Source organism: Pieris rapae, chromosome 18 (genome assembly GCF_905147795.1).
Source record: "Pieris rapae chromosome 18, ilPieRapa1.1, whole genome shotgun sequence".
Lineage (NCBI taxonomy): Eukaryota > Metazoa > Arthropoda > Insecta > Lepidoptera > Pieridae > Pieris > Pieris rapae.
The window spans coordinates 8,775,137-9,026,213 of NC_059526.1; the positions used below are offsets into that span (position 1 = coordinate 8,775,137).

The 251,077-nt window shown below is 33.4% G+C and overlaps 8 protein-coding genes and 1 non-coding gene across 13 annotated transcripts; 3 read left to right on the forward strand and 6 right to left on the reverse strand.

Moving 5' to 3' along the window:
* Positions 1-10,880: 10,880 nt before the first annotated feature.
* LOC111001283 (zinc finger protein 426) lies at positions 10,881-12,405 on the reverse strand. The gene is made up of 2 exons (XM_022271136.2): positions 11,629-12,405; positions 10,881-11,469 (listed from the first exon to the last, which is right to left on the reverse strand). Exons 1-2 carry the CDS (start codon positions 12,309-12,311, stop codon positions 11,001-11,003), a joined length of 1,152 nt encoding a protein of 383 aa, XP_022126828.1. The 5' UTR covers positions 12,312-12,405; the 3' UTR covers positions 10,881-11,000.
* An 89,725-nt stretch (positions 12,406-102,130) lies between these two features.
* On the forward strand, positions 102,131-112,986 carry LOC110999604 (chymotrypsinogen A). Its single transcript, XM_022268739.2, has 6 exons — positions 102,131-102,612; positions 107,999-108,143; positions 109,849-109,946; positions 111,136-111,276; positions 111,812-111,914; positions 112,597-112,986. The coding sequence occupies exons 1-6, from the start codon at positions 102,166-102,168 to the stop codon at positions 112,764-112,766; spliced, it is 1,104 nt and encodes a 367-aa protein (XP_022124431.2). The 5' UTR covers positions 102,131-102,165; the 3' UTR covers positions 112,767-112,986.
* A 9,102-nt stretch (positions 112,987-122,088) lies between these two features.
* On the reverse strand, positions 122,089-126,955 carry LOC110999603 (MAGE-like protein 2). The gene is made up of 3 exons (XM_022268738.2): positions 126,889-126,955; positions 123,911-124,009; positions 122,089-122,606 (listed from the first exon to the last, which is right to left on the reverse strand). Exons 1-3 carry the CDS (start codon positions 126,907-126,909, stop codon positions 122,142-122,144), a joined length of 585 nt encoding a protein of 194 aa, XP_022124430.2. The 5' UTR covers positions 126,910-126,955; the 3' UTR covers positions 122,089-122,141.
* A 3,403-nt stretch (positions 126,956-130,358) lies between these two features.
* On the reverse strand, positions 130,359-145,612 carry LOC110999602 (cleavage and polyadenylation specificity factor subunit 1). Its single transcript, XM_045632101.1, has 29 exons — positions 145,256-145,612; positions 144,693-144,913; positions 144,359-144,532; positions 144,077-144,237; positions 143,592-143,731; positions 142,527-142,637; positions 142,258-142,439; positions 141,597-141,735; positions 141,183-141,361; positions 140,451-140,646; positions 139,788-139,903; positions 139,526-139,664; positions 138,751-138,890; positions 138,274-138,387; positions 138,023-138,154; positions 137,551-137,742; positions 136,957-137,139; positions 136,489-136,642; positions 135,855-136,033; positions 134,964-135,178; positions 134,735-134,881; positions 133,987-134,059; positions 133,583-133,735; positions 133,111-133,305; positions 132,152-132,266; positions 131,687-131,803; positions 131,009-131,138; positions 130,546-130,654; positions 130,359-130,475 (listed from the first exon to the last, which is right to left on the reverse strand). The coding sequence occupies exons 1-29, from the start codon at positions 145,416-145,418 to the stop codon at positions 130,395-130,397; spliced, it is 4,350 nt and encodes a 1,449-aa protein (XP_045488057.1). The 5' UTR covers positions 145,419-145,612; the 3' UTR covers positions 130,359-130,394.
* A 1,389-nt stretch (positions 145,613-147,001) lies between these two features.
* On the reverse strand, positions 147,002-150,874 carry LOC111001358 (MIP18 family protein galla-1). 2 transcript variants are annotated; one of them, XM_022271237.2, is made up of 3 exons: positions 150,649-150,874; positions 150,314-150,577; positions 148,121-148,401 (listed from the first exon to the last, which is right to left on the reverse strand). In XM_022271237.2, exons 1-3 carry the CDS (start codon positions 150,791-150,793, stop codon positions 148,304-148,306), a joined length of 507 nt encoding a protein of 168 aa, XP_022126929.1. In that variant the 5' UTR covers positions 150,794-150,874; the 3' UTR covers positions 148,121-148,303. The 2 variants fall into 2 exon arrangements, with proteins under 2 accessions (XP_045488078.1, XP_022126929.1); XM_045632122.1 differs by lacking the exon at positions 150,649-150,874 and having other exon boundaries at positions 147,002-148,401; positions 150,314-150,453.
* Positions 150,875-153,680: 2,806 nt separating this feature from the next.
* On the reverse strand, positions 153,681-156,099 carry LOC111001374 (40S ribosomal protein S11). Of its 2 annotated transcripts, none has more exons than XM_022271259.2 (4): positions 155,975-156,099; positions 155,130-155,246; positions 154,117-154,322; positions 153,681-153,824 (listed from the first exon to the last, which is right to left on the reverse strand). In XM_022271259.2, exons 1-4 carry the CDS (start codon positions 155,984-155,986, stop codon positions 153,701-153,703), a joined length of 459 nt encoding a protein of 152 aa, XP_022126951.1. In that variant the 5' UTR covers positions 155,987-156,099; the 3' UTR covers positions 153,681-153,700. The 2 variants fall into 2 exon arrangements, with proteins under 2 accessions (XP_022126951.1, XP_022126949.1); XM_022271257.2 differs by lacking the exon at positions 155,130-155,246 and adding an exon at positions 155,283-155,411 and having other exon boundaries at positions 155,975-156,062.
* A 1,628-nt stretch (positions 156,100-157,727) lies between these two features.
* On the forward strand, positions 157,728-203,404 carry LOC111001356 (myosin heavy chain, striated muscle). Its single transcript, XM_022271235.2, has 21 exons — positions 157,728-158,073; positions 158,639-158,796; positions 159,843-162,410; positions 162,739-162,916; positions 163,285-163,360; positions 163,567-163,669; positions 164,535-164,624; positions 165,373-165,531; positions 166,151-166,321; positions 166,957-167,118; positions 167,254-167,384; positions 167,495-168,164; positions 169,103-169,212; positions 169,607-169,724; positions 176,362-176,537; positions 191,487-191,604; positions 191,936-192,127; positions 198,507-198,615; positions 198,799-198,899; positions 200,386-200,547; positions 200,745-203,404. Exons 1-21 carry the CDS (start codon positions 157,989-157,991, stop codon positions 200,838-200,840), a joined length of 5,733 nt encoding a protein of 1,910 aa, XP_022126927.2. The 5' UTR covers positions 157,728-157,988; the 3' UTR covers positions 200,841-203,404.
* Trnak-cuu lies at positions 166,590-166,662 on the reverse strand. The gene has a single exon. It is a non-coding gene; the product is annotated as a tRNA-Lys (tRNA).
* Positions 203,405-223,330: 19,926 nt separating the features above from the next.
* Positions 223,331-224,917, forward strand: LOC111001379. Of its 3 annotated transcripts, none has more exons than XM_045632305.1 (3): positions 223,331-223,415; positions 223,603-223,825; positions 223,889-224,917. In XM_045632305.1, the coding sequence occupies exons 2-3, from the start codon at positions 223,615-223,617 to the stop codon at positions 224,866-224,868; spliced, it is 1,191 nt and encodes a 396-aa protein (XP_045488261.1). In that variant the 5' UTR covers positions 223,331-223,415; positions 223,603-223,614; the 3' UTR covers positions 224,869-224,917. The 3 variants fall into 3 exon arrangements, with proteins under 3 accessions (XP_045488261.1, XP_045488262.1, XP_022126956.2); XM_045632306.1 differs by having other exon boundaries at positions 223,603-223,686; positions 223,765-224,917; XM_022271264.2 differs by having other exon boundaries at positions 223,603-224,917.
* Positions 224,918-251,077: the final 26,160 nt, after the last annotated feature.

The window sequence follows — 251,077 nt, forward strand, 5'->3', positions numbered from 1 at the left end:
TTCGTGTAGGTAAGCGTTGATTTTAGTTATTTCGACTATGGGGGCACCGCTACTAAGATTATTGTTATTTTGTGTTATGTCTATAATTGGCAACACCGAAGAAAAAAAAACCAAGTGGATGAAAAGAACTGATCAATTCAAAGGCTCGTTGTCGTTAAAACTATACATTGTAAAAGAAGCACAAGACCTGACTGTATTGGTGACGGAATTTTGTTTGTGCCAGTTCTCACCGTTCATCTGACCATGGAACTCAGACATATGCTACGGACTTGTAGGTATCGAACCGGTTAGCACATAACATAATATATGTGAAGGAGAAACTTAATCAAACAACCATCTTAGGCAAACCTTGGGTACCGACTGATAAATTAAATTCATTTTTAATATAATGTAAATGTTTACATTGACTTAACCTAGATAATAATGCAATGTTTCTTACATTACGATTACGATTGCGCCATGTATGTAGGTATCAACAGACTCTCTCAGGAGAGAAACGTTCTATATATATTCAACCAATTCACGTACTAATATATCATTTGCCATAAAAACAAAACATATTTTCATATATTTCCTCAATAAATATCCGTCACCTGGGGGTAAGACAAGTAACGATGACACCGATCAAGATTAATGTTACGCACAACATATAACTCGACATACAAAACAGGATTTTAACGCGTAATTGTATGAGCAATTTGATATTTTACGTCATATTACTATACCTTAATAAATGTAATACAAAATATACAGTAATAAGCAAATTATACAGTAAGGGGTCAAGGATCCTTATAGAAATGTCTAAATTATTTTATGATATAATATTTGGAAAACGGACGCCAAAACCTCGGGCAGAGACCTTTGTTATTGTTCCTTTGATCCTGGGTATAAGGTTATGTAATAGAAAACAACCTTGTTAATGACATATACATAGAAATAAACTAATATTTAGTAAATCCGTGACTCAATTATTGAAACTAACTATACTAATTATATATATAACATATATTTAATAAGACATATAATTAAATTCGCAATAGTACTATAATAATGTTTCCGGTGGCTTATCTCTATTGAGACTTACGTTTACACTCTCTAATCTATGACTTAACGTGTACAAGACAACGCTATTTTTTAAATGTTTAATAGGCGGCAAACGGGCAGAAAGCTCACAGGTGTAGCTCCATGTATCACCTGAGTGATACCGCCCATGGACACTTTCAATGCCAGAGGGTTCGTAAACGCGTTGCCGGCTTTTTAATAATTGGCACGCTGCTTTCTTGAAGCACCTTGAAGTTGAATTGGTTCGGAAATACTTTAGTGGTGGTGGGCGGCAAAAACTGCCTTAGAAAACGCTTAGTTGTGGAACGACGGACTTCAATGTGATACGGGTGGAATTTCATATTCTGCCTCGACGTCCGATCCGCCCGCCTAATCTACGCCCTTGTTTTGAAAGGCATAAATATATGAAGATTTTATTTGTCGTGCGTAAGCAAACATAATTGAAGGACTATCGTTTAAATTGTTATTTTGATGGAAATGGGAACCAACTTCTAATCTTATGAGTCACATAAAAACCTTTAAAAAAATCTCGACCTGGGATACCGAGACTTTATGATCTGCTGTCAAACATGCTACGTTGATGAGTCAAGATTAATCAAATCAAATCAAAATTCGCTTATTCAGTTCCGATATGTCTTAGGGCATGCTTAAGAATGTCAAAAATGAGTACAAAATCTGAAAGAGCAAAACTACGCTATCCGTTAGCAAAACTACCAGGAGGCCTTGTTCTGATAAGAACGGGCAAGAAACTCAACAAAACTCAGTAAAATCTATATCAACACAAAGCAATGTGATTCTAAAAATGTTTACTCGGAATTTCATACCCGCTTGCGGTTTTAATTACTGTACGAGGTTACACAGGAAATTAATACGTGGTGAGTGAAAACATTTTTAAAGTCCCGCTTAAGGGCGATGTTAGAATGACATGTTTGTTTGCAGACGTGGCTATGCGTGCATTAAAATGGGCAAAATAAAAGACAAAATGATGGCGCAATTTAACATTTTATTTTATTTGTAACGCCACATGATAGAAGGTAAAAATAATGATGGCTTTTATTGAAAAGTAAAGATTGCATAAAAAATTTTGATGTGACAAAATGGCTGACGACATGATGACAATTTTAATAATGATTGAGTTGTTGGGTCTGTTTAAAGTTTTTTACTGTTCTATTATTACCTACCGATATATTTAAAGTTTCAAACTCGTTTTTATAGGAAAGGTCAGTAATTGCAGCCCGTGGATACCTTTTAGAAAGTGTATTTCCGTGCTTTAAGTGAGGAGTGTACTTTTTTAAGTAATTGGAGTTCCCAGTAAAAACTCCTAGGAATTGTCGATTCCACAGTTTGCTAGTTTGTCAAAGAAAATGTCTTGTGAAGCGGACCGTACAAGACTTTCATATTCTAGACTAGATGTGGATGAAATTTTGAATTAATACGGCTCATTCGATGTTCGCAGATCATTGGTAGAGATCACTTGACATAATGTCCCATAACACCTACATAGGACAGAGGGCGTCCACAGTGAGTCTCCACCACGTTCGATATTAAGCTTCGGATTTCACCTGGCTCCAAGTCTTTCCAGTTCTCTGTCTCATCTCCAAGTGTACGACGACAGGTTTGTTTGGGCCCCACGCTTCGGCTTTCCTTGCAGGATACAATTATGTGGCTACTTCTATTTTTTTCACCGTCGCTGCTTGATCTACTCGGGATCGGGATTTCTCGACAGCGCTTTCAAAGTTGCTCGTAAGAGATCTTCTCGTGCTAGTAGAAATCTAACAAAATAACACATTCTTGTTGGAAAAGCGACATTTTGCATTTTGAGTCCCGCAGTTTCGATCTTACATATTAAAACAGTTATGTAAAAGACAACAAAAAATCTACTACTAGATTTAATAGAAAGTTAATCCTGAGCCTATGCGTTGCATTGGTCAATTATTGCATTTAGCATCGTTCTGGAAATGAAAAAAAGCCGTATAATTTGGTTTTCTACTGAAAAACTGGTAAAAAAACATGAATTTTATCGTCGAAAAATACCATTCAGTTTTTACTTTAAAAAAAATTGACGCCACTATACTATACCACTAGTATTCATATTAATTTTGTAATCCCCAACTTTTTTTTTTGTGTTACACAACGTTTGTAAGGAGCTGCCACCATTACACCATGTTCCACATCACATTCTTCTGGCAGTGCGAGTGTCCATGGGCGGCGGTCACTTAACATCAGGTGAGCCTCCTGCTCGTCTGCCTCCTGTAATATAAAAAAAAGACAATACAGAATGCACCCTTTAATACCAAGTAGCTAAAACCCATAAATGTTCATACTAAGCGCATTAAAGTTCAATTCACTTATCTAAGCAAAGTTTGAACAAGAATTTTAAAAGCATAGTTTGTGCAGCACTTGTATTAGTGTACTTTGAAGCAATATCTATTGTAGCTCGCAACTGGATCGTTGAAGATTAAACTATAAATAACTTGATAATTTGTTATAGTCGAGATTACTGCTTGTTTATAGAAAATTAAAGCAAGCTTTTAGGTAGAGGAGTTTATATACGCCCGATACCAATAATCCACAATCTCAGATTGAAAATAATCTATATATAGTTTATAAGTATAATATACAGTTATTATTAAAACATATTATACAAATATTGTAATAACTATTTCAAAGCGTTTGGAATTTCTAGTCCCTTTTACTCCTCATTAAACCTTTTAGAAGGGGCATTTTTGTTTGACTATCACAAGTGCATTTTAATAGGCCTAATTGAAATAAATAATAATGAGACAATGACATGACATAGTTGACTGTGATGCTTTGTAGTTATTAGAAAAACGTAAACAAACCAATTGCACAAGAGATTTCATCATGTGCAACAAAACCAATATAATTTATTATATTTTGTTGTATGGCCAGGAACTTTTTTATTTTTAAATATACAACACGTCCCCGCAACCTGCAGTATCTATAAGTTTCGTCTTCCCACGAACTAACTTTCAATCCGTGTTAATAACTAAAATTATGTGAGCTTGTAATTAACCTTTTATATTTTACATTCTTAAAATACTTGTATGCGTTAGTACGGCAAAACTTTCTTTATTAGATAGAAACAGTTCCCATATTTACATCCAGAATATCTACAGATAAAAAAACATTTGCAGACATTTGCATACCAAATGCCCCTAACGATGTAATCTTAAACCGATAAAAAATACTGGGTCAGAAGAATAATCAAATCAGATACGAAACAATGACAATATTTAACCCTCGACCTTTGCAATTCGCTCAAGGATAAGCGCAAAAATGTCCCAGAAAAGAGAAACTTAAATGATTTTTCTCAAGTTGAACGAGTGCTTGGTTGTGGCGTAATTTAGAAATGAAGGCGAGTTAACGTTTGGTTTTTTTTAATGTAACAAAGGGCAAACGGGCAGGAGATGCCCCTAATGTTAAGTGATGCCGCCGCCCATAGACGCCTGAGTTTTTTTTGGACTTGTAACCCAATCTCCTACTCACTGGTACGATCAAGTAAAGGCCCTTACAGGTCTTACCACCCAGGCACAGATGCTTGCTGAAGACAGGGGAGAGTGGAAGAAGATTTAAATGCGACAAACACTAATTAACACGACCTGAACTGATGACTGTTGCTTGTCGGTTTTGAACAGAATTTCCATATTAAAAAAATATGAGAAAAGATTTTTTACCAAAGTTTAAGTTTAAAAAAGTAGATTATATCAAAAAGAGCACGATAACAATATAATTAATGCAATAAAAACTTAACAAAGTTATACCGTATATTCTGATTTTTAAATACACTATTTAATTAAAATTGTATTCTCGCGTCTCGCTGAAAGCACATGAAACGACAAATTATTCAAAAATCACGTGTACAATTCTAGTAATAAAATATATCTCTACTTTAGATATTTAATGGTACCCATAACTTAAATCCTATGCCTTGGACCACACAAGAATGATAGCAGCGTTCCCTCAGGGTCACATTTCTTACCTGGACAAATCCCACGCTCCAAAATGTAACGCTAAGGGTTAAACTTCCTTTGAGGACTGAATAGACGCAATTCTCTTCTTAACCCTCATAAATATGACCAGTAAGTACTGACTTTAACTGATTGACGTGTTTATTTGTATGGTTTAAAGGAGAGTTGACGAAAAATAACCAATTTTATTCGCCATTTTAATTTAATTCTTTTAAGTGCTAAGCGTTTTATGCCAAAACTAATTAAATGTTTAATTTAGTGAACATTTGACACACACATATTATTCTTAACAAACAGATGCAGATGGAGTCGTAACTTGAGAATCGTAGCAGTCAACAAACCGTTTTTTTATATAATAGGGGGGGGGGGGGCAAACGAGCTTGCGGGACGCCCAAAAAGGGTAGTCATAACCCATACACACCCATTTTTAGTGGGTGCGTTGCCGGCATTTCCGGGAGGAGTACGCTCGAAATTTGAATAGTTGGAGGATTCAGGGAAGACCCCACCAGGAGTCGATTCCACAGGTCGCTAGCTCGCAAAAGAAAATGCTTTGTAAAACGGACTGCGGAAGATTTCCAGCCATCAAGGTGATGTTGGTGAAATTTAGAAATCATACGGCTCGTACGGTAAAACATTTACATGTCGAATCCTTTTTTTCTGTTACTGGAAGCAGACGGGCTGGAGTTCCCCTGATGCTGTAGTGATACCACCGATACTTACAGCCGTGTGGAAAGTTATCCTGAACTAATCTTATAACTCACAGGAAATTGAAAATAGCAGATCATGTTTATAATCAGGCCAGTTCCGGAACAAATATAAAGTAACTTTCCTCATAATAACTGTATAACAAATAGATGTATGTCATCAAAAACACAAATTGACAGAAAGAAATCAATTGGCTCTTATTAAAAAAAAACAAATTTGATTCGATTTTGTATATTTTATTATTTTTCCAATAATGTAATCCAATAATAAATCGTGGAGTCAAAGACTGTTGGATTACGAAGGTAAACGTTTTAAACAAATTAGATTTGTAGGGCTTATATTGTGAGTAGCAATCTTAATTCAGTGCTGATAAATTGCCCATCTTTTACAAGACAAATTAGCTCTGACGCAATAGTTTTGCTTGGTATCAATATTCGAAATTCCCTATTTAAAAAAGTTCATTTAATCAAATTATCATTATTAGTTAAAAATGTTTATTAGTAATCATAATAATCAAATATACAATATTCACAACTTCTTAACCTATACAGAAATAATAACAATAATTAAATATGGATAAAAAGAAAATTAAAACAAATTTAATAAGTTTGGTCCCTGTGGCAGTGTACAGCGAGGAAAGCACCGGGTCTACCATTATTAGTTTATTCTTTTTTATTTTCTAAGGAAGAATATTAGATAAAGGAAAAGACGTTGTTTATAGTGAACTCGAGTACTGGAATTGTCTCTGCTGTAATCCCTAACGTCAAGATATTTTTTTTTCTTTTTATAGTACAGGGGGCAAACGGGCAGGATGTTATCTGATGTTAAGTGATACCACCGCCCATGGACACTCTCAATGCCAGAGAGCTCGCATTTTTTTGTTAATAATATCACAATAACAAAAAAATATTCATAAAGGTATTGTAAGCCTGAATTACTTAAATATTATTTTGTGAGAATAATACAAGAGCAACCTACAATTGTTTTCAACTATTTTGAATGCAAGGATAAAGATTTATTTTCAGTGCATCGTTAAATATAATCTAGTACATTTTGTAAAGATAGAAAAGCGAATAAAAATATTTTATTTCCCGTTTTCCAATATCAATATAAAATAACGATGGCTTATAATAAATCTGAAGCGGTTTTCACTGACCGCTGTTGAGTGCGTGCATCCTGAATACCAGCTCGATATCGAATTTGTATTGAAAATTATAAATAAAAAAGTCTTTAACATGAAAAGATTGTAGAGATTGCTTTAAAATGAGGTAACACTAAAATAAAACCAACTGACAAAAAATCTTATGATATAAAGTCCATTTCATACTTTTTAGAACTTTATGTAATATTGTAATCTCTATGATTCCGACCGAAGGACTCTGTATCTAAGGTTATGAAATAATTTATATAAAGAAAACAACTGACAGTTGACTGCTTATTCAAATATGAAAAACAGAAAAATATCCTTCCTTATTAGAAATTGATATAAAAACAATTGTTTTTGTCGAAAGTATGTTTGTTATTTGATATATAAGTTTTAAAATACAATAAATTGTCCTAAGCAAGTAGGTTATTAACCTTCTGCAACTAACACACACCGTCGAATTCTTGACTAAGGCATGCCTGTTTCCACACGATGTTTTCCTTCCCCGTAGAAAAATGCGTACATAGATAACGTCCATTGGTGCACAGCCGAGGATCAAACATACGACATCAAGGATGACTCTAATAGAGTAGCACACTGAAGCCACAAACTGCCATCACTGCTGCACCTTCAAGGAATATCCAACTTTTACCAAGAAACATTAAATCAAAATACAAAAACAATGTGACGCGTACGGCGTAACCGAAAAATGTGACGGTAACTCTTTTTCCAACGCCGATAAAAAAACTATTAACGGACTACAACGCGCTCATGATTAAAGACGTCTTATAATTTAATAAAAATACGGTTCGACGTCGGCCATTCGTATCTATTGAGACTGCCCAATAACGCACAAATTATTTTCGAGCACAAATGTGTACAAAACGCACTCTTAATTCCATACCCTCCTAGTTCTTATACCTATAGAGAGCTGCGTATGTGTCGGACAGAATATATCAAAACCAAAATATTAATATCAAGATTATTCTGTATTATTTATTACAATAATAATAACATCAACATGAAGATTATAAACTAGCTGACAATATTTTAAATACAATGTCAATCTGTGTTAAAATTGTGTCTACGCGAAATAATTGAGAAAATTGTTCCTAACAATAAACGTTCAAAGACACATTAAGGTTGTTAAGGCAATGGCAATGGCAATTTACGTTTTAATTAAAATTGTGTTTACTTAGGCAATTTAAGGTTGGCTAAATGAAATTATCTGTAAACAGTTTAATCATATTATTATACAATTACTGCATAATATAATATTTTACCGACTACGCAACGCAAATGTTTTAACATTATTGAGAAAATATAAATATTTTAGGAGGTTAATAAATTGCATTTAAATATTATTGAAGGGCATATGTGAAAAGACCAGTGGAACTAAAGCCTATTTAAGGCCTTAGATATATCTATCCGTTACATGATGATTTATCAATCTAATAGGCAAGTACGTGATCGGCCTCCTGTCACCGATACACGCTGTAGACTTCTTGAGGCCGAGGGATTTTTAAATACGCACATACACACAAAGTCCATTGGTGCACAACTGGAAATCGAACCTACGACCTCAGGGATGAGCATCTCACGCTGAAGCCACAAGGCCAACACTGCTTTGGAAAGACACATATTATATGTACTTAATTTACACACACTCTACCACTACTATTACTCTAAATTAATTATAAATTTAAAATTATCTAGATTCTATACATATAGTGTTCAACAACTATTCGCTGCAATTGGATCACTTGAAAACGATACACAGGCCATAGTATCGTATTCAAGTAATAACGATCTCAAACATACTTAAAAAGTTTAAATTCAAAATTGATTTTATTTTAAATCAACTTTAACAAGGTGTCAGGTTTAGACGCACTGAAACCGTCAAGTTTCCAATAATTTATTGATTGTTTAATAATTATTTGCCAAATGTATTTATTTTAGTCGTCAAAACTATTTCAAAATATTTTTATGAGTACCAGAAAGAAAAATAATACGTCATTAAAGAAATAGAACAACGTTATTTAGAAGTGTTGAGCTGGCTGACATCGCAATACGTAATTTCTTACATATAGGTACTCAGTTTTCGTTTATGTAGAAAGAACGTGAATATGAAAATCAAACAAAATTATAAAAGGCTTACCCCTCAGGTATGGGGATATCCGAATATCGTGACTTTTGATGGCTTCCTGGGTTTTTTAGTCATATCTTTGGATTTAGCAATATTTGCGTGAACCCTACTCGTGTAAAAAAGGCGTTTAATATTAAACCTTCGATTCTCTCATGTTATTATGAACAAAAATGAAATACTAAACAGTTGTGTCAGACACTGCGTTGTACCTTGTATTGTACGTTGTATTTGTAATATAGAAATATACCAGGCAGTGCGAGCATGCCTTTTTAAAGAAACGACATGGCTAAGTTTAATTGCGTTCCATACGTCGTAACAAATCTCACTCGATCAAAACTGTTACACAACTACGTAACTGCCAATTATCAAACTTAATAAATAATTAAAACAATCCAGTTGCTCTTCTCACAAGCGAGATTATATATATGTATATAAGAATACAGATTAGTATGAAGGTGAACATTCTAAGGAAACTAAGTAATAAGGCATCAAAAGATGGCTCACTACCTTGTGTTTAAAAGAAAATTATGAACAAATGTAATCTGATACTCCATATTGACAGCCCCCAATTGCTTAAACATTAAAATTAAATGTACCCAATTATGGAACTCCTGATACTGAGCTGTTATTCTATATATTGATTCAAAATTATAAATAAGTAGATACTTACTCGTAATATAAATCAATTTATAGAAAAAAGGAATTTGCAAGCCTCATCTTATTCCATATTTCTCCAAATGTTTCTTTTTAAAGGAGATAAGCAAATCCAATGGATTTTTAAAACCAATACTTACATAGAAAAGCATACACCCCAACCATGTATGATTAGTAAATTCTCTTGTTTAGTGAATAAGTTGTTCGTATATATATTATAATTCATTTTGGCTATATTGTTTGAAAATTAAATTTTATAGGTATTTTATAAAAGCTGTGGATTATCAATGAATTGATAAACACTCCATTTATATAATAATATCCAAACTAGTTTTTTTTATTTCAACATTTTCTATGTAGAAAGTACTGACCATTCAATTGTATTGTTACAACTCAACTGTCTAATTTGCAAAATATTTATTTAATAAACCTAGAAGCATACACAAGCAAGAGAGTACCTTGCCTTAAAATTGAATATATTTCATTGTGAGCTATAGATTAAAGACTATACATTTTAATTAAATTTGTACAACAGGTTTGAATATAAATGCAGTTGTCTACACTAATATTATAAAGAGGAAAACTTTGTTTGTTTGATTGTAATGAATAGGCTCATAAACTACTAGACCGATTTTAAAAATTCTTTCACCATTCGAAAGCTACATTATCCACGAGTAATATAGGCTATATTTAATTTTGAACAAAAATAGGGTTCCGTAAGATATTAGGGTTTTTCGGACAAAAGGTGTAAAAAATCAACCAAAAAAGTTACTTATTTTGCGTACCCTGCCTAATCTATTAAAGATAGAACCATAAAATGTTCTAAGTCATTTTAGATCTTATAAATATCTACAAAAAAGTCCGCGACACACTATACCTATCTATGTCGAGTGAGGCACAATAACCATAAATGATATACATGGCAAAACGACGTTTGCCAGTGCAGCTAGTTAGTTATATTATTATTTCATAATCTATTAAATTCCCATAACATACTTTATATGTAATATTTTATCAGCTATACAACAATTTAGACGTAAAATTCCTAAATAATTTTATATCTCAACTTTCATCAAGTGAAATAGTACTTACAGTGAAAGAAATAAAATTCATAAATAGTACTGAAATATTTTTATTTATTCGTTTTTTTTATTATTTATACATCTCTGTCAATCACTTAATATAAGAAATTCTTGTTTTATATGTGGTAGACTGAACAATTTTTTTTTTAAACAAACAAAAAATACTCAAATAACAATCCTTGTAAGTATTATAATTAAAAACAATGATAAAAACTCTACATTGCATCTCCTGCCTTTACCCTAGGAAGTTTCTTCTGGTCTTTTCGTTGTATTCCATGTTTTTCCAGCAAATGCCGTCTTACTGTACCATTTTTAGCATATAGCACACCACACTCATAACACATATACATGTACCTTTTGTGAACAGTATTGTAATGTCCCACCATATGATCTGGGGTATAAAACATTTTTGGACACTCTTTGCATTGAACTGTTTTTTCTGAATGTATAAATAAATGTTTTCTATATATCTCCTTACGCCGAAAAGTTAAGCCACATTTTTCACAGGCAAATGGCCGTTCTCCTGTGTGAATCCGTTTATGTTCTTTCATTTCAAATCGCCTTGAGGCTTTAAAAGGACATTCTTGACATTGTATGTACTTTCCAGTACCATGAATTACTACCATGTGACTATTTAAGCCAGAAAATGTTCCAAAACTCATTCCACAATGTTCGCAGATTAACCTACAGCAAAAAAGATCATACTATTAACCTAAAATAACAAGCTAACAGGAAATTTTATATACAAATATCTTTTGTAATACAATTAATTTATTTGAAATATCTAATATAATAGTACTACTACATAATAGTGTCTAAATATGACAAAAAATATAAACAAACCTGTGTTTTCTATTATGTGTGCGCATATGTTTCCAAAAACTTGATGGATTTGCTAATATTTTATGACAAATGGGACATGTTCTTTCTTTATCTATATTACTAATGTTCTTCCTTTTATGTGTAGATTGGGGAGATTCATTCAGCGGTTTTGCTGGTTCCTCATAATTACTTAAATCAAACCTATCATCTGATTCTAAGGGAATAGAATTTTCTAAAATATCTAATATTACATCTACATTTTTTGACTGGGGTTTACTAGTTTTACACAAGGAAAAGTTTAGGTCATTTATATCACCATCATGGCTATTTTCATTGACGTCCTGGTCAGACATAAATGTATTTTCATCAATTTTAGGTTTTAATAATTTTTCTTTGCCATCATTTGCTAGTTTTAAGTCATACTTCAATTTTATTTGAGCCAATTTATTCTTGACCTCGTCAAGCTTTTTACCACTAGCTTCACACATAAACTTGAAGTAAATACACTGTTTTAACAATATGAGGCACATTTTACACATCGAGCTGGGTAAAGGATCATCTGGTTTGTCTAGTTTTATTGAAGCGAAGTGCAATACCGCTCGCCCATAATAATTAACTTTGTTGTTATCAAACAAACATATCATGTTTGCAGATGAGTTAGGTTTTAAGCACAACCGGCAAACACTGTTTAAGTTTGAATCCATTGGACTTATTCAATTTGTATTCATTAAAACAACTATAACTTATAACACACATTAATCATAAAATTCTTCGAAAGAACAATGTGAATGTTTTCTATTTACGTTACAGGATGACAATGACAATTGGTAGCTTGCTAGGCAAAGATAAATTACAAAACGTTCCGATCCTCGTAAACTGACTTTGATTGCATATTTATACAATTAACATTCGTTACATAATTATAAAGTTATAATATACTATTTATGTTTTTATTTAAAAGACTTTCATTTTTATTAAATATATTATATTGTGTATGGATTTTATTTAAACTCAATATAATTCAATAATATTTTTGCTTGTTCTTCACTTTTGACTCATGTTTCTGTAGATAAAATGATATGATACCTATTTCAAAATGAGTTCAGGATAGTTTTGAATTTATCAAACTTTATTTTTCCTACAATACAATAATTCGAGCATTTAAGTATAAGAATTTTAATGAACGTTTTGTAGAATATCGATATCCTATGTGTTCATATTGGTATTAAATTGTATTAAGTACTTTTTATTTTATCAATTCTTGGTCGATCTCTTTTGTGGTGACCGGCCGTACTGTCCATTTGTGTCACGTCGTAGGCTAAAGCAAAGTCGTGAAAGGATCTTCCCGCGTGATCGGTGGTTTCAGAGCCGACTCAATTTAAGTGCTCCTTAATACCAAGTCGATTCCCACTTTTCAATTTTCATTTCTCAATTTTATATTTTATTATTTGGATACTTCGATACAAAAAAGTTTAGGTAAAAGTAATTTTTTCAAATCGCTTATTCGGTCATAATTAAGCTAAACTTAAAACAATCAAATTTAGGTTCCGTCGCGAGGTCATGACGAATTTTCATAGAAATTGAATGAACCAAATCTGATTACCGGTCAGGTGATGTGGACACCAAAAATCGGTGGTTTATTGGACGTGACGGCATGAATAAGCGATACCGTTCAGTAGGTTGTCAGGCTTGCAATTAGGGATTGCAATCCGGAAAAACGGATCGGGTAATCCGGCGGATCGGCATCATTTAATGGTTACCGGATCCGTTACCAATATTCTGGATCCGTTCGACAGATTCATCAAAATATCATGATGGTATCTGTCATAATTATAAATACCTATAAGACTTGTTTCTTACTTAGCATTCTCAAATACTTTAAAAATGATTTTGATCTCATTTCAGTTAATTACGTAAGGTTAATTGTATCTATTAGATATTATAGTTACTTGATAATTAATATTGTTACTTATAAATTGATCTACTCGTTACGTCGTAAAATTATTACTAGTTACCTACACTACTAAATTTTAATTGTTTTCTTGTTGTCTATTTGTCTTAACATTGGTTAAGAAATAAAGTCGATTTTATATATTTGTGATTTAATTTTTGTTAACTACCTACATATAAGTGCAGTGACACTTGATTAACTCACTTATTTTGTACTAAAAAGCGAAAATCATCTTGATTTAATCAATCCGGTCGGATCCGGCCGGACTGAAAATGACGCCGGATTGCAATCACTACTTGCAATAGGAGCTCATGATAGGGGTCCGCTCGACGTCAATGACTGTAGTCACCGGTAACTAATATTTAATAATCACCATTCGTTTACCATTACGTTAGTTCAATCCGAAAATTGACGATCCTCAGACGAACCTTCCACGTCTACAGTGTCCTATATAAATATTTAAAACTTTCTGTAGGTAAGCAGCCAAGGTTCGCTGTGGCACATTGTGAGAGTATGGTTCAGAAATGAAAACAAAACAAAGAATGCAAATCATATAAGTTTCATTTTGCAATGCTTCAGGATACTTTTTTTCCAAGGTCTGCGTTGATATAAAGTTTATCTGGTTTGCTGACTCGGGAACACGCAACATACTAAATTTTTTGTAAATAAACAATGTATGTAATTGGTATTTGGGAATGAATATTGTTTCTCATGTGACTGGGCCATTTTGCGGTTGTCAGTGAGTGTTTTCCTGGCTTACGGCAGATAGCGCGGTCACTTGTACAGAGCTGATCGTTAAAAAATTAGAGCTGTCACGGCACGCCTGGCAGATGTGAAACATCGACAATATTTTGTAAAAGTAATATGCAGAAAAGAATAGATTGTGATAGGAACTAAATATGTCATCATGATAAAATTAAATATTACAATTTTTTTCCTCATAACGATGACTATTTGTTGAATAAACATTATTTTCATTAAATATTTTTAATGTGACATTTACTACTGCATTTAGACTGTATATCATATAGCGTGGCGATGCGTCGCCACGGCATGCGTCGCCATGCCAGAAATCGGTTTTACGTGCGGCTATAGATGTTTCACATCAAAAACTGTTTTTTTTGGTGGTGGCGGATATGTGACTGATGTAAGAATATATAAATATATATAACAATAGATAGAAACAATCCTTGTTGCGGATAATATCATGCTAAAATTTAAGATTGATCGGCGCAGAACTTTTTGGGTTTTTGAAGCGTAAACAGACCAACATAAGATTTTTATTTATATAGACTTACGGACCATTGGAGAGGTTACTTAGCAAAGAGTTCAAACAGTACTCAACAGTCTGTAGCAATAAAATTATAAATGAACATCCAATAAAGTTTCTATTCAATACGATCCCTCTCGGGATATTTGAGCGGCAAATAATTGAAGCAGAGAAATTCCGCAAGTTTTTTCCCTATAAGCCATTTCGGATGTCTCATTTCAATGAATATTTGTTAACTTATTTAAACGAAAATGAATTTAAAAGAAAATTTGCCAGTTTTTAAATATATTTATTTATTTATTCCACTACATTTTTTTACAATTTACAATTGTATGATAAACCAAACTTTTACCTAATTAATCTAATGTTTTGTTCTCTTTGACAGCTGCGGCAAAAATGTTACACACATCACCAAAATTTTAAAGATTGTCGATGGTTTTATAGGAATTTCCCTCATATATCTGCATCTGTGTCATAAATTTTTTTTTAAAGATTATAGGACTTTTAAGTTACACGCCGCCGGCCGCGCCACGCCGGTATGCTCTTGAAGTTTTGCTAAACTAGTAAAGTGATCGTTAATCGTACGGGCTGGATCTTATATTCAATACTAATACCTTGAATTTGATTATACTGAGTATGTAGGAGTCTCGGGGACCTTGATTCGAAAACCTCCGTGAGATTTGGAGTAATTTATGCTGCTTGAGTTGTAGTTTAAAATAAATTAAATATTTAAATTTATTTTCGATGTTTTGTGCAATATTAGAAATTTGTAAACGATCCGCCATTGTAAACTTTTCTATTTACCTTGAATTTGCTTATTCTGAGTATCTAGGAGTCTCGGGGACCTTGATTGGAACACTTCCGTGACATTTGGAGTAATTTATGGTATCTGAGTTGTAATCTACTATAATTAAATATTTAAAAACACTTTTTGATGTTTTGTGCAACATACATTTTAATACAACATATTATTTTAATACTTTTCTATTGGTTACTAGAGATGTGACATTTTGCATAAAATTTATCGATTGTTTTTAGTACGAAAAATCGATGCTAATAAAGAATTGTTTTTTTATTCCTACTAGGCATAAATGCCTGTCCTTTGGTTGGGGGCTGCTCTTCCTTCGTGCCGGAGCCGTTCAAAAACCGAACTATTATCTAGTTTAGTTAGGTTAAGTTAGTATATTAATATTTAATTTAAATAACTGTTCAAAAAACTAATTATTATCTAGTTCAATTAGCTTAAGTTAGTATATTAATATTTAATTTAAATAATAATGAAAAGTGGAAGATTTTCATCGAATATTTAAATCGCGCTCTAATTCGACTTTTAAATAGCGATATTTTTTACATCCCTATTCATTTTTTATACGAATTACGAAATCGGCCATTTCGAATTTGTATTTTGCCAGTAACCGACGTTTGTTAAAGTTACAGTGCCGATTAGCCGTTAAATAACCGTTATTTTTTTCAGGACTTTTATTGCATTGTGATTTCTCGTTATCATTTTTAGATTTCAACCATTTAGTGATGGCGTCTGGTAATGGGGGTCGTGGGTGTAATACCGAACCTGAGGCGTCTACGAGTTCAATTGAGTTTGGAAAACGACCGGCTCATCTTATGGATGCTTTTGAGGCCGATGGGCCTGTTGTCGATCGTCACCTTTGTACTGATGAAGTGATCGCGATGTGGAATTTAACAAAACTTAATAAAAATTTAGGAAGTAATGAGCAGTTTGTGGCATTCGCTGAAGGAAATGGATTAATGCATTCTCAAAAACTATGTAAAACACATCGTATACCCTTGAAAATTGCTAAATCGACAAATAAATCATTTGGTTCATGGTTTTGTTCCAAAGGAAATTGCAAATCTAAAGCAAAAGTTCCCAGAAATAGAGGAACATTTTTTGATAACATTAAAATTGACTTAGTACATGTATTCTATTTGTTATATGCATTTTCGAAGAATTGGAGCTATGACACCGCCATCGAGGAAGATCCTATCAAAGAAATCAGGAAGAAATGTATAAGTCGAACCACTATCTGCGACTGGTACAATTATTGCAGGGAAACAATAGTTATTTATCAAATAGAAATGAATGAAGCTATAGGGAAGATTGGTGGTCCAGGGAAGATAGTCCAGCTTAATGAATCAAAATTTGGGAAAAGAAAATACAACCAAGGTAAGTCTTTTATAGCTATAATAACTGTATCAGAGTTGTCAGCTCTTCATTATATATATATTTTAACATTATTATTAATCTACATGTAAACTGCATCTTGGTAAGGTTAGTTAAATGTTGTAGGGCGACATATTGAGGGCCATTGGGTCCTTGGTATGATAGCTGATAATTCAGAAGATCTGAGATTGGAAGTGTGCCCGGACAATACCCAATCTGCTGATGTAATCATTCCTTTAATACAAAAACATGTAGAAGTTGGCACTACCATTCACACCGACTTCTGGCAAGCATATGATTGTTTGTCAGAACATGGATATCTACATAAAAAGGTAAATTACTTGGATCCTGATAAACCTTTTGTTGCTGATGATGGCACACATACTCAAAGCATTGAGTCTCAATGGAGGGCGGTGAAAAGATTTTTTAAAAAAGAAAATTTTAATTGTTCTAACAGTGATAGTTTTTCTGATCATATTTATGAATACTTATGGCGGCGAAACAATAAAAAATATAGGAAAGACCCTTTTTTGGAACTCATTAAAGCTATAAAATATGTTTATAAATTAGACACTTAGCTGACCAGACAGGTCTTGTTTAGTGTTTAACTTTTAATTTTTATATACTGCTTATTTTGTTATACTATTTAATTTGCTATTTTGTTTTGCTTTCATTGATTAATTTCATTTTAATTTCTTTTCATTTTCATTTACTGCTGCTGATGAGCTACTGGTCTCGACCCTGGCTCTAGATGCACTATGGATTGGGCCCTGGTGGGTTTAGTGGGTATGGGGTCATCGCATTTTACGACCTTGACCCCCACACTCCCCGCGCCATTCATATTTGCCCAGGCGTGGGGGCCCGTAAGCGGGTTTCCCCAGGTAAAAAAAAAAATCTGGTACTTGAAATTGGTTGGGGGTGATAAGTATACCCTCCACCCTCCCTCCATTGGTAATAATAATTAATAAAGGATGACAGTGTTAATGTTCTGTATCTATTTAATTCTGTAATTCAGAACCGAGAATCACCTACAACGCTTTCTAAACCACATCAATATATAGTGTAGGGAAATTAATAATTCGTTTTACATATTTGACTCGACCTCACCTACGAAAAGGTGCTATAGCATTTGATATAAGAGATTTATATTATTACTGACATCACCTTCCGCACCCTATCGTATAAGCCAATAACACCTATTGCGGCTGTGATATTTCCTCTCGCACGGCAACTTTTGCTGTAGCAACTCCATGTTGATAGTATTTGTATAGAGCTATCAGAAATGTGTGAGCGTGTAAACTTGTGTGCAGATTTCATTTGAACTTGACCAAATGCTGACTTGGCTCAAGTGATTATTCTAGATGTTAATAGCTCTACTGCGCAACACACCTACAGCTCACTTGAATAATATCATGTATGTTCACACATATATAGGTATAATTAGTATCAAGTTTGAATACTGCTGTCTTATTCATTTTCTCTCGAAGTGGCGAAGACTCCTTCAATCGGCTACATTTGATAATCCCATCACCTGAATCTTTCATCCTATCCGTCAGTTAGGTACCTCGGTGCAGACATCCCCTATTAACTTATATATTTATTTACTATTTATGCTTTATGGTACGCCTGCTAGGGCTTCGTGGGGTTGTCAGGTTCTCAGATCTCACCATCTCGTATCTAGTTATCTAGTGCAACTTGATCATACACACTCTACATTTACTATACATAATGTTCTGACATTTAATACATATAAATTTAAACACACATTTCAAAGTTCACTGGCTAGCAAGCTGTACGGTGAACAACTCAAATGTTATCCAAGAACTGGGTTTCTTTGTACCTATTGGATAGGTGCGACGGCGAAGACCAAGGTATGTGTGTGTGTAATGTATATATGACCTTCATTTTATTATCAAAAAAAAGTCAAGGGCGCTACAACCTTTTTAGGTCTAGGCTTCAGATTGTCCTGTTTTATGATCATTTGTCTATTAAATAATCAGCCTCCTATCATCGCCGACTGCTTTTTAAGTCTAAGGCAAGCCGATTTCCTCACAATATTTTCCTACACCGTTCAAGCGAATGTTAAATGATAAAAAGAAAGTCTATCGAACCCACGACCTAAGAGATGAGAGTCGCACGGCTAAGCCACAAGGCGAACACTGTTTTTATTATTACTTTGGTTATTCGTGATTTTCTTCAATACTTCTTGCGTAGCCGCTCTATATAAATCCCCCTACGCCGCATCGTGCCACTTTATTGTGCCTACAACGGTATAAACATCTCATAACTCACAAGTCACAACAGTTTCTTCCTCAAAATGCTGTAATTCCGAGATAATATAGATATTGTTTTATTTCAAAAGACAATATGCTGTATCATTTCTTTAGACTAATGTTGCGAAAAAGTTTTTATATAATCTGGCAAGAAATTGCCAGAAAAGAAAACGTTGCTAAAACCTATTGTCCTTGTGGTTAAGATTATGGCGTGTTGCATTAATTTTAAAGGCTTTATTGTTGTGATATATAAGTACCTCTTTATTTTACGGATTAAGAGGCAAACGGGCAGAAGTCTCTTGTAATGGGCGGCAGTACCACTGGACATCAGACGAGCCTTCTACCGTTTGCCTCTTATCAATTTTTTTTAAATATCGAAAGTATGTTGTAAGCTGAAAAAACTTTCATTTATTTCAACAAGCGAACAACCGCTGTCGAGAATTATTATTTGTGAGAAACTATAATCCGAATACAGGTAGGTATTAGCTATTATAACATTTGTCTTCCCCTATACGATTAAAAGCAATAACTTTGTTTACCTAAGCCGTTGCGTTACTTGACATTGGGATAATACCCTCTTATTGTAAAACTCTTTGTAAATGTACCTTTTTCTTCCTTATTAATATAAATAATGTGTGTTCAAGTATTGAATTTTCAGCATGATGCTTTTACAAAAGCTGCAACTTCAGTGATTAATGTAAAATGCTACAAATGTAATTGTAGGGTTTTATTAAAAAATACCGCCCATGGACACACTCAATGCGCGAGTGCGTTGCCGGCGTTAAGAATAATATGGGCTAAATATTAAAGCAATCAACATAACCTATGAAAATGTTGTCTTATGCTAATGACATTTTCAAATTTGCGTGGTAAAGTAGTAGCGGAGAAAATTGTTTATTAGTTATTATTAGTCTACAAAACCATTGACAGCGACGACACGATCTGGGCTTCCATTTGACTAGTCATTAAGTTGCAATTGCACTAGATCTGTATATAGATGACGAGAAAATTTCCGTAAAGCCGTCAAATAACATTTATTTTCTATTTATAAACTTAACAAAAACACTGGATTAGATACAGAGTAAAGACTTCGTGTAAGTATAAACTAACTGTCAAACTATCTTTAGTGGATACTAGTAATTTGAACCAAATCTCTCTATTTCTACAGCCCCAGTAAGGGATTTCACCCTGTCAACACACATCCGTGTGAAATATATCATTTTTATATAATGAAAATAATATTGAAGAATTTCCCAATAAATCGTCAATCGTTTTATCTGCAGCTGTTTGCCATTCGATTCCCGTCGTCGTCCCTAAATGTCTTCAAAGGACAGCTACGTGACGCGCCTACTAAACGACGGGCACTATATTTTACGGTTCACCTCCTTTATCTGTGGTGAAGATTGAAATCGGACAATCACAGTATCGGAATTGCTTTAAATTAATATTCAGACGCAATAACTTTACATAATTAATACCTAAACCTACACTATTGTGTATATCAAATCAGGTAATGGTAGAGAGGACTGATGGCAGGAGAATTCGGGGTTGATAGTCTACCCGTTGGTCTGATTAAATTATGATTTATATTAATATTATTAATCTGATTATAGGTTGGCGTCGAGGCAGCAAGTCGACGCATCGGTTAGGGTTTTTCAAGTCCTTCGGTAATGGAGACTTCAAAGAAGAATTTCAAATCAAATAAACAAATGCATTGATAACACACCCTAAGAATCTTTAGGAACCTATTCAACATTCACAAAGAAGTACTTAGTGTAAGGGCGTTTTAACAGACTACAAATAAAGTGTAATTTATGTAATACAACGGTTAACACAGATGAGAATAAATTGTTTATAATTGCTTTTCCAACGCCTGTTTGAGACTTACAAGGTTATACAATACTGGTCGTTTGTATATTTTCATATTTTATTTAAAGTGACAGTCATCAAGGGTAACAATTGACTGGCTAAGACCACAGAACGGCTTGCCAACTAATGACTGTAATAAACTGTAAATGTGTATTTAAATATTAGGAGTATATGTATATCTATACTATAATATTATAAAGAGGAAAGGTTTGATTTTTTGTTTGTTTGTTTGTATGAATTGAATAGGCTCCGAAACTACATGGCAGATTTGAAAAATTCTTTCACTGTTGGAAAGCTACATCATTCCTGAGTGACATAGGCTATATTTCATTTTCAAAAAAATAGGCATCCTTACTAAAATTACGATAACATTAACATTTGTTTATTATTTGATACAATTCTAACAGATGGCGCTGAGTTAAAGGTAGTAGTTTGGCAAGACGACGTTTGCCAGGTCAGCTAGTAGTACATATTGTGGTATATGTATTAAGCAAACTGCTACACTGAAAATATACGAAGGTAAGACCTAAGAACCCAATGACCTGACTGATCCCCAATATGACAGAACAATATTCAAATCTGATTTATTTTTATTTAGAAAAAATTAAATACTAGTTACACCTATTTACACATAGATAATATGACTATTGTGAGCTGTTGGCGTGCCGCGCACTTTCAGCTATTAAAATTTACAAGAGCCACGTAAGCCCTGTCTGCAGTGGTCAATGTTCAAATAAAATCTGAACAACGACTGTTGGCAACTGATTTAAAGAACTACACAAAACCCTAAGCTCGTTTCAGAGTCTTTATGTGTATTTTTTTTTTATGAAGAAAAGAAACGTGAAGAGCAAACTGCCTAGATTTAGCCTCTCAAATTAACAACGTGTGTTAGGTGTAGAAAGCTAAAGCATTTAAAGTGTCCCGTATACTAGTTATATAGTTATTAAGCAGAAAATTACGCAAATTGAATCTATTTTGGATCTAGCAGCCCCGAAATAATAAAACTATTATTCAGTAATTGCTTCAAACCTACACAGCCAGAACTTTGTGAAAATTTAACAAAAACAGAGGCTAGTTCTACGTTATAGTTAAATGTTATTTTCTTTACCAAATCAATTAACGGATGAATTTAATTTGAAATTCATATATCAAAGATTTATTTAATAATTGACACAAGATGTTTATGAACTTGAAAGATTCAGTATATTGAAGTAATTACTAACATTATTGGATGTTACAGAGTACCAGCGCTGGTATTTGCTCGCTATCACATCCAAAGAACACAAACAAAACAAGCAAACCTAAGAAATAAACAACAAATGATATAAACGTGATCAAATCATTCAATAACTAATCAATTAATTTGTTTAGATCATACAAATTGGTTTTGGCTATTGAGGCTCATAGTACATTTCTGTGGACATTATTATTTTAAGGTATTAGCTTGATTAGTCTTGTTTAATCACTAAACTTACAATTCTAAGTATATTAGTATTTAATTTACAAAAACCTTTCGCTTCCTGGGTTTGGGCATCAAATTTCTGTATCTGTTTCGTGATCATATGTTTGTACTAATTGATAAGTAGATGAATTATAATTATAGGTAGGTTTTCGTTTCACCTTGACGCCCACGATAAGATACTTCTTGCCGCGCACCACCACTTTTTAGAACCAGCTACCATTCCCGGTATTTCCAAATACTGTATGACTCAAGGATTTTCAAGAGAGGAGTGAAAAAGTCAGCAACGTAATCAAACATGTTGTTGTGATGGGTGGCGGTGAGCAAAAGAAATGGTGTCACACGCCGTCTTGAATCTAAATCTGAGTCTGAGACATGGCGATTTCTTCAAGATTCCTTCACTGTAAGAGGAAGTGTTAAACGCTCACATAGACAGATAGGTGTTTGGTAGTGATAGGTTGGATAACCAATCATTAACACCTAAGCAAACATTGCGCGCTACTAACTTCGTGTATGATTGAAGAAGTCTATTAGGTATGCGGATGTGCAATGACTGAATCAATAACCGTCTAAAGTTCGAAATATTAGTGCGTTCAACAACATTACAACATTACAGAACAAATTCAAAAAGGCATGTCAGAGTGAACATAGTAGTTTCAATTTGGAACGGCTAATGGCAACGTGTATCTCGCTCGTATGTCTTATTAAGTTTCTCATGTAAATAAAATACATTTTTGTAGGGAGAAATAAAGTTCTTTAAATATTAATATTTTTCTTACTGAATTCGCGTTTCGTTTAATAGAAAATTCCACTAAGTATCTAGAATGTCTTCTTCCAAGAAATCCAGTTATCAGATATTACTTGCACTTAATGATGTGTGTTGAGGGTTGTAATTATACAGGAAATACCTACAAACATTACGACTAATATTTGCTTACAAATTGATATTGTATTGACATTGAAAATGTTTGAACTGCACGATTACTGTAAAATAGCGATTTACCTATATAGAACAAAGACATCACTCGCACTTTCTCAGGACATGGCACTAATGAAACTTGCCCTCATCATAATTATTGGAGTATACGCTGTATTAAAGTACCAGTTAATGACATTCGTTTAACAAAGTAGCCTTGCAGCATTCTATGTTGTATGTTGTGAAGCCTACAAACAAGCATATTATACTAGACTAATTAATATAAATTTTAGGTATATTTTAATTAATTAAAAGTCTTCAATACGTACCTACGGCTGGCTTATCTGCTACTTTTAATGCTCCAATAAATAGACTATTTCGCTCTTACAACTTAATTATGAAAATATTGAAATATTTTATAACAAATTTACTGTAACTTTGTATATCTCTTATTGAGGTGTAACTATAACTAAATATCAACATAAAAACCTCTATAAATATGTGAGGAACATGTATACAAACAATACAATAATAGACCTGTGTAGTAGTTTTACTCTGGGAGTACATTGTCTTCACATATAATTTTAACTAATTTTTTAATAATTAAATTTTAAGGTTAGTTATTAGATATATTTTTAGTTTGTAATTGTATATTAATATAATTAAATGTAAAATTTTAACTAATGTATACAAATATTGTAAATTATATTTTAAAGAGTATGTGTGGAGTTTCTTGTACATTCTTTTCCTACCCTTTGGAAGTGGTAACTAGAATCATCTTTTTATTTGATTTAACGTTCAAATGTTCCATTTTGGGTGGTCTAATTGAAATAAATGATTTGAATTTTATATGTGTTTTATTTGGGGTACCTCGTTTTATCGTAATATAATTGATGTGTATGAGTAATATATGTAAATATTGTGATTTTTTGTCAAATTTACGTGTATAATTTTACGTGGACACGTTTTATGACTTATAAATATATATTGTAGTTATACAACCTTTCAATCGGTATATTAATATTCATTTTAAATCAATATTTGATGTCCTTTGTAGGGAATAAGGCAATCGGGTTACCGCCTCAAATGGGGTTTAAACTATGACCTCAGATTTGTAAATTGTATATTAGACCAAAATCAGTATTTAGTTATTAAATAAATAAATCTGTGGCTCTACACCCTTTTTAATTCGCGGCTTCAGATTTCCATATCTGTGTCATGATGATTTGACTGATTTAATGAGACATGCCGTCAACTTTTTGGGTCTGGCAACCCGGTATTCTTACGATGTCTTTTTCTCCTTCACCGTTCCAGCGAATTTTAAATGCGCAGATAGAGTAAAAGGTGTTCAATCACACACACAGGTGCACAGCTGGAAGTCAAACGACGTCATAGGGTATAAGAGTCGTACGCTGTAGGCACTAGGCCAACAATGCTCTATTTCAATATTAAATTGCCTAAATAACTGAAATAGGAAAACACGCGTAGTCCGTTGATAAAACGTTTTGTTATATTTTCTAAATGTATGAAATATAAACTCGGTTATATTAGGCTTACCCTTCGTCAAATACAGGAACATTTCTTGAACCTGACACGCTCCGAATCGCAACCTGTCTGCGGCTTGGGGTACCGGTCTGCGCTCCTCATACTTGTCCCTGTGGCAGTGATGTCGACAAACTAGGACATCACGGACTATCATGTCAAAAAAGTGCTGGCCGCTTCTCGAGACATGCCGCACTCAACGATATCATACATCGGTCCCTTGCCACCGTCAACGTGCCTAATCTACTTGAGCCGACTGGAATTGCTAGAGACGATGGCAAGAGACCGGACGGTATGAGTTTGATTCCATGGAAGATGGGTCGGGTTTTGGTATGGGATGCCACCTGTTCAGACACACTGGCCCCTTCCAATCTTCATGGAACTAACAAGAGAGCTGGTGCGGCTTGTGATGCGGCTGAAAAAGCTAAAGTCTGCAAATACAGGGGTCTAGGCTCTGAATATGATTTTGTCCCATTCGGTGTCGAGACCCTTGGTCCGTGGGGTCCTAGCGCATTAAAGCTTTTTAGGGAATTATCAAAAAGGTTAGTCGACATCACAGGAGAACGAAGAGCTGGCAGCGACCTCGCACAAAGAATTAGTCTAGCAATTCAAAGGGGGAACGCTGCTAGTATCATCGGAACCTTGCCTAAAGGGACTCCTTTTAATAATATTTTTTAATAATTAAATTTTAAGGCTAGTTATTAGATATATTTTTAGTTTGTAATAGTAATAAATGACAACACGGTTAAATACGCTAAATTGTGTGTATTTTTAAAACCCCATATTTTTCACTAGATTATCAATTAATGAAATGCCAGAATGCACTTGGCTACGATAGAACTTTCGTTATTAAAGTACGGCAATGCGTGCGATCCGCCCTGAATACCGTCACCACACTTTAATGTATTGTTATATATGTTAAATAAAAAGTTTTTTTTAATAGCAACGGCAGAAGGTATGCTGGTGACTGGTCTTACATGAATTCGTGTATTTGCGTATTCTTCCCACGAGAATGTCAGTGCGTGATCACCATGCTGATAGAGGATCTTTGAGAATCTGATTCTCTCTGTTCTCTCTGTTCTCAGAATCTCTTTGTTTTTAATTTATTTTATTATTATTTATTACTCCTTACAAACGTTGTAAAAAAGAAAAAGCTTGGCCATTAAAAAGAGTGACGGATAGTTAGAACCAGTTCTTCTTCTCTTTCGTTTTGAACAGTTATATAGTCTATAGGTCCAGTGGCATCAGCTTGCTAGTCTTAAACGTCATGGGTTAAATTCCCGTGCACAAATGGATGCACCCGGCTTATCCTAGATTCCTTAATCGACGGCGTGTGTCGGCGCAAGAGGCTGATCACCTACTTGCCTGTTAGATTGTGAAAGTGAAATCATGACACAAATACTGAATTCTGAGGCCCTACCTAATAGTTTGTAACGCCCCTGTATTTTTATATAAAATTCAAAAAAGGAACAATCCAAGAAACATCATTTTGAAATCGAAAACCCGAATGTATAGTTTATTTTACGTAGTATGAAGATGTCAAAGTTAGGTTTTCTTACTGAAATTCAACTGAAGTTTGTGCCACGAATAGAATTCTTAAGATTCCGTTCATTAATATTCAATTTTATTATGTCAAGTGAAGAATATCTTTATTCATACTTAATTAAGTTTTCTTAAGTTTCATTTCGACACTGTGGTGAAATACACTTTAATTTAGTTTTCGTCTTAAAATTTAACTGTAAAATAATAAGGATGGACTATCGTCTAGTTTAGGAAAACAAGTTATAACCTGCATTATTATTTTTCAGTATTTAAAAATCGAACAATTTAAAAAATAAATTTTCAAGTGTATTTTGCAGCTTCTCCAGATATTCAATCAACTTTCTGATTTAACTTCTTTACTGCAACATGTACACATTGAATTTTAGTTCAATGGTGTAGGTAAAACTATGCCGTGGCACAAAAGGCAGGTCAGTTGCCTTTGAAGAAGAATCTTTGTGTCCGATGTACGTTGCTAATTAACTGTAGCGTGTTTGCAGAAATCAACAAAATACGTCAGATTTAACTTCATTCAGATTATCAGTACTTGCTGTCAATACTCACGAGGACACATTTATTATTCAAAAAACAATGCCAAAGATAAATCGAGCAGAACCCAACATTAATACTGAGCTATCAATGCCTCGGAGAGGCAATTTAAGGGGAAAGATAAACAAACGACAGTAAGTTACTTTGCAAGTTAACTTAGATTAATATACTTTTGAAATAGTAGATGGTATTACTATTTAAAGCTTTCAATACAATTATTAAATATAAAGATGAAGGAAACAGCAGATGGTACAGCTCAACCAGAAATTTTGGAATTTGGTCTTTTGCGAATTAAGTTCACACAGATGATAAAAATATAGATGGATTTAAATGTAAAATATCTGAAATAAAAGGCTGTTTTAGTAATTATTATTAAACTTGTGTAAAATTCTCGTGTCGGAGGTCGTAACCAGACTCCTCCGTAAGAGCTCCACAACTTTTGTAAAAGATCGCAAACTATTTATGTACCCCAAAGGGACAAAGGCAAACGGACCGGAGGCTCATCTGATCTAAAGTGATACCGCCCATGGAGATACAAACTACCACAAGGCTCGCAAGTGCGTTGACGGCCTTTTAAGAACTGGCACGCTGTTTTCTTGCAGGACCCTAAGTGGAATTGGTTCGAAAAGTGCGCGGATGCCTTAAGAAACTAGTTTTGTTTACTCAGTTGATTTACGACAAACGTCCAGGTGATACGGACGGTATTTTGTACTTTGCCTTGACGTCCGATGATGAAACACTGCTGCAGGTATTAGTCCAAACAAGTCCTCTAAACACTCTCCATTCTAAATTCGGTAGACGCTGCAGATAGACCACATCTCTCGCAACATCAAGCCGCAACGACAGTGACTGTTTGTTGACGATACGAATCGCTCTTTACTGAGTTTTTTTTTATAGAACAGGGGGCAAACGGGCAGTAGCCTCACCCGATGCCAAGTGATACCTATGGACACTCTCGATGCTAGTAATGTTTAATGTTTAAAGAATTTTTTTTTCTTTTTCTATATATGTTATCAATTTCTTTATTTCTCATTACAAAACAGAAATATTTTATTTACATGAGAAACTTAATATTAATATGTATATATTATATATAGTATTCTAACATGCATCTTTAATGCCTCTTTGAATTTGTCAAACACTCCAATATTGCGAATTTGAGATGGTAATTGATTAAATATTTGCACACCCTCATACCTAATACATTTCTTCAAATAGTTTGTACGCGGCTTCGGCAAGATAAGCAAACTCGCTCGACGAGTATTGCGTGTCGTTGTGTATTTGATTTTTTTAAACGACAAGCAACTATGGATAGAGTTATTTAAAATTTTTTTTTATCAAGATACAGGTGCTGTATACATACAGTTGTTTAATTGTCATAATTTTGGTTTCTTGGTAGATTTTATAAGTCGGTGTTAAAAAATTGTATCTAAATAATGATTTTATTAATTTATTTTGTAGTGTTTGTAAGTTAGAAATTATGTTTTTACATGCCGTACCCCATATTTCAATTAGATATATGAAATGTGGCTTGACTAAACAATTATAAATTAAATGACGTACGGATTGAGGAATACATTTTGATATTGACCAAAATCTGCCTATAAGTGATGGTACTTTTATTATAATATATTTAATTTTTTACATTGTTATAACTTTATACCCAAAACACTAACACGTATTCTGTTGAAGAGAGCTTCTAAACTCCCTGGTGCCTCAACTGAACGCATCAATAACTTGAACAATGTACGTGCCCCTGCTCCCCATGGTACGTGTTAACGCCTAACGCGACAAAAATATACGAATCTTGTGTGAACCTATCACATATGTTTATTGATATTTTTGCGTGGTAACGCCAGGACACACGTAGTTTTTTTTACGTTTTGATTTAGACCGTACTTGGAATCGAGTGGAATAAAGGAATACAGAAAAGATTATTATTGGAGTACCAGCTTGATAGCGCAATTCCAGAATTTTTCTTACTCCTCGTTTAAAAGTCTTGAATTTTTTTTTCTGTTACTTGGTTAATAGTGTAAAATAAATTAGATTATACATAATACAGTCTTAATAAAGGAGATTTTCTATTAGTTACTTTTGAATACAAAGTTTTTAAGCTTATTCAAAGTGGAGTATTTCATTATATTCTGTTTATAGATAAAAGTATTGAATAAAGACTCAGTTAGTTACTTGCCGTTTTAACGAATACTATTTTAGTTCTAAAACATTAATACGTCCAAGAAGTAAAGGGTATAATTTCCTGACCTACTTTTTGACCCATATATGAAAGAAAACAAGGATAAAAATATTGTTCTTCCAGATTTAAATGTACATTTCCCTCCATATAATTATTGAAAGTTTTATGTAACCAGTAATGGCCTAGTAGGTAGCGTGCAGCTCCTATGCGTGAGATCGTGAGTTCGATTCCCGGCTGTGCACCAATGGACTTTCTCTCCATGTACGCATTTAACATTCGCTCAAACGGTGAAGGAAAACATCATGAGGAAACCCGCTTGCCTTAGATACAAAAAGTCGATAGCTCGTGTCAGGCTGATCACCTACTTGTCTATTATAAATCTTATGCCTAGATTTAAAAAAGGTTGTAGCGCCACTGATTTATTTTAATTATTTGTAACATTGCGCAGGAATCATTTTTTAAGATTAATAATGGGAACAAGACCATATGAGTAGGTATATTTTAAATGTTAATATTACAACGCACAGCTTGGTTAGTTCCTTCCGTCCTCAGTCTAGTGAAGTATTATTTTATCAGAGATTCTAACCTAGACCGCTGAGTTGAGGCATTGAGCACCAGTATGTTTATTTATTTGTGTATTAAAGCTAAACTCATAATACATAATACTATTTTTACAGTATGTTACTCGGCTTTCTTTTCTTATATATATGACGATTGTAGTAAACATAAATATTACAAGAAATTCAAAAAGTGCTTACCAGTAATTTTTATGTTTATATGTGACAGATTAAAATACATACTTACTTTTTTAGTTGACTGTAGTGACGTTTTGTGTACATCATTTATAATAAATAAATTTTAGTATGATTTTCTAATAATAAAAAATATATAGATTTCTCTCCATTTCTTCCCTCTCTTACTCCATAAAGATGAAGAACTCCAACGGTAAAGTGTTGAGTTGTTCAATACAACATGTACTTGGTTACTTTTAAGTTTAATCATTGACTTGGGAACGATTAATGTGATGTTTACCAACAATTAATTGCTTTAAATATAGTGTTATTCTCATATAAATTATGACAATTAAACAACTGTATGTATATAGCACCTGTATTTTGATAAAAAAAATTTTAAATAACTCTATCCATAGCTGCTTGTCGTTTAAAAAAATCAAACACACAACGACACGCAATACTCGTCGAGCGAGTTTGCTTATCTTACCGAAGCCGCGTACAAATTATTTGAAGAAATCTATTAGGTATGAGGGTGTGCAATTATTTAACCAATTACCATCTCAAATTCGCAATATTGGAGTGTTTGACAAATTCAAAAAGGCATTAAAGATGCATGTTAGAATGAACATAGCTGACTAAAATTGTTACGGCTAATGGCGACGTGTATCTCGCTCGTATATACTATATACAAATTAATTTTAAGTTTCTCATGTAAATAAATAAATATTTCTGTTTTTTTTGTAATGAGAAATAAAGTTCTTTAAACATTAAATGACATTTGTCTTTGAGAAATAAAGTTTTTAAACCTAAACCTACTTATTACATTGTCTCATTTGTATGTTACTACATGCAACACTTTCCAAATCATTGAAATCATTAAACAATCCGTAATGTCCATGTCCGAAAAACAAGGAGCTTGGAATAATACTAACAGGCAACGGAGTTATTATATTTAAGATCGTGAATTGTTTCAAAACCTGAACTTACAACGCTAAAAGCATGCAATTAAGTTACGCGAGGTTTCCCCGTTCCGGTTCTTACTTTAAAACACTGAAAATTACAGGCACTTTTGGGCGTGCTTTTGTAAAAATAAACTTGTAATATGCTGACAAAATGGCATGAGACTTTATGAACAAAAGTCCGTTGTACAAAAATAGATATTCGGTCTTTTTTAGTTTGAAAATATTTTTGTTAAGACTATGCGTTGGATAGAGCAGGGTGAAATCACCGTGCCTTTCAATCCCGATGTCGTAGATACGAGCCCCGGCCTATTTCTCTTCCAGATGTACATTACCCTCCATATAATTATAGTAAGTTTTATGTAGTATATGTAAGCAGTGTTAACCTAGTGGCTTCCGCGTGCAGCTCGTATCCCTGAGGTCGTGAGTTTGATACCCGGCTTCCGTGCACTAATAACTAACACTTCCTTTCTATGCGCTCATTAAATATTCGCTCAAACTGTGACGGAAAACATCGTAAGGAAACCGCCTTACCTTTCTTTTTTACCTTTTGCTCCAAAAACTCGATGGCTTGTGTCAGGCACAGGAGGCTGATCACCTACTTGCCTATTGGATTGAAATGATGATGAAACAGATACAGAATCAGAGACCCAGATCTAAAAAGTTTGTAGTCCCACTGATGTTTTTTTACACGTTAAATACATTGTATATATGTTATCAAACTTAGTATATTTATACTATGAGCCTAGAAATTAATTCTATTAAGAGATATGAGTATTCTAACCAAATTAAATGACTCCTTAAAAAATATACTAAAATGAATCCAAGGATTAGTTATTGAAATAATCGCCAACAACTTTATAAACTTTATAATATGTAGTTAAAAGTTTATTTCCTTTGAAGATATGCAAAGTGTTGTTTGACATAGACATTTTGTACGATGATTTGCTTTTTTAAAGAGTACCGAGATTTTTTTACGCCGGCTTTTTCTCTCGACCTACACCCTCTGTCTTTTCTGATGATTAGACATGTCTACCGATTCTAATTTGATGACGTGAAATATGTTATAGGTTCTCTCATATTCCATAATAAACATATTTTAATAATGTAATGGTGTATGTAAAACTATGTAGATGTAACGCATCTATTTGTTTTCATAATCTTTGCGGAAGGACATGGGTGCCGTTAATTTTCCTGCAACTACGAATTAATTAACATCCACAAAACCCCAAATGTTCATCTTATTTGGAAAATACGCAATTACAATGCGTTAACGAAAGAACCTATTTACTTCCAAAGTGAATTTATTCAGAAATTATCCGTCACAGTTGGGCGGGACGTTCCTTTCAGCGATATTTTTGTTTTTGTGGAATTATGTATGACTTGAAGACCTCAATAACTTCGTATGTTTGTGTCAAATTCAATTAAAATACTTGATCAAATAATATGGCAGTTTTGAACATTAAATAAAATATAAAGATGACTATGCTGAGCGTTGATTGCAATGAGCTGAGACTAACGCTTCCAAACGGTTATACGGACCATCATGTTTCCAAGCATTACGTTGACAAAACCTATCTAAATGGGAAAAAGCAGACCACCAAGATTGGACCTCAGATTACAGCTATGAAACACAAAATTCTGAAGGCTTAAAATATGGAAATTTTGTTTAATTTTTTAAAATACATAAGACATCAAATATTTGCTGATGAACAGGCTTTATTGAAAAAATCAAATATAGAAAAAAACTTTGAAAAATAAAATAAACTTTGAATAAATTTCCACAAATATTTTAAGATAATTAGCGAAGTCCAGCCAGTCAAGAATTTTAGCGAGACAAATGCACGGCAATCCATTTTTATTATGACGACGAGTATAATTCTTTATACCAAGGGAAAATATCATTCATCGGAATTATATTATTCCCCGATATTTGTTATACCCTTATTATATAGCCTGCTTACTAAATGTCAGGAGGATTTGTATAGTACATATACTAGGTAGTGTATGTATGAGCAAGCTGCACTAGGTATCTAAATATATCAGAGGGTGATATGTAAGAACCTAATAACCCTACGGAGCCGTACACATAAATAGTGAATATATAAGTACGTAACTTATACAGAACATTCAACAGCGAAAAATGCGTACCTGGGACACGTGTTGCGCTATGACGGCTACCACCTCCTTCAACTAAATATAATGGGTAAAATCCAAGGTAAACGGCGCGTTGGTCGAAGGAAGATCATGGCTTCGTAACGTTAGAGAATGGACGGGTATTGCAAATGCGAAAGAGTTCTGCGCGAGCGCAGGACGAGACGCGTTTCAGGAAACTGACGGCCAACTTCCAGTAATGGAGAGGCACTTGTAGAAGTATAATTAGATGTCTGCTTCAAGAGACCTAAGGTAACAGAAGGAGCCTTACGGGTAGGATCAAAGGTTCGATGTGGTGGGATTATCACAAAGCTATCAGACATACTCACAACCAGAATTAATGGCTCGAAGAAGTCTCCGCCGCCTTGACAGGAAGCGAGAAATGAGACAGAGTATTATTCAAATCTGATTTATTGTTTTATTTTTTATTTTTACATTTTAAATACAACTGAAACCTATTCACACATATACATTTAATACACTTATACAACGAACCAGAAGAACTGGCTATAAACCCTCTGCCACTCTTTTTTATCGTTATTTTTTTTTTTGTTTTTCACAATCTTTGTAAAGAATTCTTTACACCACATTCCACGTGACATCTTAAGTAATGAATAGTTCATTAACAATAAAAATTTTAAAAACGATTTGTCCTCTAGCAGCAGTAGTTAGGTGAAATAGGAGCACGCACTTACATTCTCGCGGTAACGACACACAGACATAGTCGAAATAACTAACATAACATGACTTAATAATATAAGAACCTGAAATTGAAATAATTCCTTCCTTAAATATAATTAAAATAATTTGTATTTTAACGAACCCGTTTTGGTACATTATTTCAAGCGTTTTCTATTTGATTTTCAAATTTATACTCACAAAGCCAAGTGAAACTTGATAAAACTTGCCAAAGTTTTCAACAATTCTCCACACATTGCTCAAGTCTTCGCTCAAAATTTTCAGTTATGAACTTCTAACTATGTCACCTCCATTGAAAACATTTATATTTAACTACTGGCCCACTGAACTTAATGATATCAACTCATACTTGTCATATCGTATCGAATATATACGTTTAAAATCAACTAACACAATGTACACAAAAACAACAAAATACCTTAAGTATCTTATTTTCTTATTATTATATTTCAGTCGTTTCTTTGTATTATTTTATTTTTTTATTTATTAAATTAACGACAAAATATATAGTATTAAGTCTACTGATTATTTTACAAAATCTTCCATCTAAAATGTATGACAATTAGAGTAAACATACGTTTTACAAAAAAAAGAAATTCGAAATGAATAAATACAATAAAACATAAAAGATAAGATAAGCACACAATAAAATAAAATTACTAGAAATTTTTGGTTCATAAAGCAGCTACAATAAAATCATCGCTGACGATGTTTGTTGATGATTCATCAGCAAACAGCAAATTAGGTTCGAGAAAGGCACCCAACAATGCTTTCCAAGGAATTTGGAAAAAAATGCTGATTTTAGACCTAGGGAATGAATATTTGTTTGAGTGATTTGCACTGATTATTCAGTTGTATAACGCAATATAGTTGTATAAATCAATAATAATATGTAAATATTGTAAAATTGTATCGAAAATAAACAATTTAACCAATATTTACAATATAAACTGAAACAGTACAAGAATATCGGTTTAGAACTATTTTATATAACTAATACTGATGCTACCAAATGGCATGGTACAGCCACCAAGCCGTCGCCATTTCTGCTCTCTTCCAAGAGGTGATTGCCATACGTTAAAATGATATTTAACCACGATAAGAATTACTACCAACACAAATTATTGCTTCTTTAATATTCATAAACTTAGTTTGTAATTTCACTAGTGTAATATATAAGAATAATCGCAGTAAATAAACATTATATTAAGATATAAAAAAATAAAGGTTTCACAAATAAAATCTCTCAGTTGGCTTCTCTCCAAAATAATAAATAATAAGCAAGAAAATAAGCGATGAAGATTGACAAATTACTCTCAAACCCGTAATAATGAGAATTAGATTTATCTTTATTACTTTTAGCCACTTTGATGGCATTTAAGAGTTGTATAAAATTTTTCGAATATAAAATACACAAAAAGTGGCCTTAAAAACGTTTCCCAAAGTGTTTTGAAAAAAGTCGTCTGTGTCTGACAAACGCCGACGCGACGTGCGTATTATTTAATTATACACGAATATTGTCATAGATAATCTTCATTAAGACACTTCTTATTGTAGATTATAAGTTTTGACAGAACACAATAATTTTAAAGTGGTGTCTGTCTTCCCGGATTTATCATTATACCATTATGTGTTGGGATCTAAAAATTTGCATCTGATTTTGAAACATTATTTCATCTGTTTAAATATTGATATTGTAGCGTTCTTCTTATTATGTTGGAATTTGTTAGCCAATTTATACAAAACTACAAATTTACATACAACACTTTAATTTAGTGTGTCTTGATTATTTATAAGAGCACTGTTGGCAGAGTAGCTAAAGCGTGCAAGTCTCATCCCAGAGGTCGTAGGTTCGATCCCCTAGATGTGCACCAATAGACTCTGCCTAATTACACATTTAACATTCCTTAGGCCTTATTAGATTGACAAAATATCATGAAAAGAGCCTAGATCTAAAAGGTTTTTGTGTAGCGCTACTGATTGTTTTATTTTTTTATTGATAAAGTACTTGTGTACACAGCACGCATTAAATTAGAAAATCTATATGTATAATTGAGTCAGCCAAAACCTGTTTTTGCCACAAAGTTTACGATAGCCCCCGACCATTGTCAATAATTTATTCGAGAGGCCAACGTTTGCCAAATGTTAGGCTCGCCTCGTAAACAATGTGGTATAACTTAGATTTTAATGTTTCGGTTAGGCAGGTGTGTATATAATTGAGGGTAGAATACTTAAATATAATTAGAATATATTCATGAAATTATTAGTGGCCAAAATTGTACTTTTGAACGTTAAATAAAATATAAAGATGATTCTAGTTATCCCCTTCGTTAAGCTATTTTAGTATATTGTATACTATATAAAAGGAGTGAAACTCAAATATGTTGCAAAAATATGTATTTTAAGCAACAACAATTAGAGTTTGTTATTTCAGCTAAAGTCACTTTTAATCTATTTCTTTTATAATCAGTCCAAACTGTACAAAACATTCACAACAAAAAATTCGTATTTTAATTAAAATGACATACAAATAAAAAACTACCGTCTTTTCCACAGTCAATAAAAATTAAATAAAACATCTGTTGAAATAAAATAGATAATTAATAATCTAAAGAATCTAATCAAAGGGAAATTTAATTTAAGAAATGAACTTAGATTGGATCTAGGAATATTAATGCGGTTTCTTCATAATGTTTTACAGAAAAGAAAACCACGGGTGTCCCAGACTTCAGCCTCACATGGAGTATTGTTCTCATCTCTGGGCGGGAGCAACCCATCTTCTAGCGTATTTACCCTGGAGAGTGTTTTGGGCAGTTTTTCGACGCAAACAACCACTATGTGGATCCAGCTGCCCACTTAGTATTTCTGAACCAATTCGACGAAAAGAGCGTACCAATTCTTAAAAGGCTGGCAACGCACTGGCGAGCTTCTCGCAATGTTAATTAAGTGCATATTTTGTACACTTCTATTGTAATATTATTTCAAAAAGAAATTATTAATTTAAACTCCTTTGGTTTTTGAAGTCAGTTAAAAAAAAGGTTTTATCTTGACATATCACGTAGGAGGTAATGATCTATAGAACGAGCTAGTGAACATGGGGCAAATCGCAAGTAAAATATAATACTTTAATTTTAATTGGTTACTCGAAAGATATTTTCCACGAAATTGCCAGCCTATAAAATATTTCAAATGCCTATCTGATCATTAAATTGTCGAAACTTTTGTTCAAATTGCCGAAAACGATTTCGTAAAATTGAGACATTTTAATAAAAATCTATTTTTATTGTATTTTCTGTTTACCTCTGTGGGATGGTGAATATTATTCAGTACGTTTCAAAGCCTTTAAAAGTGTGATTTTAAAGAAATTGTGTATTTTCCCAGATGCAGTCTTTTCAAAAGGCTATTTTTTCTTAGCTTCCTTTTAAATTATCTTACTTGACGATTTCTCGTTCTACCGTTTTTGTGATTAAATTAAAATGAGTTTTAAAGACCTAATCTCAAAACCCACTTCCTAAATTTAATTTCGCGTATGAAACGCTTAAATAAAATAAATTAAATTACGTATCAAAAGATAACTAAAATGACCTAAAAGCTTAAATAGCAAGAGGATTTTTATAAAAATATTTATTTTCCCCAACCGAATAGAATACTTGAGAGTTGCACTGACTTTGCAAAATATATTAGCGGACTTTCTAAAATTATTACGGTAATCTAAAAAACCCGGATAAACCCGGCCGTAATAAATAAAATGTCACAGTTATGAGTGTATCTCTACTTTGAAATATACGGGTAGTAATTGTGTCATAGATTAACTACTTATAACTATTAGTATTATAGAAATCGCAGAAACGCCAAACATATTTTTGGTAAAACTATGCAGCCATAATAATCCCTTTATTGCTTTAAATTGCATGCTTTCTGCATATTTCTTATAATAAAAAACACAATTCTTCCGTTGGTTTTTAGGCCTCATGATTAAGTGAATTTAGCCAGGCCTATACTTTTTATTTTGTGTTTTTGTAGAAATCATATCCAAATCCATTGTACTACTCCACAAACACTAACTTTATTACTGCGTATATCTTTTCATATATAATTCTATTCTATGTCACTCTTAAACAGCTGAACCGATTTGAATGAATTTTTGGTATGCGTTAAGGTGGCTCCCCGGAAGATAGCACTTGGTATCTATGTAGGTTATTCATCTACACACCAGTTAAATAGCTGGTATATATTTATCTTTTCTGTGCATGTGTTCGTAATGAAACTCCTAAACGGCTAGACAGATTTTAATGAAATTTTTCGTGTGTTAAAGTGGAGTTGAGAATGATTTACAAAATTAGTAATTTATTGTTGTATGAAAATATACATTAACATATTTATGGGAATGTCTACAGCATATAACGTAGCAGAAGAATTTATTGGCAGTTTACCTAACAGCAAGTATGTTCTTACAATCAACTTAATTTTGTTTAAACAGTATTTCTAAAACTCCATTAATGTATTTGTTAAATTACTTCTATTTACACAACGTTGTGTGGCTTCATCACGCGAACATTTTAATTAAAAGAAAATACAGCTTTAGCAAAATAACGTTTCAACATCATCAACATTACAATTATTCAAGTTTTTAGATTGTTTCACTGATTTATCTAATTTATTATTCACATTCTAGTTGATAGGTTCTGTATACAGGGAACTAAAATGTACTAAAATTAGCATTTAAATAAAAAAATGTATTTTTTAATTAATTCATTAAATACAGATATTAAACTTTCTACAACATGATTCTTATTTATTCATTTATATAAAGAAAAAAAGACGATCTGTCTTACGCACGTCGATTTTTAAGTCGAGTGAAAAAAACATTTTGGATTTATCACTTTTTTATTTTTTTAGAGAATAAGAAAATCTAAATCATGACATATTACATTTGAGGACCACAGATTTTGTATTAATTTAATAATAGCAATCTTGTTAGGAGTAGGCATATCAAAGTAATCTGTACATCATTCCATAGTACTTAAAAATCTTAAACAGATTGAACAGAAACAAAGAATGGCAGTCTCCATATATTCTCTTCCTTCCGAGGTATTCCATTGGTGCTTCAACGAGGTACTGTTGCCCAATAGTATGAGAATCTTTGTCACAAACAGTATATTAATTGAATGAATTCTTCGCCCGTATATACACATTTCCGTCCCAAGGCTTTAATTTGAGCGGCAATTAAAACTTTTACTCGCCATTGGTCGCTGTTTACGCGAAATACATTTCTTACTTTTGAAATATGCTTTTTGATGTATATCCGATAAATTGAAGTTGGAATTTGTTTTATAGATTCAATATTGGTTTTAATCTAGAATAAGCTCGTGTTTACTTTTAATTTATTAAAGCTTTAAAGCTAATGTTATCTGCATCTGCATTAAACACAGGGTTAGAATAAAATTAAACTTAAAAATTGAATATTTTGCAGTTTTTTTTATGTTATAGGAGGCAAACAGGTAGGAAGCTTACTAGATATTAAGTGATACCGCCGCCAATAGACACTCACATGACCATTTATTAGAAACAAAACACAAACACATAACCACACAAAATAACAATAACCAAAGAAAAAGAAATGAGATATCAAAAACAATAAAAACTAATAAAAGTTACCAGTGTAATGCAGTCTTGTGTAAAGGTATATAGTAAAATTAATAAAAATGTAAATTAAAAGTTAAAAATAACAATAACAATTGTTAATATTTAAAAACTAGGTTTAATTATTGTATGTTACTTTAACAACGGACTAGCTTTTAGCTTGTCCACCAAAAGCCGACAGCAAATTATATTTTATTTCGGCCATACATCGCATAGGCGCTGAACAGACAACGGTGGAAACTGATTTGTCGCTCCAGGTGCTTCATTGCTGACCACGACACTCAGAAATGAGCTGCCGAAGGGATAGTGACTTTGATAGCGAATTTGACTTCAAGAAAAGAGCATACCAATTCTTAAAAGGCCGGGAGCGCACTTGCGAGCCTTCTGATATTGAGTGTCCACCCAATTGAACCACCTCCCAGTTTGCCCTCTGTTCTTTCAAAAAAAAAAACAATTATCAATTACCTTTGTCTATATTGTACTAAAAAGCGCGTCGTTATTAATGTACGAATATCAGAATAAAAATACAAAAATGCATTTGCTAAATAAATAATATTAGCCTACGTAGGTTTATAATTCCTTTTATCTAAAGTTTAATTAGTGTATAAACGCCTAAAAATCAAGTAACAGGAGTTAAAGTAACGATTAATTCCAAACTGAACTAATTTCACGCTATCTCAGGCGACGCAAAATTTGTGTCTCGAAAATATTTTATAACGGTGGCTGAGTTTTCTGTAAATTGGACGGAATGGGAGGGCCTGAGTCATAAATCATCTCTAGAAGGATATTGCTCGGCCTTAAGTCAAAGGAATGTGAAGGAAGAGATCAGTAAAGGCCTTCATTAAAAATATTATTAAAATAAATAAATGAAAATAATATATCTGTGGCGCTACAATCTTTTTAGGACTGGGCGTCTGATTTTCATGATCATTTGTAATAAGCAATATTCACCACACTGTATTTGACACACGCCGTCGACTTTTTGGGTCTAAGTCGTTCACTGTTTGAGCGAATATTAAATGCGCACATATAGAAAAAGTCTATTGGTGCACAGGCGGAGAATCGAACCTACCACCTCCACGATGAGACTCGCACGCCTTAGCCAACACTGCCCTACATATTATAACCACCACAGAAATCTATTAACGATATGTTTTATGGCTCTGAATTATGACGTGAACTTTAATGAATAAATAAAAAAGAACACTAATTTATGAAATTATTCTCAAAAATTGACGTTTTAAATTAAAATTCTATAGGTGCATGAGGGTAAAATTTTTACAGAACTTCACGAAGGTGTGCAGCGTTTTTGTCGAAGAAAGGAAGAGACTGAGTGAGAGAGTGAGAAAGAAGATCTAGAAAAATACACGCTATTTATTGGTCGACGTATTGGATTAGTTTGTCTATTCTTTACTTATAATCATTTTGTCGATCCGATGTGGTGGAGGCCTGATGACCTGTAACACAGGTGCACAACCTTTAACAGGTATCAGTCTCACATAAACAATAACAATTACTCCAAAGAAGAATGACAATTATTGTATATGTTTTTGTGAGAAATAAAATAAATATATTATTATTATTATTATTAGTTAAGAAATTCTGTCGCATAACGCCTTGTGCAGTAAACGTAATTTTTTTGTTATCAATCACAACGTAATTATTAGCCAAACACGAAGATATAATGATTAAAAAAACATGTTTTTATTAATAACTCTTCGGTTATAACTTAAACCACTCACCTAACAGACCTAAGGGACTGCGTTAGACGTTATGCCGACAAGCGCTTTAGATTTCACCAGATCTCAGCTTCAGAATCACACATTATATCCCTACTTTGTCACTTTATGGGCTACCATAAACACTATGAAGATAGAGGGAAGATTTAGTAGAATAATTTATTTTGACGTCACAACTGTATTAAGTATGGCAATTAATATTTATTAACATTGTGAATATATTGGAATACTAACAAGTCAAGTCGGATTTGCAGCAATGGATTCGTTCTATAAGCACTTCCCAAAAATCAAGAACTAATGTATCTTCGACGACCTGAGCCGCTCAATTGCCTTGCGTAGAGATGTAGGCTCACTCTGCATCTTCTACTGCATTTACCATGGGCCGGATTAGTCAGCTGAGTTTTATCATCGGACGTCGAGGCAGAACACGAAATTCCATTTCCCCGTATAACCCTGAGCGTTTGTTAACGCAAATTTTTGCCGCGCACCACCACTGTGGAATCAGCCCACTGAAGTATTTCCGACCAATTCGACTTAGGGTCGACAATATCAATTCTTAAAAGGCTGGCAACGCACTCGCAACCCCTTTAGTATTGAGAGTGTCCACGGGCGGCGGTATCACTTAACATCAGGTGAGCCTCCTGCCTGTTTGCCCCCTGTTCTATAAAAAAAAATACATAACGTTATTCCAATTTTTCACTTATGCTTCATCGGAATTTAATAATATTCGTTCGTCTATTTTGATCCGATATTATTTTAATATCCGCTCAAAATGCAGCTAATAAAATCTAAAAATCGGGTTTAATCCGTGGACATTGACATGCCAGCGTATAATCAATGTTCTTTGTGGCCGCAGCGTCAAAGCCTTTGGATTTTCAAGATATTTTGATTGAAAATCGCTATCCGTTATTACCTGCATTGTAATTACAGAATAAAAATACCGCCGGTCATTGTTGAGAGAGTTTTTAAATTTCCAACAGTAAAGATATATTTTAAAAGTAATGTTTCAGCCTATAACATAACTTTATTAGGTCATAACTTCGTCTTTTGTGTATTTTGGAGGCGATAAAAAAGTACGATATTACAATGTTGTTTTTAAGTGCAATGTTAAGAAATAATGTAAGAAGTTCCTATGTATGGGATAGATCAGTCATTCATTCACATTTTATTTTAGTTTAATTAATTTTTGTGTCCTATTTACATAGTCTTCACAAAATTATAATTAAAAAAATTAATACATAAAAAATATTGTAAAACTATTTAAATAAGTGTGGAATTTCTTTATGGGACAACTAAGGTAATTTTCTCAGATATTTTAAACTTATAATTTTGACTTCCAAAAAAGTATTTATATAGGCCTCATTGAGTTTAATGGAATAATGTAGCTTGCATGTTATACCTGTATTTAAAACTCAGTCAAACGATGTCCTTAGTTCAGAGTTAGAAATCTTCAAGTAAGCCATTGACAAATCTGTTTAACAACATTAATCTCGGTGATAAATTAGATTACAAAGAAAAACCCGGAAACTGACAGGTTTCGCGACAAAATTACAGATTTTTCTCCGTTTTCTGAACATTCTCACAAATTGTTATTCACCGATTCGAGTAATTAAAAGGCGATTTATCGCTGTCTACGATCTTTCTGCTTGTTCATGTTGACCTTTGTTACTTTTTATTATTCCTTTATTAAAAAGGTATCTAAGTTTATCATTTAATTTTTTTTTTATAGAACAGTGGGCAAACGAGCAGGAGGCTCACCTGATGTTAAGTGACACCGCCGCCCATGGACACTCTCAACGCCTGCATGCTCATGTACTACTAATAAATATAAATAAATAAAATAAAACGCCCTAAAACATAAATTTTTACTAATTAGTTTAATTAACATTTTATGTTCCTAGTTCTGTAAGAAAATAGTTTTAAATTTTTAAAGTGTGTGTTGTAATTCCGTACGTTAGGTTGTTTTCATCTTGTGAATTATATTATCGTTGTTTTTAATCTGTTAACACCATACAAAAATGTATTGGATATGTAAATAATAAGCTAATTAAATTTATGCAAGTATTTGTATGTATATTTGTTGGTTTCAGATTAACAAACTAACTTATTAACTGTAATATTTTTTAGATATAATATTAACTGTGTAGAAGATACTATCTTGAGTAGTTTTACAAAACTAATGTAGAAATCTTGTCTTTGATTCTCAGCGAAACATGGTGGGAATCACACAAATTAAATTGATTACCAAGCTAAAGCTTTGACTTCGCATAAAAGCTTTCAAAATCTGTCCTTTCCCTAAGCAGAATGTAGACGACTATTGACTCATAATTATCCGATATTTGTGGACGAAAGCATTGCTAATAGGTGATGAGTAATAAATCCTATGGGATAATCATTTCGCCGGGGTTTTCGCAATTCAGTCGGGTATTATTATAATTACTTAATTAAAATAATGTTCGCTGTCTGTGTGTAGTGTTGTTAATATTTTGTCGTGAATTATTTATGGCAATATATATATGGCAAGTTGAGATGCTGTTGACAAGCTTAATAAAATTACGTGTCACATTGTATGTCCGCTATGGACTCCTAAACTACCGAACCGATATCAATCAAATTTGCACACCGTGAGCAGTTTGATGAACTTAAAAGATAGGTTAGCTTACATCTCAATTTATACTCGAAATATTATTTTATTTTAATTTTGCAAATATTTGTTAATTATTTGATACAATTCTAACAAATGGCGCTGTCTTAAAAGTACCAACGTTTCACATAAGTTCTCCTACCGCTTCCCTCGAATAATTTACTACTATGTAATATAACAAAAATCTTAGCCACAGCAACGCTTGGCCGAGTCTGCTAGTAACATCTATGTTTTAATAAGTTTGGTATTTTTAAACGTTCATGTATATAATTTATAAAAGCTTGATAAAGGAACACTGATATATTGGTACAAGAAAATAAAATGTAATATTTAATGTGAAAATGACTTATGGGCAAATAACATACGCAAAGAGATTAAAACAAATTAAAGAAAAAAGATAAATCTGAGAATCTCTCTCTTTCTCTTTTTCCTTATTTTATTGGTGTTTGCACTATATTATTTTTTATATATGCTGTATATGTGACCTATATATATATATATATAATATAAGCAGTGTTGCCCTAGTGCCTTCAACGTGCTACTCTCATCCATGTGGTTGGTTCGATTTCCGGCTGTGCACCAATGGACTCTGTCTATGAGCGCATTTAACACTCGCTCGTACGTGAAGGAAACGGAAAGACTATGTGTATCGGGGATAGAATGTTGCCCACTGACACAATGACCGCCTACCTATTAGAACGATAAATGAACAAATACAAAAATCTGAGGCCTAATCGTTTGTTGCGCCATTGGTTTATATATATATATACATGAATCCTTTAGTTACTATTGATATACTTTATACTTTAAAGTCTGATCATAGTACCTAGAGTATATAATTTACTGTCTGTTATTAAAATTAAAATGCAGTATATCACGGTTCATTGTATCAGTGTAATGTATTATTCATGAATAAATTATCTGTTTCCAAATATTTTAACAAACATTTAAATTGGCTTTTATCTTTTAACGATTTATATGTTATTGTGGGCAAAACTCTGCTTTAAAATGCAGATGAATTTCATGATTTTGCTCTTTTAAATTTTTTTAATGAGCTGCTGAATTTCAATGATGTCCGAAGCTGCTACAATATAGTACCAAGAGGAATCCTTAAACATATATTTGCTTGTTGATTGATTAATTATAAGCCTTCGTAGTTTAAAGAAAAAAGTGGCGCCTAAAAATATTATTAATAATTGCATGCTTTTAAATCTTGGGCGTTGAAACCCCGATTGTAGTGTATTGCCTATGTAGGACCACCTAATACAAATCGTTGAACCAATATACAAAATAATTTTATATCTATGCTTAATGTGTAAAGGTTACTACACAGTTAATGACTACCTAGAAGATAGAAACGCTTGGCAATAGGTCTAATTATATTGTTATAATTTGCTTTGTTCTCTTGGAAGTGTTGTGAATGTAATGTAATGGAATGTAATGTAATGTAATGTAATGGTGAATGTGGTAAATCACAGAACAGATTTTATTTTATTTTTACTTATGTAACTTAAATGACGTTAAGTGGTTTATGACATTTTCTTTTGAATTATTGTATGTAAAGGGAGGATAAAACTTGCTGTGTTTCTTGCCCGTTCTTCTCAGAACAAGACCTCCTGGTAGCCTTGCGAACGGATGGCGTAGTTTTGCTCTTTCGCGAATTTTATAAACGTTTTTGTCATTCATAAGCATGCCTTAAGTCGCATCTAAACTGAATAAATAAATTTTGATTGACTTAATTGATTGAAACAACGTTAACTTCATATATGTTATATAAGTAGAGTGGTACCAGAAGAAACGCAATAATGTAGAAAAATTAAAGTGCACGAGTTGTAATGATCTACATAAAATAAATAAGATTTGAAACGCCTTTTTCACGAACTTTATACAAGAACCTGCATCGCCACGTCGCATCGACTCTGATTTAGAAACAGTTTATTTATAAAACAAGAGATTCATGGACACACTCAATTTATTTTGTCACTTATTCAAATAGCAAATCGATAGGTTTAGGACTTTCGTTTGTAAAATAAGACATTAAAATGAAACCTTACATTAACAAAACAATGAATGAATACAATGGCTATTTCATTACTTGTGTTACATATACACTCGACGTTTCTAGTGCGATCAATGCTTTCGTGTTTAATATAGATGTTCGTTCATAAAGTAAAATTTGGTGACACAATTTAACTATTACTGTAATCTATATTTCTATATTTAGCCAATTCAAGTGGAATATTAAGTGTAAATTAAACTTGGAACGTCCATCAAAGAAGCAAGAGCTGAGTTTGTGGGCGTTGATTGAGCTGAGTGGGCTTTGTCAAGTTTTCGAGCCGTCACAAGACAGAGTGTCGACAGTAAACATGATTCGTAGTAGTTTAGGTCAGTTTGAAAACGTAATGTTATAAACTCTAAATCATAAAATATGTTATGCATATTGTTATAATGCTTTAAGAGTTGTGCTTTGGTAAATTTAAAAGTAATGATGGTTATTAAAAAGGGACCGGTAGCCATAATACAAAAACAATTTTATATCAAAGTAGAACTGAAAGAACTGTATTAACTTTAATATCTTTTGTGCGGCTTTTTGGCACTAGAGTTAGGGGGCAGGGACGCAGCACCACAATCCCCTCATCAAGCTTGACATGGCTTGCGTAAAAGCATTTTCACTTCATAAGAAAAGTTAGGTACTGAGGTAGGTTAAGGTACTGAGCCTTGTTAAATCATTAATAACTTTCTGAGAACTTGCACCAAGAACACTCTGAACTACAAATTAATGGTCTGTATAAAATAAAATCTTATATGTATATAAAAACCTCGTGACACAATGTTCGTTCCCATACTCCTCTGGATCAACCGATTCTTATGAGATATTTATGCATATTTAATAAGTCTGAGAATCGGCTACTATCTATCTTTCAAACCTCTAAGTGATAAGAGGTATCTATCCTAAAATTTTATTTTTTAGATAAAATTGTTTGTTTTTATATTTTATGATACAATTAACCGCTATTTTTTATTTGTTAGTTAATAACATATAACTTGAATTCCGAGTTGGATGTAGAGAAAAATCACAGAAAAACCTTAAAATTTTAATTCCAGGAAACCGTAGTCTTCAGCATAGCAAAATGTTTCATCTTGGTATGTACTAACTAGAAAAAACGAAGTTCGCGGGGGCAGCTAGTATTTTATAAATAGTTCAACTAAAATTTGCAAGTGAACGAGCCGTTGAGCAATAGAAATCCCTCAACTTTATGTGATTTCAGTTAGAATCACAATGCGTACGTTCTCTTTGTGAAAACCGATTGGGATGCACAGTTAATGTGATTGGTCGCTCACAGAGCACCAATTTCTTATTGATGGGACAGCCCGATAGTTTGAATTGGACCATTTAGTGTTTTGTTCTATTTTTCATATTAAAAGTAGACGGCAGTATAGGCAGTTACTACACGGTATTTAGGAGGTAGGGGAGTATGGTAAAATTAAGTAATTACAAACAAATAACTTGCCATATTAACACGATGCCTGATAACTTTAAACTTAGTTTCACAGTCAAGCGTGAACTGAGTCCCGTTTGTCTACTCCGTAGTTATAAATACCATACCTATCCAAATAATACAACCTATTTAGGTCTGAACTTTCTGGTCTGCTTTCTGTGTCTGACGTATGAAGTCGACTTTGTGGGTCAAAGGCAAGCCGGTTTCCTAATGATGCTTTCCTTCACAGTCAAACACGGATCGAATCCACGATATCAGGGTCGCAGGCTGAAGCCACTAATGACTAGGCCACCAATGCTCTCTTAAATATACTCAACCGAATGAACTCTTAAAAGTAAGAAAACTATTTTTTTCAAATGACCCTTATAAGGCACACATTAGTTCTAACTTTTTTTATAAACTTCGAGTCTCGGTCAGTTACCCAAAGTATAAACTACGAGACAACTTATCTCCGATCCAAGAAACTTTAAAATCCTTCAGCGTAGTTTGAGATTCCGTCAAAAGATACTATTTAGTTAGCTTCCTAACGAGTTACGGTTTTATTAGAAACTTTCGTTGAAGATGGTTAAACTAAAATTTTATTTACATTTGCATTTGTAAAGATGATATGTTTGACATAATATATTCATGAATACAAATCATGTTGCTAGCTGATTTTGTTTTCACATAAAAATCTGTGATTTTGTTTAGGCAGTAATTGGGAATATTAAGTATTGTTTGTTTTTGAAATATGAAATTTCAGTTTTTTTTTAGTTTTTTTAATGTATTTTTGTCTATTAATGTACTTACTTGTTTTATTTTTCATATATATCTATGTAATCTGTTTTGGCTTCCTGTATTGTTCAAGTGTTTTGTTTTATAATACGTGTCAGCTGTAAAATTAAATAAATAAATACATAAATAAAATGGTGGCGAAGATAATTTCCAGTTCTACTTGTCAGTTGTACGCCCGTTTATTTCATTCAAATTCATTTTATTAATCACCTCCATTATGAAAAAAAAAATCAACCATAACGGTTTCAAAGACATACAGGTTTATTTCTTTTAAATAAGTATCTGACAATGCTGACAAATAAATAATTAGTTATATCTAATAGCCAATAAAATGCATACGTCATGAAACTACTTCTTTGATAGGTTAAATAATTTTGTTATGGCTTTAAATGTCTCAGCATATACCTTTAATATCTTTGAGAATAGAATAGAATAAAAAAATGTTTATTTTCCTAGTTCATATGTTATTGTCATATTTTAGCCGAGACATGCAAGTGGCTGATTTTTCATTTTTCTCGTGATAATCTGGCAGTTAGGAGTGTAATTGTTACCTGGATTCTGCTCACCATACTATTACATCGACTATATGTCTTTTAAACAAATATCGAGTTCAGTGGGCTTTGATCTTATTGCTTTCTACTCTACATAATTGGAACCAGCATCACTTCAGTGAGTTCGGATTCAACTTCGTTCAAAGAATTTATTCCTATTATTGCATATGTACGAATGTGTAATTATAATAAAAGATTATTTGTATTATACAGTTGTAAGTAAACGTACATACGTTACGTATATACTTATGATTAAACATGAATAATAATTATTGTTAATTTGCAAAGAAAGTGTTTAATTCTGATAGATTAATTATATAAAACCGTACAATCCCTACTAATATTATAAATGCGAAAGTAACTCTGTCTGTCTGTCTGTCTGTCTGTCTGTTACCTTTTCACGCCTAAACCGCTGAACCGATTTTGATGAATTTTGGTATAGAGATAGATGGAACCTTGGGAAAGGACATAGGGTACTTTTTATCCAGATCCCGATCCCGATCCCGGAATTATACGGGTGGAAACGCGGGGTGCAGTTATGTATCGCATAATTCAAATACTCCTAGCCAGCTTTTAGAATACTTTCTGCCTGACATGTCCATCAGGCCCATCGGCCTATACACTATGAATGTGTGAGTGTGACGATGCATGGTGTGGTGTGGCGGGGCTGGCGGGCGCGGGCGCGCTGCGCGGCGCGGCTGCAAAGACGTGCGGGGGACGCGGATGGCTCGGTGGGAGGAGTGTAGATCACAAAGTATGCTTACCCGAACGGGCAGACACGTGAGGGCAGACGTTGTTGGCGGACGCATGCGATATCTACAATTTTGAGCTGCAACGTATTCGCTTTCTTTACGTTTTCATTGGTGTTTAGGGTTTCTTGGATAAGCATTTTGTGTTATTTACTTAGTTGTTTTGGTTGTTATTATTAGTTTAGCATAAGTTAGTAGTAGGTAGAATTATAGTTAATAGGTAAAATAAATACTTTAATTCATTTTTTAGGATAGGTATAAAATTGTAGTAGATTAGTAGGCAGGTTTTTTTAAGTTTTTTCACATTTAGTAAGTAGTTACGGTACCTAAGAAGGTCAGCATAGTTTTTATTGAGTATTAATAGGTAAGTAATGTTGTTTTGTGAATAAAATAGTTCCAGTAGTTTCGCATATAATTTTATCGATTCATTTTGTTTTTATTCCATGTGGATAGTATATTTTTTTTAACATTTAGTTTTAGTTTAGCAATTCGTTTTGTTTTTGTTTTATTTCATGTGTATAAGTACCTACCTTAAGTATAGTTTCGTACTCAGTACCTTTAACAAAATTTTTTTGTCAGCTAAAGAATTTTTTTTTGCATAAGTACTTACCTGTTTTTATTACTTTAGGTAGGTAACTGGTTAAGTAATATGCCTCGCAAGCGTAAATCTAATTTAGCGCGTAGCTCTAAAAGAGCTCGAACTGCGCAAGTAGCTAGATCCCACGAATCTGAGGAGCAGACTCAGGCCCGGCAGATTTTAGATGCTGAGCGACACGCAACGCAAAGAGCTGCCGAGACCTATGAACAAACTCAGGCCCGGCAGATTTTAGATGCTGAGCGACACGCAACGCAAAGAGCTGCCGAGACCTATGAACAAACTCAGGCCCGGCAGATTTTAGATGCTGAGCGACACGCAACGCAAAGAGCTGCCGAAACCTATGAACATTCTCAGGCCCGGCAGATTATAGATGCTGAGCGACACGCAACGCAAAGAGCTGCCGAGACCTATGAACAGACTCAGGCCCGGCAGATTTTAGATGCTGAGCGATACGCATCATTGATAGCTGCAGAGATGCCAGAAGAATCCCAAAGACGACGTGTGTTAAATGCTGAACGGCAGTCAGAAAGGAGAAATGCGTTTACAATGTATACATGGGGAGCATATATGAGCAAGTGACATCGTTCCCTGTAGAATTTCTTAACTCCTTAGAATTATCGGGGGTGCCTTCCCATAAGTTGAGGCTAAAAGTAGGTGTCCCGGTCCTGTTGATGCGAATGCAAGAATGTGTAATGGCACACGTCTACAAATTACACACCTGGGACGCAATATTGTGAGAGCAATAATTATGACAGGAACAGCAAAGGGAGAAGAAGTGTTAATTCCCCGTATTCCAATAATCCCTACCGATTTGCCATTCCAATTCAAAAGAGTACAATTTCCCCTGAAAGCAGCATTCGCTATGACGATAAACAAAGCTCAAGGACAGACACTCAAAGTAGCTGGTGTTCATTTAGAAAAAAACTGTTTCTCCCATGGGCAACTGTATGTGGCGTGCTCACGAGTATCGAGTCCACAAAACCTACATGTTTTGACCAAAGAAGGAAAAACAAAAAATGTCGTATACAAAAACGTATTAAACTAAGTTAAGTCAGGGATCAGGGTCAGGAAAAGTCTACCTATGTTAATCTCAATAATTCAATGTGCCGGCTTCATTAGAATCGTTTCATTATAGTTTCAGAGCCTATTCAGTCCAAACAAATTTACACGAAGTAGTAGTTCTACGCAGACGAAGTCGCGGGTAACAGCTAGTTAGACATATATTAATAGTTAAAATTATATATCATGTCATAATACAGTTCAGATAATTATAATTAGTCTAAACTTATGGTCTGAACATACTTCCACAATTCTCATACATAACGTAGTACAAATCAGTATTATTTTCTCCTCACCAGATTTGTTGTATCGGTACTTACGTATTAACGCCGCCGCGGGATAAATTTAATGGTTAGCAAGTGTGGACAGTGTTTTGATTTTAAAAAAAGTGATTTATTTTATATTTAATCAGCAATAATTTAGGTTTAGGTTGTCCACTAACCTAAACATAAAAATTTTGTCGCTATGGCGTAGTGTATACAATTAGACGTAGGGAATTATTTGGGGATTAAAAACTCGCCACACAAAGCAACTCTTTGTATTTAATAGACGAGTGCATTATGCTTTATTTCATACGTTATTGACATTCATGTTACTTAGAATACTACATCGTTTTAAAGGCAGTTTTTCGTACCACCTCTGTGTGCTACCCACTGATGTATTTCCGAACCAATTCGACTCACGGTCCTTCAAAAAAGGACCAATAAAAAAAAATGACAACTGGAACTTTCTGACAATGGAAGTGTCCATGGGCGGTGTCTTAACATTAACATCTGGAGCACCTCCTCCCCTTTGTGTCCTATATTAAACACTCATCGTTGCCATGGTAACGTACCATATTGAGACGACCAAATGATATCTTAATACATGCAGAGACGTTTAGATAATACAATTATGAATATATAAACGATGTAGTATGGTCACATCCTTAGAAGCTTAGCTTTGTCGTTCGATGCTCATAAATATTCACACGTAGGCTTTCACGGGGATATTAGTAAACTTTCATTAGGAAAGAGAAGTGGGGATTATGTTAATTCACTTTCAGACATCGAAAAGCTTTGAAAGGAATTCTTTTTAGCTACAACATGTATTATTACTTTTTAATAAAAATAACTTTTGGAACTACGAGAAGAATTACGACATTTTTTTTAGTTGACTTTTGAGCCGTGGGGTTCAATAGCTCGCTTATAAAAGTATCGCTATACGGTGAATAAATGCTGTTAGCGACATACCTAGCGACAACCTATTCAAATTTGTTTTAATTCTCCATTTAATAATTTATTATATAGGTTCAGTTAATTGTAACTACTGCATATGTACGTAGTATAAAAACGTCAATAAATATTCAAACACAGTGGTGGTGCGCAGCAAAACTGCCTTGAAAAACGTTTAGGCGTGTCTTGCGCATTATAAATATTATCGCATGTAAGACGGATATATCAGTTTCTTAGAAGAATAAAAGTTACTTGGGATATATGCTTCCACAGGAACGGTACCGACTTCTTCGAGTCATCATGATGGGTCGGGGGAAAAAGACGCGATCGCAGAAGGAGGTAGTAGTGGCTCCGCAATATCAGAGAATGAACGGGAGTGGCCAGCGTAAAACAACTGATCCGCTTAAAGAAAATGAAGAAGTATGACGAGTTGACCACTCCAGTAGTGGAGTGTAGTCCACAAGAAAAAGAAAAAAAGTCACTGCCTGAATTCACATAAATTATATATAATTAGTTATTAAAAGGTTTAAGATTTTACTTATTTGTTTATGGGTTGGTCAAGTAGTACGTAAGCAGATTTTCACCATTTCCCCACCCCTCCTGAGCAAAAGTAAGTACATAATTGGGTAATGTAAGAATCCCCAAAAATGCATTTTCAAGAAAAGACAATGTGTCAAAAAGTATGTAATTATTGTTGACGTAATTACCAAATAAGAGTCAATGACCCCGTGATTCCTATATAAATAAATAGTTAAAGATATTTTGCATTAAACACTACATTAAATATAACAAATTTTCGTTACAAAACCTAAGAAGTTTCTGCTTACTTTAATATAAAATATAATACGTTTGCTGCATTTTCCATGAGCTTAAAATGTTTTATTTGAATAAAACTACTCGCAAATCCGTATCATAAAAACGTTTAAATCTCACAATTTAAATATTCAATCCAAAATAAACTAAATTCAATCAGAAACGGATTGTTTTTAAAGCTGTATTTTACAAACAAATACAGCGTTTTATCAACAGATTTTTAAGTTTTCACTAAATGTTTTATGAATTGTTATGGAATAGCCATTATTTATAACATTCAATATGATATATTTAAAGAAAATTCCCTTCGTCGTAACCAGAATTTGAAAACACTCCGAACTTAATAGACGTCAGCCAGTATCGGTATCCTCGACTTAGTCATAACGAGTGACTTTCAGTTCTGCGGTCAGTTTGGAGGGTAAGGCTAAATTGGCCTCCAAAAAGTTTGGTCTACACAGTACTTTAGTCCAGGTCACCGCATACAACTTTTTAAATTGAAAATCCGGCCTGACATGGAGTGCTGTATCTGTGGGCGGAGGCCTCTTCCATCGAACGGCAAGACGGCTTCTATCATCGACGCCTCTGCTCTTTACAACCGGCTTCATCGTTTGTCGTTACGTCAAAAAGTTAGTTCTACATATTTAACCATATATGACGAATAACCGTATATGTACATATGATATGTAATGCTCTGTAGAGTAATTCTACAAATACCAGCAGCGTAATTACATCTACGAACGTCCAGGTAGAATGCGAAACTCCATACTTATCACCTGGCCGCCTGGCACACATCGTTTTACGCCCATTACTACTTTGTAAAACCTGCTGCTGTGAAACCGATTTTGGGAAGAAGAGTATAATGTGATGATATTGATGAATTTACTATAATCATATGATTACGATATATGAGTCATATGACTCAATGTAATTATACTGCTAAAAACCCTTTAAGACAAAATTACACGCCATTATATGTGGCAGAATATGTGCTCTTGATTGTACCACCATAACACTGTTGTAACTTGCACACATCTAATGAACATTAACAACAATGATATCTTCAGTTTCCACCAGTGTTAATTTTTCACAATTAATATTCTTTCAATCGAAATCTATACACTTAAAATAAATGTTACATTATACAATTTACTGGTTAATTTATAATAAAATGGAGCGTTATAAATTATATAATTCGCTCTTCAGTGAAATGTTGATTGTGTCGAAGATATCATAAGCAAACAGAACGTCACTACAAATCCGTATGGTACCGCAAATTAATACGTGACAAAGGAGTTGTAATAGTATATCCCGTAGCTATTACCCATTATGGATTATGGCCCCATGACATCTGTTTCCTTGACCATATTTTCTAGTGAAATGGTGGTGTTATACTGTAGCTAACACAACAAAAAACTAAACGTGTACCAGTGTACTACTTCTTACGTGTACTACACACGTAAGAAGTGAAACTTCTTTATAACCTTATTTTTCGAAAAATGATCTACTATATATGCACATTAAATAAATTGGTCAAAATAGATAAAGTTCAATAAAAGGCTTATATTATTGTAGACATGAATACAAATAATACAATTATTTCTTTTTACCTTATTACTACTAAGATTATCACAGATTTTAATTAATTGTAATAGAATTATTACTATCATTATTATATATTTTTGCTATTAAGGCTTTAACTGAAATAAGAAATATATTGTAAAGATTCCACATTCCACAAATTAAACAGGTACTTAATTTAATAAAAGTCACTAGTACATTATCATTGCACTGAGTATACCTACTTTTTATTAAATAAATAATCTTCAACAATTAATAATAATAATAATAATAATAATTTATTTATTGCACGAATATGGTATTCTTATATTAGATTGAGTTTTAACAAAATTACATTAATTGTAATAGATTTATTACTAATCATCGTTATCTAATTAATAAAAATTAAATCCAATATTAGTTCTATATCTTAGTTCGAAGCTTGTTCTTGCTAAGCACGGATCTGATATTTGGGAGTCCTCCAAGCACATATACATATAAGATTTAGCAAACCAACACTGCTGTTGCTGATATTGTGATGTAAATAAAGTGTTCTTGTCCTTCGAATCGAAACTCAAAGTCGAATCACATAGATTGTAAGATTTAAAATCGAAGTCCTGTCGAATAACAAAAAACCTTTCATTCACTTCTTTGTATTGATTAAAAAAATCTTCAGCTGAACTTCCACTGTCAATCTTTTCATCCCATTATGCTGCCCCAACAAAGACCATTTAAAGCTCAGGGGTCTTTGTAAATCGAAATAAAATGACAATTGAAAAGAAAAACAATGCGAGTACACTTCATTATATCCCGATGACCCCATTTAGCAAGAGAAACTCAGAATGATTAAGGCAGTAGGAGATTTGAGCAAGAGTATTTTTATACAGACCTGGACAGACATTTGGTCACAATCCTATCTGATGTTACGTGAGATGTGGGCTATTGGAGGGCACGCCTATCTAAGAGATGCCAGTTCTACCGACGCTTTGTTGAACATATATGTAGGGAAGATGCAAGGGAGCAAGGAGTTCCTATCCTTTGCTGTTTTTATAAGGAACGACCCACGAAATCGTGCAGTAGGGCACCTGGGGATGTCGACAACGAACGGGTGAACCTACTAGGGGAGAGTTGTTTGAAAGTTATTTTTTAAAAGATTATTAATTAGATTGAATTTCCCTAGTAAAATGTTTCCTGTAAAAGTATGAGGTTACACATGTTTATGTCTTTGTGTTAGTTGTTGTTTATGACTTGTGAGCTCAAATTAACATTATATCGTATTATTATTAACCAATGTAGTATAAACTTTTAATACGTAGAAAGATATACATTATAAAAGTGAACTATGGAGAGTGTACTGAAGAGTTATATGGTTTAGCGAACTGGCGAACTGTGTAATCAAATCACAGTGGTAGATACGATTGATACTTACAATTGTTAAAAAAGAACATGCTCTTCCGTCAAAGGACGCAACTCACTAAAAAGGGTTTCTCTGGGCTGCGATGTTTTTTAAAAAAACTTATATTTTTGTTTACTCATGGTTTACGATACTAGTATAAAAGTTTCTCTTACATAAACAATCGCAAATTAAACAAGAGGAAAAACGTTACAATGTAAACATGTAATACTGCCTATACTATACTGCGCAAAAGGTTTCTAATTTCTATAGATAATATAGAGACTAATCTTTTGTTTGTGTCTGGATGTTCATTATTTTAATGCTCTTTGTCACGAAACTGAGTGACTCTGTTGATAACAAATAGAAGACCGTTTCTAATTTGACGACTAAATTAATTGAACACTTATTATAATAACATAAGAAATATGTATTCCCTGTAGAAGTCACGGAAAGCTCCGATTATCAGGAAACGTTGATTTTTATTGTTGCTTTCACAGTTAAAATACAATAAAATTAAACAGTTAGGTAATATAAGAAAAATCACTAGTGAACATCATTAATTGCACTGTGTATAAGATTTATTAAATAAATCATCTTATAAGTATTAGATTCAGTTTTTACAGAATTTCATTAATTGTAATAGAATTTATTTTTTTTAGTTATTATATATTTTTCTTATAAATGGCTTCGAATCAACCGTGGTAGGGACAATAAAAAGATGACGCGTAACGTAAAATGTGTCGGTAATTTTTTTTCTAACGCCAATAAAGAAGTTTCACATCAATTATATATATAAGTTTTATAATATTTACTTTATAAATAATAAATCGAAACAACTTTTATTCAACTACGTTTAATATACTTTTACTAAACAGTATTTTCATTTAAATTCCAGCAATCTAAGAACGGATGACAGAAACGCAGGCCCGGCCGCTCAGCCGACATAAATTAAGATAGGCGAATGGTACAAGTGTTGAGAACTCGGTGTATTACATCAAATTAAATAAAATTCAATTATAATAATAATTGTGGAACCATTGAAGTCTTTCCTAAACAGTTCGACTTAGGTCCTGCAGAAGTTGCCTTCTGGCAATGTAAGTGTCCATGGGCGGCTGCTTAACATCAGGTCAGTGACATGCCCATTAACATAAAAAAATCTTTAATATAAGGTTAATTCATTTAAAGAATTTTCGATATGTTATTCTGATCTGAAATCGTGACTTGTACAATTCTTTCTTTTTAGTGTTAGTTATTAAAAAAAAAATTCTCTAGATTAAAGTTCTATAGAATATATATAAATTATATATATATATATATATAAATTCTGGTTATGCACTTCTTGCACTCATAATTTACATTTATTGTTTTCTTTTCTTACTAGGGTTGCCTGGAAGAGATCGCTTGTTAGCGCCAAGGCTAAGGTTGTGTTTCTTTGCAACGATGTGTGAATAAATAACGTGACACTGTCAATGCCAGAAGCCGAAAATCAACTTCGATAAATTTTGTAAAAAAACTAGATGCTATTGCAATTGGTTTAATTTGTTGTTTTTTTCTTCTCCCCTTATAACGAAAAAAAATGCTCGGCACTTGAAATTCGTTATAAAGAGGTAACACTGTATATTATAATACGTAAGATACACGATATAATATCACTGATCTTACATAATATTATTACAGATATGAGAATATATTTTTTCACTTGGGACAAGCCAATATTTTCTCCTCAGTTTAAGGAAATTGGGCGAGTCGTTAATCAGGAAGAGGACGCGACCGCTCTGTGGCGACGTGCGTCTACATTATCACTATTTATTTATTCATGAATAAATACTTTTATCTGTATATTTTACTGTCATCGCATAATGGTTCACTTTTTCTGGATGATTACGGTTCATAAAACACACAAATTAAATTACTCTCTCAATTTAATTGAATTATACTAAACTTTTAGTTTTATATTTGTTTTAAAGAACTTCAAATTAATTATTTTATACATTTTAATTTAATTATCGAAGTATGTATAAGCCAAAAAATGTATTCGTCTATTTTATTAATTGGAACTGTGAATTAATTTAACTTTTAATTAAACTGGTAGATGATTTATTGACATGATTTAGGGTTCTGACTCATACAACATAACGAAATGGTGTAATTCTAAATATCGGTTCAGTCACCTTCAAGGTGTAAATCTGAAACTAGAGAAGTAATTATAGAAAAGTTCTCTCTCAAGTTTTCCCTTCTAGAAAAGTTGCCCTTCCTTGTTCCTGCCTACAAAACTCGTAATCATGCATTGTTTCATGTTCCTCACATCAATACTAATTTTGATAAAAACTCAGTTTTGTAGTGCGCTGCCTGGACATACAATGACCACTATTTAAGCCTTGACTTGTTTAGGCTATCGCGGAATGTGGTTAAAACATGTATTAAGAATATACATAGCGCAAAATCACACACATAATGAGCACACCCCACATACACACCATCACGTACATACCGACACTTTTAAACCATTACACAACACAACCAATTTAGGTTTAGTTACATAAATTAAATCACAATTAGTTAAATGTGTTAACTAGGTAAAGGTAATAAAACATTGTTTGGGAACAAATAAAGTATGAATTTATGAATCTTCTTCTATTTTTAATCTTCTTCTTTCTTCTCTTTCTTTGTTTTTAATTATATATAATTTAGGTTAGCTGTAGGAGTACTAAATAAATAAATAATATAATAATTTTGATATTTTTAACTCGGATCTTACTTAAGTAACCTAGATAAATCGTTTTTCTTCTTGGTTATTTGTCTTTTAAAAAGGTAACCAATGTAGAATTTATGAGTATCTCAGACACAAAAATCCTTAGACGTATCATAATTGTTGTGTCATAGCACAATGTTCAAGAATTGCTTAGATATTTGTGTATTTATGTGTGATATCATATATTTACATAATAATGAAGTTATCTGCCACATTATATTTTATAAGACCACACCTATTTTATTACACTATAGTTCTTTTTGTTTAAGGGTCTTGACCTATAGTTATCAAAACAAAGTATACAGAATTTTGTACATACTATATTAAGTTTTCTGCACATTGTTCTCCATATGAAACTAGCTTTTAGAAGGCAACTACAGTAATGTTGACTTTCAAAGGTACTTTTTCAATAGACCCAGTTGAAATAAAACATTTAACTTTGACTTTATAATTATGATTCAAGTTCCTTAAACGATTGGAATGAGTGAGTTCAGGAATGCAGTACCAGCTGACTGAAATAAGGCACGTCCGACATTTGAATATGAATAAAGCAGTGAACAGCTTAACAAGCGAACTAAAATTTTGTCTTCGCGTAGGATGTGGTTTGTTTCGTTATAAAGTTCTAGATGATTTGCGACCACACATATTTTGTATATTTTCTAAGCATTTGAAGACATGATAAAAATTTATTTTAAAAAAATTCTCAATTTTAAAATATAGACTTCCAAAAAAAAATGTTTTTTGGTTAAATGTTGTAAAACCCAAGTCTCTTACTGCGGCCTTCTTGGAACTCCTGGATGCCCACTGGCATTGCCAGGATGTCCCTCTTGTTTCTTTGATAAGCAAGCTTTGGGTGAGGGATCAACCATAAAATACATTCAGGAAATTGGGATGCGCACCTTGGACATAAGTTATTAATCATCTAATTTTCGCAATCTGCTTTTCTAATGTTGCCATAGAAGTATTTTTTTATTGTTTATACCATTTAAATAAACATGGCAGGTATACACTTCACTTCACAACGATTATACTAAATCCGATATGATACGATAAAAATAACGCTGCGTGAACGAAAATATCGTTCGACCTTCGTAGTAAAATCCCAGGAATCTCGGTGTCAAACTTATTTGGGCTGGAAATAATACGCTCGAGCATATTTTCATTTTTAGGCTGAGTACACACTCAATAAGAGATAATATATGTCACAGATAATGTAATAGGAGAACCCGATGTCATTTGTTTTATTAGAATGGCAACATCGTACATATTGAGTAATATTATAGACATCTTATAGGTTGTAAATTGTCAAAGTCGTCTTATCAGTAATACGTAGACGCCAATTTGGGGGTTTTCCCCCCAAACATTCAAGAATTCCAGATTTTTTTAAGGAAGTAGATTAATTAAAGGGTTTTATTCGATATTTAAAGGTTTAAATTGGTTCTACGGGGAAGAAATCAAATGTCGGACATTACAGACGCCTAGAGTGATCTGGCAAAAATCGAATCTGCGGTAAATATAATGATTATGATAAATGATTTTTGAAACAGGAATATCTTAATACAGTATTTACAATATTCTAAACCTACATAGTTAAATAATTATTAAAACAAATTAATAAAGTTTGATCCCTGTGACAGTGTACCTTCAAGGTTTTCAGCATTTACTCGCTATATTGCGATACTTATTCGTGGAGTGAGAAAGGCACCAGCTCTGTGGCTGTATATACAATGCTACAGATGTTTGGTAAAGCATACGTCTTAACTCGAACCACACAGCTATAGATTATTTCTTTTACGTATATGGTGAATATGAAATTTGTGAAACTAATAGAAATTAAAAAAAACCAACAACAATCAACAAAGTCCTTCTGTGTGGCCTATAAGAATGAACTGCCTCACGCCATATATTTATTACATATGTTAAGATTATCTAGATTTAATATATCACTGTTTGCACCGAAATTATTATCATTGGTGCTCATGTTTTATTTGACTTCTGTCGGAGTTAGAAACTGTAATAGGTTAATTTATTTGATTTGTTAACTGCAAGAACAATATTATTTTGTGTGAAAGTTTAAATTGAGTTTATTAAAAGTTCTTTTGCCGAGTGGTTTATGTAACTTAAATTGTGCAAAATTTTAGCAAGAACTTATAAATAACATTAGAATATTTAAAATTATCTTAACCTACATAGATAGTTACATATTAAACATTAATAATAAGAAAATTAAACAAAGTTTGCAAAAGTTTGCCCTGTGGCAGTGTTCTCATATCGCTGGCACCATTTCTTCGCTGTATTGCTATACTTACTCGCTGAGCGAGGCAAGCTCTCATCTACCAAGCAACAACATAAATCTTTAATTAGCGCCTGTGCACTTGAACCCCACGGCCTAAAATTCTCTACTCCATAGGGAACAAAATCTGTAGAAGAATGAATGAAAGAAGGCTTTTTATTATTTTCCAACTGCTCTGTGGCTGCCTCAGCTTTTTGCTTACTCCCCTCTCCAGGGGAGGTTGGCTAACATATCTGTACTAAAAGCATACCAAAGCGTGTCCCGTCTTCCAAGGGATCGACGACATCCCATCCGGATATCGTATCTTGCGACAGCCTGTTGGGTCGAAAAAGACAGGAACCAGAGTGGCGTAAAAATAAAAATAATAATAAAATCCGTTGATTATGGAACATATGATAAAGAGTTATTACTTATTCCTCGTCATTAAATTTGAGAAGCGATGCCCACAAGAGGCATCCCTACTCGTCGGCAAAGAAGACAGGGGGTGTAGGCCGAGAGAAAAAGCCGGCGTAAAAAATTCTCGGTACTCTTAAAAAAGCAACTCATCAAACAAAACTTAATTTTAAATAACTAATTAATGTGTTCAATAATTAATTTAATTAATTTTAAAACAAATAAAGCAAAATAATTAGATGTAGCCTGTCTAGCAATAGTCCCTTTTATCAACAAGATAATCGCTAACTTTATAGAAAGCCTTTTACACAGCTTTTCTTTAATACATTTCTTAAATTGTTTAGAAGGCAATGATAAAAGATTCATATATTGTCGCCAACAAAAAATATATACATATACGCAGATAAATTAGGCACCAGTCGCGCTATAATCTTTTGAGGACTGAGGCTGATGATGATTTTGCCAACATTTTATCTTTTCTAAAAAGCACTGATTAGCCGTCTATGTCCGACAGACATTTTTTTTAAATCTTAAGGTTGCCGGTGTCACTAGCTAAAATTGCTCACAGGAAATATAGTGCCATAGAGAAGTTGGCAAGTTTACCTTCACTTTTTGACCAATAGAGGCTTCTCTCATTGAAAAGACACAGAAAAATATCCGCCGTACGAAAAAAAAATTATTAAGACATGCAGATTTCCACAAATCTCTCACAACGAAAATTCATCGGGATTTGAACGAATCGAATTGGTCCGGGAAAATTTCAGTGTTTTTTTTTATAGAACAGGGGGCAAATGGGTAGGAGGCGCATCTGATGTTAGGTATTACCGCCGTCTATGGACATTCTCAATGTTAGAGTAGACGTAGTGGTGATACGGGTGGAGTTTCGTATTCTGCCTCGACGTGCGATGATGAAACTCAAATCTTTTCTTGAAGGATCCGAAGGGGGCTTAACCTGTGGACTAAGTCTTCTAAGTACTGCACGAATTTAAACTATTAACAATATTTCGCAAGTTTTCTCAAGCAACTACTACAGTTTTAAACTTGCGACTTCCTTTATCGTACACTTAAAATACTGAAGTTTACTTGTTATGAGTTAAAGTTAACAGTACAGTATATTATCACTTTTAACTGTACTTGTTCTACACTTGAAACTTTGAAACGAATATTTATCAAACCACCTCTTATTTTTATTTTCTAATTTATAATTATTTTGGCTCGATGGAGAAAAATGATAAGAGTGAATTTTTACGATGGGCGCGCACACCGACACCTAAATTCGACATCGTAAAGTTAGGTCTAGGTGGCATGGAAATCGATAACTATGTTCAAGTTGTATATTCTAGTATTTTTATATTGATAACACGTGTTTCGTAACAGAACAATTAAACAGTGTAAATAAATAAATATTATTTTGGTGTTTTTAAATCAATTTCATATGCGATGGTGATAGTATTTACTAATAATTTATTTATTTAAATAAAATCTTTTTGATTAATTTTTTTATTTATCGTTAATCACTACTGCATTTTAGTTATTTAATATTTTGTTTTCCATACGCCAAAGAAGTATAACTTCTAACGCGTGTACATAAGTACACACACTCTACTCACTATTTTATTCAGTGCTAGTATAAAATAAATCAGTGGCGCTAAAACCTTTTTATGTCTGGGCCTCAGATTTCTGTATGTATTTCATGATCATTTCATCAATTTAATAGGCAAGGTGATGAACCTCCGGTGCCTGACACACACTTTTGCTATTTGGGTCTAAGGAGAATCGCTTTCCTAATGATGCTATCCATCACCGTTCGAGCTGTGTTGAGTGCGCACATAAATTTGTTCAATATCTGTTTATTTACTGTTGTGTATTGTTACTCCACGAGTATGTGCTGCAAAGGATTTTCTGCGCCGCTTTTCTTGTCGGAGCGAGGTAAGACGGGGCTAACAAGTAGCATCCCATACCAAAGCCATCTTACAAGGGATTAACTAAAATGATGTCTTTGAGCGTGGTCTTTGAAACATGAGCTGCACTACTTTCTGTTTAACAACAATTATAACAGGTGTCTCAAAAGAAAGTTTACATTTACTTAGCTTACGTTATGTGAAAATTTTAAACGACTTCTTGGTGCCTCAACCTCAAAACTTGCTATTACTAAATAACAGGCTTCCAACGTATTTGCAAATATCTTACAAAACGAATGCATTTTATTAGCTATTCAGGTCATCATTGATTTTACCCATAACCTGAAAGTTGTGACACAGCCCAGTCAATCGGGAAAGTCGGCATTTATTAATGATTTAATTACAAGGCCAACTGTGTAATTATTTACCTAATAAGCATAATCGTTACAGCTAACGACCTCGTTACGTGCTAAATCTATAATAACTCAGTGCTAAAACGCTGTTTTAACCTAAACGAGACTGTTGTTATACCGTAACCGCGCTTTTAATTAATAGCCTCATATTTTATTTATTTATATTATTTTTTTGTTCTCAAACAAGACGCATGTTATTAGGCAATCAGAAACTGCAACTTTCTTACAATCGACTAACTGCAATATCTTGATTCTCAGCACACAACTCTCTTTGTATTAAAGACATTGCAGTGATCAGGTGTTTAAGAATTTAGAAATGTATGTGTCGGCGTTAGTTGGTAGTTGGTACAAATGATACAGAAGTCCTTCAAGAAAAGAGCGTACGAATTTAAAAGGCTTGCAACGAACTTGCCTTCTGGCAATGTGAGTTTCCCTATGCAGCGGTAACACTTAACATCAAGTGAGCGTTCTACCAAGTGCCGTTGAATAAAATAATATCTATAATTATTTTTGTTTTCATAGTTAATGTAACTCATGGCTCCCTTGCGTCATGGTTACGAAACGTGTGAATGAAATAGTTGTACTTTGACTGAAATTTACACTCCGGTGTGACATGAAGTTTGTGTAATCCAAATCTCGCGCTAATCCCGAAGAATATTCCTGCCGTATATTTATTGCGGACTTACATTTGTGGCTTATTCAATTATCTGAACCACTATTACACCGTCATACTATTTCATTTGGGACACACTTTAAAATCCAGACAAGGATTGTTTGTTATTCTGTGACCATTGAGATTATATTCTAATAGAGAAGTGGTCATTTAGTACCAGAGGCAATCTTACTAATTGGATGGCTGATTGAGTTTAAAGTAAATAGATTTTTGGCATTAATTGGCATATGATTCGATTTCCTCTAAATACAATATAAGAAATGTTTTTTTTTTATAGAACAGGGGGCAAACGGGCAGGAGGTTCACCTGATTTTAAGTGATAGCGCCGCCCATGGACATTCTCAATGCCAGAGATTCTATACGCATATTAAAATTTTGATATTTTTATATTAAAATAAATAGATGTAAAGACAAATCATGTAGCTAGTTCAATATCGTTATGATCACTAAATGTCTACATAGGTTCTAGTGTCTACGTAACAATATTAAGTTCATTTTAAAATAAAATAAACCCGTTGCGCTACATACTTTTTTAGGTCTTGGCCTCAGATTTCTGTATCTCTTTCATGATCATTTATCAATGTAATAGGCAAGGGGCCGTTCAAGTATTACGTAAGCACTATGGGGGAAGGGGCGGGGGTCTTTGTTTTTCTTAATTGGTGACTACGTCAAGACTAATTATTTACCTTTTTGCTCATATTAGCCACACATTGTCTATGCTTGGAAGAAAATAAATTCTCGAGGATTACAAGTTTACTACAAAAATTCATACGTTTCTGTACTATTATTTTCGAGAGCTTTGCTTACTAGAGGAGGGAGGATTACTTGCTGTAATTCTGCTTACATTATACTTGAACGGCCCACAAGCCTGTTTCCTCTTTGGACCTACGACCGGGTTGATAGTTGCCCGCAGCCACTAGGCCAACACTGATTCCCATTTTACATTAATACAATATATTATCTTAATATATATAAATATCGTGTCACGTTGATTGTCCGCTATGGACTCCTAAACTACCTAACCGATATCAATCAAATTTGCACCGTGAGCAGTTTGATCAAACTTAAAAGATAGGATAGCTTACATCTCAATTTATACCCGCAATATTATTTTATTGCAAATATTTGTTTATTATTTGGTACAATTCTAACAGATGGCGCTGGGTTAAAAGTACCAACGTTTCACATAAGCTATCAATCTTTCACATTCTCACATCTCCGACCGTTTCCTTTGAATAGTTTACTACTATGTAATATAACAAAAACCTTAGCTACAGCAACGCTTGGCCGAGTATGCTCGTACTTACCCATATATAATTGAAAAAACACTTATTGTTACAAACGGTAAAAATTCAACAAACATTCAGCTGATTCAAAGTTTACCCTACCCCGTAAAAAGGCCTAAATCAAGAATATTCAGTGTAACAGTCCATTTCCTCTATAAAAGCTCCTAAAGCTTTCACACTACATTGAAATTCCATCAGCGGATATCTCTTAAACAAACATTTTTGCTTGTTTTATGTTTACCAACAGCTTTCAACTAACAGGCTAGGTATCTTAGACGTAAAAGAATCCTATAAAAGTTTATATCTAAAATTAATGGTTTTATCGACGAAAAATCAAGGAACTATCTTATATCGGGTGGCGCAATAGAACGTGCATTTATTAAGTTTATATATATTTTTAAGCCTATATATTTATAGACTTAATAAATGCACGTTCTATCGCGCCATCCTGTATATAAAATGTTCGTGTCACTGTGTTTGTATTTAAATTCTTCCGAAATGAATCGACCGATTTTTATGAATTTAATTTATGTCAGCGAATCGGATACATGTATTTTTCTTTCCGGAAAACCAAATGGTCTTGGCAGTAGCATAGCAAAATGATCCATGTTGTTATGTACGAAAAAGGTATACTACATTAAATTACATTGAGGATAAACGATGTTCGCGGGGCAGCTAGTTATTTACATATATTTATTTATTGAAGCTGACAATTACAATCAACGTAAATGCTATCTAAAATTAAAATGAAAAATAATAAAAATATTACACTTCCTATTTACTAGGATTACTAGGATTTAGGTTTTACTAGGATTTTTGCTTAAATTTATATTATTTGTATTTATTTCCACGGATAACAGCTGTGACACTCTTTGACTTTCAACACCTTTTGTCTTCTGTCACCGTGACGCGGTTTATATGTACATACATAGCTTCAATCCGTTAAAAAAGTATTTTTCTTTAAATATGCAAAAGTTATATTAACAAAAGACAATAGTTAGTGTTTTATCTGTTATATTCGAGAAGAATTCGAATGAGAGGTGCCTGAACTTGGTTGATTTTGCAGACGGAATCAGAAAAAATCTGCTGATTTTGATTCTTGGGACTGAATAGGAGACGTTAATGAGATGTTAATGCTCTACAAGAGGTTACTGAATTTGAGCATTTAACATTTTCTAAAAGAACGTAACACCGGCTACAGATCACCAATCGTACAGTGCCATTTTATATTTCCTGAGCCACTGATGGTGCTTGTGAGAAAATCCTGATTATATAGAGTAAATCATCTTAGAATACTTTCAATTTGTTGCGTAGAAAAACAAAAGTTAATAATTGTAATTTGTATAACATATAGTGTATTTGTATATCACATCGCACCTTGAACTCTAAGTGTAACGAAAAAATAAAGCGGTCTCTAAAGATAGCCCAGCTTAACATTAAGCTTTCAAAAGTATTTTCACGTCGATGAGAAAATGATACAATGTATAATTTATGAAAACTCAATTTCCTAATAAGGAAGCGGGAAATTCCTCAACTTTTGAATTCAATAGGCCGGAATAAATTACGTTTAAACATTCTGACAAGATTATAAAAAGTTTCTAAAGATCATATGAATAATTAATATTTTGAAACTAGCTTTTATTGAATATTGAATTTATGATCCTAGGGTCCTTCAAGAAAAGAGGTTAACAATTCTTAAAAGGCCAACAGCGTGGTCGCGAGCCTTATCTCAGTGTGATTGTCCATGGGCGGTAGCGATATCACTCAACATGTGAGCCTCCTATAACATAAATTTAGTAGTAAAAGTAAATTTGACAGATTTTTTTTAATTATTAGATAGTATTATTACTAGCTAAGGCCTTTACACAAGAATGGCCTGCCCCATGATTTCAGACGTTCAGTGATGCTTAACAGGTTCACTATCCAGACCATATACAAAGACGGAAAGCTCTACACGTTAAAAGTCCACCATGTAGTGTGCTTGCAGGTACAACTTCTGAGCTTTTTGGAGTTGTGGTCGTACAGTGATAGTTGTGTATAGGGCGCGGATTTGACAGGACATATAGGACTAAGAAGGTATCTAGTTATAGGTATCTATACGATAAAAGTTTTTTCTAGTGAAGTGAGATGTTTTTTATACAATAAGAGGCAAGCGAGCGAGCAGCCCAAAGACACTCATTTTTAGTGGGTGCGTTACCGGCCTTTAAGGGAGAAGACCCCACCGGGAGTCAATTTCACAGTTCGCTGTGGAAGATTTCCAGCCATCAAGGTGTTGTTGGTGAAATTCATACGGCTCGTACGGTCCTCGAAACGAGGCAGAAGGGATCACCCCAAACAATTCTTCAGAACACTCACTGTTGTACATTTTATAGAATACGCAAAGAGATGCAATGTCTCTGCGTAGAGAGAGAAACAAGCTGATCAGTAAAACATTGGAGATTCGACAAGCCCTTCGCTGAATTTGGTCAAAAAGAGAAGTTTATAGTGGAAGAAGCTAGTATTTGGTAGATGAAACAATGTGTAAAAATTGGTCAGTATTTTATATAAATACGTAACTGGACATGAGGGTATTTAAATTTTCATGCTTGGATAGTAAACCTGTTAACTTTGATCGGAATGCGATGCATATTTGGTTCTGATAAAAGTTATAATGCATAGAATTGGTATAACGTTTTAGCAAGCTTGTACTTTTCCCAACTCACATGAACAATCTTGCAGATAAGTACGCCAAGTGGACTCTACTTTTCGTTTAAACGGAGTAGTGATGTACTATTTCATCGACAACTTTCGAAATTTCACACATTTTAATGTAGAGACAAATAATTCGGTCTGGAACACACACTGTTGGTCTAATGTCTTCAGCGACTCTCACCCCCGTGTGACTCTATGTGCGCAGTAACATTCGCTCAAACGGTAAAGCAAAGCATCATGAGGAAACCGCCTTGCTTTAGACCAGCGGCTTGACTTAGACTTGCGAGTGTCAGACACAGGTTAATCACTTACCTATAAGATTGACATATGATCATGAGACCCAATTACCCAAAGAGACTTAATTCATACAGATCTTATTAACATACACTCAACAAAAATAGATACAAAAAATATTTTCTCTAAGATGCGGCCCCTGTCTGCAAGGCCTACTTCTCTCTTTCCATCCTATTATTTGTGACATCCTAATCTAATTCCAATCCATTGCTCTGTTGGTCTGCCCTTGTTCCTATTTCCTTTTGGAGCAGTCCATTCGGTTACTGGTTAAGACTATCTGTCATCTGTATAACCATTTAAGTAGTAGTCACCATTAATTGTTTTTTTTTTCATTTTGGGAATACATTTAATTTCTATAATTTAATTCCGAGATTACTACCAAGCAAGGAACACTTTTACTTTTAATATAAGAAAAACAGGAAAAAAGAAAACTTATTTAAAAAAAAAACTTAACATTAATAGTATAAAAGTAAATGAATTAACTTTCGATAAATTGGTCCATCCCTAGTTCGGTCATCGAAGCGAATAATCAGGTGACTGTCTGAATAACGAAACGCGCCACCGAATTTTCTCTTTTGTATATTGCGGTGTGGCTACAGTAATGGCGAATCAATTACCTTTTTTTTATAGAATCAAAAAAATTATCATTCAATAATTAGCAGTGATATTGTTCTTACAACAGTTATTACGCTAGTTCTTAATAGAAAAAGTACCAATTAAAACTAAATTATGACTAATTTTTCCATTAAAATCTTCCTCAGAGTTTAAGGTAGAATTTTTGAGATTGTAACCACTATCCCTATTCGAAGTTAAATAAAGACATGGTACGTTTACTAGGTACAAGTAACAATCTTGCAGTGAAACCACACCCTCCCGTCTCGCACAAACGAACACGACACGGAACCTTTCCAATGCCTGCATTTGCACTTCAAGACTCCTTCTAGAGGATTTTCACTGGACAGTCATAGAAATTGTGGTTAGAATTCTTTTTGATATAAAATTTAAATCAAATATACTCAATTTGATCGTGAATTTAGAGTTCTTTAGACTTTAAATAACGGTGAATACGTCTGTATTTTAGTTTTGATCCGTATTTCAAGACGTCATTCAGATCAAAGAGGCTACGTATGGCCACAGATTGCTACTTTATTCCTGAATATATCTTAATTAAACGCCTTTCAATTATAAGTGAAATTTGATCAATAAGATTTTGCTTTGTTCTGTGCTTCAAGATTTTGTTTATTGAATCTCGCTGTTGGCCTGAAGGGCCTTTATAGCTCAGCTTGGGCTGCTTTGGCGAGCGTAGATTAATCGACGATGTTTAGCCTTGTTAAAGTGGCAAGAACGCCAACTTCATTCATGGCTATGGTAGGGAGCTGTAAGTCGTGGTGGATATCGGCATTTCTCACGTAGAATGGTGGTTCAAGATAGCATTTTAAATACAAAGAAAAGTCTTATTCTTCGCTGTGTGTTTAATCAGATTATTTCCATCCGCGCGCACATGTTCACAAAAATACAACACCCAAAGTAGTCAACATTTTAAGATAAAAAAATTGCAATTTCTTTCAATATCACAGAAATAATGTTTTTGTTTAACTAGATTATACGCAGAATTAAAATATACTTTATTTAATATATTATAACCATTTTTCTATTGTTATTGTCGTTTTTATTCTCAAAACGTAGAGGCGAGAGATTACAATTTTCAAAGATTATTTTTTTCCAAAGAAGTATAAATTCTAACGCGTGTACATAAATACACACTCATGTTTTTTTATTTATGTATTTTTAACTTTATAAAATATATTAACATTGAAAAGAAATTGAAACTATAAAGAGAATGTATTTCTATATTTTCTTTTACTATTACAATAGTAAGTTCAACACTTCAAATTTCACAAAATTTATTTCAACTACAAACATTTAGGTTAGTAGTAACATTAATTAAATATAATTTTGTCGCACAAATAAGTAAAATACATTCCAATTTTAATATATACATAACTAGCTGACCTGGCGAACTTTGTTCCGCCTTAATGGCAATAAATAAGCAGTTTGGGTTTTTTTATTGGAAAAAATACAAAAAAATTAAATACCTACATTAATCATTCATTATTATTTCTGTATTTTAGTACATAGGTTGCTCTTCCCTTAAGTACCTTGTGATACACATTTTTTCATTTTTTGTTTTATTATCAGGCGCAAAAACAAACAACGCTGATGGTCTTCCGACCCGTGAACATGCCACGTATAATTGACCATGGGAAAAACATGAATGTTCTAGATTTAAACCACAAACTTTTAAGGATTGGCCTTGTGATTTGTTGATGGTCATGGCAAATGCAAGACGTATCGGAAATTGAAGTCTTTTAAATTCAAACGGCATATCGGTTGGGATCATCGGGATCCTCGGAATAAGAACTTCCTCACCTTTGAATTTTCCTATCATTATCGTAGCGTAAATTACATTGTTCTTCAATTTTCTAACCACCAAACGCATACCATTATGTAGTTCAGGTCATCTACATCTTTATTCTTTTTCTTCTTTTTTATCAGTAAGCAATGTAACTCTCATGTTTGTTGTCAGCTGCAGTTTCGTCACATAGCGCCATAGATTTGACGATTTGAGGCAAGCGTTTTTCGTCGACAGCCGTAGATCTTGGAATTACTGGCAGTATTTGGCGGAAATCGCCAGACAGTAAAATCATTGCTCCTCCAAAACATCTCGATTCATTGCGTAAATCTTTTAATGTTCGGTTAAGTGCTTCCAATGCACGTTTATGCGCCATTGTGCATTCGTCCCAGATGATGATTTTCGATGCCGCTAAAACTTTGGCCATTGCTGAGTGTTTTGCAATATTACACGTTGGTTCTCCAATAGTTTGAAGATTTAACGGTAATTTTAATTCTGAATGAGCCGTACGGCATCCTTCTAACAATGTGGCTGCTATTTCAGAAGAAGCAACTGCAACCGCTATGTTGGATCTCGCCCGAACAGTTGCTAAAACTAATGACATGAGGAATGTCTTGCCAGTTCCACCAAGGGCATCTAGGAAATATAAACCACCATTTTCATCATCGTTTGCCTTCATTAAAGTATCATAAACTTCCTTTTGTTGGTATTTCAACAGGGGTACATTCGTTTGAACTACTAAATCTAATTCCTGGTGATCATATTCACGTTCCCGTTCCAATACTCGATTAAATGCGTCATTCGACAACAACAACAAATAGAAACATTCAACATTCTTTGGATGAACTGTATACATACGACAATACCGAGTTTTATAGTTCTCTTCACTGTTTATACGAATGGGCAATAGCACTATCATTATAATTAAATTGTAAATTGTAAAAATAATTAAACGTATTTATTTAATAGAAATCTTTTGAATATTGATTTCTTACAAATATCAAATTGTCATATATACGTCATTACATAGCTGTCATTATACGTCAATTACATAGCTATCATTTGCGTTTTATTATTCCAAGTCTGATTCTTATTTGTTATACCACTTTTTATAGTGACTGACGTTTCATGTCAAGTCCCACGGGAACGCTGTCGAACGGGATAAAAAGTATCCTATGTCCGTCTCCTGGCTCTAAGCTACCTCCATACCAATTTTCACTCAAATCTGTTCTTTCGTTCTTGAGTTATAAGTGGTGTAACTAACACGACTTTCTTTTATATATATAGATGGGTACACTTCTAAACATTCCTTTGATTCTGTCACACATTTTAGTTTATTATAATAATTTATATATTAAAATCTTGTGATTGATGTCATCTTGATGCGTTTTAGTGTTTTGTCTATAGACACATTCCCCACTTTAAATTATTGTGAAATTCCATCCTTTTCCGTGTTTCGTAATTAATATAAAGCATCATTTGATTTAAACTAACATCCAAAGCTATAATTAATCAATGTTTTATCGTTATCCACATATTCACCGTTTTCTGTTGAGATCCTTAGAACTTGTTAATAAATGGGGCGATTGATGCAAAATCTTCACAGTCTGGAATCAGTTTTCCCTTAAATTTGAGGCAGGACTCGGCACACAGAGGTCCGTCGAACCAGGTTCCAAGCATCTTCTTACATTGCGCACAGTTTTCGATACACAACTCCAACGGATCGTAGCCTGTAATAACAGCTGGGCTACCGTCGGTTAAGATAGCGAGGGAGACAAGTACGAGAATTACGAAGATTTTTCCTGCCATTTTTAGAACTCGTAGACTTGTGTTGAGGTACTGAAGATTTGCTGTGTGAAGATGAGAGGTTTGCTCGGTTTATATATGGATCCTAAAGCACTTTGTCAAATGAAGCAAAGCCTGGTCCACGGGGAGCATCCATTATCTAATTAAGATTAAGTGGAGATGTAGGGAAATTCATATCGCTGTGGTATACAACGTTGCAATAGTCAAGTTTTATTTTGTCATTTCTAAAAAACAGGTTCAAGTTTAAAAAAGTTTGCCATAGTATTCATTTCTGATTTTAGGTAGATGCATGTACATGATTAGTTTTATACCAGCTACATGTGTGTTTTCTTTTTATTTTATTTTTAAGAGTAGGATAAAGATTTAATAATAAGTAGAACTTGAACAGGTTTAAGTATATTAGTGAATTTTTTTATTTCTTCATTTTATATTCTTACAGTGAATAGAATACGCTGGGTCTATTACTTAGGTACGAGTGAACATTTTAATGGGTAACAGTATCATATGATAAGACTTGTTACATTGTGCTTTATTAATAGCTTTGAAGTCTAGGCCTGTTCCATCAACTTTGCTACCTCCACTACTATGTACCACTCTACCACTGCACTTTGGTAAGATTGTTTCTTTTATTTAAATTGCATGTCACTAAATTATGAAGTTGCGCACTTCATAATTTAGTGACGATGTAAAGTTTGGAAATAAGCCTATGAGTATTTTAACTACTTTATTTTTTAGAGCCTGAACTTGTTTAAGTTTTACTATTTGAAGCCTATACTTCTATCAAATATAATAAGTGTAATTTTACTAAGGAATGTATATTGTCAAGTGAAGTGTTGTAACTACTTTCTGGTCTCTTCTAATTTAATATTGCCTATTCGCATTTTCGCTATCAATATTTGCAGCTTATTTTCATGTATTTTTTTATAGTTGTAGATAATTAAATACTTATCGAATATGTTGGATTAAATTTGAGCTTGTCAAGTCAAAGTCAAGTAAGAAATCATTTATTCATGTAGGTAACACAATGTACACTTTTGAACGTCAAAAAAGAAATATACATTAAATGCTTCTAATTTATATTGACTGCCAATTTTCAAATCAAGAGGGTAGAACGGAAGTGATTAACTGGCAATAAACTCTACGCCAATTTTTTTTTTAATCGCCAGTACACCAGTACAATATTCCTTATAATTAATATAATTGTCTATTCTTTACATATAATCATTTTGTCGATCCGAAGTGGTGGAGGCCTGATGACCTGTAACACAGGTGCACAACCTTTAACAGGCATCAGTCTCACTTAAGCAATAGCAGTCGCTCCAAAGAAGAATGACAATTTTTGTATATGTTTTTGTGAGAAATAAAATAAATATATTATTATTATATTATTAATAGTAATATAAATTGAAAACAAAAATTTGTCTCAAATTGTCAAAAATCCTCTAAACACAATAAATAATACTTAGAATTTAAAATTACTACTTAAACAAAATCAGAGTCTTCCCCTTCTTCAAGCACTTCTTGACATCTTTTTTATGAGGTGGAAAAGATCAATATCCTGAAAACACGATTATGTATGTACCTAGGGATTTTGTTGAAAGAGGGTATAGAATTTACTTGGAAAGAATTATTCGTTTTATGCAGCCTTGTTCTTGGTGCGCTAATTTTGTCTTTATTACGAGTAGTATACTTATGAAAGCTATATTCTTTTAAGAGATATCTACATTTTTCCTCACATACAAAATATTCTTATAAATGTATGAACTTTCCAAAGTCAAAATATGTAATTCCTTAAACTATCTAAAGTATTTCCCAAGAGAACCTGATTATCAACAAAGTCTATTTTCTCATCTTTAATTATTATTTGAGAATTGCTACTTTTTACATTTGTTACATTTTGTCTCCTTTTCGTTCATCTTAAGATTATTTGTATTAAACCAGTGAACTACGCTGGAGATGGTACTATTTATATTCTCAAGTCATGGATTCCGTCGTTTCACTTTAAATAAAAACGAAGTGTCATCAGCTAACAGTACCATCGCATAAAGCTTTTTTACAAGAAATGGGAGGTTATTTATATAGACGGGGAATAAGAAGGGATCAAGTATGGAGCCTTGCGGTACCATAGTAACAGACGATCCCTGTGATATACCTTTTGAATTCTATCGCTCAGGTATGATTCCATAAGATTTAGCACCTTTTCGCTAATGCCATAGTGTTGAAGTTTTTTTATAAGGACAAGACGGACACAGTCTTTGCCTAGCCTTACACGTATAAGCCTTGGATAAATCGCAAAAAACTCCAATGGCATCATGAGAATTGTCCCAAACATTTCAAATCTCGGAAATTAATTTAATGCCAGCATCGGCTGTGGAGCGACCTCTTGTAAAACCATATTGCTGGCTTTGCATAAATCTATTATTATTAAAGTGTATCAATAAATAATCGATCAAGAATATTTTTTTCAATAATTTTAGTAAATGCCGGCAGCATTGCCCATATCTATTATGGGTCTTAAATTTGTGGGGTCAGAAGTGCTGGCCGATTTGACTAACGATGTGATTTTACTTAGTTGCATCTGGTCTGAAAAGACTAAACAATCTATACATTCATTAAGTATTATAGCCAACTCTGAACTGATAGCATTGATTACTGATTCTAAAATGAATACAGATACACCCCAAACATCTTTCTTTCATGTATAAGTTTTTTCAATATATATTATATACATATTATACATTCACATTAATAGTAGTAGAATAAATAAAAGTTTCCACAAAGACGATTTATTTCTATATTTTCATTTACTATTACAGTAGGAAGTTTGACAACACTTGAAATTTCACAAAATTTATGTCAACAACAAACTTTTAGGTTTAGTAAATACATTCTAATTTTAATATATAATAAAAAACAAACACAAAACACTCCTATGATTCTCTAAATATTTTAGTTTATTGTATATTATATCTGTTACTTAATTCATATTCAGTTACAATATTATTTCTTCAACTTTTGATTTACTTGATTTCTGAATTGAAAAATTAGGTCCTTTTCCATATTTTATCATAAATATAAAAATCTTTTGATTTTTAGTAACATTCAAAATTTATAAATGTTCTATCGTTATCTACAATTTAACCGCTTTCTGTTGAGATACTTATAGCTTTGTAATAAATGGGGCGATTGAGGCAAAATCTTCACAGTCTGGAATCAGTTTTCCCCTAAATTTGAGGCAGGACTCGGCACACAGAGGTCCGTCGAACCATTTTCCAAGCATCTTCTTACATTGCGCACAGTTTTCGATACACAACTCCAACGGATCGTAGCCCGTAATAACAGCTGGGCTACCGTCGGTTAAGATAGCGAGGGAGACAAGGACGAGAATTGCGAAGATTTTTCCTGCCATTTTTAGTACTCGTAGTCTTGTGTTGAAGTACTGAAGATTTGTTGTGTGAAGATGAGAGGTTTGCTCGGTTTATATATGGATCCTAAAGCACTTTGTCAAATGAAGCAAAGCCTGGTCCACGGGGAGCATCCATTATCTAATTAAGATTAAGTGGAGATGTAGGGAAATTCATATCGCTGTGGTAATACAACGTTGCAATAGTCATTTTTTTTTTTCAGTCGGTTCAAGTCATTCCGGCTCCCTTTGCTTCATCTGTAATTGTACAACACCAGATTTTCTTGCACCGGCCACGCTTCCGCGGCATCTTGCGGCATTCTTGCAGGCTCCAATCATGAGTCTACTTGGGGATAAAATTGGGATTTCTTCGAAGAGCATCTATTTCCACTTGCGTCGCTTGATCTGCTGGCTAATCGTGGTTTCTCGCCAAAGCTCCCAAAGGTGCTTTTTAAAGGGCCAGTCAGACCTGAATGCGGTGGAGACAGCTGGTGACGAAGACTTGGAGCGAGACCTGTGCGACATATTTATTTATTCATTTGCTAATCAGTATTCCAAGGGCTCCTCACCATATATTAAAATATTTAATTCCTTTTGTTTCGTCAAGTTATTAAAGTAACAAGATACGGCAAATCTATTCGAAAAGTAAATCTTAAATTTCTACTACTTCTAATAAGGTAAATGTATATAATGTACATCAAACTTAAATACAAAAATATTTGTTATGGTTTAATTATAGTACAATGTGTAATAGAATAGAAGTACGAAAAGTCTTAGTGTTGATAATCTCAGAACATTATTGAAACAATAAATGCACTTCCCTCAATTTAACCACAAAGTACACAATCATTAATATAGTGAAACCATATAAACAGTATCATAATATTTATCGCACACAAGCCGCCATATTTATTAGCGAACCACTTCCGTTTCCGTTGAGAGTGATTTAAAAGCCTTTTTCCGGTTTCGTTCACGCTTCCGCCGCGCTTATTGCATTAATTTATAACATTTTAGTAATGTGGTTTTTAATATATTTTTATGGTCTAAGATCAAAGAGAAGTATATTTTTGTGCATTTATCTATTAGCATACAGTTTAATTTTACTGTGACGGTTGAGTTTTTATCACACTTAACCTAAACTATTGTTGGTAAACATCACGAACTTGTTCTTCGTGAATCGAATTGAAGGTTCTGTGGGTTGATATGCAATAACCACTAGACCACGGAGACCACATTTCTTTATGATGTAAGAATATACAGCGAAAAGCTTCCCTTTCGTTTGCTAAGATATCTAGAAGAACATAACAAGTTTGTAAATTAGCTAAGCGCGAGAAGGAAGTGCTGTTAAATTGTTTCGTGTATTCTCACAACAAGACATACAAAGTTTTCTTCATTTTCACGCAAAGTATCGGGTTATGTAAAATTTAGGGCTGTTACAACTTTGGAAGTTTATAAGACAGTGTATTTGTTTTTTTTAACCTAACAATACCATTTTCCATTTTTTTATGGATAAATAATTGTACCTACTAAAGTAATTTAAAAATTTTACCTTTAAAATATATAAAATGCAATTGTCTGGGTGGTCGGGAACAAACTACTTTTAGTAAGACCTTCGTCTTATTTTATTATTTTGTATTTTATGTTATTGTGATGTAAAGTGTAGTATTATTTACAGTACCTGAAATTTTGTGTTCAATGTCCAAAAATTAAGAGTTTGAAGTTGGGTCCGAAAAATAAATGATACAGATACCGAATCTCCCGTTCCCTATGTTATGCAATATTAAACAAGATGTTACAAACTTATTTACAGAATATTAGCAACCCGCGATAGCCGTGCCGCACGTCCGTAGTTACGAAAAAATAAAGCTAACTTCTTCGTGCAACATTTTAGATTAGAGATGGAAGAGCGTCCCTGCACATAATAGCAGGGGAGTCGAGGAGATAGAGAAAAATAACTATAAGTATTTTCAAGCTATAACAGCTTTTCCCTACATATGATATATCTCATACCATTAAGAGAACGTTTGTTAGGCAGGACATAAATACTATAAGGCTATATGTTTATCCGTTCACAAACTTTTCTATGGGTAACAGATTTCAAAGTCAGTTCAAGAGGTCCAAAGAAAACTTAATGATATTAGTATACATATTAGACACATATTATATGAGTTTATCAGTAAATAAATCAATCAAAAAATATCTTAACTGAAATATTTGAAACGTCAAATTTAATGTAGATTGTATATTATAAAGTTAAACGCTAGGGACCGCTGGTATTCTATACAGCAATAATAACTCACTGCTCACGAAGCAGTGCCATGTAATAACTGCCAGCCCTGATGAAATGTTGGTGAAACTTTTGTTCACATCTGTTGTATCCATTTAGCTCTTCAACGCTGCTACACCGCTCCATCGAACTTTTCGAGGCTGTCATATTAATATCAATGTTGCAATATACATATATAGAGATGACTTTTGTAAGAAAAAAAGTTTATAAGCAAAAAAATTAATAATTCTCAATTGACATTTACGCTAGTTTATTGAACATACGAGAATAACTACTAAACATACTATACGTGAGGTCACTTTAGCACGGTCTTACCTTCCTTGGACATGTATGAAGGCTGGCCTGGCCGCAGAGCAGCTGGAATATAATAAACCTGAGCCTCCTGCCTGTTTCCCCTGTTCTATAAAAAAAATGGTATTCAAGTGGCAGGCGCTAATTAAAGAGTTAAATTGGTGCCAAGTAGATAGTACTGGTGACTGCAAAGCGGGTGCTTATCATCTGCCTGAAATGCTGCCAGCATTAAAGGTTTTTATTTATGTTATACGTTGCAAACAGCTAGGAGGCTCACCTGATATAAGGTGATACCGGTGCCCATGGGCACTCACGTTGTCTAAAGGCTCGCAAGTGCGGTGTCGAATTTTTAAGAATAGGTACTTTTTTTTCTAAGTCGAATTGTTTCGGAAATACTTCAGTGGATAGCTGGTAAATAACACAGAGACCAAACCTTTTTAAATTGTATTTATCCAATTATTATTATTATGTATACTATTAAGGTTAAGAATATTCACAAATATATTAAAATATGCATTTATTAACTTATATCTTGAATTAGTAAAACGAATAGTTTAATGCCTAATACACATAAGTTATAACTTAATACACTAAACATAGACAGATTAATTGTTTTTTACATAACAACTGTATAAATTAAATTTAAAAATAAAATTCGAAATCAACGTGTGCAAAAGTTACCTTTTCAGTACGAAAAATTCTGGCCAGAAACCGCTAAAAGCAATAAGCTTTCAGTTTACAGCTTAATACGAAGTGTTTTTCTCACTTTCCGATTCAACCACACAAACCGAAAAACCATTATTCTATTGGCAATTGATATTTTTTCTTTGAAGTATTCATTTTATGATGAAAAAGGGCGACCAGATATATTTTTAATCCATATTAAATGTTTATTAAAGGGATATTCTTCTTAAATATTATACAGTTTCCTCGCTGTTATAAACCTTCCCTGATGTTCCACAAAAATTTTAAGATCAAAATTAGCTAAATCAGTCTAGCCATTCTCGAGACAACTACGACAACTTATGTGTATTACTTTGATTTCGAAACGCATTATTTTAGATCACTATGTCTATTTGATAAGTGATTACTTTGAAATAAAAAGTTAAACAATTTTTGGTTGGTTGGGAATTTTTATATATAAATACGATTTTACTTTGAAAAAACTTAGCTTTCGTTAGTTCTCATGTATTTTATCCTTTTAATAGACAAAGAGGGTAACAAGGTGGGAACCCTCTTGCAGGGTGAGCTGACGAAATCTTAAATAATTTGGTGGAGGTGATCGGGAGAAAAAATGCTCAAGATAGATAGTGTATGTTTGTAAAGATGAGTGAATGTATCAAGGAATAGCTGAGGCTTAGTTATTATTATTATTATATGCTTTCAATAACATATTTTAATAAGTATGTGATAGTCCTACGTGTGTGATGTTTGCGAGCAAAAATAAAATATATTAATAAAAAAGCACAAATCCACGGCATAAAATTACATCTTATAGGTTTGTGTAAAACCATTAAAAATATTTTCCTCGTTTCTCGCGCTTTTCATATTACAAGCAATCTTGTATAATCTTTTGTCAATTTCCTACATTCGCAGGTTAGCGGAAATTAGCCCCGGCTTCCGGTATTAAACCAACATCCGCTTTCCCATGTGAAGTTTTTAATTACAAGTATGTATGTAATAATATTTGTTCGCGTTTTTCGTGTCTGTTTAAACAACGCGTGAACGATCTCAATAAATAAATTAAGATTATAAATCTTGGTTGGAATAGAAAAATGATTGGTTAATAATAAATTTATAATATGCTACTACCTCTATTTTTCTCTCACATTTCTACGTTGACTGCAGTTATTCAGTCATTCATATACCGTAAATATAGGTGGACGATATGCAAGGTACTTTAAATGTGAATGTAATTCTTTGAGAAATAAAGTATCTTTGGATCTAAGAAACAAATGATAATTTCATATAGATTGTAATCACAGCTGAATATCCCTAAATAATCTAATATATAAGTTAAATTTGATGTAATAATTTAGGCGCTAGTGTACATCCAAATCGTATTTCACTTTTTGCATGGTTATTGGAGGGTCTGATTATAAATGGTCGATATTAATCTCAGGGATTTATCGAGCGAACTGATATAGACAGATTTACTATCTCGCTGACAACATACAGATATTTCCATTTTCAATTTATTTAGTCAATACTTTATACAGAAGCTGTATCTTTTATTACCTTTCATATATTTTTATTAATCGACAAAGAGAAACTTCACTACGACGTATACAAAATGTATTTTAATAAATTTCATGATATCAGTGTGACTGGTGTAATTTTTGTAAATTAATTAATTTCCTTATTATCTATTCATAAAGTAACTTAATACTAATGCATTAGAAAACTTATTAACACAAAATTTAAAGAAATGTACAAACAAAGAAATACGACAAAGAAGTCGCAGTTTTTTATAAAATTTTCGGTTTTGGTTTGGTTACGCAAATAACATTTTATATTATTATAAATCAAATCAAATCAAAATCATTAATTCATATAGGTAACATAATGTACACTTATAAACGTCAGCTAGTATAGCTTTACCATTGCGTTATTTATTTTCAAAATCAAATCAAAATCAAAATTTATTTATTCAATTTAGATGCGACTTAAGGCATGCTACAAAAGAGCAAGACTACGCCATCCATTTGCAAAACTACCAGAAGGTCTTGTTCTGAGAAGAACGGGCAAGAAACTCAGCAAGTTTTATCCTCCCTCGGTATCCCCGGGTAGAATTTCTTGGTCCCTCGATGTCTGCTGATGAAACTGGTGAATGTGGTAGAAGATACATTGTTCCCACATCTCTTCGCAGCGCTAAGGTATCAAGCCGATCAAAAATTGACTGGTCGTCGATGATTCGAACGATGTTGTCGTCGTCGTTGTCTAGGTTCACCGGTCAAGTGGAAGGAGCTAGTTCTGGAGATCCACCGCCCAGCAATGAGAACAGTACTCCATGGCAGCTGAAATAGAGGATGCAGCTGTCTCAAGAAATATCTCTTTCGAAGATCCCACCACATCAGAGATTTTTTAAACATCTTTTAAACTGAGGCCATCAATTACTTTTAAGTATCCTTTCTACATTTATTAATGTCTTATACTTAGCAAGTTAAATAATTGTATGTGTAAATAACAAATCCTTATAATAATAAGCGGTCTATAGAAATCAACTTGAATAAATACTCTTAGCACATTTTGCTAAGAATAAAGGCATCCGGTATCAATCAATATTGTAGACTTAAAACAAAAGCTTTACCTGCGTCTTAATGAAAAAGATCCTTCCAATTTTAATGAGATTTTTTTCAGACCAGATTAAATTTCTTACTTTGAGATAGACAATTTATTAAGTGTCTACTTTCAGCAACAACATTACAAGAATATTTTATTTGTTTCCTCCTAATATGATTAGGCTTTGAAGATGATTTTGATGACTAATCTTATACACTGTACAGTCAGCCAGTGGACTGTAAAATGTGTGGTTAAATTTAGATGTATTAAATGTCAAGAGAATCTGTATAGTATATCAAATCAAAAATAATTAATTCATGTAGGTAATGAATGTCAAAAAAAGAAATTACATTTAATACAATTTTTTTATTAATATATTTAATTCTAATTTTACATTTACTGCCAGTTCTCAAAACAAGGGCGTAGAACGGAAGAGAAGAACTGGCAATTAACTCTTCCCCACTCTTTTTAATCGCCAAGTTTTTTTCTTTTACACAACGTTTGTAAGGAGCTGCAACCATTACACCATGTTCCATGTGACATATTGAGTAATATAGAATAATAAAATATATTAAAAACAAAGATTTGTCCTCTATCAGCAAGAGGCATGGTGAAATAGGAGCACGCACTTACATACTCGTGGGAACAACACGCAAATACGTAGACGTACCCTATACATAAATAGTGAATATATAAATAAGAATGGGATGTCTGCACTAAGAGACCTAAGGTAACAGATGGAGCGTTACGGGTAGGATCAAAGGTTCATGGTGGTGGGATTGAGATAATCTATAAGCTATCCTTTTCAATTAGTTTTAAGCAACGGAGTGTTTATAAAAAATAAAATAATGTACCCAGTTAAAAATAAGTAAACGTAACAAACTGACGAAACAGTGCTTATCAAATCTCCTAATATTATTTAGGATTATGCTTAGATGAAAGTAACATTTCATTGTAATGAAAGGTTTCAGTTAAAGGTAAAAAGGTACTGTTGTCATAGCAACGAGAATCATTTACCCCATGACTCGACAATTGCTAGAGAAATCTTTTACTCGCTGAATATAAAGTAGCTTGCCCTCTGCTTTCAAATGACAACCAAATGGAAAATAGGTTGAAGTTTTTTTAATTTAGTGCGTAAGGTACCACGCGGTACCGTTACTCAAATACTGGGCGAAAGTTTGGAAGGATAAACTATTATAAGTACAAGAAATCTATTTGTCTACAAATGTTTTACGAGAGCATGTTACACCAACGGAGATGCGGCCTAATAGAGCACGCCTGTCTATCCTAATATTTGGCTAGAGGATATTTTAATGTCCACAGTTTCATCGTTTTACTAAGAAACTTTAATCATCATATAATAAACATGTATAGCTTGGGGCTTGGGCAAAGAGAAATATATCAAGTCTATTTTAACAAACATATTTGTTATTTCTTTATTTATTAGTCACAGAAATATCTACATTGTTCTTAGAGACTATGCCAATACGATAATGTCGAGAAAAAACATAATAAAGTAAATAATATGAATATATAAAATATACAATATCGCTACTGTGAATTACTCTACGAAAATATGAATATATCGATAGTTTCGGAGACAGTCAATTGTATATCAAATGCATATTCATAATCTATTAGTTATAATTTAGTTTTAACGAAAACTTATACAATGTATTTACTGTTTTCGAATGTAAAAAGAAATATTAACAAAAATATTGTACAATAACTAAAAATGTATTTAACTACAAAAACACTTATTTTAGTTTTATCACGTAATATTTTAGCAACCAGTTCGTTATTGGGTAGACATAAATCATTGTTCGCCACTGGGGCTCGCAATATTAACACGTTTTGTTATTAATACCATTTAGTAGAGAATATTCCTGATATAGACTTTATTATTTATGCACAGTGAATAATATAATCAATTCTGATGCTCGACTGACACGTATGTTACAAAAATCACTGCTCCTACAAAGTATTTTAGAAGCAGTTAGCATATACCAGTAGGTCTTGTATATGTTAATACTAAATAATAAAAAAATTAAACAAAAGTGACAACATTTGCTAGCAATATAAAAATTTGTTAGTTACAATATTAATGTTTAAACCAACATTTATTCTCATTGAGAACAAAATCACTCTAGCATTTAGCTAACTTGTTGCTGAATAATATTCAGCAACGTTTTTAATCACTTATCTGTACTGTATCCATGGAAGTCACAGTCATGTTTTTTTTTTATATAGAACAGGGGGCAAACGGGCAGGAGGCTCACCTGATGTTAAATGATACCGCCCACCCATGGACACTTTCAATGCCAGAGTTTATTGGCGAACAATAATTATTGTTTTGATTGATATGAAGGAATGAACCTTACACTTATTAGTGATCACAGTACTTCAAATAAACATACTTACAACTGCATTTACTTCCACAACCAGACGTAGCCCTCTTAAATCGTCGTAAAAGGCAAAATAAACCTAGCCTGAATAGGAATTTCTATACCTCCACATACGCACTCAAAAAAGAAAGAAACTACAGCTCATTCAGCAAAAATTAAAGGATCCTATACAACCTCCAGTTAGGGGAGGCATTTGAAATTCGTTTAGATTACTGCCGGATGCTTGACAGAGTGGTTTCGAGCACCGGAAAACCAACCCGTGTGTTATTAATGACGTAGATATGTAACGTGTAGACGTAGATTAAGAGTTATTATGTAATGCGTGTATATGATTTTATATGACAAATCTCTAACACCAATCTGTAATGTTTTGCTGAATTTAAAATTGTAATTCTATAATTGAGGTAAGAGAATTATTCGTCTATTTCGTATAGAGACCTTGGACGTTCAAGTGGAAAAGTACTAATTAAAGATTAAGGTTGGCGCCTGGTAGAGAGTACCAGGGGTTACCACCCCACAGGCTGAGCTCTTCACTCGCACAACTAATAAGTATCGTATAGCAAGGAAATGCTGCCAGTGTTAAAGGTACTGCCACAGGGACCAATCTTTCTAAATTTCTTTCAGTTTTCATTATTATTATAATTACTATACTAACTACTAGGTTAAGAGGTTATGTCTGTCCTAATATTCGCTTTGCTGTATTAGTTTTGAAACTTAATCAGACTGTCTCTTTCATTTCTTTCTTTCAAATTGTTATTACACTGATATGAAAGAGACAGGGAGTACTTTAGGTGAAATTTGATGTTGATTTGATTTATTATTTGTGAATTGTAGTCTTGATGCCATACTCGAGGTTGGCCATCAGTCTCGTGAAGCATGTCGTGTGCCAGATGCAGCAACTCTTCCGCAGTTTTAATACCCATCCACTCCCTAACATGAAGCCATGTTTTCCATCAACACGCAGTTTACTCTGAAGATTCTTCATCATAATTAATTGAAGCAAGAGATTGCGGTCATGGCGCACCATCTGATCCACGCACTAAACTTCCGATGATTCAGTTATTGATAAGATAGTGTTTTAAAGCCTTAGTATAACTAAAATGTATGAATATTCAGTGTGTGTATAAACACTTATTGACTATAGTTTTTCATAAGTAGTATGGAGTCACGACCCCACCCTTATTTTAATCACTCCATGACGTAGCCATGTCATTATATGCTTGTTACATAGACAATGCACGCTACCCTTGTCAAGGTAAAGATAGATCGGATTAATGAGTAAAACAAAGTTTACCGATTTAAATGAATAATATTATCAAAAATACGTATAATTATTAAGCGATGTGGTAATTTCATGTTATGGCTTAGTTATCACAATAATTATTATGCAACTTTAAACACTAGTTATAAATTATTATTTACACACCCTTGACTTGCGAACTGGTGGTAAATGTAAATTTACGATTAATTTAATTTGTTTTTCTTGACGTTCATAAGTGTACATGTTTACCTAAATTAATAAAGATATTATGACTATGACTATGACTATTATTTTACCGAAGCAAAAGCCGCCGCAGAGATTCGAGGTTTTTAACTCTATAAAATCGAATCTCTGCGGTACCGTTAAAGCTTACCGCGACGGTTTCAAATTGCAATTAAATTGAAACTGGAAACGCACTCTCAAGTGTGATACGCAAATTATGAGTAAAGAAAATATTCATGAAATCAAACTTGGGAATGTCTGGACTGATAGCCAGTCTAGTGGCTGGGAATCTCCCTGTGGAACAACAATTATTAAGGAAACCGGGATACCTTAAATCCATAATTGACGTGTATAGGAGAAGGTGTGTCACAATGACAGTCTATAAAAAGAAATTATTCAAAATATCATATAGCCCCATTAGTTTGCGTGTTGTTCCCACGAGAATGTAAGTACGTGCTCCTATTTCACCATGACTCCTGCTTATCTTTGACAATCTGAGACAAATCTTTGTTTTAAATTTTTTTATTATTATTTATTACTTAAGATGTCATGTGGAACATGGTGTAATGGTTGCAGCTCTTTACAAACCTTGTATAAAATAAAATAAACTTGGCGATAAAAAAGAATGGCGGAGAGTTAATTCTCAGTTCTTCTCTTCCGTTCTACGTCCTTTATTTCAGAATTGGTAGTAAATATGAAATTAGAAGCATTCAATGTATATTTCTTTTTTGACGTTCCTGATGGATCATTGCCTATTTGAATAAATGATTTTTGACTTTGACTTTATCATAATTTTATATTAAACCCACCGTAACAACATATACGTGTATTACCTAATATCACTAAAGATATATTTAATTATATTTCCTATACCTACATATAAAGTTTTGCATTCTTATAAAAACTGTTTTACAGAACACAGCACTGACGCATTCCTGCATCTATTTCACCTTCCATCTTACAGCAACCTTCTGGGCAATGAAATTTCTGTTCTGGAAGAAAACAAGACGTCAATTATAAAAAACCAAACCACTAGTATAATAAAATTTCAGTTTGTAACTATTACAGCAAAGGTTATAATAATTATCTTGTAAAATCATATGAAATTATATTAATACTAGATAAAAGTGGAAACATCAGCCATGGGCAGTAGTTGCTATATTTAATATCATGAATGTGTAGAAGTGGTAATGATAGGGAGAAGTGTTGGCTGGTCTGACCAAATAAAGACAATTATGGGTCTCAACTTCCCTAAAGACTGGAGATAAGCTAGATAAAGAGTGGTCTGGAGACGACAAGCTCCTTCTCCACTCCAGTCGCGAGCCCACTTGTATTTAATGTCCATGGGCGACATCACTAAGCATCAGGCGAGCCTCCTGCCCGTTCGTCTTCTATTCTATAAAACGACCTTTTGAATGAAGTAGTACGTAACTGCCCAAAATACAAATAAGATTTATATATCAATCTACCAGTAAATATTTATTCGTTATCGGGCGCGTTTGAGAGTAAATAAAGATCGTTAAGAACTCAATAAGGCTACGCCGGCACGATTCAGGGGGATTTTAATAAATTTAGCTTCCTGTTTCATAAGAAACGGTCTCCCATAGATAATCCACGTTATGAGTTATGACGTCAACGGGTCGTATTTCAATTACATTCTAGATGGGACAGGCATTAGCTTAGTGATGAATTCTAAACCTTGAGAACGAATTCGAATCCTGGCAGTACATTATCGTTTATAAGTCCTGACGTGATCTTCCTTCATAATTTTAGATATGACATAATTGGTTCACGTACCATATTTACTTTTACCACTCGAGCAAGTATTAATTGCGTACATCGAAAGAAATATCTATATAAAGCTAAATGTTCAAAAATGAAACTTAGCACGAACGCCGACTTGACTTAAGAGCGAATCTGACGCCATCAAACGGCGATCATGTAATTAAAAATACTAATACAAATTTTCAAACATTTTACTAAACTTAGTATTTATACGTACGTTTGTAATTAAGTTTAACATTTCTATTCTCTCTATATTTATTGGTTTAAAAACCCCTTAACCGACTTTAAAACTTGAAATTGTTTCGTTCAGTTTCATATCATATTTATATGGACTGAATACTTTATTTCTAGGGCTTTACAGATTAATAAAAGTTCTCTGTACTTATACCAAACACAATAGTAACCAGAATCGTGAAGACTGAATAAAACTGTAAACTTGGCCCTGGACTTTGACCGACTTACTATAAGTAACGTACCTACATGAACTTCAGCCTAAACACCCCTTAAGTTTAACGCTAAAGCACTAAGCTAACTCTGCGCTCATTAATCGCTATACAAAGAACATACGTAACATACTTAGAATTAAATACCTGTAAAAGGTGTACCCCTATTTGAAAAAACTTTGCTTTTAATGTACAAAAGTTGGTTTATTTCGAGTTGGAATGAAAAGTTTACGAAGTTTAATATGTATTGAGGTCGCGCGGGTGGAAATTAAAATAGGCTCAGGAATAAATACGCCATTTACATGGCAACCTTTAGAAAATAAAATTTTAGTGCTTGACTTAAAAACACTAAATTTTTTGAATGAAACATCGGGTATGCAAATACTTTATAAAACTGTAATTGGACTACAAAGGACGATAATACACATTTTTAACAATAAATTGTTCAACCGTGTTACATTGTTCGTTATATCCTTAATTTATTTCAATAACATGATGTCATGCCACTCGAATACTCGCAAAAATGTAATGAGGGAACAGTTGATACAGAAGTAATGGAAAAGGTATGGTTGGTATGGGTTATAAATACTGCTTGCAGTTAAGTACAACCAAAAATAGTTCACAATACGCACTGAAAACTCCCGACTAAATAACTTATTAAATTTAAATTAAATTAAATATCGAAACAATTGCAAGTGCGTCTAACTAACCAAGCCATATAATAAAGTAAAAGAGATTATGAAATCAAACGTAGCGGTCGGCCGAGTCTAACGCCCGAACCCAATAATGTATCAACAATCTCAGATAGAAAACAATCTGAGATTGTGAATTGACAGACCGTGACAATCGATCGATCTCCTATCTGCATCCCAATAACCAAACTGCATTTATTGAATACTCACCCAGACGATGAACAAATGTTCGGGCGTGAATACATATTTTTTATAGAAATGGAAGCAAACCAGCTGAAGGCTCATATGATTCTGTCTTGGACATCATCAATGCCCTAGTTACTTTCGTATTTAAATTATTAGGAGAAATTCAACATTTACTAAGCGAAAGCACTGATGTGAAAAATTTATCCTTGACATACAGAACATTTCTCAATCTCTCAATCTCTCTGTTACCAAACCAATAGGGTTGGCCCCAGTCGTCAATAGTTGAGTAATAGTTATAATCGTGATTAGGGTTGTCACCGAGTCGATCAAAGTGACCCTTCTGAAAGTTCACAACAATTTCGTAATTGAAGGGATGTTTTCAATATTTGGACGGTTTGATTGAGACAATTTCCTGCAAGAAATATTCCCCTATGTTTAATACATGTTTCAATACAAAAAAATGTCCTTTTAAGTAATTCATACTTACTCTTTTATGAACTGAAAGGTTTATAGGTCACAGTAAGTAATTTTTCAAAACAAATGAAATCAAATTTTATGAAATTTTCGAATTGCCCTCTTAACCAATCAAATTGCCATCCTGTGGGGCATAGGCCCTACGTTGGGACTGGCTTAGTGGCTTAATATATATGTATATTAATATATATAGCCTTGTATATATATAGTATGAAGGAAAATATCGTGGTTAAAATAAACGCATAAAATAAACTAGAAAATAAGGGCGTGAGTTAGGCACAGAAGAAGAACTTATTAAGAAAAACGAAAGATTACAATTCAATGACAAAAATCTGACACCCAGACCTGACATATACTGTGTCACTGTTAAGGTTATAGGAGATATGTCAAGAACAATGTTTTTGTCCGTCAATCTTCTGCAATACTAACATTTTTTTTAATATTTCTACCCAATATGTCAACTGTACTACGTGTAATCAAGATAAACATATTGAATTAATTCTATTAGTAGAAACTTAATTGTTTGAATAGAGACAGATGAAGAACAGTTCGTTAGTCAAACCACTTCAGACAGGACCTGAACTTGTTACACTTGAACTTGTTCAATAGCTCGTTATTGTCTGGAAATATTAACGTATGTGTATTCATGACTTAGTTCCTTTATAATCATTCAGTTAAAGTCTAAATTTATTATATTGGTAGGAAAAAAATAAATGCATTTTTATCGATATGTGGCTATAGTGATCGACAGTAAAAGCGTAAAAAAGAGGCTTTAGAATCTTTAAAATGGCAAATAACTTTGATTTTTTATTTTAATCCGATAAACCAAAACATGTTAAATAGTCTTCGAGTTTATTTAGGAAAATGGATTTCTTCATCCCCAACATTTTACATGCAAAACTATATGATATTTTAATATAAAAGCAACAATATTCATCGATTGATTATTTATTGAGACTATCTTGATGCAGATTCTTGTTTTTTTCTCTACCCCGGCTGTAGCGTACCGTATCCGTCTTGTATCCAAACCCTTATAAATATTATCATTCTTTTAATGGACAGAAAAATATAAAGGCTTTTTTCTACTTATTAAAAAATATCAACGAAGCAAACAGTTCCGTTTAGGAGTTCATACGAAAACCTATTTGCTTAAACCTTTATAAGTGGTTTTCTCAAAGGCTTTACGGGTTTACGAGCAAAGTCAGGTAAAATATTTTATAAGTATAAAACAAACAATGACCTGGTATTATTGGTGCATGCAACCCCTTCGCAAATATTTGCTCAAATATTGTATGGTACGTAAGGTTGTGTATAAACCAAACTTTTGTGTAACACAATCAAGTCTTAATTTAAAAGTAAAAAGTCCTATGTCTAATGAAATTGACTAACAAGAAAATTCAATATAAGGGAAGACACTGTTCTTGTTTTATATTTGTTCCTCATATGACTATGTGGCACTTGACACCGATGCACGTTTCCTAATAGGTATTATTTATTAATTTGAAAGATGTGTATGGGTGGAAGAAGAACAAATTTGGAAGAAATACCTAATTTATGTAATATCACACCTTCCTCGGCCAGGAATAACCGGACTTTTTGTTAAAATACTAATTGGTTAAAGACTGTTTTGTACATAAAACTTTAAGATTTACTGTCAAAATCTGTTATAACGACAACTAAGGGACTACTTATTTTCGTTTCATTTGGTCGTAAAACCGATAAAATTTGATTTCGAATATAATCGGAATGTTGATCTAAACGATATTGTCGTAAACGATTTTGACTGTAATTCATTTGTCTGCACTTAAACCGACAGTTTATTTTGACAAATGGATATTACTGTGGTCAGCATATGATTAATACATTTTCATTACTTTATAGAACAAGCCATTCAAATTATCAATATATTATTAAAAATAAATCTTGAAGGCACTATTAAAATATTGAACAATGTATTAATATGTACATATCTACACAAAAATGTATTTATCATTATTAATATTTGTAATAAAAGTTTTTTCATCTTCAAACTATAAAAAAAAACTTACAATCTTTAATTACGTTTCATAGTATGTATTCAAAATGCATGACGTTCGAGCAGTGTAATATCAGACCTGCGTTTCAAGCGTTCGTGATTAAAAATCCTAAATGTACGACACCAATTAATCCGGCGAGTTTGTCGACGTAAATATCAGCTCGATGTCAGGCAGAGATTAAACACGGAAGAGCTCGTTATATGCACCGTATCGATCCTACTTACAAATACCTATTAATATAATTACTATAATATATAGTATATATAAAACTCCCATCCAAAACAGTGTTTAAAGGAAGACATAATGGTCGATAAGCGGAGATGCTGGAAAACATCCTGTTCCTGCTCCATAGAATACTCATAGAGCCTTGACAAAATCGATTAGTTGATGATAGTTTGCAATTGCATACGTTTGTTATTTTTTTTATAAATAATTACAGTTTGTAGTTTTATAATACTACAAACTGAAATGATTTTATATTTATTTCACACACTGTTTTAAACAGTTATAAACTTTTTAATAATTAATGTATAATACTCTACAGTTTCGATATTGATAAAAAAGTGAGGAACATGTATTCTAACAATTATAGACCTGTATTGTAGTTTTATTGTAGGGTTACATTGTCTTCACACATAATTATTTAACTAATGTATACAAATATTGTAAATTCTATTAAGGTTAAGTGCGGAGTTTCTTGCCCATTCCAAAACTACATTTTGGAAGGGGCAACTAGAATCATCTTTATATTTTAATTAACGTTCAAAAGTGCCATTTTAATTTTAATTGGTCTAATTGGAATAAATGATTTGATTTAAGAATAGGAATTCCATAATAAGAAACATGTTAGAATAAATTTCGAATGTTTCATATCATATTTGAAGTTTCATATATAATCAACGAGAATACACTAGTACTTTCATAGTTCTTTAACTAAACGATGCAAACTATTTTGCAAAAAAGCTGGCAAACGAACAGGTCTGACCTCAATCCAATTGAGCATGTCTGCAACCTGCTTCACAAAAGATCAGGGAGATAAAAAGACTCATTGAGTGAGAACACGAGTGGGAACTTTTTTTTAATGTAACAGGGCAGGATTCACTTCCCGCGTATTAATTTACACGATTATAAACACAGACTAGTAGCAGAGTCTGCAACACTTTGACGGCTGGAAATCTTCCACAGTCCGCTTCACACACTCGCCGAGAGATACGATCTCCAATTGTGTGGAGTATGTCCCTGAAAGGCCGGCAACGCACGCTAAATATGTTGTCAATGGATGCGATTACTGCCCTTTTTTGGCGATCGGTAGGCTCGTTTGCACTCCTATTATATAAAAAAGTCTGGCAATTTCATTCAAGTAATTGAAATAGTCCTTAAAACGTTAATATCCTTAGGTGCCCGTTTTATTGCAAAATAGTATATTTATCTTTCTTTTGTAGAACTAAGGAAACGAGCAGAAGGCTCACCTAATGATAAGTGCCGCCGCCCGTTTAGGCAGCGTTGCCGGCCTATTAAGAATTGATAAGTCTTTTCCTGAAGGACTCTAAGTAAAATTGATTCGGTAATAATTCAGTGACTGCCAAAAAAATAGTGCTACGCGTCGAATTTCGTGTCTCTCAACGTCCGATGATAAAAGTCAGCAGCAGATAATAATCCGAACAACACCTCTAATCAAACTTCGTGATAAATGCGCTGATTACAGCGTTAACAATTTACTGGCTTAGTTCTTATTTGAAATAGAACTGATTTCATTCTTATTCATAAAAAGCAAAGTTTGTATATACAAATACTGTATCTACATTCTACATTAAGCTATTTTAAACTAAAAGAAACATAAATATAACAAACACGAATTTCTTTACCTTTTTAGATGAATCAAATAATCTTGTGTCATATCAAATAACTATTTTCAACTATATTTACGTTATCAAAGCTTTTCATATGAATATTACATACAACTTGGTATCACGTACGTGGCAGGTAAAAAAGAAATAAAATGTGAAATTAAAGAATGCCCGACAAAATCTTATCTCCATACGTTGTCCTCGTAACAAATGAGACTACGTGTTTGAGGATCTTTCAAGAGTTTTAGGGATGTGAATAACATGTTATCGATAGAACTGAAATGTTAAGTTGGGTTGCTCACTAAGCAGAAAATGCCGTGACATTAGCGATTATAAAATTGTGATCGATATTTGATGTATTTATGTGGCTAAATCTATCTAGCTAATATCAGTTTTTAACGTGGGTTCTAGATTATTAACTGTATTACTTAAATCAAAGGTGCCCTTAGTGCGGCAGGTATTTTTCATTCGTTAGTTTCTATACCATCAATCAAAAGCTTTTTATTTTAACTAAAATAAAGGCTGTTAGCCTTCATTACAACATCAGGTGAACCTCCTACCCTTTGTACCAGGTGGGGAACCTGGTGTATAAAAATTCCACCACAGCTATGGAGCCTTAAGAAACTTAAAAAGTATTTGTGTAAGACTATTATTTCAATTTGGAAAAATATAATAAATACTATCGAAAATTATTTTGCTAAAGAATTTATTCATATCGACAACATACATCACTAACCAGCTTGCTGTCCCAAACGTGACCTAATTACTCGGTAAGTTATCATCGACATTTTATATCGACAGCCCACATCCCTAACACCTGTAAAGCCGCACCTGTCACACGCGCCCTATCGTTTACAGCTCCTTTATTTCTTGACGTGAAACAAATTAATCTTAACATCGAATCTGTGGGTTTTTCCCTTTTTTCTCGTATTTTGCATATTTATTTTATTAGATTTCTAATATCTAATTATTCAAAACCTTGAATAAAAATGCGTTTTTGAATTCTTATGTAGGCTCTTGCCTCTTGATTTTGGTATCGAAAGGCTATGGAATCATCAATTCAAATCAAATAAAAATCATATATTTTTGTAGGTAACACAATGTATGAACGTCAAAAAAGAAATATACATGGAATGCATCTAATTTTACATTTACTGCCAGTAGTCAAATCAAGGGCGTAACGGAAGAGAAAAATTGGCAATAAACTCTCCGCCACTATTTTTTTCTCATATATATGCGCATACTAGAAGCGCTGTAGAATTAATTGTAGAAAAAAACAAAAGATTAGCAATATCTCACGATCACACACAATGGGATTTTATTTACCTTCGATAAGATAGATACGACGAGGAATCTATTTATTATGTATTACTTGCGAGATACATTCTGTTTCCATGCTATGGCGAAGTTAATGTATTTATTTAAAACATAAACGATTTGTTATATTTATATGGTAATATGATGTTCTTAAGTTAGCTAATTACGTATTAACTTTAGACAAAAGGTCTCTTAAGACTGAATAACAGTCTTGGTATAACTTGGATTCCACAACTTTTTATGATAGAACTGAGTTGCGAGACTTGGTTTTTAAGTTGTTTTTATTATAAAAATATTTCCATTTTTTAAACAAGACTTCTTCATTTTGGTCATATCACCCCTCACAAACCAGATAAATTGGATAAGCTGTTAGTAAGCGGCAAGGTGGAAGGCGAAAGGCCGAGTGGCAGATTGCCAACGCGCTGGTGACCACGTCGGGATTTTAACGGGTCTCTCCATAAAAAATATCCTATTTGAAGCTGTAAGAAATTGAGAGATATCACAAGCAGAGCAGAACCTTACAGCGATGCTACTTCCAGCAATGAAAAATTACTCAGAAGAGAACTAGACTTCTCATCTGAAAGATCATCTATAAATACAATTTAACAGAAAGAGACAAAAAGTATCAACATTAAAAGAATGTACATTTATACATATTTTGAATTTATTAAAAGCGGATAAATACTTAAATGTGGGTAGTATTACATTTTTTGTTTTTATAAGAATCTTTAATGTACATAATTTAAAGGACATTTAGTTTTAAAAAAAGTACACTTGCCCCCTAGGAATCCCTGTGTCGTGGGTAGCCAGTCTCTTCCATTCGCTATGTTAACGGTACAGAATAATTTCTACATTTAATAATTCAATTAGAATATTTTCTGTTACGGCATTGGCTGTCCAGTTGAGGTGTTGTTTAAGATTGTTACTTAATGTTTAAACTTTTGAAAAAAGTGGTAAAAGATGAAAAGGGCTCTGTAAAACCAATGATCGTGCGACATAGATATATAATCGCGACACGCCATAACTATCAAAATGAATAGGATGTATTAATATATTATACCTTATATTTTGCGAGCGTGAAAGCGAAAGTTAAATATAAAGTTTAACGGTATTAAGCTGATTTGCCTAACGCAGGGGTAATGTAGCGGAAACTTACGAAGGGCTAATTATTAACTTAAATTTTCAAAGCAAACACATTAGTTAATTTGTTTTTGTTTGGTATAAGCCATTTTCTGTCTTTTCCAAAGGTGTGTTATTATTTTCTAAGTGAACTTGTATAGCAAAGCATAATTCACGCAAATATTTACAGTTATATGACGCCCAGGCCTAAAATTATTGTAGCATTGTAGTATATATATATATACATATATATATATATATATATATATATATAGCTTAGCATCTTTTTCAAGGCCGTAGTGGCCTGGAATATAAAGTGCGCATGGAAGAGGATAATACATACAAGGAAACATTTCTGATATTAAATGATACCAAGTATGCATGCGTTAGTTCAAGTTAGTTAAGTTAGTTAATACTTCGTTGGGTTGTGGTGATTAATGCCTTAAACGCTTAAATGCCTCATAGTGTCAAGTAATACTAGGTGACAGTGACAGTTTTTTAATATTTAGAAATCGAAAATGTATGCCTGGTACACAAGGCTGAGAACCTTCTTCTTCTTCTTCGAGTGCCTCTCCATTACTGAAGGTTGGGGGTCAGTTTCCTGAAACGCGTCTCGTCCTGCGCCAGATGTAGCAACTCTTCCACATTTGCAATACCTATCCACTCCCTAACGTTGCGAAGCCATGACTTCTTCCTTCGACCAACACGCCGTTTACCCTGGATTTTACCCATTATAATTAGTTGAAGGAGGTGGTAGCAGTCATGGCGCAATACGTGGCCCAGGTACGCAACTTTCCGCTGATAGACTGATAACCTACATGCCATCAAAATAATTATATATGCAAGACACTATGTGCCCCATTACAGGTTTTAGAACTGTATACTCATCAAATTTAACTTCACAAGCAAAATTTGTGCCATCTAGTTTAAAAATAATTTCACTAAAGCTTGAATCGTGAAACTAAAAGCAAAAATAAACCTTCCCAATCGTTTTTAAGATCAAATACGAGAAATCCTTGATAATTCTTCGGATAGAAAACTTTAAAGGATGCCGAAGACATATGCACTTAAAGCTTGTAACACAATGAGCGTTAATCAATTATATGTATGTTTGAAGAAATATTCTGTTTATGAAGACTTACTTATGAACAGAGAACCAACCTTATTTTCAATCACGCTCTTTATTTCTGAAGGTCGTGTTGGTAGCGCCGCACAACTTCTTCCACTCTCCCCTGTCTTCGTCAAGCCTCTGCGGCTAGATGATAAAAACCGTAAGAGCCTTTACTTGATTGGTTCAACGAGCAAGGGATCGGCCTCTGGTGCCCACGATAAGATCTTGTAAACTTTCTGGATCACCGTCTGTCAGAGAATCCTAAGCATCTGCAAACGCTACCATCTGAAATGTGGCAGATGAGTAGATACAAAACTTTAACTTTAACTTTTTTACTTTCATATACCCAGTTACTATAGAAAAAAATCATTACCCGTTAAATAAATAAATAAATAAATATACATAAATAAGAATCTTAGTGTTAAAGTTTATCGTGGATTCTGATATCTTGATTTTTTTCCTAAAAGATCAGGTAATAATTTTCTTGTACTCAATATACGTCGATTTTCAGTCTAACAAATTTTATGTCCCGATGTTTTTTTCCACCGTAAAAGATCTTGCCTTGCTAAACATCAGCTAAGATTACGTTGAATTCAACAATGATAGACCTAAATAGATTTTTGTAAAATATCTTATATTATATTTAATTTTATAATTTACAACACATAATTATACAGAATTTAAACCAGACCTTGCTCTGCGGTCACCGGTACTATCTGCAGGCGCAAACTTAAATCTTTAATAAGAATTGTGCGCTTGAACTCCACGGCCAAAGGGTCTCTACTCCAAAGGGAACAAAATTAAAGTTTGATGGCTCTTATATTTAAGCCGTTTATTATTTTCCGCTGCTCTGCGGCCGCGCCAACTCCAATTGTAAAATAGATTTTAAAGTGTAACATATAATTCTCCGCTGAAAATTTATTCAACAACACAAAAAAGATTTGAAACACATTCTAATAGCAAAAAATTAGACGGCCGCAGCTGGCTTGTTCTATATTTTGCGGTTGCGTCACCTTTGATCTAGTTCACAAAAATATTAGCCTAGCTTTTGTCCGACACGCCATTCAACTTAAAACCAATGATCCGATGCAGTTATTCGACCATCAGACTTAACTGGCTGCAACGTGTGTAACACAACCGATTCGAAATTACGCCAAATTCACGCGTAATAACGAAATACAGGAGTAATAATGAATCTCACTGGAAATAATTTTCAATGAAATTTGTTAACTGTTTCCGTTTTCGGATGAAAAATTAGTCTTTCAAGTTTTGCTTTGTTAAATGCCCGTGTTCACTTATATAAAACATGTGTTCCCAACCCCGTGAAACAACTTTTCCCGGATTGCTAATGGCAGAGGAGTAATCATACGATCGTAACCTAATCTATCTATCGTAATATCGAATCTGGAGGCAAGTACACTTTCTCTCTTAAACATCCTTTTTTATTACATACAATAAAGTGTTTTCTTCTGCTTCTTCGTTAAAAAGCGATCAATATTACTGGATCTGCTGTGATCCTTTTCTACGAATACTACAGCATATGTTTTAATCGAGTAACTTTTATAAAATAGGGGAGGATAACTAGTCTTCGGGACGCAAAAAAGGGCATTCATAGCAGTCCATAGACACTCATATTAGTGGGTGCGTTACTGGCCTATGAGGGAGGAGTATAGGAGATCGTATCTCACAGGGAAGGCCCTACAGTTCATCAATTCGCAATAGAAAGTGTCTTTTAGCGGACTGTGGACTAATTGGATTCATGTACGTCTTACTTGTTTAGTTTAAAAAATCTTTAAGTAAGACAAAACCCAATCTGAAAACTTCTCCCAATACACACTCACCTTAAACCTACTCCAGCACCGCAAAAACTCCCTGAAATCGAGCACAGTGGCGCCACCCAACTAATCTATTTAGAACTTAACTGGTTTACACCTTTTGAAGTTCGTAATTCGATTGAACCGCCCTTTAGTGAATCTTCAAAGGGTATTTTAATTCTATGAATAAATAATTTAAATGGACACAATTGGTAAGTGCTAGCGCGGAAAGGGTTAATCTCATTTATTTAGGGATAACATATGAAATCGGGAGATAATTAACACACAACCGTTTCAAAGCTATAGTATCTGTTTAAAAAATCAAAACCGCATAAATATTTATATTGTACAGTTTTTCAGGCCTAGGCTACAGATTTATATATCTGTTACCTATCATATATTTATTTATAATAGGCAAGTAGGTGTTTAACCTTTTGTGCCTTATTGGGTCTAAGGCACCTTCCTCGCGATTTTTTCCTTCACCGTACGAGCCGTAGGTACCTTATCTTTGCGAATGGGAGTATACACAAAAATAAATTATTAAATTTCCGTTCCGTTACGCGCAATCTTTTTCTTGTCCCTATCACGATTGATTCGAAGAGATTCGAACCTATTAAATACTAAAATATATAATAACGATAACAATGATAGTAATAATTATATTACAGTTAATATAATTCTGTAATAACCTTAGTAATAATAAGGTTAAATGAAATAATTGTATTATTTATATGTCTATGATAATAAAAGCCTTTTGTTATACTTTATCTAATTGAACGTTATTTAACCAATTTTTGTAAATTTGCAAAAGATCATGTTTCGAAAAATAAGGTCATAAAGAAGTTTCACTTACGTGTGTACACTACTACACGCACACATTTATTTTTATATATAAATTCTCATTGCCGTAAGTTTAAGTTAAATCTAAGTCAAAAAACAAAACCAATATTCTAACATTTTTTTTTTATTTAACTGATTTTGCCTAATTAATATCCAGATATAACTATCGGAAATGTCTATTAAAAATACACGTGTAAAATATATACTGTTAAAAATTATGTGAATTCGTTCCTTGCTCCACTGGCACTTTATACAGAACTTTGTTTCACTGCGTAATTCACTTTACAGTTCATTAATCTAGTGCTTCGGGTTATCGATATAAATGCCTAGCTAATCGATTATTGACGGGTTGCGGTTCAGTTGCCTGGAATTAGGGATGAACCCTATTTTATCGATAATACTCATTAAATTATTTTAGGTTAGGTTAGATTTTTGATATTTTATTTTATTAAGGCGAAAAGAAATTGTTTAAGGCGATTTTTTTATTTTGTTTTTGTTTAGTGCTTGGTTAGAAAAATTAAATTAAATCTACGCATGGTATAAAAAAATATACAACAGATATAAAAATGTGTCTTATCTAAATCCTTAAAATTCTTAGTATGAGGATTGATCTAATACACTTATAGCAAAGGCTACGTTGTGGTTGCATTTAAAAAGCGGAAGGCGCTGTTTTATGAATGATTTAAAATTCCTCTGTCACCTCTCATGCCAATTACTCGCAAATATAACAGAATAAACACTACTTATCCACAGCTTGACATATTCTGTAGCGGGCTGAACAAAAAAAGTATTGTTAAGTGCCTACCTAATCCGGTGCTTCACTCACTTTTATTTTATCTTATACTTATCTAAAATTTGTAGTGTAATAAATTTTTATTAAGTTTTTGTATCATTTACGTTTTCCATAATTGTAATATGTTTTAGAAAAGATACCTTTAAATATATACTTTAGATGTAGTATTTTATATGATGTGGTGAACTTTAATAAATAAATAAATAGGAATAAAGAACTTATTAATTTCTCTAGCTCTAATATAATATATTTTCACAAGGCCTAAGTAATATAAGTAAGAGAGAGTACATGTAAAAAAATAATTAAAAAAGGTTACAAATAAATACTTTTAACTTTTAAACATTGCATGTATCGATATACAGCTATCCCTTCCCGTAAATCACGGCAGTCTATGGACTAGACTTTACCAATGAAGAATGTGAGCGACAAATGAATTTACTAAAAACAGCTTCAAACGAAACTGTGGAAAAAAATCTAAATATAAGCGATAAAACAAATAATGTTAAATCTTATATCTTTAAACGAGCAATTCTTGTATATATATATATATAAATATATATATATTATATAGATTCCAATTATATATATATATATATATAATTGGAATCTCGGAATCGGCTCCAACGATTTTCCTGAAATTTAGTATACGGGAGGTTTCGGGGGCGATAAATCGATCGAGCTAGGAATAAATGATAGAAAATAACAAAAAGGTGGTGTTTGAGTAGTCCCAATTTAAACTGAAAAATGAATATTCCTGACGTCCATCGGCGAATAATAATACTATTTTTTTAAAAATTGCTTTAACGACACAACAACACTAAAGCTATTCCAGCATATATAATCTATTATGTTTATATTTCATTATTTTATTAGTATGTAATTCGTACTTATATATAATTTCCAAAAACACAATTTATAAAAAAATAAAAATACCGAGCAAAGCTCGGCCATCCAGGTACTAATATTAAATTAAAATATGAGTTTTGAGTTATTTAACGCCTATATAACGTATAGTAGCATTGCATAGTATAATCTTTTCGGCATTTAAAACATAAACCTACACACTTAACATACCCTCATACAACACCAACGCATGATATGTAATAATAAGTTATTTTTAAGAAAGAAGACATTTAGATCGATTTGTTATAAAAATATTCTTATTCTTAGTTAGGAAAAGTATTTTGTCTATTATTATTTTTCTTTCTTAATTTTTTAAATTATTTTACTCCTGTTATAAATCACTTCAACTATCAATATTCACGTAGCCATAAGCCAGCTTATAGGATTATGTCTCTGACCTTTCATTAAGCCATAACCTCAGTCAGCAATGGGATCATAAAGAATGTTCTTATTTATGGGAAGTGTCGATATAACCCTGAATTGTCTGCCATTTATTAACTTCTCCAAATAAGGCTCTTATAATGCCACAAATCACCAATTGTTCTATCTATTACACATTGCATGATACGCACAGTACCGAATCAAAATCAAAATTAGCAACACGCAAAATGAAATTATCTGTGACAAAATTAATTATACAGCTGTTAATTTTGTTAATAATTGCTGTTATAATATTTATATTGTCTATTTCAATATACAGTATCCGATATTGGCCAGATGTTTATAACTATATCAACGCTAATATAACGATAAAACGAATTCCAACAATAACAGAACTAAATGTAACGTATTATGAAGAAACGACGGAAGATGCTACCACAGAGTATATTTTAGACACGACTATAGAAGAAAGCACAGACTATTTTAGTTTAGAGGATGTGGAGAAGAATAGAGATAAGCGAAGAGTGGAGATTGAGTTTGATAATGTTCAAATACAAAAAATAGGTGTGGTTGATTATATTTTCGAATTCGAGGTGACTACAATGGAAATGATGCAATCAATTGGTGAAGATAAGTTAACTACTGATATGGACGTCGAAAACGATTCACTAAAAGTAAGTTTTAGAATTTTATGTTTATATAATTCATACATAATAGGGTACCGCTACTTAAAAGGCTAGCATCGCTTTAGTGATCCTTCTGGCAAAGAACATATCCATGAGCGGCAGTACGACTTATCAGATATGGGCCTCTTGCCCAAATGCCTCTTTTAAATGAATAAAAACTGTATGTTTGAGTTAAAAACACTGCCAAAATGCTAAAGGCTTCAACTTTGCATTTTTAAATATATATATATATATATATATATATATATATATATATATATATATATATATATATTATGTTTTATGCTTAATTAATCGTTATAAACACTACTTCATTAATAAATTTAAATAATTCAGATACATACGCAGTTAAATTTATATATAATTCCTTCCGTACAGGTAAATAACTCTATTATTACCTCATATTAGTTATACGACATTTAAATGAAATCTCGAAAAATTTAATAGACCCAAAATCAACATGTTTTTATTTACATACAAATCTTATCGGAATAAATGCGATTTTAGTACAGACTTTTATGAATAATTTAATTTTAAATAGTATCAATATAAAATAGAAATATTACACTCAAAGTTTACAAAATAAAATATTGCATAAGAAATATAAAGTATGCATTACACAAATGTTTTATATAAAAGCTTAACAAAGATGACAGTAACAAATATGCTCCCGCACCCATTGTTAACAAATCCACTTTCTCTAAGTAACCTAGATTTCAAACACAAATACGTCAAGGCAACAATAATTCTTGTAAGCTCGTCGATTACTACTAAAATGGCCTATTATCCACCCATTGTGCGAACCATCCATCAAAGTCAGGCTCACCACGAGTTCCCAAGGTGAGGTCATTACTTACCTCCACAATACTAAATTTAATTATTATAAATTTATAATTGTACTGCATTTGTTCGTGATCATGCTCTATGTACTCACGTCAAAATGAACCTACAAATTATTTTATTTTTCATTCAAATGTGTGGAATATATTGTGAGTGTGATACATACTACGACTGTCTTAATACGTTCGTGAATAGCTTCTTTAAAGTTGATTATTTTCAGCCAAGTGAAGTTCAAAGTGATGTTATAGACTTTAGTAGTGAAAATATTAATACAATTTTATCAGGTGTTTCCGGTTTCTTAAAAGATGAGATTAAAGGTGACACTGATTTGGATTTAGAATATCAATCGTTTAATAAAAGTGATAGAACAGCCATTTTTGTTAAATCATTTATTATCGACGATAGCAATTTAAATTTGGATTATGATGAAGAATCTATAAATATTACCAATACCGTTCATAACATAAACGATCACTTAACGACAGAAACAAATTTAATTTCTGACGATAGCTTGGAGAAGGAACGGAAGAGCTTTGATCCAATTTTTGAAATCGACAATATTATAGATATAGATTATGATAATGAGGACAATTCTACAGATTATCCAATAATTGATTACATAGACTTGTACAAAGATACAACAAATGAATATGTTACATCAACAGAATCCCAAGTTATAAATACAATTTCTCACGCAGTGACCTTAATAGCTAATGAAACAAAAACTTATGTAAGTTATTTCAATTTGCTTTTCACATTTTAATTACGTCTTTCATGTTTTAATATTAGCATCTAAAAAGTATTCAGTATGCTACTTTAAAATAGTTTCTATTTAAAGTTTGTCGTTGGTTTTGCGACATAAAGTAAGAACAAAAACATCAAGAGATTTGTAATTCTTTACATTTCCCTTTTGTACCTATAACAATATTATTCATCTACAGACAGAAAAAAACTGGTATTTAGTTAAAAATTTTAAACTTCTTTTACAAAATAAAGCAGTTTTGGCAATATCAAAGCCCTTTAAGGAAATTTGTCTAGAAAATGGCCTCGTTGAACGCCTTCAAATTGAATTCATTTTATATAACTCAAACCGAACATGAATTTAAACAACTTAGCAATGAAATTACAAGTAGTTGTTTTTATGTCTAGTCAATAATCACCCGTGAAAGATAACATGGTTAAAGCCTTTAATGACTCTGGAGAGGTTTTTATTTTTATTGGTTATCCTTAATATAGTTTAGCCTGTTAACAGTAGGTATAATAAAAATATTGCCAATTAAAAATACTTATAAGTTTTAACTAGAACTGTGCAGCATTCACTCGATTATTCTCATTCCGAAGTGTAATTTAATCCATTGCAGTGTTCTAACCTAACCATAAATGGAAGACCAGGATTCATAAATTCATTTTCTATTGCACGTTTGTTTTAAACCTCAACAAAGGTCATTAATAGATCTGTCAAGCGATATTTCAGTGACGTGAATACGTCCCGTCATAACGATGTGTTTATTTTGTAGCTTAAGAGCGAGATTTTAATCGTAAAAGTGTTTATATGTCTTCAGTATAAAAAATAATAAATATATGTATGTATTTGGTTCTTATATTAACTATTGTGAAGTTAAGCGGTGTTAGTTTTTTGGCGTTTGATTTTTGATTGTGTTTGTAGTAATAGTAATAAAAGTCAAATGATTATAAATAAAATACTGGCCTAATATAGTATAATAAGGGTTTATTTTTTAATATTTTAAATTTTATTAGAGTACATGTTTCTTGTTATACAAGAAACACCATGTGGGCCAGTCAGTAAGCTTCTTTCCGTAGACTTGCTAAGTTGTGATTTGGCCGATCAGAACTTAGCAAGATGCCAGAACATATTATTGTTTTATTTTGGTTACACAGAATATATCATTAAAACCGGATAAGACGACGATAAACAACGATTCAAGCAGTAAAAAAACATGTACGGATGCTCATCTAACTCTTAAACTATATCATTGATTTTAGTAGAATGAAAAATCGCACTATTCATCGGTATATATGTATATCTGTTTGCGGCGAGGGGTTTCAAAGTGTTCGCTCTTTTTCAAATTAATGGTCACAATTTTTTACTCTGATTGATATGGGCTGAATGAAAACGGAATTATTACAGCACAGGGTTAATAGAATTATTTTTAACATGTAGTATAAAGTATTTAGTTTGGTACAGTCGTTCTCAGTCTACTCCTCTACCATTGTGTCCAGGGACTGTATCCAACTCTAATATTTATACTAAAAATATACATTAATTGAAATCATATACATTCGTGTTAAACGACTAGGGAGATACGCGGCAATATATATTATATTTACAGTTTGGTACAGGTTACTGATTTGTAATAGTCAAACAAAAATGTTGTTGTCGTAAGAACTACTTCTGTGCCTGATACGCGTCGTAAATTTTTGGAATCCACCAATTTTTCTCAAGTTGTCCTCCACCGTGTAAGTGTCACTTCCTAACTTAGAAATATAGCCTTTGGTGCAGTCAGAAGAATAAAATATAAGTGGAAGGCTCGCAGAATACGCCTCACTACATCTAGTCAGTGGATACTTCTTCTTTGTAATTTCTGAGCCACCAAAAATACGAGATTCTTCAAATCTCTTTCTACCAAATTTCAATAGTAGAAACGACTTTCTACCAAATTTTGTTTAAAATCTTTACTTTTTCAAACCAAATGAAAGCAACCTGGCCATAGACACAAGTCTTGATGATGGATGATAGATGGCACGAAGGAGAAGAAGGAGTCTCAAGGCCATGTGAATACCTATTTAAAAACAACTATGTTGAAGCCCTACTGATATAATGAACCTTTTATTTTCCCCTTCGCAAACAGGGTAAAGTTTGAGTTAAATGGTAACCCCGTAACAATGCCAGTTGCTGATAGTTGGCAACACGCGACCCACTACATCAATCACGTTAACAAAGGATGCAGACTTACAAACTCGTAAAAATAGATGAGGTGTTAAGGCATTTCTTTTTCTTTTCATATTTTTTAATTAATTGGCGGTAAAAGTTGTTGTTCCGTGTAATTAATTGATGTCTAAGTACAGTACACTTTGTATACCATTTTTTTATTAATTTAATGATAGAAAATAAACAAATGTCACGTTTATTTCAAAAAAAGTGGTACATTCTGATTAATTATAATATAGGCACAATGCGTGATATACAAATTAACATGAAAATTTCATATTAATTATATAAAGGCACGGTAAAATCAAAATATATTTGAACAAACACGTGCAAAACAGAACAATTGATAAAAATATAATCTTATTTCGTATAATCAGTGGCTACCTTGGGTAAAACACGGTGCGGAAGTTGGTAGTGTCATCCCGTCGAAAGTAAAAAGCAAACTTTATATGATAAAGGACATGGACATTCATTAAAATATCGTAATAATAATCGCGAGTATGTGACGGGGAATCCCCCACGATAGCGTCAGGCTCTTTTGCGGGAACCCCCGAATTCTACATAACTGAACTACTCCACAGAGCTGAACTAGTGCTAATGGAGGAATCCCTGATAAAGAAATTTTAGATTTACATTGTTTTTAAAGTTGAGAGACCGGGTCACCCCAAGAAAGGTGACACCCGGTGCGGAACGGTATAATTATGTTTTCTTAATTGGGATTATAAAAAATAAATTTATAGTATTGTCTTTTATTAACATTATCATTTTATTAACATAAATTTATATTTTGGTCGCGCTGTATGCGGAACGACCTAGGTACCCATTGAAATATTTTCAAACCAATTTTCAGTATCAATTATCTTTTAGCATGGCGATTCTCCATGGGCGGCGGTATCAATTAACAATCAACTCCTGTCCGTTTGACCTGTAAAAATAATATAATAAATACCGCATCCGTAGTTTACAATTCTCGAAGGAAACAATGTTCCTCTCACGATCTCTCAAGGCTGAGTAATAATTAGAGGAAAAAACTTTTGTTCCGCTGTACATAATATATCTTTGATCATTTCGGATAAATAAATTGCATATTATAAAAGAAAACCGCTTTTAACGTCGTAATAGTTTCAAATCGATCAACATGAATACTATTCAAAAGTTTCTTGAGCTTTTTTTAAGTCAGTTTTTGCCGCGTTCCACCAAGGTTCTCTAAAGTATTTCCGAAGTTCGGCAAAAGAGCGTTTCAATTGTTAAAAGGTCGGCAACGCACTCTCGAGCCCTCTGGCATTGAAAGTATCCATGAGTATCACTTAATATCAGATGAGCTCTGCCTCAAAAAAAAACAAAGTACATTGCCATCTAAAATTCTAATATGTTCTAAACAAATACATCAATCAATAGTATGTATTTTTCTCGATCTCCCTTTCTTACTCTCTCTTATTCGGTCTCAATCGCTCTCTCCCTTTTCTTCGACAACGCTGCACATCTTCGTGACGTACAATAAAAAATTTACCATCTTCACTTTAAGAAATATAAGCCCATTTATGTTTAAAAGTGTAAAAGTGATAATAATTTTCTAACTTTTAGTACAACGACTCGTGTCCTTTGGGAACAACTGATGACGTCACAGGAGTGTTCAGCTGGATTGCCGCTATATTTGTAAAGAATGGGACCAATCAGTTCCAATATTACTGCGACGGCGCTCTTTTATCCACCAATATTATTGTAACAGGTATTATTCGACTTTTACAATAGCTTTATCGTGTAACCTGTACAAAGAATACAATTGCAACTGCTCGTCTGCACTGTGAGGATATTAAGAACATTCAAGTTAATTTTTTTACTGTTGTGTGTCTGTATGTTTATGTCATCGGTGAAATGTCAAAACATTTGTTTATAGAATAGTCTTACTGCCACTGTCAACTGTCAAAAACTTAGAGTATTTCCAAACCGATAGGCGCCAAAGAAGGAACTATGTACTTAATTACATTCCTGAAGTCTGGACTTTCTAATCGGAGTCTATGTTGGTGACCATGTTATTTAATGTAGACTCTCTAAAAGCCAGGTATCGTATTCTCATTTCTATATAAATATTATTTATTTATTTAAAAGATAAAATAAATTGTAAACCGAAACGCAATTAAGATATTTACAGGCTAAACAATAATGTTTACAGAGAGAATACGGGTGTGTATTTGTGAGTGTGTCACTAAAGCCTGTGATTAAAAAAAATCATATTTCTTTTCTAAAACAATTGTATAACTTAATCTGTCTTACCGCCACTGCCAAAGAAATACTTTTATAAATCCATTTTTTTTTTCTTTTTATAATATTAATATAGAAATAAGAATACGAAAACAATTTAGAAAATGAAAAATAGTCTTGCAAAGTTGGGACAAGCTAGTTAGTTATAAAAGTGTCACAATTTGCATACTGAAAGTACATGTCATCCGGCTTTAGGACAAGAAAAATGCAAAAGAAATATCTTTCACTCATTATTGCTCGGTAAATGACGTCACGACTATAACTCAAATAAAACAAATGCGGGCAAAAAATGCTTCTGCCCTCCCGACTCGCAAGTACTTTTAAAAAAATGAAAATGTCAACCCGGAAAAATAAAGCGACGTTGGAGGAAGTATTTTTTATTTTAGCGCCTGGCAAGAATAAGGAAGTTTACCTACTACGCTATATAGCTATTGAAAACTACAGAAATTCAGTATATGAAGAATTAGAATAGTTATATAAGGTGTATCAGAACTGCAATTTGAATTCGCACCTGGTGCACCACCACTTTATGGAACCAGCTGCCATTGCAGATATATCCAAATCGTTCCGACTTACCGTTTGCCATAAGGCTGCAAATCTCCTTGTGTTGCGTTAAACACTTAACAACTGAAAAGCCTTATATGAGCAAATAATAAAAGCACTGTTACAGACGGGAGTGCCTAAATTCCTTAAAGCAAGTACTATTAGTTTTTATTCTAAATCGCACAGTGGGTAAGCTTTAGCAGCGGATGGTAATGTGATTACCGCCTCGAATGCAGTCGACGGCATTAAACTGTGTCTTAACTCGACGAAAAATTACAGCGTGTTCAATTTTCTTTCCAATATAACTCGTTACGCTTGAGACTAAAGTTCAACAGATAACTTAAGTTGATAACTTTTAAAAAGATAACTTAACCCCAAATGCCTGGTGTAAGTTTCAGAGTTTAAAGTTTTTTGTTTGGATAAAAATATCGTAAGTTAGCAGACCGACAAATAGTTTATTTTATGACGCTGAACTAAAAATTAATGTTTTCGTTACCTCACATACGTCGCCAGTATGTAAATTGTACATAGACAAAAAATCACCGACTTCCAAAGGCAACAACTGCCATCTAGTGATCAGCATTAAAATCAACTAATTGATTAAAAGAATTTAATATAAAACTTTACAGCTGCACGCTGTGTGAATTTTACACGAGCTGAAGACATCGTTGTAATATTGGGCAAGGCTTCTCTACAAAATATGAAAGAAAATGAGAAAATTTTAAAAGTAAGTAAATCTCCTTTAATCTGGTCCATATAAACGAGAATCTCACACTTCTTTTCCTACATTATCTTATCATGAATTTTAATATATTTAACCATTTGGACTCTGTAATTTGTATCCTTGCTTAATTTAAATACATAATTAAAAATACATACTTCTGAGTAGTTTTATAGTCATAAATGAAATATTAAAATCGTCTCAATGAAACTAAGCACTGAAGTAAATACCTTTTTTAATAGTTAATGGCATTGAGTTTATCGAGATGATACGGCGAAAGTAATATATTATTTCTAAATTACCGTCTGTCTACCTATATTTGCCTTTATATAATACATGGTAAATTGTAGGTTTACGTTATATTATGAAGAGATTCCGCCTTCTAGACTCTCATATCGAAAGAAGACTCACAAGTTTATTTGTAGTGCTGTTCTTTTAAGATTTGCGTATCAATACTTAAACGAATTTGTTAGCGGCTGATATCCCGATGCTTTTTTATTCAATTTCGATTTAGTTAGAATACCCGTAGGTAGCGTTGTCGTCATCCGTCGCAACCTTGGGACCACACAGTACAATACTTATTATTATTATCACCCGAGAAGGGCAAGACGAGTCAATCGGCCAGATTTACATATAAACATTTAATTTTTGAAGTTATACTTTTTTTGGCGCGTTAGGGAAAAATGATGCGAGTAAATTTTGTTTAACTAGATAATACACTGTAATAAAACTTAAAGATCTTTTTTCTATTGTTAGTGTCGTGTTTTTACAAACGTAGAATAAAGCGAAAAATAAAAGTTTTAAAAACACATAAGTACATATATTTTTTTTAAGATGGAGCCGGCGCAACGGTTGCGAAGAGCACCATGTTGAAAAATTAGTTGTCTAACAGAAAATATATTTTGATAGTATTTTTTTTAATTATTCAATATGCCTTCTACAACGATTATAGCTAACATATCGATTTTATAGTTCAATTTGTCTTTAGCCTCAATAGGCTTCAGTTTCGTCAATTACCTCTTCATCAGCGCAAAATTTATATCCAGCAGGTATTCTCTTGAGGACTGATAACAGAAAAAGTCGCTGGGGCTTTACATCTGGAGATTACGGTGGAAAATTTATAGAATTTTGCCATCATTTCCATTGGTTCAACCCCTGATTTGCATTTATTTATCGCTAATGCAATTGTTTTCAGATATCAGAAGTTCTAGTACATGAAAATTACACGAGCTCGACGAATGACATCGCGGCATTGAAGACAGAAGAAGAAGTAGACACAACCCAGACAATATCTTTCGCTTGTCTGAGTGATGGACGGGAGTTTACTGATGCTGCCGTACGTAAAAATATTTTTTATCTACCTAATTAGTTTGGTGTATACGTTCAACAGATTATAAGTTTATATATTTATTTAGTTGTTAGGTTCAAGTCAAAGTGACAAACTCTAGAGACAGATCGTCACACATTTAATGTAATCTGTGTAAACTATTATTTATTAAAAGTTCACTGTGTAGAGATTTTGAAATTAATACGTTCTGAATTATTATTGTGTATAAGATTGTAAGTAGTAATTTCGATTGTAAATCTCTATGTGCGTATTGAAAACTCGCTCGTTCGGTGGAGGAAAACATCGTGAGGTTACTGACATGCTTATTTATTGTTTGTTATATGTTTATGTTATGTTATATGTTTGTTTATTATAGTAATTATAATAATATTTAAATATATATAAATAGAAACGCTGGCAATATTAAATAATAAATGCAACTTTAAAATAATAATGTATTCTCTATTGAACTGTCTTATTATATTATATTTAGTGAGCTTACTGTAAGCTTGTAGAAAGCCTTAACTAAGAACAATAATTTCAGACGACAGGTTGGGCGGTTTCTGGAGAATTAACGGCCATACATTTTGACAAAGACAAGAGTCAACAGTGCTTGGCGGAAGACGTTTGTGCTGTCTACGGGAATGGTAAGATTTATATCGTTTGAGACCTCCACTAAACTTGTATTTAACTTGACTTATAATAATAATAGCCTTTATACACTATTACATTTAAACACATTTCCACTTCATTCCATCCTCTTCTAGTGTATGCATAAGTGTGCCCTTTTTTGGCATGACTTCCTCCAAATCACGCCATTCATCTCTGAAATGTGCCAGTCTCTGCCATGTACAACCTGCTTTTATTTGGCCTATCCACCTTCTAAGTGGATAAATTCATTGTTATTGCCACATCCATTACCTTAATTATTTTTCTTAACGCTGCATTATTTATTTTGACTCTTATTTTCTTCCTATAATAATTTAATTTTTGACCTAAAATTTAACCTGTTTATTATAGTTATATAGTTATATTTCCTGACATTCACTTCGTCGTTCAACTTTGGTCGAGAAACCAAATGCCCGTGGAACTATTTCCAAACTAAAAGGTCAGCAACGCACTTGCGAGCACTCTGGCAGTGTTATCTTGCAACTCTAAAACTTGATATACAAAGCACTGTAAAACTATGTATTTTTATTTTTCGGGTTTAATCCATTCAAAACTATTCCTGACATACAACAAAAATAACTATACATAGTTATTTTAAAGCCAATCAGGATTATAAAAATATATTAAAACCATGTATTTTACAATCAAATATGTTTTTAGATATCACAGTATGTCCCAGTTTTGGCGGTGTATACGCGGTGAAGCAAGGTGGCTGGTACCTCCACGGTATTCGCACGGATATCGAACCCTTCAACCAGAGCTTGTGTCTCAACAAACCCCTTCATTATACACCACTCAACCTATATACCGACTGGATTTATAATCTTTAAGAAAATAAACTATTTTTGTAAAATATAATTTAATTGTACCACCTCTGTTGTTTAATGGTAGTGAATATGAGTTCGATTTTTGGTGAAACAATAGCTGTTTCAAACTGGTATTCCGATGTCAAGCACTAAATCATGTTGGTACTTGCCTAAGATATTGATTGATATTGGTCTTGTAAAAATTGTTTTTGAGTCATTTCGTTACAAACATTCAAACATTTATAATAATTGTATCTAATTGTACCACTATCTTAGCAAATAAACGATTTCATTTTATTTCATTTCAAATCTTTATAATATGAGTATAGATAGATGAATAACAAACACTAGAAATTTAATTACCGTCCAATGATCATATATTCTGATCACAGATTCTGTTACTCACGTACAATAAACTGCAATTAAGTGAATTTGATGCAGACATGCAGATCTAGGATTATCGGTTAAAGGACAATACCCTATCAGGTTAAGCTTGAATATGGTTTTCTTGGTATTGTATATATCATATATACGTGTAATTGATGAGTAGATCGTGTGTTTGGTTTAGTATGGAGCATCAACTACGTTAAAATCTCTCGTTATATGATATCTATCTCGCGTTAATAAGACATAAGCATCTTCCAAGGTATACCAGTTATCTCTTACACCAGCACCTGGAGTCAGTATGGCTAGCAATTCTGGAAAGTTCGTTGTCTCATCGCGTTTGAGTAATCTTTGCGGCGTCCTTTCTGTGATATGACTTGTTTTGTCCATCTTCGATCTTGCAGCAACGTGTCCCGCCTACTTCCATTTTATATTAGGCACTAGACTACATCTTTTCTTTTGTAAACTCTCGTATTTTTACGAGACATAATTTTTGGATTGGTTCAACGCTTAAAACGAGCTGAAGAGTTTTCTAATCAACTGCTACAGTCTTTACTACGAAAATGATGAGGACAAAACATTTAATTACAATACGTGACTTATAGAACATTTATACAGTTATAATTAGTCAGTTTTAATTAATACTTTAATAACTTTTGTTATCTCAACTCGCAAACGAGCAAAACTGTAAACAATTAATTATCTCGAATTTAAATCTAGCTCGAACGCGACATTAAAACAATTTTGATAAAATAGCTCCGGGAACAATATTAAATTATCTTAGAACATAAATCATTCCGAACTTATGGCAGGGCACCGTCGGAAATTCATTTGTATGTAAATATGAAGGTCGAATAACTACGCAAGTGCAGGCAAATAGCGCGGTATGCATAGTAATCGGGATTACGGCCCTACTACGGACTCATGTATTGAAAGTCACGTGATATCGAAATTTATTTCTTCGGTGTGTTACCAATAGAACCTGAACTTCTTTAGATATATAGACATATACGTTACATAATTATCAAAACACACACATGATCATACATAATAACAATAATGAAAAGAATAATATTACTAATAAAAATAAAATAAAAAAAGAGATATTTTTTTAAAGAACCAGCACTAAGAGGTAACCCTCCCTAGGCAGATCATCTACTTGCTGGAACGACCAAGTTAAGGTCCTCTACGGCTTGCCGAAGACAGAGAATAGAGAAAGATATATAACACCAACACAATCGTCAGTAATAATGAACGAGACTAAAAAAGAAATAATATAAAATAGTTTTGGTAATTATTTAACAGTTTTTTTGGACCACAAAATAAGAACAAACACACGAAGAAAGCAGCTGTATATGATATACAGGTTTTACTTATACCTGTCAAATGATATTAATAATGGAAAATTACTACTAATGATTGATGATAAGAAGCTGTAGTCAAGTAAGTGCATTATTCTTGCGAAATTTTTTCCAAAGACTTATTATACGCATAAAAAATTACGTGCAAGAGCAAGTGAAGTGGTAGCGTTATTGGAGCGTTTGAAGGACAAAAACGTGGAATAACCGCTCCATTTGAAGAAGAATAATGTGATGTTTCATACAGACAATGCACCGTGGCACAATTCAATGAAGACGATGGCAAAACTCCATAGCTTGTATATCGAATTGCTTCCACATCCATCGTTTTCCCTAGTGCCTTTTCTGTTCTCAGTTCTCAAGAGAATGCACGCTGGACAAAATTTGGCGCTGATGAAGAGATAATTTTAAGGCTTACGACAAATCGTACTGTAAAACTCTTATCACCGTTAAAATCGTTTTATTCATCTCGAAAGGATATTAAATTCTATCTCAAAAAGGTTGTTTCTATGTTAGGCTACAACTTTTCAAGCTAATATTGTCAATTAAATCTTAATTCATTCTTGTAAGTTACAATCATACAGCATCCTTTATTTATAGAGATTATCATTTATGACGTGCCGTGACTTTATCTAATTTATTTCAGTAACAAATCCTTAATAATATTAAATTATGAAATTGATTTAATGTAAAAGCTTTAGGACCTGGAACTTAATTCTGCCACCGCAACATATGAAAATATTCGAATTCCGTGCGCATTTAATGTTGCGCTCGAGAACAATTAGTAGCGATGTTTAGCGTCACAGAGATCGTAGAAGTAGGACATTACAGCGAGGTATTGCATTTTCTATGATAACATGGCATTATGTGGCGAATACGTAATTTAATATTGCATATTTTATTCAGGAGCAGTATTTGTCCCGAGGGAAATGAGCTGTCATTTGCGTATTCTTTCTAACTGATTATTTAACATAAATGACTAAATTCATGACGTATGAAGCGCCAAGGGTTTCTGTGAGGAATATGGAAATACAATTATTTCTACTATATTTAAAAATATATATATACGTCTTGCATAGTATTAATAAAACAGTTACAAATAATTATTATTTAATTTTATCAATCAGTTTTAAAGTCATGACTATTTCGGGAAATTATTAGATTACCTTCTCCATGTTTTAATTAATTAATAATAAAATAACCGTTGTAATGTAAACCTGCTCTCCTCCATTCTCTTTTTATTTATTTCTTATTCCCAGATGACACATTAATAATATACAAAAAAATAATTATACGAAATAGCCAAAGATGAAATGAACATATACAAAAAACCTTCAAGTATTTACCAAAGGAAAAAATGATTAAACACGTAATACTGTATTTGGTTGTGATGATGTGAAAGTAAGTGTGTCTATTGTGGGGTATGTTCATGATGAAGGTTTGTGCTATGAATATTTTAATACAAAAAGTTCTTTTTGATAAAATTAAACCCATTTTTTACTTGAAAACAAGGAATTTTGATTTACATCTCACATGGTAAAGATCGTTACCTATTGTTTGGAACACTACACTGTATTAACTACAGTTTTAGTGTATATATTTATTATATCTGTTTCTTTTACATTGATTTAGTTTTTACTCTTATTTAATTAATGTGCCAATATTTTGATAGTAATTGAAAATTACTTGAAAGCACTTCAAGAATAGCTTTACATATCTTTTATATTTAAATCTAATTAGAGCAAAACCATCCGTTAATTATAGGAACCAGTATTTTAGGAAGCTGAGTATCATACACCAGAGCCTAATCCATTAGACCACTAATATATCGATTGGTATTCGTTAGCCGTCTCGAGCTATGCGCTTAGTTAGCGTGGACTGCATACTAATTGTTATGATATAGATAAGCTGTAGGCTGAATATACACGAGTAATTTATATTTTAATGTTTTCTGTATAAAAATAGGGATGTTGACGTCGGTCATACAATGAGGATTGACCCCGACAGACGATATATGCAGGGAGACTACATCTACATTACATAGGCTGCTTAATATGAAACAGCTCAACTTAATTTTAAAAAAATGTTAAAGATTTGGCTCCTGAACACACCTTATGCAGAGTTGAAGATACATTACACCCACACACTCACTGATATGCACCGACACACTCACTCTCACAAAATTAATATAAGAAGTTACTGTAAACAATTTAAAACAAAAGCTAAATTTTAATTGGGAATCCTGAGACAGGTATTTGTTTTAAAATTAAAATGCAATGTTAACGGTTTTATTGTGTTAGAGAATAATTTGTTTATTGACCCAAAAATTGAATAATAGCCGTTGGGAAAAGCTTAATTATAAATCAGATTACAATGAACACGAATGGTACACTTATTTCCTTTACTCTATAATCCACAACATAAGCTTTACCTCCTATACTTACTATACAATCAATGTCACAAGTTTTCCTGTTTTTTTCAAGGTTCGACATCTCAAAAGGAAAACAATAACAAACACATTTAGTTCGTAAACACACCTCACAACGCGAGACGTGTCGAATATAAATAACAAATTAAATCAAAAATAAATTTTTAAATTACTTTTGAACAGAGAGTTCAGTGTTGCGTCGTATATTCAAAATTGGAACGTAATTATCTGTTCACTCTCTTTGATTTGTTTCTTTGCAAATTAAATGGCTGTTTAAGTTATCTACTGTGCTGCAACTAACGAATACAGACGATTCCTATGAATGTATGAAACTAAAAAAAACATTGGAATTGGAAAATTTCAAAATGTGGTGGCGTTACGCAATATTCTGTGTATTAGTGACATTGATATCATTCGTTGTTATCCGTTGTGTGTTAATGTTATTCCGTCATTATCATGGAAGAGACGAAGTGTTCAAGAAATATGGTGACAATATTTTAACTGAGCGTTTAGTCGAGGAAGAGACAAAAGCACGGACTATATCACCCAATTACCTACTTATACAAAGACTGTTATACACAAATGTTAAGGAAACCGAAGTATTTAAGGCTATTGATAGTAAATAATAAAAAATTGTTATTCTATTTGCTTTATATCGTATATTTCATTTGGTACATACATTTACTAAATATGTTACCACCAGCATACGTTATATGTCTGTTTGTTATTTTTTAAATACATATTTGTTTATATTTAATTGCCTTAATTGTAATTATTTAATATACTTATGTTACCAACAATAGACTTTAACTCATTAAAATATTTAAACAATTAACTTATTTTTTATGAAAAATTAAAAAAGAATTACGTATGAATGGTTACGTACCAGCTAATTTCAAATATTTCAAGACAAGGAGTCTTTGGGTATCTTAAAATATATCTGGAATGTCATGTATCAATTAGTGTGTGAACACTACTAAAATAAACCCTAGGTTATCTAGAGTTTAGTAGTGTTCACACACTTGATACTAAGGATTTGGCTTGGTTATCTATGGATAAACCCATGCGTCATTAGTCATCTTTAGTCATAGCTTAACAGAAACAATAGTTTTAAACATGGGTTTTACAAAATCCAACCAGGCCTTAATGTTCCATTCCAGGTTTTATTTTTTAAGAATTTACGCCGTACCAAGCTACACTAAATTAAAATACTCTTATCGAAGCTCATGGTTATATATTTAGCCACACTGACTCATATGTTCCTGAGAAAACTAGTTTATAAGTCGACGCACATATTTTGTAGCGATTATCTTGAGGAAACTTAATGTAGCGGCGAGAGAGTCCACTTTGTCGCGTCATTTAATTTTTTGCCGTTATAATACGTTTTGCTTCATAGCCAGGACCGCAGCTACGTCTACAGGGGCCCTGATATAGTTATAGTGATTGTCTTGTCAATGAAGCTTCTAAAAATGTGTAATGGCTTCCCCCCGTTTCGTGAATATATAAAATAAATATTTTAGATCATATTTAAAAGGTGTTTATATTTCATCTCAATCTCATCACATTTAACGCCTAGTTAACTGAGTGTAAAGGCAACAGTCGATTTTTATCACCATTATAATAATGAATAATAAATATACTAATAGCTTAGCCATTTATTACAGAATAGCGTTTATATAAAATAGCCTTTTATTTCAGATACATTTAGATATATTTATGTCTCTATCTCATTATTTTTGTGTTCCAATTTGCAAAGGTCTCCTCCAAATCCTTTCTACACGTGTGCCACTCTCTGTGTCAGGGTATTTATTTAATTTGGTCTATCAACCTTCTAACTTGTTGTGCTATTTTGCGTTTGTTGTGACTTGGGCACCAGTTTAGTATTTTCTTGTTCCTCTTCCCATGTGCCCCTCCCTTTCACACTTAAAGCGATTTATTTTTATTGAAACATCGTAACACACTAATGGTAATTATTATTGGTTATTAATAACTATAAACTTAGCTTATAATCTAAAATAATGGCAGAGATCCAAATCACATGTTTTGTTGTTGTACGTAATTTTACTTAAATTTGTTATCATATGTATTTAGAGTACATTTACTAAAATTTTATTGTTTTAAATGGTAATCAATTCACAATAAAAGGCGTTTCAGAACACAATTTTCCTTTTTTCCACCCTGGAAGCCCTGGAACTATTCTATACAGTATTTTGATAGTAATTCTACCTATGTCCTTTGAACACCTTATTTATTATTACCACCTTATTTCCTGCACTGTAACCATAAACGATGATATTACTTATAAACACGGGAGGCTCTGATATAAAATTCAATATTAAAAGTAATCAATACACCTCAAATCATTCCACAATTTTTCTTCGGACCTTTTAATGTTTAGTCGAGTCCGTCCCTGTATTAAACTCATTCTAGATATCTTTACACGCACGCGTTAACATTACCACGGTGTCGGAATAAAGGCTGTATACGAGTGGCTTACGTATTCTATATTATATTACGTAACAAGGGATGTGGGCTCCATTCTCAGCACTAATGAGGTTTTGATAAATGTAGTTCTGGAAATATTTTTTACGAATGATCTTGTTTTTATAGAGGCTTACAAATCTACGCAGAATATGATGCATGAAGTGCGTTGTTTGTTAAGATATATTTTCATGATAAACTCAATTTCGTATGCATTTAGTAAAATGTATTGATTTCTTGACGCATAGTAATGCGCAATGAACCACTAGTATATCAAATAAAATATCTATAATATCCTTTATTAGTAAAATAATAATGTTTTTGACAAAAATTTACTTGCTAAATATAAAGTTCTTTTTACGCCAACAAATCTTTATATATAATTATATATATTATACACTACTAAAAACTTACAAATACTAAGTCGCTTTAGTAATACGGAATAGGAAAGTCCTTTCGAAAGATATATATAACATGAAATTAATTTAATAAATGAATAATAAATAGTAACAAATTTCTAAATCCAATTTTCCCGCGTCACTAATCCCATGACCAACAAAGCTACTTAGGGTGTCGGGAACCAATATCCGGGTGTGTCTGTGTGACAGGAAACAGAGACAGATAGAACTTCCTCTTAATATCCGGTTATTGGACAATAGTGTTGCTTAAGGAAATAACGTGTTCTCAATTTGAATTTGAGGATGTCGCCTTGTGTAGACTTATTGAGATTTACGAAGGCTCTTGACTTTGCAGTGACTATACAGAACAAGACTTCTACCGAAACTATTTAATGTTTGATAAAAGGCTTAGAAAGCATAAGCTTTCAAGTGACTATCATGGCAAGGTAGTGTGTCTGTGTGTGGCAGAATATGCGAACGACTTACGATTGTACCACCTTAACATTTTCTACCATATTCTTGCAATAAATAAATTATTATTATTATTAAAAAAAAGATGTGAAAAAAAAATAACATAAATGTCGTAATCTTTTTTGGTTTTAATTATAATGTTAACATTTGGTTCTTAATACTACCTGCAAATACGAACTTTACGTAATATCTAAAAGTGAATTAATGAGTAATTTAAAGAAAATATGGAATTACCATTAATTTTTTTTTAGATAAGCAAGAGACCCAATGAGACCGTTTTAAAGATGTATTGAATAACGCATTCGATTCCAATGCACACGGGAGACCAAATTACTAGTCGTATTAAAATAAAAGCTTTTACAGTTTTGTCGCTGTCCTATTAGAAATGTCTTGAATTCCACTTATATTAGATTCCGGCCGTATGAGCTTGTCTGCCTTTATACATAACGACAAAAATTAGAAGTCGTATCGGATGATAAACGACTGTTAAGTGCAAGAAGATCAAGCACATTTCTGTATTTATATTTGAATAAAATTAACTTGTAATATATCAGCACTAAAATAAATAAACTTAAATGGAAGTATGCGGAAAATATGGCTAGAGGTACGGTACTGAACTGCCCAAGCTACAATAAACGCAAGAAAGGAGAGTAGAACACAGTGCAGACCGGAATGGCGAGATTTGGAGGATGCTTTTGCTATAAAGGGCATATCGATACAAAAAATAAGAATCTTACACTTACAAAAAAACACATAAAAAGTAAAAAGCAAACCTTTAAAAGAAAAACGCAGAATGCTTTGTGTCTAATAACTACTGCCAACTGAAAATACTAAATATCTAATTATAACAGTGACCTTCAGAAGATACATTTAAAATAATTGTCTATGTTTATAATTCAATCAATTAATTATCGTATCAGAATATCAGATTTTACCAATATCGTTTCGTGTCATATAAAGCGTATCCAACACGACACGATGGATTTTTCTCAACCGTATTTTCTCGAGGAATTTGAATTGGAAAAACGTATTTTATTCTTCTATTCAGTTAATTTAATACATCGGTTACCTTTACGATTATCATCTTGTGTGAATACGGTGTAAATAATAATTGTTAAATATTCACGTGCAGCGCGATATTTTATTATATGTCATTACATATACTAATATAAATGACAGATACAATATGTGGCTATTAGTGAAATGACCCGATTCATTTACAGCATACAAAGGCCAAATTATACTTAAGAATACTTTTATAAAACTTTTATACATAAGTTGCAATTTGAGACAAAAGTATTTTTATACAATTACCAAAAAATCTTTGCCCATAAATTAAACTCCTTACGTACGTTTTAAAACAACAGTTTCTTACCCCCTTACTTTTCACATACGTATAGTCGAGAAAAACTATTAAGCTATGCAAGTGGGGAGGAGCTCCCTGAATCGTGAATTATACTTGGATTCGGATTAACGAAGTTTTACAATATCTCAACATGAGTTACGGAAGCCGGCATGGCTGGCGAGTCTGAGAGAATTTGGTCTGGTCAATAATGGTTAGCACGGAAGAATAGCAAATTATCTTTGGTCCACAACATTTACCGCAAACACTCACAGAGAATGGCAAGTCAGAAATAATACTAGAATATAGGTAGATTAGTGTCCGTATAATAAATTATACGTTCACAACGCTTGAGGATTTAAAACATCGTTGTAGAAAATTGTTTTATCGAAACCAGATTTAAGTCAAGCTTTAAATCGAAATTCTTCAATAAGGTACATTCAAAGAAAACAAAATAATAACAAAACAAATTTAATATGTACACTTAAAAACTAGATAACAATATAAAATAGGTAAATCAACAGTAACGATATAGAATCAACGAATCTTGTGGGAGCCCTTTTTAGTATGAATTATAGTTTCATACACAGGCACCTTGAATGGAACCGGTTTTTCAACCGGTACAATTATGTGTTTGACAACTTCGAATGGTACTTCCTTAATCTTGGGCACGTGCACTGTCCTTTCCACTGGATACGGTACGGATTTCTCCACCGGAATCGACACCTCCTTAATAATTGGTATCACAACCGCTTTCGGTACCGGTACCTGGATTGGAATCGGATGTGGCACCGGTATCAGTATCGGTTGGTTGACTTTGAACTCAACGTTCTTTGGTAAAGGGACAATTACTTCTTTGTAATGCTTAATCGGTTCTGGATTCTCTTCCTCGACGTGTTGGTGGACTGGATAGGATTGTGACTGGAGATTGTGACCACCGAAGTGAGAATAATCTGATCCATCACTGCTGAAATCGTGTCCCGAATATTCGCTGGGTTGCAACTGTAAATCATAATACATTTATAGTTGTAGGTGCTATAATGTTGTCATCACATATAATCAAGAAGAAACCAGGCTAAAAAATCATAAAATCTTATACATTTATTCAAGTGAATTTATCTGGTAACATTATACAAAATATATTTCTACGGTATTCTATGTTACAAGCTATCTGTTCTAATATTTTCTATGGTAAACATAAATATTACAAATTTTAAAATATATTAAAATTACTAGCAAAACAGCGGATTAGGTATCAGATATTTTAATTACTTCCGCTTCTTGATTCCAAGCGATTTTAAGTTTCATAAAGCTTTATGAAAACCTATAGAGGTAAAGCATCATCTTTTCATTTAAGTTTTTATGTACTATATTATTATTGTTCTTTTTTTCTAGGAATTTGCATTACGTAAATAAAATATTACTGTACTATATGTCTATTAGTAGGACTATTATGATACTAAGTTTAAATCTACCTTTTAAAATTGTTTAAATTAAAAACCTTAAATTCAATATTGTGTTCATAAAAAACGATAAAATTAATTCGTTCTCACGAATCATTTCGCGCCTTTACAACGAAAAAATAAAATGTCCGCCGCTACAGATAAAAACATTTTTACTTTTCGCATTCGATAACCATTGTCCGATTACACAAGCCTTATGAAAAGAATTGTGTAATAGAACTGAATAAAACACGGCGGTGGAAGTAATTTTATATCGTTTAAAATCTTATTGAGGTTGAAGCGTTTTAGTTCTTTTGTATTTTACCTACTCTGTATTGTAATGTTATTTTATATTATTAAAAGAGTAAGTTTATTTTTTTAGCTTAAGATACCGTCGCGACAATTCTTCGAACTGAAATAAAGATCACCGTTGTTAAATTTAATCAGCTAACAATAACTAAAAATAACTTAATATGGATTGGTTAAGTTCCATGGGGAACCCATATTAAGTTATTTTTAATATTTAAACTGTGCTTGAACTACGAAAGTCGAATAACCGTACGTTAGAAATCTAAACAATTTTTTAAACATTTGAATATCGTATCACCACGAAACACTGATTACTAATTGATTTATTTTCTAATATACATATTCTTGAAATAGTAATAAACATAGCTCAATGTTTACTTTGTCACACTTTCCCGGGCTCAATATGCGAAGAACGAATAGTATTTGCTCGGTTCGTTTCTATAGAATACCTAGCGATAGCAATTATATGGTTAGTATTGTTTTTATGATTACACAGAGAATATTATGAAGTATTTTTTAATTCTTGTAGAAAATAAATATTCAACAGGAGGTTACCTGTTGGTCCTGTTGCTGTTTCAAAAACGACTCCAAGTTGTTGTAAGGCACCCATTGCTGTGATGCTGCGAAGCAAAGCGACAGACCCCCACACAATATCTGCAACGTAAAATAAATAGGTTATGTCTTTAATCTTAACTTTAATCATTATAAATATTTTATTACATTTCTTAAAATTATGTATTCCTGTAAAATAAATAAATTTAAACAACCTTTTTAGTGCCTCAGTATCTGTTTCATAATCATTTGCCAATCTTATAAGATCTTGCCTATAGGCAAGTGGGTGATCAGCCTCCTGTGCCTGACATACGCTGTCGACTTGGGTCTTAGGCAAACCGATTTCCTAACGATATTTTCCTTGGCTGCTCGAGTGAATGTTGACTGAGCACATAGAAAGGAAGTCCATTGGTGCACAGCCGGGGTTCGAACCTACGACCTCAGGGATGAGTGTCGCACGCTAAAGCCTCTCCTATACTTATTTATATCCTGTACTGAACTCATGGATACTATTTTAAAACAAGAACAACCATTTTTAACAACCCAAAATATATCGGGTTAACCACTGAGCCATATAAAAGTATTCACTATAATTATTAAGACTATCTAACCAAGTTCGGGTCAACCAGTATATCGCTTATTTGTTTAAAAGCATTATTTTACATTGTGGTACGAATAAAACAGTTCCATACAGTCGTATTTCACATAACGGGTAAATTTTACGGCAATACATACACTTCACGCGCTTTATATTATATGTGTTTTATCATAAAATATATGGTCACTTTGTATATCCATATTTTATTATTAATTCTTTGTGTCTGTTTATAAATACAATCAGTGTATACAAATAAAATTTCATTCAACCATTTCTCTATAGAATATTAATCGTGACTCCTATGAGATGTTTATTGCTAAATAACATTTTATATATTATTAGTTATGTTATAATCGGTGACACTGAGACATAATTCAGGACAAAAAAATTATCGGTGAGAAAATGGCCGTAGGTGGGAATCATTAAGTTGGCATCTCATAAGTCATAGATTAGATAGATTAGAAAAGTAAAGTCGTAAACGAGAGAGATTAATCTCTCTCGTTTACGTAAGATAAAGATATAAAAATATGTAGCATACTTTTTATAAAAATAAAAAATAATATATAATAGTGGAAAAAACGGGACGACGAAAAAGGGCAGGTATCGCGACCCATAGACGCCCATATTTAGCAGGTTCGTTGCCGGCCTTTGATAGAGGAGAAAACTCGAATTTTGAATAATTCGAGATCGTATCCCTTACGGAAGCCCCTAACCGGGAGTCCATTCCACAGTTCGCTAGTTCGCAAAAGTGATGTTGATGAACGGCTGGTACAGTGTTGAAATGAGGGAAGGGGGATCAACCCGAACAATTCTTCTGAAAACTCACCATTGTACAATTTACAGTTTAGACACAAAACTGAAAATTTTATAGAAATATTTATCGCAGTAGCGTCAAATACTTGCCAAAGTCATGGTAGGACTACTTTGTCTTCTGTATCTTGTTCTTACTAAACTCTAATCGTTTAGTAACACCAATATAAGCATAAAACTTACACCCTATTTTTACGTTAGAAAATAAAATGTTTAAACTTTATCTTGAAGTCAATTCCGTACAAGCTAATATTCTCCTTGATCATTTATTTTGCCGCAAATGGTGTTCAGGAGTCAGCCACCACATTGCCAATAAATCATGTTGTGTACTTCGATATACTGTGCGATTGGAACGCTGCGTCTATTTTAACTTTTTATTTATTTAGCGTTAAGGATAAATGTAGAATATTCATTTCTTTAAAAGGATTCTAAATTCTAGCCTTTTACAGCAATGAAAAACATTTTGATCAATAAAGCACACGAAAGTAAATACTGTATATTTTAGATATGATCTCCATTTAGGTCGTTAATAGACGTGTATCGATGATTTATCTATTTTGAAATCGTTAACATTTTGTTTAAATTTGGCTTTGATACAAAAATTGGTTTATAAAAAACGCGATGCTAACTTACTGTGCTTATTTCATTTTTAGCTGCAGTTTTATAAAACTAAAATTAACCAATTCTACAGCTCAGCGCAATAAATCGCCACAAATCTAGTTTAAAACCACAAAAATCCGCCTCTCCGTTCGTGATATCGGTCCCTATGTTTACAGTTTACACGCTAAGCTTTTTACAGTTGGGCACGAGTGTCGGATGTTGTTGATGCATTGTCTGCTATAAAACGTGCCCGTTAAACGTATGGCTAAAGCCTCCGTCAAACTTGAGAAGGCTGCACTTTGCAAAACCGTTTGCGTAATATATCACAAGTATTATGAATTCCTAAGAAATAAAATGTTATTGTTATACAAAATTTAGGCTTATAGTAACCGCATAAAAGAGATTTAAGGATGTTTGGATTCCATATTGTAAAAAATAATAAAAATTATGTCAGACATATATTGAAGATAAAAATAATTTTTTTTATGATTATTATTCAACAGTTTAAAACTTCACTTTTATAGTACCAGAACCAACACTCAGTCAAAACTCCACTAAATGGTGTGATGAATAGTCAAAGTTAACTAAAAATCGCCTGTTTGAAGAAGGCTTATTGCAGTCTTTTTGTGCGGTTCACTTGAAAGTGTAAACAGTCTTTTATTTGGCGCTCGAGAGTAATTTGTTGCTTTAAGTATCTTTTATTGTTACAGTTATAAATAAGTTACGTCAGGAAACGCGCTTGGCTAGTAAAATGCAAACTAAACGAAAATCCTTGTTCTATCAAGTAGCGTTAGTTTTTAGGATAAATCACTACTTTTGCGTTAAATTTGTTAAACTAGAATACGACCTCTATATTAATTGTTTATGTTACAAAGAATCTTCGTGGGTTAATTCTTTAATATTTAAAAATATATATACATATACTGTTACTAATGTCGTGTTTTGATGTTAAAAATAATATATTTTAACTTACATATGCCTTCAACACGTACATTTTCGATTAATTCTCTAGAAACTGGAGTAACTTAGTGATGTCATAATATTTTCGCGCGCCATTTTATACTAAAGTGACAGGTGACTTTAAATTCTCTTTTTATAAAATTATCTAGGTATGGCCGATGTAACTAGAACCAATCTTACCTTCACTTATTTGTATAATACTGTTACATTCTTTGTTGTTATTTTTAATTAGATAATATAGGAACCAATTAATAAAGACTATAAACATATTTGTTTTAATTAAAATGCCTAATATTAATTTATTAACCATGTCATTGAAAGAAACCAGCAAAATTGAAAAGTTTAAATAAAAAGATGGCAACGGACCATCGCTTTCGAGCGATTTCTTCCAGGCAACCACTGTAAGAAAAAAGTAATTACTAAAACATAAGTAGACAATGAGTACGACACATTAATCACGCAAATTATTTCAAGGGTATGATGTTGACAGGTATCGCTTGTCGGTGGGTACAGTAGAGATTTAAAGTATGATAAAGAAGGAGCTAAGCGGATAGATAGACCCTCAATCCCTTTTTTTATCAATAGAAAAAAAGGATTCGCCAAGAATGGAAGAGTTACTATGGCTATTATTTAAAGTCATCGGTGGTAACTTGGCCCAATTAATTCTCTATGTGAAATAAGGACTGCCTGAATTATGATAACTTGCTCTTGATGGGATTGATTTGCTATATTGTAGAGTTCAAAAGAAAAGCTATTATTCCCAAATATTTTATCAAATCTTTGATCCGTGGAAATAATAAAACACAGTCATTTTTGAAATTACTGAATATTCCAAAAAAGATTCCACTGTTGATTTAAACAAGGATGTTGGATGTCGAAAGAAAGACTACAAAACTATCTATACATACCTATAGAGAGAATTATTGCAAAAGCTTAAAAATTGTTTGATGATTTTACGTGAACAGCAAAAGAGCTGAGTTAAGAATAGCTTACTACATCAATGTACAATATCAAATGCAAAATACTAAAAAAATTATAGAGAAAAATAATAATCAGAAACTAAAATGGTTCCATATACTTGTAACTACAGTTTTTGGTAAACGCGAATACTAAAAATTGAATTAAAACTACTTAAACGGATTATATTATTTAGTACCTCCAACTTGGACTTGAAATCTCAAGTTATATAAATGAAAATAAAATAAATGATTAGAGCACCAAAATCTTAGGAATTATTACACATAACAGACGTTTTAGACTTATTCCCGTAATTCCATGACAACAAGAAGTCGCAGGTGTGTGTTACAGAACGATGAATGATGTTACGACAATCATCAATCAATATCACAGTTATATGATATCGTAGGCAAAATAACTTAGCGCTAACTGGATACACAACTTTCAGTAGAATTTCTAGAAGTAGGAATAAATAAATCAGCACTGGGGAACTATAATGTCAACTTAATAAAGTATATGTTATTAACTGTGCGATTCTCATCCTTGAGGTCGTAGATTCAAACCTGGCTGTGCAGCAATTTTCTTTCTGTATATGTGCGAGTTGCTTTCTAACACTGCAGGAAAACATCGTGAATACAACAAAAAGGCGACGTCGTTTGTAATCAACACTTATATATTAGAATTAAAAAAAATCAGAACAAAACAGATATCTGAGGCCAATACCAATGGTTTCAGCGGCACTGGTTTATTTATTATCAATATGTACGAATAGTTTATACACTAATTATATTATAAAACAAAAGTGTTTTGTATTTTATAATATTCATGTAAAAGGAGTTTGCTACGCGATAAGATAAAAAAAAACAAAACAATAAAGATTACATAGTAATACAATGTGTGCATTGTTCGGTCGGATCTAGGAAGTAGGAGTTCCGGACAGATATGATCTTAGATCACGATATTGAATACCTTTCTGACCTACTGTTGATATATTATTTAATATTACTATGTAAACTATTGGAATAGAACGTGCATCGGATGCAATGGTTTATATCAGTATCGGACCCAAAAATGATAGCTCAGGCATAGGAAGTAAGGTATGCTGTCCTTTTGACATTGGTATCATGAACCAGATACCGGCCGATACATACAGAGACTTGCCGGCTTTAAGACCCTATCCCTGTTTGGATTTTTTTCTATTGAGTGAAGTTGTTTAAACCATATATAGATCTTCCAAAGTGGATACATAAACTATGCAACTCCACTATTATTTTTTTCAAATTGCCTTACTATAAGAAACGATGGCAAAAAATGGAAACAAAGGACTTTTTTGGAGTTTGGCGATTGGATAGGTTCTTAAAGTTAGTGTGGCTGATGTCAGAGATTTAGCAGATAATCTTAGCAGTCGGAAGCTACGCTTCGTAAGTACAATTCAGAGAATAATGTTATCGTCCTGATTGTATCGGCAAGTGTTGGTGTGTGTCGCACATACTCTTATACCAATTTAATGTTTTATCCAAAACTAATGTTTCTTGTTTGCATACTAGGATTTTGTAATTAGCATCCGAAACCGAAACATTTTCTCATTATGACATTTATTGCTATTATATGGGAAAATGCATGATCATAGACGCATACACGAAACAAACACCGGCAGAAATCAAGCGACAGCAAATTCCCCGTTCTGCTCGATAGACGCGCATCGTTTAACATTATGATTGGATTTTTACTTAATTTCAGATATATTTTTAATTAAAAAAGGGATTGGGGGTCATTTTTATCCCCGGGACCTTGCGTTACTACCCAAAAAGCTTAAGGGTTTTTAGTAGATCCCTCGGCCCAAATACAACCACACCAATGTTAAATTATATACTTAAAAAATTGCTTTCAAAAGAGATTTACTTTAATTTATTTCAGTCCTATTAGAAATGAGGCCTTCAGTAAATTCTGTCTCAAAAATGTATTATAACGCCGGATCGCATTCATTTGTTTTAATATTTTTATTATCAATAATAATAGCTGTAGGACTGCAGTTGTAGTGGATTTGATATGGTTATTGTTAAAACTTATTTAAATCATTTATATTGGTAACTACGTAATTATCAATTGAGCAATGTTGGCCTAGTGGCTTCAGCGTGTGACTCTCATACCTGATGTAGTAGGTTCGATGTGCACTAATGGAGTTTCTTTCTTTGTGCGCATTTAACATTTACTCGAACGATGAAGGAAAACATCGTGAGGAAACCGACATGTCTTAGACCCAAAAAGTCGACGAAATGTGTCAGGCACTGGAGGCTACTTGGCTATTAGATTTAAAAAATGGTCATGAAACAGATCAGAAATCTGAGGCCATGACCTAAAAAGGTTGTAGCGCCACTGATTTATTTATTTTGTATGTACTTATCAACATACATTTACTATCCAAATAAATTAGATAGCAAATGCCACAAGTTGTGCTATTACTAAAGATGAGTTGGGGAAGAAAATGTATATTTATAGGTTTAAGGATAAATAAAACTTCACTTGGCGAGCCTTAACAGTGTATTTACAAATGACATAATACTAAAAGTGCGCCGTCAGTCTGTCTATTTCATACAGATCTCCGAATATTTCTTCAACTTTGGTACCAATCTTTTTTGCAATCTGAAACAAACAAAATATTCAAAACCATTTTTTTTTTAATTTTTTTCAATAATATACAAATAGTACATACGTCCTGTTGTTCTCCGACGGGCATCGAAGTGAATAACGTGACCAAATCACCGTCCAACATCCCACGAGCCGCGCCACCCGACACTGGACGGCGGGAGAATTTGTATGTCCTGTAATATATATATACTATTTTACTATTCAAAAGTAATTTAATTAGCAATGTTTCGGTTCAAAGATGCTTTATTTCTCAAAGCATTTATAAACATACTTATATTTCATTTTATAAAATCTAAGAAGCGAAACGTCAGGACCTTTTCCGGTTTTTTTTTTGGTAATACAAACTACTGATTTTACTTTCTTTTATCGATATAATATGGGTTTCGAAAAACAGAAAAATTATTTCCTTTTGACAGCTACCCTCAGTTTGTTTTGTTAAAGGCATCAATAAAGTCATCTCGAGATTGATCTAGGAAATTATAAAAATATTTTGATGGTAGTTGTAAATAAATACGTTTAATTAATACCTAAAAGCCCTCGGATTGAGTCCAGCAATATGACAGCAATAGTTGTTCATGACGTTCTGCAGCATCAGCAACCTTCGGTAGACCTTCTCCGACACGGGCACCACGTAGCCCACGCCGCCGTCGAGGGTCGCTTTAAGTACATTTATTATAATTATAAGCATATTTTCGTTTCATTTTTATATTCATCATTTTTTTTATTTACCTTTTTAGTTTGTAAAGGAATTTAAAAGAATTAAGACTGTGGTGCAATGTTTAATCAATAATAAAAAATAAAAATAATCAATCATTCATAACATTAACCCCTTGATAGTGCGCGAGGTACTCCTCTGTCCTTTTTCATCACGACATAAACACAAACTGACAGAGAAAGACAAAAGAGTACTCCAGTTCCAAGAGACTGATTATTTTTGAGCAAGATTTTGTATGATTTTTAATTTTACTATGAAAGTATATATTAACACTATATATATAAACACTATATATATTTTTAAATAAAAATATATATAGTGTTTTAATATCTCGTTTTAGTATTGGAGACGGGTATTTTAAACGAATTTCTACTGCTGTGTACTAAGTCAAAGTATTATCAAGTCTTATCTAATGTGAAATTTCAGACACATTTCTGTGCCCGTTCCGTACAAGACTGATAATTCTGTGTCGGTTGAATAAAAGACTCACTGAACATGGTGACGTGTCTCTTCTGCGGGACATTGGGCATGGGACGAGCCGCGATCCGGAACATGGCGTGCACCTGCTGGCCCAGGTGGTAGTCGCTTTTGCGGATCAGACGTTGACCTGGAAACATCGTTTAGGACAGCTTTTAAGAAAGATAGACTTTAAGAAGTTATTTAGCCAGTTACTTTTTTCTGTACAAAACAAGAATAATTATTTTCAGAAATAAATATGTAAAATATTGGACAGATTGTATTTTCTGTTCTGCAAACTGTGTGTGAGTGAGTTAGACAAATTTATAATCGACACAAAAAAAAACATTAAACTGAAAGTAATTATTGTTCCTTATAAAATTACTATGATCTTATACATATGCCTTTAACATGGCAAGGAGACAGCCGTAAGCTACTGCTTCTACAAGGAATTCACCATTTTTGTCAAGAATATCTAAAGATAAAGAATCATATCGACCTCCGTAGCTCTCCCTGGCATGCGGCTGATACATGAACAACGCCAGATTCCCCTCCACCTCGCTCACGAGGAATCCCAGATTCGTATTGTCCACCACGAACTCCATATCGTATATCTGAAATTATAATTTAAATATACATTAATAAGGGGCCGTTCATAAAATACGTCACACTGAAATCAGCTTTTTTTCCCCCCCCCCCCCCCAATTGTCACGCTGTGTCACACTTTCTGTGACCCCCCCTAGAAATATTTCGTCACAAAAACTAAGACCCCCCCCCCTACTGAGTATGATAAATTCTAGAGAAATAGTATTTTCATTTGTTACTGATTCGAGAGCGCAGGGTACGTGGAAACGTTACTCTCTCAAGTATTGGAAAAACAAAGAAACCCGTTGTGAGCGCTCATGTCATGTAATAAACGGCGAACGTCACGCTGCCCTATACCCCCCCTCCCCCCTTGTCACATCTTGTCACACTCGGCCAGACCCCCCCCCCCTTATATGCGAACGTAGTTTATGAACGGCCCCTAAGTAATAGTTACGGTTTCATTACTTTAAAATTAAAAATGGTTTTTATACACTTTTGTTCATCGGCTTACTTGTCCAGAGATTAAATTCAATTAAAATCCTATGTCCCATTCAAAATGCATGAGAACATTGAAAGTTAGATATTACTTACTTTGATAACTTAAGTAAAATATGTTTTACTTAACATAAAACAGTAAAAAAGTCAAAAACTTCCTCTACTAACGAATCTGTAGCTGAAGACTAGATTACACTTTGCATCTTCTACTGAATTTACCATGCAGGGTGTTCAGAGTGGTTCGGATTATATGCATTCTAGAAGCCGTTTTGGCCGCGCACTTAATAGGCCGGTAACGCACTCGAGTGCCCAATGCAATGCCGTACGGTTCCCGCCCTTTTGCCTCAAGTTTATAAATGAGTACGAGCCCTAGAATACCTGAGCACTCCTAAAATCCCTCGAAACCAGCGACAAGGTCCTGTGCTGCTCTTGATACCTCAAGAGGGATATGGACTTGTAGACGTCGGCCACCAAGATGAGGTTCTTCACGGCCAGCATTCTGTGCACGTAAATCTGCGTGTCTATGAAGGCCACGCCCACTAAATCGTTGTCTTTCAATTGCCAGATGTAGATCTGAAAATATTAATGCCATCAAAAAAAAAACAAATCCTGTAATCGATTCATTTCATTTACCGAAAATCTTTTCAATCTGGGCGGAAAAGACACTTTAATTTTCAGTAAATTTGGTAAAATCTATCCTTCTCATGACATGTAGCAATAATTTTAAGTTTCTTTATGAATTATCATTTATCGCTTAAATAGCTTTTTTTTAATCAAATTTTTTAACCGGCAAGAAAGACGAGGATTACAAAAATTTAGCAAATTATATTTATTATAAAATATGAAATACCTTTTGCCCCACAGCTGATATGAGAAATCCGAGAACTTGTGTGAGAGCAGTGACGGGTCCCTTCTGCTCCTTGGCATAGATCTCCTTGAAACGGTTCTTGGTCAAGGGTTGACCTGGCTCCGGCACCACGTCGATGATGTCATATATTATAATCTAAAATAATGATAGTATTAAGTTAACGTGGTTATTTTACAGTATATGTTGTCAAAAGTAAATTGTGTCAAAGTAATTTGGGTGAGGTCACGAATATTTTGGAAAACCCCAAAAGCTGGATGTACATTCTAAAATGTAATGTTAACAAACAAAGACAAATTCTAAATAGTGTCAATTTATTTAACAATCTAAATCTGAAATTTTGACAACCCTGGAGAACCCAGGAACCTTTGACCAGAAATTTCACTTACCCTTCCTCTCGATGTGATGTCTTCACTGTAGTTATAATTAGTCCCAATCGCGATGTACCCACGAAGACCTGACCTGGAAGTTCATATTAAACGATGGGAATACGTTAAACTGGTGTCTTCGCTGGAAATTTCTTGTGATCTTCGAAGGTGCCAATTCAAAAGCCATTGTACATAAATTAATATAAAATGAAATAGATATATCACATTATAGGCCAACACTCACTGATGTTATTGTGATACTTAGCAATTAGTAATTGTTTGGAGATATGGAGACACTTAATACCACAGAACTCGCGAGTGTGTAGCGGTCTTTTAAGAATTGGTACGCTCTTTTTGGACCCGAAATCGAACTGATTTGGAAAAACTTCAGTGGACTGCTTCTATATATATATGTAATGGTATAGAATCGCCTTATAAAACGTTCTGTTGTGGAACGGCGGACGTCGAGGTGACACAAGTGGAATTTATTTTTCTGCCACGACGTCCGATGATGAAACTCAGATGCAAGTATTAATCCGAACAACTCCTCTGAACACTCTTCATAGTATATGCGGTAGAAGATGCACATCTCTACGCAATTCTTGCAAAGCCACTTTTCTCTTGCAATTCACTTGGAACCAGAATGGGCTAGAATTTTTAAAAAGATCATCCTCCCATCATCACCTTCGGGATGATCTTTGCGTCGTTTGCCTTTTGGTCATGATGTGTGTATATAAAACTTCTACAAAAACTAGACAGATTGACTTACGTAGTTCCCTCATAGGACAGCGACACATTCTTGAGGCACGTCACGTGTTCCCATTCCTCCAACTCCACCCTCGTGTTGGGTATCACTTCCCAGGACACAGGGGAAAAGAGCATCACTGAAAACCTTTCTTGCATCGGGTAGGGGAACCTAAACAAGAATATATAAAGAACTTTTATCCCAATCCCAAACTTTATTCATATAAGTGAAAAGGATAAATGACGAGACTTGCCTGTCTCCCTTATTTTCCGTGCTCTTCTCTTTATCTTCTCCGTTGAACTTGTAATAGGAGGTCGTCGCCTGGGCCACGGACGAGACCAGGCAGTAGGTTTTCGACTCCAAATGGAAGGTCACGGCGTGAGGGGTCTCTCGTAATGGGACTTTCCGAACAGCCCAGGAAGCATCGTACGACAAATGAGTTGGGAGGACACTGATTCGAAGAGATCCCTGGAATCGGATTTCATAGATATAATATACTAGCGACCCGCCCCGGCTTCGCACGGGTGCAATGCTGATACTAAATACACTACAGAAAATCTGTGAACGTTGTATATAAAAATGTGGATTATCCATAAGAGATAGACATATACCATCACGGACTTTTCTGTAGACCTTTTCAATGTGTACAATAGTTAGTACATTATTTTGGTAAAACTCGTAGGGTTCAGCCTGCGTTTGCAATTTAAGCGGAAAAAATGTAATTATTTACGACATCACATTAGAAACCTCAAAAATAACAGTACTTTTCCACTATTTAATGGATGTAATTATACACATAAACCTTCCTCTTGAATCACTCTATCTATTAAAAAAAACCGCATCAAAATCCGTTGCGTAGTTTCAAAGATTTAAGCATACAAAGGGACATAGGGACAGAGAAAGCGACTTTGTTTTATAATATGTAGTGAAGAGTATAAGAATTTTTAGATGGACTTATTATTATTTTTTTCGTGTATAAGACATCTTTTTTTAAAGAGAATAAACTTCTATCCATACTTTATAATATTCATTTATAATCTAAAGAGTAAGACAAGTAAGACATAGGTACAAAACTTAACTGAACAAATTTTAAACAGGGCATGATGGCAATACGAATCTTTTTTACGAGTACGTTTAAAAATACCTTAGCATTGAAATACAGGAACCCTTGCGGACAATTGGTGTTATTAAATGAGGCGAAGGATGCGACGGGTGCTTCCTCGGAGCTGATGGGGTGAAGGCGGAGTTCCCCCCGTGACGTCAGCAGGAGGAAGTATGGCGTCTCCCCGCAAAGGAACACGCCGTTGTAACCACCCACGTTGCCTGATCATTCAAAGAGTATTTTTTAAATTTAAAAACAGTTTATTATAGATAAATAGTTTACTATATATAATCTCGTTGATTGAAGCCGAAGTCAGACGAACAACAAAAGTATATTTGAGTTTTATGTAAGTTTTTGCGGCGTGGTAGCTGTCCACCGATGTATTTCGAAGCCAATTCAACTAAGGGTCCTTCAAGAAGCGTACCAATTGAAAAGCCGGCACCGCACTTACGAGTGCGTGAGAACATCATATAAGCCTACTGAGAGAACAGAACATCATACTGCCAGTACCTCATGTTATATAAGAAATATATAAATAATTATTACATTAGTTTATACAAATACTGTTTTTTTATTAAATTACCTAGACCTGACCATGGAATCAACAAAGAAAAGAAAGAAAAGGAATACATGATTTGACTTTGACTTGACCGCGAATAAATGAATAGAATCTCACCAAAATATCTCATGTATCGCACGTTCTCCCTCAAGGCGGCCGCCTCGTACCCGTCTTCGGGGCATCCGATGCACCCGCCCTTGTACCCGAATGGAAATGTGGTCTGCATCCGGGAGAAACGCAGCTTCAGATTACCACGAGGGTATTTGTAGGCCTGGAATATTAGAGTTCTATTATTCTAAATGTAGTTTTAACACATTAAATCATACATTAAACATTATTTTAAAATTATTTAACTTAGTTGTACAATCTCACTCGCATTTCTTTAAGTATTCGGGCAATTTTGGCACATAATTATTGTATAATGAATGCGTTTGTCCGTGACATAATCAGACAGGAACAATCTTAATTTTTTTAATTTAAATATAATTTTATATAAACATTTGTTAACAAAAAAAGCGGTCGAACCTTTGTTTTTTACAATTAATATATTTGTTTAAATGAAATTACTGTCACCTAACCACTCACTTGATATATCATGAGCTGGTCATCCATCCTTAAGAGTAGCAGCACCCTGGATCCCTTATTTCCGAGCCCCACCACCAACATCTCCTGTAGTTTATCCACGCTGGAACTGTGACCAGAAGTTAGCTCCTCTTCTTCGGAAGGGTTTAGAGGCATAGCCACGGATTCCAAGCTGTCAGCTAGGATCTAAAAATAGCGAATATATTCATCAATTGTAGATTCCACTTTCCAATTAACTTTAAAGGTTCTTGAAAATAATATAATTCAGGCCACGTATAAAATATTAAAAATTCAGAACTGGACGTACGTTTGACCGCAGTCCCACTAGATGTCAAGTGAGATGCGGCCTATCAAAGGCCACACCTTAACAGCAAATATCTATTTAGCCCCAAATTGAATGAACCGATGTAATACTTTCATCTAAATGGATTATACTGAAATTACTAAAATTATTATTTTTGCAAATGGGTTGACTGGTCCTTCAAGCCGGAAGATTCGTATGATTTTAACTTTTCAACGGTACTACCATACACAACATATATCTTAATCTTCATAGATATTATATGAAAATAATAGATTTAATATTTACTAACTTACCCTGTGTCCTGCACATACATCCCTGACCAGGAAACTCAGCTTCATCTCGGGCAGTGAATATATTTCAAGATTTCCATTGTCTCTGACGACGTAGAGCCAATAAGTCGGTTTGACTTCTACGAGCTGCTTCTTCCACCAGCGCGACACTCTTCGAGGGACGTCGGGATTTTTCGACTGTTCGGCTAACATAATCTGTGGGAAACAAGTTATTTAAGAAATAGCAACATTCATATCTTTTGAATGTTGGTATTATTGAGCTTGTAGAGCGAGTTCACAGTAACGATGTCTCTTATATACATAGTGTATTAAATTTATGCATCGATTAACGTATTTTAATTAGCGGAACCAGTCGTGTACTTTTATCGAGACGAATGTTGTTTTTCTGGAGCTTAACTTTTGAAATGAAACCTACCGCAGAAATAAAAGAAGAAGAAAAATAATTAAGTGAAATATGTATACAAAATCCACTCACGCTGGCCATAGAAGCTGGTGTCTGATCCCCTCCATAGAGTAACTCATCATCATTTAATTCGTAGACCACACCCGGTTTCAGTCCTTCGGCTTTTACGTTCTTCGTTGCTTTGCCTGTGAACTCGCCTTTTACCTGTTGAATGATATTAATACTTTAAAAAATAAATGGTTCATGTCGACATTTCATGACGACATGTCAAAGGGGGGTAAACTTTAATTTGGATTTATCTGAGATAACGTAAAGGATATTACCTGAACATTGGCGATATTTTGCGCAAACAAACCGCTAAGATCCCGATAAGGAGCCGCCCTCACGACAGCTGGTTTGTGGGGCACCGCTTGACGAGTGGGGGCTAAACGTCCTGACTGCAAAAATTTGGTTATATTTTGGAAACTGCATGATCAAATAGTTAAGGTTCTTACCAAAGCAGTTCCTTTAAATGTCTTTGCATACCATAAAAGTTTTTGGCAGTTGCCTTGTCCAACAATTTTTCTAATATTTACGTTTATAAGTGTACAAGAATAATCAATAATAGAATAATAATAACGATTTGACAACCTTATCTTTAACAATGTCAAATTTGTCAAAACTCGTTCAGAAAAAAACCACAGCTTTTAAAACTAGATGCAAGTTTGAGTGTCGTTCGAGTAAAAGAGAAGTAAGTAACACGTAGACAAAATGTGTAGTTTCGCTGTATATCATAATTTTCTTGAAACATTAAAACTCACCACATTGTCCTTTCCTCTCAGTTCTCTCAAAGCCAAAACAAGAGCTCTTCCGCAAGTAGACATTACGCAAAGGTAGGGATCGGCAGTGATGGCCGCCCGCGCAGTCCAATCCAATGATATCGATTGTATCAGCACGCCATCTATTTATCCAAAGCATAAACTTTAAATTACCCGACATTTTAGTTGATCTGAAAAGTTTGTATGCTGACACATAGATGGCGCTAATATAAATTAATATAAGTTTTAGTTAGCCCTAACCTTCAAAAGACACTTGTGTATATTTGACATTTGCCGTACTATTTCTTTGTAAGATATAGTATTTTAAGTGAAGGAACTTTTATTTGTTTAAAAAAATTAATAAAAAATAATTTGGGGTTCGTAAGTACTTTTTGGCGAAAATAAAATATTATTGAAAACAAGGCTCGGCTTTATAAACATTATCCGAACTCAGCACCAAGAAAATCGACCGTTGAGAAGTGGTTTGTTTAGTTTGAACGAGGTGAAATAACCACCGAGGAAGATGCACGCAGTGGTCGCTTTGAGGGTCTACTGAGTACTGGGCTGTTACCAACGGAAACATTAGCCGACGAACTTTTCAGCTCACTTGTTATAACATCTTGTACTTGACGAATTGAACTCATTATAAGCATAGAATCGATTTATTTGAATCCTCAATAAAGACATAACTATATCTCATCTAATTTCTGGAAATTATTATACATTGATTTTAAAAAAGTTCGGTATTTATATTAATTAATATGCATTAACAACTCACTCTTAATAAGCCGTATAGCGACCGTAGTAACTTGAACCATGAATTTGTTATTTCCTAAATTTCCAGCGAAGACAGTCGGTGCGCTCGTCATGAAACCGGAGCTGTCCACTTCGTTGATCTCTTGTCCCGTTTGGAGGATCTGTGTTGTATTTTAAAATTAATAAAATATTTTATTCATGTAACTAACTTTGTAAGTACCCTTTTGGTTGTTATAAATTAAATGTTTATAAGTATAATTATTAAATATGGTAAATAAGCTCACCATGCTGGAGTCCTCTTGGGCGAGTATCATGTAGGCGTGCGTCCCCTCCATGTCTCTGTGCGCGTCTCGCAGAACTTCTGTTTGTTCCCCGATCACCGTCCACATATCGATACAGCCTTAAATCACAACGTATTTGAAGTCTCAAATCTATTATAGACATTTTGTGTCTGTTGTTATAAGTAGACAAAAAAAATTAAAATGTTTGATTTTCAACGGGAGAACGATTGAATGACAATTCGGCCGCGGTTTTAATTTCTAATTCAAAATTAAAACCATTTAAATTAATAATTTAATGTATAATTAATTATTGTTACTCGAAAACCACCCAATGGCAGTAACAGTCGCAGATCGATAAATAAGTAAAGGCCAAAAGATTCGATCAATATTAATACTATAAAACCACGTTATTAATTTAATTTCAACTGGTCCTAGTCAATGTATTTTCAAACATCCTCAAATCTAGTCTCATTTAAAAATGTTTCCTATGAGAAAAGATTACCTGGAGCATTTAGGGTAAGTTAACCATAAGTATGACATGCGTGTGACAAATCCAATTGGATTTTGACAAACGGTAATCATACTTTTCATCAAATCTCGACTTTGAATCTGAAATTAATGTCAAAAGCAAAAATTCCACATTGAACAAGATAAAAAGCAACTCACCTGGTAACTCAAAAGCGGTGACTAGTTGAGGTCTAACGGACCGTTGCAGGACGGCTAACGCCCCGTTTTTCCCTCTTCCACAGCAGGCCACTAGTTCTATAGTGTTATGTTCATTTCTCCTTTCCTCGCTCACCAATTGCACTTCGCCCATCGAAACATCTCCGATCGGACAGATGTTCAGAAGGGAGTCACATACCTGAATCATTTTTATTTTTGTATTTTTAACCAACATCAAAAGGTAAGTAATTTCAATTATATCTGGATATAATTTTTTTATCTTGCAACTCGGAGAACAGTCTCAATTTCATAAAAATCAGTTAAGCAGTTCCATGTATTTCAGGGTGAAAATGCATATACATTGAACAGGTGGTCGGCAAACGCAAAATCGAAATAGCTTTACTCATATAGGTAAATAAGAACACTTATCGTTATGAACGTTAACAGGAAAGATGTTAAATTGAGTCTAAATTTACATTTACCACCAGTTCGCAAGTCAAGGGCGTATAGCGGGCAAGAAGAACTGGCAAAAACTCTCAGCCACTCTTTTCAATTGCCAATTAGACAAGTTAGAATTGTAACTGACTAACCATTAGAGCCTTTTTTCACTTTCGAACATAATTCGGCTCGAAGGACCATAATATAAAAATAACTCAAATTATCTTAGTGTTCCCAAATCACGAGTTTGAAGGGATTTTATAACACTATCCTATACATACTATACTAAACACCTACCTCAAACACATAACTCGTCAGTTGAGTGGACGTCCGGATATCGGAGCCGTACACTTCCAACTCGTCTTTATCACTAATTTCAATAACATTAGAAGCCACGCAATCGCTGATCGTGTCCATGCGACGTCGTTTTGAAACTGGATCGCCTGGATCTTTATTTTGGATTTCTCTAACTGTATCTGAAAGATAAAAAGTTACGTTATATACATATGACAGTTCATAAACAAATAAAGCAAAATTTTATTTTAATTATTTACAGAACTGGACAGACGATGGGCCACAATCCCACATGTTAAGTGAGATGTGGCCTGTTGGAAGGTAGGCCTGTCCAGAAGATGGCAGAATAGACTAACTGTCTGGGAAAGATGGAAGGGGGCAAGGGGAAGTTTATTTTGTTAGGAGAGTCGTAATTACCTTCTGTAAGATCGACAGTAGCAGCTAACGGTCGATCTATGGAGAAAATCATTCTGTTCTCCCTCTCTGTCACTCGCAGTAGAAGAGAGTTTCCCAACCGAGACCCCAAGAAGAGAAAGTCCTCTTCGATGACACACATCTGTAATAATTATATGAATAATCACAAGATCTGTAATATTTGCACTAATAACGCTTTAGATTGGGAATATTTTTACATATGGATGCTGATTTTTTTCTGCCTACGATGACCAAACAAAACTGGTTCATAGCTTGGCAACGCACGCATCATTTCGAGCTACTTTTGGACTCTTCACAACTCCTAAATTATTACATCCACTCACATGAAATTTGGCACTTTTATTAAAGAAAGAAATGTAAAGAACTTCAACTTCTGAGTATATTCTACATTTCATATAAACACAGAACTTTTGCTCTCGACTTAACTTTCCTTTGTTAGTGAAGTCGAGAATGCATTATTCACTTCCCATCTATGTTTTTCTGAGATTACTTTTCTTATATTGAAGTAATTATATACGAAAAATCACTTGAAGGTCACCTTCATCAGTGTTACTACATATAACGTTCCTATTAATCCTTTCATCCTTTTTTAAATTAAATTTCATCTTATATTAAAACATATAAATATTGAATTTCAACTCACACAGCTGGTCAATACAGAGGCTGCAGCTCTATCCAAATGGAAGCTGTTGACACTTCGAACAGAGTCGGACAACATCGTCAACACGTAGAGCTGGCCTCCGCGAAGTGCCAAGGCTACTCTACTCTCGCCCAACGTGGCCACTTTGGCACCATCTAGGGTTATACACACTCCTTCTTGGATACCTAGAACATTATTTCATTTAAATAAATCCATTAATTACATAAAATAATACCGATCTTACGCCAGTTAATTAAATAATAAATACTCACGTAGCGGAAAGTTAGTAGTATGAGTGGCTATACTGTTTAATGATACTCCATAGGGTGGAACGGACTGGTTTAGGTATATGAGGGAGTTTGCTGCTAATATCAGGCAACCACCTGCAAAAAGTCCATTTGCTAAAACCATTTCTGTATGTTAATGAATCCTAAACTACTTATTAGTACTAGTATAACTATTAGGAGCTCGCCATTCCCCAGCATCGGACAGCTTCATTTCGTGGGAGTTTTAAATATAGTGCGACGAAGTGTTGGAATGATATCCCTCCTCCGCTGAAGAGTCTTAAATTAAAGTCTAATTTTAGTCGCAGCTATAAAACTTATCTATTAACTCAACAAAAATCCCACGAAATCTAGTTCTTAATCCGCTAAAAAAAAAAAAAAATTGTAATAATAATAACAAAACTTAACAATTATTCTTATTTTAGCCTTCAATTTTACCTATTTACTTCACACCATGTTACACCAGACTTTGTTACCGATATTGCTAAGTTTCAATAATACTATTATTATTTCCTACTGAGTATTAATATATTCTTCTTTTTTTGCGATTGAGGCGCAAACTAGCTGATGTGGTCTCTGGCAGAATGACCAGCGCTGTGGAACACTCTGCTCCTCAGCATAATGCTGAGCCAGGGCCAATTACAGCCACAGCACACACGCAATATATACTTGAGACGGGCCGAAGGGGAAAAGGAAAAAAATAATTTACCTCTGTTTATATCTTTTATTTAATTTTTTCTCTTTGATTACTGCTGTGTTGTGTATTTATGTGTGTGTGTTTTGTTTGTAATAAATGATATGTCTATGTCTATGTCTATTATTACTGTATAGGCTTCACCGGCTGCTTCGCTCACAATACTATCTGTACTTATTAAAACTTATTGACACTTACCCATACATATTTTTACTTACAAGCAAGTAAATTAATACAAGGAACGGCTGAAGTTAGATAGATCTCATAAAATATAAGTTTATTTCAAGAGAAAAACAATGTTTTTTTTCAAACTTCTATATTTGGTCTTATTATTTTTACTTGAAGGCTATAAACCTTACCAAGTGGTTTCTGAACAGGCACAGCTTGCAGGCAGTCAAAGGGAAGGCCACCAGTTGACCAAATAACAGGATGGACCCGTGCGCTCATGTTCAAGGAAACACCAGCCATTGAACAGGTATCACTTCGTACTGCTACACGACTGAGAGATAAATAACTTATATTATTGTCTTGTTATTACTGTTACTAACATTGCGACTTTCAGAATATATAGGTAAGGTAGATTATTAGCAGAGCTGCCTTTTCAAAAAATTTACAATAGCCTAATATATTAAAAATTAGATCTTAGCTTCTTAGATCACGTATTTATAGTTTGTAAGAATTCTTTTAGTTAGCTATAGTTAAGTATAGGGCCTACTGTGTTTGCCTATAAAAGGACATCAGTATTAAAGTGTTATTTTTGTTGTTCCTGGATGAAAACATATTTAGTAATACCCATTGACCAAATATTTTAAAATAAATAAATAAAATTAGTATAGACTCTTACCCTGGGAATGTTCTTACAGGTTCATATAGAAGTAACAATGTAGGCTCATAGTATCCATATAAGAACTGCAAATCTAGTATATTATCTATCTTCTCGTCTAAGTCTTTTAATACTATTACATAAGAGGCTAGTGTTGGGGCTCGCATCATTGGCTGGGTTTGCTGTAATAAGGGTATTTTCATGTTATTATAATAATTTTGGTGTTATTTGGTTTAAGTAATTTATTTATTATATTATGTACACTGATGATAAAAAAAGGTTTTCTGTTCTAAATACACATACATTTTTCTTGTCATCCTCTAAAGGTTTGGCCTCTAATGGATCTCCTTCTTCAGATGTAAGATCTTTTCTAAATGGCAACACAGCCAATTTTTTTCCATATAACAACATGACTGCACATCGAAATTCTGGATCCACTCTTATCCAAGGAATATGGGGGTGTGTAGTCCAGCCATTCTATAGGTGAAAATTAAAGGCTTTAGATTTTATTTAATTTTATTAAACAATAAATCATTGTTTTAGCAACTCAATAAAATTCTAGATTAAACAGGACATAGCTAATGTGTGTATCTTAATAAATCATGTTTTATTACATTAGAAATTCTTTAATATTTACCTTCATATCATCCTCTTCAAAGTAATGCATACTTAAAGTTACTAGATTATTTGTCTGTGGGTCATACTGCAGGACAGAAAGCTTTGCTTCTCTGAATGACACAAGTAATAGATCACGGCCTGCACTAGGGCATTTTACAGATGAAATAGACATAACATTTCCCCATAATGTGTATGACGCTAAGCACTCCAACTTCATTTTGGGTGGTATTGGTTGACCAGCTAGAAGTATCAATTAAGATTACTATGTATTTATGCATACTAAGATAAAAACAACTGACAGACAGTTACTATTAAATCAAAAACATTTTGTGATGCTAACATATTGTACTTGTAACAAAAATATCATATGAATAAATTTAAAAAAAGCAATATTCATTATATTTGCTATAGCAAGGGAAATGTTGAATGTGTATGATGCTTAGAATTTGATGTAAAGAGTAAAATAGTACCTAGGCTTAGAGAATGTTTAGAGAATACAAAGATAATTTATGTGACAGTGACACTCCATTATATTTGGCCAAATCAGTGTGTTACTGTGAGTTCTAAGCCTAACCTACTAACCTGCATTGACTTCTTTTGTGCTGCCTTCAGGCACTAGTCTGAACACTTTCAAAATATTGGCACCAGCAGTCACCAAACACATTTCATCATTCTCAAAAAAACAGCAGCTTACAGCATATTCCACCCCCGTAGCCGGGTGTGTTTGCCGGCAAATCGAATACATATTTAAAAGACGGTTATTAAAATAGGTTAGATTAAAAGTTTCAAATTAAGAGAACACTTCTTATGTTATCGTTTACGTTTGATTACCACTTATGTCTACGCATTGTTTTAGTTTTTGTTTAATTTAAAGTTTGTTTAAAAAATAATCAACAAACAGAATCTTCTCTCACTATTTTGAGTTGTTTGTTTTTGACTTTTAACCGTACTTAATAAATACTGGCAAGCCAACAATTATTGACAGCGACATTACATGAAAAAATTAATTTATAGTCTACAATAATCGTCGTCGTGTACAGATAATAAATCGCATTTACTATCTATGACCTAATTTTCTACAATAAAATAAGTTTCTATGCCCCTTACGTATACATATTACATAATACATATTTAAATATATTTTACACTAGGGACTAATGGCATTTTTATTTTTCTCCTGTATATAACTGTGACAATAAATAAACTAACTAAACGTGATCTGATTATATATTTATAATAATACTAATTAGATGAAATTAAAACAAAAAAAACATAACTAGCAATAATATAAGTCGAAGTTTCATTCGTATTATAACGAATTAATATCTTACCTTACCAGCTCCGAAAACCTGGTAGGTATATTGATTTCAGAACCTATTATTATAATTGGTAACACATCATGACTATTCAATAAAATATTGGTTAGTGAATATTGGTCTTTATTATAAAAAAAAGCCTTTGAGAATGAAATAAAATGATAACTTAAAACATATTATAATATGTTACATTTATTTGAATTCTTAACATAGATATATTTTAACTAATACAAAACAATTATTGTATAAACATTTTGAATTAGGTAGTATAATGTTGGCAAAGTAGTGGCTATTCTGCATGATTAGTGCATTAGGTATTATATTTAGACACACTACATTCATACATAGATATCATATATTTGGATATTCTAGTATATATGCATATAAAACACACAAATTTCTATGACTATATACTGTAGACAATTATGAAACCAGAATAATAAAAAAAATCCTTCATTATGTACAATGACCATAACTTCAGACCATAGGGTACAGACCATAACATTACATTGTCCAACAATTTGGCATTGAAGAAACCAAAATAATTTTGCTTACTAGATATCAAAATTTACCAACATTCATACTATATTCTTATGCAACTACATATACATTCTATAACACATTTATGTATATAAAGTTAACTTAAATTGTTAAAACATCTAAAATACATAACTGTTAAAGTAAGTAATAATTATAACTACATATTAATAATCTTTATTTTTTTACAGTAAACTTCTTAAGATGTATGTTACTGTAAAAATGGGCAAGAGATCTTGTTTATAAATATTTAAGACCAGTCTTTATATAAATAATTTCATTCAGTCTTAAAACAATTTTTTATACACACACAATCATAATTCTATATTTGTAATTTTTGAGCTATTAAATATAACCATAAGAAAAATGTTTTATACCACATAATAAATATTGGAATTAGCAGGTACAAAATATTTTCATGAAATAGTATTAGAGATCAGGTTAAATTGGCCAAAATATAGAAACATTTCAAATTAACAATATAACTTTATTCAAAATCCCACAATTATTCAGTCTTTCACCATTAATTCCCGCTCCACTCTGCCGACCGGCACATATCATCTACCAATTGATCAAATTCTATTAATGAACTCTCATGTTTTAGTAGATCTTCAGAAAAATCTTCAGTTGTCATTTCAAGCTTTTTTTCTTTGAATGCTGTATCATAATCGGATAACTTTAAATGTGGCGCATTAAAAAAATCTTTGTAAAATTCAGCCAGCTCTCGTATTGGATGGTTGTCTGCAAAGGGAAAACACAACAATTTCAATGGTGGTTCAGTTTCACTTCTAAATCCTGGAAACTTTTTCGGTGGCATTTCAAGCGACGTCGGGCTTTTTGAGATGACACTCATATCCAGCTCTTGGGTGCTTTTACAAATTGTTGTTTCATCCTCTACCATTTCAAATTTCGGTGCCCGACATTTGGGTACAGGAAACTTTTTGAAAAACTCCTTTACTACTTCTTCGACAAGATATTCATCAACAAATGCCGCTAGGCGAAGAGGTTTGTTTAGGTCAATTGGTTGTGGAGATATAGGTTCCTTTTTTTTCTTTGTTTCAAAAATAATATGTTTTGGACTTAATTCAAAATGGTCACTCTTGAGTAAAAGTGCTTTGTTCTTTTCAGACCTATTAGGTGATATGGAGAAGTTTGTTCTATATGAAACAGTGAAACCTAATCCTCCTAGAGGTGTTTTCAGCATACCAGCTTGAATTTTTTTAACTGACTCGCCTAATGCCTTTACCTTGGGCTCACCGCTATAAACCCTGTAGAAAATTGTAAATGACTCTGTTCGCTGCTTTCGTGATAAGTGATATGCTGGAGTGATTCTAGTTATTGTGATAAGAGATTTCAATAGGATTCCCATTCTGAAGTAAACTGTGTTCATTGCTTTTAAAGATGAATCAAATTGTGTCTCGTCTAGTCCTAATGTCCATAATTCAAGCACCATTTCATCTCCATCCTCAGTTTGTACAGATATTTCTATGTTTAAGTGAGATCTAATAGTTTCTAGTATTTTATCTGATGGCAAAGCATTTTTAGTAGCTTGATTAACTTCAGGTGAGTCTGGTATTTGGAGATTGAACCAGTCTGTGTCAGTTGACTGTTGTTTTGTATTTGCATCAATTTTAACCCCTTTCCGTGATTCAACAATGACCTGCACGCCTTTGTAGGCAAGAAATTTGGTAAACTTAGTAAATTCATTCTTATCGCCTATATTTGAAAATGCCGCGTCGGGTGCCATATTGTTAAATAAAACTATGCTAAGGAATAACTATTCTTCATCAGCAATGCAACTCTCTACAAGGTTCCGCAGATTAGGATTCTCCATTGCAGCAGCAATTCTCTCCTTGTCATTGATCTGCTTGTTGACTGTAAAGAATACATTTTATTTTAGATAAGCAATATTATATTTGATAAGATTATTAGTGGATAAGTAGAAACTTCGAAGTTATTTTTATTATTAATAAGGAAAAACAAAAATGTATGCAGCATAATTTGATACAATACATAAGTAAATGTTTTCCATGTGTTTAAATATCAATTAATCACATTATGTGATAAAAAAGCTAATCTTCTTAATATATATAAATATCCTGTCACGATGTTTGTCCGTGAAGAACTCCTAAACTACCGAACCGATATCAATCAAATAAAACAAAAATTACCAACGTTTCACATGAGCTATGCTATCGTTCACATCAGTTCTCCTACAGTTTCCCTTGAATAGCTTACTACTATGTAATATAACAAAAACCTTAGCCACAACAATGCTTGGCCGAGTCTGCTAGTTTCCATATAAATTGTCAATTAAGAAAAATTAATAAACTGATATAGCTTGTATGAATTAGTAATCATGTAGACAAGTATCTTACATTACATATCCTACTAGACACTATACCCAAGGATGTTTTCCAGAGCTTAAGGCTGTTCTTTCATCATATACATTACATAACAGACTGTCACATAAAGGTGACTAAAGGATCCCAGGAAATGTTAAGAGTGTAGAATAAAATTGTGTAACAACCCAAAGGTTTTGTAAATCTCTTAATTATTATTATATTTATTTACAATGTAATAAACCAGGAAATACTGTTAACTGTGTGTAAATTATAATTATCTTATAAACCATAATAAACCTATTAAAATTGTAATATAGCAATAATGTGAACTTACAAGTCAACCTTTTAATAACTATTGTACTTATATAGACCTTCCATAAGTACTTAGAGATAGATAATGAATATAATGATAAGCATGTAGTAAACCAGATTAAAACCCCATGTTGGCTACAGTTGTAGACTTACACTAATATTTTAATTAAGAAAGTGTTCATGTTTGGTCTGTGGATAGAATGGATTAATTGTAAAATTCCTAAACTAATTTTTAAAATTCTGTTGTCAATATATATAGCTACTATATAAGCTAGTAACAAACTATTTAACATGTTACTAGCAATTAAAAGACAAGAACATTAATAAAAATGATGCCTTATTGAAAAACTGGTTGCAAAAATGAAAAAAAATACAAATCATTTTGAGAGCTTCCCTCATTTTCTTTAGTTGAATGGACAAATTTAAGATATAAGTCAGAAAATGTATGTTTAAATTAAGAACAAAATTGTTTTTGTTGGATAGTCCACTAAGCTTTTATAACTCATGCTATGACTAAGTGAAGAAAAAAAAGCCATTTAGGATAGTTTTTACCATAGATGTTTACAAACAAAAGCCTATAGTTTTGTTTGGAAACAACATAATTACTATTAATTCTTTGCCTTATAGGCCAAAAGAGTTTACAATCCAATCTTCATACACTTTAGATATGATTAGTAATTCAGGTCTCATATAGTTTATAGCTTGAAGTATTAGCAGTGGAAACTGATTTAGCAGTTTAACTTAAAGATAATCAGTAAAGGAATATAACAAATAAATTGTTTCTCTTCCACAGATCCAAAATTTTATGCTAAGGCTTTAAATAGATTGATACATTGATAAAAACTAAATATTATCAGGAGATAACCTTTAATGATGGTCATAATGTTCCATATTATTGTGATTGAAGGTCACATAGTTATCTATACATTAGTGAGTACCTTATTATAAATATAACAAATATTAATTTACAGTAAATATCTATTCAGATGGATAGAACAAAATCAGACTTCCATACCAACACAATATATAATACTTATTGAGGATGTGAATCAATTATTTATTATCTAATACTGTATGGGTTGTTTTCTTCCATATTCATAATGATTAATTATTTATAAAAACTAACTTACTTTCATCTTCTGTAGTGTGTGCACCTTTTTTAATATAAATATCTAGCTTTACTGGATGATGAAGAGATCTCTGTATCTTTATTCTAATGCACAGTCCAATTAAGGTCGCTAGAGAACAATGAGGCACAGTAGGATTAAACTCAACCCTTAAAACGGGAACATTGTCTTCCGTAGGTTCCTTAATAAAGATCCCTTCCTCATAGACAACTTTAAGGTCCTCCAAAGTACTGGGCTTTTCGGGATCCCGAATCGTCCGCATAAAGTCTAAAACACCACAACACTTATTAAAAAACACAGAAAACTACACAAAAATAGTTTAGGGCTAAAAAACAAACCATAAATAGTTTCTCTCAAATCATTATTGTCCTTGTAGCCAAGTTCCTGCAACGATGCACTTTTGTCCATATAAGCGGGTGTAGCGAGTTCCACGGGCAACTTCTGCGAGTTGTTTAATGAAAGCTTAGAGAAAAACGATAACATTATCGTTAATCGTCATTAATTAGACTTTGATATTGTTACGTAGTTAGAAGTAAGCGACGACATGATTGACACAGTATTGCCAACTCCTACAGAATGTTCCCCCTTCAAGGACCACTAAATATTCATTAAAACCCCCAATTTTTCTTGTATATTCAGTTTGGGAAATAATTCCAAATAGGCATTGTAAATACATGTAAGTATATAGTATGAAATTGCTGTTATTTTGATCTTGAACTATTATTTCTTACTTCAGTTAAAGCTACGCTTGGAGTATATAGGGGCTTAATGGGTTCAAAAAAAATATTGTATGAAGTATAATGTAAATAAGCCCTTAAATCCCCCTGAATAAATTTACACCCAAAAAAAACCCCTGGACATCTTGGTGCCCCTTGATTTGGGGGATTAACTTCTAAGTTGGCAACATTACTTTGACAAAGGAATAGATTTAGTAAGGAAAGAAAAAGATATAGAAAATAAGATAATGATTTTTGACAAATCTTTTCCCCTGTCATATAATAATTTTATGAGGCAGGGGAATAATATATTTATGTAAAGCGTATCGTAGAAATGCACTAAAAATGTACATACTATATTGTGTAGTATTTTCTGTAAGATTTTGTAGTATAATATATGTACTTATATAGAATATATTTTTTTCCTTGAGTGTTCCTATAAGAATATAAATTAACTACTGTTGTTTGTGAAGAATAAACCAATTAACGCTGAAAAAAAATGGGTTGTGATTTATAACAAGATAGAACTTCCCATAAACGTAAATATTTTTATTATCATAGTGAACTTTTAATACTTATTTTGAAATAACTTTATACCTCTATATAAATTATAATAGACTGAAGTTGAGTGTGCGACCAACCAGGCTCCAGAAGATAAACCACTCCTTATATGGAAATTGTATTCGTTTTTACAATAAACTCCCAAGCGAAATTAGAGAACTGTCACTAAATAAATTCAAAGCCCTTGTTAAAAGTAAATTAATTAATAAAGCCTTTTATTAATGTGACGAATACCTAAATGATCCTAATCCTTGGGATTGATTTGCTCCAGTTCAAACAATTTGTATTAAAAACTTGGCGATTGAAAAGAGTGGCGGAAAGTTTCTTGCCAGTTCTTCTTACCCGCTCTACGCCCTTGACTTGCGAACTGGTGGTAAATGTAAATTTACGATTAATTTAATTTGTTTTTCTTGACGTTCATAAGTGTACATGTTTACCTAAATGAATAAAGATATTATGATGATGATGATAATAAGCATCAATCCAACAAATATCACAAACTAAGCATAACTTCAATATTGAAATAATTGCTCAACGGATAGAAAAGTACGAAATGCTCTAAAAATAAAATATTTAAATAATATTCTCGACATCCTGGTGAACAGAAAAACTGTGTCCAGTTTGTGTTTAGAAGTGTGTAGAATTTTCCATTTGTCTACCCTACTGAAAGAAATCATAAATACATATTAGAATCAAACGATTAAGTTTATCGTCAAATTACTTTGTAATAGCCTCCACTGGTGTTTCATGAGAAACAGAAAACTGCAATCGTCATCGCAACAGAAAACCAAGATGAATTCAGTGCCGAATTAAGCTAGCGCTGGGCCCGTAGCAAATTCTATCAAGAGCCCTTCTCAAGTTTTGAGTACGTATTAAATAAAACCTTTACAAATATTTAAGTATTTTTTTGATTTACCATCGGCAAATTTAAAGAGTGTCACTTTCAATATTAAGCAAACCAAAACATCAGCATAAGTCTTTATTGAAAATTTTTCTATACATATATATAACAAAGTTTGTAAAATACTTATTTTAATACGTTACGAAATGGGATTTAATTTTTTTAAGTGGAAGTGAGGCAAGGTATATCGCTGCTATGTAAATTAATATTTCTTTATTACGACTACGGGTATTATGAAAAATAAATTCTAATTATAGGCAAGTAATTCTGGAAATAACTGTTTTTCTTATATTAGAGGAGGCAGACGGGCAGGTGTCTCACCTGAAGGTGACACCGCCATCCATGGATACTCGCAATGCCAGAAAGCGCGCTGCCGGCCATTTAAGATTCGGTACGATCTTTTTTACCTTAAGTAGAAATGGTTTGGAAATACTTCAGTGGACAGCTGGTTACTATATTTTGCTTTAAAATAATGTCGGTTCTTAATAGTTTTCAGAAACACGAACTCGCGAGTCGCGACATCTTCATATTTCTTATTTCATACGCTTGACAACCACGGGAGACAATAGTGTACGCGTAGGTTCTTTGTTTATTAAATTTTTTGTTGATATTAAAATTGCCTTAAGTTGTACTTACTGACTAAAATGGATCTATGATATCTAATTGTAATACATACATTTTTTTATTAATCACGAGATTTCGAATGCATTCCCTACTACTAAAATTAATCTGCCGGTAGTGAAACATTACCATTCGTCATGCCTACTTTTATAATAGTACTATTCTCAAACTCAAAATATCTTTATTTTAGGAATGCAAGCACACTTATGAAAAAAAATTAAATCAATTTTAAATTTACTACCAGTTCATTTGTGTATGTGCCTCTCCTTTCTCACAAGTCACACCAACCAACAGGCAAATCGTTTTTCGAATTTTAGTTTTTAAAATATATATAAGCATACGATTTCAAATTTCTGAATAAACAAAACAGTAATATTTCCCGATTCCCGAAGATTCAGTTTTTGCTTAAGCAAAGGTTTACACCGACATATTCTCCATACAGGAAACAAGTTAATATTTTGTTAGGCACTTGATTGCTTGTTCTATTATTCCTCTATCATGAATAAATACATTGAATCAGCCGCACAGAAATTAGCAAGGAAAGAAAAGAATTACAAATGAAAAGAAGTCATACTTATATAGTAATTTTATTTAGAACTTTCTGAAAGACTTCTTGGATCCCTTTCCTTTGGAAACCTTTAATACATTGAAACGCACCGTCTTGGAGAGTGGCCGGCATTCGCCGATAGTGACGATATCTCCGAGTTCTACGTCTCTGAAAATATATAATAAATTATTTATTATTGATGGTAAATAATATGATGTCTTTGCTTAGTTACAGCTTAATTCAGATGTTGGGTTAAAACACGTTTATCGTCATATAGTCTCAGAAGACCGTCGTGTGAGTATCATCATAAAATTTTGGCGCGTCTTGAATTTACTGCTAACTTCACTTATATAATACGAAAAGATTATGTTTTTGTGAATCCTATGGGAAACTAGAAAAATGTGTTTTTACTTAGATCACTCAGTAAAATTACAAATGGACATTACATAAAAGAACATACCTGAAGCAAGGTGACAAATGCACAGACATATTTCTGTGTCTCTTCTCAAATCTGTTATATTTAGGCAGGTAGTGGAGGTAGTCGCGTCTGATGACGATAGTGCGTTGCATCTTCATTTTTTGGACTACTCCAGTCAGGATGCGACCACGGATTGAGACATTGCCAGTGAAGGGGCACTTCTTGTCAATGTAGGTTCCTTCGATTGCCTGCATAATTAATGATAAGTAAATATTAAACTAAATTCAAAGTTTACCATTATGATGACAGTATAACAGTAGCACAATCTTAATAATGCCTTTAACTTTAAAAAACACCAATCAGAGTTTGGGTTAAAACACGTTCTTCTTCATTTTGTTGTCAGAAGACCGTCGTGTGGATATCATCATCTTGGTTTTTAACAAGGTAATTTAATAGTCACATCAAAAAAAAAATTTAATATCATTATATAGCATTTCAAAGTATTTGCATTTGCAAGCATGATATTTTTAAATTGTCTTCATTTATGTTTTATAAACATTAAATGGTATAAAAAAATCACACATTATACAAAATATCTTATTATTAGCACAATAAGCCAAAATATGTTTAATATCACCAGTATTATTATGGTAAAATATTTTTAGCATAAATGAGTTAAGATAAATATATATTTGTATATTTGATGATCTAAAATCGTGAAATTAGCATAAGTTGTTTTTAATTGTATAGAGTATAGCAAATCCATGTAGACCCATTTAACTTAGCATAAGTATAGCCACTATAATAAATGTATTATTAACATGCATCTTACCAGCCCACATGGATGATGATTTAGCAGTGTATTACATAGACCAGCATGTGTATAAGTAACAAAATTAAAAATGTCTTAAAATATTGCTTATTGAGATATACATAATTTAGTAATATTAACTCATACATTCATTCATTAAATAAGACATTTTTAAAGTACAGTCAAAAATCCCTTAGCAACGATGAAGCCACCACCTGAATAGCAACTGTAAACAAAATCAGACCTCTCTTGGAGTTTTGAATCCTAGACCAACATTCTTATGATGTCTCATGTCCTTCCTCTTCAGACCCCCTTTACGGTTGAGGAACACCGTCAACTGTTTCTGAAACGCTTTCTCTGTCTACAGAAAAAAATCACACATTAGTATTAAGTTTACCTCTCGAGGAGTTTTAAAACCGAGACCCACGTCTTTGTGGTACCTCAGTGGTTTTCTGCTACGTTTCACACCAATTCCCTTTTTACGGTTTAAGAACACTGTAGGTTGCTTTTGGAATGAACGTTCCGTCTGCAAGTTTAATTATAATTAGTTTGACCATTGAATATACAAAATTTAATAATAATAGGGAACAACCACGTGCAATAATAAACTTCTTACACAAAAATAGATAAATCATGAATTAATAATAAAACTTATCATTTTGGGATAGGCGAGTTGATAAAACGCAATACTTTAATACTGTATTTTGTATGTGCTATTCTCATTTTTACCTGATAGTAACTGTAACATAGTTATTATTTTTATCCACACACAACATAACCTATATTTAATTACAATATAGGTACATTTGTTGAAGATCACATTATATATTTAAAGGACCAAACATGCATTTGCTGAAATTAACTGAATACATATTGTTCAATATCTGGTTTAAAATATTGATCAAACAGAACAGTGAATAAAAACTTTTCCCACGTGGATGATGTCAAAATCATCCTTATATTTTAAATAAAATCTACAATATTAATTATCCCCATTATTTAAAAAGACAACTACATAAGTTGAATTGGCACAAAGGTAAGAAAATAACACTAAAATTTTAATAAATTCACAGGAGATTCGGCACTAACCTGATCCGCCATTTTGCTTGACAACGAAAAGAAATGGCATAGATCATAGAATCACGTAGTGGCCTCAGTTTTTGCATTGACATATAACAAATATACTCTACTGTCTATGTAACAGATCAGTGTTGCCAACTAAGTGGATATTTCACTAGATCTGGTGGTGTAAATATACGTTTTAGCGGGCGAATTTTGGTTATAGTGGCTAGTGGATTTTTCTGTGGTTTAGTTTGTTTCATTCAGTCGTAAGCTACGACATTTAACCACTTGATATCTTTACAGGAAAAGACGAAAACTTTTACCTTATAAAGGAATATTTTGTCATTAAATTTACATTAATTTGTCATTAATTAATTTAGTTATTTCTCTGTAAAATTAGGTACGTTGATTATTTTCGGGAACTAAAAACTGATTACGTTACTCCCAATTAAAGGACTGGCTGCAAGTGGTAGAAAGTACAGCTGGTCCAATTGCAAAGTGCAAATTATGTCGCTCTGTATTAAGAAATCATTACGGAGATTTAAAGAATCACGGGTTATCGAAAAAAACACTTGCAAAATTCAAAGGTACGTACGTAACTAATAAAATATAAAATAGGATGTGTCAAAAATGTATATTAATATAGTTGTATTATAAAGTCTGCAAATACAGGGGTCTAGGCTCTGAATATGATTTTGTCCCATTCGGTGTCGAGACCCTTGGTCCGTGGGGTCCTAGCGCATTAAAGCTTTTTAGGGAATTATCAAAAAGGTTAGTCGACATCACAGGAAAACGAAGAGCTGGCAGCTACCTCGCACAAAGAATTAGTCTAGCTATTCAAAGAGGGAACGCTGCTAGTATCTTCGGAACCTTGCCTAAAGGGACTCCTTTTAATAATATTTTTTAATAATTAAATTTTAAGCTTAGTTATTAGATATATTTTTAGTTTGTAATTGTATATTAATATAATTAAATGTAGTTGTATTATATTATAAATATGTTTTAGTGGTCTATATAGCAAACATCAACTTTCAAAGAATAAGTAGGCCCGTTTCCAAATTTCCAATTCTGTAGTCCAGAAAATAGGAACGAAGGAAGTGTACTTAAAATCAGAAGGTGCAGAGGAAACCGACTCTGCTGAAGATGATTTTTAACGATTTTGTATGTCTTCTATAAGTTGTTTTGTAATGAAAATAAACTAATTTTATAATTCAATTTACAATATTGTTCTTTTATTGTCAAATAATATATTCTAGCTGTATACTTTCCATCTAAAGTAAAGAGTGTCATAGACTACTGTTTTCTTCAGTAAAACATGTGTTTCCCGCGGTAAAAACAAAAAAATTGTGCTCGCGGGCTGCTTGCCTAACCTCCTCGTATCTGCGGGCATAAAAATCACATCGATCCTATATTTCCTTTGGGCGTAAGAGAAGGATAAATAAACAAACACACTTACATTAATAATATTAGTTAGTGTGGCTGTCAGTGGTTTTCTTGTGGGTTGCGACGTCAAAATTGGTGGGTTCGTTAAAGTTAAGTTGGCAACACTATAACAGATAAATTTATCATTATTTTAATAATAATTTATAGGGTACAATTTATGAATTCAATCTTACAACCTTATTCATAGCTAAATAAGAAATCTTGATAGCCACTTGTATTTTTTAATACTTTCTCGAGGCTAACTGAACCAATAACCAAATTTATTTTGTTGGCAATTTTTAAATGAACTAAAAAATAAGTGTATCTCTTGCAGGCAGCATGTACTTAGTAGTATCTGTCAAGAATCTTAAAAGTTAAATCTGTCAAAACGAAAACGCAGAAAATTGTTATGAAAATATTGAACGGTTTTTAATAAATCGCCAGAAATTTAATTTTTTGCATATTAATTCAAATGTTATTTTATACATATTTTTTTGGTACTTTATACTATGTTTTCTTAGAATGGAAATAGTATTTTTATTGTATAATGTGCTTACTAAGGATGCGATGGCTATGAATCTTTTGTTTTGCCATGAAATCTAAAGTACTTTAATTTGATATGGAAGAAGTGAGGCAATTGGTGCAGGAGGAAGGAAGGGAAGCAAGAAACTTAGTAGCGTATCACGTTACCGTGGAAACCCCAGGTAATGGTCGCAAAGTAGCGACGCTAGGATAATTCATAAATGAAATGTTGTGTAGGTGTGTTGACTGTATTTTTGGAGCATGTTATGTTGGTACTCGAGCTAAAAATATTTTACTTAATCAATATTTGATCGAGTACATAGTAACAATTTCTGAATATGCATGAATAATTTTTAATATGAATTTATTCCATGTTATATTATTTAGACTGAACATCGTATTTATTAAAGCCTGAAACTGAATGTTAATAAGCATCTTCTTGATAAAACCAATTAAAGGTCACTTTCCTAATCTTTATCTTAAATAAAGGTAATACTCTTATATAAAAACAATAAGCAATAAATTATTAAGCAATTAATTTGCCTGGCCAAAACAAATCTGTTCCAGATGATAATCATTTTGTAATATGTGCCTAATTTTTATTTTATGAAATTTAATGTATTTTTTGTACATTTTTGGCATCTTATATCCTATTATATAAGAAACTGTAATTAAAATATATTGTATTAAACTGCATCTTTTTCAAATTTTATTGTAAGTATACATTATTTTTTCATTTCTTTTAAGGTTCCAAGTTATCTCGTAAGCCTCCCCGTGCATTTCCACCTTTGCCAAGACCACCAGTTCGAACTACACGCCTCCGGTCAGCATCAGCAGGCCGAGATAAAAGATCTGAACTCCGAGCACGTTACTGGGCATTGCTATTTGGTGATTTGCAAAGAGCTGTGAGTACTACAGTCAAAATCTATCATAATAACATCTAAGGGACTACTCATAGTTATTTATAAAAACCGATTGTCATAATAGCCAATGATGTTATTATGTATCTAATACTTTTACCTGCCAGGACCTTTAATTTTGGTCAATATAACTGGTATGTTGGTTTAAATGATGTCATTGTATATGGTTTTGTCTGTATATAAATATTCCTTATTGAGATAATCTTATTATTTAGTTGTATTTATGAATCTGAAAAAATAAAATAAAATAATCAGTTCTAACCTTTAAAGCAATAAATTTTTACTATAATTGGAACCAAATTTCATCTGATTCTGAGTAACTTATAATAATTTTTCATAATATATAGCTTCCGATTTGGTAAATGCCAAGGTCAATGGGAAGGTGTATCAAATAAACATTTTCTTGAAGCAAAAGAACCATACCCTATTGGGCAAATAGTTAGAATTAATGAAGGCAATTCAGTGAGTCATACATAGTAACAATGACACAAGGTAGTGAAATTATTGATTTGATGGATTTAGGTCGAACTGTATTGATGGCTTAGTTACACTTGAAATTTTAATGTGCAAGTTATTTTAAGCTTGTCTAGGTCAGTTGCAATAGATTAGTTGTCAAAGTAAGCTTGATATGTTAACCAGCAAAATGTTTCAATCAACAATAGATGTTTTTATGATTACATGACCTGTGTATAATTCTGGGTTGTTTTATATGGAAAGGCCAGTATATAGGCCAGCAGTGTTGGCTTCAGCGTGTGACTTTTATCCATAAGAGCAAAGGTTTAACATTTGCACAAAGGGTGAAGGAAATCATTGTGAGTGAACCGGCTTGCCCTAGATCCAAAACATTCACAGCAAGACAGCAGGCTGATGTCCTACAGAAATCTAAGGCCCAGGTTACAACCTAATATGGGTTCTAATGCCAGATTTTTTTAATTTTCAATTTTCTTTTTGTATATGATGTGCACTGTTAAGTATGATAATTAGTATGCCAGTGGAGAATGCTGTTTGAATGGCAGTATTTTTTTTTACAGATTGGTGAAATATACAACACTGTTCAAGCAAATGAGAACCTCAATGAGTGCCAAGAAGTGATACTTGTTTTAGAGAACTACACACGCGACTTTAAGGCTTTAGCAGAGTGGTTTAGAGTTAAGTGGGATTATGATAACACCCCTCCACCGCAAAGACCACAGAGCCTAGCATGGGAGATAAGAAAGACTGATTTTGTTAAGCCAGAACCAAAACGTGCATATTCTGTTAAAAGTTCCCCTACAGTGTCAGGCAAAAACAGCCCATCATTCTCTGGATATAATACACCTAGTGGAAAAAACAGCCCTAACCCAACTGGGAAAGTGAGTCCAGGAAGTGGAAAAATAAGCCCTAGGGTTGCTTCAGGCCATTCCAGTACCAGTCCTAAGGCAAATATTGAGTTCTTTAGCAACAAAATCAATACTTCTAAAATAACTGCTAAACCTGAACCAAAAATTGCAAAAGAACTATCTAGACTTTCAGATATCAAGGAAAAAGAAGTAAAAGAAATATGCGAGGATCCTAAAGTATATGAAAAAAAGGATGATATGGATACATTAAAACCAAAAGTGGTTGAAATAGGACATGCCAAACTAAGTCCTTGTGCATCTCCAAAATTGGTCGTCATTAAGGCACCAAAATCCTTGACTAAAAAAGAACATATTAATAACAAAGTTGAAGATATGTCAAACCATGCTCAGTCAACTGTTGACAAACTAAATGTCATGGAAAATGAGTTCCTAAAAAAACAAATTTTTAAAAATAAAGCAAAAAATGATGATATGATAAATAATGGTATAGAGGCTGACAAGCCGATTAATAATTGTGATGCTGTTGAAAAGGATTCCTCAGATTTGAAAGTAAATACCAATAGCGAGTTAGTGATTTTCGATGCTGATAAACCAGCCATTGGTGATATTAAATGTGCTAATGAGAATGAAAAACCTGCTGATACCACTGTGAAAAACCGACGCCCAGAGACTTCTAAAATTGAAAAAGAAATTGAAGGGGAGCAAATGAATGAACAGGAATTATTGCACAAACAAGTGTTTATTGAAAAAAATGACTTAATTTTGAATCTAACCAAGAACAGTCAAGTTCTAGAAAATAAAGATGAGGGAACAGATTCTACTCGTCAAAATGATTTTGTACTCAACAAAAACAATTCAGAGGTAGTAGTGGAGGAAGAGGTTGAAAAAACAATTAGTTGTACGTCTGAAAAAAACTCCAAAAAAGACACAGACATGAAAAAATCTGAGGCTAAGTTTTCCAAGCCAGCATACTCTCAAGCAGCTGCTAAGCCAAAAGCAACAAACCAGACAGAAAAAACAATCAAAGCAGAAACAAAACTGCCTATAAAATTTGCTCGAAGCTCAACAGTTGTAGAACTACGTCCACCGTCAGTCAAAACTCAAAGGCCTTTCCAAAAAAGAGTTCAAACAAGTAAATGCAGTTATCCATTTAATTTAACCACCGGAAGATCAAGCCTTTTCGATACAGTTCCCTCAACTTCAATCAACAAAGGACAAATTATAACAAAGAAAACCTCGATTAGAACTATCCACATGGGATCGGGTGACGCCAAATCGGGAACCAGATTAAATCTTAGAACGCGTCCACGGCCTTCCTCTTTAAGACTTAATGAAAAGGGTGATAAACGTGAAAACGTAAGCGTCTTCATTGAACAATCGGTTAAAAATCCTATTGCAATCGATATGGCTAGAAATGAATCGAATGAAAGTATTAAAACACTTGTTCCAGAAGATTTGCAGGCAACAACAGACATCAACTCTTCAGGAGTTAATATGTACAGTAAAAATGATAACGATGGTTGGTTAACAGTGAAATCAAGGCGAGAATCTAAAAAACAGTCCAAAAGCCATTGGGCTAATCGCTTCCGTCAACCGACAGCTACGGCAAGTCTACCAACGTTAAATATGTTAGAATCACCCAAGGAAGAAATCCCCATATCGATTGATATTAAAGACAATGGTGACCGTGCTAAATCCGAACAACCACGAAAGGTTGAAAAAGAAAAAAAAATTGAAAAGGCTGTAAAATCAAGCAAGAAATCTGAAAAAAGAGACCCTACAATGAGGCGACAAAAATCTGATATTACTGGATTGAAAACGCGCTCATCAAAAAACAAAGTGCTGACGAAAAAAGCTGAAAAATCCAAAAGCGTCACAAAAGAAAATAATCGCTTACACTCCTCTCTGGAAAGCCTCACAATGGGCCTAACACGATCAGATGAAAGTGTACACCAAGAGTTTGATTTTGATAAATGGAAAGCTGAATTTAAATCGACATTTAATTTTTTGGAAGAAGACGATCACATCTCCGATCATAATGAAATATTAAAAACCGCCGATCCATCCGAAATGTCGGAAATCGCTGAAATGACGTCGCAAATTGAGGAAAATGAACGGAAAATTAGTCTGGCTTTGGATTTCCAGTCGGAAGTCGACCAGCGTAAGCTTTGCGAAGAAGAAGATCTTTTGAACAGGCAAATCATGGAGCTACAACAGGTGTCGGACATCGATCTTGACACGGAAACTGATGATACTGAGGTAAATATTGTTATTCTTAAATATACTCTTCACTAGCATTAGCAAAGTTTCTTTAAATACTATTTGTTATCAACGAGTCTGAAAACTTTTCTACTTTACTACTAATTATTTTAATTCAGCTTAAAATGTATTCGATTTTCGCTACGCTTATTTACTATAAATTTTGAAGGTTAGGGGTAAAATAATATTAATGACTACTATTAGCGCCGATTATGTGTCAGCCTATGAACTTTTAAACCAACTAAACCTAATAGAAATTATAAGATATTTAACTGTTAAAAGTACGGTGTTAGTGCAATACAGTTAATAACACTCATAATATTTTTAGACTGATGCAGAAATCCCCTTAGAAGAACCGGCTTCCACCCCAGTGCCGATGCCTGAAGGGCTGGGGTCTCTTACGGCCAGTCTAGAAGACCAGTACGAAACGGCCTTAGCTGGGATGTCCTGGGCAGAAAGAGTCGATACGCTTGTGGTGTTGGAGGCCCTCGTAGCTAGGGATCCTGGTGAGTGGACGAGAGGACTTTTTGTAATAATGTTTTAAAACTTGAAAGAATTATAATTTATATATGCTTTTATGTTAAGAAAGGTATCGGTAGGAATTGGAAAAGGAATTTTGTTCGTGAATATTTATATGTTTTCCAATTTTCATAGAAATATCAGGTTTTTGATCGATTCCGTACTAATTTATTTACCTGACAACACAATGTGTGGTGATGTTAAAATTTCAGTTAATCCGACTAAAATAACAAATGTGTGACACATAAATATTTTTTTTTAAATTTTATGAAATAAGTTTTTCTTGTCCATATTTGAGATGGAGAGGCGCCTGTTTAAAAAATAAAAGAAATAAAACTACGCTTTCGGTTTGTAGGCAGGGCTCAGCAATTGCACGCTAAGCTTTCTCAAGGCATTAAACGACGAGGCAGTCTGCAAGATGCATTAAGAAGGTATTGAAAACTTTTGAAATTGTACACTATGTTTAATAAATAAATATTTTAAAGAAAAAGTTACGTGTACTTTACTTTATAGTAAGGAGAACTTTAGTTTTAATAATTTAATTTTTTCTATGGCTCTTCAGGTACCACAGCGAAACCCCTTCTTAGTTGATTTTGGATCCTCTTAAACCTGGTAAAATTAATTGGTTTCTAAACAGATTACAGGCAAAACAAGCTAGAGCGGAGAGACAGCGCATGTCGTATCAGACGGAGAGGGCTAAACGCATTCATCAGCTGTTGGCCAGAGTGGAGGAGGTTAAGGTATAGTAAATATAATATTAATTCCTGGTACGGTTCCTTGTCCGCGTTGTTATCAACGGGTCTTAATTCTCGCTTGTATATAATTCACATTCAAATCTATTAGCTATACGCCACGCTTATCTCTAGCAGTTATTGAAATTAGTAATATGCAGTTAACATGGTAAGCTCTGGCTCTTCTCTCCGGGTTCAACTCCGACATTTTAGGCAATTGGAACGCTTATGAAACAAGAAAAGTGTGCAAAATGTACAGCCTTGGCTCGTGCAATTCACTTACTTGACAAAATTCCCTTACTTGTCCTCCAAGTGGGGCACAGGGCATTCAGCCTGGACAGCTGTCTTGATCACTCCACGTCATTTCAGCTTCCTTCGCCTCTGCAATGATGCTTCGTTGCCAGGTCTGTTTTGGGCCACGTTTCCCTTTGCTTTGACGTTTCCAGGTTTGTAAAGTGACTTTGATGAGGATAGTATGGCCCACCGATTTAAAATTTCGACGTTCGGCATCTATTACCACTGATGCTTTTTAAATTCTACAAATTGTTATCGGTGACTATGTTTTATTCAAATATTTGTCAGTGACTATTTATATAAAAATACGATATCATTTGTTATATTATAATGGCAAATACCATTGATATCATAGACATCTTACGGGTTGTAAAATGTCAATGTGTCAAAGTCAATATGTCAGTATTGACTGCTATACTACAATATGTAGTGAGTACTTGAGTAGAGTTGCTCTCTGATCGGCGCATACTCTGTTTAAATATTAAGTAAAATGTTGGACGACGGTAGTGACACTGATTTTGCAATTATTAGTCGCGTGGAATTTGCGACATATTTATTCTTATTTTTTTTCGTTTCGCAGCTCGCCAAGAACCAGTTGATAGAAGAAAAGAAGTCTAGAATGGAGCGCCGTCTGCAAAAGGCTGCTGAAAACCGCGATCAGCACTTGAAGGTAACATTTTACGAAGTTTCATCTAGTTTGTATCGTCATTAGATCTTTTCAATATTTGTAATATTTAAAAAGTATTATAAGAGTTCTATTTTACAAAATTTAATGTGAATCCGAGAGTAAATTTTTAAAATAATAAATATAATACAATACTTAATTTAAATATTCAATATTTGTTTATATAATAGTAATTGACTAAATCAAATTGTTAACAGTATGGAGCCACCCCACTTGGGTAAAATAATTTTGTCTGCTTCAAAAAGTACTTTATTTATTTCAATGAAACAGATAATCTCTTTGAAAGCGTAGAAGGAATCTACAATTTACATCACTTTGTTGAGGAATTTTTTAATATTCATAATTTGCTTTATTTTACAACGCTGACATATATAAGTTTAAAAGCGAGTTGATCAAGTTCTTAGGGTAGAAAGATAATGATGAATATATAATTCACATCACTGATTTTCCGTAAACTCTAACCTTCAAACTTGAACAATAGAAATGACCATGCGCGTGTGTTACAACCTTTTTTATAATCCCTAATCCGACCCGACCATCCCACTTTGGGCAGTTCGAGCAGAACGAGTCAAATGAGTACCTATTGCACATGCGCAATTGTAGCAAGATTCTTAAGGATATGTTTAATAAAAAATGTTTTGAATTTAATTATTAAATAGTAAATTTGACAATCTAACATAAGTAAAATCTTTTACATAAAAATAAGTAAAGTATTCTGTATATTTAATTCTAGGATATAGTTCGCAAAGCCCACGACGAAGAGGAGAAACTGCGCGAGATTGCGTTCATTAAACAATTAGAAGCGGAGAATCGAAGGCACGAATTCCTGGATCAGTGCAAATCGTTAACCACTCGACTTCGGCAAATGAGACGAGATCGACTTACTAAACTTGTAAGTATGGACAACCTGTTTCGGGACGTTTTTCCTTAATAGGCAAGTGGGTGATCAGCCATTTGTGCCTGACGTGTGTCGAGGTTTGGTTCTAAAGCCGATTTCCTCGCTTCTGGGATTCAAATGCACGACTTAAGGGTTATGACGGGCACTAGCCGTTAGGCTGACACTGCTCTTCTTGCTTTAAAAAAGCTACATACTTTGATTATTATACTTTCTTCTTATTTGCCCTCTTGATTGGAGAATTGGCAGTAAAAAGACCATTTAAAAGCCTTTTAAAAAGTAATAAGTAATAACTTTTTATGGGAGGGTGAGCTTCGTGACGTAACGCGTTACGGCGCCAGTCTGTCTAGCTTCCCTTTCTCTTACGCATAAACTTCTCTCTCACTCTGATCGACAGCGCTAGCTGCATTTTGGACAGGCACTTTCCCCTCTTATTTACTGTGGACATTGAGCATTTAATTGACGCAGTAGCAATTTTATTGATAACGCAAGTGTACGTGATGCTGAATAAATTACATTTTGATTGAACATAGCGTTATAAATCACCTAGGACTGACCACTAGGCCAATATATTCGTAAGAACTCTCGTAAAAATGTGTTTTTAAAATAAATTCAGGAGCAAAAAGCAGCTCGCGAAGCGGCCGTCGGAGCTCGGAGACAAGCCTTAGAAGCGGCTAGAAAACTTCAAATGGAGACCTTATTAGAGAAGAGAAAAGAGAGGGATGCAAGATTGGAAGAGATGAAGGAGCAAAAGAAACAGGAGAGGGACGATGCGGCGAGGGAGAAGGTAAGTCAATTTTAATTCTATTATACACAGTACCCTCATTTGTATGAATTGCGGGTAGTTACGCCAACAAGAATGTATTTTATTTAAATTGACGATCTATCCATAGAGTATGGTATAGGTTAGAGTAGGAGTAGTTTGTAATTTAAAATCAAGGCACTCTTAAAATCAACAAATTTTATAAGGAACTTCAAGTGAGCAAATTTGATAATCGATCAGTACAATTAAGTATAGTATTAATTATTATAAAATAAAAAGGAAAAAGTAATGTCGCCCAACGTGGGGCTCGAACCCACGACCCTGAGATTAAGAGTCTCATGCTCTACCGACTGAGCTAGCCGGGCTGTGACAGTGTGAATGAAATTAGCCATTGTAAACAGAATAATAACGATTTTGTATTTTACCATATTTTGCTCTCTGGTTTGGCCTAAACTTCGTTCTCACAGACAGACTCTGAAACCCAAAATTATAGAGATAGAGATACGTGTCAGACATGACGTACGATACTTGCCTATAAAATAAAATAATCATAGAAACGGATACAATTCGAGGCTAAGGATATTATTATTATATGTAACGTTGTAAGCGGCATAGCATTAATTTAAAGATTGGAAAATGCACTTTCTAAATCTTTACAGGCAGAAGCAGTAAAATCTAGATTATCAGCCCTAGCGGAAGCAGCGGAATTGGAAGCCGACGCTCTCAGGTCTCGTATCCGGGACAAGCAGGACGCTAGCCAATTACGACACACGTCCCATTTGCAGGCTATAAGGGAGAAGGCTACCGGACCAAGGCAACCTGTGAGATTTTCTCTTCATACAAATATACTATTGTTCTGATGACTCGTATATGTCATGTGTAAAACTTTCTTTGTTTTCTTAGTTACAATGAAATCGTTTAAATATAATTATAGGAAATTTATCCTTAATTTTCAGACAACATCCGAAAGTCATGACAAAGATTCCCTAGATGAAGCTGAAAAGGAAGAGTTGGAGAAGAAAGAGAAAGATAGGTTAAAGTTTGCTAAGAAGAAAGCTAGGAAAATGAAACAAAAACTTCTTGCCAAGTAAGTGCAATTGTTAACAGAAGAAACTTAAAAATATTAACTGTTCTTACAAAAACATCAGAAATGTGTATTATTAGTAACAAAACCAGTAAAATTTGTTTTTTTTCCAGCGGTGCAACTGAAACCATATTCGACAGTTATTCTGTAAATCCAATAGAAAAATTATTAACTCCACCGTCTATTGTAAAGACCAACAAACTAGTCTGTCAATTAAATGGTATCCTTCAAAATATAACGAATAATATTCATAACGATAACAGTGCGGATCAAAAGAAGAAAGCTAAAAATAAAAATGGAAGAAATATAGAAGATAATGAAAATAATAATAAAAATCTCACGGCAGATGTTAAAACTATAGAGATAGTGAATAATGAACTGAACGGTATTATATCAACAAATAATAATAATGTCGATAAATTCGATATTCCTAACGGTCCTGGGAAAAACAAGAAGAAAAAGAAAAAATCAGAGAACGTAGAAAAACTACCGAACGGTGTCGAAACAGGTAAAAAGAAAAATCTTAATAAAAAAGATGTTGATTCGGAATCGTCCTCCAGCAGACGAAAGAAGAAGAAGAACAAAGATGTATTAACGGAGTTTGATTTCGACTTAGAGGAAGATAATAAAAAGAGAAGGAAACGCAATAGAAATAGTGAAATGGCGAATCTCTTGAATGATATAAATAAATGCAGAGCCCGCAAAGATAATATCTTTGTGGACGGACCCGGAATCGAGAAATTATTAAACGAATTAAATAGAAATGTGGAGAGATTGGAGCCGGTGAGTTTGATTTACATTATTTTGAAACACAAGTAAACAACTGTTTTAAGAAGTGTTTTCAATTCAACAATTCGATGATTAAATAAAAAGTTCTTTTATGTTCATGATTGTGATTAGTATTAGGTGGCATTATTAAACTTTTGAAGTTATCCTTTTTTGAGGTTAGGGAAAAATGATGAGAGTAAATTTTTACGATGCGTGTGCCCGGTCACAAAAAGCCTACACCCTGAAGTTAGCTATAGTCAACATATTAATTTTTGTAATATTTAAATAAACTTTATGTACGTTTAATAACTTAGAATAATAAAAAAGTACTAACGTAGAATAATATTTTTGAAAATATTTTTATCTTGTTACGCCAAAAAAGTATACCTTGTAAGGCGTGCACATACGCTTAAATTTTTTATTTGATGTTTGAAGCTTTTAATAACAATAAAGCCCGTTTAATTTCCAATCATTACAAAAGTGGAATACATCTTAGATTTGTTATGTACATTTTACAATCATTCTTCCTGTTATCCTAATATCCTAGCTTCCTTCAGTACCATTGATCGGACTGAGATATTTGGAAAAATCAACAGAAAAGCCTCCGTCTCCATTTGCTTATATTTCTTTTAACCACATGTTTTTTGGCGGTCTTTTCTCCTTTCTCCTGGCCCTTTCCACAAAAATTGTCTTTAAAGTCCATTTTTATCTGTGCATTGGTAAAAACGATGGAAATAATAAACAGTACAGACTTTGTTATTCAACCTTAAAACAATTTATTTTCTATCGTTTACGACGACATCGTTTCAAACAAACCGTTTATATTAACCAAAATCAAAGGTCTGCTGAATTCTATTGTATTATATATTTAATAACAACGTCAAAATCTGTTACGACTATCGACTAATAATAGATGATGGCTGTATACCTGAAATATTTGAACATATGACCAGGATACGTCAGAAAATGCAGCTCTGCACAGATACTTGGCCGTCAAAGCCACGTACGAACTCCTAGGACTTGTGGCTGAAAGAGAAGATATCGCTGCCTCTATCTCTACCAAGTAAGCATTCATATTTTAATTTTCAAAAATCATGTACTTTTTATTAGCTGACCCACAGACGTTGTTGAATATTTAATTCGAATAGTTATAATTAATTGTTTATGATTTGTGATCTGTGATGAACGATATTTGTAGTGCATTCCGTTAATCTCTGAAATTATCGTTAAGTTTCCAATGTCTTCAGTTCCTTAAATTTTCTTTCATTCAAGCTTCATTTTTATTAATTATAATTACCTCAATTTCATCTTTTCTATAAATATGTACTTTCTGCAATTTACTTAAAATTACTTTTTTTTACCTAGAAGACATTGTTTAATATCGATGAGGCTATATTTATTCATGCTTGTAAATGCTACATAGTAAAACATGACTAATGAGAAATGGCGTTCGTCAGGTGTGTCACAGTGGGCGTGACCCTAATATCTCGTACGCTGAGCTCTTGTCCGGTCATGGGTTCGCAACTCGCCGGCACAAATATGGCTGTACATCTAATCACACTGTTGGAACAAGTTGTAAGTTATTTTTTTTATCATTGTTTGCAGTAATTTCGATTGGAGTATGCGGCTGATATTGCGTTTGTTCCATTAATATTATTAATCTTCAATAGTTTAAGATTTTTTAGGGTTTTCCCGCATTCAAAATCGTTCGCTTGCACGTAAAATAAAATCTATTTGTGCATAACAGGTGATTGAACCTAGAACCCTAGCGATGAATGAATGGCTTATGGCTAAGAGTTTTTAATAGTAATTTACAGGCTTAAAATTTTAGCAACCTAAAATATAACTGTTAATTTTTTTTACAATAGCAATTAAAGTTAAAATTTTCAAACCTATTAAATAAAAATAATAAAGACGCATTATTGGAATAATTTATTAACGCAGTAATTAGTGATAAAAAAGGATTCAAATCAAATATCTGTCATGCAGGTAAGTTATTGTACAGAACTTGAATAAGTTTTAATGTTTGGATATTTAGGTGCCGGCACTTTTATCACTATTTTAAATTGTTAAGTATTTTACAAATATGCCTGTAGCATGAGCAATGTTGGCTTAGTGGGTTCAGCGAGCGACTCTCATCCCTGAGGTCGTAGGTTCGACCCCGGCTGTGCACCGATGGACTTTCTTTCTAGTACGCATTTAACATTCGCTCGAACGTTCAGGAAAACATCGTCAGGAAACTGGCTTGCCTTAGACCAAAAAAGCTGATCACCTACTTGCCTATTAGATTAATAAATGATCAGACACAGACATCTGAGGCCCAGACCTAAAAACGGTGTAGCGCCATTAATTTTAATTTTTGTGCTTCGATGATTGTCCTTTTTGGGCTCGTTTGTCCCCGTAATATATATCAATAGGAAATAAACGTTTAATCAGCAGTAGGCGTAAAGAAACTGTAGCCCTTGTTGTGAAATTCAATTTGTTTACAAAGTTTAATCAATAATTTCGGATGCACATTACGCGTAATAGATTTTTATCTTTGCAATAAACTTTTTTTTACGTAAACAACTAACTACCTTGCGAAGTTTTTTTATTAGATAGAAAGGGTTCGCGTTTTCCGAACGGTTGGCTTTGATGTTCCTCAATCAGGTGACGTCAACCGTTTGCCGAGTTTTGTTATAAATTAGATTTATGGTTTGCTTACGTTTTGAAGGGATGACTTTTCTACTATTTTATTCGTTTTGCATTTCGTATGTCCGCATACAAATGAAGCAATTCACATTTTAATGGCATTTCTGGCATTAACTTGTATTTAAAAGCGTAGTTTGGGTTTATTTATTTTCTTATCAGTATGCCTACAGCTACTTATTATACAATATAAAATATATAGTAAATTGACAAATGCATTGATCATTATTATATATTAATCTGACGTAATACGTAAATAGTTGGGTTGTATTGTATAAAAAAGGGGTGTGAAAAAGTAAAAGCAACATGTATATATATATTAATGAATATCCTACAAAAATCAGTTCTGTTGTTTATTTCGTAATATAGCTAACATAAAATAACATATACAAAAAACAACTAAACATAACCAAAGATGGAATACATATTAAATACAAATATATATGTGTATCATTGTGAGACATTTAGAGATTCGCCTACTTTGCTAAAAGTGCTATACGTATTTGTAGGTATTGTAAGCTGTACCGAGAACACGCTGGTTTAACTGTTGTACATGTTTCGTAGTTTGCTGCCGCTCTATTGTCAGTAACTGATGCTTTGTGTACCGTCGTTCAGTAGGGTTGAGCCTGAGACCTTTTAAATTACAAATTTCAAACTCACCTTCACTTATGTATATAAATAGTCAGGCTATTTACAAAATATTTTAAAAATATTACGCGTGGATTTTTGAAGTCAGTAAATAATTGTAAAAAAGCTTTTTAAAATTAGTTTAAAGATTATCTGATTGGAAGTGTTCAATCAGATAACTAACAGAAGACTGATTAATCAGAATTTAATTGAAAAATTTCAATATTAATAATATAATCAACATATATTATATTACACGAATAAAGATAAAGGGCTTTATTTTGTTTATTGTATTTAGGCCACCCAGGGTCCGTATAAGTGAGGAATAAAATTTTACTCAATACTTAAGTATCCATATAAATAATAACCGCTGACAGCCCTACGTTTCCCAGTGGCGCGAGTGGCCGCATTGAAAGCGCCACTAATGCATCCTTAGACCTGTTTACACTCGCGTACTGCTGGCGCTAGTTGGAGTTCAGCTGTCAGAATCAACTTCGAGACTTTTAAATTATTTAATTTTTTAAATAAAATGTAATGTACAAAACATTACATTTGTTTATTTTGTTTATTTATTTACAAAATAATCATACACTTTTCCTACAGTAATAAACCAATATGATAATGTCGAAACCATAACAAAAATAAATATTATACATAATATTAAACAGAAAAGATACTTAATATCTCTACTGTCATCTGACTCCAACAACTTTAGCATTCGCCGTCACACATAGGGGATATTCCCGAATTCTTGGATAACAATTGGGTTGCTAACACCTCGCTCATTGGTTTCGAAATTATTTACATATAAAAATATTTGTTTCCATAATTAATAATTAATTAATCAATAATTGTGTCCACGTCTGTAGTTAGGCCGTTACTATTTCTTTGAATATCTCGGTCCTTTTTACTTTGACTAACACTTTTTTTACTATTTTTTACTTTTTCACTTTTTTTGTTAAGTTATTACAACTTAATATATGTACAAAAATATGTAAAAAAAATATACAAACAATTACAATTAACATGGACCTATCTTTATGTTTATATATTATTAGGGAAATAATATATAAACATAAAGATAGGTGAAAAATGAATAAAAATAAAAAATTGGGCAAATTCCTTATTGCAACAATTTAAACATTTATTTTTTATAAAAATGAAATGCGTCTAAACCATTTGACCAAAAATAAATCGGCTAATGATCGTAATTACGAAATGTCAATTAAGAGTACCATTCGTTTCCTTAAACCGTAATGAGCCCAATATATAAAACATTAAATTATATTGCCAAAATCGTAAAATGGATTTCGGTGCGCGAATAAAATTGAAAACGGTAAGTCACATGAATAATTAAAGTTTGTCTCAACTTTAAATATTTGTTTTAATTACAGGGTTTTATTTATTATATACGAAATAATAGTAAGTTTGTACTTACGCTGTTTTAACATAAGTACCTAATATGAATTGGTTACGCCGTGATGTTTATAAATAATATTAAGTCCATAAAAATGAACACCAGTTTATCATTTCATGTAGACATATTGTCTCAAAAAGGAAACTTATCAATACTACAAAAATAATAAAAAAATTAACAACATTTAAATTTGGCAAAGATTTGCTTATTTTACTAACAACATAAAAAAGTAAGACATATTTTGAAGGAAACAGTATTATTCTAGATTTTCTGACAGAACTTTGCATTGAGTTACAATATAACGATGCCATAGCGTGTCTTGTCCTCCGGCCGTGACCTTGTCATCACAAATACTTCGCAGGTTACATCGCCAATAAAATGTGTATCTTTAATCTTATCTTGAACACAAATATGTATCTGAATAGAGTAATAAAATGCATATTTTATTGATTTTAGATATAAATTTGGTACCATGACACATTAATAAAAGCTATATATAACATTTGGCATGTGTGAATTTGCTACCTGAGATATTTTGGGTTTATATTTAAACAAATAAATGTCTAACGTGATGAATCGGTATTAAATATAATTCAACAAATTTGGTATATGCACTTTCATTTTAAATAAATACGTTTAAATTGCACTTAGCTACTAATTTATCGACTGTTAAAATTACTGTTTGTATGCGTATGTGTTAAAAAATTAAAATATATATGATATATACTTTGTAATACAAACATATCAATCGAACGTCTTCATTTGTTACTTATTTGTAGTCGATACGAATTTTTACCTCAAAGTAAATTGTTTACGTTTTGTTTTTTTAAATTAGATTACAAAATAAGCCCCCGTTTGTGCTTCACCGCCTGACGTTATTTATTTGATTGTGGTCAATTAAAGAGGTTTATTAAAATGTTTCAAGTCGCATGTTCTTTATGTATATTATTTTATCACCAACGCCATCTAGGTTTCTCTCGATATCAGTAAATCTATTACTTTATGAGCATGGACAAAACATACAGATAAAATCTGGTACGTGCCAAATTTTTTATGGTCACGAAAATAATTCGAGCTCTTTATGTGCATTTTGTATTAGCGCTCGGTAGTTATTTTTAATAAATCGGTCAGTATGAAACGAGAGCTTTTATTCCAAGACTCTGCACGAGAACCTTACTGTAATTTTCATTCTTATTTCTTTTCCGAAAGTCATTGCTGCCATGGTATTTATCATGGAAATATTTGTTTAGTTACATTTTTTTATTAATTAGAGGAATCCTAGACTGTAGCTGTAAACTACATACGACTCATATAAAGCTTTGGACTAGTATTGCAACTGTTTATAGTAAAATAACAACAATAAAATGGTCCAGCGCGGGCTATATTATATATTAATCCGTTAAGATGCGTAATTCTTTTTCAAATACCGTAATCTAAGTATGTATACGATTGTAAATGTTTTTTACTATAAAAGTACAATTGCAGCCAAAATAAAGATGAGTAAACATCATATTTCCGAAATAAAATGAGTCCTATGTCCTTTAGCGTTTATAAATTTAGTGGCAGCTCCCGGCTACGCATGGCCCATTTTTATCTGGAATCAAGTAATGGCATTTGATTATCAGGGAGTTTTTTTTTAAATAAATAAATAAATAAATATCTTAATCATGATATATATTACATTTGAAAACCACTGGTTTGTATTAATGTAAAATTATCAGTTTTGTTAGGAGTGCGACGTGTTTCTGTGGCGCAAATGATGACACTGCAGAGCATACGTTGGAGGATTGTCCACAGTGGTCTCAGTTGCGTCATAATCTTTGTTCTGTGGTGGGTTATAATCTTGCTTTACCTTGTGTTGTAAATAAAATGCTCGGCAGTGACGAGGTATGGAATGCAGTGGTATCCTTCTGTGAGCATGTAATGCTACAGAAGGAGTCAGCAGAACGAGAAAGGGAGGGCTTTAGGACGAATCCTAGGGGTAGAAGACGGGGAGGAAATAGGAGAAGATATGCTCATCTCTTACCTCCTATGTAGTGTATTGCACCGAAGCTTTTTGAGTGTATTATGCCGTTGAGGTCCCGGTAGAATGCGATAGCGACCCAGGAGCCTCTGTAACGCGGCTTTGTAGGTATTTGTCGAGGTGTTTTTAGTGGGTATTGTTCACCCAGTCTCTGAATAGCAGAGATTTTGGTGTGGGTCGAGTCCCACATACCCCTGCAACTTCCTAGGGCAGGGGATGCGCAAATGCATTTCCACCTCGAATAACAAAAAAAAAAAAAAAAAAAGGAGTGCGACGTGTGTATGTCAAAAAAGTTCTTTAATTTGCTTTTTGTTAATGTTAGGCTATCAATAACAGACCAGGTAGTCCATTTATTAGCCGGTAGCAAACGCCTCAACGTCCTCTCACCAGAGACTTCGTTTGCTCTCGAAGGACAGAGCCGAAATTGGATTACTGCTGGGGTCTGTACGACGTGCTCAATTTGTTTATTTATGTCATCTCGAAGAAAGTGCTCCACTAAACATTTATTATTATATTAGAAATATACGTTATTTAATTTATGTTTAAATACATATATACACATATTTCCTATTTATAAAGATTATTTGACCGCGACAGTATATATTTTTGAACTTGAACCAGTGAAGTTTGAGCGTCAAACGGTCCTCGCAGCGCCTCCCTCGACCCGTCTAAGTAAAGCGTCTAATGGCTCACGTCCCTTGCATTTTTCCTCGCGACGCCTAAATATACATTTTAACCTCATTCTTGTATATAACGTACAATACTAAAAGAATTCGATTATAAGCAAATTAAAAAAAAATAATAATACCAGATTATACGTCATACTGTATTGTTAATAAGTTTATTGTAGTAAATTTAAATTAAAGTGTAATAAATTATGTGTACTACTAAACTACCTGAGGATAAAATGGCCGCTAAATTTCTAAGTTATCTTTCGTTTAAAATTTTTTTTGTTATAATTTTTAGGTTAAGAAAATTGTAAATACTATATAATTGAAACTAAAATAACTATATCGTCGTTATATATTGGAGAAGACGATATGATTATTTTCTATACAACCTCTTCGGTATGGCGAGTAGATGATTAACCTTCATGTCAGCTGTGCCTGACACACCCCTGATTTTTTGGGTCAAAAGCATGCCCGGAATGAAAATTTGAGGAGCACGTTTGTTTTTATTTAACGTACGAGCGAGTGTTAAATGGGTACATAGTCAATAGCCCGGCATCGAACCCACGACCCCAAGGTTGACAGGCGTTGCAACTTGTTTCTATACACTTATTAGTTATTAAGAAAAGTTATAATAATATGGGTGGATTTTTTTCTCTAATGTTTCAAAAATTAGTCCTGGCGATCTCGAGTTTAAGTGTTCGATTTGTTTTATATATTAGGTTCCACATGTATATATATAACTGTGAATAGATTAATTATGTTGAAATCAATAAATATTAATTTCAGGACAGAGAAGGCATATCACAGTCAAAGAGAACGGAACTAACTCGGCTCTTAGCTGATAGCCTGTCCGTTGCCTTCGATTCTGTGCTCTGCATGTCCAGAATTTACGAGGATTCCCCAAAAAACAACGATGCTGAAAGTCTAAGCCTCTTCAGGAGTCGAACGCACCAGTATATCACGTGAGTTCGCTTATATACTATTTATCTTTGGTGCCTCAAGGGCGAAACCTCGGTACACATTCATTTCGAAACTTTTTGCAGATGTGATGATATAGGGATTTGTGAGTAAACAATTAGATCCTTCTCCACGATTCGACCTTTATTAAGACTTTCCTCTCTTTGTTCCAAAAATCTCATAGCTTACATATGTCCTAATCTGAACTTAGGGGCTTGTGATGTGTATTTGTATCGGAAGACGAATTAAATCGTTTTTATATGGCTGAAAAACTAAAACCTTCCTGAAATAAGTGGATAGAGTTTGAGAGGAAATATAGGCCAATAATAATAGAAAAAAGAAACGATATTAAGCACACGTTTACTGACATAAGTGATAACGTTTGGAAGTAGAATATTGTTACATTTTACTTATTAAACTAAAATTTAAAATATACATATTGGAACGGTTATAAATAAAGCTTACTATAAGATACTATATACTATTCATATAACTATATTATACTGATTAATTTCGTATTACCAAGGGATAGAGTTGGAAATGGCATGTACACGCGCGTTACTCATAATCCAATTTCTCTAATGCACTTTTAGTTGTATGGTCCCCACCATTCGGGGTTTTTCGAGGGTTCTTTGAAATGTTTTATTCGCTACGACGCCCTAGTTCTATAACTAAAATACCAAGGGATTCTACGAGCTCTAGATATTTTGTTTTCTTTGGCCTATCAAGTAACTATTAAGTTCTAATACTAATTTAATATTAATGTAGCAGTAAAGTAGTTAAATCAGAGAGTTCATTGAATCTCTAGACAAGTAATAAAAGGTCAATATTCAAGTCCAACGAAGAATATCATTAGCTCGTTTTGGACACAGCTTTATAATAATAATCAGTGGCGCAACACCCTTTTTAGGTCTGGGCCTCAGATTTCTTTATGTTTCATAATCATTTATCAATCTAAAGCAAGTGAGTTATAAGCCTCCTGTGCCCGACACACGCCGTCAACTTTTTGGGTCTATGGCCAGCCGATTTCCTACCACCGTTCGAGCGAATGCACATAGACAGAAAGTCCATTGGTGCATTGGCCACTAGGCCAACTATGCTTATACTTTAGAAGTACCCTGACACCTAAGTATCTTTAGCTATTGATAAATACGTAATGGGGTTACCAGACTTAGCCGGTACCACACAAAAGTGGGGACCACTTTTGTAAATTACGCTCCTTCGAAATAGGAAAAACCTTCTTCCCCTCCGAAAACATCTATTCACAATCAGTGCACCGTGGATCGCAATCAAAATACCAATCACTTAAAATAATGTCCCCAATTCGTACCCAGAACAATGGCGATGTCAATAAATATAAATATTGAAATCGACCATCGGTTTTAATTAAAAAATATCCCTGACAATGAAAAAGTTGAGTCCCTAGGCTCGAATGAAATGTGACGCGGAGAATAATACGCATTGTTCGTAGATTGTCGTGTTTAGACTATACTTAGTTAAATATAAGATATAAGATAGTACAGTAATTGAACTTAAAAACTTTATAAACCAAAGGATTTATTGCATGTTCAAAACTATTGGATTTCGACTTTTGGTAGACTAAAATTATACTCAGTGAGTTTAGATAAACTTTTTCAATATAAAAGTTTTGCGAGTATTTAAATTAACGTTAATAATAAAACTCTAATAAAATAATGTTAAAATATACTCACAACTTAGAATCTTGGTTGACAGGTCCACCAAATAATTGTATGCCATTTATCGGAGCAATATTATGTCTTATGTCGGTTGAGAGTATTGTGAATACTGTATCATTCTGAATTAATGATATGCTAATTGTGTTTATAAATTCGTTTTAGAGTCATAAGATTTATTTAGGCTAATGTGGACTAAAATCTGTTAAAAAACATAAAAATAAAATCACAATTGACTTGAACTTGTGAAATCTGTCGCAGCGCATTGTTGATTGCACCTTTGTGATCAAATGTGACGTAAAGTGGGGCATGTGTGAGTATTGTGCACAGATGGAAGCTGTATAATGTTGCAGGCATAGAGTAAACATATCAGCTATACACGGAATATTATTTTCTTCTTTATTACTAAAAATTTAAAATAGTCACATGACATTTTTTTTAAGTTTCATTGTTTTATTTTCTTACAAGAGCATTGTTGGCCTATTATCACTGTGTGTCTAATCCCTGAGGTCGTAGGTTCAATCCTGGCTGTGTACCATTGGACATTGTATTTTTTCATTTATTATTCGCGCGAACGGTGAAGGAAATATTGTGAGTAAACCGGCTTGCCTTAGACCCAAAAACTCGACGGCGTGTGTCAGGCGCAGGTTATAGCCTACTTGCCTATTAGATTAACCAAAGGATCATGGAACAGAAACAAAAATCTGAGGCCCAACCCTAAAAAAGTTGTAGCGGCCACTATTGTTTTATCGGTTCTTTGAGCTAAAAAGGATCACAAAACAATCTCCGCAGTGAATCAATTATCTTGTTTTTTTATATAATTCAAACACTGGTACATATTTAAATAAAGTGGTGTATACATTAATTATCTGGTATATATATATAAATTATCACTACTATAAGAGTAAACAAATATTTTAAATGAATACCATTTTTACTCTGTGTACCCAATGTCGCTCGGTAGATTACAAGCGATGATCAATCTAATCGGATTGAATCGACCCACTACGCGATAATGATATTACTTATTTGTACGTACATTCATACGTATTGTATTTACGTGTCAACTATTGATATGAAATTCCAAAGACCAAAACTATTTACCTTATAAGCATTTTTGTATGTAATAGGAGGCAAACGGGCAGGAGCCTCTCCTAACGTTAAGTGATACGGCCGCCCATGGAGGCTCGCAAGAGCGTTGCCGGCTTTTTAAGAATTGGTACGCTCTTTTCTTAAAAAAAATGTAGTCGTGATGATTCAGATGGCATTTTGCCTTGACGTCCGATAATTAAACTCAGCTGCAGGTATTAGATCCAACAACTCCTTTAACGCTCTCCATGGTAAATGCGGTAGTAGATGATGCAGAGAGACCCCACTTATCTACGCAACGCCAAGGAATCAAGCCGCACGGAAAATGATTGGTCTGTACTAGAAAACTTTTGTTATTTTCTGGTATGCGTGGACGCCTTGGTGTTGATGTTCAGCGAAACAGTACTTGTCTTATTTAATCATGCTTTACTAAGAAAATGTTATCAGTGAAATGGGCGTGAAAATGCTTTATGCCTTTGTTACGGGTTTTAACTGTATATCATTACACTACACTACTACTTTCTATTTGCACTTTGCACCTGTTCTAAAACACCACATGTAAAATCACAGCACTCAAAAATAATTATTCATTCGATGACACTCCATCGAGTGGTTGATTGAAGAATTATTCACTCGATACCACTCGTTATTAACCACTGGAAGCCCTTACGAAAATCTGAGTGATTCGGGAAACGCAAAGTGCTTTGATTGCGCACTTTTTTATTAAGTGAATTAATTGCGTTCCATATAGATTTTTATTTTACTTTTTGACCTAGTATTGCTTGCTGAAAACCGAGAGTTTCTCATTTTGTTTATCAATGTAATTTGTTTTGGCTGTGTATATTGTCTCAATATTTTATTTATTAATATGGACATATGTACGGGTATTTATAAATGAATTAATGTATGAAAGAAAAATAGTCATATTTGAATGATTGGTGTAACGGGAAAGAAGGACATCCTGAGGTAGCAGTAAAATTAAGATCTAAATCTTGAAGTATACATTTGATCAATTAGAGCACAGCTTAACTAACACCCTGACATACACAATGGCCTTAGATAATTAAATAGTCCTAAATTTAAAATAGAGAATAATAAACGCCCAACAGAAGGGTAAGCGTACCGATTACCAGTCACCTGCTATTAAATCGAGCGCGCATCATTGACACAACACAAAATGAACGCATACGTGCCGCTATAACGGGGGATGTCCCCTATACATTATATTGAATAAATATTGTTCCTTCGCTAGATTGAATTAAGTTCGCATATCGTTAGGGTAGCTTTGAGGCGTGTCTCATGTTGCGTTCTAAATTACTTAATGTGTTCATAAAAATATGTTCGAGTTTCGAAGTTATATGTTATATATAATGTTATTATTATGTTGTTCACTACTATCAACACTATATTTATCTTTGATCTTATATATCTTATATATAATTGAAATAGGTAAATAAAAAACCGATAAAAACTCAGTGGAATCAATTTGTTTCTTATAAACCTTGATGTATGTAGTTAGCCAATAGTAAAAATATCTAATATTGATAATTTATGAAATTCTGATTTTCTGTTGCACAACTTTGATTTTTGTCACAGTCATAATCGATTATCATTTATCATTGTTTAAATGATTGTTGTAAAACTAATGCCATTAGTATATTATACCTAGACAATCGCTTATGTATGTAAACTGTTGCTAAATGATCAAATTTGAAAGTATTGTTGACTGCAAGAGTTTAAGCTCATGCAATATTATAAGAGTGACCACCGATCAGCCCAATTACTTAAATTTCAAATGTATTATAGATTAAAATGCTGTTAGTATTTATATGTACAATATTTATTTGTAGAGCCAGCGCTAATCAAAAATAAATATTGGTATATCAAATAATCATCGGACCGACTGCGTTTTAATAAATTAAAAATGTCCTTGTTAAAATTTCCTAGCGGGGTGAGTCTTCACTGTTAGCGGGCTCGAAAACTATAATTATATTTATTTTGATTGTTTGTGATGGAGAGAGAGAGAGGCATTAAATCATAAGATATTTGAAAAAGGCAATCGGTTCTCTATTGAATTTATTTCCGAACGGCGAAAGGCGTACCATTCTTACAAGGCCGGCAACAGTATCAATGGGCGGCAGTATCGCGGCATCATCAGGGGAGCCTCCTGCCAGTTTGCCCTGTCCTTTAAAAAAAACTGACAAATCAATAATTATCTAAGTTGATGTTCTTTATATTATAAAAATATTAATCTTTTTGTATGTAAACCCAAAATCAAAGGCTGCACGCCATGGACGGTCAGTGGATAAAATTCTCAGTTTTTTATCTTCATAATCCGTCTCCAAAACTCGCTATCACTTATGCCATAACATACTCTACGGGGCTACTTGACATCACGGCTTGTATGAAGAACACTTTAATTTGGCAATTGGTGGGCGGAGAGGAGTTCGGGCGACATGCTGTCTAATTACAAGTCGGCTCATTGGCTTTTTGATATTCATAATGAATAGACACGGGACACGGGGGCGAGATCGGACGTTTACCCTGATTTTAATGCCTATTTAAATTTAGATTCCATTCAAAAAGCTGTGTGATTTGGATATGCCAACAAGCTCGGAATATATTTGAAACTTTTTGGCTTTCTATATAATAGGCGTATTACTTTATCTATATAAATCTATAGGGAATATTTTTTTTTATAGATAAAAGCTTGCCAACGCTCGGCACACTGTTACATCGGTAAAATAATCACAAAATACTTTTTTTTAATGTGACAAGCACTTATAGGCAACCATGACAAATATTAACTAAAACAAAAAACTACATATTTTGTACTAACGATTATATTATTTTAGTTTTCGTATAAGACAAGTGTTCTAGTTGCATCTGCGTGCGACCCTCATGGCTGAGGTCGTAGAACCACGTGCACCAATAGATTTTCTGTCTGTTTATTTCGTTCGAATGGTGAAGGAAAACATCGTGAGGAAACCGGCTTGCCTTGGAGCCAAAAAAACGATGGCGTGTGCATGCACTGGACGCTGATCATCTACCTATTAGTTAAACAAATGATCGTAAACAGATACAGAAAACTGTTTTCTCTAAAATGGTTAGTTTAATTTTAGTTTTCGTATAATAACTACTTTGATAAACATATATAGTGATATATAACGAAGTATTTTGGAATTATGCATTACATTATATGTACTCCCAAAAATTTTGTGTACGTTTATAATATTTCACTAAGTTTTGGCAATACAAATGTAGTTTTTCTTATTGTATTTGAAAATATTCTAGATTGTAGGCTTAAGTTCCTAGACTTGTATACATTTTTTTAACTAGCAAAAATAAAATAATAATAATAACATTATTGATGACAGAAATATGGTAGTGAAAAATTCATCCATTTATCTATCTCACTCAGAGCTGTCAATACTATTATTCCGTGGTACGTGGTGCATATTTAAAAGGTTTTTTTTTAAATAAAATATAGTCTTAGTATTATATCTCTCAATCAAACACAAGTCGTATAAGACATTAAGTTTATGTATGAGTATGTAAATGTGTGTGCGTGGTACACTGTATTTGAGAGTGTGGCTGAAAGTTGTTATAAAGATGTGCTGTGTCTCTGTTAGTTTTTGGGAGCTCACAACCATGCTAATCTACGCCTAAATAACGCCTGCGTTCATCAATGTTGATATTATATAAAATGTCGGCATATTTTATTAATTTAACACCGTATTAGCTAATACATTCACACGTCAACGCACACCGCGCCATATGCGCTGTGAATTGAATAATCGCTAATAAAAAAATATGGCGATCTGTTACTGCTTCATTGCGCATGATTCGTTATTGCCATTTTGATGTGATAAACTAATCCAAGTCTATGACAAATTCGTAGGTACTATACCTAATCGGTTTAAAAGCAATTTAACTTATACGAAACAGGTTATGTTCGGTAGTGAGCTGATGAATGCTTATTCATTGATCATTGATAAGTGCCTATCTTATACCTAATTCGCTGTATTGCTGGTATTTTTTTCTGCTTAATAGATATTTAAATTTACTATTTATTTTATTTTTTTATTATTTATGTTTACTAAAGTTGTCATATATGAATAAATAAATATACCAAAAATTTAACTCGAAAACAACAAAACCTGCTTTGGTGAAACCTCCTTTTTGAAATCTATGACTACAAAAATCTAAAGTACTTATTCCCACTGTAAATCCAACCCCCAGTAAATATTGACCAATTACAACTGAAGTATTTCAATTTTGCATTAGTCGTGTGGCGCAAATGTGGTTTCGTTGTCGCCCCGCGGGACGTTGGTTCGATTACGGGCGCGTGACTTGTCCCCAGACGCGATGCGCTCATAAATATTTGACATTGATGACTACGAAGTAGGCCTTATAATTTTAACTAGCTTCGTGATCTTTATTTACGAATATTATTCCTACTATATGTAACTAACCCACAAAAGCTTACCTACTTGTTTGCTGGTTAGAAAATGAGACATTAATTTATACTTCGTTACCATAATATTCATAATTATACATTTAAAAAAAAAAAAAAGTATGCAGGTTACATAAGTTATTATGCAATGCTAACAAGCGATTTCGTCCAGGCAACCCTAGTATGAAGCAATAAAAAGAAAGACATGAGAGAGACGTAAATATTAAGAAAGCAAAAATTTTCGTTAGAATATAATATCATTAATTAGTTATTTATACGGTCTTAAATAACGTTGTTCTTAACAAACAAGAAAATATGACGATACAAATTTTACACACAAATAGAAGCAATGAATCAGAACAATCATTATTTAATGAACAATATATTTGCTTGTTGTTTATTAACATAGGTCTATGAGTTTTCCTTGCGATGTTTTACTCGTTGTACAAGCAAGTTTATTTCATTTTTATAGAACAGGGGGCAAACGGGCAGAAGGCTCATCAGCTCGCGAGTGTGTTGCCGGCCTTTTAAGAATTGGTACGCTCTTTTCTTGAAGCAAGTGTTTTCGTAGAAACAAATAAAACTGAAGCACGGCCAGGGTTCGAATGATTTCAGACGATGTCAGAGTTACAAATAGTCTCTTCACCACTAAACATTTGTGATTTTTATATGCGTTGTGAAATTACACAGATACTTGCAAAATATCAATTGAACGTTATTGAAGGCACTATTCAAACTTTCAATGTATAAGCAGGCTCTTAAATGAGAGGCGTTTATGAGTAGCGGTCATCTATAAGTCGAGTAAGCATCACAATCCACACAGTAGGCAATGATTTGCAAATACAATAATGGTCGAATAGTGGGTAGTAACAACTCAATGCGCTCCCCGTGGCGTTGCCCGCTGTGCTCTTGTGTCCACTAAGTGTAAATATTGTATAGCACTAACTAGGGGCTTGGATTGATGGATTAATTAAGAGTTTTGTAAATAAATGGAAAGTCTTTCGTTTATTGGATCGATCTTTTATTTTTAGACGAAGGAAAAGGTTTATTCTTAAGGAGGTTTTGTTAGTCTTAAGCGCTAAATAGTGGTAAGTGGAAAAATAGGACACAATAACAGTTTCGATAAGACCCTTTCTTATGTTAAGAATCCGTTTTAGTAAATTAGGTTAGATTTAAATTATTTATTAGTCTTAAGTTTGGCTAGATCGTAATGTTAAATTGTCTTTGTGCAAACAATTTAAAAAAAAATTTGAAAAACCTAATTTGGCATTGCAGGAATTTCTACTGGCTAATACATATTCTTTTCTCGTTTTTATATAAACGATTAGTTTTAATAATGCTATATGTGGTATTTCATAGTTATTCCTTTCTTGGGAGAACTTAAACACATTCCGAGCTGTTAGTAACTAAAATTACTACGATATTGACGCAATAAGTTTTTTCTATTATTGGCGTTTCTTTACCTACGTACGTACGTGTTTTGAGTACTGGTAGTATACGTAATTTTAATATTTTTTAATTTATTTTCAATGTTATGTTATTCGAATAAATAAAGAAATATCTTTATCACCATCTTAACACTCGGAGGGTGGTAGGGGGTTAAGCTGACGTTAAGTGTCGTGGGACGTAGCAGGTGGGCGAGGGTCGCGGGTTCAGATTCCGTTAAGCACACGTGTGCATTGGGGTATTATTATTTCGCGGTCGACGCTTCGCAAATTGGGTGTTTATAATAGGCATGCGGAGTGGTGGGTTTTGGTTTCGGTCTGAGTTACAAAGTGAGGCTAGACTATTCCAGGGCTTTTAAACTTGGTGGTGGGTTTTTATACCTCCTGTATTAAGGTAGAAAGTTCTTTCTGATATTTAATGTACTCAGTAAGAGGGCCCTAACATTGTAGTATGAGACTCAGAATAGCTAAATTTACGTATATTTTTACTCTATTGAACATTAAATTTAATTTTAACCGTTTAATAAATATGGTGAAAGCTAAAAGCTTGAAATGCAAGCTTTGTAAAAAGCGCTACTTGTTTTGACCGGAATCGAGTTGGACAATCGAAAACAATTCAATACATTTCGATTATCGTTCATTCGCTAAGTAGTAGACAAGGGGCTGGGGTGTGGGACAGGGATGGATATATATCAACATTATACGTGCGAGAGGGACGGGAAATGTGCTTGAGAGTTGAGTAGCAGCGACAGATTGGCGCGCACATGTCGAGATGCGATGTGCTTTTTGCTAACTTTACAAGTGATGTGCTTTGTCGATATAAATTTATTGGTGTTATTCTTTTCTTCCGTTTTCGGTCTTTGTATTTAATCTGATAAAAGTAAAAAAAAAACAATTAATCTAAGTAACAGAAAAATGAGATATATATCTTATTAATATACAAACTAAAGTTATGTTAAACATTCTAATGGCCCCTATACAGGCCCCATTTTGTAGAATAACCTGAATAAAATCCTGAATATTATAAACCTTAATAACGAATGTAAAATAAATCTAGTAGAATGACTAAAAACTCAAAAATATAACAATATAAAATAATAAAACTAGGCTATTTAACATTTCTAACTTCAGTCTGTAATAATACATATTGAAAATTAAATTTAAACAGACAATCTTAACAATATTAGTTTAATTTCTTCGTATTACTCTTCAGTCAGGCACCGTCGATTTCCGATAACTTCAACATGACCCAGCCCTAGTCGCCACTACTTGCCTCAAAAGGGAGCCCCGGGCCGAATGGCACTTGTTTGTGCGATTTAATTTCATTTATCAACGCATTAGTTGCTCAAAAAGAATTACTTACCAGGATTACCTCCCTTCATATGTAAATATTGCTATACAAAGACTTAGCATTCCGTGATCTGACTCTAATGCAAGGCTTAGGATTTAAGGATTGCCAGGAAAAGTACAGAATATAAAATATATTTTTTAATTTCATGGCAATAGTTGTAACTTTACGTCAGTTTCAATATATATACTATATTTCAATATAATACAAAGGGATATGCTAGTTAAAAATATTAATATTTACATAAATATTAAATCTTAATATTATTATTGATTATGAAAGAAGATATTAATTATAATACAATAAATGATAGTTAATATGAATTGTAACGTATCTCCTATGGATATCATTTTGTATCTGTCACATTTGTCTATGTCAAAGAAAAGTGGGCTATTGTTTGGTAGAGCTAAAAGAGTTTTGCTATAACAAAATCCAATTCAGTCCGAATGGTTATATTGATATAATTATTAATTGAAATAATTTGTAGAAATTATTAAATAATAGAATTTGTGCAACGATTCACTCATTATAGGCGACAACGACGTTACTAAACTTTAAAATAAATATTTTATAGTTTATAATTTATGGCTTTAGTTAAAAGCGACTTTTTTTTTAATAGAACCAGGGGCAAACGGGCAGGAGGCTCACCTGATGTTAAGTGATACCGCCTCCCATGGACTAAGCGATAATGGATATATTCATGTCTATTTTAATTTGTTATATGTCATTTCAATCAATCTGAATACTTCCTTGGGTAAAAATTTATATCCGACAATTTGTGGGACTGCAGAGCAAAATAAATAGGTTGGCTTTTGCTTCTTTGAACCTATATACAACGTATACAATGATTTGCACAAGTTACCATAAGTCTATAATCACCGAGAACTATTTAAATATGCAATAATTTAATTTTCATTTTTACACATGTCGCGGAAGGGGTCACATGCAAAGGGTCGAAATAAAGTTGTTTGGATTACATTTGCATGTATTAAAACGAAATAAATTCATCTCGCAGTCACGCCTCGAATTATGTTGTCATTGTATAATCATTTATGGTTTAAATTAACGATTTGTGCATCTGTTAAAGTTTATTTAGGTTTTTTTATTAGACTTTCCACGTGATTGGGAAGATTCCTGGCCGAGAAGCTAAACAATAGGGCAATGTCTAGTCTCGTCTTTGCTAGAGAGGCTTAATTAATTTAACTTAACTGTGTTTGACTTGTTTTCCACCACGACCGGATAACGTCTCAGGAAGTATTGATATTTTTGAGTGGGTTGGCTGGCGATCTGTGCCCGATGCAAACAATTCAGACCATCCCGGGTTACCCTAATGGCAGTTCGAGATTTCACCTGGCTTCTGCAAAAGTAGCTCAGTTAACAAATAATTGATCCACCGTCTGGGCAGTTCTTTAGCCGCAATAGCACGCGGGACAAAGCCCCGTGGCCCACACTGTTCGCCTGAGGTGGATAAGATTTTTTATAACCTTTTCTATATTGTCCAATGTCTATTTAATCCAATTTCTGTACTAAAACTAGAACTAAAACAATATGGGTTTTTAAATAACTTTCTTCTAAGAGAAAGTATCTAAACATCGTTTAGTCAAAATGGGAATATACACGTTGTGTTTATACGGTTATACATTATTTATACAGATTGACTTATTATTGTCAAATATATGATAGACAATCAGTATTGTGTCAGTTTTAAATTCAAAATGCGAAATGCGTCAAACTTATAATATTGGAAAAACGTTAATTTTACTTCACTTTATTAGAACTACAGTTAAAACACTACAAAACCACTTTTCTTTTATATTAAGGCTTCAATTTACTTTAATCTACGTCCCAACAAAGTTCGTCGTTATACTTTCCATGATAAATAAATAACTTAAAACACTTTAGTGCTATCATCTAATGTTTTATAATCATAATGTGTATTACATTATTTAGATATCTGGAACTAATTGGCCGTAGGCATATTTGAAATTCCTTTCCTCAGGAATGATTCTATATGAAATTATTTCTTTGAAACTATTGCCTATTTTTGTATTTTTGTCCATTGGTGAAAAACACATTTCTTTCCGTTTCGCGGTCAAGTGAGAAAGTTGTTTCGTCTGTAGGCAATATTGAGAATCTAGACTATAACAAAAATTAACACAAGCATTTAATTTAATTTGAATCCCAGACGTAGCCGGCATAACACTAATGAGATAAATTTACTTAAAATCATCGTAACGTGACGTAGGTAATGTGATTGACTCCTGCTTCTGAGTCGCCTGTGCCAAAGGACACCTTATTGTCAAATCATAAAAAGTATATACTTATATAGAATCTTGTATTATGAGCTAATATATCACAGACCAAACCTGTCCGTTTATCTCATCGAAAATAAGAACGAAAACATTTTAAATGAACTATATGTTTTGTAGAGTGTTGCCGTATTGGACTTTTATGTTTGCCTACAGTGGAATATTTTCCAATAATATATTACATTACATAATATTGTGTTTGTACAAATATCAATTAATCAATTTCAGTGGCTTTTAAGAATAACGATTCTACCAATAATAGATTTATAAGACGCAAATATTTACGTGCGTTCTAGAGGGAGAGTCTTGCCGGGTGGAAAGGTTTATAATTAAGGAATAAATATATAAACAATAAATAAGTGATGTTATATGAAGAATTGGCGACACCGGGTCGGACTGGATTATGCTTAGTCAAAAATATTGAGTTTATAAATAATTTATCACTAACCAGTTTTCTTAATGCTTTTACCTATACTTGTAACATTTTTCAACAGTTGCAACACTAACAGATCAATGCGCGTACGTTGTTTCGACTTCCATTAGCGAGGTTGAATTTAGAACGTGCTCCGATTGGGTGACGTGTTACATTAATCATTGGCGCCTGCGCTTTTATTTGATTTTTATTAGTTGCAATGTTATAAGAGGAAGCAATTATTATTTTCGTGATATTAGTGCATAGGAGAAAAAAAATATTAATAAGCCATTAGAATAAATACGGCATTTTGAAAACATAACTACAGGACATTGAAATAAGAATAATATATCCATTTCAATCGAAGCCTTTAAATTTCCACTTCACACTGAACATAAAGCAATCTTCAAGTCTTTATCGAATGAAAAACGAGCTAAACAATCCTAAACATTCGACGTTTAAAAAAACAAAATGCCTCGTTGGCGCCATTGGAATACCGAAGATAAAATACCGCGCCCCGATTGGCCAGTCGAGCATAATGTTGCCAGATATGGCGGAATTCCCTAAATCTTTATAAATTAGACCTTAATGCGTTGGGTTTAATAAGTTTTATATTGGACCTCCGCGTTGAGTGACGGGTTAAGATAGTGCTTATCTTAAATATTCTGGGTTGGAGATGTGTACGTCAGCAGTGTCGGTCGGAAGAATAATGATCGTTTTGCTGCGAACTGTTTTGAACACGAATGAGAAATCTACTTGCTACTCTAAAATGAATAAATTATTGTCGAAAGAGATATTTTTAATTAGCGTTAGTAATGCTATAAATAACGTATCCTAGGGCTTAATATGTCAGCTAAACTGTCGAATATTTTGCCATTTTCTATTTACATTATATCTTACCACCGCTTGGCATGAGTTTTGTACTTAATAAAAATAAAATATGTATATGATTGAATGTGATCAGAACTGTGACAAAACAAAAGAAATGATTCCAAAATGTTAGGGGCGCAAGTATGGATATTCAGAGATAGCTCTTATCAGAATTCTCGATCTGGACATCTTTTGTCTTTATTTTCTACCATTTTTCTCAGCTTGGTATTTCCTGATTATATTAGAAGCCAAATATACCGATGGTGAAAAAGGTGCTTTAACTTGATGTGAGCAAAAATTACCTCCTGTATAGAAGCGGTATAATTTTCTTCAATCCGTTTGACAAGTATCATCAAGTTATCGTGTACAACAAGTACATCGAACGGAGTTCAAATATTTGTCCAAGTTATAATTGGATCGCGTCAAGGGAACACCAAGATGCAGTTTTTAATTTTTTTAATTTATTTTGTGTACACCGTGGTGATCTCTTGGATTATTGAAAAAAATAATTGAATTTGATTTTATTTTTCAGCGTAATTATAAATTTGTCTTGCAAAATTGATGATTTGTTTTTGTACTATGGTTATGCATTTGAAAAGCAGCAATTATTATAATTTAGTTAGTGTTTTAGGTTTAAAGATAGTTTTAGGCATAATTTGTACCGTGATACGTGAAGTATTTATATGTAAAATTATAAATTTATTAAAGACAATATTTTTTAAATATCTCCTACTTGCGTATATAATTCTGTTTGGGTATGAAATGTAATGTTATGAAGCAATGTCTTTCGCAGCAAATTAATATTCGTAAGATGTTATAATTAAAAGATTCAATTATAAACAAAGACAAAATCATCAAAGATAAACTATCCGGGCACCCCTTCCCGGGCAAATCCGAATGAAAAGCAAACACGCAGCTTGTTGGTACGATACAAACACAACACTGGCTGTTGTTGTAAATCGTTGCTTGCTTTTCCGCCACTTTGCGTTTTTTTAATGAGATTATAAATCCAATTTTCATAGAGGCATATCATATTTACCTAAAATGAATGAAAATTTTAAGTGATTACGGCTTAAAAAATTTTTGCATCGCATACTTTTATGAATTGATTTATTATCGATAAATTTATATTATATTGTATAATACAAAGTAGTAGTTAGTTGAAAATTACTTGATTATTGTACCTGACTACGTCTTAATAACTATTTATAAGACATTATCAGGTCAAAAAAATACATTGATTTACCAGTTAACAAGGTAGTATATTAAAGGTTTTACAGGTACATGTAGACTGTTAATTGCAATTTGTTTTATGTGCCTTACTGTTACAGATACCTATGTCTCAGTGGGTGCCTCGACCGAGCTGATATGTCAGTAGAGGCTCGCGAGAGTATTCAAACCTTGCTGACCGTTTGCGCTGACTTGTCCCATCCTTGCTCTGTCGATACTGTGAGTACATCTAAGTTAAACACTTATTTAACTTGATTTAGTTTGGTTAGATAGTTCTTTAAATGCAGCAATTTTTATATTTTACTATACTCCAAGATTTTGGGCTGTGGTAAAAGTTCTGTCACTGGCACATGATTTTTAAATTTCGAACATTATTTTATAAAAAAATATTGCATTCTATTTTTGAATGTTTGACTATTTTAAAACAAAAAACAATCATTTTCCGTAATGATAAAAATAAACATGTCAAATATTAATACGAATGAATAATATTCGATCTACTTCTCTACAATCTTTGTGTTTGAAGGCTTATTCTTATTTGTACGTTTAGGGCAACGATCGAGCTACTGCCAGACAAGCCCTGAAAACTGCTCTCGGCACGGGCATATGTGGCTCCAGAGCCGAATTCTGCGTTTTATTCGCGAAGGGCGCGTCCTTAGAGCAATGTGGAGGCTTCGTTCGAGCAGCTCGAACTGCTCATCTGTTACGGGCATTGGCCGAAATGGACCATTCAATAGTTCAAGTAAGTATTATGTTATTTAGTATGTTTACAACATTCTACGCTCCAACGGTATTCTACGATCTATTGGTGTAACTCCTTTCATGGTACACCATGGATTGGTGACCTAACAGTCCAATAGCAGAAAGAGCATGATAATAAAAACCTTGACGATTTAAAATTGTGACAAAGAGTTGCCAGTAATTCTTCTACGTGCTTGATTTGAGAGCTGTAAGTAAAATTAGACGAACTACTAATTTTACTGAGTTTCATAAGATTGCTTTAGGTTACTAGAATAAATGATATTTTAATTTTCAGCATACTCTAATAATTTTCCATACCATGTATTATTACCGTCACGGTTTTACCACGGTCAGGTTTTGATACGGTGTTGATACTGCAATATACAGTGATATCTCGACATATTACGAGTTTAATTCGTTCCGTAACTTTGCTCGTATATCAAATTTATCGATCTCTAAGTAATTGTGGCCATTGAAATTAATGTAAATATCATTAATTCGTTCCACCATCCAAAATACCACCGAAGTTGTATTTGAAGAATATTTTTGAATTCATGGTTGTAAAAGAAATGTAATATTTTTTAATAAATGTATAAAAAGAAAAAAACGCGAATACAAGTTATCAAAAATGCTTCGAAATCGAGACAAACAAACAATCAGACTGAGGTCTGGTCTGAACTTGGAGAAACTGTTTGTGTAGTGTGTAATTCGCGATTCTTGTTATCCCAAAACACTCGTATATCAAGGTACCACTGTATACCTTCATTATTACTGCTAATCATATTCGAAGCTTAACAAATCAGCGTCAAAAGTATTTACCTACTAACAAAAAAAGCACGTAAATTGTATGCAATCAAGCATTTTTTGTTTGGTCATTACTCCCCACAGTAGCGACGTATTCCATGCGCAATGTATTTGCACAGGCTCCTAATTAACGGGAGTATCACTGTGTGTACTCTGCAAACAGCGCTCGGCAAATGTCGGCTATTGACAGTCTAAGGGGAAAGCACTTGAAGATACGACATTGTAGCGTTTTTAAATTTATCCTAGTGCTTGGATACGCGTTGCCAGTTCTTGTTTCAATATGGCTGAGTCTCTTGACTTGTTCTGCTAAGACCAGAGTGTTCTTCTGACATCATCAACCGTAGTGTTCTTTCAGAAATTCTGAAATGAGCGCGGCATAATCTGCCTTTAAATCATATTTTTTATAAAGATATTTAGTATAACCTGCATCCAATACTATTAATTAACAAGGTATTTTATCTGGTTTATCAATATTAAATCGGTACTATAAGAAACTCAAGTAAAATACTTGTAAAAATCCTGAATACATTTGAGTCTCGGCAAATAGTGTTTCCGCTCGAGAGTCGGACTAATGTATGCTGAGTCTTCGCAAACTATTGTCCCGTATGTAATGCACACCGCAGTATGGCGCCACACGCATTGCTTCTGGCATGCTAGGAATGTATAACTACTAACTTATAAGTGTGTATATTTCTTACTCTTTCTAGCTATTTTGAAATTTAGTCTGGTGATGAGGTTCCCTGGTCTGAGTAAAAGGTGGTAGCACCGCCAAATTGAAAAAAGGCCTCATAACGACTTATGTTGGTATGTACTTGGTTTGGGAATTACACATTAATATGACTAGTGGGAAATTCGGTTCCCGGATCGCCTCGATGTCTTTCTTCCATAACTAAGCATTATTTGAGACAGTTTATGCCAAGGCAATACCACTATATGTACCTACTAAAGTATTTCTGAACCAATTCGACTTAGGATTCTTCAAGGAACGAGGTAGCAATTGCAAAAGGCCGCTAATGCACTCGTGAGCCCTTTCTAATAGTCTATGGGCGGCGGTATCACTTAACAATGAGCCTCCTGCCCACTTGCCACAGGATCTATAAAAATAAATTCATTCCGTAGTCATTTCTTAAACTTCATGGAAAGATGAGGTAGTACTTGGTGACAATTTCACGTTCAATGTTCATGATGGAAGACTCATAAAATATGAGTCTTCCATCATGAACATTGTCATTCATTGGTCACATCGAAGTTCATAGGATTATGAAATGTCCTTTATCAAAATGTACTGAAACCTTTTTGAGATTATCGTAATAATATCTTAAATTGAATATGAATTCATTAAAAGGAACTCTAAACAGTTGGGAATGAAAACTTCAGAGCATTTTCTTATTAAAGGTGAAGTAATCGGAAAAGCAAAGAGCTGAAGCAAACTACGAGGTCAATTTAAAATCGCTGCCAGACAACGAGCCAATTTATTATCCGCCCTCGCGATAGTGATGGTATAAATTTATCGATATTTTCAAATAAATTAATAACCATTATATGGTTAAGGATTGGAAAATGTGAGGATGAGAGACAAGTGGAAGAATTTGGAGGAGGTCTTTACTCCGTCGGAGATTGTACTAATGTTAACATAATGGCATGGACTTAATGAAAATTTATGTTATACACAAATAAAGGTGAAGAAGCATAAAATCTGAGGAAATCTTTTGTATTGGATAATACAAAGATTTCCCTAGACTAATCCGTGTATATATATTTATATGATAAAAATTAGGTAAAATTCATGCAAACTGTCCGTTGAAACATCCCTTTGTCTTTCCAAAGTTAAAAAATTACTCTTTTCGTTCTTATAAAAATCCAAATATCGATATGCAGTCCGACCTTATGACTGAAAATTGTTTGCACGTCGAGATACATTGATTCTGTAAGATTCTGTTTGCGGAGATCTCCTGCCTTCGTACATCCTAATTGACTTAGCGTACACATTAGATAACCCTTCACTTATACAATATTTCAGATATGCATTCTTTATATTTTCTAAGTTTCATAAAAATTTTATATGTCTACATTAACTCGAGTATTCGTATGATTTGGATGACTTTTTTAAAAATCAAAATTGCTTTTTTTTAAAATAATTTATCATTTAAATTCTTTCCTACCCCATTTAGTGTGAAGTACTACTCTCTTGGGCACACGCGACCATTAAATAAAGTTTCAGTTTGGCAGCACGAGCCCATGTATCCTCCACGGTACGAACTTTTTTCGACCGCATACGCACATGTCGAAGTCGTTTCCCGCGTGATTGTGACAGATGTCACCGAGCTGTCACGGGATGTCACAGTGACATTACACCGCGCCGCTTTGGGGTCATATATACAATGGCGACACGCGACCTTAATAATTTTCGGTTAATTTTCGTTCGATTTGATATCATATCGATAATTATGGGAAAGGGTATTTGGAGTGTGCTGTCATTTATCAATATTAGTTCCTTTGTGTGTAATTTATTGACGTTATTGCACATTTGTTATGATCATCAGAGAAGTATTCGGCATCTTTGCTATCAAAATTCTTTAGTCTGTAATTTCAGCAATAAGGTTTTATAAAGATTACTTCCAACTAACAGGACGTAACATAATAAGTTCTTTAACACGCGCTATGTGTTCTCCTGAGAAAGCCAACTAAAAGATAAATATTCGATTATAACTCCACCAGCCGGCCATAAAGCATCCCGCCCATAACAAAACAGTCAAGATTGCACAAACAAAGAGTCCTAATGGAAATAATAAAACTCAAACAAGAGCACACTTGGACGCCTCCCGGGGGACTGCGAGTCTAAACTTTGATGTCTGAATACACCATGAATAATTGTGGGCCCGCGGGACATCGCTCCAATGTGGGCTAAATCCACTTTTGCGTTATAAAGACTCTATGGAAATTATTTGTGGAAGAAATATGCTGTTAATAAATGAGGCTTTTATCTGATATTAAAATATTGATTGCGTAGAAGTTTAATTAAAACTGCGCAGTCGCAGTTCAACTGTTTCGCGTTCTTCATGTGTTTATAATTCAATTTTTAATCCCGTTTTAGATGCTTCAAGTTTCAGTACATAACGCCAATAAATTACCGATATTGCCGAGTTTAATCATTGAATTCAAGACAAAAACCAATCCGTAACACCTGGACGTCCGTCTTTCCACAACTGACCATTCCACAGCTGCCCACTGAAGTATTTCCGAACCAATAATACTTAGGGTCTTCAGCGTTCCAATTCCTAAAAGGCCGGCAGCGCACTTGCAAGCCTTCTGGCAATGTCCATGAGCGATACCATATAGTATTAGATGAGCTTCCTGTCCGTTTGCCTCTTGTTACATGAAAAAAATAAAAATTAAAAAATTTACCAGTACCCACAGCATGAGTAATGCCAATTCCCCGTGGGGATTCCAGCTACGTGAGCCCTTAATAGATAATAAACACGATTATAAGTTTATTAACCACCGCAGATGTACTGTTTTTTGGGGGAATTGGCGGGTGATTGATGCGTTTGCGCAGTGGTCACCGAGTACCCAGCTGCTCACAAATAATCGAAACTTGATATACTTAGCGTGTATTATTTTATGAGTCTAGCTATCAACATTCTCATTACTGTTTGGTCGTGTGTGTTTTTAAAGTATGTATGATATATTAACTGTCAAAAACCACGCACGCTGTAAAGCACGCGAAACGTCGGAAAAATTTAAAATAATTATTATAAGTCTGTAATAATGAATAGCTCCAATCAGTTGACAATGCTGTCTGTCAATTATATATTAAAAATATCTCTATACGGAAAACGGGAAACGGCTCTACCGATTCCTATGAAATGTATTATGCATATTCAGTAGGTCTGAGAATCGGCTACTATCTATCTATCAAAACCCCTAAGGTGTCCGCCCAAAAAAATGTTTTATTTTTTATGATATAACATACCAAAAATCATACAACTCTTAATTTTCATCTACCCTCTAGCGTAGCAAAATGTTCCATGTTGGTGTGTACTAAAACGGCAGACTAGGCATTAAGGAGAAACGAAGTTCGCGAGGGCAGCTAGGAATCTATAAATCATAACTAACACACATTTTTCCCTGTATAGAGTTCCGTAACCACTCAATGCGATTGTTGACAGATTTTTGCGTGTTTCATTGTGACTAAGAAATAAAGATCAAATTTATGTGCCTGACTTATGTCTTTCTTCTGTCTTTATGTCTGAACTGTCTTTCGATGTTACACTACATTGTAATAATTGCTCGAAAGGAGGTACTCGAATGAGACTGGGTTCCATCTCACTCTAGATTTTCGCAGTTTATCTTGGGGGCGAAAAAATCTGGTATGTTGGTGTTCTATGAATATTTTTTGTGAGAATTAGAGCAATGTCCTAGGTTGGATCCCCGGCTAGAATGCAGAATATGCATATTTAACATTTGCTCGAACGGTGATGGAAACATTGTGAAAAAAGTCATTGGCGTATGTCAGGCACAGGAGGCTCATCACCTACTCGCCTATTGCATTCACAAATGAAATTTGCTGGCTGAAGTAGATTTATTTATTTTCATTTTAATAATATATTTTAATGCTAATAAATAATAATTTTATAAACATAACAAAGAACATTACACTTATAATAAATAGTATGAACTAGATTTCTATTTCTGATGCAGGGTAAATTCTTCCTCAACAAAATCAGTACAAATCTTGTTGATAACAGTATCGCGTGATCCCGTGTGATGAGAGGTCGGAAGTGGTGGTACGTGCGCGGAATCCGGACAGATTTGTGGGGAGACTCGGTCCGGGTACTTAGTTACAAATGAGGCTTTAGTTATGTTGAAAATCCTGCTATTAAAGGTTTCACAAGGAAACACACTGACATAGTCCAATAAAAAACGTGATTTTTGATTTAATATCCATCTATTGCTCAAAAATTCAGTAACAAGGCATATTAAGCATATTTTAATTGGTACAAGTATCCAGTTGTTTTTGGGTTTATGATAGCTCTTTTGTAACGATGATCATGTGTTTATTTTCTTAAGTGTTGTCTTGCTGACGTGGCTTTTAATACATATACAATAAATAACTTGATTGTTAGTTTTATAATACCTAAACTGTGAAAGTATACAAATATACTTGTTTATTAGAAAGTGTTGAAACCTGAAGTTACCTTAAAAACCTATTAACATATTAATGTGTACCTCAGTCATTATTCACACACACATATTATTGTGTATTAAGTTTTTGTTCTTGGGTAAGGTCAAATAAGTTATTCGTCCCAAGCGGTCTCCAATACTTACTGTAACTAGTTTGCGTGTCTTAACTTAGTTTCGCTTTCTTGAGGGGTTGCCTTTGATTCCCATCATCTAATAGGTTTGTGTGTTTCCGTTACAAAGTAAGGTTCCAATGAAAAATATAAGCTATATACACATATACAGTAATGAAACGGAACTAACAATTATAGAACATATATAAACGCAACATTCTAACTGAGCTCATATGTGGGAATTGCTTTTTGCTGTGCTAAGCAAGATGATTTCTCTTTTAGGAAGCCTTCGGTCAAGGTGGTTGGCCGATAGAGTTCCGGGCGGCAGTGGCGAGACTTCTCTCCCAACATGCACCTAACGACAAAGAGGCTCCAAGAAAGACAACATTACGTAAGTACCAAGTTGTGTCATCCAATGCGGGTTTTTGATACGAGTATAAAAAAGATTTTTCATAGAAACATCCTTCCATTATGTTATTTCTCCAGGATCGAATGACCTCTAAGAACTCGATTTCGACATTTGCAATGAACGAGCTTATTAAATTTAGCTTGATTATTTATAATTGTTATTCAGGATTAAGCAGCGAAAAACTGGAGCAGAGCCTTTCAGAGACCATGGTTCTTGACCTGATTGTTCTCATTGGATTTGTGGTTGTCAACAATCCTCAACTTCAGGTTTGTATTCTATTGCAAATGCATCTTAAATTATTAAACTAAGTTACCTGTTTTCACTCAACACTCTAGATTGTTTTCATTTTAGTACGCAAATGGGATAATTGATATCGCGTCATAGCACAGGCTCTGGGTATATTAAATATAACTTCCACGAATATGTACCTACCCCAGAGGATTTGGGGCATATTCCTGACGAAACGTAATTAGTTTGTAGGAACCATTTTCCTATTTCTAGTACACAATGTGAATAATAATGAATGGTAAATGCACCTGTGCAAGGCGGTCAGTTAGGCCCGCATCTTTGCGTTACACTTGAATTAACTGAGGGTGTTACATGTTTTGATAAAGTACATGAATTATTGATATGTGTTACAGTCCGATATGATTGTAATTATTTCAAAGGTACAGTTGTTAGCCTAATGTTGAATTTCAAATTAATTGAAAAATTTTTATACACGCATTGGTATAACTTAAAAACTTTATGCAGCAAAATTATAATAAAACTACGTAATCAAAAATATTATAATTTTCTTGAAAGTAAAAATTGGATGTCTGAAAAATTTGTAATATTGTGTAATACAGTGTTTATAAAAATATTTCTCAAACTTTTACTGCATTAATGTTAAAATTAGTAAAAAATGCCTTCAATTAAGCAGAGACCGGAAATTTAAATTTTGTTTTGTAAATTTTGAACTCAAAAAGCCTTTTCCCCTGAAATAATTAGCAATAAATAACCTAAAGCAAATTGGCCCGCATTGCAGACTACTTTCCCACGGTCACAGGTGCCAGCGTCACTCAAGGAAGCGCATTAGGCCCTGCGCTGTTACTCCATTACGTTGACCATTACTATGAATAATTTATTAGCTTTCTTTCGCCTTAATAATCAACTTGTTTCCCCAACCAGATGGGCCTTGTTTATGATAACGTTTAAAATTTCATGTCGGGAGTGTAATGTACAATGTTTTTGATTAGATAACATCTTGGGGTAGACTGTATTAGTTTTCCAACACAGGTGTTGGTGTTTGCTAAACTTTCTTTAAATTTTCATGTTCTCATAATGCTAAATTTCTTTACGATTAATAGGTACTCGTACTAAAATATATTTTATATTAAAACAATGTCGTTTATAAAAGCATTTTTATAGCTATCATTAAGTTGATAATTAAAATGGTTCCTTTTAACATTTTACTTAATATTATTATTTAATGTATATTTCTACTTAAATGCATTTTAATTGACATTTAAACGTTTTTTGGGTTTCACATTCACGAAACAAGAATTACGTTAAAAATGTTCCGAATATCTTTTATTTAATGGCCTGTTAAAATATTGTTTGAAATTAAATTAAAACAAATTAATTATTATAGTTCGAAAGTAAATTGATCTAGAGCTGACTACTGAGTACTGAGTTTAGATGTGACTTGATATCGAGAACCATAAATCTATTGTTGCACGTATTTTGTATAAATATTTCTTATATAAACAGGAGGCAATCTGCGAAGGATGGAGCGTCGTAAAAACACTGTGCACCTTACCGGCCAATTGGCTGGTATCGCGGACTCGCAGTCGCGCATTGTTACCAACTCTTTGTGCGTTGGCTGAGTATCCTGCCTGCGCTGCTGCTATTTCAGCTGAATTGAGTATGACGGTAAGTTCTTTATAAGCATTCATATATAAATTACCAATCGCACATTAGATGTCTTAGGAACGAAATTATAATTTAAACGCATTGAATAATTTTGACCGGAGTTACTTATTACTCTAGTACAAATTGAACGTGCATATAATGTATTCACAAAAAACATTGAACTATTTTACAATAAAAAAATATGTTTTTTTGCATAGATGCTAGAAGAATTCCTCAACAGTCCCGAGTCGCAAAATCTTAAACTCGTTCAAGTGATCAAACTAGGAAGGGCCAAGAAACACGGCAAGAAATAAATCGTCAATTGCATCAAAGGATTTAGTTAAAGATTTTCAAAAGGAATTGTTTGCTATGGTTAAGAAATGCATTACATACATATTTCAACTATGATAATAAAACTTCACTTATCCATACTATTGATGCGAAAATAAATTTGTTCGTCCTTCAAGTCGCAACGGTTGACTCCACATATTTTTACTTTGATGGTAGGAATCGAAAAGTGTGTCTTTTTGCTATAACAACTGACTTATACGCGACTGACTTATAGACTTTTTGACTGACTTTAGACCACAAATTGAGGATAAAAGCAATATGAAGCTAAGTTGAAATGTCATGGATTCTCAAGACAATATTGAAAATCCATTGGAGGGATTATAATTCGGTTTGTCAGAAATTAATGAAGAATATTGTAATTATAATAGTTAAAGATCTTAAAATTAACGACTTAATAAGGTCGAACACGAAATCTATATTGTACTTCAGTTTTATTTCTTCATTTTTATTATAATTATTATTGTTTCTTCGATTGGATTTTTGTAATTAACTAGTCTGCGTCCTTCGTGACTTAAAATATATATTTATTTCATTGTTTAATTTATTTATATTTTATGTAAATAATTCGTTACTTATTTTACTTTATGTTTAAATTGTTTATTTAAGCCGACCCAACTTATTGAGCGGCTCTTTATTTTCACTTAAATTTAGATGTGTTGAAATTGTCTGAATATAAACTAAAACCTCGTAACTACAAGTGCATAAAAATCTATTTTTCAAAAATTTACTTCAGACCGATATTCCATAAATTGTCTATTTTATAACCGTGTACTAAATCCTTCCTCTTTTATTCGGAAATATATTCTATTGTTACGGGGTTTCAGTTATACATTATTGTATTTAGACCCCACTCTGCGATTTGAAATGACCAGTTTTTAACTTTCGTGTTGATTTAATTGAAAATCCATCTAGTACTATTTTTTTTCTATGACCGTTGCGTTCTTTATTTCTGAAGGTCGTGTTGGTGTTGCACATCTTTTTCCATCTAGAAATTTTATTCCCCCTGGTATCCAAGAGTGGGGGGTAGGAATAAAGTTTCATAAATCAATATAGGCATTGAAAACGCAGACTGGGGACTTCATGTTAGGAGTATCTGCCGTGTCGATGTTACTACTGTAGTGATTGTGAATCTGTACACTTTTTGATGTCGCTATACATATTTTTCTATGAATGTAGCGTTATATAACCTCTATATTCGTAAACCTGTTGAATGTGACATCCGTTTAGATTCTTCGTATACTTTCTGAATTGTACAGTCTTAAATCTTGGTAGGTTTGAGCCTCACGTCATAAACGTAAATACTAAACCGAATCAATAACACTGTTGCATCCCTGGTATAGGTCTCTTTTTTAAAATAGGTGTTCCCCTTTCATGAAAAGGCCGGCAACACACTTACGTGTCGTCTGGCATTGAGAGTGACTATGGGCTTACTCATTACACATATCACGGTATCACTTAAGATCAGATGAGTCTTGTACCCATTTTCCCTATTGTGCCCAATTTGTTTTATAAAAAAAGCAGTCAGATGTAGTAATAGTTGGGCGTGAACACTAATTAACATTTGCAGGTTGGTTAAAAATGTATGTGATATAAGATACTTATTTATTTATTGTAACTGCATTTAAAACATTTCGCTCCGACAGCAAGATTTAAGACGTTTGCATAATTATAAACTAATTAATGTCTAGCGATTGCTTATTCCAATTTTGTTTTTCCTTATGGCTGAAGTTTTGAGAGGGTAAATTGTAAGTGTAGGATTTAATTATTAAAATTTAAAAAACATAAACATTTGAATGGATTTAATAGTTTAACATATTAAACAATAATCATGTTGAGTGTGACTTTTCATATTGAAGTAGCCAAAAGTTGTTTAATACGGGTTTAGATTTACTATGCTAAAACATGCGCTATCTAAAATATTACAGACTATTAAGTCCATAAAAATCGACAGATTCACTGATTACAAAATTTGAAAGTAGGCGTGCTAAAAGTGTGCCTTGAAGGACACCAGTAACGAGATGCATGTTTAAAATTAACATTAAAGTTAATACAGGTATGTTGTGATAAGATTCGTCTTTATAATATTCGGCCAATGTAAATTTTTTATAGTGAAATTAAAAATGGATGTAGATTTTTGGGATTTGATGTTGTACTCGGCCAAATGCTGTTATGTGAACTAATCTTTTGCTATTTTTATAAATTTCTTTTGTGATGTATGCCAATTTAAACTACACTGTGATTTATATTTATTGGTTTTATAACTGCCGAAATATTGGAACAATTTCATTAGGTCTGTAATTTTTGATTTTAAAATCCTTGCCCCTTCAACAAGATCTCGTTGGCAGCTTCTCATAAGTAACAGACCTCATATTATTGGCCATACTATATTTTTTATGTTTAGTGATAGTTATGGCGGATGCGTCAAATGTATTCAATCTGTGATTATTTTTCGTTTAGCGTAATGTCTGTCGCGTGTAACAATTCCTTGTCTAATTTATGTAAGTAAATAAATATTTGTGTAACTACTTTTGATTGTTTTTATTCTTTCCTTAACCAAAAGAGATATCATACTTATGGGACCTTATTTATAAATATAGTAAATATATTTAGTGTATCGTTAACCTATAAAACATTTTGATTTAAACTTGTTTATATCATTAATAAAACTTAAAAAAAAATTAAATAATGTTTTTATCAGCACTACTCATTTACCCCAAATGCGCTGCGAAATTGATAAAATCTTTAATTATGAATTAATCAAATATTACTTATATCGGGAATATACTTTCAATATTTAAATAATTATAAATTTAAATAATTTTCTGTTTATACTTAACAACCAAATGCGTTGTTATCTTTAAATATGAATAAACTTGTAGTATCGAGCTCCGTTTGTGTACCAATAGATATTTGTATGTGCTCAACACTTGCTTGTACGGCGCAGAATAACATCGTTAGGGAACCAGCATGAAAAAAATCGTATGAAATGTGGGACTTAACAATCCCATCGTTCTTGATCTAGGATTCAAAGCCAGGCAAATCTCTTAATAAAATAGCTACTAATTATAATTATAACCGTCTAACTGATATAAACAAGCCAGTTAATTCGATAAAGATCTTTGATCATTGGCAACGCGGGGAGTATTTGCACATTAATATTATATTTAACAATACAAATGAATTATATCAACCGTGAACATCCATTATCGTTAAACACATTGTAAAAGACGCAATAAATTAACGGGATAGCGGAATGAAAATAAGATGAAAGTTTATACAAATCATTCTCATTCACAGATATATTTAGATTTTACAACTGTTTTAGTTTTGTTGGCGCAACCGAAGAAGATGAACTGTTTCTTTTGTAACAATTCAGGTAGGCGCAGTTTTCAGCAGTTAGTGGATTAAGAGTTTAAATTCCGTGTACTGCGCAGCTTTCTTAGGTTGAATGACATGATGAAATAATCTGTAGAAATTAAATGTCTGTACCAGGTCCGCAAGGTTGGACTTTTATCTTTTATTTTTTTATATAAATAAAAATAGCCTAAGTACTTATATGAAGTTCGGTCCACTTTTTCAACAAATCAATGTTACAATCATACGAAATATCTTAATGCTTAATATTAGTAGTTATTAGATGGATAAAATGAAACTCCTCTAGAACTTCGTGTCATAACTAAATTATACCCACTTACAAAGCGTAAGGAAGACACAATTATATGAAGAGAGCACCGCCTTTGATCGTGACAAATTTACGTCTTGGCGCTAAGTGCCCTGTGATATATTACTCCACTGAATTGAGCATTTTTCATTTAAGTATTTAATTTAAAATATTATTTGGATGAAAACCACAGTCAAGTTTATTTTAAACCATGCAACGTTATAATACATATTACAAAATGACGTATCTGACGTGTAGGAGAACCATGACCAATGAACCAAGACATTTATCTCCTGACTGCTTCAAGTTCTTTAGTTAGCATGTTGGCAGTTTTAGCCGCGAACCACCACTTTTTGGAGCCACCCACTGAAGTATTTTTTCTACTTAACATAGAGCCCATCTTAAGGAGCGTACCAATTGTTCAAAACCCGGCAACGCACTCGTAAGCCTTCTGGCATTGAGGGTCCAGGATGGCGGTATCACTTAACATGAGATAAGTCTCTTACCTTTTTTTATAAAAAAATCGGATGGTGGAACTAATCGTCGTCATTGGCTTTAGTTAAGGATTGCAATCGTATTCCCTTTAGCTAAAATAGTCCTTCGAACTGGCAGAAGTAAAGTTTTATTAGAATATTAAATCCCCTCTACAATAACCGCATAAATCGCCTCTAAAACCGGCCGCCGTCACCGGAAGTGATTTTCCATTCCATCGCGGCCACTCGGCACTTTCTCAGATTTTTCCTTTAAAATGTTGCCATTGTTGCCTATTGATGTGTGCTTAATGCTTTAATGCCTTTTTTAAAACGCTTTTGACACGATTCCAATGTTCTTATGAATACTTGAGTATTTTCTTGTGTATCCACGTTCTTTTCAGAACAATTTTGATAGTTTGTTATACTTCTACAATTTTAGCACTATAGGCCATCTTATTTTTTTAGAAATAATGCTTCATATAATTTATGTGTTTATAAATTGTAAAACAACATGGATGCTTAAATATACAAGAAAATACAACTTCACAAATTTTACACACATAAATATCAATTATAGGTTATTATTAGGTTCTAATAATAACCTAAAACTAAAACTTAAAACTTAAAAACCTAAAACTTTAATCCAGAAAAATATAAACTAATTAAAAAGAAACTTGAACCTCATTAAGAGCGTGAGATACACAAAATTACGGAAGATTGTTGTAAAATATACATATCAATATGTTCATTAACGTTAGAAATTAAGTTGTAAGAGCGAGATAGCCTATTCACTGGACCATTAAAAGTATAAGATAGAAGATAAGCGAGCCGTAGGTACATACGGAAGATTTTCAAGTTCTAGTAACTCTAGGATTACAAGAAAATAACTATGAATACCTATATATCATATACCAAATAATACATGCTGCTAAGTATGCTGGGCCTTATAAATTAAACAAGTTGGGTAAAGTTGGCAGCAAAATTATATAACTACATTAATTAACATATTAGTTTTAAATACTATTATTAGGTATATACGAAAATTATTAAGCCCATTAATTCTACTCTCCACCACTTTTTCTCTATAACTATGAGTTCATACAATCTTTCGAAATGTGCTAAAATTAGATGTATAACATCGTGATCATATTCGATTTGTAGTGGTTTCAAATCTACTGATTTATAACAAATTGTTAAGTAGAGTCTACATGCTTTCAAAAATTAATTAATTATTATTACATGTACATAGCTATGTCGCAAAAAAATAATTTCTTTTGAATTATTAACCGTTAAAATTTAAAAGTATAAAATGAAATTAAAACTAGTTTTTGTATTTATATATCGGTGGACTATAATGGGCTTATTGCAAAACATGGAGAGACCATAAATTTGCAATCACGGCATTCATCCTTTGACTTAAAAAAAAAAAATATCATATTTATAACCACTGCCATCTACTATAAGGATCAATCATTTATTATCTTAATGTAGTAATATACAGATTATATTAAACAGCTATTTAAATGTTATCTTTTTAAATAAATGAAAAGTAAGCTTGAAACATCCTGAATCTAAAATAAAATTTCTTCTTCGTTCAGAATACAGCAACAAAGTTACACATTCTAATCACGTGTGTAGCCCGCTTTACGGTGAGGCGCCACGGACTAAAAAACCACGTCAATTCATCGCTAATGGAAGTTACGGAAGACGTGGAGACGTCTCTACGTTTACATCTAGATTTTTTTACTTATTATAAATCTTATGACCAATAAATCCAATTACTTTGTAGTGAATAGGATAAATCATAGGCTTTGGGTTTGATCTATACTAATATTATAAAGAGGAAAGGTTTGATTTTTTGTTTGTTTGTATGAATTGAATAGGCTCCGAAACTACTTGGCAGATTTGAAAAATTCTTTCACTGTTGGAAAGCTACATCATTCCTGAGTGACATAGGCTATATTTCATTTTCAAAAAAAATAGGCATCCTTACTAAAATTACGATAACATTAACATTTGTTTATTATTTGATACAATTCTAACAGATGGCGCTGAGTTAAAGGTAGTTTAGTTTAGGTCCGTGTCGTGGTACCAACGTTTCACATAAGTTCTCCTACGGTTTCCCTTGATTAATTTACTACTATGTAATATAACAAAAACCTTAGCCACAGCAACGCTTGGCCGTGTCTGCTAGTATCCAATAAATAGTAAATTAATTTAAATATGAAACAAAAGCAGTAATGTGTCACTCATAATCCACTCGATACTTAATTTAGGAATGTCTCATAGTCGACAAGAATGATAAAATATCATAAATGTCTAACTTCAATCGCTTCAAGTGTATTTTAGCTCCTAGTTTCAATTTCTAAACAAAAACAGCTTGTTTTTTTTCAAGAATTATTCCTTCTTTCTCCTTAAATAAAAATCAACGTCACTTATCTGAAATTCTATTATAACGTATTTAGCTAAAACGCTTCTCTGCCTCAAATATCTACAAAACAAAAACATTCAGCCGTGATTTATTGAATTATTAACAGATGTAATAAAAATAGACATAATTTAATATCACGACGGCTCCATGCATCGGGAATACACTGACGCGACCTTGTAATGTCTGGATGGTTGCATACAATGCTTGACAAAAGTACATTAAAAAAAAAATATAACATATTTTCATCTCTGAAATATGTTGTGGGCGGCCATAGTGAGTCTCCATCGCGTTCTGTCTTGAACGAATTCATGTCCAAAGTGAAGTTCCAAGTCTTTCCTGCTCTCTTCGCTTCTTCTTCTACTGTACCACGCCAGGTTTCCAGGTTTCCTCGGGACGGCCACGCTTACGCTTTCCTTGCGGGTTCCAATCGTCTTCTTGGTAATATAATTGGAATCTTTCCGATGTTTTGCTTATCCATTTTTACATGCGTTGTTTTAAACCCCGATTTGCCAGTAGACGGTCTTTTCGTTTAAAAGATGGTCTTTCTATTTAATTTATCCATAAAAATGTTTAACTTATTTGTTCATGTATGGCTAGTGTTTATGTCACAACATATTTTTAAACAAATACGTAAGCAAGATTAGAAAAACGCAAAAATAATAAAAACTATTTTTACCTTCACTGCCAATTATGAATTAAGTATACTTGATTTTACTCACATGAAAACTGACTTATGCATAGTATTTATACATTTAAGGAACGTCTAGGTTTATTTATGAAAATAGATATTATTTATGATTTAAATACTGCCTCCCTCTCGGCTGCCTCGTCCTCAGTCATACGCCGCTAAAAGCTTTCGGAAGGCACGACACGCGCATAATATAACGTTGCGTTTATTTTTACCGGCGATACCGACCTTTACCCATCCACATTCATCTTTCGTGACAATATTGAACTAACAAAGTGATAGATTTCACACGTTAATTAACTTTAACTGGGCTCCTCTGCTTTGTATGAGAATCGAAAGTGGCTTCATTTTCTTTATATGCTAGAATGACGGTAAACATCTTCTACATATATTTGTGTCAACACTTAATACTTATTTTTTAAAACAGCCCAAAATTAAATTGTTGTTTTCTTATTTTCCTTTATTTATATTTTATCATAACTAAATCGGTGAAGTCATTCTCAAGTTTTAGCGAGTCAAACGAAATTTTATTTTTATTTATACGAGTTATATGGAGGGAAAGAAGACCTTAATGTGAAGTTGTATGTGTCTAAGATATATTATGTCATAATTATTAGAACCTGCTTAACATAATTTCGTTCAGTATACCATATACAGTGTCGATTTAGAAGCATAAAAAAGCTATACAAAATTTTATCTAAATCAAAACACCATATTTTTCCCCGTACCACACCCAACTAATAACTTTGATCCCTGATACCAAACCGCGCCTTAACTACAATAGACCTCTCTCGCTGGTCGAATAATCGTTACATCTACCCTTGCCTGATAGGAATCGAAGCGGTAATTAGATGATATAGTAATAAAATCATCCGCGTCATACCTTATCTTGTCTTTGATCACCCACCCACTACCAAGGGACTTTTGTACTGTCATTTATTCAATTTTGACTTGTTTTGATCTGCGAAATTGCTTTATTGAAAGCTTTTAAAAACAATTATAGGCTTTTTGGAGACGTGGAGATTATAAATCCATACTAGAAGAAAGAAGAAGTTCGTACCTAAGATTGACACTTATTATTATGATTTAAAAAAATGATTAAAAAATATATATTAAGTTCATAACTTTATTTAAATAATAATGACAACCAATATACATGACCATCCTTTTTTATGAATGACATTAGTTTACTTTAGTTTAAAATCTGAAATACTCCATTTTCCGAATGTTGGGGATATAACTCGTCGATTCGAAACCTTCATTTAAGTACGTTCTTTGACAAATGACAAATACGAAATCCATAAACATTTTGTATCGGAATTAGATTTTTTTTGTCAATGTTTGTGTTTTAATAGAATCGAAAACTATAAAAGATTACACTATAATCGATCCAGCCGTACTCGAGTTAAAAGTGTTTGAACAACCCCAACTTTATTTATAATTAAGGCATATATATATACTTAGTATGATAATGGTTAGACAATCGTCCTACAAAAACGAATAAGTACTTCAACATAACTTTCTTATTTTCATACCTTTAGAATTGTTGACAAAAGGCGATATTATGAAAAACGGGCGACGTTCCTTTTGAGCTTTAACAAAAACTTACAGCGAAAGGAAAGAATTGTTGGAAATGTAACGATGCTACGATGCGATACTCTAAGCCAGCCTTTGTTCTATAGTAAGAACCCTTCTTTATTAATAAAATTTCTGTAGCTATCTCAAGTTATTGTTATGATTCTAGTGAAATCAAAACCATACCCTGTATCTACCAAGTAAGACACCTGTCTTACAACAATTTAAACAATCCTTTATACGTATTAAATATTTTATACATATATCTTTCGTGTATGATCACTGTACAACCATCGGTCACGCATTTTACCCCCGTGTTTGTAATTAACGGGATGGGTGCGACTTACCTATTGATTTATTAGGGTGATTACATTTACAGAAAAGTTAATCATTTCCCCATGTAAAAAGCGATAGCCATCGTGATTCGAGTTATCGCCTCCGAGACTCCAGTGGTTACAACTTTTACTTATGGACACAGAGAGAGAAAAAAAGCAAAAATGGAAGAGAATCTTTACGGAGTGGTATGAAACGAAAGAGAGACAAATAAGAAGATGAGAGGACGATATAAAAAAGGTGGCAGGTCCAATGTGGGCTTGAACCGCTATAGAAAAATTAAGAGAAAACCTTTGTCGAAAGATTTAGGAAGATCCATATATTTGGCATGTAAGGTAAACAGCATTAAAGTATATTTATGTTATTTGTTTACATAGCGATAACTGAATCCTTACTTGCCTTTGAATATGAATAGCATTCTATCTCTTAAAAAATATATTTTGTATAAAAAGTAACCAATTTATTTTAAAAATAAACAAATATAGCAACCCTATAGCACTTGAGAAAAAAATAAATATTATTACAAAATAAGTGTCTGTAGCGGACATCTAAATATAGAGAACACAATAACACCCTCTATATAAAGTGAAGTATCATCTGTGCAAATATCTGTAACTTGATAATACGTCGCGAACAGGACACCATGTATACAACCCTTCGTGACATACGGGAGCTTAAAATTAATACTTTTTAAATTTAATAAGTTTTGAAAGATTCACAGATAAGGCAGTCCTATTACACTAAGCCAAAGCGGCTAACTTAAATAATAAACTCAAATTCTGTTTTGTAAGTTGAAAAAGATTTATTTTAAAAGATGTTAAATAGTAAGAGTTGGTCCATATATCTTTATATTTATATCCCACCGTAAAATTAATCACGAATCGTTAGCGATAAAATGTCAACTTTTGGCTAATATTTATTAATAAAATAAATCTGTACTTACCCGATATATTACAGCTATAAGAAATTGTAGACAATAGTCTTCTGAAGGAAGAAAAGTGAATGTTCTGGATGGTGGAGATGGCTGGAGATGTGGTGTTTGAGCCGAGTGCTAAGGATTTCCAGCTGAGGAGACAAACATGTCCATACAAAGACGGTCTACGTCGCCATTCGGCACCTAGTTACGAACGCATCCAGAGTGTTTTAGGGACATGTAACACGCAGGGACCCAGAATGATTTGAAAAACTCATCGTGACTGGCAGAGTGGAGGGCACCAGACCTTGAGGCCGATCGCTGGATAGAGTGGAAGAAATTGTGAGTCGCCAGTCGACATTAAGAAAGAAGGAAGAGGGGTATAGTAGAATTTCCTATTTCTCAAAGCAATAATAGATATCACAAACCTTTAAAAGCACAAGATAGTCAAATAGTACCCAAAATGCTATATATCATAGCGATTGAGACCCCGATGACTTTACAAAACTTTCGGCTATTGCGTTTTTGCGACAATCGCTATCACTAACTGTATTAGGAGTTACACAATACAATTTTGCATTAACAACCAGAAGTACGTAGAAAGCGAGCTTCGAACTGTATTTTTATTTATAAAAGACATTGTATGTACGCCAACATTGACTCCCCGAACACCAAAAACAGCTGTCATGTCGTGAGGTCTGACCATCGTAATTATATTCAGATTAACTTTCGTTGACTAGGTGTGCCCTCTGCCCTTTGTCCACGCATGATGATTCATTCCTCTTTCACCCTTCATATTTTAACTTTGTGAATTTTCTAAAATGTTTTAAATTATACAAACGGGTAGAGATCCGTCACTCCATTTAAAAAATCTCAGTTTTAGGGATTACTTTGGTAATGTCTATAAAATATGGCTAAAGAGTATAAAAATATAGAAGGTTGATATTTATTTTTTAATTAATTATTGTTATCCTTATGATTTATATTATTGCTAGTTAAACCTTATATTAGTACTGGTCCTAAGACCCAAAAGGCACGACACATTGCTTATAGTTAACGGGATAAAATTGTAAAATATACTAATATATAAAACAATACAGTTGAATTTCACATATTGTTCATCCACAGACAATAAACTCATTTTTACACTGCGCACGTTTTGCTATAAACACCGAATTAAAAAAAATATCACATGTACTAAGTCGTAAGCACTGCTAATCTCTACAAATCCTGTCAGGCTAAAAATTTGATGCGGCCTCATGCGCCCCCCCCCCTTTGCCCCCCGACCCTTGTACCCTCAGCGTCGTCCCCTCGGAGGGCTGTGAAAGCATATTTATGTAAGTTCCTGATTGACGATGATGGCTTCCCCTTGGTTAGACACGGTACTGTTTTCCTACACCGAATTTCTTAGTATTTGACATCGCCATGGACTAAATAAAGTTCTATTAATGTATAGCAGCCAAATAAAAAGATGCATATCTTTTTTGTACCCAACCGATTTTATAATATGTTGCACCAAACAGTTGAATTAACAGAAGTTAATTAATGATTGACAGACATAAAAAGCTATGTTAATAAATAAAAAAATGCATTGTTATTACATACAGACGTTTAATTATATGTTTCATACATGAAAATCTGATAGATATAGAGTAACGAGCCGAATTTCGTAGCAGCAAGCCGGCATGTTACGCACTTATCGTAGTGTCGCTTTGTACAAAACTATATGAGTACATTATACCTTAATGGTGATTGTTTGGGGATGGGTTAAGGTGCTCAGATAATGTTCTGACTCATTAAAACATTTTATTTCAGTTCACGGTTACACATAGTACATTTTTCATTTTACTTTTCGAGAGTAGATCCCGTTTAAACTAACATTATTTTCAGCAAATAGCATAAAGTATACTAGTATTATGAGAGAAGGAACAGTAAACAGTGTTTTACGCAAGTAACAGAGGTAGATTTCTATGGCGATATATATTATTTATTTATTTGTTTATTTATTTATTAACACTTCGTTGCATTACATAAAAGGAAAATATTAAACATAATTTAATGACAAGCAACTGGCGGCCTTATCGCTTTAGAGCGATTTCTTCCAGACAACCACTGTGAGTAAAGGAAAAAACCACTATGAGTATATCAGATAAGGTCAAAAGGTGAGGCCCACAAGAGGCTTCACAGCAATTTATTATGAAAAAAGTACCAATTCTTAAAGGCCAGCAACGCACTCGCGTGCCCTGTGGCATTGAGACTGTCCATGGGCGGCGTGATCACTTAACATCAGGTGAGCCTCCTACCCGTTTGCCCCCTGTTCTATAAAAAATAAATTAATTAAAGAATACAGGAAACCAGGTATATGTACCTACATGATAGGGTTGTCCAGTACAGTTGCGGAGACCACAGCTTATATAGATTATTACCCTTATACAATAAATAGGTTCTAATAATACTAATAATTAAGAACGAATAAAAATAAATCAAATTGAAAAAAGTTTGGTTCTTGGGGATGTGTACCGTTAATGCTGGCATAACCTCAGTAGTCAGTGTATTGCGATACTTATTTTTATAAATTTTTCATTTTTATTGTTCATTAATACAATTATACGTACGGAGTCAACATGCTTACAATAAATACAATCCTTTTGAAGCCATTTTCATTACGTAAACGCAATAAAAATGTCCAATTACAATAATACAGCCCGAGGCTCGAAGGAGCAAAGGGTTGCAATCAACTAATTGCCGTTTAATCCACGGATAGACGTGCAACAGAATTAATTACTTGTCATATTGATATAGATAACATCTATATTACTGTATTAATGGTGGATCCTTAATTGTAGAAAATACTGTTTGTTTTTGGTATCGCGGTTCATGATGAATCTTCTATTTTAAAAATGTTTAAGACTTTCAAAAATCTAGTTAAATGCAACTAACAATGAATTAAACCGGCGAAATGATGATGATGTATTCTTTAACTTCTAGAATCTACATGTAAAACAGGAGGAGGAGGATGTCACAGGCCTAGTGCAAGATTGAAAAGAACAAAACCCTTTAAATTAGTGAATTAGTCTTAAGTGTTTATCAGTGGCGAGTGAAAAATAGAACGCAAGAACAAATGTCAAAAGTAGATCTATTAGACATTTTCTTATGTTAAAAATCCCTTTTAGTTAATAAATTAGACTTAAATTATGTACCTACTAGTCATAAGTTAGGCTAGATTCCATGATGTCTCTGTGAAGATGTGTATAAAAAAAACTGGTGTCATTGCTATTAAAGACTAAACATACCTGTAGAAATTTTATTGACAGCCATCTTAACTATTGAAACTTTTTGTTATTGTTTATCAATAAACAATATGTAAACAATTATGACATTATTATAAGACATGTGTATATATAAAACATTCGTTCCAAATTTTAAAATATGCCTATTAACAGAGTTATATGTCAATAAGTTTAATTTTTAACCTTATTTGTTTACATAATTATCTTATAATATGTAATACACAGTTATAATACCAAAGTATCAGTGTATCATAAAACTAGAAAAATCTAGTGTGTTTTCGTTAAAATTGCGTCTGAAATCAATAAGTAATATCTCTAAATCACAATACATTAATCACACTAGCTGAGTACCAATGTGGGGAGTCAGTGGAGCGACACAGGGCAACATTAGTCGCGCCACTACGCACACACTTTAGTATTGACATTTATTTTTATTAAAAACAAAATAACTCCGAACAAAGAATGTTTAACTGAGGACTATTTCGGCCTTACATCGAGTTCCATAAATGCCAAATTTGGTAAAGTAGCCAAAGGGTAAAAAATAAACTATTAAAGTTTGAGTATTTACATAAATTCGAGGGCTGGAAACCACTTCTTCAATTTTATCGAAGGTGCATAAGGAAACGTAAAAAATGATGACGATAAAATGTTTTATCATTTATGTAAACAAGGCAACTAATTAGTACAACCTAATCAGTGGCAGATGGTGATCTATGATCGCGTGCGCACGCGCCATTGCTTGCAACTGTTGTCATTGCCTCATCGTGATACTGATTAGTGACTATTATTACCCTGGGTCTTTTTTCACGGTTCAAAAAGAATCTTTAAAGGTGTCGTAATTACCGATTCTAAAAGTTTTACTAGATTAATAAAAGTTATTATATATCTGTATATTGTCGTTTTTTTAATGAAAGAGATAAGTAATTCTATGATTGCTTGGATTACGTTTGGTTTAGGCAAAACACGTTTAAAGGTCTATTCTATTTCTCTAATATTTTTTTGTTTCCTTTACAACAAGTATACGCCTACGTATGTAAAATAACAAATGTTGGGCGAATTAGTAAAAGTCAATAAATAAGGTTTTTATTTCATAGTAGTGAAAGAGAACGTTTGCCGATGTTCCCTCAATAAAAAAAAGGAGAAAATGTGGTTGCGTTTTAAAACTCATCCATGGTTCTGCTTCTGGGTTGGTCAAAGGTTTAGTTATTTAAAAAAACAAAGTCCCCTATCAGATAAGTAAAAACCCAACTATGTTTCTGTGTCTAAAATAAATTTTATTAATATTCATGCAAAAGGTGCTTTATGTTACTCAAAAGTTTAGCTATATTGTGAAAATAAAACGAATAGAATCAAAAATGAAATTATCAGCTGTCAATCTGACGTTTCGTAGTTCGCCATTGTTCCCTTACAGCCAATGGCGGCATCCGCTTTGAATTTCGAATGTTTTCTTTTTAAATTTTAAAGGGCTATTGTTTCTAGCCGTTCTCTGTATCTTTAAATCAGAGATCAAAGATACTGTAACAGTATATAATTTTTTTATCTAGAACAGAATTGAATAATTTTGTCGGCCTAAACGTATCTCAAGAAAATTACATAGTCACCGCTGTAATCCAAAATTGTTAGAAGGAAAATATCACTTAAATTTTGTGATATTTTCCTTATAAATTGAATCGAATATTACGTGAATGGTAGTCTTTTTCAGCTTTGTAATAGACAAGAACATGAAGGAAGTGTAATATACAGCGTCTATATAGCCAATTATTTTAAAGAAATCATACTATCATAGAGTCTTATTTAATGATCTTACCAATTCTGAAAAGGGCGGCATCGCACTCGCAAGCCTTCTAGCATTAAGAGTCTATGAGTGGCGCTATAACTTAACATGAGGCTAGCCTCCTGCTCGTTTGCAATAAAAATCTTACAGAACTCGGGTCAAATGTTATATAGGATGCTTTCTACTTTATCCGAATACATCAATGCGATGTGAAGGACGAACCGATTAGATAATTTCTCGCAAAGTTAGAGCATGAATGGACAAGAAAATCAAAACCCTAATTCCTCAATTTATCACTTTATTTAACAGTTAAAAAATGCAATTTCTAATACATTCACTGCATGCCCAATCATAGAGAATTGGGGTAATTTGAGCATTAAGTGGTTCAACCCACCCCATATCTGGGGTAATTTCAAATTGCCCAGTCACCCATACTTGCCAATATTTTGACATTTTGATGCACCGACAATGTGAAAGATTTTAAGGCTATTAATTTTTTCTTCAAAATTGGCTCAAGTTAATGTCGATGCAAGCTATAATTTTTACCATGGTTATAAAAATTTGGTCTTAAATAGACCATAAGGATGGCAGTCTGCTTAAAATAATGAGATTACTGTTAAGTAGAACAAAATACTGATAATGGATTAAACATCAGCTAGTAAGTACTGTAAAATGTTTATGTAAATTTTCGTGTTATAAATGTCAGTAGTATCTGTATAATATGTAATGTATGTATGCAAGCTGCACTAGATAACTAAATATAGCAGAGGATGAGACCTCAATAGTGAATATACGGGATATTAGCACTAAGGCACCCATGATAGCAGACAGTCTGCCAGAAAGGTTGCTGTCTACGTCTTAGCAATTGGTCAATGTTCAAGTGAAATCTGAGCAGGGACGGTTCTCTTTAGGAACAGAAATCCCTTCATCAGAGTATTTTATCTTGTTGTTCATATGCCCTCCACCGTAGCACAGGACAGCGATGCTAATATGGTCAGCAATATGGGTTTCAGAAAAATTTGTTATGAAAAAAATCTAGTTAAGTTTTAAGGTGTCTGCTTTCAACAACTTGTAAACACAAAAATTTAAAATGCATGTTATAGTTAAACGTAAGTATCCTGTTACAAAATGTTAATAACAAATGTTATATTTGAAACATAAATGATAAAATATAAAAGCTTGCGCCATAAGGCTTCTAAATTATTCAAAACAGGCTCCGCCCTAACCCTGCGCACGATACGTTGCGCTCTGATTGGCCGGCTGCGTCTGCGCATATCATATTTAATGCATTTTATTAGTTTATGAATATTCCAGTTCTTTTAGTAGGTTCTAAAAATGTGAAAACCTTTAGGGGTAAATGTGCAAGTCTTTTGCGAAACGTTTCTGCAATTATAATACAAAATGTAGTTTATAGTACTTATCGCACATGTAAACTTACGTCTTGGATATTTATTGGAGCCAAATGGAAGGTATTTTGTATATAATCTTTCAAATTTGCAAGTTATTGAAAATTTACGGCTCGTAGCATATTAATGGGTTCTCACCTGGAACCTCTGCATTCGTTCAGTTTTAAGACTTTAAAATAGTCGAGGATTTAGTTTACTTATTTCTTAATCATGATTAAGTTTCTTTATTTGGTATATCGGATCTCAACCAGATTGTTAAATGGCCAAAGTTTTGTAACTATACAGAGGATGAAACTTATTTCGGTTGTAGGCTGTAATATAAAGAATAATGTTGTTTTTTGAAGAATGTTACAAATATGACTTCACTTTTATTGTTCTACAGTATTTCTCATCGTGCAATTAAAAATTAATTAATCGGTGGCGCTACAACCTTTTTAGGTCCGGGCCTAAAATTTCTATATCTGTTTCAATCTCATAGGCTAATAGATAATCAGCCTCCTGTGCCGTCTACACTTGGGTCGAAAGCAAGCCAGTTCCTTCGCGAAAGAAAACAAAGAAAGTTCATTGGTGCTCAGTCGGGCATTGAACCTACGATCTCAGGGATGAGACTCGTACGCTGAAGGCAACTGTTACAATAATTGTACAATAAGACCATTAAAATTTTTAGGATGTTATTGAAATTGCTGAAGTGTTTCAATTTAGCTGTTTGTTTACAAAATGTGAAATAGTAAAGTAGTTTTTAAAAGCACATTTTAACAGGAAGTTTCATAAGAATCAATTACTTTGTTTCGTTTTATATAAAACGTAATAACCGGACTTAAACTATACCATCTCTTTACGTTGATTTTGTACTTGCTTCGATATGCAGATATGCAGAAATATGTCCTTCACGTGCCTCAAAAATGTCTATTTTATTAGAAGTCTCCAAACAAACCCTCTTGTTTTGTTATGTGGACCTGGTTCCCTACGGTCCTTCCAGAAAACAGCGTACCAATTCTTAAACGGCCGACAATGCACTCGCGAGGCCTATGATATTGAGAGTGTCCAAGGACACAACCTAACATCGGTGAGCCTGCTGACTGTTCTATAAAAATAATCTAAATATTTACTTCTATTGATCTCACACCAATTCATGTTCGGTTAATTGCTTTTTAGTGTTATTTCTATGTTATTTTATCGAAAAATGTTATTATGCTATATATATAATGTTAGTCCGAAAAATTCTTTTTTCTTTTTTCTTATCTTCAATTTTATTTGCGCAGAAATGACAGGTCATTACTATGTATCTATTTGTAGTAAAATTTATAATAAAACTTACAAATCATACATCCAGTAATTATTTTGGAACACCATAATTATCGGATACGATCTGCTCCGGTTTAATGTTTGATAAAACAGCCACAAGGCCTAAAATATATAAGATTTAAAAGATTAATTGATTACGAATTATGAATTCAAATTGGTTATATGTAATAGGCGTTTATGAAATTCTTGAACGCGTTAACATTTCGTTTATTAGAAAAGTGCAGAAAGTTTGAACCACTCCATATACCTAGGTATTATAGAAGATATGGACAATAAAATAAACCTCCTATATTTGTTTGCTGTTTTTCTAAGATTTTGGTTTATTAAGAAATAAAAGTACGTTAGTAACTGTTATGTAGGTATATTGTTAGTTTTGAATTTTTGCCATACTCTCAAAATACATTTCTAAATAACGAAAATGAATGCTTAATTAGATAACGACTGTCCAGAGACACACCTTTTAACACCGATTGGATCTATGGTGACTTGATGAGTACGTAACTATACATTAACATTAAGCTATATACTTTATTTGAACTACAAACACATCGCAGTTACAATTTTACATATAAAATTTATTTTGGCACTCAATAATGGTTCGTGTTGACAGATGTACTTAACGTAACGTTCTCATATTTTATTCGTAATGGAAAATAGAAATATGGTGTTAACTGCTAATACTTTATTATGTTTTAATTTGATTGCTTGAGTGGTTTGTGTTATTGTTTGGGAACGATAATTACCGTAAAAACAAGATCACCAACATCTGTTTTATCGTAAAAGTGTAGAAGGCGACAGCTAACAAACATTACAAATATTTGATTTTTTAGATTGCAGAATCTGTACGCAGTTCTCTTACACTTGGTTTGGGGCAGTTACATTTTTGCGTCTGTTTTCTTTGGGAACTTACTACTACTACTAATCTAATCGGAAACTACTAATCTGGAGGTGGATATAATCGGCAGTGGGCTCAGTGCTGATTGTTATAAAGACAGCATTATTATGTGCGCATTTCACACTCTCATCGGCTGTCTCGCTGGTAATCATTTTTTTCTGTAATATTTTGTAACATTTATGTTTACCAAAATTTACTTATATTTTCAACACGATTTATTGTAACATACAGTAAATATAGTATTATGTATGAGGTAATAAACTTCAATAAATAAATAAAGAAGCCATCTATGCCTTACACACTTCAAATGACAGAGTTACACAAGAGTTTGTTCCGATTATAACAAATCCTACACTTATAAACGGAATGATTGAGAAAAAATGCAATTTTGGTCGCAACACTACACAATGGAGTCATAGTCCTGGAATTTAAGTAAACTTTAAAAGTTAGATAAAACGAAAAAAAGAAGTATGCCCGTAGTTTCTTTATTACCCGAAACCCCGGGTTCATAATCTACAACGTACTTCAATATGTAATATAGTTTGTTGAAGCACTGGGAGCAATCCAAACACTCGCGGAGGCAATAATATTCAAATCGGTTTAATATCCGGCGCAGTCGCCTCTTCAACTGTTTTGCATCAGCAGCGATAGCACTTGACTGCTGGATTGTTTAGGGATATTTTAAAACAATCTAATGTATGGAGAAATTCTCCATTATTTATTGAGTATTTGGTCTGTGTGATATTCAAGTACTGCGCTGCTCGATTTGGTTCGCCGTTTCAGCAAAGGAGTGAAACTTCTTGCTTTACTTCCAACTTCCCTAGACAGTTAATATAGGCATCTCCTGGGCAGGCGTGACCTTTCATATGCCTCATCAGGAGGGATTGTAGCCAAACGTCTGTAGATCTGTGAAAAAAAGATTCAGTACGAATTATACTTAGCCTAGAATCAAATTTTGCTCAAGTTCTTCCGATTGAATCGAGGAGTGGTCTAACACTACCTCTCCCGAATAAATTTTTACAATTAACATTTTAAATTAAGAGATTATAAAGAACGCAAAGAGAAAAGGACAAATAAATTAAGTGTGATTTGAAAAGACAACCTTCAATGTAATTACATTGATGAAGACATGATAATATGAAAAAATCTTTACTTTCTTACTTTTCTACATATATTTAAGACTAGTGGCCCGTCCCGGATGCAGATATGTTCTTTAATACCTATTGTGAAACATTTTTTTGTTCAATCATCAATAGTTTTCACTGCGCAAGCGATGAAAGATATTTTATACGCACTTTTTTAATACTTTAGGTTACATTATTGTAGTTTAAATATAAGTCAGTGATAGGGTAGCATTCAAATGGTAAAATAATTTTTAAAATCGGTGTAGTACTTTTTGAGCCAATTCGTTATAAACATACTTACATACAAATCTTTCCTCTTTATAATATTAGTATAGATACAGAGAAGACTTAACAAAATGTGCTACTTAAAAAGTTAGTTCTTAAAGTCGGTAAAAACTCTCAGACATAGAAAATATTTTTACAAGTAAAATTATAGAGGCGTTAAGATCAAAGGTAGATGCGCGGGCGCCGGCGATAACGCCACTTAACTCTGAGTGCTTCTCAAATAGCTCAGCTATTTTTAAACCGACTCTCAATGACGGACATATTTAGGATATACAATATTTAAGTTATTTATAACTTGTTAAAGTAACACGACAAGTTTATGATTTTTAATTAACGAAATAACGACAATAATTTCATTAGATTAAACTAGATACGTCATTGTTCGAATTTTAATACTTCTTACACTGTTAATGTGATAACTATTTTGTGTTTTTAACTATTTCAGACTTAGGTGTTCCATATAACGTTTTCTTATTGTAGATTTAATAAATATAAAAATAATGTTTAAATGGTTTTTGGTTATTCATTCTTAGCGGTAAGTATCGACTGAGAATACCTACCTACCCATAGAGATAGAAAGGTATAGAAATTGCTATAAAATGCTCTTTATTCAGTAGCTCAAGTTTTTTTTCCTTTAAAACGTACCTAACCTACTGTGGCTCAGCATTATTTTCTGAGGAGCAGAGTGTTCCACAGCGCTAGTCATTTTGCCAGAGAACAACAGCTATAAAAAGAAAAATAATGTTATAATAATAATACTTAGTTGAAAAAGTAATGGTAATAAGAATTAGCAGTGTAAGTAGGTAAAGAAGTCCTATATAAAAGTATACTGTATACTATAAGAATTAGAAATAAGAAATAGATAATTTAAGATTTGGGCAGATTAAAAACTAGCTTTCGTGGATTTGTTAAGTAACTAGATGTTCTTTATAACTGCGACGAAAATTTTATTTTAGTTATAGATTTTGCGTAATTATTTGACGCTTCACAATTTATTGACGATAAATCAGTAATAGTTAATGTAATACCAATAGTTATGTGACCAAGGTAACCGTTGGTTCAAATCCTGAAATGTAAAGGTACGATAAATAATGTACCTGTAATGTAATAAATAGTACACATAAAAAGTAAGTCCATAAGTGCACTGCTGGGGATCGAACCTACGACCTCAGGGATTAGAATCGCACGCTGAAGCCACTAGGCCAATGCTCCGAGTGGGTGGAGTTAAACACTGTGAGGAAACAAGCATGTCTTCGAACTAAATTTAGAGGACTTGGATTACAGTTGAATAGTAAAGACACCGGCAATCTGCGATTGACACCCATTCAGTGGTGGTGATAATGGTCTAAATGCTTTGAACAATGCATTTACGCAGTGAAAGTAATTAAATTAAACTATTAGCTAATTTACGAAATCACATAACGCGGCATAAAGTATCGATAACTTCACGGTGTTTAGGTATTTTATACACGAACTTTATATTCTAAATAATTTAATAATCTAAATATATGTATAACGCTTTGTTCTACAATTGTTTCTTGAGATTTTGATGTTTATTAAGTGCCTCAGTATTAAATACACAATAAAGTACAAAGTCGGTGTAATAGCTCCTTGAACCGGAACCATTTCTGAATTCGCTTCGGTACTCCGTAACTTTCAACAGCGATATCGCGACTATTCCGTACAATATGCACTATGTAGGGTTCTCGATTTCCGTATCGCAGAAGTTGCAACCTTGTTTTCTCGACCGACCGATCAATGTCGCGATCACAATTGCTGTGGTTATTGGAGTTACAGAAAACCAAAGTACCTATCATTTATTCATGTAGAAAACTCAATGTAAAAAAATCATTCTTAATTTACATTTAAACGCCAAGGATTGTTTACAAAAAGCACATCCATCCATCTTGGTTCTTATAATCTCGTATAAGTTATAAATTATGGTATTATAAAAATGATATAAATAAGAATAGCAAACATTAAACCATTATCTGCAAGGGGCGGTGATGAAGAGACAAACCAACGCATAGCATGCTCATACTCTGTTAAAACTTCTTCATAGTCAACCGTATGTGTCTTCTAACCCAGGACATATACATATATAGTATAGGATCGTTAATTTTTTTTACCAAACTTTATTTAAGATATTTTCAGAATATATTTTTTATGCATAAAGTTCCAGTTTGGACTGCCTATTTCAAGATTATCAATAATTGCACTTGATTATAACTGCCTTACAAATTCGTTACATCATGTTTATGTTTATTTGAACAAAGTATAAAAACAATATGTCCAATTTCTACGGGCATCAATAATTGGGGATATATAAGCGATATTCCGCTTTAATTTTTCATTCTGCCGCAGTTTTTACTGTGGAGGTGAACGGTAAGCCTACCTTTATAATATTCAATTCAATATAATATTCAATAGCTTTTTTATTATAATACTCTATTACCTACTATATCCAAGTCTTACGTAAGACGAAGAAGACGTGAAGAGCTGCGGTCCTTTGTACGATTGCATTGCATTAATCATTACCCCAACATTAAGTAATTGATATTCTTTATTTCAGTGGTGTCTCAGAATGTCATCCATTTGTTTGGTCCTTTTGCTCTGTGCTCTCGCCAACGGGTCCCACCTTCCCGAAGGTGGTCAAGTGCTCCTTCCTCACGGAGTCGATAGCGCTTGGGCTCCAGCCTACGCCAGCCCCCCTCAAGCTGCAGGACGCTCAGGCGATGTCGCTAGAACTCAGCGCTGGGTGCCGAGCGGCGCCCCTCACGCTGCATGGTACGAAAATGATGCAGCTTGGGCTCACAAATTAGGGGCGAGTGGCGCACCTCACGCTGCATGGCACGAAAATGATGCAGCTTGGGCTAACAAATTAGGTGCGAGTGGCGCACCTTACGCTGCATGGCACGAAAATGATGCAGCTTGGGCTAACAAATTAGGTGCGAGTGGCGCACCTCACGCTGCATGGCACGAAAATGATGCAGCTTGGGCTAACAAATTAGGTGCGAGTGGCGCACCTTACGCTGCATGGCACGAAAATGATGCAGCTTGGGCTAACAAATTAGGTGCGAGTGGCGCACCTTACGCTGCATGGCACGAAAATGATGCAGCTTGGGCTAAAAAATTAGGTGCGAGTGGCGCACCTCACGCTCCATGGCACGAAGATGATGCAGCTTGGGCTCACAGATTAGGTGCGAGTGGCGCACCTCAAGCTGCAAGTCGCACAAGGGATGAGGTTGAAAGTGACACCCATCTAATTGCAGATCACTCAGGCGATGCACCTCATGCTGCAGGTCGCGCAGGGGATGAGGATGAAACCCACGGATTAGGTGGGAGTGGCGACGCTATAGCTGCATGGCGCAAGGACGATGCCGCTTGGGCACCAGACTCCAATCCACAAGATAATCACAGTGAAGAAAGTGACGACGTATCGAGAGCTGGCTATTTCTTACCTCAGCAAAGAGGAAGATATAGGTATAGATACAATAACCGTGGTTTCGGAAGAGGTAACTACTATCCATATTACCCAAATTACCTACCATACCTATCCCACGGCGGGCGCTACTACTATATTCCACGAAATGGAGAAGATGCTGAAGAGAAAGAAGCTGTAGTTGAAGATGACTCTGCTGGATCCAGCCCAAATGCGGCCACCGGTCGTGCCGGCTCAGAAGATGGCTGCTGTGGACACGGAGAAGCTGATCGTGAAGGAGCTAGCTATTACAATGGACCAGGAGGTTACGTTCATGGTACAGAGTCCAGACATGGCGCCGGGCCAAGCAAACACAGCGATGGCACAGATGCGGAAAAAGAGCGAACCAGTGCTTAGGCGCTTAGTTTTTTTAAATGTTCCTTTATTATATTATTTATGTATATTGTGTATGTATTTGATTTTATAGATGACTATCTGATTTTACAAATATTAATGGGTAAATACTTGCAATGTCGGATTGTGCACCACTTCAAACATGCAAAGCGACAGAATGATATGAGATATGAGACAATTTTAACAATTGGAATGTGTAATAATTGTGAGTAAAAATGTTTAATAATAATGTCATTAATTGGCAATTTGCAAAGCAAGTTCCTACTTCACATTTATTTTCCATTTTCTATCACATTGTTGACATCAAATTGTCTCAATGAACGTTCAGTAATCCAAATAACAACTAGCCCATGTTTACCAAACAGCACCGACCCATCAACAGCTTCAACTCTTATTAATGAAAAATGTATTAGAATTATTGTGTTGTATGTATTATGTATTATTTCTTTAATTATTGAATATATGTACTTCATATTGATAACACATGATTTTTATTACGGATTCATTAGCGTGTATTTAAATGTAATAATTATTTTATGGAACCATGATTAATGAAAGTAATTTCTTTATACGTTTTTAAATATTTAGCATGTACATTAACTTAAAGTTAATTTAGGGACATTTCATAGTTCTAGCGATATTGACGTTTACTTCACAAAATCTCTCTTTGTCGACTTTAAGATACCATAATATAGTTTTTTTGTACGTTATATTACAAAGAATTAAAGACTTAATATATTTAAATATAGCTAACAGGGTTCCATTCAGGTATAATGGTAAAAAAGAAAACATTTCAGCAGATTATAAACCATTGATTGCCGCTCAAATTTAACGTTGGCATGGCTTGGTCTTATTAGACGCACCGTTCAAATAATATAATTAGGTTAATTTAGTTTATTCTTTTTGAAATATCGTTTCTTTTAGATCGTTTAGGTCTCTTTAAAGTTTTATTCCCAAGGTTTCCCGAGAATTTTCACACCTCAAAGTTTGAACCGTGTCGGATCATCGTGGGAGCCCCACCGTGACCAACAGCACACGTGACTCGATGAGTATTGATGAGCCTAGCGAGGCCCCTTACCCCTGCATTATAGTATATTCATATTTTTCATTATAATGAGATTCATTAACCAGACGCGTAACAGTGGTCTAATTTGAAATTAGGATATGAGTATTATTGGAATTATTAAAACTAATATTCAATCAAGATTATTTGAGAACTAACTCTGCATGAAAAGCGTTTTAAATGTCGGAACGAAGACAAGCAGGTAGCATCAAATTAATACTCTAACTTGAATATGTGCCTACCTTTACATCATGGTAATGAAACGTCATAGAAATTATTCTACCTTGTTATTTACTATATATTTTGATTAAGCTATTGCATAGATTTTATCGCGGGCTTTGATCGGTCACCGAATCAAGAAATTCCGTAACGAAAATAAACCTAACACACGATGATGTAATATAGGTGCGGCCAATACGCGTTAGAGTGGGCCGAACGCATACTGCGTATTCACATCTCTCTGACAAAATCAGTGACGTAGCGTAAGCGCGGCCGATGCAGCGGGTACGCGTTATAGTGAGACAGACTATAAAGGAGTGTTAGTCTGAGTCTGGTAGAATGGCAGATTAACCCTAGAAAGATAATCATATTTTGTAATACGGAAAAGATAATCATGCGTCAAATTTACGCATGAATTTGAATTAGTTGTAGGTTTAGGTTTAATAGTTTATTTTAATAAATTTTATGTTATTATATATACTCATATATTACATTAATTAATAATGCAGATAATTTGTTAAACTTCTTTATTTGTATTTAAAAAAATAAACAAAACTTTAAACGTCTTCTATAAATCAATAAAATAGTATAACACTTACTCTCCCTAATGAAAACTTATTTTTTATTCTAATAATCAGACTCTTTTTAACTAGAAAATCAACAGTAAGCTTTTCTTATAATTTAGGAACATACATTTACATAAAAGTAAGTTACAAACAGCTTTGGCACATATCAGTATTATGCTCACGACATATAACTTTTTTTAAATTTTTTGCAGGACGCATTTGCCTTTCTCCTTTTTTTAGAAGGGCTAAAAGAACAATAAATCCTTTTTTTTTTTTGCTACTGGCTCATTGCTATAGTCTTCGGATGTATCAGGCACTTTAATTGGCAACATATCAGAGATTTTATCTCACAAATATCTCTTCAAAATAGGTACTTCTAAACGTCTACGCATAAACAAAGAAGACAGTCCCAAGCTAAGATTTTTCATAAATCTTTTGCGAATCAGAGGCTTTTCTCCTTTACGATTAACATTATGGCTGTAAATTACATATGCATTAATGCAGGCAATGTTAAGGCAGGCAAATTCCAAAGAATAAAGCCATAGGCCATCTATTTGTCTTCTACTACAGGACATCAGAGAACACATTTGGTCTAGCGTGTCAACGCCACCTTTTGTTTGATTATAATATATTATCATTTCTGGTTTGCCAGTAGCTTCGTTTAGTAGCATTCTCCTCACAAATAAACCATTTTTGCCGGTTTCGGTTTGTAGGAGACGAGAGTAAGGGTTCCGTCAGAACAAAACATAGATGTCCCCACTAGCCTGGAGCGACTGTTTTTTAGCTCTTCCGATATCGTTTGTTTGATCGTATGGTTCCCACAATGGTTATTTTATAAGGTTCTTGGAGCAATCTTGTTGCCAAAGGGATTGAGGTAAACCAATTGTCCTCTGTTGAAAGGCTACGATCCTACGAAAGGCCGATGTGGAGACTGGTTGCACAGTACTGCTTTGCTCTTCTAAGATATTACTTCCGCTTGGCGTCGGCTGTTCTTCTTGTATCTCGTCTACAAACCCTTCTTCTGTGTTACTCTGCACTTCATCTCACTCTGATCACTGACACATCTGACTCACTGTCGTGGTCCGCTACTTTACTGTCGGTATCCTCACACGAAAGCATCATCACTTTGCATAAGAGCGGCCAGGATTTCGTGTTCGTTTAAATTGGTACTCCCCATTGTGTTATATATTTGCCTCAATATCTTTAAAAATGAAATAACAATATTAGTTATGATATAAAATATTAAAAGTTACGAAACACAATAAAACTGTCATATAAGCCAAAATCATAAAAGTCACGATAAAGATAATCATGCGTAATTTTGACTCACGCGGTCCTTATATTTCAAAATCGGTGGCACTTACCTCATTGACACTTACGGCACGTGGCAGCTCCCAACGACAAATGAAATGTCCTAAACGCACAGCTATGGATTCGCGATAATTAGAAAGTCAGAGCAATTTTTCGAAAACGCATGCGTAATTTTTACGCAGACTATCTTTCTAGGGTTAAATTAATTAATATCAAAGAAAAAAAATTAAAAATAGTAAATAATTATAATTGCATAAGTTGATTAAAAAATGCTATAGAGTCCCCGTTTGCCACGCGAGTGTCACACGTTTTTTTATTAGGGGGGATGTACTGTGCCAACATGATTCATATAAATATATCGATGTTTTAATATAGATCATATTGTATTAACACTCATATTAAATACACGTGTTCTGAAGAGCTTCGTTTTATTACTCTGTACCTGATATAGATATACCGATACCGATACACACAATAATTCGCTGAGTATAAAGAAAAGGGTTATAATTTCATTACAACATAGAAACAACAGTTTTATGACAATGATGAACATGTTAAAGCAGAGTTGGGCCATCAAGGGAGTAGTCATTATATGGCACGTGGTATGTACGTCACATAGTTCCATTTGGGCAGCTTTTAAGGAAATTGTCTGAGGTGCGCCCCTTTACCGCCAGTTACAGTCGTGGACATATAATATGATTTATTAATTTAATTCATAGCTTTGTTATAGCTGCTCCTTAAACTTACTCGTACATAAATGAAAAGCTACCCGCCCACTTGCCGACGAGGAAAAGCTAATCGTGTATTTATTCTTGCAATACAAAGTTAAAAAATTAAAAAAAAATATTTAATTTATCATAAACTGTATAATTTATATATTTCAATATTATTATTTTAAGAAATCCTTTAAAAAATATTTTCCAACAAGAGTAATTAGAAATCTCAGAAAGAGGAAGATCATTTACTAAAAAAATTGTATAAGAATATTCGTCGGAGCAAAAGCGCATTATCAGTTTACATGTTATTCCATTTGCCAATATTAATAGATCTACAATTTTGATTTTATGTCCGTAAATAAAAAAATATGAAAATTCTAAATTTACCGTTCTAAATTATTAACCGGTGAGTGTACAACAATCACAGCACTAATGCAACTCCCTCGTGACTCGTAATTTTGTTAAAATATACATTTTGTAACGGAATATTGTTTTAATGTCGGTTCATCGAAGTTTTTGGGACGAGGAGTAATTTACTCAGTCACGACTTATGTATTATGTATATATTTCGACATACATAATAAATAGTAAACCCGAATATTCCGCTATAATTTTCCAAGACATAAATCCAAAACTCACACAAGCTCACGTTTAATTAAAGTCATCTGTATCTTCAGATGACTTCCAAACAGAATTTCCTTAAATGACTGCCACAAAGAACGGGCTGTTGCTGCCCAATTTTTAACTAAAACTAATAACACTTTGCTCCATATAACCATAATTTAAATCGATAAGACGTTAACAATTGATATAGAAATATTGGAACAGCTTAGACTGATGTTGCTTGACCTTTAGTGCAGCCACAAATAACACAAAAACCACTATACTATTAAGGGCATGATAAATAATAAAATAATAATTGGCAAATATCGAAGCAATTACAGCAAATACAATTGCGTCTAAGTCAAAAAAGAGAACAAACGCGCCAAACGTGCATAACAAATCTTATTTAAAAAACTATACATTAATTCTTTACTAGATGTTCCTAACATCTAGATTCCTCTTCTAGTTAGAACGCCTTAATTAGATTCTTACTTTTAAGCATTATATATCCACAGAAAGCTCCTTACGAAAAAGGATACATAATGTTCAGTTATATCACTTACTAGTTCCTGGATCCCAGATTCTCAGACTATATATATATCACAAGATAAGCAATAAAGAAGTAAAAGTAATAAGATTATTATGCGGCAAAGTACAAACGTAAAACCTACTCAGTACCCCGGCCATAAATAACGGGCTCAAATAAATGTCTGCACGTATGTATGTGAGTGTTGTAGCGGAAGGAATAGTAACCATTACATAGAAATACTTTTAGCGAACAATGGAATTAGTAACAGAATTTAAAATTAACTTTTTCCCGTCTTAAATAAATATAGTCACAACAATGATATATTAAATTCAATACATTCACAGAGAAATTTGTTTTATGTACTATTTGGTATTTTTATTGTGTTTTTTAATAAATAGACAATCAAATACAACAACATTTTACAGGCCAATATTGGCATTGACATGAACTTTTCTAGTACTGATTCGAATAAGAAATACTTAGTCTAGTTAGAGTTTATTCTGTTAATTAATTTTTAGACGTTAAGTTACTCAGAACAAAGGTGTCAAACTTATGATCTAGATACTTGCCCACGCTATAAAGGCCTTAAAAAAATTTAAAATCTAATAAAATATTTTACCTACTTATATTGATAACACAATACACACAGTTTTTCCACGGTGCTATGGAAATATAAAAAATACCAATAAGATTCAGTAAGTTCTACATGCTTAGTTTAATAATGTCCTTGAAAATCGTAAAATCATCTTATTCGGTGATAAAGGAGTTTCTCTGGATCGAAAAATGTAGTCCACATACTATTTCCTTTTCGATTTTAGTCAGCTTTCTGGATCTCTCTAGTTTATTTTTTAATGTAGCATACAACAAATTTAGTTTTTTTACTGTGCTAGTAATTTAAAATACTATATTAGTATAAATAACAAATACACAGTCCATTTATTCCAGTTGTATTGATTTTCTTATGTATTTCAATTTTTTATATACCAATAATACAAACATTATAGATTATCTTGCGTGGAGTACCTACACAAAGGTGGTATGTTGAAATCGCACTTTTTAAATGTCAAATACACTTACATTTTACTTACAAACTGTGGTTTTCAACACATAGATTATACTTAATATGATAATTTAATTAATGTTAAGTAGTTATAATAACAGAGACGGAGGGTGCAGTAATCTTATAATGCAACTATAAGCCGATATGTTTGATGTGGCCCTCACATGAAGGGATGGACTCACTTTTTTCAGTAGAACGTAAAAAAGGTAAATAGTGAGAGGATTATAGAAAAAAACCATATCAACTCTAAAAGATTATTTTAAATTATATCCAAATTAGAATATTACATATTAGGAATTGAGATGAATAAATGTTCTGGGATTATACTACTGTTTATGGCAAATAATTAAGAATTTTATTCTAAGTTTTTGTTTATTTCGTAAACAGAATCTTAAAAGTATTCTACTGTTAATTTAAATTAAAAAATTCTGTGATCCTTGAATGGGGAATGTGACAGACAAATCAGATTATTCATAGACATAACATTTATTACTAACGAATTATACACACGCAGGAACACACAAAAGAATAATAATAATAAAAAATACTTTATCAACCTTATTGTTTAAAAAAACAACTGTTGTACGTTGTGGCGCCAACTGTTGTGGTGTATGGTAAATGGTTCTGCCATTACACCACAACACTTGACGCCTCAGACGGAAAAAAAGAAAGACTATGTAATTCGAAGGCAGTAAGTTGAATTTATTAAAATACCACAATGTATAATCGATGATGTGCTAATCGCCTAGGTATCCTAAAACCTTAAACTATATTCGAGTCCGTCCCTGCATTGTTTACAAGCAATTTCCCTAATGCACAAGATAGCGTTGCAACCGCACAGTAGTGCATAGTGTAGGCGCTACGGCGCACATGGCCGGCTATGAAATATTCATGACTCGGTTATTGAAATTATTTGACGGCACTATGCAATACTAACTTTTGGCTTTTCTTAACTATTGAGATGAGAGACAGAGACAGAGAGACTTAGCCTTACTGTGCAATAATTGAAGAAACAATTTATCACATGATTTTCTTCTTTTTTTGTCATATTTTTGCTCCGTTTATATTATTTTTATTGATTTCACCTTCTAATTAAATATTGTAAGACTGTTTTTATCTTTATTCTTTATGTAAAGAAATGTTACTCAATATTATTCTGACTGAGAAAAACCTAAGAAACGTGTTAAATAGTTTTCTAAGATAAATCTTCGTGATACGTTGATATTTCAACACTGTCTCCGTATTGCATAAACTAAAACCAACTATATCCGATTGGACATAAAATTACAACTTTACATTTGTGTGGGCGCAATGACAGATTGCTTTAAGCCCCAGGTTCGATTCCCTGTTTGCACATATCATTACCACCTATTAACACCCCACACTTTGCTAATCGAATAATTTATCTTGATTAAAAATATTTTGATTTTGACAATGGTTGCATTATGGCTAAAAGAGTAAACGTGTTTTTTTGTTAGTTTTTTTCCTTTTATGAGACATCAACTAATATACCTACCGATGTTTGACAAATCTGATTGATTATATTTACTTAGAAGCTGTATTTAATTGTAGTTCCACAACTGAATGTTTTTAGAAGCTTTTACAGCTGACAATTAGCTGCCCACTAAAGTATTTCCGAATCCGAAAGTATAATAGTATAGTAATATATTCCGAAAGACCGGCAACGCACTCACGAGCCCCCTATCATTGAGTGTCCAAGCGCGATATCACTTAATATCAGATGAGCATCCGTCCTTCTCGATCTTTGCCTGTTCCTGTCTGTTATAAAAAAATCTAATTCAATTGTTAATCTCTGGTAATCACTACGATACCGAAAACATTTTTGAATCTAAACGACGTAGAAAAACATCTTCCCAGCCGGAAGTTTTACAAATAATTTATCATATAAAAACCGCCCAAAAACATTTACAAGTACCGAATAACGTCGGTGGAACTTCCGCCTATGTTTTTGCAATATGGCGACTTGACACGTGACTCTATTGTTAAAGTAAAAAGCTTCAACTGGCACAACAGCAGTCAGCTTAAGAAGTAAAACCTTGAAAATTACAAAACGGTGAAGAAATATTCGCTTTGAAATGCTTGATAGACGGCCTCTGCAGGTCACTGCATCAAAAGGTTTAACCTTGGAGTCATTGTACCTGCGTATTAGCAGGCATTCAGGAGATTCTGATCTCACGAGCATTATGCTTAAACCGTCCCGATAAGCTCCTTCAATATACAGACATATTTTTTATAGGTATATATTTTTATATGACGTTCAGAAGCGCAGTCATCGCAGTCCATGGGCACCCATTTTTTATCGGAACGTTGCCGGCCTTTGACAGAGAACTATACTCTCTTACTTTGAACAATTGATTTCTTTGGTCATGGAAGACTTCCACCGGGAGTTGATTCGACAGTTCGCTAGTTTACAAAAGAGTCTTGAGAAGCGGGCTGTGGAAGACTTCCTACCATCAAGTAAAATATGTTAATAGCTCCGTGGGTAAAATTACTTTTAATTGATAATTATCCAACATATATTATTAACCCTATATATTTTTAGAAATCATAATCCGCATTGTAATACTAAATCTTGAATGGTGAACTTCAGTTTAGTATAATAACAATTACAAGAAGACAATAGAGTGATCAAACAAAAGATAAATCGCACCAATTATTAGAAGCAATTCCGACTTCCGAACATTATTGTTGACAATATGGATAATTTTACAATCGCCACTAATATGTCAATTTTATTGCTTTGTTTTAGTACAAAATTTATTGTAAGCCTTATATGAGGGAATTAAGTCACATATTGCAGTGGATGGGTTCGTTGAAATAATCATAAGAGCAAACTTTTTGAATAGTTACGACCTATATAACACACATTCATTTTTAGAAAAATGAATTTTATCTCTATACACATAAAGCATTGTCTGTTAACATCAAAATATAAGAGCTATTCGGTATAATTTGTATAAATCTAGCCGAACGTTGGCACAATATACATTCAGGAGCGGAGACCATAGAGTTTGAAATGCAACTTGTCAAAATTTCGAAAAAGAAACACGAGAAAACAATAGCGTCCATTTGGCGGCTGGCACGCGGCGCGCACACTCCGTCATGGCGCCGACTTTTGACAGTCATTAGAATGTTTTGTGTTGATTAGATTAATGTGCGGTCTACGATTTCCACGACTGAGCCCTGGATGTTTTTATTTATGGCTGAATAAAATGTTTTAGTGTGTAATGTTTCCTTTGCGGTGCGTGGCGACTATTTTTTATGCCGATACACGATTTGAACGATGAATAAATTTCGTATAGAGGATAAAATTATGTTTATAGTTAATTATGCACAAAATGGCTATAAAGTCTGCTAATAATACGTCATTTACTCATGTTATTTTAAATCACGATGTATTCAGTAAGAAAAATCTATAAATTCTAGGATTCGAAAAAAAGTTGTTAGGATAAGTACTTAGGGCTAAGGCTTAGAGGCTTAATAACCTAGTATTAATTAGGGTAACACTGCGTTTTCTATAGACGCCGTCGAAATCAAAAGATAATTGTTGTCAATAAGCTAAGCTAAGATTTACGTGTATGTAAGCGGCCTCTACAGAAAATCTAATTGGGGTATTCACCAGTAAGATATTAAATATCACAAATATTTGATATAAAATTACACGATATACATCAATACTAAAAGCAAGTAAAAAGTGCGATATAATTCCCAAGTGGTCACGCCTATTGGATTATGCGTGGAAAATAATGAAAAAATAATATAACAGTTATTCTAGTCCATCTGTGAATGGCACGTGGCGGAGTTATGATGCCTCGGGGAGTAAAGGTGACATAATATCGGCTTCGGTTGAATATAAATAACGAAGTACGATGTATTTTTTGCTGTTTTACTGGAAGAAAGTTTCTACTATAACCTAATAAGGTCATAGCTTCTATACATTACTACAATGACTGTGTTCATATGTGCAAGTTTTAATGTAAACATGTTATATCAACGAACCAGCTTTTTTATTTAACATTTTGTACTTATATATTTAAATATACTTTGTTACAATAGTAAAGTCAAATAAGTACATAGCCAAATCAACAAAAAAATTACACGTAAGGCCGAATACAAAAGAATAAAAAAATAGCTAAAAATGCAAAAGTTTACTTGTCTTATACCTAATAATAAATATTTGTGTAGATGTGTACCTATACGCTGTATTTAATAAAGTTCTCATTTTTATAAAAAATATTATCAATGATGTAGAATAGTGGGATAACTCAGGTACTGAAGAGGCGATTACAGAGAAGAGCTAAGCCGAGTGTCTATGCTTAATGATTACATTGCTAACATACTGATCATCTTTCCGCCTAATCAATAAAATGCATAAACAAAACGAGGCCTAACTCCTCACCCTTGCGGCACACCCCCGCATTAATGCAAGTTTTAATCAAAAAATCATGGGTGTGAAATCCAAACACGAGGGGAAACCTTTTTCCCATATCGATAATGAATTATTTGTAATGTTGAGGTAAAAAATAACACGTTTTTTCATACATTCGACGTGTGCATTTTAATCAGAAGACAATCAGGAAATAATTTTGTGTCAACAGAATGGGGGACCGCGATTGTCCGATGCACCGATGACTCTGTGATTTCGTTTGCAGGAAATTATAGAAATAATTACTTTTACCTTACAATGGAAATAGGGTCTTTCCAAAAAAGATACTTTAATAATGTAAATTTTTATTACAAACATATATTTAAATTATCAATCATGAAGAGCAAATGTTATAATAGCTATGATGTATAAATTTAGCTTTGTTTCCAAGACATTTTAACACTAGACAACACTTATTAATTGGTTTAATTTAATAATCGCATCAAAATAAAAGTATATTTATACCACCAAAGTTTTTGATAAAGATCACCTAAAAAGGTAATAAATGTACGAGACCCATCTAAGATATTACTACTGAAATCTATGCTTAACTAGACTAATATGTTTAAAAGTGAATTGATTATAGTAATGAAGTAACACAATAATCGCACTAACAACGGGATCAATGAGCCGCACTGAGCTACTGGAGCCCCATATGTCGGGGGCTGCATACTGCGATTCTGATATTTGATACTTTGTGTGAAATTCATGTCACACTGGAAACATAAAATTCTTGTTTGTATTTTAACCCTAATTGTCAATTTTGTTAAGTACAGCATCAAAATATTGTTTGGATTTCGGTGTAAGAACGTTACTTGGTGATATTTCCATATAGTGATGGTACAATGGATGTACAGGACCTTAAAACAAAGCTAAGACCGTCTACCAAGTTATGTGACGAAACCTATCGCTTTGCTTGAAATAGAAAAGTTTGAAACATTTTTAAGTATTTAGCCAAATTAAAAATCGTCTCAACGATCAAAACCCTTCATTCGAGCTATGTAGTACCCCATTCAAGTACCAATTTCTATAGTGCAGTGACGGACGTATCAAAAGAAAGTGTTTTCAATAGTATGAATATTAATTATCCCGAAATAATTCACAAAATATGCCGCCCTCAAACTGATGTGCACTTTGATTTTTATAATTTAATTATTTAATCATATGCAAAGGGTTGTTTCATGAATAGACGTCATTTTTTTAATGAAATTTTGATTGAAACGTTTTTAAATAGTTCTTACAAAACATGTTATTATAAACATGATGTTATAGTGTATGCACCTTTTTATAAATCGGTTCTACAAATTACTATTTATATTATGATGTAAAAGTTCTGATGATATGGTGATGATTTTATGGCTGAGATGTTAATGCTACAATTTTACGGTTTACAGATGACTTGAAGATTTTCAAAAATCTCTTGAAAGGTATATGATTGGAGTACTTTAAATAGTCTCAGTTTTAATGCTGCAAAGTGTTCTATTAAGATTTTTACCGGCTCTAACGTTCCTATACTGTATAAATACACAATAGGATCGGAATCTGTCAAACGGGTGACGCAAATAAAAGTTCTCGGCGTTGTGTTTACGCCAGACTTGATGTTTCGTGAATGCATAAGACAGATTTCTCGAATATCATATAAAAAACTTGGCTTTGTACTGAGACAAGTCAAGGACTTTATGAACATCACTACAGTCAGAGTCATGCACTTGTGAGAAGTCATATGGAGCATAATTCAGCGATTTGGACTCCAAATGAAATTAAGTATAAAGTGACGTTTGAGCGGGTACAACATACATTTTTGAGGCACATTTATTTTAGGATTATTATTATGATATTATTATAGATATTTATTCTTGGTTCTGTAGGCTACAACGAGCTAAGAGAATTCGCGCTTGTGATGTACTTAATGAAGTTGTTACATGGCAAGGACAGCAATTCGACAATACTTCAGTACCTTAGCTTCAATGTGTCTGATGAGTACGTCAGAAAGCGACATACTCCGCCGTTAGATGTAAAACATGAAGATGTGCCCAGGTCTAAGGTCTAAACTTCTGCAAAGGGCACATATTATTCGGTGTATTAATTTGCTTAACAAAATACATAGGTACAGACCCTTTTCATTTTTCCAGCCGGTTAAGAGAAGTTCAGTTACATACACAAGTACAGTAGTACATATTAAATACATATATAAAGATAGTAGCAACGGTGATGTAAAAGATTAATCTATGACGTACATAAATCAGGTCGCGTAAAGCAGCTAGTGATAACGTAGATAATTTTCCAATAATATAATGGAAAACGATCCCACAGCAACCCCTTCTCTCCCACAATGACTGTCAGTTTACTGCACCATTTGTATTCATTTATTTTCGTTCGCTTTTTACCAATTTCTCTTGGAATGAGTTGCATATTGCGAACCATTTATATCAATATCCAACTACTTGTTGTAGAGTTGAAAATACATCAGTAAAATAGGCTTAAGAATTTTATTTACTACTTTTAATAGATAAATGTATAATACTGTAGCCCTTCCAGCACCAAAATTAAAGGAAAAAAATAATTTAAATCAAGAAAAAGTTATACGATACATGTATTCTTCCAGTTATTGAATTACAGTCAAATATCAAACTTGGGAAATTAAAATTATACCAATAATAAACAAAAGAGATAAGGTTAGAAATAATTACATTTGGAAAAGGAATAGGGATAGAGGACGTTTCAAAGAGTGTTCGACAGGAGAAGTAGAGGAGGACGGGACTCACTTTGAGATGAGCTCAGTTGCCAACACTAAAACACCAAATTGGCAAAAAGGCCGACAGTAGGTACAAGAGATGGGGCAAGAAAAGGCAGAATGGAAGGGTGTGGAGGACTTGTATTTTGGGATCGGCGAACGGACGGACAGATATATAGATAAACAAGAAAACAATTTGAAAGCACCTAAAATTACTTACTGAGATTTTTAACTCCTAACCCTAAATATTTTTTTAAATATACAGCCCTCCTTATTAGCAATGCTATGATGATGATTATTCAACGCCAATTTATATTTGTTATATTGTAATAAATAGAAATTTGTAATAATTTAATGTTAACTAAATAAGTGTGTATAGGAGCAGTGTTGGCCTAGTATCTTCAGCGACTGATTCTTATCCCTGAGGTCGTAGGTTGAATCCCCGGTTGTACACCACTAACTAACGTTCGCGTTAAATTCGCTGAAGGAAAATATCTTAAGGAAACCGGCTTGCCTTCGACCAAAAACGTCGTAAGCGTGTCAGACATATGAGGCTAATCTATTAGGTTAACAAAAGATCATGAAACAGAAATCCGAGGCCCATGAGGCGCAACTTTTTAGTATTTATTTAAATTAGTGTAAACACGTTTTTTTTTTAAACTTTATTTGATCTCTTAAATTATGCGTACGCTATCATTAGAGTATAGATTAACTGAACATAATAATAATCACGGCAATTTGTCGCAGACATTACTAAAATAAAAAACCCCTAAATGCGGATAAATGTGGCCAAAAGTCCGGTAAACAGAGACACATCGACATTCCGGCGAGGCGACTCTTATCACGGGTATAAATTCTGACCTGTCTTTAGTGTCTTTAGTCACTCGTACGAGCACACGATGAATTCCATACATTCCTGACAAAAAATACTGGATAATTTTTGTAAGGACTTATATAAAACATTGTAGTAGAAATTCAAGGCAGACCAGAACTAACGAGAAAAATTAAAATTTCTTCCAAATAAACACAGAATTTTTTGTAATGATATATTATTGGTGATTAAAAAGAGTGGCGGAGAGTTTATTGCCAGTTCTTCTCTTCCGTTCTACGCCCTTAATTTGGCAGTAAATGTAAAATTAGAATCATTTATTGAATATTTCTATTTTTTTGACGTTCATAAGTGTACATTATGTTACCTATATGAATAAATGATTTTTTGTTTTTTTTTTGTTTATAGAAAGTAAAATAAAAAATCAATTCCAATTCGATTCTTTGGAAAGCAATCGAAATTAACGAGAAAAAAAAATGTATTTTTTACGTTATGTACTTACATACTTTTGAAACACTTTTTTGCAATGCCACGAACATTTTAGTCTTATATTTTTAAGCACCTCTTAACAGATTTTTTTATCGCAACATCTGTGCTTGTATAAGTGTTTCAAAATTGTCGTATGCACTTACAATATCCGGTACATTTCTGTCTATTTTAGACACACTTAAATGTCATAAAAATTATCTCAACTCTCTTGTTTGGAGAGATTTATGACTTGTATCCGACTGGAATGAAAGGGAAGTATATATTTTTTTTAATCTCCGTAGATCTACGGCACATACTATAGATTATTTATCATCGTGAATCAATGATTGCAAAATTATTTCTAAGGCAAAGTAGGAGTGGGAAATTGACTTGCGATTTGCGAATCCCGGGATCATACCAGAATAAAATGTTATCTCTCATTATTTATTTCAATTATTGTTATTTTGTGTATTTATGTGTGTGTTAGTAATCAATCTTATGTTAATGTCAATGTAGGAAGTTTTTGTATCAACAACATCATATTCAATATTTTTTTTATAAATGTATTTAATTAACTAAGGACTGTGAATTTAAGGCACCGAAGATTGTTTGTATTATATACTTACAATTAATAAATATTATTAAACCAAGTATTTTTCAATTAGATCATCACACACTCAACAATTATAAATGAACCTTGTAAAAGTCATATATCTATGGAAATATATCTATGATAGATATTTGCATTTCATTCCACAACTCATATCCAGATTCGTAGAGCTGTCCAAAAATCAATAAGCGTGTACTTATTTATATTAATTATCCTCACAGTTATAGTTAGGTATTTTACGGTGCATTATTTGTTAGTATAACGGATTAATTAAACACAAATAATTCGTTTTTAATTTCCTTTATATGATTCAAGATTTGGTTATGACAATGAGCAGATCTTCAATATAAAATAGTAGTTTAAAAAATTGCTACTGAGAAACTATTTCTGTGCGAATGATATTAAGTTTACTGTGAAAATTATTAATATGTTTCATTGACAATATAAAAGCTACATTTGCTAATCTATCGATAAACTGATACGGTAATTCGTGCGTCAATAAATTGTGCAAACAATGCTAAAAGCATATGATAATGCTACTGCGGCCATATGGTGTAAAACATTGATTGTATATACATAATACTATCTGACCATCTTTATAGCCTAGTCAGTAGGTACGCATAGAGCAATACATTTAACATATATTCATAGTTCATACAATTAGTTTGACTGGTGCCATCAACAACATATACAAGTCTCGCAACTTAGTTTTCTTGTAAAAAGTCTGTTATTCAGGCCCTACCTAAGGAACCTCTTGTCTGAAATTATTACGTAATTAGTTAATTTTTATAATCACACCAAATCGATATTGTTATTTGTTTTAAATTGAAATATTGATTTAGCCATAGCATGGAAACAATGTATTTCACATATTTTATAAAATTAGACTGTTAAGTGCAACTGATGTAATTAGAAAACCGGATCGAAATAGGAAAATTATTTTTAGTATTTCCTCTAGGTACAATGTGCAATAATTGTGTTCTAAATTTGAAAGTTCTATTTCTGTTAGAAGTGCCTCAGAGTTTTAATGATCGGTCAGTCAGTGAGTGAATGACAAAATTAAGAAACTTTGACCAGTTATAAATCTTAAATTACTAGATCAAATTGATTGAATGAAATACACAGGCTTCCAGTTTTAAAGCTGGGTCAAAAAGTGGCCTGAACTGTTGCGAGAATAGGATACGGCCGTGAGGCGTTTTCGCTGGACATGGCGAATAAAAAGATCACTGTAATGTTGTGTGCTATTTGTGTAGAACTTAGAATACAAATAAGCAGGACAATTCTACCTAATATCAGAAACTGAATTTTAAATTTGAATGTATGAATCTTTTGCAATTTAATTAATCTCAGAATGTAATCAGTTTTAATCAATAATTTAAGAATCATTGTGGTTACATATCTATTTTATTATTATTGAAACTATTATATTGAAAAATATGTTTATTCAAATAATAACATAAACGCTTATAAAAGTAAATAAAAAATATTTTTTCCAAACCAATTCCTATAGTAAAATAAAAATTTGTTTGAATTATGTTTTATATTTTTTTGTTTTATCTGTTTTTGCTTTATTTATTTTTAACTTCATTGCCTTATGCAATAACATACATATTAAGAAAGGAGGTTAGATGAGTTACAATGCAACGGGCGGCCTTACTAACTACTGATTTCTTCGAGGCAACCCTAATATGGAACAATAAAAAAATAAACACTAACAGAGGATAAAGTACAAGAACTGCAAAAATAATTATCAAATAACATAAAGTAAAATTTAAAGAAAAACCAAAAAAATTATAAAATAACAATAATTATTCACAAACAAAAATGTAGGTTGAGTCACAATAATTCCTCTTACATATTAATATAAGTATTAGCTAAATACGGGATAGAAGAAAAATTATCAAAAAGAAGATTTTTAAAATAAATTAAAAGATTGAGCTCGTCTGACATCAATAGGTAAGGATTTCCACAGCAGGAACCTTTACACAGTAAAGGACGAGTAATAGAATTCAATTGTATGAGTAGTAGTTGAGAACTTTCAAAAATTCGATTTTCTAGGAAACGCAAATCAAAACCCCGGTGGTTTTTACTAACTCTCAGAGAGGAACATAAAATTTTACTTTAAGTAACAAGGTGTTTAAGTATTAAATGTGCATCCAATTAAGCTAGGCTAATTTAGGCTTTGTATATTATGTAGGTTTTCTTTTATAAAATGCAGCTATAAGATTACTTTTAAATTAATTTATTTCTAGTGAGTAAGGTATCCTGATACACATTGACATATATACATGATTCTATTTATTTTATTTAGGAAATTAATTTTGAAATTCTTGAAATATGGGAATGTCAATCTTCGCAAAACAAATTCAATGTCAACGTAAACAAATACAGTGTTCGCAATTTAACTAACTTCTTCTTCTTAAATAATCGGTCGGTTTTCATGTCACTGAATCCATGGAGCCCCGAAATGGATTAGCCGCAATCAATAAAATGGCAGACCGGATGTTTCCGGTCCGAGCCCTCCTTCCGGTCCGGGGTGAATAAAATTAATTCCTTTGTGTCTTAAGTAATCGGCATCTTGTATCGATTTCAGATGTCTAGCTTATTTAATACTAGACACAGTAGCAATGTTTACAGAAGATGTTCGGAACCTGTACTGATTTTCCATCTAAACCACCTTTCCCTGCAAATAGAGAATTGTATTTTACTTAATGATTTCTACATAACACATTTATAATTAAACTATTTTTGTACGATAAGAAAATTTTCTGTATTAGCATAGGACAGGTTAACAAGATATTGTTTGAGACTTTTAGTAAATGTATGTAATGTGATTTTTGAATTGTTAGTGATAATTTTGTTTTTAATGAAGTGGTTAAAGATAAAGGACCTCGGAAGGAGAAAATATAAAAACATTCGTCAATACAAAAGACACTTCTCACGGGACAAACTGTTCGAACAATGTTGAACCTTTAATTTGGACTAATTATGTAAGGAATGGTAATGGAACCCACTTGTATGTGAGAGTATCGTGATGTCTTTGTTAATTTACACAGAGTAGTTTTATAATGTATGTTTTTCACTCTTACTATACTTAACCCCATTGCGTAAACAGAATTCGACAGATGAAGTACTTTAAACAGATCATTTTTTTTTTTTTTTTTTTTTTTTTTTTTTTTTATAGAACAGGGGGCAAACGGGCAGGAGGCTCACCTGATGTTGAGTGATACCGCCGCCCATGGACACCCTCAATGCCAGAGGGCTCGCGAGTGCGTTGCCGGCCTTTTAAGAATTGGTACGCTCTTTTCTTGAAGGACCCTAAGTCGAATTGGTTCGGAAATACTTCAGATGGCAGCTGGTTCCACAGAGTGGTGGTGCGCGGCAAAAACTGCCTGGAAAAACGCGCAGTTGTGGAACGGCGGACGTCGAGGTGATACGGGTGGAATTTCGTATTCTGCCTCGACGTCCGATGATGAAACTCAGCTGCAGGTATTAATCCGAACAACTCCTCTGAACACTCTCCATGGTAAATGCGGTAGAAGATGCAGAGAGACCCCACATCTCTACGCAACGCCAAAGGATCAAGCCGCTTGGAGAGATTTTGGTCGTCAACGATTCGAACCGCTCTTCGTTGAATACGGTCAAGTGGAAGAAGCTGGTACTGGGGAGCACCCGCCCAAAGGTGGGAACAGTACTCCATGTGGGGCCGAATTTGCGCTTTATATAGTTGCAAGCGGTGGCCCGAAGTGAAGTACCGTCTCGCCCTGCTGAGCACACCGAGCTTTTTGGAGGCTAATTTTGCCTTTCCCTCCAAGTGACCGCGAAACTGAACGTCGTTCGATATGTCAACGCCAAGTATTCCAATGCTGGCTGTGGCTTTAAGGAGAGTGTTTTCGAAAAGAGGAGTAGCGACAAAGGGTGTTTTTTTAGCGGAAAACGCGCAAACTTGTGTCTTTTTGGGGTTAAATTGGACTAGGTTTAGTCTGCCCCAGTCAGAGACTCCACGTAGTAGGGTTTCTACTTCAGACACAAGTTTGTTCCGGTACTCATCGACATCTGCCCGAGAAATACGTGCCCGGCCAGTGTAAAGAGTGTCCCCAGTGCTGTCATCCGCATAGCAGTGAATGTTGCTAAGTTGCAACATATCATTGATATGCAGAAGAAACAGGGTCGGGGATAAAACACAGCCTTGTGGGACCCCAGCGTTCACGGGTTTAAGGTCGGAACATGCTCCGTCGATGACGACCTTGATGCTCCGATCGGCCAGAAAGCTGGAGATCCAATCGCATAATTTCTCGGGAAGCCCATAGGCTGGAAGCTTCGAGAGCAGTGCTCTGTGCCACACCCGATCGAAGGCTTTCGCTATGTCCAAACTAACCGCTAGAGCCTCCCCCTTGGACTCAATTGCCTCCGCCCATCTATGCGTAAGGTATACAAGAAGGTCACCAGCCGAACGACCACGACGAAAGCCGTACTGAGAGTCACTTATCAGCTGGTGGCCCTCCAGATACGCCAGGAGCTGGCAATTAATAATGGATTCCATTATTTTGGAGAACAAGGAGGTTATCGCTATTGGGCGATAGTTGGACGGATCGGAGCGATCGCCTTTTTTAGGGATCGGATGTATCGATGCGATCTTCCAGCACTCCGGGACAGTGCCAAGCGAGTACAGGTACCGGAAAAGGCGCGTTAAGACCGGAGCCAACTCAGGAGCACAAGTACGCAGCACAATTGGAGGAATACCATCCGGCCCGCTCGACTTATGTATGTCCAAGGAAGATAATGCTTTACGGACAGCACGTTGCCGGAATGTAACTTCCGGCATCGAAGAATCACACCGTGAAATGCTCGGTGGTGATCTCCCTCGGTCATCCAAAGTCGAGTTGGACGCGAAGAGACAGCCTAAAAGGTCGGCCTTCTCCTTCGCAGTGTGGGCCAGCGAGTCATCCTCCCTGTGCAATGGTGGAATGGAGGGCTGACAAAAATTCCCTTGGACAGCTTTGGCTAGAGACCAGAAGGCTCGAGTCCCCGAAGGGAGTTGGGCCAATCTCTCGCCAAATCTGGCAATGTGCTCTGACTTTGCTTTAGTGATTTCCTGTTTGAAGGACCTGGAGGCTGAGTTATATGCTTTTTTGAGTTCGCTGGTATTAGCATCACGAGATTTCGCCGCTTCTGCCCATGCCTTAAAGCATTCTCGCTTTCGACGCGAGGCTGTCTTGCAAGAACGCTTAAACCAGGGCTGAGACTTGCCACCGATCGGCACCGCAGAGAAAGGAATAAAGAGTTCCATTCCCTGCAGAACCACTTCGGCGACAGAGGCAGCGACGGAATCTGGAGCTTCAGACGAAAAGCAAATAGGCCCCCAAGGGTAGGACGCAAAGAAAGACCGCATCCCGTCCCAATCTGCTGACTTGTAGTGCCAAATACGGCGAAAACCCAAAAAGCGCGACCGCGAAGGGCGCGTAGATGGCACAGTACTCCGGACCACACAATGATCCGATGAACCCAAAGGCGGGTCAACGGAGACTTGATAGTTCTCCGGATGCGAAGTCAGCAGAAGGTCCAACAAAGAGGGTTTATGACCGTCCACATCTGGTATTCGCGTAATCGCAGGGACCATTTGTGTCAGGTCGTAGGCTAAAGCAAAGTCGTGAAAGGATCTTCCCGCGTGATCGGTGGTTTCAGAACCCAGCCAATCGGCATGGTGGGCGTTAAAATCGCCAAGTATCACGATTTCGGCGGTAGGAACCCTTTCAAGCAGGGAATCTGTAGCCATTTGGATGTGCTCGATGAGTCGGTCAGTTTCGTCATTTCCGCTATGGGACCTATACAGGCACGCATAGAATCGCGGATGGTCATCGCAGTCTATGCGGAGCCAGAGGTTAGATAGGTCCCTTCCTTCAAGCGTCCCAAGGCGACGAGAACAGATATCCTCTCTGACGTACACGCAAACTCCCGCCCGCGGCACAAATGAATGTTCCAATTTGTACCCCGGGTAGGAGAGGTAAGAAGTATCAGCCGGGGAGGATATCTGAGTCTCAGTGAGGAAGAATAAGGCCGGCTTCGCAGATTCAAGGTGAAAGTGAACCGCGTTTAGGTTTGAGTTGAGCCCCCTAACATTGGTGAAGTCCACTGTGAGCGTGGAAGGGGTTGCCTTCGGCGAATTCTTCCGTTTGCCCCGAGATCGAAACCTAAAACTGGAACTGGATGTTTTGTTTAGAGCGCAGTTTTTGCCCACCCCAGAATACGAAGGGCAGCCTGTGCATCCACCACCGGATACTGATTGTTCCGATGATGGACGCCCAGAGGGGGATTCTCCACGTGTGGTACCCCCCTGGGGTAATCTTTCTTTAAACTGCACCGTCATACTCTGGGGAAGGGGGGGGGGATGGGCTCCGGGAGTTCATTAGATCATTTAGACTAATTTAGTTTCTATGAAAGTAAAAGGCAATGCGGTCTTTGATATGTGATCAGTATAGAAGTATCCAATAAAACAACTAAAGTATGTATTACTTTAGTCCGCTATATTCCCTAACTCTGCAAGTAGGAGAAAGTAGGTTCGAGTCTTTTGAATAGATGGCTGGAAGTTCCAATAAGCAAAAATATGATTCCAAATTTGGAACCAGATACCTGGTATCTAGGTAATTGATTTTCGTCAGTTTAGATTTAACTAAAGCTATATTCATGTGCTTTAATATTAAATAATTATTAGCATATAACCATTGAACTAGAGTTCTATCGGTTCCCACAACTTACAAAGCCGTATTGAGCGTTCAAGTGGATAGCGCCACTGCACATCTGTTTCTTTGAACTTGCCGAGATAAGACTTGCACTCGTTTTAAGACTTACCTATGGCATAAAATGAGGGTGTTATTACTTCGTAGGTCGTAATAAATATTTGTGAGAAGTACTTGCTTTTTCATTAAACCGGTTCGGTATGATTATTATATATTGACTTCAATAGTTAATGTCTTATAACCTCTAGATGGGGCAGAGGGCGCCTTCAGTGAGGTTTCATCGCGTTCGGTCTTGAGCCTCGAAATTCACTTCTTTGGGGCCCTCTTTGTCTCATCTGCTACTGTGCGACGGGTTCCTTGCGGGTTCCAATCAGAGGCCTGCTGGAATGGCTGCCTGGAATCTCTTTGAAGCGTATGTTCTATTCATTTCCACTTGCGTCGCTTGATCTGCTGGCTTATCGGGGTTTTCTAGGCAACGCTCCCAAAGTTGCTCGTTAAAGATCTGCTTTGATTAATTATTTATTAAATAAAAGAATCAAATACATATATAAAAAGAGTTCCGAAGTAATTTAATATTTTAAAGAAAGAACATATTACTACGGCTAAATCAAGTCTAAGCCCTCTCGTTTCCTAAAATATTTCTATTATTAAATAAATCTACAGATTAGAACAGTCGCTATGGCGGCGGCGTCCTATCATTGCTACTTGGTGGCATAATGCTGGTGGTATTTCAATAGAGATAATGTTATTAAAGTATTGCCGTGTCTACCTATATAATATATAACAAAATACTTTCAAATTAAATTTTATAAACATTTTTTATTTCTGAATTTACGGCTTGAACAATTTATACCTGCTATAGTAAATTGCTTGTTTATGAAAATTCCATTTAAAATCGAAATAAAAGTAAACTTTAAATACAAATATAGTTTTTGTTAAAAAAAGTGGGATATTTAGCGTTAATCACATCATTGCGTCATGCGTTAAAGCCCGTGTGAATAGGACAATGGTTCGGCTGACAGTTCGGGGATTAGATGTGCTTTTAGCTTTGGAAGGTATCGCCTAACGTTTATAAAAAAGTGTGTGCATTACGATCTGAGTTGTGTTCGAATATGTACCATTTTTGGTAATTAATAATAATTCTTTGTCGCAATTTGTACAATACAATTACAATTTTTGCTATAGGTACATATGAGCAGACGTTGCAAACGTGATATCGCGTTATTAAATACTAGGTGTACCTACCTGTGTCATTATCTTTTCATATAACCTTTAACAGATATGTAGATATAAAAAAAGAAAAGGAAACAATCAATACTACTCTTACGTCATACAATATTTATTTTATTATGAATAGTATATTCGCTTAATATTATAAACGAGGTTTAACTCGTTACTTATTATCGATATTCCTCCACACACAATGAAATTCCAGATGGGTGAAATCAACAAAAAGAAATAGGTACGAAAATACTATATTATTAATATGGACTAAAGTCTACATTTAATTTGATCAACATTCAACATATGTTAAGAAATAAAATGGCTTCCTGGAAAAAATACTTATAACATATTAACAAAAGCCCACGTAGTCCAAGTGATAACAACTTTGCGAATTTAGCACATAAGCCTCCAAAATCCTATTAAACAACTACAAAAGTGATATTTCACGCAACAAAACACACAAAGTGGCAAAAGTCTGTCACTATACAACTCGAGGCGCATTCGCCGACAAAAGAGCAACCTTATTATTTGTTTCGCATTGTCCTTCAAAATGTAATGTCATTGTCAAGACCGTTTAACACTCCGTTTGGCGCTAAAAGTGACATGTCAATTTTAAAAAAAGATTAAAGATCCATCGAGTATTGATAGTCTATCTATGAGCTTTGCTTCGATAGACTTGCATGCTCTATGGTTTAAACATATTAAGCCTCCTTTGTGTACGGCCTGTTTGTGAATTTTTCATTGTGTTTTTCCTAAATAGCTGTAAGGTTTTTAGTTGATTTATTGTTTGTGTAATAAAATGAACCTATCTGATTATCGATGCTGTCTGATAAAGAAGCAATGGCGTGGCCACATAATATGGATACATAAAGCTAATTTCGACCCCAAGCAATAAGCTAATTGTGCACGCGATCGTCCGTCCTACGTTACAATTAAATTGATGAGCCAATGCTTTTGTATGCAAATGTGTATTGATGTTGAAGTTTTTCATTTTCTCTATAACATATCTGATATGAGATTTGTCCTGTAAGGTATCACTTAACATCAGGTGAGCCTCCTGCCCGTTTGCACCCTGTTCTATTAAAAAAAGTGGTCGTTAGCCATTATTACGGGTATATTATTTAATAAATTATTATTTAACTTTTATAAGCAATTTCTATAATTGCATGGCTCACAGGCTTGAGTTATAAAATGTGCTTAGTACGCATATTCTGGATTCGATTCCCAGCGGAACAATAAAGGTATTGAAGGCACAGATTACCTACCTACTTGCTTGTTAATTATTAAGTAATCGGATGTCTAACCCCACTTCAAGCTTAATTTTGAAGATAAGGAAATGCGAAAGAACCTAAGTAGCTATATCTCTATTAGCCCTTAAATATCGATCAATCTCTTAACGAAGAATTTAATGACTTCGTCAACGTGTGAGGTTATAAAAAAATGGCGCCAAATGTTCGCGCCGAAATTCATTAGCCACAAAAAATAGTTCCATAGATAGAGTTATCTCACAGATGTTACGATTTCAGATTAAAACGTAATTGTTTAAAATCTCTAAGAAAGTTTTTCCCAAAATGTATTATAGATTATTCTTTCCCTCGCAAAGAATTTATCATTATTCAAAGGATAGTAGTCTTAATGCTAAAGCGATAGAGTTTAAAGTTGATTCGATTAAAATTTGCATAAAATGTGTAGGAAACGGAAATAGTTAAGGTGCAGATGTTCGTGATAGCGCTTTTTGGAGATAAAAATGCAATGACGTAATAATGCAGTTACCTTATCGTCTTTTCAAAGGGTATCACTAGGGATGTCACATTTTTTATTAAGTTTTTCGATTGATTTATTACCTATGAGTAATATTTATTTGAATTGATACGTGATAGTAGGTATATGACATATTAAACTAATAGGTTTTAAACTTTTTAAACATTTCCTAGTTAGAATTAAAATACAGCAAAAATATGTTTAATATATGTATACATATTAGGATCGGAAGTTTTTAGAAACAAATCAAATCATTTATTCGAATTAGACCACCTAAAATGGCACTTATGATCGTCAAATAAAATATAAAGATGATTCTAGTTGCCCCCTTCAAAAGGTAGTTTAGTGTGGAGAAGAATGATTGTTCTATGGAGCAGGACCAGCATGTTCCCAAGCATTTCTAACTTGAATATAATTCTGTATTTTGTAATATGCTTGTTTACTAGTTGTTAATTAGTTTTAATATGCTACAGGGTATTTTATTGTAGCATTTAACACAATACCCCATAAATGATAATTTAATTTTGGCTAATCTGAAAGGTGGTTGAGCTAGTTTATCTTTATTTCTCGTAATGTATGTATGTCTATTACTTATTTTACTAAAAAGATGTAGATTCTTTCTTACATACATAATATTTTCATAAATGAATTGGCAAGGTACTGTCATAATATTAATATTTTTAAATAGTTCTCTTAGAGATTCATAACGACGTAGATTTCTCTCTTTTGTAAAATATTAATGGATTCAATATCAGCAGCCCGACCCAACAGTAAAATTCCGTAGGACATTATGCTGTGAAAGTAGCTAAAACAGACCAAACCCGCAGTTTTTAAATTTTTTAAATGTCTTATCTTTCTAATAAACCAACCATAACCATAGACAATTCAAAAATATAACTTTTACCCTCTACTTCAGTCGCAATCTTCTTTCTGAAGGTAATGTTAGTGGCGCCGCATAACTTCTTCCACTCTCCACGATAAGACCTGTAACATTTTTTGGATCTCTGCGAGGTACATGTTTCAAAACCTCAGGATTCCTTGGTTACAAAGTGTTGAAAGACCGGTAGCCCCATACCTGACTGTTGCTTTTCAAAAAGCAAAAACTAGCTTTTAGTAGGTATACTTATTACTCGTAATAAATAAGTTGTAAAATAAATATGACAAATTCTAAGAAACATATAAATCTTATGAATTTATCAAAGTTATTTATCTGTGAAGTGAAAAATAAAAATTAATCAGAACCAAAGATTTGCTCACCGTTAAACAAAAAAGTAAATTTGGAAAATCCAATATTCGATATTCAAATCCGTATTAAAAACCTAAAACATTAAAGAT

Excerpts from the sequence above, each read along its gene's own strand:
- LOC111001283 (XM_022271136.2), bottom strand. The coding sequence starts at position 12,311 with ATGGATTCAAACTTAAACAGTGTTTGCCGGTTGTGCTTAAAACCTAAC. Across the intron at positions 11,470-11,628 it reads ACACATAATAGAAAACACAG|GTTAATCTGCGAACATTGTG; the intron begins GTTTGTTTATAT and ends TTTTTGCTGTAG.
- LOC110999604 (XM_022268739.2), top strand. The coding sequence starts at position 102,166 with ATGAAATTATCTGTGACAAAATTAATTATACAGCTGTTAATTTTGTTA. Across the intron at positions 102,613-107,998 it reads TCGAAAACGATTCACTAAAA|TACAACGACTCGTGTCCTTT; the intron begins GTAAGTTTTAGA and ends TCTAACTTTTAG. Across the intron at positions 109,947-111,135 it reads AAAATGAGAAAATTTTAAAA|ATATCAGAAGTTCTAGTACA; the intron begins GTAAGTAAATCT and ends AATTGTTTTCAG.
- LOC110999603 (XM_022268738.2), bottom strand. The coding sequence starts at position 126,909 with ATGTACGTGTTGAAGGCATAT. Across the intron at positions 124,010-126,888 it reads TGTACGTGTTGAAGGCATAT|ATATTGTGTGGGGGTCTGTC; the intron begins GTAAGTTAAAAT and ends TTTACGTTGCAG. Across the intron at positions 122,607-123,910 it reads AACAGCAACAGGACCAACAG|TTGCAACCCAGCGAATATTC; the intron begins GTAACCTCCTGT and ends TATGATTTACAG.
- LOC110999602 (XM_045632101.1), bottom strand. The coding sequence starts at position 145,418 with ATGTATTCGATTTGCCGGCAAACACACCCGGCTACGGGGGTGGAATAT. Across the intron at positions 142,440-142,526 it reads TACTACTAACTTTCCGCTAC|GTATCCAAGAAGGAGTGTGT; the intron begins GTGAGTATTTAT and ends ATAATGTTCTAG. Across the intron at positions 133,736-133,986 it reads ACATCACATCGAGAGGAAGG|ATTATAATATATGACATCAT; the intron begins GTAAGTGAAATT and ends TCATTATTTTAG.
- LOC111001358 (XM_045632122.1), bottom strand. The coding sequence starts at position 148,273 with ATGGCACCCGACGCGGCATTTTCAAATATAGGCGATAAGAATGAATTT.
- LOC111001374 (XM_022271257.2), bottom strand. Across the intron at positions 154,323-155,282 it reads GTTTTAAAACTCCTCGAGAG|GCAATCGAAGGAACCTACAT; the intron begins GTAAACTTAATA and ends TTAATTATGCAG. Across the intron at positions 153,825-154,116 it reads CATTTGTCACCTTGCTTCAG|AGACGTAGAACTCGGAGATA; the intron begins GTATGTTCTTTT and ends ATATATTTTCAG.
- LOC111001356 (XM_022271235.2), top strand. The coding sequence starts at position 157,989 with ATGGAAGAAGTGAGGCAATTGGTGCAGGAGGAAGGAAGGGAAGCAAGA. Across the intron at positions 162,411-162,738 it reads CGGAAACTGATGATACTGAG|ACTGATGCAGAAATCCCCTT; the intron begins GTAAATATTGTT and ends TAATATTTTTAG. Across the intron at positions 169,213-169,606 it reads GCTGCCTCTATCTCTACCAA|GTGTGTCACAGTGGGCGTGA; the intron begins GTAAGCATTCAT and ends GGCGTTCGTCAG.
- LOC111001379 (XM_022271264.2), top strand. The coding sequence starts at position 223,615 with ATGTCATCCATTTGTTTGGTCCTTTTGCTCTGTGCTCTCGCCAACGGG.